The sequence below is a fragment of the Podarcis melisellensis genome (genome assembly GCF_964234715.1).
Source record: "Podarcis melisellensis genome assembly, chromosome: 7".
Taxonomy (NCBI): Eukaryota; Metazoa; Chordata; class Lepidosauria; order Squamata; family Lacertidae; genus Podarcis; species Podarcis melisellensis.
In genome coordinates, this window is record NC_138539.1 from 31,895,449 (window position 1) to 32,139,241 (window position 243,793).

Genomic DNA, 243,793 nt, shown 5'->3' on the forward strand with positions numbered 1-243,793 from the left:
TTGGTATGGTAAGCGAAATGCCACACCAAACAGAAGTACAGAATTTCCCCGGTTGGAACTCAACTAAACCAATACGAGTTATACCTGTGCAAGGGGAAATCTGTGTGCATAAATCATCAGATGCAGCTGACCCTACCATGATAGGCTCTTCTCATTGCCACTATACTTGGGATTATATTAAGAATAGTCAAACCTGGGCAAACGGTACTACGTATCGAACTCGGAATACCTTGCCCTGTGCACCTCCTTTTATTTATGCATGGAAAGTGGTGTGGAACATAACTGTGACAGAAAAAGGCAATCTAACATACTGCACTGTGAACTCTCTACCTCTTTTGATATTTTCGCCTTCTGTACTCCAAGTACCAAAAACCTCAGACCCGATGGTTGTGGTGGATATGTGGAGAATGGGCATACAAGAAACTCCCTTCCAAATGGAGTGGGACTTGTTTCCTGGGATGGGTATTACCACCAATGTGGATTATGCCCACTAGTTCAGCTAAGCGAACACGAAGGAATGCTGATATTTCTCGTATAGCAGGAGGAAGTACCCAAAGTTGGAGCGGTACTGATGATTGGCCGCCAGAGCGCATTATAGCCTATTATGATCCTGCCTCCTGGAATCCTGGTGAGCTCATACAAGGGGCACGGGATCCTATTTATAAACTAAACAGAATAATTCGATTGCAAGCAGTAGTGGAACTTGTAACCAATGCAACGGCCCAGAGTTTGAGACTTATTGCACAACAGTTGGATGAAAGTAGAGCCGCCATTATGCAGCTGAAAATGGGAATGGATTATGTACTTGCCAGGCAGGGAGGCCTATGTGGAGTCTTGAACTTGACAGGGAATGCCTGTTGCTTTAACATTTCTGATAATGGTGAGGCAATCCGTGTGTTGGCTACAAAGATGGAGAATATAGCACATGTCCAAGTATAAACATGGGAAGGATGGGATATGGGATGGCTCACCAATTGGTTACCTAATGTTGCGGGACTCAAAGGGATATTATTGTCTTGCTTGTTTTTCTTGACGGTAGTAATAATGGTTTTATGTATGGTGCCATGTATCATCTCATGTTTTAGAAGTACAATTAGCAAGATGATTTCGAATGAAACTCTACCTCATATCATGGCCCTATACAGAGCTTTACCTCAGGAATATGATGAAGATCAAGCTATCAAGGACGCTTGGTAAGCAAGGTCCTTGAGCTTGAAAGGGGGGAATGTGGCATCTGAATATAGACTGCATTTTTAATCAAGACTTATATTGGCTTATATCTTGATCAGGTTCCTAAATTAAATGGGCTTAGATTTTCAAAGGTTTCATGCCAGGCAGAAAAAAACCTTGGCAAGAGGTTTTCTCCTAAGACAAGAGGGCCCCATTGATGGGAAATTACATATGCTGCCCCAAGGCTGAAAAAACACTATTAAGAATGGGTAAATAGTAAAATAATACCAATGTGCCTCCCAGTAAAATGAGCCATATCTTCTTCCTAAGGTTGAAAGGCCAAGAGCAAATGGTTTTGAAAAACAACTGGCTGGAGAAGGGGGGGAGTGTAAACAGGGGAAGAGACTTTTTCTTCACGGGGAAGAGACTTTTTCTTCACTTTTTATTTTGAGGCTGTAAACTGTTCCTTCCTTTTACTTTGAGGAGATTTATCCTTCTAAAAAGCTATATATGATAATGTATGAAATATATTAGCTTAAATATATTGGCTTAAATGTAATTATGCAAAGGATTTAAGAAATGCTAGATTCATAGAGTCATATTGCAATAGGAGACCAGAGGGGCAAATGAGCCTAGCCCCCCCCTTGCCAGACAGGAGACGCCATCGAACACTTCTGATATATAGTTGTCAGGCATTTGTTTAAAAGACCCTCAAATGAAGGAGATCTTTCAATGTTGATGTGAACTCAAGATCCTTGACATCTGTTGAACATAAAAATGTAAGATTAAACATTTGTTTTAGAAGGCAATAGGGCAAGAGGTGAGCTGGTAATTAAGATTCCATGTAAGATATATTATTACTTATATGTCAAATATATAGCTCTTTGTCTCCCTTATAAGGATAGGAGGATATGGGTGTATCTTTTTGTGATTAGTTATAGCAATCAGCCAATAGGAAATCCAACCAGGCTGATTGAACAGAGGCAGCCCCAGGAGGAGCAAAGGGGGCTGGATTAAGGGAATATAAGTGCTGGCCATAATGGCAGGAGGCAGGCCAGAGCTTGGTAACCATATACCACTGAGCCTCTCATTTATTTGTCTGACAAATAAATTATTATTTTAATTTCTCTGTTGCTGCGTTGAATATTTCATTCCAGCTAAGCGTTAACCACAAGCAGGGTGCTACACTTTGACCTCATTCCAGCTCAGACTCCATTTTAAACTGGACTAAAGTATGTCTTTGCAACTGGATTACCATTTTAAGCCTGGCAGAACAAAAGTATCTGTTACTCTTCAACAAGAATTCTGAGTGAGTAAATGTTATTTTTAACTTATACAAGACTGTTTGTGTTAGCATTGTTTTGAGGGGGAGAAAGGTGTGGGGGGGTGAATATCAGGAGAATCCAGTCTGCCTTAAAGCATCCTGGATTACAAACTAAAAGGCTAAAACTAGACTATCTAAGCTTCCCTTTTAAGCAGCATTGGTGTGCACTATGCTGAAATAAGAAATAAGGCCTGTCTGTTTCTCCTCAAACCATAAGCTGTTTTTGTCCAGTTTGCTCAGTAAAATCTTAATGGCATTTTCCTTTCTGCAGTCAGGCTCCATTTGTATTTTGCTAACTTAGGGTTGCACTATACAGTGTTACTTCAGGTTACATACGCTTCAGGTTACAGACTCCGCTAACCCAGAAATAGTGCTTCAGGTTAAGAACTTTGCTTCAGGTTGAGAACAGAAATCGTGCTCCGGCGGCGCGACAGCAGCAGGAAGCCCCATTAGCTAAAGTGGTGCTTCAGGTTAAGAACAGTTTCAGGTTAAGTACGGACCTCCGTAACGAATTAGGTACTTAACCCGAGGTACCAATGTAAATACAAAGTACACCTAAGTGAAGATAGATAATAATGTTCTTTGTCTCAAGAGTGCAGTTATCATGTTAGAGCCTGGGTGTTTAAAGTACTTAATCACACAGTGGCTTACTGTCAGAAGTCCTTTTTATCTACAAACATAGGAAGCTGCCTTATACTGAGTCAGTCCATTGGCCTATCTAGCTCAGCATTGTCTACACTGAGTGGTAGTGACTCTTCATAGTGTTTCAGGGAGGGTTCTCTCCCAGCCTTATCTAGAGATGCCAGGAATTGAACCTAGGGCCTTCTGCAAGCAGACAAGATCCTCTGCCACAGAGTGTAGCTGGCAATAGAATTACAAACAATAGCAGGGCCATCTTCCTGGACTACCATATATGCTTCAGAACAGGTATCAGAATATAGTTTTTGTGGAACTTTTGTGGCTTGCTGCGTCCATCACATCAGGCTGCATGTTCAGTTTTAAGGTGAAACATACAGAAGTGAACAGGATGAGCTAGCAGGTGCATTGTCTGAGAAAGAACCTTACTTTTAGATTATTTGAATGCTGCTCATGGTATCCAGTGCTGTGTATATGTTCTGTGCTTTGGAAAAGATTCCTGTAACTTTGGAAAAGGCAGTTAATGTCAGTGGGAAAGAAAAACACATCAGTTGGAGAAATTGCTTGAATATGGAGGTGTGAGAAAAGCCGAGGCCTGGTTATTAAGTTCTTCCTTTCTGGTGATGAAGTTGAGTTTCCTGCATTTGGAGAAACCGTGGGGTTCAGCACATCCAGAGTGCAATGGATGAGCCTCACCTAGAGAAGCCTCTTTCTGGAGATCAGTAGGGATCCTGGCAGCTGTGTTAGGCTAAGAGGTTGCCCTATATTAAGGTCCCAGCAGAAGAATGTTACACAAGCAAGTTTTGAAAACTAGTGAAGCTGTCCAAGCAGCCAGAAGTGTGACAGGTGGAGCTTTTGTGTCAGAGGAAGATTACACCCAGCAGCTGGATGGGGTTGTGAGTGAATTTGGCTGCGGTGGAGGTTTAGGGAATTTGGCCTGAGGTAAAAACCTTTTAGAGGCTGATGTCAGCAACCCTGTCTCTTGAGACCTTACAAACTGCAATTAAGCACGTTTAAGGCTCCAAAGTAAATATCACTGCTTTCTTTCGAACATAATATCCTTTAATAAACAATCTCATTTAATAGTTCCTTCTGTCTCCAGTGTTGGTGTCAATTTCACACCTAAGCCTACTATATCAAACTACTAGGGGGTTTTAAAAGTATTTCTAAGGGAGTGCGTGGCCATGGAAAAGGTCACATTATGGAAATCTTGAGTTAGCTTGGTGGGGTGCACCAAAGACCCTGAAATATAAAAACCAAAGAAGCACAAATATGTAAAACATGTTTATAATCATGGCACGATGCCAAACTACAGTGACATCTATCATGTCTCATTTCCATGATGGTCCTTATCATAAGAGCATTCAGGATCAGACCAATGGCTCATCTAGGCCAGCATCCTTTTCTCACTGTGGCCAACCAGATGCCTGTAGGAAACCTGCAAGCAGGATTTGAGCACAAGGGCGCTTTCCCCTCCTGTGGTTTGCAGCAACTGGTATTCAGAAGCATTACTGCCTCCTACTGTGGAGGGAGAACATAGCCTTCAATAGCCCTCTCTTAAATGAATTTGCTAATCCTCTTTTAAAGACATCTAGGTTGGTGGCCATCTCTCCCTTGTCTGAAGTTTCGGGGGGAGGGGAACCCACATGTTTTTGCAGACTTTCCAGGAAAGAGTGGCAATGAGAGAGAAAAGGTGGGGAAGCAAGAGAAAGCCCAGAGAATTCTAGGAGATAGGCCAAATCTCACAAAGCCTGGGGGTGGGGGGAATCTGTTTGGTTAGTAAAAGAAAATGCTGTCATTTGGTATGGTTTTCATAATCTCAGGACCTCCAAATTTCATGTTTCATTTACCTCCTGGATTTAAAAATGGTGAGAAGTGACAGTACAAATTCTGCTCTTCTAATTAAAACCTCTTCTGTCTCTTTCCATTCGGTTCCTCTGGCAACACAGATCACAGGCTTCAGGATGACAGGATAGCAGGCGGCGTCTTTTCACGCAGATCAGGGACTAGAGTAGGATGGGCATTTGCTTGATTTTTTCCCCCTTAACTAGCAAAAAGATGGTACAAAATTTTGTTCAGTTTTTGCAATAACTAACCTATAGAATTATTACAAAATGATTACAAGTACAGAAGAATTAGTGTTGGCTGTCAACAATTATTATATTACAATGTGGAATGTTTGAGCCCTTTGATTTATGTAAATCATATTTGAAGATGTGTGAAACTTATTTTGCTATTAATTAATAAAAGGCCATTAGGATGTGTGTGTGTTTTTTTTAAGTGCTAACACCCCCCCCTTTTACCCTTTTATTTATTTGTTGTTTACAAGTGCATGCTAATTCTTTCATTCAAAACCTGAAAGGATTGAGAGCAATCTCCTGCGCTTAGCACACCTTGTAGCACAATTTTTACTAAGCCTATAGTGAACTCAATGGGACTTATTTTTAGTGTACAGGTAAAGGATTGTGATGTCAATTATTTGCATTACTTCAATTGTAGCCTTCCCCCCCTCCCCCCCAAATGGTTTGGCAGAAGGCAAGGGATGTGATGCGTATGGCATTGTTGTAGGGGGCAGGGGGATAGGAAGATCTTAGAAGGGATTTCAAGCAGGAACCTTAGTTGATTTGTGGCAAATTCAAAGAAATTCAGGCTCCTAACTGGTTCAAAGATGTAATCTTCTAGTAGAAGCAGCTTCTCCATACTATCTGCTGCTTATCCTACCGGAGATTTCTCAGTTGTCACTTAGAGTAAGCAAATCTGCCTTCCCCTCCCTGTTTTCTGTTGTTCTCCCTAGGTGATAAAATAATTTGAGTTTAATCTACAGTAAAGTTGTGTCCATGTGTCTGGGGCAAATATGGGGAGGTGGGTCAGGTGTATATATGCAGGCACACACACCCCCAACATGCCCCTTGCCTGCTGACTCCACTGTAGACCTTCTTGTGTTCAACAAAAAGGTCTGAACAGGATTCTAAGTGCATTAGGTGAATGTGCTCAGACGCCTCTCAGTGGCTGGGAACGCTGCTAATACAAGGTTTCCAGCTACAGAGCTAATTCTCCTCCTCCTCCTCCTCTGCACACCTCCAAATTCTGCTCCAGAAAGGGGGCCCCCTCCTAACTCCCCAGAGCTGCTTTTGAGAATGAGCAGGGCACAGTGCCGGTGGAGCTGCAGTGTTGCACAGAGTCCTATGGAACTCCACCCTGAGTGCATGTTAACATTTCCCAGCTGATGAAATAGAACAGGAAAGCTGGAAGCACAATGAAATCTATGCCTGACAGAAATCTCCAGCTTGTGGACTATGGCAGTTGCTGCTAACCAGCTTTGCAGCTACTTTCGGCGCCTCTTCTCTTTAGTTTTCTTCCTGTAATTCACAAGCAAACAGAAGATGCATTCAGCAGCCTTTAATATTACTCCCCTCTGAATGACTGAAAATCTATTTTCATTGACTGGACAGCAGGCAGAAATGGTGATTCTGCAGCTGTCTCTTAGGACAATATGTAAAGTATGTTTGGCATGCTGGATGCCTTGTTGTCTAGCTATCCAATAGAGAATTCCCTAGAACAGGATGTCAGATATAAGGACACCCCGCTTAAACCGGCCTGTCATATATAACAGTGCAGCCCTTTTGTTTTGCTTTTCCTTCCTGTGCTTTTCCTTCCTTCTTGCCATGGAAAGCCATGATTAAAATGGATGCAAGGTGCTGAACCGGAAAGACAGGAAGTCCACTTCTAGATTTCCTGTGGTGAACTGGAACAAGAACAAAAATCTAGGCTAGAGTGGCCTGGAGGAGTGGGTTTATAGGGGTCACAGAGACTTAAAAATGGGTCATGGCATGGCCTGCCATCAGAAGACCCAAGCAACGTATGGGAGTTTATAGGTGGAGCCAGTGAGTGTGATATTCTCCATTCCACAGATCCTTACATTTACTGGTAGTTGTTTATGCTGAGCTGCTACTCAATAGATGAAGCAAATGAGTAATTCAGTATGAGCTTCATAACTTCATAATGTGAATACAGCATGTAATCAAGTACTGAATAGGTTTGATTTTATTTATTGCCGTTCTAAACATATGAGGAGGGAGATACCAAAGTTTGCATGACCTTCAGGTCTTAGGAGGGAAATGGAAAAAGTTAGCTTTAGGATCGAGGGTGATTCCTCTGTTCTTCTAACTGATGTTCAAAATTCATGCTACTCATTAATAAAACAGAAACAGCAAAAAATCTTGATTACACATCTCCTCTGTGACATCTAGACCTTTAAATATGTGTAGAATTCAACGCAATGCATATAGATGTATATATTTCTCAAAAAACAGTATTTCATTTGAATCACACACATATTTAAGGGTCAATCTAAATGCAACAGAAGTGATGCATGATGAATATCTTTTACGGCTTTCGTTTTACTGATGTTCAGAATTTATGCTACTAATTAGTACAACAAAAAATGTTACACAGATATTTTCTCTGTCACATCTAGATTGACCCTTAAATGTGCATGTAAATATGACTTTACACATATTTAAGGTTGAAATTTCTCTGTATAAGCACTGGAGCGCTGGCAGATCTCCAGGCTGGCAATCATGTCTTTTTTCTAATTTATAAGAAATTATGAGTTTCTCATTTGATCTCAGGCTAGTTTACTGTGTAGATAAGCCATCCTGTAAATGTTTCATGCAGATTCATTCTGAAGCAGACCGGACACAGGCTAGAGTTCAACATCGAGCCTACCAAGTGACAATGGCGACGGCAAAGAGGACCTTCTTCACCGCCTCCATTGCATCTGCAGAAAACAGTAGCAGGAGACTCTTTCAGGTGGTTCACAATCTATCATAACCACCTTCGTCACCAGGGCCTGGTAGGGACCCCAAGATCTCCTGCAATGCTTTTGCAAAGTTTTTTTGCAGATAAAGTCGCTCAGATTTGGAAGGAGATAGACGAGGATGTGGATAGGCTGGTTGGACGAGTGAAACCGACCACCTGTCTCCTTGATTCTTGCCCATCCTGGCTAATAAAAGCGAGCAGGGAAGGGCTGGGTGATGGGCTCTGCGGGGTGGTGAATGCTTCCATCTGCGAGGGAGCCTTCCCAGACCTACTGAAAGAGGCGGTCATTAAACCGCTTCTTAAAAAAACATCTTTAGACCCAGCCAATATGCCCGACTATCACCTAATCTCAAATCTACCAATCTTGGGCAAGGTGATTGAGCGGGTGGTTGCTGAACAACTCCAAGCACACCTGGAGGATGCGGACCATTTGGATCCCTTCCAATCGGGATTCAGGCCTCACCATGGGACTGAAACTGCCTTGGTCACACTGGTCGATGATCTCCAGCGGGCTAGGGATAAAGGTGAGAGCTGTTTCCTAGTTTTGCTGGATCTCTCAGTGGCCTTTGCCACCATTGACCATAACATCCTTCTGGACCGTCTAGAGGGGCTGAGAGCTGGAGGCACTGTTATACAGTGGTTCCACTCCTTCCTCCTGGGCCGTGTTCAGAAAGTGGTGGGGGGGATGAGTGTTCAGACCCCTGGGCTCTCATTTGTGGGGTGCCTCAGGGTTCTGTCCTCTCCCCCATGCTTTTCAACATCTACATGCAGCCGCTGGGAGAGATCATCAGAGGGTTAGGGCTGGGTGTTCATCAGTATGCGGATGATACCCAGCTCTACCTCTCTTTCAAATCAGAACCAGTGAAGGCAGTGAAGGTCCTGTGTGAGTGTCTGGAGGCTGTTGGAGGATGGATGGTGGCTAACAGATTGAGGTTGAATCCTGACAAGACAGAAATAGTGTTTTGGGGGGACAGAGGGCGGGTGGGTTTGGGGGACTCCCTGGTCCTGAATGAGATAACTGTGCCCCTGAAGGACCAGGTGCGCAGCCTGGGAGTCATTTTGGACTCACAGCTGTCCATGGAGGTGCAGGTTAATTCTGTGTCCAGGGCGGCTGTCTACCAGCTCCATCTGGTACGCAGGCTGAGACCCTACCTGCCTGCGGACTGTGTCGCCAGAGTGGTGCATGCTCTAGTTATCTCCCACTTGGACTACTGCAATGCGCTCTGTGTGGGGCTACCTTTGAAGGTGACCCGGAAATTGCAGTTAATCCAGAATGTGGCAGCTAGACTGGTGACTGGGAATGGCCTCCAGGACCATATAACACTGGTCCTGAGAGATCTGCATTGGCTGCCAGTACATTTCCGAGCACAATTCAAAGTGTTGGTGCTGACCTTTAAAGCCCTAAACAGCCTCGGTCCTGTATTCCTGAAGAAGCGTCTCCACCCCCATCGTTCAGCCCGGACACTGAGATCCAATACCGAGGGCCTTCTGGAGGTTCCCTCATTGAGAGAAGTTAGGTTACAGAGAACCAGACAGAGGGCCTTCTCAGTAGTGGTGCCCACCCTGTGGAACGCCCTCCCATCAGATGTCAAGGAAATAAGCAGCTATTCTCTTTTTTAAAGACATCTGAAGGCAGCCCTGTTTAGGGAAGTTTTTAATATTTAATGCTGTATTGTTTTTAACACTCGATTTGGAGCCACCCAGAGTGGCTGGGAAAACTCAGCCAGATGGGTGGGATAGAAATAATAAATTATTATTATTATTATTATTATTATTATTATTATTATTATTATTAAGGCAAGGTTTAAATCCATTCAATAAATACAATGAATTATAATAATCTAATAATCCTAACAAGGATTGCTGCTTTGATAACAAGTCTGAACTGATAGTTCTGAGACAGCAGATGATGTTCATTTCCTTTTTCACTGAATTATTATTTCCTTTCCTGCCACTATAGTTAGTACAAACTGCTCAGACGTTTATCTACCGGACATTTGACATCTTCATGCTAATGGCTGGGGCCAGGTTACACACATATTTTTCATGTTCTTTGGCAGCGCATTTTACCTATTGTGCATTGAAAGAAATGCAGCATTAGATAGGAAGCCTGCAAGTAGCACCAGATTTTAGTTGTTTTTATTGCACAGCATTTTATATTGAAAGCACTGTAAACGTTATTTCCTTAGGCACTTCAGATGTCTGCTGCATTGCTTCTCATGGTATAAACTCTGTACAGAAAAGAAGTGTTCAAAAGCTGGCATTTGTTTTTTCGTCTTTACACCAAATAGGATGACCAGACAGCCTCCTTTTTGGAAGACAGTCCTTTAGCTGAACGTATCCTCTATTTGAAGGGTTGCTGAGTTCAGGTCAGATTTAAATGCAAATCATAGAATCATAGAGTTGGAAGGACCATGAGGACCATTCTAGTCCAACCCTCTGCAATGCAGGAACATGCAGGTGTCCCTTATGGGAATCGAACCTGCAACCTTGGTGTTATCAGCACCATACTCTAACCAGCTGAGCTATCAGTGGACCAAAGAACTGTAAGAAGGAAGAGCAGGGGGAGAAAGGTGTCAATCCGCTGTTAGCATCTGAACAGTAGACTGAGCAGGTTCAGTCATAGTCTTATTTCCCACTATGGTGAGTTGTATTGTACAATAGTTCCATTTCAATTATTGGTTTTATTTATTACTTATATTCCACTTTTCCGACAATACATGTAATTTTTTGTAAACTGTTCTGTCAGTATTCACCCAGTTATTGTTAAAGTGTTTTCTGTAGAACTGCTCCACTTGATTTTGAACATCTACGTATTTATCACACCCTTTGGTCATGCTTGGCAGTAAATATCTGTACACGATCATGCTTGCATCTGCAGAAGCAGAGGAAAGCTTCAGTCTGCATTAACAGCAATATAGTACCATTCCCCTCCATGGCTGCACTAACCCAACCCTGAATTGCAATAATGGAGGGAAATAACAAATACCAAACTCAAATATTTTAAAGTAAATGCAATAGTTGTGCATAGTGATGCCTCTCAGTTCTTCTGAGCAATATGATTGTGCTATTGCTTTATAACAATACACTTATATAGAGAATAAGAGATTGCAAGTGTGTTGTATTTTACGGGAAGGGATTCAAGTGCATGCCAGAACTGGAGGACTGTGCAATTAGATTAGATTAAGCAGAACAAATCAACTTTTGCAGTTTAGAAAGTGACAGGGAAATGCATTTGTGGGGTAAATAGAAGATGAAGACACACAAACACCCCACAAGCAAATCAGGATGAATGTCCATTGTCATATAACCACCCACAAAAATAAAACACAGAATGGATGTTCAATAAAAGTCCGTGACGATTGTCTAACCACTGTCAGCGGCTTCATTTTCATAAACAGCCTTCAGCTACAAAATCGTCTTTTTTTCAGAACAATACAATGAACAAGGTCATAGGAAAGAATCATATGAGGAAATAAAGGCTAAGAACTTCCTTTGGAAAGGGTTCCTTTAGTAGTAAAACAGGAAATTATTCATTCTTCCTCTTGGTAGCTGATGGAAAGTCCAGGGAGTGTTTTATAAACACATGCAAAAATGTACTATCTGGCACTTTCATTACTGTATTCTGTAAACATTGCTTCACTACATAATCCATGCTCAGTCCTGCCTGGTCACTCAGAACAATCAAGTTTATGCACAACCCCAAACTAATGCAGCCAAACACTTCTCCTCTCATTCTTCAAGTTGCTCACATATGTCAAATACCTTCCAAGAATGAATGGAGCTATGTAACCTGCTCCTGTGCACATTTTCTTGGATGTAAACACAACTGTGTTCAACTGTTGGTGGCGTCCTTCTGTCTCGAGACAATGGAATAGTGCACCATCAGTGGTAATGTCAAACCACAGGACGTATACAGTGCCTGCTGTGACTGTAGAGACCAATTCAGAAGAGATATGTTCTATTGCAGCTGGGGCAGATGAAGGCATCTGGTTTAGCTAGTGCAAATGCACCATGGCATTTATTACCAAATAAGTGGGCACAGGATTATAGCCTTAATGCCCAAAAATTATAAGCAAAAGAAAATTGGTTGCATAGGAACTGCTCCTTTAGTTAAGTGTGCAAAATGAACAACCCACTAATATACATTTGACCTATAGGGACGCGGGTGGCGCTGTGGGTTAAACCACAGAGCATACGACCTGCCGATCAGAAGGTCAGCGGTTCGAATCCCCGCGACGGGGTGAGCTCCCGTTGCTCGGTCCCTGCTCCTGCCAACCTAGCAGTTCGAAAGCACGTCAAAGTGCAAGTAGATAAATAGGTACCGCTCTGGCGGGAAGGTAAACGGTGTTTCCGTGCGCTGCTCTGGTTCGCCAGAAGCGGCTTAGTCATGCTGGCCACATGACCCGGAAGCTGTACGCCGGCTCCCTCGGCCAGTAAAGCGAGATGAGCGCCGCAACCCCAGAGTCGGTCACGACCGGACCTAATGGTCAGGGGTACCTTTACCTTTACCTTTATACATTTGACCAGTAGGGGCTGAATCAGTGACCACAAGTTTTGGCTCACATTGGTAGCTAGCCATTATTTGTTACTGCCACTGACCCCATCTTTCCTCCAAGTTCTGTTCATGGGATGAACAGAAGTTTCAGGGAGAAGGAGCAGGGTTTCACCTCTAACTCCGATCTGTACTTTTTCCACAGCATATATTTAAAGCACATTTAAAGCACATGGCTTCCTGCAGTGAATCCTGGGAATGGTAGTTTACCTCTTCACAGATCAGCAGTTCCCACCATCTGTAACAAACTACAGTTCCCATGATTTTTGGGGGGAGAGAACCGTGTGTGTTATATGCTTTAAATGCATTGTGCGGGTGTGACTGTGTCTCTGAAGCACAACACTGTCAGAGATAAACCCTGCCTCTTCTCTAAAGCCACTTGCAGACAACCAATTTAATGAGCACTGAGTTTGATTCCCCCCCCCCCGAGAGATTAAACAACATTGGCTGTTTAATGAGCATTTATCCTGATTTGCTTGTAGATAGATTAGACCATGTTTCATTAGGCAACTGTTATCCCACACCTTCTAATGTATTTTCTCATCACTTTCCTTGTCACAAAAAACTCCAGTCTTTGTAGGGCTTGTTCTGCAAAGGCTGCAAACCAGCTTTAATTGTGCAGCCTAAGTTTGCTGGGATGTAAATCTCACCCTAAAATTGTGGTGCTCTGAAAGCACCATAAGTTTAAGGCTCAAGATAAAGCAGCAGAGCTATCGCAGTATGAAGTTAAAAACCAAGGGAGGGACAAAGGGAAGGGGAGCATGGTCACCATGACTATCAAATTTGTGGGTTTTTGAGCTTAATAAGCTTCCTGCTTTTATTGCCTGCCAGGAATGGCAGAAACGAGGACATTGCTAGTGGACTGGGTTTGCCATAATGGGTCCCAAGTTCTGCAGGTCTGTCTTAGAATATTGCATGTTTGGAGTGCAGTGTAAAGCAAATATATTTGTCTGCCAAAAGTGAGACTATACTTCTTTAAAAGAAGCCGAGAGTCAACAAATGTTGGATGTGGGCAATCTTCTCCCCCAATGGTTATCCTGAGCTGAACTGCTTCTGATTTCTGACGACGTGATCCTTGTATACTCAGAAGTAAGTCCTACTGAATTCAGTGGGGCTTACTCCATGGCAAGTAGAGTAAGAATGGCAGCCTGAGGTCACATGTTCACTATACAGTACATTTATACGACATGGCTTTCCCCCCAAGAATTCTGGGAACTGTGGTTTGTTAAGGGTGCTAGGAATTGTAACTCTGTGAGGGTTAACAGTGGTGTAGCATGGAGGGGGGGCATGGGGCGGTTGTCTAGGGCACAAAATTGTTAGGGCTGCAACATTTCAACACCTGGTGCTGCCTCAATACAGCTGCAAACTTCCATCACTGAGCTGCATTGAAAATGGCTTCTCCATGCGAACAAACAAGTGGTCTCTCCAGACAACGGAACAACTTTTCTTATTTCTGTGACTGCGATCTCCTGGGTGACGCAGATGCTGTTAGGCAGTTGAATGCACATGCGTACTCTGTTTCCCTCCCTTGCCCCCCCCTCCACATGGCCCTGGGCCCTGGCAACCCATATTACACCACTGAGGTGTAAACTAAAGGTCCCAGGATCCTTTGAGCTCAGTCATGTGCTTTAAAAACATGGTGTTAATGTGACCTGCATCTCACAGGTACTCTTGTAAAGCTGCATAGGATAAATCAGGGATGGGGATGTGTGGCCCCTTCCAGAAAGCTTCTAATGCAATTGTATACCAATTGGACAGATGCTAACACTGGAACCAAATATTGTATTCTATAGTATTCTAGCTCCCAACACATCCTATAATTTCACATTTATTGATAAGGGTATTTTTGACCCTGCTAGCATCACTCCTTTAACTCTTGTCTATGAAGGCTAAACAGAGCTATATTGCCAGATATGAAGAAGCAAAGGAAGGGATGGAAAGCTACTGCTTAAGTAGGCCTTACACTTTAAGTGAAATTGGTCTCTCCTCCCTTCCCAGGTTTGTACTGAGTCATCTGTGCAGCAGTTTATCTTCAAGGCTTTTGGCCTTTTCCATGCTTATCTGAAATGACAGGCTACACATTTATTGTTTGTATTCTTTTGCATGCTTTTCCTGACATGCATTAGGTGGGGTGGGGGAAAGGTAGCCTATAGCTTTCTCTTTGCAAATTTCATGACATTACCATAGGATCTGTGCTGTTTTCAGCAGTAATCGTCATGCCTCCATCCACCTAAAATGTTAAGGTGCTTGCTGGTTTTTAAAAGGCAGCTGCCAGGCATATTTATATATTCAGCCTTCACACATAACTGAAGGCAGCTTGCCCAAGTATTCTACAGGATCGTTCTGATTAACTCCCCGAGTTCAAAGGCAACCCAGACTCCCAGCACCTTTCCCCTTACATTTGGAACTATTCACCCTGTGTGACCCACAACTGGGTGAAGTGTATTTTTACCCAGGAGTGAAAGGCATTGAAAATACAAGCACCTGTCACATAACTCTACCAAAAACATTGGAGTGACATGAGCCTGTAAGGAGCCCCATGCATTTGATGACATCAGCGACTGGTGGTTTCTTTTGCTGTTGTTCTTGACAGAAAACACTCTGATACATGAAACTAACTGATGCTTCAACTGTAAGTACAATACATATTTTCTTTCTGTGGGTGCAGGTTAATAGCATGTCCAGAATGTGCACCTAAATCTCAAATTCACCTGACGTCACCTCTTTTGCTGTTTCCATATGAGCTAGCTATCCTAAGAGCCAGGTCTGTCGATTTCGATTAATTTAAATGTTTTTGAAAATGGTTCATGTTTTGGAAATGTGAGTAATAAAAATGTGATATACATTTTTTTGACACTTTGTGTGAATATGTGTGCTCCTTTATTGATGAGAAATATATGTTTTGAACACTACACCCCGTGAATGCTTAAGGGAAATTAATTCTTAGAGTGGGCAATAATGGCTGAAGTTCCTTTGGCTGGTTTCCTGCCATACTGAGTGTCTTTTTCACTTACCATGGAAGATGTGCACCTACTTCTTCTTTTATTTATGTATCATGTGGCTAGAATAATAGAACTAACCTCTCTAAGCAAACATGATTGGATGTAGCATCACCCACAGTCCCCACGTTGGTTTGTTAAGTTGTATATTGGGAGTCAAGTTTGCAAATGAATTTCCTTAAATTAGCCATGCGTGCTTGAGAGTTAGTAAAATTGTGAGCGTAGCTTCATTTCAGTGAAACACACCACAGCCTAGTGGCTACAGAGCAAATTGCAACTTCACTGCCAGGAGTATTGGCTGTGCCCACATTGCCAGCTTTGAAAACAGCCAGGTTGATCCTCTTCTTGGTTCAGATCAAAGTGGTTTGGGGAAGGGGGGGGAATGCATCAAAACGCAGCATTTCAGAAGAAGTGAGGGGATAGATATGAGATGGAAACTGGTGGAAGCTAACTGTGTCTGAAGCAGCGGTTGGAACGCTCTGAATACAGAGTGGGGGTGTGTACATCGCCATTGTCTGAATACAGTCCAGAGAGCGAGCTGCATTACTCACAGTTACCCAGTCTCCTTTACAGTCACATAAACCCAGTGAAGAGTCACTGCAACAAACCCAGATGCCAGCTCTGTGCTGATACCCACTGCACTGTAGTAGCAGCACTGTTACAGCTTCTTATAGTACCTGCCCTAACATCAGGTCTCATTCTCCAATGGGTGTGTGCCTGCTTCCATATTAACCTCCCTATGCACTCAGGTTCGTCTGTCAATGCTTTCCTCCAATTGTTTCCACCTTTTGAGGTGACCTGTGGCAACTAGGGCTATTTTCAGTCATGTCATCCTTCATGCAAAACTTTCTCCTGAGGGAGGCTCATGTGTCCCCACGCGGTTACCTTTCTCGGTGCTAAGAAAATACTTTATCTCCATTATTATTATTTCTTATCATCTTTTCTGTTTTATGCTGCTTATGATTGCTGTTTTCCAAACATATTCTATATTTTGGATGTCTCATTTTATTATTTCATTCGTAACTTTGTAAACCGCCCTGGGAATAAGTCACCTGACAAACATGTCCTTCATTATTCTGTTCTAAGCACAAAGACCAACCTTTATGCAAAATAAGAAATGGGCATCAAAATAGGACATTGAAATTGCTGCATTAAAAATGAACAGGAGTCTCCCAGGCACTCTGTTTCTAGTTTGCAACAAATTTCACATCAGCATTATTCTGAAAAAGAGCATCAAATCGTGACTCCAGTCTGAAACTGATAAATTAGAATTTACAAATGCATTTGATTGTATTCACTTATGGCTGTATTGGTGGAACAGCACCCCTGGTAAGGTACAAGAGGCTCCCACTATCTGTACTTTCCAGAAACAATGGAAGGTATTTTTATTTTGGCAATCTTTTTCTAGGTTTAAAAACATACAAAATGAACATCTATCTTTAGTTGCTTTGGGTACTGTTTCTATGGTATATTTGTGTGAGGGGTTTTTCAAAATGGTACGGTATATACGGCAAAAGGTATTGCCAAAGACTTCTATTCTCTTGTATAAATTTCAGCTTTGTGTTGAAATGTAGCAGACTGTACCTCTGGTCTCCATGGTCTTTGGAACTCACTGCTCATATTTGTTTGCTCTATGCTTGTGTGTGTTTATGAGTACATCTGTCAGCTGAGGATAATACTTCAGGCATCTGATGAAGTGGGTTCTCATCCACAAAAGCTTATGCCACAATAAATCTGTTCATTGTCACAAGCCTCTTTGTTGTCTCCTCAAAGGAACTCCGGCATTCCTTAAGAGTTCTTTCACTAGAAACCACCTGGCTGTGACATATTAATGTGAAAAAAGGAATACCCACACTTGCAGCAGACACTGTGATGCTAGATGATGCACAGGGAACATCAGTAATTCCTTGTTCATTGAGACAATGCTCTTTTGTTCCGTTTCTTCTGAAGTGTGACAAAGGAAGCATTGAAAAGTGAAATTAAGCACCAGCCTTGGCTTTCTCATCCTCGTAGAAAGCGGTAAGTGGAACAGGGTGTGATGTCGCCATTTTCTATACGCTCCCTTACCGCAACGTGCTTTGTTGCTGCCGTTCATCAAACACAAATGTATTGTTCTCTGCAATGGACCCTTTGTTAAGGATTCCTCATTCAGCTTTGGCCACAAAATCTGAATTGCTCAGAATGGCTGGCACCTGAAATTCAGCAAGTGACATCATAAGCTTTGTGGGATGTGCAAGAGGCATCATGACCCTAGGGAAGCCTGTGATATTCTCAACAGTTCCTAAGCTGCTTCTTTTGGTGGGGCGGGGGGTTGCTTTAATTGTATAGTGTGTGTGCAGCCTGTCAGTAGAGTCTCAAAGCAGTTAAAATAGACGATCCAATCAAAATGCAGTATGACACACAGGTCACCTGACCATGTCACGTGGACATTGTATATGCACCTTGGCTTATGTTGCAGTTCTAAGGGCAATGAAAAGCAAAATGGGTGTGCTAAGCCCAAAGCTTACTTCTGTGGCCTCCTGCATTTATACTTGCTTTTATACAAGCTGTTGGTGAATGTGGGGAAGATAACAAGAAGGAAAAGGCAGTCACGGCAGTACTTTTAATCAGATACCAAAAATGTTCAGTAAATTATGAAAGCAACCAGTTGCTGCTCAAGGAGTACACAGATGTGTGTACTCAGATGGTGTGTGTGCATATGTGTAAATGTCACACACAGAGAACCAGCCTTTAGCAACAGCAGTGATAGAAATGAACATTTGCTTTCATCTTCTAATTTTTCAGACAACAGTCCTGGAAAACCAGAACCTTTCAGCTGATTATTTCTGTGACTACATTTGATTCCACTGCTCTTGGAAAATAGCTCTTGTGCTGTGAAATGGTTGAGAAGAACTTCTTTAGTTTGAAAGTGGCTGTTTAATGATGATTGTGTAATTCAGGCAAGCTATCAGCTCCTTGTGATGACCAGCAAATGCTTTTACAACAATTGTGTATTCTCCCTAAAAGAAAGAAAATGAGTTAATTTGTAATTGTGAAAGGTGCTTATATTGTGCATTCTTAAGTCCCAGCGATTTCATTGGAGCTGAGGGCTAGTTTAGAACTATCTGCTGAAGTTGCCTCAAATTGATATTTCAGGGGATTCCAAAATAGTGAGTCAGTTGTCCAATGCGTCAACAAGCATTTGTATTATTACCGTATTTTTTGCTCTATAAGACTCACTTTTTCCCTCCTAAAAAGTACGGGGAAATGTGTGTGCGTCTTATGAAGCGAATGCAGGCTGCGCAGCTATCACAGAAGCCACAACAGCAAGAGGGATTGCTGCTTTCACTGCGCAGCAATCCCTCTTGCTGTTCTGGCTTCTGAGATTCATAATTTTTTTTTCTTGTTTTCCTCCTCCAAAAACTAGGTGCGTCTTGTGGTCTGGTGCATCTTATAGAGCGAAAAATATGGTACTTACTGGTTTCTGTCTTTTTGAAAAATTTCCCAGAATGTTAGGTAACACAGTATTGACATATCAGAGTATTCATAAAAGTGGTTGCACACAATATAGTCCTTGGCAAGTTAAACCAAGCCCTGTGTGTATTCATCTGCACACGTGACACTCCCAGGAAAGCAAACTGTTCATTCATGTCAATGGAAAGCAGCCTCCATCCTCAAAAGGATGGGCTCGCCAGCAAGCCAACAGTTGTTCCTGTAATCTGAAGCAGAAAGCTATTCAAGAAGTTGGTGCATTCCAACTGCATGCTGTGATCTGTTTGCAAGTCATGGCAAGACATAGTCTAAAATAAACTATAGTTTACTGTGAATAAACCATTGTGCTGGTGCATGCTGATTAATTGTGCTCACTTCCCTCCTCCCTTGGGAATAAACCATGGAGTTATGTGTGACCCCAATCTTAAACAAAACACAAGTTGTAAGCTAAGAACACAGCTTGGTTTCCATTTGTGGTTTATCTGGAGAGGAACAAACCATGAGCACTGCTAAATGTTGTCCAATCACAAAAATAATAGCAGAATTAAATTCCTCACACCCAAAAACATATTTTTAAGACCCCTCACAGAAGAAATTTGCAAAAAATTAAGTTTCACCCCATAAAATGACAGACCCTATACATAACACCAAGTTAGCCACTCCATTCAAGAGAGAGGCTCTCCTGGTGCCTTCATTACATATTTTCTCCCGGACCTTTGACTCTAATGAGTCAAATCTATGGCCTTTTGAACTTGGGGGGCAATATTGTTTTGTTTGTTACTATGCTATTTATTCTTATATTTTTATATTGTAAACCGCCCGGTGATCCTCAGATAAAGGATAGTATAGAAATTTAAATAATAATAATAATAATAATACTTTTGTATTTTCAAGTTTTGATTCATAAAGTACCTCTTCATATGTTGGCTCTTTACCACTGATTCTCACAGTTGTGTTTATTGTCTCTGCAGAAGAACAATAATCAAGAACTTGAGCATGACAAAAACAACATCCCATTATTCTTTCATTTCACTTTTCATTTCACTTTTCATTTGTATACTGCCTTTCTATATACACAATGTGGTTTACAAGCTGGAAAAAAATACAATTATACAGGTACTGTATCTTCACCTTAAGAAGTTTACACATTTCTTCAGTGGGTGGGATTTCTAGAACAAATGTAGAGGGGTAGCATCTAATAGAGGAGCCTCAGAAGTGAGATTTATAGAATGTTGGAAAACTGACAGAAAGTACCACCTTGTTTCAGAACCTAAGTTTTAAGGCCTAAACTGTAACACCTCTACAATTTGGTTTAAGGAACTTAAGTAAATATAAGCTGCACGTTTTCCATCTTGTTTAGAAACCTGTAACATCCACTGAATTTAATATATAAATTTACTGTTTCTTGAAAGAATCCTGTCTCCTGACACATCTTCAGTTTTACCCTTTTTTGGTGTGGGGGGAAAATCTGTTTAACTTCCCTAAGTCTCCCAAGTCCCAGAGTTTCCTTTCAAAAAGCAAAAATAGCCAGTAGTGAGAGGGGCCACGCCTCAACTTTCCAGAGGCCAGTTGCTATGGTATTAATGGCATCCCACATGAACTGAAAATGTGCCCTAGCACAGTGCTGTGGGTGCATGTTTGCTAACATAGAACTACCCTTGTACATAGCAATTAGTGCAATACTGGTTTAGCCCTATGGAAGTCATTGGTGGAAGAGTAAGGCTGAGAGGAGAATCAGTTGAAGGTGGCTACCTGTATGAGGGAGAGGCTGCATTACACTGAATCAAAACATTGACCCCTCTAGCTCAGTACTGCTTACACTCACTGACTGTAGCTCTCCATGGTTTCAGACAGGAGAACCTTCCAGCCATACCTGGAGATGCCAGGAACTGAACATGGGCCCTTCTGTGGGCAAAGCACATGCTCCCTTTCCCCACTTTACCACTGACTATATCATTAGTTTATCCTGGTAGCAAAGACTTAAAAGTCACAACTGTTGTTCTGCTATGATCCGGCTAGATTTAGAAAAGTGTGATGGAGGGGAAAAGTGATGGCCCCATGTAAGACCTACTCTTGTCCCTGTAAGATTTTGCATGTCTTCTGCATGTGTCCCAGTTTTTGGACACACAACTGTCCAAATACCTTTAGCAAATAAACAAACAAACAAACAATCAGGGGACTTAGAAAAGCCTGTGCAGGATTTCAAGCTAAGAGCAAATGCAGACCCTATATGTCAGCTAAAGGTGCCATAATGTACTCTTACCTCCCTTCAGAGCTCCACAAAATGTATAGCCATCATCCACACCTTCGCAAAGGGTACCTTTCCATTTTACGGCTTCAAACCCTTTAGACCATATGTTTATATGTGCTCTCAAAATGGTTAAATCAGCCCCTATAAAAATTAACACAATAAAGCATGTTACATGGCAACAATTTCAGTTACAATCTTGACAACATTCAATGGCTTTCTCAGGGAAGGCAAAAATACACTTGTGATCTAGAACACTTTCTGAGCTCATTCAAATCCAAAGGAATTTTTACAATGTATTTTGTGTAATAATCTAGATGAATGAGACATGAATTGTAGACTATTATCCTCATACTTCCACCTCTTCACACACAGAGATTGGAACAGATAAAAGCTTCATTCTCCCATTGTGTAATTGTTTCCCATATTCCCTTTTCAGTAGCAAATGCAGGATTGAAAATTCACAAAGGATACCTGGCTCTCAGAAGCATTAGCATATATAAAATGTCCAGAAAACAACAAAAGGTTGCTTTGCTTGCAGTATTACAGAGAACCTCTAAACGAACAAACAAAATAAGAATACATCCAGGGTAAATTATGTGAAATCTATGGACAAACCAATGGAAGTGGGATTGGCTCATGCCAAATGTCTCTCCTTCCCACCTCCACATGATGATAAAATCTTCTCTAAAAGCCTAAAGACAAAATGGCTTCATTTGTGAGTTGATTTTCAACATCTGCTTTCTGTCCTTGAGCAGCTGTCATAAACTTCTTCTTCTGTCCAAGTTTTAACAACATCCCTTCTGGAGTTCTATGGAATAGGTTGTATCACTAGTACAAGGCAGGGCACGTGATTTTCACTAATACACCCTGCCTCACCTTAGCACCCCTTCCCAAAAAGCGCTCTGGAGATCGGGAGATACACCCCTCCCAAGCAGTATGGGATATGGCAATCAGATCCCCACCCCACCTCCCTGGAGAAACCTCCCATAAGCACAAAGCCACCAGTTAATACAGCCCAGCAATGAATAAAACTTTCAGGTTGAAGTGCGTCTCGTATTAATGTAAAGCAATGAGCTTGGTGTTACTTGAAATAGGAATATATCTTACTTGGAATCCAGATAAGAGTTCCCTGCCATTTTCTATTACCCTTTAGTGTACACGGCTCTACTGTAAAGAAGAAGTCTTTTGTTGGAAGGCCTCTACCTGCGTAACAAATAAAGTTTAATAATGTTGCAAATCTCATTACAAAATGGCACAAACCTTTGAACTTCCTTATTAGAGCCGCTGCTGAAATGCAAAATGCAACACACTTCCCCTTTGAAGTTAATATTGTTGCATGTCACCCAAATCTCTGAGAGGTGTGAGATTCGTATTTCCTTTGGAATGAAAGACAGCCAAGTCTGTGGTGTGAGTGTGTGTGTGTGTGTGTGTGTGTAGATATAGATATCTCTCACATATATACAACTGAGACTATGATGGAGGGGTTCGCAGCATTAACACTCCAAAACGGTCAAATCAAAGCACATAAAGTTTTCCAAAATCATGTGATAAGAGGAAGCCTGTACAGTGTTTTCCCTGAGGGAAGTGTTTTTGTTTGTTTTGGAAAATGTCTGCTGTATATTCAAAATCTAAAAAACAAACTAACAAACAAACAATAAAATAAGTTTTGATTTTTTAAAAAAAAACACTCCAAAAGGGTCTTGCTTTTCCCATCGCAGCAGCCTTTGATTCAAACAGAAATCAAGCATTGCTCTGTCTCTCTGGCTTTTCATCCTGATCACTCTGGAGTACAGTACTACAAACACCCACGTTGCATTGTGCTACTTTATCCATTGATCTGTGGTGATGCACTTGGAAATACAGTAAAGCCACACGTTTATGGTTATCCACATAAATATTTTTAAATACACCTTTAGCTAACCACCTGCACTTTCTAAACAATGAGCGCTCACACCTTCCTTTGTGGGTGCCCTTTGCGGGACCGTGCACAGCAGCTTGGTCACATGGGATCCACCAGCTGTTTATGCTGGCCTCCCTCCCTGTGCTAGTCATTGGAGGGTCCCGCCTAACCTCAGCCAATCAGCACCACAGGGAGGTGGGGCCAGTTGCTTAAATAGGAGGCAGAGTCAGCAGCAACCACAGAATCCTTTAATCTATCTTACCTTAATGGTGGGGGGGGCATGAAGTGATGATTCACAACCTCCCCCCCAGGGCAGCAATTCCAGGGTCCCCTCTTAAAGGGGTTTGTATATGGGAGTCACTGGCCATACACTGAAAGGTTGTCAAGTGAACTCCCCTGCATTGCAGGGATATGGGGTGGGCTGCCAGCATACAGAAGCGTCTTGCTGTGCACCCTCCCATATCCCATTCATCCTGAGGAGCCCCAGTTCCCCCAACTGGTGGGGCTGGGAGAGATACACGCCCAATGCCTAAACCAAGGTCTTCCTCCATCTGAAAGGTTTAATAAAGTTGTGGACAATTTTTATTCCATAACACTTTGTCACGAGTTATTATTCCTTTGGGCCCGGGGGTCTCCACCTGGACACACAATAGCATGATATCTTCATCAAGGCCAAGTGAAAGTCATAAAATAATGAGCAATCTTTTGAATTGCACAGCACTCTTCCTTGGATGGAAAGTACCGTAAGTAATAAAGAGAAGCAAGAAGAAGAGGAAGAAGTTTTCGGGAGAGAGCTTGGCAGAGGCCCAATGATAATATGTTACAGAGTGTTAAGATGGGGAATGAGGAAGCTGTCTACAGGCTCACAGAGGGACGAACAAACTGGATGAGGCACCAGCATCTCAGATCTGTGTGAAGTGTTAGAAATGGCAGCCACCTCGGGGGAGGCCGACCCAGATCAGCACTGACATGCAGGAGGAGGGGTGTAAACCTTTTTACACATACACACTTTCCCCTGTGAAAATTGCTTCCCTTAAACTGTTGCTTGTCACATTAGCATGCACACATATCTTTTTCTGTAATATAACAAATAACAGTGTGTGTGAGACTTCTGTTGGGGGGACATGGAGGCAGGTAGAAAGAGTTATGCACATATCCTGGCCTGGTCACATTCAAATCACATCCCTACCCCCCCCCCCAGAACTGCTATTTGCAAATGTTTAAAGAGACGTGAGATGCATGAAAACAACTGAATTTGGCCCACAGCTAGTATGTGCCAAGTGTGAAATATCTCCGATAGCACCAAAGTATATTAGGACCGAGAAGCAATGGCTGATCTCCCTTGAAAACTATAAAAGCCAGCAATTATTCGTGTTGTTCTCCAGCGTTATTTGCAACACACTCTTTTTTTTTTGTCTTATTTAAAGAAATGGAAATTGGAGACAGAAATTAACGAGTGCAATCCTAATGAAAACACCTGGAGCTTTAATCAGAGGAAAGTGGGAAGAGATCCTAATTATTTCACAAACACTATTGGAAATGAGAACCATCTGATACTTTACTTACTGCAGTTGGAATATAAAATGTCTACGTCGTCTGAACTGCAAAGCAGGTGTCTGTCTTCTGCCACAGTAAATCCACAAACGGAGAGAATCATAACAAGCAGGAACATGTTTCTATGTCTGTAAACCATTTCGAGAGCAGGTCACATAGAAGGATACAAGACGGTATTGCATCATTTTTACTTAAGAGGAAGAAAGTTACGCTTAGTCACCCACCCTCAGACATGTGATTTCAGGGGCTTTTTCCCTCTTGTCGCTTCTAATTATGCTTCTACAGAAGGTGCGCTACAAATGCTTGAAAGCCTTTCCCAGTTGCTTAAGAAGAATAATTTTGCCTGATTATCTATACCTAACCCAGTTTGGACAAAACTACATTTCAAGAAGTGAATTCTAAAAAGGCAAGAGAGAAAACTATTGAACCAACGTGTTTGTCTCACAATATCAAATGAGGAAGTTGCTCATGATCATCTGAGCTCATGATGGTACCAGGGTGGTCATGCATAACCCTGATTTCAATGCCTGCAAAGGCTTTGGGGATGCACATATTGCTTCCCCTCCCATCTGTGCCTATCCTGTAGCTTGTGGTTACCCAGACCTCGCTGCTGGTTGTGAAGGGGCCCCCATGACTGCTCAAGCTTCAGGGCCCCAAAAATGGAGGTCTGCTACTGGGATACATGGAATTCCCTAATACGCATTAATTGGCATAACTACACTATGACCTTATAAGAGATCCCAGGAAACTAGTTATCCGAGTAGACACTGGTGCCCACCAGAAAGACCCCCCTATAAGTCTATGACACATTCCTGTCATGAGTTTCATCCCATCAGGTTTCAGTAATCAGGTTTCATATTTGCCATCCGGCATTTACAGCTCCAATTCATCTTGCTTGTTTCCCATACTCTGTGCATTAGAATACAGACAACCATGAGTCATTCCCTCCCGCTACTTCCTTCTTGCAGTTTCCTGCCCTTTAGCAGGTCTCTGTAGCAGGTCAGTTAGTAAGAGATCTATGGCCATTCCTGGACAGAGATAGCTTGGCCGTTGTGGCAACCTCAAGATGGTATTCCTTCAATGTGCTCAATGTAGGGCTTCCTCCAGGCTTACTTTAGAAGTTGCAGCTGGAGTGCAGCAGCTAGGTTGTTGACTGGAACATCCCATCAACTGTCAAGGGCATTTCCCAGCCAAAGGAATGCACAGGCAGATAGTTAACTCTTTAGTGCCAAAGATAATATAGTCGCTTCTACAGCTCTGGATTCCTACACACACCAGTTCTAGCATCTAGGCAGCTGTTCCCAGGTCTGCACTCTATGCAAGAGACCACTCCCCCTCCACCAGTTTATATACCTTCCCCCAAAGGCCTATGTACACACAGCTGCAGTCTGTGCCTTTGTGGCAACTTCCTCTATTCATCCCTTTTCAATCATTTCCTGGTTCTGAGAGACAGTGGTGCAGGAGAAGCACCTGGCCCTTCACTTGTCTGACCTGCCTCTTCCTGTTCTAGAAGCTGCCCCTGCCTCTGGCCTCCTAGCTGATCCAGTTTCCCACAAATCACATCCCTCCTTCCCCCGGTGCACACTCGTCAGTGTAATGCCACTCCCTGACACCAACACTATGTAACACCTCTACTGAGGGAGATTTACTGGCTGTCAGTATGGTACCAACCAGTGTTTAAGATTTTGATTTTAGGTATTTTCAGACCTAAGCAACTTGGGACCAAATTATCCAAGGAACCACCTTGTCCCATATAACCCTGCCCAGCAACTGCACTGCTCACAAGGGCCACTGCCGAGAGTATTGCATGCCCCAGGGGTGCTTAGTTTGTACTAGAAAACTGGGCTTTCAGTGCTGCGGCTCAAACTCTCTGAAATCAGTTACTTGAAGTTAGACAAGCACCTAGCATCTTGATACTTAGGTAGCTGCTGAATAAATTTAAGACTTTTCCTAATTTGCGACCCCATAAATTTATGGATTATTAACCGTAATATTGTAAAAACAGTTGGATTTTTAGCATATTCAGTACACTTATTTGTATTTTATTACATACCACATCAGTAACATTTGGCTGCATTTTATAATTCTACAAAATAAAATGAAAAATATTATGTTAATAGTTCCACTTCTTGGAATTATTATACAGCTGCCTGTAATGCTTGTTTATGTCAGGAGTCTTTAAAGATGTGGCTATTTTCAAAGGCCTCACCAATGCTACAGTTATGAGTCCCTCTAGTGGTTTATATAGGAAGAGACATCTTAGCAAACACTTGTGCATTCCTTGATACAGTAGTCTTTTCAGGATATTCAATTCTTAACATTTGAGACCAAAGAGGTTTTCAGGTACACCAAAATCTTAACCCTTTCTTAACCATGCACTCTCCCAGCAATTTAAGAACTGTTCCATCTGGACAGGAAGCTATAGTTAATGACTTTCCAAACAAGCCAGGATTCAGAACCATTAACTGCCGTTCCTGTTACATCAGAAATGGAAAACCACGGTTAATGCGGCTTCCTGATTTGTTTCCCTGCTTGAATAAAGGGTAAAAGAGCTGCGTGAGGTTGTAAGGAGTTCATGCATATGTTGGCTTAATTTGATTTTCCAAAGATGACCAAAAAACTCTTTTGTATGATTAAAAGCAAACCTTAATCTAATCAAATATTGACCAAACATCATCCTGTTTATGTAAATTCCTTTTGTAACCAACTCCAGTTTTATTCATTTTAATCAGTGTTCCTTTTACTGAACAAACTTAATGAAAAAACTGCTCTGGGATTTTGTATCCTGGATTCTAGAAAAGAATTCTGAACAGTCTGCACGTATACACACATTTTATTCAGAAACATCTATTTCCCTTCGCTGGATTCTTTTGATTCTTCAAAGTCAAACGTGAAGGGCTTGTCATAACCCATAAGGTGATTATAGTCTTGAGGATATTGAAAAAGCATAGGGTTAACAAGCATTGATTTCGTTTTAGCATAAAATGTTGTGAACATCTTGCTGATGTCGGGAACCTTCACATCCTTTTGATGGAACACAGTTTTCTTTTCCGCCAAAATAGCATTATACGTAATAGCTGTGTACGTGTCTGTTTCAGGCTTGTGGTACAGGCGAATGATGTAGCCCTTGGTAATCAAATGCAGAGTAACTGGAGTTACAAATGTAAAGAATCCTATAACACTGTAAAACATAACTTGCAAGGGAAGGTTGTCGACAGGCACACCAGTTTTGTAGAAGATAATAGGTATCATGCTAAGACTAAACATGCTGGTGGAGTAAGAGAAGAACTTCACGCCTGCAAGAGAAAGACAAATTAATATTTAGAGACTGGAAATAGCTTGTGAGCCCATACATTCCCACCATGCCTTAGCATCCTTAGAAGGGCAGCGGTTACCATGTTAGACACTCCCCCCCCCAAAAAAATCATATGACTGTTGTTTAATCCTCACAAAGCTACAATTCCCAGCACCCGTAACAAACTACAGTTCTTATGATTTTGGGGGAGGAGAGCAGAATGTGCTTTAAATGTATTGTGTATATGTTTAAGGAAGTTTTAAACGTTTGATGTTTTATCATGTTTTTAATATTCTGTTGGGAGCCACCCAGAGTGGCTGGGGAAAACCAGCCAGATGGGCAAGGTGTGTGTGTGTGTATTATTATTATTATTATTATGCAGCCCTGGGCTACAGAGAGTGACAAATTGCCACTAGGCATATCAAAGACCAGGAGAAGCAGTGCTGTGGTCTCTTCCAACTCTATGATTCTATGAAGTTCACTTGGCAAATCCCGACTTAAGTCCTTCACACAAGTTTCTGGTGGACAGAGGTCCCAATTCCCAGTGAAAAGTAATTTTAAATACTTCAGAGTGTTCAGAACCAAAGCATAACAAGACACCTAACCCTAATATACTCACCTAGCACTGCCTTTGCCAAATTTCCACGATAAACTAATCTGCCATGTTCAGAATCTTCATGCAGGGAGGATGTGCTGAAGCAGCGAAGAGGCTGCACGTGGAGAGATGGAACCTACAGCAAAAACAGATAAACATGTATTTTGAGTTTCAGATTGTTATATCTACATGCACTAAATCATATGGCTCTTGGCTAACAGTGCATCTGATGAGTAAACTATCCACCGCCTGTAACCTGACCCCCTTCAGAATTAAAGCAAGCGCTCCCGGGACGCTACCACTAGAAAAAGAAGTGCTCCACGCGGCAGCACCTGCTCGCTCCCCACGATCGCGGAGAGAGATCCCGGGGCTCCATGCCACCCGAGTCGCGGCCTGCATAGGGCAGCCACGGAGCGCTGGCCCGGCTCCAGGGCTCCAAGATGCTTCTCGGTAAGCAGGAGCGCGTGACATCTCCCGGCGCCCCGCAGCCACAGTCGGAGGCTGGGCGCGCGAAGGCGAACCCCAGCCCGGAGCAGCATCTCCTGCACCCCACGTCCTTCTCTGCTTAAGGCGGATCCAGGGCAAGCAGAGCCGGCGCCGCCGCCTCGGTCCTTCCCCTTCCGGTGCAGCTTGGCCGGGAAGGAGGGGCTGGGAGCCTGTTCGCCTTTGCTCGCTTCTCACACGTGGATTTTAAGACAGGCATTCGCTAGGAAAGCGGAGTCTTTCGGTTACAAACCTGCCTGGAATTCTGGCCATTTAGGTGGTAAATCGGGGTCTGTTAGTACATCTGCAGCAAGGATTCTTTCGGACAGCAGCAGCAACAACACCCCCGCTCCCGACCTAATTTGTACTAAAGAAAGTTTGGGTTTATTGGGTGAAAAGGCTGTGAGCTCCCATCACTTTTGGTTTTGGACTCAGGATTCTTTTTGTTTTTTTGGGAACCAGAATCCAGTTCTAGTCTACAAAACAAAAGATCCTGCAAGCCTGAAGTCCGCCCGACCCTGCTTAATATCACAGAATAGAAATGATATTCTGATTTCTAGTCTTTAAAGGCCTTGCTGTTTCCGGAGAGTAAGCACTATAAGGCACAATGGGGCTCAGTTGCGAGAAACTTTATTAATTAGATTTCTATCCCACCTTCCCACCAAGTGTGCTTTGGTCAGTGAAATGCACATTTATAGAGAACAAGAGGCCACAAGCACATGGACTTGCACTGTTTTTAGAAAAGCATTCTGCATGGGTTCCAAAGTTCCCTATCATGTTTTCAGTTCTTAGGTCAAAGTAGTTTTATTCCACAACAGGGCTGTAGCTCAAATAAAGCCACAGGGCCATTTTATCTATGGTCTTGTATTGGGAAATGCTCTGCCCAGGTTGGCATAAATAACCAAGTTTAATAATAATAATAATAATTTATTTATACCCCACCCATCTGGCTGGGTTTCCCCAGCCACTCTGGGCGGCTCCCAACACAATATTAAAAACACAAAGATCAAACATTAAAAACTTCCCTAAACTTTCAGATGCTGCTTTCAGATGTGGCACACGTCATTTGAAACAGACACCAGGTAGTACAAACATGATTTGAGGTGGCCTAAGACTTTTTCAAAAGAGCACAGTGGCATTTAAATACAAAGTTGTTTATTTGTAGACAAGTCAGTTGTTTCCAGGAATAACATGCTTGAGCGATTTGGCTGGTCATGTTGCTTGGCAATAGTGTTGTGTTCACTGCAGCATAAATGTGTGATTTTTGATGGCCCAATATTTATGGTGGGATGGATAGATACTGAAATCTCATTTCCTTAATTATATTCCCCAAACAGCAAAAAAATGGGAGTATTTTAGCAGCAAGCAATTTGTTTGGGATCTTATGGTGAAGGTCAGATACGACATTAACAGCAGATCCAATGTGGGTTATAATTTAAAATGTAAAACATTCTGACAAATTAGGGCTTAATGACCTAAGCCAGTGGTTTTCAACCAGTGTGCCATGGCACCCTGGGGTGCCTTGAATGATGGTCAGGGATGCCGTGGGCAACATTGGCCTCTGTCCCTCTTTCCTTCCCTCCGAAGCCCTCTCATGCCTCGGCCTCCCAAAGGCTTGCAGTTGTTTATTGCAGCAGCCCTGGCTACAAGCTCCCCTGGCAAATGCTACCTCTTGGGCTGGTTGCCAGGAGCTGAGGCAGCCTCGGAGTAGGCAAGCAAGTGGGCAAGGGAGCCCAACCAGCCAATCTGCCAACCCTTGCTTTGGGAATGGACAGACAAGTCCCAGGCCCTTGTGGGGCAGTGTCAGGGGGCACCTCTCTTTGGGGTGGTGTGGGGCAGCTCAGAGACCAGGGGCGGCAGCAATGACTGTCCAGAGGACTCCCAAGGAGAGGCTGAGGGAACACTCCACAAGGGAGGGTATTCAAGAAAGGGTGAGGGACACTCAGCTCTACAGCAAGGGGTGACATAACTGGACTCCTGAGCCCCACAGGGGTGCCACAGAAAGAATGTAGTTGGTCAAGGGAGCCGTGGATTCAAAAAAGTTGAAAACTTTTGGACTTGATACCCCGCCTTTCACTCCCTTTAAGGAGTCTCAAAGCAGCTAACAATCTCCTTTCCCTTCCTCCCCCACAACAAACACTCTGTGAGGTGAGTAAGGCTGAGAGACTTCAGAGAAGTGTGACTAGCCCAAGGTGGTTTAGTGGTTTACTTAGAACACTAAATCATACTTCAATCACATCAACATTTACAGTCTAATTGGAAAAGCACTTAACTTGGAATTAATATTAAACTCTATAGGGTTTATGGGAATTAAGTATTGAGATTAAAAGGCAACAATCCTTAATTGTGCATTAAGTACAGTATATTAACAGTGCTTCCTATATATTTCCACTCAGAAGTAAGTCCCACTGCATTTAGAGCTTACTTGTAGCTAAGTGTTGGACAATTCTATTAACTGCAGTGGGGTCTTTGTGTAAGGTATTCTACAGAACATCAGGGAAGTAAAGTCTGTGGTAGGTAATGTAAGCTATACAAGCATTAGGCAAAAATAGGCATACTTGGAATGATTTATATACATACAAGATGTGGTCTACATAGTAAGAGCAATGGTGCAATGATGAATTGTTAATTCTAGAAAGAAAGAGAAAAGGCCAATGGACCAATTTTCTGAGGAATGAACTATCTTCCAATTCTGAGTTGGTGCTTTTTGTCCATAAAACAAAATATTTTGCATAAAATAAAATATGATAAAATATGATAAACCTTCTCATCCAAAACAGTATGATAAATATTGGAAGCCTTGTAGCAAGCTACTGTATGTTAATATGCAACTAAATCATACTCAGAGGAGACCCAATGAAATCAATGAACTATTCTAGCAGGTCTACTCTGAGAGTTATTTTGCTGGATATCAACCATAAGATTTCCCCCTCTGTTTGTTACATTGGTTGTTTCTTGATAGTTTTCAGTTAACTTAAAATAATTAGGCCTTGTCTTCTGAAGACATTTCTCATATTATTTTTGCCCTCCATACTCGAACTATTTAAGATGCACAATTGCCTGATTCAGTAACTGAGTGCCTCACACACTTCGTGCTTTCCTGATGTTGCAGGAAAAGCCTTTTTCTGAGTTTTCCTCCATCTGTTACATTTCAAAGTACAAGACACAAAAAACATTTCAAACAAACACATATCTAAAATTTAATCTTTAAGACAAGGCTTGAATCTTAGCCTGCTGTTCCATTCTCTCCACAGCATTCTTCAAGCATTCTTCATCTTTGAAGAAGTACACCCACAGTTTTCTTTCCATCTTTTGTAATTTATCATTCTCCAAAACCTTCTTCTTAGCCTTTATATCAGCAAGAAAATCCACAATAAGAAGATTCAGTTTATTCAACAGAAATTCCTGCTGGTGAAACTGCTCAGCCAGTTCCTAAATATGGGGACAAATACAAGAACAACAAGATCAGTTTATGTGTATTCTAAATACAAGTTGAAAATTTCAGCAGCTACTAGCCATACATTTTTGAAGTTTGCTCCTTTAAAAAGCCCAAATTTATGACCTAGATTAGGGATCTATGAATTTTGGCTCAACTGTCACCAAGCTGTTAGTTGTGGTTGCCATAAATCCTTTCCTCCTGAGCCCCTTAAGCTCATGTAGAGAACTCACAGGGGTCAGTTCTTGTAGGTTCCAATTAGTTTTCAAAGTCTGTGCAGGACTTGAGATGTTTTTGTCTTCTCGGAAGGCATCAACTCCTACAAAAAAATCAGCTTCTGGCTAGCTAGATGGTCAGAGCCCAAAGGCACATCCTGTGGCACCCATCAAAACATGGACAAGAGGGGAAAGCTTGATGATATGACAAGTTCCAGTGCTGGATGTAGTCAGAGAAAGGATCCTGGCATGGGTTGGAGCACAGACAGCACCTGTCTCCTGTGGTGGCTGAGTAGTTTGGAACTTAATAGAGGAGGTGGAAGGTGCTGGCCAGCTATCCTGCACTCCCTATTCCTACAGCCATGTGTCCAGTTCTAGCTTAGGGAGAGGGTATATAGCAGAGCTCGCTACCCTGAGCCTCAGCTGTTGGCAGTGAATATGGTCAAGCAGCAGAAAGGGCAGACCTGGGCTAGAGTGTTCATGCCAGTAATTATTCAGAACTTCAGGAGGATTCACTTCTGTCTACCTTGTTTGTGGAGGCCCATTGCAAACAGCATGCAGATTTCTTGGTGTTCAATATGAAAATGATAAAATGATAAGTATTATCAAGCACACTATACAACTACAATCAGAACTGATCCTAATCCAGTTACTCACCAGGTTACTAAGACAGACCCTTTCTCCTCCACAGTACATAGAATTGCGAAGTGAGCCTAGATCAGCATCCATCTTTGACAGAAGAATTTGTTCTTGGCTAGATACTGCTAATTGATCAACCACTGACATTTTGTCTAGATGTAATTTTTCAGCCATCTGCTCAAGGCCTTCATATGTTCTGAACAACTGCTTTGAATTACTTCCTTCCAGAAGTTGACACAGCCTTGAAAACAAGAAATAAGATTTGCTGATGTACAAGGAAGCTTCCAAAAGCAGCCTGAATACACAATAAAGGGGGGTCAATGCAATTATTTCAGTAAAACTCATTTATAGAAACTGATTGTTCATTTAAGTATGGCAGCACAATAGTAGCTTTTGCTTTCTCTCTGTAACTCTGTAAAAGAGTTGCAGAAAATAACAAAATTATGAGACCAGAGTTGGTCCAATTCTCTCATATAGAGCCCATTACACAGGAAATAATTGTTGCAAGTTTGGCTATACTAGAGTTGCACACATTCTTAATTCATAAGTTATCCCAACCCCAAAATAAGTTAAATCCAATGATTTAAATAGGCTTCTGCATGATGATTCTGTATAGGTTCAGTTAGCATGACTTCCTAATTTGATAATCAGCTTAAATACAAGTATCCAGGCCTAAAACCTCAATTTGGTTCATAAATGCTTAAGCTTGGGAGAAGGCATGCCTCCATACATCCAAGGCCGGGAACATTTATGTGTAGAAAGAATTAAGATCATCAGCAAAGGCTAACCCAATACATTCCGATCACTATGCTGGCTCAGAGTGGTTATCTTTTTGAAAAACCCACTGATTTCAATGGAACTTACTTCCACATTTAGGATTAGTTTTCCACAATAGACTTCAATTAATACATTCATAATTCTATCAATAATCAACTGCTTACCTCTGTGCAGTAGTATCTTTTGAATCAATAGTGTTTCTGGGTGTTTTATGATGGGATATTGATGGCTCTGACATTGTTTCTAGTACCTGCACCAAAGAATTACTGCTCTGTTTCAGATCTTGTACTATATTTTCTAGGAGACGGCTATTATCCCTAAGTTTTCTCAACTCAATTTCATAAGCCAACTGAAGAAGTTCAAAGGATGCCTTCTGTTTCATCAACTGATTACAAATTTGATCTTGTCTTGATATGTAGTAGTCCTGTCGAGCAATCTGTAAATCAAAGTCACCCCTCACCACAGGCATATTCAATAGCTCTGCATCTTCCTTTACTAGCAAAGGTAGAGTTTCATTGTTTATTTGAGCCAAGTGCTTTTTGAGTTTTGAAATGTCGCTGTTCAGGCTAGAAATTCTGGTTTCAACATTTTCTTTTCCAGGAGTCTGCAAACAAACAAACAAACAGATCCTGTAAACTTCTACTGTCTCCTTTCTGTCACTAACAAGTTCCAAATTCAGATACTGAGCTTCTTTAATAAAGGAAGAACAAATTTTAATAAATTAAAGATTCAAAATGTTACTTTAGGAATTAGATATACAAACAGAATAGTTCTCTAGAAAATAATACTAATAAGGTCCAATACCTCAATAATTTTATAACCATCAACAATAAACCTGGAATGCCATTTTAGTTACAGTCTCATTAATTAAAAACTGATGAAATATATATATTATGTATATGTGTGTGTGTGTGTGTATAAATAATTTAAGTTGCTTTTTAAAAAAATAGCCTGGTGGTTAAAATCGAAATAGAATTTTAAAAAACTTAAAACCGATTCAACTTCACATTGACAGGCTAGAGTCCAATTGTCATGGCACTCACACACCAACCTCTGCTCATACAACAACTCCTTTCTTTCCAGGGAACAGGAGCAATGGCTTTGTTGGCTACACCCCATACTCTTTATACAGTATCTGTACAGCGACACAAAGACTGGTTGTGAAATAATAATCATCTTCAATACATACCTTCTTTAAAGAACAAATATTATCCTCCGCCCACTGGAGACCCGATTTCATGCTTAGATTCTTAGCTTCTTGCTGAATCAGCTGATGCCGAGCACAAACATAAGCCATCTTCAACCTGGTTAGCTCTTGCCTATCCTCACATACATCATTGCTCTCATCAGAAGTAAAAGAATTCCTTATATTTACAAGCTGGAAATTTTCTTCATTAGAACTTTCAACCAACTCAGATATACCTTGGAAAAATTGTTTTTTTGTATACAAAGTAAGGGCTGCTGTGCTTTGCTCTTCTTGACACAAGTATTTATCTAAGGCAAGCTGGGCTAAAAGGACAGGAGCAGGGTCCAATTCTTGTTGTCTGGATGCAACAGCAAAGAAAGAGGTCAACTTTCCAATTTTTTGAGTAAGAGACTGCAGCTCGTTGTTTATCTTTGTATTCATGGCATTGAGAATTCCCTGCGCCTCTTTCATGGTTTTAGGTTTTTCCTCTCCTGTGTCTTTCAGCTTCAGGCACAGAAGGTTATTGGCTGAGGCCACTGTTTGAAGCTTGTTCCGACGACGGCTTTTTAGGTGTTTCCTTTTTTGAAGGGTTTGAAGCTCATCCTCTAATATTTTAAGGTTTTCCTCTTTGTCTTCATCACAACTGTTGGTTTTAAGTTCAAGAGACTTACATGTCTTCAGAGCTTCATCTAGAGCATCCTCTTCTAATAGTGGGTTTGCTGATTTAAGGAGCAGATTAAATGACTGCAGCTCTTCTTCAGATAAGGTATGACTCTCATTCAGTGTTGTACAAAACCATTCTAGAAATGACTTATCTTCCAGTGTTTCAAACAGCCAGTCAAAGTCTTCTCCATTAAGAGAATCTGCCTTTGGATAGCCAATCCTCTTTAGAGTTTCAACAAACTTGGGACCGCAGTCCATGATTTCAAGATCAGTCTTCAACCTTGGATATTTGTAGAGGCTTGTCAGTAGGCTTCAAAAATATCTGTAGCAAACGAAAGTATAGAGTGATAAACAGAAAATATACTTTTAAGTAAAGTTCTGCCAAAAAAAAAGACAAACAGAACATACAAAAAAATACAGTAAACTATACATGTTTTTCACTTGCTAGATAGAATATATATAATTTTGCATGTTGATTACAAACTAGCCAACCCATAGTTGCCTGTCAACACTATGCAGAAAAATACTGTAGTAATTGCTTAATGATAATCTCAACTGTCTTGTAGGGCTGGCAGTAAAAAAATAATGCTTTGCTGCATTAGCTTCCAGGCTAAGACCGCAAGAAGGCCCAGTTGAGTCCACTGCCACCACACAATGGCAGCAGTCTGCACAATATTCAGCAGATCCTGCATGCTCGGCCCCTCCCTGCCCCAAATCACCCTGCTTTGGGGGATTCTGCTGGTTACCGCTGGTAGGAATGCTGCCAGAGAAATGTTGATGGAATGCTGTCCATCTCCTGTTTGGGTGGATGCACTGGGACATTCCTCACTCAGAGGTAAATCCAGCAGAGTAGAAGAACTTCCTACTAAGGAAGTCCCGGGGGGTAGCCGTATTAGACTTTTTCCTTTTCACCAACATATTTAATTGTGGCTGAAGTTTTGTGTGTCAGACACCACCAGATCAAGTGTGGCATTGCCTAGTCAGCTCCTGGTGGCCTCAGAGGATTAACTTTTTCCGGATGTCAAATTCTCCAGGTGGTTGACTTCCGTTTCAACAAAGGCAGAATACTTACCAGTTACATGTGTTTGACAGCACACCCCATCACATTCAATGGCAGATCTCGATTAGCACCACATCCATGCACGTTTACTCCCAATGAAGTACAGTAAGCCCACAACTTACACTCTTTTAACTTGTACGTATTCAGCTTTACACACTTGGCTAAAAAATAAATGGAAAGGGAGCAGGCGTCCAGCAAAAAAATAAAAGAGAGAGAGAGAGAGACGCTGGCAATCCCACCCGCCATTGAACCCAATGTGTTGTGACAGTACAAGATGTTGGCTTTAGGTGTGAACCCCAGAACATAGCCCCCACATTAGTGGTGGGCTTACTGCATGCAAAAGGAATGCAGCTCTGGACATGCTACTGCCACAACAACAGTGCAGGCCTAGGCATGCACACCTACTCAGAAGGAAGCCCCACTTTGCTCAACGGGGCTAACTCCAAAGTAAGTGTGCAGTGGTTTGCAGCCTAGCAACGCAACCCTGTGCATGACTGTAAATCTCTCAGGCTCCAAGGGGACTTGGCCTCTCAAGTGCATCTAGGATTGCACCTTTAACGATGCAACTCTGTGCATTTCCTCTCAACAGTAACCCACCACTGGGTTCAATGGCAGCTTATGCGTGCACGGAACTGCAGCCTAAATCTGTCTAGTCTTTACGGGGCGGCGAGGCTCGTTTCCCTGTTGGATTGCATCCAACTAAGTTACACTCGGAGCAGATCCACTGAAATCAATGAAGCCAAGTTATCATGGATCAATGGATCTACTCTGCATTGAACTGCCCTTTGTTTTTTGTTTTGCGCAAAAGAACCAAGACAGCTGGTGGCTCCTTCGCCCGCCAGCCCAACCCCCTCTGCTCGACTTACTTCCGAGTAAAGCTTGCAGAAGATCGGCCTCCCGATAAAGGGATTCCAGCTGCCGCGACGGTTTAGCGGGCGCCACTGGAGGAGGATTCAAACCTCCGCCTTCTCGCGGCGGCTGACATACTTCAAAATCTCGCGAGAGCAGCTCAGCCCTTCCGGGTGGCGAAAGCGCGCGTCACTCAGCCTGCCGCTTCTGCCGTTCCGGAGACAGGGAGTTCCTGTATCGGTCTTTTACCTCCCGTGGGATTTGACTGATGGTTGGGCCTCTTCGGCGCGGCGAATTGCCGCCACTCCGATGTGTACGCATGCGCGGCTGGCAATTTCTAGTGAAGCAGCCTCTTGCGAACTACGTTTCCCAGCATGCCACGGACACGCAGACGCGACGCGGCTGGGGTTTTCCCGGGCCACTATTATACGAATTACGTAGACTGAAGGATGAGGAGCGCATGCCTGTTTCTGCAATAGCATAGCATTAAAATCCCGTGACATGGGTATACTGGGCTCATCAATGTAAAACTGAAGCCGCCCCCTTGTCATTTGCATAGATAGAAAGAACTTGCGCAACTAAGGAAATCCCACAAGAGAAATTACCGGGAACTGTGGCCCCGTGATCCCAAGGATGCAAATATCGAGTTTTCCCCCAATAAAGCGATGGGATTTGTTTATATTGTGTATGCTTTATTTATAAACTTAAAGCGCTATAGCGACGCTCCCATTCCCTGGAAATGGGATGTTCCTTTTACTTGTCTGGCATTTCTCTTTCCCACCTGCAGCGCAAAAGTAAATAAAAATTTTAAAAATGCCTAGATCAGCTTTCATAAAGGTAGCCGTGTTAGCCTGTGGCTTCTGGAACCTGAAACTACAGATACAAACGTTGGACTGCAACTCTCATCATTCCTGATCATTGAGAGTTCAGCAACATGTGGAGGGCTACAGATTGTTGTGATTGTTGTTGTTTAGTCGTGTCCGACTCTTCGTGACCCCAGATCACCCTGCCTCAAAGACTTAAAACCAATCTTTTTACGGTGCCTCTTTTGTTATTGTCGAATCAGAGGGGAACTACAGGGGGCGCTACTTCAGCCTTTCTCTCCCCTCCATCTCTCTATGGTTTTCCGTGCGCGTCCACTTCGGAGACCGGAAACCGGTGTCTGTGACCGAAAGGAAGTGGTTTGGGGCGGAGAGGGGGGGCGGTTGTCCCGGCTGGAACCGTGAGGGGCCTAAGAAGCTACTCGGCGAATATCTTTCGGGCGCTGGCAGGGCAGAGGTGAGCGGGGACGGGGGAGCGCCAGCGGGTGGGGCCGACCGGCAAACCCCTTCCTTCCCTTTCCGCGTGTTGGGACTGCAGTCGGGGACCCTTTTCCTCCCGTCCTGTTGACTTTGGGAAGAGGCCGGGTGAAAAGCAGATCCCGTTGCGACCGAGGCGCCGCTGAGCCTGAGGGAACCGAACGCGTTCGCCGGGCGGCGCTTTTCTATCCTCTCTCAACTGCCCTGCTGCGCAGAGCTGCGCCGTCCTCGCCTCACTTCGTCCTCTCCCTTTTCTCCAACCCGACTCGCCCCCCGAAAACTCTTCCGTTTGCCTCAGACTCTTCCCCCGCCACCGCCGCCCCATATACGAAACAGACGGCCCACTTCTGTCGAAAGAGCCCGGGGGCCACCTCAGTCCCACCGCCTTGAGGAGGAACCCAAAGCTACATCCACATCACAGTCTCCATGCGGCCTGCGCTTTTTTCATTCCACATGACCTCGCGTCTGGATTTTCCTCTCACTGTCGCGCTTCTTTTTCCTCATCAGTTAAAACCCGAGTGTACCCAGATTTCAGTGTTGCTTGGCTTCTAACCCTTCTTTTCCTAAAACCTCCGGGTAGGGGGATCTTCACGTCCCAAGTCTCGGAAAGCAGTCTTTCAATGTATAGTTTAGGCATGGAGTGAGTGACCTGAAATCAGCTTTTATTTATGCAGTGAACCCCCCTGTTTTTTAGCCTCGGTTCCCAAGTGGCTCTTGCTGGTATTTTAAAACAGCTTATGCCACAAAACAACCTGAATTAAAATACAGAACTTGAGTTATTTCCACCCCGCCTAGCAAAACAAAGCAGTTTTTTCTTGTTGCTTTAAAAATCGGTTAATGGAGGGACCAGGTGAATAGGCGGAGAAACAGAGTTTCTTGACCAATGTGTAACCACTAGAAAGGACCGGTGTCTGATATCCATCTTTATTGTTCAAGGTGGGGATATCAAGAGCCAGGCGCATGGCCTAGTAAATGAGAGGAGCTCACTTCATGACTTTAACTGTTCTGGTTCAAAGCTCCTCTAATGTAGCACCTGCTGCATGTATTCTAAAGGTCACAATATAAGTAGATCTTAATAATTTTCTTTCAGAAATTCCAGAACTTCCTCTTTTCATATGATTAATCTTAATGGTGTTTGTGTATTAGTGGGCATAATTTTCATTGCATTGCCATAAAAATAATGAATCACACAATTAGCCATATTCCAGTTCATTGTTTGTGGGTGAATTAATCGGCAAATCAAAACAAAACTTCTTTCAGATGCGCTTGAGAATACATTGAGTTAAAATTATTATTTTTTGTACCAGGTAGCGGGGACAGCTTTTACAGGAGACATACATATAGGAGCAGTCCTATACACAATAAACTGATGAATGGTAAACTCAGCTTAAATTAAACCTGCATAAATTACACCAGATCCAATATTCATTCAGAAACGGCTACTGCTGGCTGAGCTGGCCTAAGCCTGACAGAGGGAGAATAAGCCTTTAAAATATTGCTTGAGGTAAAGTTCCCATTTTGCTAGCTTAACTTACAATGGGTTGTCAGGTCACATGAATAACCCCAAATCCCCCCTCTCTGGTCCTACCCCCACCACACCCCTGGAATACCCCATTCTCAGGGCTTATGCTATTTTAAGATCTGCAAGGGAAGCTCAGTTGCTGGGTTTCAGCTGGGAAGTGGAGATATGCCAGTGTAGCTCTGAATGACCCAAGGATGGGGGAGTTAAGGTGGCATAGCCTTACTGTCCTAGCAACCTCCAGGGTCAGTCGGAGATCTGCCTGATCATAATGCCACTCATCATTGCAGATCTTGCTATGGGGTAGGATTGTTCCCATAATAATAGTAAGTCACCCAAATATTATTTTCAGTTACAAATTTAATGAAATTCCAGTTCTTATTTAGTTTGTTTCTAAATTTCATTTCAGTTGATATTCATTATAGCATGTAGACAGAATATTAATCAGTCTGCTTGTATGCTGATTATTCAAAGAGACCTTCATATGCTTCCCTGCCCCATGATAAATTCAGCAGAGCTACTCTTAGAAAATCTGCTGCATAAGTGTTAAATAGCTGTTGGTATCCAGCAACCTTTTGAATACAATATAAAGCTTGTACCAGCAGATCTGCTTGCAGTGCATTTGTTGGGTGTGGAATTGGTAGACTGAATACAAGAATGTTAGCAGATACACAGTGTGGGAAAGTAGCAGATAACAGATTCTTATATCTGGAAAACTATGCAAAAAGCTTGGTGGATGTTATGCTACTTACAACATACAGATGGTTTATATTATAAAGGTCAAAACTCCTCTTTCTGTTGTCTTTTATCACTGTCAACAAAATTAAAGAAGGCATTGTCATATCTTTGATGCTCTTCCATAAAATAGTTGGCAGAACAATTAAATATCTTTTTAGAAATGTGGTAATGGGACCTTTTATAGAGCTGTGATAAATCATGGAACACACCTAATCCTTTATAAAGTAGACAGGAAACAAAAGGGGCTTCTCATAAGTTTTTGGAATGACATGATATAGCAACCATTAATTACATCATCCATGAAAACTTGCAGGCTTGTGCTGGTTGTAAATAACCTTCCCTCTTCTGCTCTGTTATTTCCTCCCCAGCACTTGCATAAGTTGTCAGATATTATTCCTTTGCAATAATGGAAAGTTTTTTTTTTTTTTTTCAAAACATGGGTGTAACCAAGTATGGTGTTGATCACTGATGGAAGTGAAATCTGCAGTAGCCATTATGTTAGCTAAGAACTCCATTGAGACTGGGAAGAGACATTATAGGAGTGGCATGACTAGGCAGGAAAGTGGCCAAGACCCAAAGTCTCATTAATGTAGAAGGGTAGGTCATTCAGTTTTAAGTGTTTTTCTGATGGTAGTGTGTTCTCCCTTTGGCTGATTTGTGATATGAGATGGTAGTGAAACAGCTTTGTGTGTTTGTGTTGCATTTTTCTTCCCTGCACCCCAATGCTGGGGGATCATCTATAATTTTTTTCGGGGGGGAGGGGAAGTTCCACTGTGTGAGCCAAAGTCCACCTGTGCAACAGTGAATTTTGTTGTTTTGATTAACTTGTATTCTTAAATAGTGAAGGAAGCGACTATAAAGGTGATTCCAGTCCCTATCTGTGCCCATTATGATTGTCCCTTCTTTCATTGTTTCTTCCCTTGCACCCTGAAAGAGTGCTTACCGGCTCATAGGAAGTATAACTTGTCTCAATGAAATAATGTTTATTGCTACTTCTCAGCAAAAATAAACCCCAAAGCACCTAAATAATATAATTTAATAAACCATTCAAAATGAAAACACATTTTACTGTTTGTGTGTGTGTGTGTTTGTTTGTTTGTTTGTTTGTTTGTTTGTTTGTTTGTTATAGTACTAAATTTGTATTATGAAAAAGTCCATCTGTCTATAGAAGCTAGGTAGAATGAAAGGCATCCACCTACCTACAAAAGCAAAGGATAAATCAGTCCTGTTGGACAATAGAAAACTTTTAATTACATATCATATGTGTGGAAGTTTTCAGTGTTTAATATTGTATTTTGTTTTTACTGTTGTATTTTGTTTTTAATATTTTTGCTGGGAGCCTCCCAGAGTGACTGGGGCAACCCAATCAGATGGGTAGTATATACATATACATGCACACACATTATTATTATTATTATTATTATTATTATTATTATTATTATTATTATTGGAACTGGATCTCCCCAATGAACTTAAGGGAGTGGTTATTTCTGGGAGGGCCAGTGCCTTGAAAATTGACCTTGAGACTATATTGAGGACCAATATTTTGAGTTGAGCCTGGCAACTTGTATCCAGTGAAGACCCTTATATGCTCTCTTGGCTTTCCGTGGCCAACATCTGGGTAGCCTTATTCCGGGCCACTGGAAATTTCCTAACTCTTTTCAAGCAAAGTTCCACATAAATCATATCACAGTAATCTAGTCCTGAAGTTAAAAAGGTATCTATGAATAATTCAAATAACTTACCTCTTTTGGGGTGAGAATCTGGTTCAAGAAGGACCTGAGGAAAAAGTAGTTCCAATAAGCCAAAAAAATTACTTTGGTAGAAAGCCATTGTTAGGCATGTATTCAGACAGTGCCCCAAAGTTAACCTATCTAATTGGATCTGAGATTTGAATTGGAGTCTTGTGGCCAAAAAACACCCAGATGAGATTATGAGGTTATTCCTGGAAATTGTCATGGGATTGGTTAGTCAATAAGAAGTTTTGGGTGACCTTGATCTCATACTGGTTGGTACTGATTAATGAAAACACTGGTCTACATGTGATGTGGTAATGTGGCACAGTAAACATAGCCGAGTCATGTTTTTATTTAACTTTAATATCAGCTATAGAAAGGACTGCCGTTTATGACCTTTTACATTGCCACCAATCCACGTATTTTGCTTTTAGCAATGAACTTAAATGTATATGTACTTTTCTGTTTGTTTTCAGATATTATTGCAAAGGCTCTAGGAGCAAAGAACCAACCATCTGATAAGAAGAGATGGGTAAGTGTACTGTGAAAAATATCTTTGGCAACAACCTTTGCTTTGTAAGCATATCATAAATGCCTAGTTTTATTTTCTCCATGTTTTGGTAAAATGTTTAATGACATCTTGAAAGCAACAATACAGGATAGCTCAGTTGGTAGATGAGACTGTTAATCTCAGTGTTGTGGGTTCAAGACCCACATTGAGCAAGGAGATTCCTGCATTGCAGGAGGTTGGACTAGATAACCCTTGTGGTCCCTTCAAACTCTACAATTCTGTAATTACTTGTGGTTCTTTTGTACATAACTCTTTTTTCTGGAATACCTCTTAGCACAGATCAGACCGAGATCTGCTTAGTGTTTGCAAAGTGGCTGCCTTATGTCCCTACAAACCAAACCCAGGAAGTTCTACAGTATACTTGATAACTGGCTAGAATGAATGGGGCATATGGGGGCAAGGGAAGAAACAGAACAAGGCTGCAATCCTATAATCCCTTGGAATAAATGGCATTGCACTCATTAGGACTTAATTATAAGTAGACCTGCCCTGCATTGTGCTGTAAAGCTTATTTCTACTTGTTTAATGCATGAAATTGTATATGTATTTAATGTCTAGCTTCTATCAAGGAAGAGTTCCAAATGACATGTACTATACCAAAGAACAAAAGCCATTTGGTTGAAATAATGCACCAGCCACCTGCAACTGCTTTCTGTTAGTTTCTATCAACAATGCTGAGATGAAGGAAATATTTCTCTTGTTTCTAGGTGAAGTTGCAAATCTTGCATTTTCATATTGAGTTAACAGAGTTTAAACATCAATGAGAAAACACTTCAGTAGTTTCAAGGATTTCAGATTAGTAGATCAGCACCCATCCAATGTGAAAAGGTGCTGAGCAACTAAGGAGATAAAAGCTAGAAGAAGAGCCCTGCTGGATCAGAAGAAAGACATAGTTAGTCTAGCATCCTGCTTCCCACAGTGACCAGCCAGATGTCTGTGGCAGTGGTAGGTAGCCTCTGGCCAGCCACTTCCTTGTCTAGCCAACTAGGCCTGTTCCAGCAGATCCCACTCACTTCCTGGTCATCCCATGCCATTTTATGGAGCTTGAACATAAGGCCTTAAATTGCAGGCAGAGCTGTCTCTTTTGTCCAATCTCAGTGCTAAGATTGGAGATAAGCCCTCTGCCTGCTCTTTCAGAGTAAAAGGCAGCATTTCCATTAACCCCAGCACCAAAGTGGGGGTGGAGAAAAATACTCCCTTCTACTTTTATCTCTGAGCTTAGCACCATGGTGCTTCGTGCCAAGATCAGGTGATTAAACCCCTCTGCCAACTCTTTAGAAATCTTCCAGCGCTGGAGTGAAGAAGCCTGGAAATGTTGAAAATGTATTTATGTGTGCCTGCATGTCTGGTGTATGAATGTGTTTGTCTGCATGTATGTATGTGTGGGAGAGAAAGGAAGAGTGCTGTGTACATGCATGACTGTTGCATATGTGTTTCTGATAATGAAAGAATAGAAGTACATGCATTTTTCTTTTGGGTGTTTATTTTTTTCCACATTGCCAACTCAGACCCCAACAGTGTAATATGAAGTTAGGATTTTTTGCCCCAAAGTCTACCACTTTACACCTAGTTGCATTGAATCACATTGACCTGGAAAAGGCTATAGCTTAGCGGCACTGCACTTTCTTTGCATGCAGAAGGTATTAGATTCAATCCCTGGTATCTCCTGGTAGGACTGGAAAAGCCTGTTGTCTGAAATCATAGAGAGCTGCTGCCAGTATGTGTCGATACTGAGCTAGATGCACCAATGGTCTTGCTTGGTATATTGTAGCTTCCTATATTTCTTCCATCCACTTCACTGATCACTGCTAACTCCAGGTCATTCATGAACAAGTTAAGTATCCCAACATAGATCCTTGCAGACATGTCTTGCATCCCTTCATTGTGAGAACTGTCTGTGAATTCCAACTCATTGCTTCCTGTTTTTTAACCAGGTGCTGATTTCACAAGAAGATCTTTCCTCTTATCTCACTACTACTAAGTTTGCTCAGGAGTCTTTGGTCAAAAAGTTATTGGAGCACTTTGACTGTGTTAGTGTTTCTAGTGTTCTTGCATTTCTTAATTTACTGTTCTTAATTTAACATATAATTAAACATTAAAATGAAATTTAATATTTTCTCATTTATTTATTCCTACGCTTTCTAACATACATTAATTGTAGAATAATAATTGTGTATTATAGATGGAGAAGAGAAGACATATGGGGGCTGTGAAGGCCCTGATGCTATGTATGTGAAATTGATATCCTCGGATGGCCATGAGTTCATAGTTAAAAGAGAGCATGCACTCACATCGGGAACAATAAAAGCTATGTTGAGTGGTCCAGGTAGGTTCAATAAAGCGTAGCTTACCCCAAAAAGGCATGCATTTGGATTTCATTGTGGTTTTCTGTTGCTTGTGATGTGGGCACTAGAATAAACCAATTTTTCAGCTTCTTAATTAAAGAAGCTCACTTTTCTTCTTAGTATTTCTATGCCTGTCAAAGGTAATGTGGCCAACAACTTCATGTACATGAAACAATAAACATATTTTGTTATCTAAGCCTTTATCTATACTGACCACTTGAAACACCCTTGTACACCACTGTGCTTGAGTACCAAAGGCTAGTATCTTTTTTCTTTTTCTTTTCTTCCCAATTCATAAAGAAGAGTGTATTTTATTTCAGACTTAAAACAAAACTATTACGGCATTCCAAACAGTGTTCCTCTTTACTTTCTTATTCTTATGTTCCTCTCTCTATCTCTGCTACCACCCCACACTCAAGGACCAAGTGCCCTAACTGTCTCTCTATTACCAACTGCCTTTCCCAACCAGCCAACCCACTCAAACCAACCAACTACCCACCCACAACTCCCAACAAACTAACTCCCAGAACTCCTTTAATTGTTTATGTATGTATATAGATAGATATAAAAAAACCCCCAAACCACATACAAAACTGTTTGATCAGGAGTGTAACTTTAAGAAGCTAACCCTCCTGAATCGAAACTTCTTAAGGGGGGAGGTATGTGACGTTACCATATATGAGAGAGTGCTGGAGGGGAAATAGTTAAATAGGTTGCACCGACAGGACCCAGGGGTGGTGGAGTCAGTGAGTCTATAAAGGCTAATATCTTTTTTCAGCTAAGATTTGAGTTTGTTTTCCTTATATAATTCCTCTTTGCTTCTTTAAGTGGGTGATAAACCCAAGAGGTCTATAATAGTTGATTTGATCAATGACATATTTTGTAGAAAGAACAATAGACTCTGAATAATTCATTCGTTCTTGTTATTATGAATAACAATTATTTATATAACAATGTACATGGTACTTTGCAGAGAATGAGAGGCATGAACTTTCTAGATATCAGTGAAAAGGGAAATGACAGGAAATCTCAACTTTTCATTAAAAAAATAGACATAGTTGCTAACAATAAAATCCAGTTCATAATAATAGATAAGCTGCATCCCAAAAAAACATTGCCTCCCAAATTAGGCTTAATTACAATTGTATATGGGGACTAGTAAATTGTGCCAAAGTCTTCACAGAGAAAGTAAAGGAAGTATGAAGAAAACATGAGAGATGTTTTGGGAAACTGTTCCAGACATAAGATAAGGTGAAATCATTTGATGGAATATGTCACAGGCAAGGATGTGTTGAGATACAACACTAGAGACATACATATTAAAACCATACTTATTGTCAAATTTTAGAATTATTTTTAAAGTACTTATATGATGGCTTCCTTAAATTAACTGGCATATATGGATATATTATGTCACCTTTTAAATTTGGTCTGGACTTCTAATATAAAGTTCTAAGAGGAAAAGCCAAAATAGATTAACATTTGCAATGCTCAATCCATGTCTTTTTCTATAAGCCCTGTAGTTTGAGAAAACTGTTGGTCCACATGCCAAACTTGACCTGCCAGGGGTTCAAATTTGCTCTGTGAGGGTGTTTTCCCCAAACTGGTTTAGCTTAGCATTTTATCCAAACCCAGGCTTGTGGTTTGTCGCTTTTCAGAACAAACCTTGGCTACAGCTCATGGTTTGTTTGTTTGTTGTTTGAATGTAATGCTAAGCCAAACCATTGCTTAGCTCCGGATGCTGTGGGGAGGAGTGAAGCAGCCAAAATTTATCCACCAAGTACCCTCATTCTCTCATTCTTGCTTAGCATTATGTCATCATCATTTTATTTGTATGCCACTTTTCCATAGATAAAACCATGCTCAAGGTGGTTTACAACATAAAAAGATTTACATAATCACAAACATAACAAAACTAGTTATAAATACAAAACTAGTCATAAATAAATAAAAAACATCAAAAAGTACAGAACCAAACTGAAGCAGGGTCACTGATGTGGAAATTAAATATCAATTCTCAAAATGGAATAAGTAGAATCCATGACAGCCAACCTTCTCCTTAACCAACTTACTGCTTTCTTTTGGCGTAGTCCTCTGATAATTTTTAGATTGTATGTAAACAATGGCCGGGCTCCAAAGAACTAATTTAAGTGTACTTAAGGGTTCTCATTCACCTGAAGTGTGTGACTACGGTAGTTCATTTTTCTTTGAACAGCATTTATTTGTCATGTAGAAAACTCCTGTTAGAACTCCCCTGAGTTTTCAGAAGCTACTTTTTCTGTGACATGTTCATGTATGTGGGGTGGAGTTGGGTAAGAGGTTACCATTCAAGAAAAAAGAAGTCCAGAATCCATTTGAGTGCCCCAAACTAACTGTCATTCTTTGTACTAGTGCTGAAAAGGGCACTGCCTGGTTAACTTGTTTTTACAGCTTCTGTTGTGTTCAAGATTTCACTCTGATCAGCCCACTAGTACCTTCTCACGTGAAAACTGTCATAAGAGCTGGTTTTGTAGGATAAATATTGTTAAAATATTCTTCTGAAGAAAATATTCATAAAATAAAAATATTGTTTCTTTAGCTGGTCAAAAATGAAGTAATTTTAAAGCATAAAGGAGATACAGCATTCTTAAAATGCTCAGGTTCAACTGGTCAAGAACTCTACCAAATCATACACAACGTTTTGTTGAAATGTTTACTTGCAGAAAGATCTGTGTGCTCATTTGTCTTTTTTATGTACACAGGACAATTTGCCGAAAATGAAACAAATGAAGTGAATTTCAGAGAGATTCCTTCCCACGTCCTATCCAAAGTATGCATGTATTTCACCTATAAGGTTCGCTACACTAACAGCTCTACAGAGATCCCTGAATTTCCAATTGCACCTGAAATTGCACTGGAACTGCTGATGGCCGCAAACTTCTTAGATTGTTAAAGTAAATTATAATAAAAATGTAAACCTTTTTTTCTCCCAATATTTAATGCACGTATTTCAGTTAGTAACTTTTTCATATGGCATGTTCTGTATGTTTGGTTAAGAAGTGTAATGGTCACTGCAGAGGCTATTGCTCACAGTGATTTTGCATAGGAATCATTCGTGATCTGATTTTGTTTTGCTGCTTACATAAGTAACGGACTTCTTACCAACTGACAAATAAACATGCTAATTTAGTGGACGACTTTGCCTTATCCTTTTTGTGATGACAGAACTCGATTTTTCATGCTCTTAACCCACTGAAATTAGAGAAGTGCTTTCTGAGAGCAGATCCCAGCTAAGGCTCCAATTCTATATCAACTTAGAGTATGCCCCATTGAGTACAATTGGACTTATTTCTGACCAGGTTGCATTGCAGATTTTTTTTTTTTTAGGTTTCTTTTTTGCTTTGTCTCTTATGTTATCTCAATTTTCACAGTGTTCCGATTAAATTGATTGCTCTCTGATGATAGTTCTTGCAATCATTATACAGTGGTACTTCTGGTTATGAACTTAATTTGTTCCGGAGGTCCGTTCTTAACCTGAGGTACCGCTTTAGCTAATGAGGCCTCCTGCTGCCACCTCACAACCGGCGCACAATTTCTGTTCTTATCCTGAAGTAAAGTTCTTAACCTGAGGTACTGCTTCCGGGTTAGCAGAGTATGTAACCCAAAGTGTTTGTAACCCGAGGTACCGCTATATAGTTATGCTTGTAGCATGGGTTAATTGTGATGTTCTTGTGTTTTCATTTTCCTTGATTTTTTTCTTCTAATGTTGGTAATAATACCTATTACATTCATATAGTAGTCTGTTGTGGCTTTTTTCACTGTTGTAAGTCGTGTTTACTCCCAGTATGTTTTTAAATGCACTTGCTGATGCTGTAAAATGATGATTTACTACTGCAATGTCAAATGGGAAAAATGGGAAACTCTAATTCCATAACAGAAATTGTATTTCTTAATTAATTCGACTTCGGGTTCAACTAGATCCTCGGCAGTTACTTCTTAGTAATTGTGGTTAATAATTAACCACAGCATTGGACAGCATAAATGCAAGTTTGTCTTAAATAGCAAGTTATATCCTCCTCTCTAGAAAAATGTTAGGTCAGTCGGTTGATAGATGGAGCAAGTTCTCTTCGTCAGACAGTGCCTTTGTTCTGAAATACTGATACTTTCCAAAATATATATTTATTTCAAAAGATAATATATTGGTTAAACACAGTAGTCTCTAAGTGGTTATAGGAAACTCAATACAGTAGAATTAAAAATATGTTAAAAACATAAAATCAGAATTCAGTTAAAAAGCCTGCTGGAACTTCAGTCACTGCTGGAGGTTCAACAGGGAGGGGGCCTGTCTGACCTCAACTTAAAGTGAGTTCTACAAAAATGGCTCCAAAATGCTGAACGCATGTGTCAGGGTTTCTGGGAGAGAGGAGGAGATGACAGAGGAGACGGAGAGCGAGTGGGAGGAGGGGCAGAAGGATGAGGAAGAAGATGACGGAATTCTAAGGGAATCCACGAGTCTGAGCAGCGAGTCAGAGGATTCTCAAAAGGGGGTTACCTTAATCAAGCAAAAGGGAGGAGAAGGGAGAAGCGGAGAGGAGCCCAGTGGAAGACAGACGCAGCAAGAGGCGTCTCAGCTGGAACGGAGTAAAGGGGGTGGAGTCGTCAGCCTCTCGGAGGGAGCAGGATTAGGAGAGAACAGAGAAAGGGGGTTGGAGCAAGGTGTTCAGCCGGAAAGGGTGGAGAGCAGAACAAAGGGTGGTGTAGCGGTCGAAAGAAAGGTCAGGAGCAACGTACGCGCGCCAAGTTCAAACGTAGAGGCGCGCGGAAGTGGAGAGAGCTCAGGGGAGGAGCCCGGCCCCAAAGCCAGAAGGAGGGGGGAAGAGGCGGCAGAGGATTCAGCCTCAGGCGAGTCACGGAGAGAGGGAACCCAGGGGGGCAGGAAGACCCTGCGGAAAAGAAAGGAGAGGAAGAGGTGGTCTAGAGCCAGGCTATTAAGTTGGTGTGGAAGAGGGGAGGAGTCAGAGGGGACTTCAGCGGTCTAACGTGACAGACGTACGGCCACAATGCTGAACTGTATGAGAAGCAGAAATCTTCAATAAACTTTTCCTGTAAATAAACTGCAACGGAGTGAGGTCTCTTGTGAGCTGGGACCCATCCTGGGTGGCCGTGACAGTAAGTCCCCTCTCTGAAAGCAAAAAATTTTTTTTTGCGAAGCTCACGAACGGGAGCAGCCATGAGCGCTGAGGAGCAGCTGGTTGCACTGCGGGATCAGGTTACCGCTCTCACATCGGCAGTCATTGCTTCGCAGAAGAAGAATGACGACTTGGAGAAGACGTGCCAGGATTTGCAGGCAAGGTGGGAACACGCGGACAGGGCGGGGGCCCCAGGATCCAGAGCGGAGGGCATTGCGCTTGGACGGCGGGGGGGTGCCCTGGTTCCGCATTTTAATGGCAACTTGCAAGACTATCCCAATTTCAGAGCGGACGTCGTGTATGCACTGCATTTACTCCGTCACGATTTTAAAGATGAGGAGGAGAAAGTGGGGTTCATTGTTTCGCACCTGCATGGGGAGGCCAGGGCTTGGCTACGCAATCTGTGGCGCGAAGATGGACCGGCCCGTCGCAATTCAACTGCGTTCATCAAAGCGATGGATTCTTGTTTTCAATCCTCTGTGGATGTGGACATTGCGCGCCGTCAAATGCACGGGCTGAGGCAGGGGAAAGCGACTGTGCGCCAATACCACTCTAAATTTTTTGCATTGCTCACCGCCTTAGATTGGCCAAAGGACAGTAAACCGGTCAGAGATCTTTTTTGGGAGGGATTGAGCCCCCCCATCAAGGATGAGATCGCTAGGGGGGACAGACCCCAAACCCTAGAAGACGTGGTGCAACGGGCTTTAGCTATTGGAATTCGACATGAGGGACGTCCGTGGCACGAGGAGGACGGGCCCCAAGCGCGTGCGCAAGCGAGGACTCTCCCTTTTGTGCACAGGGATTTCAGCCGTGCGCACCCCTCGCCAATGGGGAAGGACAGCGAGGAGCCAATGGAGATTGGTGGTGCTAGGGCTCAGAAGCCATCCCAGAGCCCTGTCCCTGGTGCAGCCAAAGCGAAGCCTCCTAGAGGAACCAGGAAGTGTTACATCTGTGACAGTGCGCACCATATGGCGAAAGAGTGCCCCCAGAGGCTCCAGAAGCACACTGCGGCACTGGCAACTGTGACAGCAGAGGTGCAACCAGGGGAGCGACTTCAGGGAAACGACAGTGCCTGGCTGGAAGCAGAGCTCCTGGGGCTCAGCCAGGCGGATCTGTAGACAAGCCCCCAGCATCGCCGCAGAGCGTGGACCCTTTGCCTCCCAAACCGGCAGTTCTGCTCACAGCAACACTCCAGCTGCCTGATGGGAGACTCCTCGAGGTTCCAATAACGATCGATTCGGGAAGCAACGCCGACTTCGTGGGACTGCAGTTCGTTAAGCAGCACAACATGGCGCTCCTGCCTGCAACGACGCCTCTGAACGTGGTCACGGTAGACGGCAGGAAGTTGCTGGGGGGGCAAGTGGTGCAGCAAACCCCTCCCATGCTGATGCAGATTGGCAACCATCGAGAACTTATTAGTTTCAATGTCACCCACTTATCGGACACGCCCATCGTGTTAGGCATGAGTTGGCTGGAGAGGCACAGTCCCGCGGTTGCGTGGTATCAGCGGCAGATCACCTTTTGTTCATCGTATTGTGCTCAGCATTGCTTTCAGACCGATCAGGGAGGAGAAGCCGAGCAGCAGTTGCATCTGGGTATGGTGCAAACAGTGCCTCACAAGTACCAGGACTTCTTGGAGGTTTTCTGTGAGAAGGAAGCTGACAAGTTGCCGCCTCACAGACCTTACGACTGCGCGATTGATTTAGTGCCAGGGGCGCAACTGCCTGCTGCCAAGCTGTACTCCATGTCGGAGGACGAAATGCAAGAGCTTCGGGAGTTCATAGACCATAACCTCAAGCGCGGTTTCATCCAGGAATCTAAAGCAGCGGGAGGCAGCCCTGTTTTCTTTGTGAAGAAGAAAGACACGCCCCAAAAAAGGCTTATAGTGGATTACAGGTTCATAAACAGCTTGACTAAGCCCAAAGCTTTCCCCATGCCCAAGATTGACGACCTTTTAGCGACCGTCAGGAGGGGCAAGATTTTCACCAAGCTGGACCTACGTGGAGCTTACAATCTCATCCGCATCCGGAAAGGAGATGAGTGGAAGACCGCCATGTTCACCCCTCTGGGCACATACGAATACAGAGTCATGCCTTTCGGCCTCCAAAATGGCAGCCACGTTTTTCAAGCATTTATGCACCACGTGCTAGCAGGTCTCCTCTACAAAAAGTGTGTCTGCTTTCTCGACGATATCCTGATTTTCTCGGAATCGCCGGAAGATCACGATAAGGACGTGAGGGAGGTCCTGCAGAGGCTGAAGGAACACAGGCTGTACGCCAAGTTGGAAAAATGCCAGTTTGATGTCAGAGAGGTTGATTTCCTTGGCTACAAGTTGTCCGACGAGGGACTGGCCATGGACAGGGCTAAGGTTCAAGCGCTGTTGGACTGGAAAAGCCCTCGAAATCGGAAAGAGGTCCAGAGGTTCATCGGCTTTGCCAATTTTTACCGCAAGTTTATTAAAGGCTTTGCGAACGCGACGGCGGCTATCACTGACACCCTCAGTTCCAAGAAGAAGAAGTTCGTCTGGACCGAACAAGCGGAGCGGTCCTTCCGGACGCTTAAGGGTCTTTTCGCCTCCGAAGAGCAGCTGCTCCACGTGAATCCCGGCAGACCCATGCGGGTAGAGACCGATGCGTCAGACAGAGCGGTTGGGGCCGTTCTTTTGCAAGAGGATTCACAAGGCAACTGGAGACCGGGTGCGTTCTACTCCCGGAAGCTCAGCAAGACGGAGCGCAATTATACCATATGGGACAGGGAGTTGTTGGCCATTCATGCAGCTTTCAAAGCGTGGCGACACTTCTTGATAGGAGCCAAGCACACGGTGCAGGTCCGCACGGATCACAAGAACTTAGAGTATTGGCGGACGGCTAAGTTGCAGACCCAGCGACACATGCGCTGGGCGGAGTTCTTCGCGGACTTCGACTTCAAAATAGAATACATCCCAGGAGACTCCAATGTTATTGCAGACGCGCTATCCCGAAAGCCGCAATACTTGGAGGAAGCAGCTCCAATCGCAGCAAAGCACATTTTCGCACCGCAGGCGTGGACGTGCGCTACCATCGCAGTCGACCTGGACGCGGTGCGACGCGCGTTGCAAAGGGATCAGTTTGCACAGTCTAAGATGGAGGAACTACGCGGAGGGTCGCGAGACAACGATGAGTTTCAATTGCAAGATGGACTTTTGACTCGTAAGGGTGCCCTTTACGTGCCCACCGACGAGCTTCGAGCCAAGGTTCTGCAACAATTGCATGACGCCCCTAGTGCAGGCCATTTCGGCAAAGAGAAGACGATGGAGTTGGTGGCTAGAGACTTTTGGTGGCCCCAGATGAGAGGAGAGGTGGCGGACTACGTCGCCAGGTGTGATATCTGCCAGAGGTCCAAACCAGTGCACCAGAAGCAGGCGGGATTGCTAGAACCGCTGGAGACACCGCAGCAACCGTGGGAGAGGGTAGCGTTGGACTTTGTTACAGACCTGCCCAGCTCCAGAGGTAAGACGGCGGTGTTAGTGGTGGTGGACTTGTTCACCAAGATGGCGCACTTCATCCCTTGTGCCAAGGTGGCGACGGCAGAACAGACCGCAAAGCTCTTCATCGATCACGTCTTCAGAGTGCATGGACTTCCGCAGTCCGTCTTGTCCGACAGGGGGCGCCAGTTTGTTTCCACTTTCTGGCGAAAGCTTCTGGGCATCTTGCACGTCAAAATCAACCTGACATCGGCGAGGCATCCACAAACCAACGGTCAAGCGGAGAGGGTCAACGCGATCATGCAGCAGTACCTGCGGTGCTACGCCAACCAGCGACCTGCGGCGTGGGTGGACTATCTGCCGATGGCTGAATTCGCCTACAACAACACGAAACACGCATCCACCGGGGTGACGCCTTTCTTCGCGAACAATGGCCGTCATCCCAGGACCTTCCCGAGATTTGCGGCACCAGGAGGGGGGGGGCCTCAAGATGCCGACCAGTTTGCAGCGGAGTTGCAAGAGGTGCACGAGGAGCTGCGGAGACATTTGGAGCTGGCAAAACAGGCGTATAAGGTGCAGGCCGATAAGCACAGGAGGGCGGGAGAGGACATCCAGGTTGGGGACTGGGTGTGGTTAGCAGCCCACGCGATGCCGGCCAGGTCATTGGCCAAGAAGAAGTTAGGACACAGGCAGCTAGGGCCATATCAAGTTGAGGCTAAGATCAATCCGGTGGCTTTTCGTCTAGCCCTTCCGGAGGGTTCCAGGGTGCACCCGGTCTTTCATAGGTCGGTGCTCACTCCCTACAAAACCCCACACAGGTTTCAAGAGTCAGGAGCACCCCCAGAGCCACGTAGGAGGGCGCCTGAGAGGGGGGAATCGCCAAGACCAGAACCTCTTAACGAGGTCACAGAGATACTGGACTCGAGATGGGGGGAGGAGGGAGTTGAATATTTTCTCGCCAGGGAAGGCACTCCGGCCTCTGCCAATAGCTGGGTGCCGGGTTACGCGTTGGACGAACCCCTGTTGAAGGAGGAGTTCCATGCACTTTTTCCGCACAAGCCCATGCCCGAGGAGTATTTTGATGATTGGCTTTTCACGCCCACTTTGTCGGACAGCACGTTCGAGGGTTTCTCCTCGCCCGAGGGCCATACGCCCGAAACAAGCCCGACCAGGGATCCGAGACTGGGGGGGGAGGAGACAGGCCCTTGTTGGTGGGTGGATCAGCCAAGGGAGGCATGGAGTCAGAGATGGATGGTAGGTCCTTGGCAGGCAGCGCCAGGAGAAACAGTGATGGAGGAAGAGACTGTGATGTCTTTGGGTGGGGAACCCGAGTTCGAACACACATATACGGAGCTGCCAGAGGAGAACGTTGAAGTGGACAACCTGTATCCTGAACCGACCCCGGAAGAACCACGTTTTCCTCAACCTGCACCCGGCGAGCGGGAGGGGGGAAGGGGGGGCTTCGAGGGGGGGATGGATGTCAGGGTTTCTGGGAGAGAGGAGGAGATGACAGAGGAGACGGAGAGCGAGTGGGAGGAGGGGCAGAAGGATGAGGAAGAAGATGACGGAATTCTAAGGGAATCCACGAGTCTGAGCAGCGAGTCAGAGGATTCTCAAAAGGGGGTTACCTTAATCAAGCAAAAGGGAGGAGAAGGGAGAAGCGGAGAGGAGCCCAGTGGAAGACAGACGCAGCAAGAGGCGTCTCAGCTGGAACGGAGTAAAGGGGGTGGAGTCGTCAGCCTCTCGGAGGGAGCAGGATTAGGAGAGAACAGAGAAAGGGGGTTGGAGCAAGGTGTTCAGCCGGAAAGGGTGGAGAGCAGAACAAAGGGTGGTGTAGCGGTCGAAAGAAAGGTCAGGAGCAACGTACGCGCGCCAAGTTCAAACGTAGAGGCGCGCGGAAGTGGAGAGAGCTCAGGGGAGGAGCCCGGCCCCAAAGCCAGAAGGAGGGGGGAAGAGGCGGCAGAGGATTCAGCCTCAGGCGAGTCACGGAGAGAGGGAACCCAGGGGGGCAGGAAGACCCTGCGGAAAAGAAAGGAGAGGAAGAGGTGGTCTAGAGCCAGGCTATTAAGTTGGTGTGGAAGAGGGGAGGAGTCAGAGGGGACTTCAGCGGTCTAACGTGACAGACGTACGGCCACAATGCTGAACTGTATGAGAAGCAGAAATCTTCAATAAACTTTTCCTGTAAATAAACTGCAACGGAGTGAGGTCTCTTGTGAGCTGGGACCCATCCTGGGTGGCCGTGACAGCATGGTTCCTTGTGAATATAAGCTGTGCATCTGAGCAGTGAAGAACCATTCACAGTCACTCCCCCACAGTAATGAGGTCTTTATGCAACCCATAACTTTGGAACATTTTCTATATTTAGCATTTGTTGCAGAAGAGAGAATCAGTTTTGAATACACATAGACACTGAAAACATTTGATTCACTGATGTGTGGATCCCATGAAATTAAATATAAATTAAAGCCCAGGGCTTCACAGATCTGTCTACAGATAAGGTCTATGTGTCAAATATTCATACTTGTTAGTTTTAATAGATGTACAAAAGTATAGTTACTCTTATCTGCAAGACAAAAATATCAAAAGTTGCCCTTTCCAGCTTTTGTAGCTTAAGATCAAATGTTGCCGACAAAAGGTGATCTAGACTATTATTGCTATCCAGAAGAAACCAAGTGAATGTAGATTTCATGAGAATTAGTGATTTTAATCTCTTATTGCTTATAGGTTCAATTGTGAAATTAATGTTATCATGAAACTTTTAAAGAGTGCATTAAGTGACTATTTTTATTAGTTCACCTGCCTTGGTTGCATGAGCAGTAAAATGATTTGTTGTAGATACTTGCCCCTGTGTAAATCTTGAATATTTTACCGATTTTATACTTTTGTTTCATATTGCATTAGCAAAATGCGGACCAAAATGGGTTGAGTTAGTGGGGAAGAAAAATACAGACCTCTGTTTCCTCCATCTCACCCTGGAGTTGTATTCCTAGTGGTAGCAGTCTTTGGGCACCACTTTAGAGTAAACACAAGTGAACAGAGAGGCAGTGCTCTTTAGGTTGTCATGCAGCTTGTACTTTCATTTTAACTGAGCTCAGAGTTACTTTGAGCTCAGTGTGGTAGGAATGGGGGAAGTTGTATTCTTCTTCCCCTTTTGGTTTGTTTGTTTGTGTGTCTGTAACAGAAGCAAGAATTTCCTCACCTGTCATTTCTTCTAGTCCTCAAGGACTGATTTCTTGAGACTGTAACTACTCACTCTTTGGAATTACTTTCCACACCTTGGCTTAGAGTTGCCAACATATGAGCATCTTATGCGTGGAGTGAATGGAAATTTAGAGACAACTGCCGAATCAGAATCTAATGTATGCACAATATGGCCTAGGACCGGTCCTGCATTGCCACAAAGTCCCTAACTATATTTCCTAGGCAGGGGTGGAAAAGAGAAGGTCTTATTTCCTTCCCAGAAAGGCAGAGTGATGATTCTGTTCATCTGCTGTATTCATTTTCCAGGTGGGCATGTTTATTGGAAGTTTAGCATGAACAAGAGACAATATTGCTACATTCTCTTGTTAATATGTATGTGCTTTCTTGTCTGCGGTTCGATTTTTAAAAACTGTTTTGCTTCTCTTCCTTACTAGATGAGTAGAAAACTATAAATTATTCCGGCGGAAAATATACCTTATGGAAGGAATTTAGCTTCTTTCAAAATATACTCTATTCCCAACAGCTCTTGTTGGCACGCTTTGGTGATGTGAGAACTAGCACAATTCCATTGAGGTCTACAGTCATTATTAGTGAGATGTAGCCTCCTTGTACTGCAAACTACAGTTGCTATGCAACTGGCCCAACAAAGAGAGATGAATATATAATTTCCATAGGAGCAAGTAAGAGGTGAAACAGCTATGCTGTGAATTAGGTGGGATAAAATGATCCTGTTATTTGCATGAGCTATACAAATATCCATGTATTTATGAAAGTAGATTACATAACGTGGTAGAATACATTTTATCTGATACAAACTAAGCCTACATGTGTTAGGAAGCTTATCCCACTCTAAAACCATTTAACTTTAAGTTGTTACTACATAGTGTACATCTGCACAATCTTAATCTCATACCCTTAAAATCCATGCATCCTTTCCTGAACTGCAATGGAGATAAATTTTCCATTCTTGTTTTTCTTTATGAAACGTGGTCTTCTACCTATGACCTGTTTCTGTTGAAACAAGCCCAGCATAATGGCAGTCTTTGAGACTTACATTTAGCATGGCTGGTTCTAGATAAATTAAATCTACAGCTGAAGGGAAGGATACAAATTGAAACAAATAAATGCATAATTGGCACTTTAATCAATTTCATTAACATTTAAGATGAAGTATGCTTCTGAACTTGTGACATAGCATTACCAACCTTTGATCACAGTAGCATCCATGAAGACTAAGCTAAATAGAAAAATTTTGTCTAGTGCTTATGGTCTGCTATCTACAACAGTCATAGGAACCTTATATTTCCAGTGTGGCCTTTGAAACTGAGTTATTTACTTAAGAGTGCTGTAAAATCTTGAAGGCAAAGTTGAACGGACCATGTGAGTTGTACTTGAGGGCTGAAATCACACACACAAAAGTCCATAACTTTAGGACTATATACAAGTTGGATGTTGGATTTCCTTCTGTTGGTTCATTCTTTAATACACCATTAAACCATAGGGCTTGATCATGAAATCCCTAAAATATTTCCACATAAAAAACCCTGAAGTCTTAATGAGTGCAACTGTTTAAGGACGTCTGCTACCATGGGTGTTTGCAATTCCAGTAGTTCCTTGAAATTCCAGATAGACCTAGGGTTGATTTTGCCCACCACAAAATCCATTAATGTTTTGAGGTGAGAGAGTATATGGTTACATCCCTACAAATGAAAGCACAAAGTTAATAGCTCCATGTAAAGAAGTTAGTGCCCTGTAACACACTGTAGCAAAAGGATCATGTGGTCTGAAACAGAATCCCTGGTGCTATTCTCTGGACATGGCCCTGTAGGTTGGAGTGACCCACTATTACTCTCTTACCCCATACCCATCCCACAGATCTGGTCCAGGAGGATACGATAGTCATATGACAAGCTGTGGAGATATTCAGAAACTCTTCATACAGGCAATCCATCAGGACAACCAAAGTTAGTCCCTTCCCAAGACTACCTGAACACAGACCGAAATGGATCCAGCTAATTCTTATTTTCCAGTAATTCCTGCAATCTCCTGCAATCCATCCGCCAATACCCTGCCACCATGCCCAAGAAGTGGGTATTTGCAGCTGGACTCTAATTGTAAACCAAAGACTTCAGGGTGGGATTCTTCAAAAGTGGACACACTGCCACCTGTTTAAGTGCAACAGGCTTAAGAACACAGCCATTGTACCCTGGACCCACCTGGTCAATCCGCCAGACTGATTCCCCCCAGTCAGGATGCACTAGGATTAACTGAGCAAGAAGCTGACTGCATCATTGCAAGGGTCCTGTTCACATCAACAGACTGCATAAACTGAAACTGATCCCAGAAAGTATGGTAAGACACTGTATTGGGCACCTCAACTGGGATTGCAACTACAGCATCCAAGGAGCTGTGGGAATGAATGGCTTAAGTGCTGTGCACACGGTTCAGTGCATTCTATTGTTTCAGATGGCCACCCACCCCTTCTGAAAAGACCAGCCAGCAGCACACCCAAAACAGCACTGCTGAGGAAACAGTGGAGGCTGTCAAGTAGTTCTTCATCACTGTCTGACAGGCAGAATTCTGTAGTGTTTCGTCAGCTTCAGAGAGTTTTCCACCACCTGTTCTCCAGCCTGCGTTACTATTCATAGCTCCTCAGTAAACCAAAGCATAGTGCAGGTTCTGCAGCACCAAAGAGGACTCTCTTCACCTTGCCATCCCACAGTGACACCAAGGCTCAACAGGATCACAGTGCCCTGGGAAATCCCCCATAGCATTCAGGAATCTACCAGATTCCATTAGTCTCCAGAGGTGGACCATAAAAATCAATACCCAACTCCGGTAGAGTAAGACCGTTGGCAAAAGTCCAAATATCACCAGGAAGTGGTCTCCATGTCCAGACTATCCCTCTATTCACTAGGAACAAAGAGTAACAACACACAGCTGTGTGTGTTGGGCCAAAGGCAATCTGAGACAATCCTGCGGTTTTCATGATGGCCATGAAATCCCTTGCCAGCCCTGAGGTGTCCTTGGTATAGATATTGAAATCACCAAGTAACATGATCCTGGGTTCCTTCAAGACTACACTGAAGATTATCTCAGCCAGCTCAGTTTAGTGAGGCTGCTTGGGGCAGTTAAACAACAATATCCCCATCATATCTCCATGACTCCATGCAGGCACTCACATCCAGCTTCCAAGTGGTGAGATTTCCTAGTGTGGAAGAGTGATTTTGTGAACTATGTCAATGCCTCCCCCTCTCCTTGTCTGAATTAGTGTTGCACAGATACCCAGGTGAGCAGAGTTGCGTCAGGTCAGAGCTGCCTAGCTCTGCCATCCAGCTCTCAGCTGTGTATGGTAGGTTGCCCTCTTCATCCACAATAAAAACCAACCTGGCATTCAGTGACATCACCAACAGGCTATTGTTTATGGTGGATGAAGCTGCAGTAATATTCAGGATGGATGGGAGGTCAGAATGGGGGATGTCAACTGGATAGCAGTAATCTTATTGGTACACCTTCCCCAAATTAACTATCAAGCCATCTAGTGCTTACCTGGGAAGCAAGCAAATCCCCCTGTCTCTCACCCAGCCCACAGAACTGAACCAGTCTTACACCCTGACCAGCCCTGGGACAACTATCATACTAAGTATGGGCATAAACCAACACAGCTGACCACACCACAGCACCATTGAAGGGATCGTCTTTGGGGGTGGACTGCTGTGCTGCTATGGCTGGTTTTATAAAGCCTCTGGGTTAGGAGCACAGCTCTTGGAGCTGCCTACTCTAAACTTAACCTAAGAATGAATAACTCGGAAGCCAAAGGTAGAGAGCAGCTTCCCCAGTTCAACAAGCAACTTACAGCTGCAAATCCAACCAGTATTGTCATTGCATTTACGGTACAGTGGTACCTCGGGTTACGAACTTAATTTGTTCCGGAGGTCTGTTCTTAACCTGAAACTGTTCTTAACCTGAGGTACCACTTTAACTAATGGGGCCTCCTGCAGCCGCCGTGCCACCGCCGTGCCATTTCTGTTCTCATCCTGGGGCAAAGTTCTTAACCCGAGGTACTACTTCCAGGTTAGCGGAGTCTGTGACCCAAAGTGTTTGTAACCCAAAGTACCACTGTATATCCCACTTTTTCTCCAAGGAGCTGAAGGTTGTGCTTATAACTTTGCCCCATTTTATCCTCATAACAACATAGTGGGGCAAGTTAGGCTGACAAGTGTTGACTGGCTTAAAGTTGCCCAGTGAGCTACATGACTGTGAATTTGAACCCTAGTCTTCCAGGTCCTATTTCAACACTGATGCATGACAGGTTTCACAGAGACACAAGGGCAGAAGGAAGAAGAAGAAGAGTTTGGATTTGATATCCCGCCTTTCACTCCCTTTAAGGAGTCTCAAAGCGGCTAACATTCTCCTTTCCCTTCCTCCCCCACAACAAACACTCTGTGAGGTGAGTGAGGCTGAGAGACTTAGTGTGACTAGCCCAAGGTCACCCAGCAGCTGCATGTGGAGGAGCGGAGACGCGAACCTGGTTCCCCAGATTACAAGTCTATTGCTCTTAACCACTACACCACACTGGAGTTATGAAGATTATAAAAGCCTCTCCTAGTAGGCTTGTGTTCCTTTCCAAGAACCTCTAGGGAATGTCCGAGTACATCAGCAAATTAGAGAGTACAGATAAATTGGATTTAATTCGATTTTTCTCTTTCCATCTGATGTATGGGAAAGGAAGGACTGAGTAATCGCAGTGAGAAGATCCTTTAATTAAAGTAGGTGGTGTTATTTACTATGTGCCAGAGTTAAAAACTGATTCACAGTGGGTGTGTTCTGGAAGCCATGGAAGTCTAGATAACCTGATCTGAGAAAAATAATGAAGGTGACTCCATTCCCCCACCCCTTCTCATGCCCAGCTCAGTAGTTGGGTCTACATTCTGATTAATCAGTGTGGTTTGTAGTTCATCACATGTTCACTCTGTGCATAGCATCTTTCTGCATACTTGGCATCTCTAAATTTATATATTCTTTCATAAAATGTGTATCAAAACAGATAGCATGGAATTTTTTGTGTTGTAAAACATTTTGATGTTTGTGATTTTTTCTTTTTTGTCAGAGTGGCCTCATATTAAAACAATGAAAATGGAGATAAAAATCTTACTGTCTCTGTCTCTGTCTCATTCCCTATGTGTATGAATGAGTAAGCGAGAAGATGGCATATTGCACAAAAGCATTGGTGAGCAGGTATTACCATGAAGCCATTGTTAAACCTACTCTGACTTTAAAAGATGCAGTCTTAGGAGCCTAAGTAATTGTTTGTCTTTTGAAGTTGAAGTACATGTTTTTGAATTAAATGCATTGCAGGGGTTACTTTCAGCTTTTTAAAATTAATCCTATGCACATTTACTTTGGCATAAATCAAGCTGGCTTAGTTCCTAATATATATCAACCCAAGGAAGTTCACAGAAAGTTTCTTGTCCCTTTCTCCCCTCTGCAGTGACCTGCCCAGCCACCCTCTTTGGAGGATCAGAGGCCTTCTGAAAACGGGATGGGATGTAAAGGGCTGTTGAGGAAAGGGGAGGATTGCCCAAAATTGGGCTTGGAGCCTAAGGTAAGTTTACTTCAGGAAATTTATAGAAGTAAAGGTTTGTAGCCAATGTTAGTTCTATGAAAAATAGATTAATTGAATATAATGAAACTAAGTTCATTAATGTCAATGAGTCTACCTACCAGAGGCTTTTGGGGAACCACAGGTGACTGCAGGGTAGAGGAAGTAGTAGAATTTTTTTGTGAATTTATTTTGGGATCTAAGCCACTGAAGACAGTGGAATGTATTTCTGAGTAAACATAAGGTTGTCATGCAATTTCCAGGCGTGGTTATTTGTCATTTGTCATTAATTATGGTTATTCTTATAAGTGCTTTCTTTTCCATGGGGAAAATTTCTTTTTGGACAATGTTTTTAAATCACCAGCACACAAAAGAGACTGATTTTTCAGATTGTATTAGAAGCCCTACTGATTCAGAATGCACAGAGAATGTAAGGTTACATAAAACCTGTCAATTTCCGTGTACATATTGACAGGAAATTGAAATAATTAAAATGAATAAATAATCCAGTGTGAAGAACTATTTTTAACACCATGGGACTTTGGAGAAGGAAAGTCAGATGATCATATTAATTAACAAGACTACTATCTATAAACATCTATGGGAGGAACACATCAATAAATATTTTACAGAAAAACAATTTATTTGGTACAATTCTAGAACAGATAGAGCCTATGGATATTTTGATAATTTTTGCAGTTTCCATACTAAATTTAACTCTGAATTAATCTTGGACATTGAATTTTATTATTGAAATACAAAGTAATGTTAACAATTTTTTGTGGTGGGGCGGACACATGCCTCTTCACTTAATTTCTGTGGGTAGCTTCTTTGCAGAGTCAGTTTGCTGATGAGAACACAATGGAGTGTCTTTATAATATACAAATTGAACATATTGGACACTAGCAGACTCCAAATGCAGGTTGTATGAATTATTCTTTTTTCTGTAATCTTTTTCTTCTTTTATTTTCTAATATACAAAAAGCAATCATAACAATATTAAAGAGAAAGAGGCATGTTCAAAGCAAGAAAGGAAAGGAAGGATATGAGAAGAGGAGGGAGTGGTAGTATTCCAAAAATAGCATTATAGTTCCAGACAGTTGTCCTTCATAAGCATATTATCCAAAAATGTTTTTCCATAGGAATCCATGAGAAGAGGGAGGCTGCCAATCATTTTCTTTTAACTTTAATGTATTGGATTAATGGATGCCAAACATTATAAAATGGACTGCGTAGGGTTTGCGTATATTTTGTCAACTTTTCCATTAAAGCAATGGTCCAGATACAGAGGTACCAATAATTTTGCAAGTCTCCTGCAGTTGACTTCCAGTGTTTGGCAACTGTGAGCCTGGGTGCTGCAAACAGAAGTCCAAGTATATAAATTTAATTAAAGAAATAAAACAGCCCTTTACTAGAAACCTCTGTTTACAAACCATTGAAAAAGGATAATAGGACCATAATTAGGTCCGTAAATAAAGTTAGGGGTGTAAAACTAGCCTATTTCATAAAATATTTTCTTCCAAAAAGACTAAATAACAGGGCAAAACCACCACATATAGAATTATATATCCATTCACCCACACCCTCTCCAGCAGATTGGACTTGTCATTTTAGCATGACTGTTATTCTCGGACTAGATTCTCCCAAACAATAGCTGCACCCTCCATCCCGCAGCTGCACCCTATTTTTAACTCCCTAGCTCTGACTACTTTCTCTCTGCCCAAATTCAGATTTTGATGGGAACGACATTACACTGGCAGAAGAGATATTTGCAGTTATTAAGGATAATAAAACTCTTTGTCTCTCGTCAGGTTCAAAGTTGCAGAAAACTAAAAGGAATGATGCATTCACAATAAGCCAGACAGCCACATTTTAAACATATGTTCTATTTCTATAATAAATCACATCTAAATATATTCAGTGTAAGTAGCATTTCAAAAAGAGAAAGGTTATTTGTTATTGAAGTTAATGGTTTCCTTTTTCTTTTCTCTGCTTTTTCATTACAGGCGGCCAGTACAGCCTGATACTCTGTGTATTTACTCAAGCCCTGCTGAGTTCAATGGAGCTAACTGCCATGTATGTTTAGGACTGCAGCCATGAAGGCCCATGTAGTGTTTGTTTACCCAGCAGTCAACTGAGCTGCATAAGGCTTATTCCTCAGTAATTGTGCGTAGAGAAGTGTGCCCTAATCAACACAGGGGGCTTAACTTTTTGAGAAAACATACATACAATCAGATTCCACTGCTGAAATTCTTAGTGCTTTCTGTAGGAAGTAAGTCCCTCAGAACTAATCACAAACCATAGAAAGGTAACCAAATGGAGTTTAGCTGGTTCTTTTTAATAAATATAATTGGGGACCAAGAACAGCTGGGGTGAAAGCTATTGAACAAGACTCCTTGGAATGTACACTGAGTTTTTTAATATACAGAAATATTTAACAAGAAATATGAATGCCACCACAGTACTTCCTGGTTTCTTTCTTACAGCAGGTAAGAGTGTAAAACAGAGTAACATCTCATTTACTTTTAATAATATAAAAATCAAAACATCCTGCAGAACAGGGGAATTGGGATTTAGTCATTCTTGTGTTTCAAATCACAAGATAGCATATATAACAGTTTGCAAAAAGCAATGTGACTTGAGTAGAAATTGTAAAGGCTCCCATATAGTAGGTAGCCTTGTGTACACTTATTTGATAACTTTATGGAATACAGTAGAACTTCACTAAGTAAACTTAGACTCAGGCTCGAATACTATTTTAATTGTGCAGTGCTGGTCAAATACATGTTCAGAATTTAAAAGTGTATTGTCAGTAGTAGTATTAAATTCTTCTTCTTCTTCTTCATCTGCACAACTACAGACCATGGAAGTTACAACAACTGGAGGGCCACAGCTGCTCCACCTCTGCCCTAAAGGACAGGGACAAGATTGTAGCAGGTCTGCCTTACTTTGCTGGGTTGCCCCTAGAAACCCTCACCTTAAACATTTTCCTCTGGTTGCACCAGGATGGCACTCAGCATCTAAGTAAGATTATCATTTAGAATTATATGTTTATTTATACCCCGCCTTTTTTATGTTTATTTATGTTTATTTATATACCTTATTTATACTCTGACGGACTCGGGACATCTTACAGATTAAAAAAAACTGGGTTTCTAATTTTTGTAAGCCGCCTTTATTTTCGATTTAATAGGAAGCAGAGATTAAACAACCACAAAAAATGAGAGAATAAGGAGATCTAGGCGAGAACCGTTTCAGGCAGCCGACATTGGCGCCCCGCTTATCGAAGGACGGAAATTCTCGACGTCCGCTCGGAACTATCCCTCTCGCCTACTTGGAAGCGACCGCGGCAGCGGTTCCCGGCGCATGCGCTGTCTCCTCGGGCTGGCCGGAGCGCCCACGTGACCCGGACGGGGTGTGGGGGAGGAGGCGAGGAAAGGGTGCCGGCGCTATTGCCGCCGCCGCCGCCGCCGCGCTGCGTCTCTCCGCCTCTGTCTCTGTCTCTCTCTCCCTCCCGGCCCGGGCCGGCGGCTCAGAGAGAGGGAGGGAGGGAGGGAGGCGGATCCATCATGGCGTCTATGCAGGTGAGCAGCTTGCGGCGGCCAGGCTGGGGCGGCGTGTCCTTTCGTCCCCAGGTGTAGAGGGGGAGAAAGAGAGGGGGCACGGGGGGGGGGGCAGAAAGAAGGCGGCGGGCGGGGGAAGGAGGGAGGGCAGAGCGGCGGTTGGCGCGGGGGCGGCTCTCCTCTCGTGCCCCTGCTGCTGCTGCGCTGCTTTCTGTGGATGCGGCTCCGGGGAGGAGGAGGAGGAGGAGGAAGCGGCGGCTGTTGTGGCGTTTCCTGGGCGAGCGGCGGGAGGGACTCCGTGTGAGGAACTTGGCGCCGGAGCGAGGGCAGCCTGGGAGCCGAGCGAGGGGTTTGGGGAGAGGCCGAAGGGAAGCCCTTCCCTCAGCTGGGGGATAAAAGCAGCCGGGCATTTATTGGGGGTCGCGGGGGGGGAGGGCTAGGTGCGCGCGCTCCAGGTTGGGCCGGTACCAGGAACCAGCAGGTGCGTGACCCCCGGCTCTTCTCTCCTTAGGTGTGGTTTAGGGCTGGGGTGGCTTGGCCCGGGCTGCTGCTGCTGCTGCTGCAGCTGTTTGGGAGGCAGGAGGAGGCGCCGGAGAGCTGAATGGGCCTTGCTGGCTTTTGCTGTGACAGGTCTAGTCGCACCTCAGGGTTTCCCTTTAAACTTCTCCCTTTTCTTCAGGGTAATTTTCAGGGCAGGGCTGATACGGGGCGGTTGTTTGGCGGGCGCGATCCATGAGGGGATGATTTAAGGTGGAGGAGGGTCGCTCAAAGTCAGGAAGTGTGGAAAGTCATTCTGACGTCCTTCTCCTTTTTTTTTTATTGCATACGTTAGTCACTGTATGTTTTGCTTTAGGAAGCAAAGCGGCGACGGTAGCGCCGTCCTCTGCCTGATGCTTTGACGTTTCTCCCTCCCTTTCTCTCCCGCTCCGCCCCCCACCCACCCCCTTCTCACCTATTGTGCCTTGTCCTTCAGACTTCAAAAAGGAGAGCAAGCTTGTTTGGTGTGAAATCTCCTGTTCAGATCTGTCCTTCACCCAAAGGTCCTGCAGTTCGCCCCACCACAGAGCTGCTCTGTGGGATTACTGATGTGATGGTGCATGAGAAGCAGTTTAGGAAAGATGCTAGGCTACGAAATCAACAAATCAGCACCATTTATTTATATCATTATTACCTCGTGTGGTGATATTGGGCTACAGCCCTTTGTAGACAAAGTTATACAGTGGTACCTTGGTTTAAGAACAGCTTAGTTTATGGAAAACTTGGATTAAGAATGCGGCAAACCCGGAAGTAGGTGTATTGATTTGTGAGCTTTGCCTTGGAATAAGAACATGTTTCACTTCCTGTTGAGTGTGTTCCATTTGTAAATTGAATCCCCCACTGCTATGGGAAAGCACACCTTGGTTTAAGAATGCTTTGGTTTAAGAACGGACTTCAGGAAGTTTGTAAACCAAGGTACCACTGTACTCGGAATAGACCCGTTGAAATCAGTCATGTTCTATTGTCTTCAATGGCTCTACAACCCATAGAGGTGGACTTACAAGCTTGACCAGCTTAGACAAGTACATCATCCTATGAAATAGGGCTGCCTGTGAAAAACACATATTACAATACTAATGTCTTTTAATGTTCCACTGGGCTTTCTGTTGCTTTTGGATGAAAGCTGAAATAAGCAGTGCATCCAGTGTTGAACCTTTTTTAAAACAAAGAAACAAGGATTTATATCAGTGTTTCCCAAACGTTTTTGGGCAACGGCACACCTGTTTACTGAAAAAAAATCTCGCGGCACACCACCATTAAAGCCCCGCCCCGTGACGTCAGCGCGCAGCGTCACGCCGGGAGGGACGCACAAAAGTGAAAGTTTTTTCCCTCCCCCTTGCTGGGGAACCTCCAAGCTTTGGGGGTGGGAGGAGGCAGCAGAGCGAGGGACTGAGGGACGGCGGCAACTGAGGCGGCGGCGGCTGAGGCAGAGCTGGGAAGGGGGTTTCCAGGGGACACGGCAGCTCCTCGAAAGGCTTCTCTCAGCTGCGCTCAATCCGCCTCGGAGAGGATTTCCCCTCCGGTCCCATGCGTTCGTTTGGGGCATCGCTCCGGCTGCTCCCTCTCCCGCCGCGCAGGAGCGATGCCTCTCTCTGGCTCTCCCTCCGCGCAGGCTGAGGGAGGGAGGGAGGGGCGCGTGTGACCCGTCTCTGCTGGGAGACCAAACCCAGCGAGGCAGAGTCGCGCGGAGGCGCCCAGGCAGCGCTGCCGGCTGCGAGGAGGAGCGCCAGGCAGCAGCAGGAGGCGCGGCCTCTCCTCGCCGCCGCCGCCCCGCCTCTCGCCGCCCGACTCGCCCGCCTCCCTCCAGGCATCTCGCGGCACACGAGGCAACGTCTCACGGCACACTCGTGTGCCGCGGAACACCGGTTGGGAAACACTGATTTATATACTGCTTAATCATCAAAACCTCTGAGCAGTCTGCATAAAATATAAAACATAGGACGATATGTATGTGATTTCAATTTAGAATTGATGTTAAAATATAAGAAGTACAGTAACTACATATTTTAATATCAAAGAACAAAGGATATTTTTAAATTATGTGAAGCAAGATTAAACAAAACATGCAGAACAGGCATCTAATGTTCCAAACAGATCGACAGACAAAAATCTAAACCTTATTTATATTCAGTTTAAATAATACCAGATTGGAGATTAAATTTGCCGATTTTTTTTCAAGAACTTGACTTGTAAAACTGTGTTGGAGCAGTTGGAGAATAGTTCATTTAAATGAAGCCTTTTTTGGATTCACAGAACATTAATGTTTTTGTGAGTTCTCCCCACTCCATCTCTACCACTCAGCTTCTTTTACATTTCCCTTAGCTTTTACACTGCAGAATGAGAACTTGGAAGTTTCTCAGTTCTGTGATCGTTAAAGTGCACTACTTTTAGTCACAATAGAAATTGTGTTGTATTTGTTCTAATTTCTTGGTAACTTTCTGGCATTGTGAAATTCAGCTCTTGTTTCTTATTGTGGATACTGTGCTGTCAGGGGTATTGATTAAACTTTTGGATAATATGCTAGGGATACCTTATTTCCCTAGGCAATTTGATCAGAGAATCAAGTGAAGGTATTTAACATAATTTCCAGCTTTCATGTCTGTATAGCACTCTTGAACACTCTTGTATTCCATTCAGTCTTAGGGAATAATTCATCTGATGACATTTAATTTAAATGTGTAATTCATTCAATTATTGGTGTCACTTCCCTGTTTCCCAGGGTATACTGTATCTCAGGAGAGGGCTTGCCACTTTGGTCTTCTCTACTGTATCTAGTATGGGGCACTAGATATTTAGTAGCAAGAAATTGCCCAAAGAGGCCACATTTATAAAAGAATTCTGCATTTTCTATGGCACTGCACCAGTTTAATTGCCTAGAGCAGAACTTTCCAAACTTTTCATGTTGGTGACACACTTTTAGACATGCATCATTTCGCAACACTGCAGTTCAGTTTTACAAGCAAATTGGTGATGAAACTAACTCCTTTCCAATCCCAAGGACTGTGGGGAACATTGTGCAGCACACCTACACACTGCAGCTGACACACTAACGTGTCACAACACACAGTTTGGAAAGCTCTGGCCTAGAGAGCTAAACTTTTGTTTATTCTTTTGTGTTGCATGCAAGTCTCCTACTAAGCAAATAAAAAACAATAATGTTTGAATATTTAAAAACCAGCAGTTTAACTTGTGTGTGTTTCATAATCTATTTTACCACTTCTAGCAATTGAAGGTGGTGTCTAAGCAGGAAGTAAGCTAATCTTAGTGCAGTGGATGCATGGTCGTACATTGATACATATCCCCATTCAGCCATGAAGTTTACTAGATGGCCTAAGGTGACTAATTCTTGCTTAATTTTAACTGTGCTATTTTAAAAAATCTGATGTGGCTTGTGTGTGTGATATGTACACACACAGTATATGTATAACACACTGAAATGAAATGCAGCTGAAGGAAAATAAGAAATGCATGTAGCATCATGAAATACCCACCTAATAATATGATGTAGCACTATAAGATTATGCTCTGCTCTGATCACATTTTAGGATTAAACAGTTGAGGATTGGAACATATGTCAAGAACTGACTCGTTGTAATTGGACATGTGAAACCACATTGCTTTTTGGATTGGTTCAGATATAATGAGAAACCATAACCTTTCCTAGAATGGGAGTGAGTTGTTTTGTCATTAGGCATTCCTCTCTCCCTTGCCCTCCCCTTCCATGCACACAAGAAGGATATTAGAAAATTTCACTTCATTTTAAACAAACTAGTTTCCTGTAACATCTAGACTCAATGAATTGTGGTGTTAAGAAAGATAAGTAGAATAGACAGGAACACACCATGCTTTCAAATTCTGACTTGTTCAAAACTATATTTTAAACAGTTCTCTGAGTTTCAACATACAGTAATGGAGAACTGTATCTTATGTGGAAGTTACATTCCTGGCCATCTTGCGTATAAGTAAAATTGTGTAAAGCTGGAACAACCCTTAGAATACCATCGTTGCAGTTACCGATGAGGGATGAATGCAGCTCTTAGTCTTCCTCCTCCTCCTCTCTGTCACTGGATGATGCTTCAGATGATATTAGGACCAGGGGGTTGACTGGTAGCCAGAAGTACTTCATTGTGGTTCAGATCCAGAGGTGGGTTGCATGGCCACATCTAGCGCTGCTGCTGGTGGTTTCTTTGTGAGGAACATTATGATTGGCAGCTGCTGCTGTTGTGTCTTGAGCTTGTCAAACATTTCCTTGAGAGCATCTGTAATCCCATGGATGATCTTGAGGCTGTGTTCCATGGAAGGGTCAAACTCTGCAGTCGGATCATCTGTGTGCTTTATCACTTAGAAGAGTTGAGAAAATTGCTGGCTCATGCTTGCCATCCTCATCATCACATTCTGAACTTGATCTGACCAGTTCCTCTAGCTCTTCAATAGTCAATACCTGTTGACCCTCAATTAGTTCTCCCACTTCTTCCTGGATGAGGTCCACAAAACCACCACCACCCATTTGCCTGACCTTCTGCACAATGTTCTCCACCCCTATGGCAATGGTTGGAAATCCTTTGAAATTGTGTGTGCATTCCTTCTACAAGTTCCACCAGCATGTATTCACTGTTTCAAGCTTGATTGCATCCACTGCCTGTTTGATGTAGGTGATGCAATGAGCAATGTAACCAGTGAGATCACATCTTCATCCAGGATTAAATCCTGATGGCAGCAGTATTACCATTCATCAGCCTAGCTTTCAGGAGAAGCACTTGCAAGCTTGATGAGTTGCAGTCATGTGTACCAGGAAATGTAGGGTTAAAGGAGGGATTTGAAAGTGAGAGAGCATGCAATGCCTTGTCCTCCCTTCACCTGACCTTTCCAATTCCCACTGTCATATCTGCATCTGCCTAGGACTCTGCAAAAGGTAACACCATCAGCTCCAGTATCCCCCGCCTCCCTGCCTATCCAAATACATATTTAATGGGCATGCCTTCCAGTCCCAAAGGCAACCTCCTTTGGTGCTGTCCCCTTCTGGGTCACCACCACTGGTGTCCTGCAGTAGGACTGGTTTTCAAAACCTTCCTCACAGGGCTGCTACAAATGTAGGCACAGCTGGTGCTGATAGTAATGCCCTCACTGTGGAACTCCAGAATAAAATATACAAAAATGAAAGCAAGATAATAATACAAAACTGTGTGTGTGTGTGTGTAATTGTACTACCTCAGCAGGCAAAACTTCCAGAAATATCAATGAAAAAGACATAAAAGTAACCATCCCATCAATGATACTGTCTAGCCAAATATACATTCCTCCCCACTACCAACTGCTTGCTTAGATTGTATACTTAGGCATCTGAGGCAGTCTTGTTCTCAGAACTAGCCAGACTGAAATGTGTCAGGGTGTTGGAATACAACTCACATCAGCCCCTGCTAGCATGGCTAGTAGTCATGGAATCTGAGGCCACTTTAAATTGGCCTGCTATCATTCACTCTGAGCGACTTGACCAGAAAAAGGAGAGTTGAAACTAAATGGAAGGTTTTTCCTGCAGGAAAGGGTAACTTTCCATTGTCTTTCAAAGAGGTACATGGACATTTGTTATGAAATCGATAGGGACTCACCACAGTGATCCATGCGACGGTCATCTCCAGGCTTGACTACTGTAATTCGCTCTACATGGGGCTGCCCTTGAAGCTGACCCAGAAACTCCAGCGGGTGCAGAATGCTGCAGCAAGGCTCCTCACGGGGTCTCTACCATGGGAGCATATTCACCCAGTGCTTTTCAAACTGCACTGGCTCCCGGTAGAGTACAGGGTCAGATTTAAGGTGCTTCTTTTGACCTTTAAAGCCTTTCACGGCCTAGGAGCCTCGTACCTACGGGACCACCTCTCCCGGTATGCCCCACAGAGAGCCTCAAGGTCCATAAATAGCAACACCCTAGTGGTCCCGGGCCCTAAGGAAGTTAGATTGGCTTCAACCAGAGCCAGGGCCTTTTCAACTCTTTTTTCCTTCCTTCTCCTCCTGCGATGAGGCTACATTTTAATATTTTCATGTTTCAATATTTTAAATAAAATAAATAAAAATTATTATTATCATTATTATATTATTATTAAAAACTATAAAGTACATTTAAAACAGTTCTAAACTATGCTGCCACTTCAAAGAGTGCTTGAAAAACTTCTGCATATGTCATCTTCATGTTGCATGTTAGAGCACATGATCTAAATATATGCCAAATGCTTAGTGTTAAATATTTGATAAAACTGTGATTGTATTCCAGTGGCAAAATCTATTTCCTTGAGTCTAGAAGGACACAGTGCCTTTGAGAAGAGATCTCTATAAGGTTTGCTGGAATCTGTTTTCTCCCCACACCCACCTCAGCAGTCCAGGGAATAGGAAGTCTGTGTGCATATCACATATCTCCATTCAGCTTTGACTGTGCTCTCAAGTGACTGTGGTGGTGGTGGGATATGGTAGGCATTTGCAGACCTTCCATTCTCCATAGTAATACCTGTGTGTGTGTATGTGCTGTGCTGTAAAAATAGAAGTCTGAGCTCTATAGGGATCTGTCTCCCTATGGATACTGTGTCCTTACATGAGAACAAATCATGCCTTGCTTTGCATTTGAAAGTAAAGCAAATTTATTATTAAAGTGTGTTGAATAAAGTGTGCTGAATGTAGTAGATGTGAGGTAGGGCAGAGAGAAGGCACAGATAGTTCACCATGTGAAATTAAGGGATGATATGTACCAGGATAACCTTAATTTTTACCTTCCAGCTTTCCTGTTTTCATAGTTGCTGACCCTGTATTTCAAGGCTGCCATAATTGTGTCTAATTTGTTACTATCTAATCATTTTATACTGTATTCGACTTTTACAGAAACTTGTACTAATTCATTCATTTTGCTTCTAATTTCCTTTAAAGATTCTCTTTTTGCTAATAAACTAGTAATTTGGGTGTAAAAAGGGTGGGGTTGAATTCTTTCCCCTTGTTTTAAGTAAACAAATTAGTCATTTGTTACTTCTGTAGCTCCTGAGTAGGTCTGTGATACAGTATAAAATAAGAGAATGCATTGGGGAACAACTGAAGCCTGAGCATTTTTTTAAAAAATACCTATAAGTAAAGGACAAAACTTGTCTCTGCAGCTTGTGTGTAACTTGTGACTGCTGTTAGTGCTGCTACTGTTCTCTAGAAACAGAAATACCAATTATCAATGTAAATTTGTGAAAACTTCCTCTTCCACTTATGTTTGGGGATTTCTTTTACAATGTAGCAACCTGCCAATGTTTGCTTCATTGACATAAAATGTACAGTTCCTTTCCATATTAAAAGCCTGCACCTGAAATGAACAGAAGGACTGTGTGTTCTTCAGTTGCAAGTTAGTGACTAACACCACAATCCAAACCATGGTTTAAGCTGCACAGCCCTAATTTCACTTACCTAGTAGTAAGCCCCATTGAATTAAATAGGACAAACTTTTGAGTTGACATGGTTAGAGTTAGGACATGGTTTAGGATTACAGTATAATTTACAAGGTATTATGTACATTTTCATGCACTCTTTATGCTGGAGTCCCTGAGTACAACAGTTAATTTAAACAGAAAAAGTACAAAATTTCAATTAAACAATAATTAAAATAGCAACAACACAATAAAATATGTTGGCAACCTTTTTTTTTTTAACACCACTATGCAGAACTCTTCATTGCCACCTAACCATGCTGTGTTGGTGGTTCGGATTTCAATTCCCCCCACCCCACTTCCTAGTATGAGAAGGAACCAGGGCAGCATCTATTAATAGTATTTCCCTTTTCTTCCTGTTTTAGGCTTCCTGCACCTTTAAGCAAAGCCAGAATGCCAATATTAAGGGAAGTCTGCTTTGCATAATCTCTAAACCCAGTAAAATCTTGAGATAAATTTTAAAATAAAATCTCTAGCCCTCATTGTAACAAAGGAATTCTGAAGAGACTGAAGTTCAAAAAGGAGACTCTCCAGATGCAGGCCACAATAGCTTAATAGTTTAGGCACACTCAGGGCCTTCAAAACTCTCAGTGAACACCACCTTCCTGTGCCATAAAGCGGAAAGCCCCTCCATTTCTTATGTGGTTTCTCCATACAGTATGGGTGACTATTTGTGAAATACAAGTCCCAGGTTCCACTGGCGATGCAGAGGTTGTGTTCCATTTCTTGACTACTTGGCTACATTTTTTAAAAAAAGAAGCTGCTTATCACTCTGAATATTAATGCTATACACCACTATATGGAATTAATAGTACCAAAGGAAAATAAGTTGTTACACTTCTCAGAAGATGTTTCCAGAAATGTCATACAGAATTAAAAGTTTAGACCAGTGGCTTAGCATTGACACATGTCAGTCTTTTATGATATGAATATTTTTTATAAGTTTTTGACACGTATCATGTAAGCTTTTTTGGAATACTGTTTGTTGGTCAGCAGTAATATGTACCAAACAGTTACAGCTGAAAGGAATATATTCTTTATGAAATATTTAAAAAGCTCCTCCTCCTTTCTTTTTTTAGAAGAGGCTACAGAAAGAACTGTTGGCTTTACAGAATGACCCACCGCCAGGAATGACTTTGAATGAAAAGAGTGTCCAGAATTCAATTACACAGTCAGTGTGTTTACATTTTCATAATTTCTTTTCTAGGTGAAACTGAAAATGGGCAAGATGTTGTGTTTTCCTAACAATATACTGTTTAAAAAATTGTGAGATATACAATATCTGACCTATGCATGTACATTTATTATATTTGCAAGCTTGTTATAGTATACTTATACATAGTTATTGACCTATGCATTTATATTAAATATATTTGCAAGTATGGTATAGTGTAAATATGGGGTTGTATCCATTGCTACTGCACAGGGTTACGCTGGTGCAATGGGATTTGCATTTCCTCTCCTCAGGCCATGTGCCCCCAGGTCTGCTCTGAAGGGTCCCCTAACCCCTCTGAAGCAGATTTTGACAAAAGGGAGTAAACAGGAGAGAAAGAAGTTCATTGTGCTTGCAGAAGTCTCCCGTGCCTGCTGAGCTGTAGCATTGGATATAGTCTATAGTAAGTATTGGATTCACATAATCAGCAGCTGGAGCTGTTCTGTTACTCTCAAAATAGTTGGGTGGCAGTAAAGTTACAGAAGTTTTCTTTATTTGTTATATTTATATCCTGCCTTTCCAAAAAAAATGCCCAAGATGGCATTTTTAAATGAATAAATTAAGAATGCTCTGCTTTTTATCTAGTTTTGGGGCTGTTCATTCTAAATGAAGTCACAAAACTCCACAGTTGGAATGCAGACTGATTTTAAAGGTTTTCTTTCTTCTACATTTTCATGTGAGGTACTGAAATAATTATAAAGTGAAAGGGCAAAAAATCTATGGACAATTGTTCTGTATTCTATAAATATTTGTGTTCATGTTTGTTGACTTATTTGAAGGGAGCTGTGGACACAGTTGTCAGTATAGCATCAAGGTGTCCAATATTCAGAATTGTACACATAGTTTACACAACTGAATTAGGAACTGCTTTCAGCAATGCATGGGTGACTGGCTGGTGCTGTCAGCTTCAAGTGATTTAGGTACAAACATTGCTCACTTGGTGACATGATTTACAAGGGCATTCCTTTTTATAGAAAAGAATGGTATGTGGTTCTGGTAGTTTTGTGAATATTGAGAACCCTTCAGCCTTTTCCCCCCATGAAATAAGAAGTTCAGGTTTTGGGGTTGGCATCACAAAAGATTTCTTGCTATTGCCTCTAACTTTCAATAAAGTTAAATCTTCATTGCTCTTGATTAATTATGAATGCATTCATAATTTTTGTCAAAAGTACAGCAGGACAGTAATTTACAATTTATATTCACAATTTAAACAAAAGCAGCTCTTGCTAGAATTGCAATTTACCTGTCTACCCCTCCCACTTTGAAATAGCTAATATACTTTGTTATTAGAAATTTGAAAGGGTTATAGTCCAAATTTGATATCAGGCACAGTTCTGCTGGCAGGAGGTGGTAGACTGAATGTACAATTCAGAGACTTCCTTTAAACATGGCCAAGGATTAGCCCATGCAATGGGACTTTTAAAGATTTTTTTCTGTAAGCATTAGACCTTCCTCAACATTGAAAGTTGCTTTTGGCCACTATGAGATTAAAAGAAGACCCTTTTCAGTGTAGGAAACAGCTGCTTGCAAACTAGAACTCAAAACCTCCACTAGATATATTGAGTTACTAATTTTTTTCTCTGTGTTGTGTAATTTATTTTATTTCCAAAGATGGATTGTAGACATGGAAGGTGCTCCTGGAACATTATATGAAGGGGAGAAATTTCAGCTGCTATTTAAATTCAGTAGTCGGTATCCATTTGACTCTCCTCAGGTAACTTACACTATCATATATTTAGTTTCAATTTTAAACCACTTGTGTAGCAAAAGCTGATTATACATTGATTACAACTCATTGGGCGAAAGTCATTGCCACTCCAGCAGACATTGTGGAATTTCCCTTTTTCTCTCCTCCCCTGCTCTGGAGGGTTCCCCAATCCTGTGAAGCAGATTTTGGCACTACATAGGAGGCTGAAGTGGGGAAGGGGAAGGCCTCTGTGCATAAGTGGGATGCTACAATTGGATATCACACATTGTCTTATCTCTTCAGGGAGCAATAAGAATAGTTTTTTTCTGGCAGTAAGTGCTGTTTGTTTTTATTTATAATTTTCATTTATATATATTACAACAATTATTCAATCATAATGTTAACATTTCAAACTCCAACTCCCTACCCCCTCTTTCTGAGGTTCTTTACATTTCTTTTCATCTTCCTGCATACTCCAAATTATCTCAACATATTATTTTATATATCTATTCCCATATACAGTATTTTTCGCCCTATAGGACGCACTGGCCCATAGGACGCACCTAGATTTTTTTTGTTGGGGGGGGATAAAGGAAAAAAATTATTTCCCCCCCCCCAGGCGCGGGGCTGGGGCAGGGGAAGCCTGAGCTTTCCCCTCCCCCAGAATGAGACCCAGAGCCATGCCAAAGCTAGGTGCAGATTTGGCATCGCTCTGGGAGCTTGCGGGGCTGGAGTAGGGGGAAGCCCTCCACCAGCCTTCTAACCAAGTCGGAGGACAGCAGGAAAGGCGCACTGCACCTCTCCTGCTGTCCCCCGAGTTTGCGGGGCTGGCGACGAGGAGGAGCAGGCTTCTCCCCCCTGCCAGCCTTCTAACCAATCTACTAGGCATTCGGTACTATCTATATACCATTTTCATATACAGTAGTTTTCTCTTGAACTATAACATGCTGTAAATTTTATATCCACGTTCCATAAACGTTCCCGTACAACATCCATTTCTACATTATGACTAATATTTGTCGCCCAATGGATCATTGAAGATTTCACTTGTTCGTTCTTTGTCTCCCGAGCAAATAAGAATAGTTTAGCCATAAATTGCGCACCTAATTATCCACCATGGCAAGTAATATTGACATTTTGAGTGGCATTCCTGGTTCCAGCAACTGACTGTGAACCATGCCATATCTCTATGCCTTATTCTTAGCACTCAGAGATTTACCTTCGTGCCTGTGACTTAAAAATGGCTTGCTAAACAGGAGCAAACTGGATTAAAGTTTATATGTAACATGGCTAGCTGCTTTTCACTGAAACCTAAAAATGCTGCACATATTCTGTGACATACCTGTATTTATATTAGAATAAAGTTATAAACTCAAAAAGAAAAAAGCAGTCAGTCCTTGGTGGGGCCCCCAAGCCAGCTTAGCCCTCTGAGGACCAGGGCATGTATACCCAGCTGCCCAACCCTCTGCATGGGCCTGGTTAAGGACTTTCCTTTTGTGGACTGCTTTTCAATGAGGTCTGCCTGGCATGTTCGTTGACATCTTTTTGGTGCTAGGTAAAATACTACAGTACCTTTTCTTCTTAGACCATGATGACGTTATTCACTATTAGTGTGCTGCCACAGTTTTCTGCTTTTGTTATTGAATATGAGGAGAAGCTTTGTGTATTTTTCATGAATTGCATGTGTTTTTATGTGAACGTGTTGATGTTATAATGTATTTTTACTTTTGCTCATGTATTTAAATAAGATGTAAATTGATTGGACGCCTTATTGTGTAACAAGCGGCCAACGAGTTTGATAATTAAACAATATCCTTATCTTGGGCAAAATAAAAAATTGGAAAATCTGTGTTGTGTGCATGGAATAAAAGAAGATCTGAAATCATACCTTAGGAATTATTGTATGTGGAAAAGAAGAAGAGAAATCCCATTTATTACATAGTGGATGACCAAGTGATAGACTTTAAAACCTACATATTACATGATAGGGAAAGTAGGATGTAATTGATGTTTTTTCCAAAATTGGAAAAGGAATAATGAGTATGGAATATTTAGTTTGGTTGAAATCATGTCTTTTCATAAGGCATGTTTTGGTCCAATGACTGATGTCATAAAACATGGAAGTTATATAAACTGTGTAATTTCCCTCTCAAATTAAGTAAATTGTAGCTGATGTTTTATATATATATATATATAGAGAGAGAGAGAGAGAGAGAGAGAGAGAGAGATACTGTCAATAAAATGCTAATATATTAATTCTTTATTTTATTTTTAGGTCATGTTTACTGGTGAAAATATTCCCATTCATCCTCATGTTTATAGCAATGGTCATATCTGTTTATCTATTCTAACAGAAGACTGGTCTCCAGCTCTTTCAGTGCAATCAGTTTGTCTTAGCATTATTAGCATGCTTTCCAGCTGCAAAGAAAAGGTAAGTCTTTAGAAATAGCCTTGTGATACTATGAAAACCTCCCATTCTAAAACGGAGGTTTTATTGATACTTATTAATTTTCCCTTTCTAAGTGTGATGGAATAGTTTGGTAGTTCTAAGTTAAGTGATATGCTGGAACTGAAGGTCAAATGAGTCAATATTTACGGGGGGGGGGATATTTCTGTTGAGTAACTGTTACTGCAATGATAAGGTTTTGTGTAGAAGAAAGGCAATTGCTTTTCTAATGCAGTAAATAACAAACATTAGGACTGAATAGTGTATATACCAATTTCAGTTACTGAATTAGTTCATGTAACAAAAAGGAATGTCAGAATATAGCAGAATGCACTTGGTCTGCTCTCCAGTGCACTTACTTGGGATTAAAAGTCCCATTTAACTCAGAGAGATTTACTTCTGAGTAGATGTGCGTAGATTATTGCACTGTAAGGTATGCAAACATTTTATTGAATAATAATTTGGTGTCCATTCAGACAAATGCTAGAATGCTAACCTATGTTAGTTTATTTCAGCAAACATAAATTATAGCACCTTGAAAGTTTTAAAAAATTATTATGCGCAAACAGTCAAAGACAAGAGCTTATATGATTATCATGCATCTCAAGTTCACTTTTATTCCACTGAATCTTTATTGCATAGGTAAAATAACCCTTTCTGCTTAAAAACTATTAGTTTGCAGCACAATCAGAGGGTATTTTGACTTTTCAAGCTGGCAAGAGTTGGAGGAGAAGAAAGCTCCTAAATGTCAAGTTCGCTTATCACTGCTATTAATGCCTTTTTTGCATGTATGTATAATCTTATACTGTATATCAGAAATATACTGACTTGATGGGCCTTTATTGCAGAGACGACCACCTGATAATTCATTTTATGTAAGAACATGTAACAAGAATCCAAAGAAAACAAAATGGTGGTATCATGGTATGTATTGACCTTGAAGAAATAAGCAATGCATCTAAGAGCATTTGAAGTTCCTGGGAATAACAGTGGTTAGATTTGCCTTACTGAACACAATACTGTATGTGAGGAAGAGTGATAGCTTAATGGTAGAGCACTTGCATGCTATGTTGAAAGCCCCAGGTTCAATCCTTTGCTGCATTAGTAACATGTTTAGTTAGAAAAAAAACTATGCCTGAGATTGTGGAAAGCTGCTGGCAGTGAGTGGACACAGTACTATCATATTTGATATAAGGCAGCACTTTGTATCCTGGGTAGTCTTCAATTAAGTTTTACTCAGAGTAGATCTTTTAAAATTAATAGTCCTAACTTAGTCATGTTCATTAATTCCAATGGGTCTGCTCTGAGTAAAATTTCATTGAAGGCCACCCATGTATCCTATGTAAAAATAAGCCTCTGATATCCACAGAGATTGAATTGGATCTGGGCTTTCAGCTAACTGGTGGAATTCTGCTTTTACCAGAGGAAGCAAGGAGGCGAGGCAATTTCTACTAATTTCTGCTTTCCTGTGCCTCCTGAAAATCTGGGGGTTGGGGTATCCTCTGAAATAACATGAGAGATTGCATGGCTACACTGCAGCAGGAAGGGGAAATTGGCAATAATTAGTTCCTCCCCCCATTCCACCAGCAGGGAGCTTCTGCTGGATCTCTGTCCCTTCTGCAAAGTGCAACAGGCCTTCTGTCTGTGGAATGGCCAGTTTGGAACCAACTCAACAAGGCCGTAACACTAGAACCCTTCCAGTCCCCAGCCAAGTTGTGAAACATACAAAGAGTCCCCTTTTATTTTAGGTGTATGTAAGGAGTTGCTGGTCATGCTATATATGGGTACCAGTTAATTGGACTGTATCCAACTGCACAAGGATTTCCACTTCTACAATTCCCTTTCCTCTCCCCGTGTGCTTCTTCAAAATCTCCTTCCCCACTGTGCAAGCCAGGAGGGTAATGAGAGAAAAGCATTCAGAGTATCTTATTAAGGAAAGATCAAGAGCAGAACCTAGTGGAATTCTGAACCTTTTTTCCTTGAAAATCTAGGTCCCATGGCAGTGATAGAGGGAGGAACTGTTGTTTGAGGAAAAGCAACCCTAAAATCTGCTTTGGTTCATAGTTCTTTGCATATCGGCCTTAACTTATTTAAACAGAACAAAGCAATACATTGGTTCAAATTATGTGGTCTGTTTTTCCAGAATCTGTAGTTTTTCATAATTTTACAGGGCTCTTTATTGAACAAGCAAATCAATAAATATTGATCTTGTTACCATGTGTGCTGGTAGGTGATATTTTGGCCTTAAATAACTTTGTAGATTTTGGACATCAATATATGTACATAATTTTGTTTTTGTTTTGCTTTAAAGATGACACTTGTTGATGCCACCATTTTGTGATACTCCTAACAGAAGATAGTCCTACTGAGAAAATGAGCACTTTGATCATTCAGTCTTTGAACTTTTAACCTCTGACTGGAAGTGACAAATAGGCAATGAAGACTACTTCCCTTGACTGCATTTTTACTGGTGTGCATTCTGGGCGCATGTTGATCGCTGGTTCAGTCCATGCTACTGACGTGCTTTTCTTAGTCATACAGTATTAATGCAGGTGTTAGAAAATGTCAGAATTCAATCTTTAAATTTTTTGGGAGAATTCCAGGTCTTCATGTATTGTGCAATAATAAGAATTTCTTGACGGTTTTTGGTGTACCCATTGCCGGCAAAAGATTGTATCAGGAATCTTATACCCCTGCCACAAGAAAAGTTAGACGCATGATAGGGCCTATAAAAAGTTTGTAAGTATATTGGGATTATAAAGTAACCTATCTTTACTTTGAAAGCCACCTAATTGTTTAGATTTGGATTCTGTGCACTGTGATCATAAAACTAGCAACGTGAGTTGAAACATGCTTAACTAAAGAACTAATAAGATCATTGCATATTTACTGAACTCTCAATGTTTTCACAATGAATTCCCCCCCCCCCCCAAGTTATATCAGCAGAGAGGTACGTACTATGTTATAGCCCTATGGTAAAATGGATACCTTTTGTGTGTGTATTATATTTCTGAAACAAAGGTATGAATAAAATAGAGTAGGGGTGATTTAATCAAGGCAAACTTTGTTCTGAAAATGGGAACAGACGGCAGTGACAAAACTGAATTTGCTGCAGTCCATGATTGGGCTTGTTAATATGTACACTAGAGCTGTTTTCCAAGTAGATTGCACACTGTTATTTCATACTAGCCTTCAGCATGAGCCCTGTTGCCTACACAATATTTCATGTATTTATACGTTTGAATTTTTTTGTTTGAGTTCACTGTTTCTTTTGTTGTGTTGTATGTCATATTTGAATGTTACAAAACAATATTTTCACTGAAAAGCTGTCAGAAGATATTTTCTTGTAAATTATTTCTTTACCTTGTAAACATTTATCTTGTCTTCTAATCCTGTACTATAAAGGAAGAAATACATTTTGGACAGAGACGAACTGTTTTGACAAAAAAGTGTGGATCTTTTTATTTAAGTTTAGACAAAAGTATATTTTTCTTACCTTGTCCCATACAGCCATAGCAATTTTTCCAGGTTTTCTCCTTCAAAGATCTGCCTACAACTAGATTTACCTTTTATATAGAAAAACAATTGTTAAACAATAGTAAATTGTTCTTCACCTCTGTGTAATTTTATGATACTGCATCTAGGCTGTCTTTTTAGGAAGCACTGATGTGTCTTTTATAAACTTACTACCTTTACACATATGCAAACTTTCTATTTCAAAGCTCTTTTTAATGTTGCCTTATTGCACTAAAAAGAAAATCAAACCTAGTAGTCAATAAATGAATGTCTGAATTGAGTACAACTCTTACTTGATTTTTAAAGTAAGAACCAGGTCAGCTTAGCTTAAAAAAACCTACTAGGATTGGCTGAAGATATTCTAGCGTTTTTTTTTACTGCTGTGTTGTAACTTACAAATTTTATAGATATGTACATACTACTGTATCTTCTCTAATATTTAAAAGAAATATAATCATTAAACTCAGGGGTGGGTACAAGTCAAATGGAAGAAAATAAGTGTTCTGTATTGGCACTGAATTACAAACTATCAATTTGGTAGGGCTGTTTTAAACAAGAAATTGTTATGTTTTCTATTTTGAGGGAAACTTTATTGGCTTCTTAATCAAAAGTGAATAGATGCTGTGGGTATAAACTTGTATGTAGATGTTCATAGTCCTCCTTTAAAAAATGAGAAGTATCACTCTTCAATTTCTGTTCAAGCCAAAAAAAAAAAAATACTGATGGATTGGAAGGTGTATATCTCTTTATAATTTTCTCCTATCCTATATTTTTACTTGTAAATTAATTTATAACAATCCATTAAGAGATGTATACATACTGATAGTATGCATGAGCAGTAACCACTGAATATTTAATCAGCATCTTCATATTTGCATAAATCATCTAAGGAATGTTGGAAAACTGTGGTTTTTTTCTTCCGTAAAGCAGATTTACATAATTAATCATGTCAAACTGTTCTCTTAATCCACAGTGAAGGAATACCTTCATAGATCTGAAACTTTAGATTACTTTGTCCATCTAAAAGACTAATGTAATTGTTCCCACACTGTGGATTATGTTACAGTATAATTGTTTAAAAGGATGTTAATGTCCATTCTTAAAAACAATCCATGCACAAATTTTCATTTATATAAATATCACAGTATGGATTAAATACAAATTCCTAAACAAAAAATTAAGTATCTGGGTGTTTTTACGCTACTGCTGTGTTCAAAGAACTTGATTGTTATCTAAAAATACTATTAATCGTAATTTAAATCAGGAATAGGCAATCACAAACATAAGACTTCATATTAACAATGAAGTTCTTCTTGCTTTTGTGTTGGATGAAATTACTTGCTTCAGCAATGAAAATTGTTTCATAAGAATTGACCTGCAGGATCAGACCAAAGGCTCATGTAATCCAGCATCCCACCTCCTGCATTAGCCAACCAGATGCTCCTGGGAAGCCAGCAAGCAGGACGTGAAGGCAATAACCCACTTCTAGTGTTGCAGCCCCAGCATCTTTCAGCTGGTGACTTGCTGCTTCAAACCTGGAGGTAGCATATTCCGTTATGACTAGTAGCAATTGACAGTCCTATCTTCCACTAACTTGTCTAAACATCTTTCAAAGTTATCTTAGCTGCTGGTTATCTCCATATATTGTGGCAGCAAATTCCATGAATTAATATGTACTGTGTATGTTCTGCTAATCTATACCATTGGATAACCTTGTGCGTTATGGAAGTGGTAGAAAAAAGCTTATCTCTACCCATTTTATGTGCACGCATATTTAATTTTAAAGAGTGGCTGGAACCCATCAAATGGGTGGGGTATTATTATTATTATTATTATTAATTTCTCCCTGCTAATCAGCTTTTTTTGCCCTAAACTTAAATGACACAGACACTTAAGCTTTCTATTTTGGGAAAGATGCTCCAGCCTCTGATCATTTGGCTTCCCTTTCCCCAACTTTGGGTTGCTCTTTTTGAAATCAGCTGACCAAAACAGTTCACACTATTCTAAATGTGGTTGAACCATAGATTTTATATAAGACGTAATACTGAATTTTAAATTTTTCATATCTCTTTCCTGAAACTCCTTAGCATGGAATTTGCATTTTTAACAGTTGCTGCACACCAAGCAAATAGGTGAAGTTAGGAGCTCTTGACCCAATGTGCACTCATATTGAATTGCATATGCTATGTTATGCCCGTTCTCCCAATTTGGAGAAGTCCTTTTAGAGCTCCTCACAATCTATTTTCATTTTATCACGTGGAATAATTTGATGTGATCAGAAAGCTTGGCCATCTCACTATTCATCCCTATCTCCATAGGACTTATTTTAAAACCATTTGTGTCAATACAAATCATCTCGGGACATCACTTCTAACCTTTCATTGTGAAAATTGTCTGTTCCTCTCTGCTTCCTGCTCTATACCAGCACAGCAGATACCAATCCATACAAGGACTTGCCTTCTTATCCTGTCACTGCTAAATTTACTTAGAAATTCTATTCAATCACTGCTAACCACATTGGAATTCTACCCTATTCACATGCTTTTTGGGATTCATAAGAAATCTGTCATATTGGTAAGGCATGCCTTTCCTTTACAGAAGCCATCCTTATTCTGCAGCAAGACTGTACTTACCGGTATATATCTTTACTAATTTTAGCTTTAATAATACGTTACCCAAATTTACCTGGAACAGACATCAAAATAACTATTCAGTTATTTCCTGGATCTCTTCCTGTATGATATGCAGACTCTGAGATTTGCTAATCATTAACTTGTTGGTAACTCCTTCAGCTTCTCTTGGCACCTTTGACTCCGTCCTTCAGATTCACTCACTCCTCAGGAAAAGAAATCTGTCCATATATAGTATCCACCTTTCCACTTCTGCAGTGAATATGCAAATACTTTGTTCAGTTTTTCTGTATTACCTTTCAACATATCCCTCCCACCCCCCTTGCCCTCTAAGATCCTAACAACTCCCTGGCTAATTTCCTGATTCTGATACATTTAAATGAGTTGTTTTCTTAATGTTTTTAAACAATATGCTCCTGAGATTCCTTTTCCCTACTTGCCTGTCAACTTGTATGTATTTTGCCAAAATCTGTGCACCCAGCCCTGGCTTTGCCCTACATTATCATTCCTTCCAATGAAGACTTTCTTTTATACCATCCTTGACAGACTCTGCTTGTTAACTATACTGACATCTTCCTTTCATACAACCTGTGGTGTACCTTTTAACTGAACTTTGGTTCTTGCAGTTTTAAAACGCCTGCAAGCCCTTTCAATGAAGTTAATCCGCTTCAATCTTCCTTTCAACTTCTTTTTAAGTACATCAACTCATATATTTTTTAAAGAAGTGTCTCTTCAAGTTAAAGAGAACTTGGAACAGTTTACAATTCAAGAGAAATATAATCTCAATTTGCATCTGAGGGTCAGCATGCATGCAGACTGAATTATTGAGAATAACGTGTCTGAAGTAACAAATACCTTTTGAATTGTGTGTGTTCCTTAAAACTGCGGGAGGACACACATCTTTTGTGGGGGTTAAAAAGCATGAGGTGGTAAGCAAATGATTTCACTTTAATTGGTGGTCTTGTCTAGTGCCGGCTTCATTAATGTGCTGAACGCCCTGTGGGTATACTTGCAGAAAAGCAGCAGTTAAGCAGTAGAACTGTAAAATTGCTTGTCTGTTCTGGTCAATAATAAAACAGTTCAAAATTCATGCTGTCAGAGCCACCCGTTTGGTCCCAGCTCACAAGAGACCCAACTCCGATCCGGTTTATTTACAGAAAGTCTTTATTGAAGATCATGGTTGCGTTTACATTCCATCTTTGTGACTCTACGTCTGTAACGTTAGACCGCTGAAGTCCCCTCTGAATCTGTCCCGCCGAGGCACCAATTTAAGAGGCCAGTCCTGGACCACCTCTTCCTCTCCTTCCTTTTCCGCAGGGTCTTTCTGCCCCCCTGGGTTCCCCCTCGCCGGGACTCGCCCGAGGCTGAATCCTCTGACGCCTCTGCCCCCCTCCTTCTCGCTTTGGGGCCGGGCTCCTCCCCAGGGCTCTCCTCACTTCCGCGCGCCTCTACATTTGAACTTGGCGCGCGTACGTTGCTTCTGACCTTTCTCTCGACCGCTACACTGCTCCCGGTGCTGCTCTCCACCCCTTCCGGCTGAGCGCCCTGCTCCGATCTCCTTCCCCTGTCTCTTTCTTGCTCTGCTCCCTCTGACACACTGGTAACTCCACCCCCTTCACTCCGTTCCGGCTGAGAAGCCGGCTCCTGTCTCCAACTCCCACTGGGGCTTCTCCCTTCGCTCCCCTGCTCCTCACTGCTTCCCCCTTGTCCCCCCTTTGGTCTGACCAGGGGGGCCCCCTTCTGGGAGTCCTCTGACTCACTGGTCAGACTCATGGACGACCTTTGGGCATCGTCATCCTCCTCCTCATCTCTCTGGGATTCTTCCCCCTCGCTCTCTGTCTCCTCCCCCATCTGCTCTTCTCTCCCTGAAACCCTGACACATGCTATGAAAACATTGTTCTTCAAAACCTTTAGGAATGTTTTTGAACGTAAAACTGGAGAAAGGAAGAGATAATTAGACTATTGTCAATGATGTTTCACGAAGTGCAATCCCATTCATGCATACTCAGAATGGTGTTCCATCGAGTGCAATAGAACTTATCCCCTAAGTAATTATGTGTAGAATTGCAGTGTAATCTTAACCATGTCTACTCAGAAGCAAGTCTTACTGATTTCAACGGGGCTTGCACTCAGATACGTGGGGCTAGGTTTGCAGTGTAAATTGTCCAATTGCACTGAAAAATCCTTTCTTTAGAAGGTCAACTCAGTTGTGATATTTTCTGCAAATAGAACAATTGAACTAATTTATTGAGATGTAGTCTGTTTCTTTATGTACAAAATTATCTGTGTTTGAAACATTCCTATTCCTCAATAAAGTACTTTTTCAAACAGAGCACCAATTCTGTCTAGGTGCCAATTACAAGGATGACAACTTCAATACTAAGAACTCTAATTTTGTTCAGGAATAAGGATATAGTTCATGTCAACAAAAGCCCATAAATTGCCTACATCTGTGCAGGTATGCAGATATCTATGCAATCATTTGCTGTGCTAAAAAGATATTCCTTGTTAGAGTCCATATTTGTTATTTTCCTAGGACCTGTTCTCTTTACTGAAGGAGATACACAGCAAAGGCAACAAGCTGGATTATAACCTTTCATATTCTTACATTTTAGGCTTTTAGTGATAATGTATGCCACAAGTCTGCCTAAGAAATATGTTTACTGAGAATGACGCCCTAATGCCTGCAACTGGACCCATGTTATCAGGCTTCTCTCGGTCCACTAAATGCTTCTCAGCTGTGTGGTTCAGCAAGTAAGTCTGGAAGACCAGGAATTATAGCAGTGACAGAAAAACAAGGGAGGTGTTTTCTTCAGGAAAAAAGTCACAGAACTGAAATTACAGTGTTGCTATCTGAAAGTATGGCTGGGCAAGAGTACTGAAGCAATTTAAATATAGAATTAAAGCTCTTTATTTTATAAACACAATGCTATCAAATAGGAGAAACCTACAATGAATTGAAAAATGAGGAGGAAGGCATGCCCACTGAAATCAATGTAGTCATGAATAATTTTAAGTCCATTGATTTCCATGTGTCTGCTCTGCAAATTAATTAGGTATCACCCTAATATATTTATTTTAGAAGTGCTCTTAATAAATGCATGGATTTGTTTGTTAAAATTACATAGACTCGATTAATTCTGCAAAAGTTATATTTTGGCACACGTTCATCAGAAGTCATCACTAGAGCCTTGTGTACATGTCCATTACTGAACATAGCACTGCACTTCTTAGTAGGAGTCACATTGCTGAGCAGACATTTATAAAATGGTGAGCATGTGGTCCTTGCACAACAGCATTTTATTTACCTGTAGTGAGCACACGATATTTCAAATACAACTGTTAGGATCAATACATCCCACCAAAACCTATTGATCACCCATTCCATTGTTTGTCAGTTTGCCACCTTCAGGCACGAGTGGCTGGCAAAAACTTTTCTTTGTTGAAGACTTACCGTATTTTTCGCCCTATAGGATGCAAAAAGTGAAGGGGAAATCTGTGTGCGTCCTATGGGGCGAATGCTCGCTCTCCAGGCTTCAGGGAGCTATTAGCAAGTTCCCGCAGGGCTCCCTAGGCTGCGGATAGCAGCCTGCTTGCCCGGAGCACGGGACGCGCCGAAGCAGAGCGCCCCGCGCTTCGGGCAGATATCCGCGGCTGGGGGGGGATAAAAAATTTTCCCTTTATTTCCCCCCCAAAAAAACTAGGTGCGTTCTATGGGCCAGTGTGTCCTATAGGGCGAAAAATACGGTACTTTGGCAAAGTTTGGGTTTTGATGGAGGAGAGAATGATGGAGAAGCAATATCTAGAACTACTTTGGAGGTTGGGTGGGGGAGACAATACAAGGGCCTGGCCTCTTCAGAGTGGCCTGTCATTAGCTAGGTCCTAGTGATTACAGTTTTCTGTTAAGCAGAGCCCTTTCCTTCTAGACTAGCCCTACCATTAGGGAGTGTGAGATGGCTGCCTCATATATCAGATTCTGAAAGATGGCAGCAGCCCCCTGGCTAGTCCTCCTAAGTCATTTGATTCTACATGCAACTTTAGTAACATGTATTGTTACCCACCTTTAATCATAAGGCTCCAGGGTTGCAACAATTAAAACACAGTGTTAAAAACACTTTCAAACAATTTACTATCACCCGCTCTGCTGATCCTAACACATGGGGATGGGGGTCTGTAGGAAAGAAAGCGGTCTTTCAGGAATTTGGGACATGAGTTGTTGAGGGCTTTAAACACTTCAGTGAGTTGGGCCTAGAATCAAACAAGCAACCAATCCATCTGCTTTAAAATGGGGGCTATGTCCCAGCTAGCTATCTGGCAGCTTCATTTTGAACCAGTTGAAGTTTCCAGGTCATCTTCAAGGGAAGCCCCATGTAGAGCGCATTGCAATAATCCAATCTGGAAGTCATCAGAGCTTGGTGTACCATGGCCCAGTCATCATTGCCCAAGTGGGGCCATGGCTGGTGAAGCAGCTAGAGATGGAAAAAGGCACTTCAAGCCACTAAGTCCAAGGCACCCAGAAGCACTTGAGCCTCCAGTGACAGTGTTGAAACCAGGAGCACCTCCAAACCACAGATGTGCTCCTAGGGTAGTGCATCCCCATCGAGAGCAGGCAGTACAGACAGAAAGACATCCTCCCCATGCCCCCTCAGGTATAAATAATAAAATTATTAATACTATCATCACCATCATGATCATATGACTGATTGATGAACAGGAAGGGGAAGATCTGCATCCCTATCAGGATGCTGGGCTCAGCCCGCCCACCCTCAGCACAGAGTCTACTGTAAGTTTGCTTTCTTTCTCCCCTTCTGCTGCCAAAATAGTTCAAGCCTTGGGGGGGGGGGAATGTGGGGAGCCACCCTATTCTAAAGGTCATGAAGCTTACCGGTGGCCTTAGGCCAATCACTGCCCTTCTCCACTTAACCTACCTTGCGGAGGATGTGGGATAAAAATATAAATTGTACAAAATACAGTGGAGAACTAATCGCTGAAGCAGAACGTTATTTTTGAGGGGAGCCTATTTTGGGCCGAGCCCTTGAAACCTCCAGCCTCCAACTACCTACTTTCTTAAACAGTAAATCTAGTTTGCCTACAGCCTGATCCTCAAAAGGCTTGGATACAATGGGGGGGGCGGAGGAGGAAGAAAAAAGAACAACCCAGCGCAGTCCGTTCCGTCTGTAGGGGAGCTCCTGTTTCGGATCCGATGCAGGTGCAACGAGTGGCGTCAGGCGCCTCGCAACCCCGCTCCGCTCGCCACACGGGGGGCCACAAACCCGGCGGACCCAACCGACATTTATCGGAAAGAGCCCTGCGGTGCCCGGAGCTGCCGCTGGGGGGCGCGGCGAGTCCACCGCCGCTCGGGCGGCGCGAAGGGAAGGGGATGCGGACGGGGCCATTTGCGCCGCCAGGAGAGGGGGGGAGCGGCGGCGGGGGTCGCGCGCGGGGAGGCTTCCGCCGCGGCGGCCCGGGAGCGGGATGGTCCAGGGAGCTCTAGGCCGTGGCTCTGCGGCCGGCACCGGCGAGCAGGCCGCGGCGGCTGCGGGCCTAGCGCCGCGGCCGGCCGGCGGGGGGGGGTGGCGGAGCGGTTGGTTGGGGCCGGCGGCGGCCGAGGCGCGGCGGCGGGGTCAGTTCTCTTTAGTGTTTGCCGATGTTGGAGGCGTCCCCAAAGTGTCCCTGGGAACCAGGTAACTGAGGCCGCGGGGGGTGCCCGACGGGACACCGGGAGGGACTGGGGGGGAGCAGAGGCGAGCGCACCGGCTGACGCCGGGCTCGGGAGATGCTGGAGCCTCCGCGGCGTGAGGGGAGCCGCCTCCCTGCCTTGCCGCCCTCCTTCCCGCTCTGCCCCGGAGGCGGGCGGGTCGGGGACTCGGTCGTCGTCGTCCTGACCCTGGTCGGTCGCCCTTGAGGGGCGGACGAGGCACGCAGGTGAGAGGGACGGCCGCCCGGGGAGCAGCGTGCTGCTCTCGCAAGGCAAAACAAACACAAAATAAAAGAGCACGCCTGAGCAGCCAGAAAGAGCCCAACGCTCTCCTCCTCCTCCTTGGAATGGACGTGCCTCGAAATAAGGGATGCCCCCCACTCCCAAAAGGGAAACAACTTCTCCGTCCACTTTATATAAATACCTGCCTGTTTCTATTCGGCCGCAGAGTTCTGGTTATTGGACCCCTTCATTGCTTAGCTAAAAAACCTCCAAAACTAGCCTCTTCCTCCTCCTCCATGGCTGTCCCTAGAGAGGGTGTGACTTTTTTTTTGGCTCAGTTGCTGCGGCACCTAGTGGAAGCTGTATTGATCTTCACAGCTCATTCCAGGGACTGCGTAGGGAACCCTTGATTCACCACTTATTTAATAATGAACATTTATTATATTTGTATCCTGCCTTTTCTCCAAGAGGCTCAGGTCAATGTAGATCAAGGAGTCCCAAACTGTGGACTTGGGCCATCTGTGTTCTGTGGGCCTCATTTAGTTGGCCCATGGCATGTCTGTAGATTTGTGGTTAAAAGACGGGAATGGTACATCCATCACATTTCATATAGATTTTAATTGTATTTTTGTACTACTTTATTGTATTTTACTGTTTTAAAATTTGAATTCTATGGAGTTAAAAGTGTAATACAGTAGAACACAAAATATGTAAGAACCGAAAATACAATTAAAAATAATACATCATTTAACACAGTGAAATACAATTGTTAAAATGGGCAGAAAACCATTAAGTGGCCCACCAAGACTGATGGGAGTTATGGCTTGCAGAGGAACAGCCTATATCTGCGGAACCATTGCAGATACTACAGGTCCAATTTGGTATTACATTTATTAGAGAGTTTAACATCAACTCCTGTCAGTACAGTGGTACCTCAGGTTAAGAACTTAATTCGTTCTGGAGGTCCGTTCTTAACCTGAAACTGTTTTTAACCTGAGGTACCACTTTAGTTAAGCTGCTGCGCCGCTGCCACACAATTTCTGTTCTCATCCTGAAGCAAAGTTATTCACTCGAGGTACTATTTCTGGGTTAGCAGAGCCTGAAGCGTCTGTAACCTGAGCTACCACTGTATATAAAAAAGCATCATACACAGGACCTATCCTTGAAAGATGTAAGTTTCCCTTGATGTAGAATGCAGTGGTCCATTGCTTGGCAGCATCTGCAACTGGTTCTGCAGATATAAGTTGGCCCCCTGCAAACCATAATGCCCATCAGTCCCACCAGCAACCCTAAATGAATGGGGGCATGCCCACCTCCTCACCTATGTAATACTCTGTCATGTTAGATCTGATGGAGTTGCAGTTGTGTTTGAAGGTGAGAAACAAAAGTTATGCAGGAAGGCATCAGTGGCTTTCTTTCATTTTTTAAACTTCTCCCCCACCTTTCATGATTGAGCTCAAGACAATCTACATAGGTGGTTATCTCCTATACACCCAAGTTACATAGCTTCAACAAGGGGATTGTGTCTTCTGATATTTAGTTGTAATGCCCAAGAGAATGAGTAGGTTAGAAATGAAAGTAAATGAATAGATTAGTTTTCAAAGACCAGAGTTTTAAAGATCATACAAAGTTATGTTTACAAGTAGACGATATATGTTGTATAGTCAATTAGTAAAGGAAAAAATACCAAGTAAAAATATATTTGTATTGTGCTAGTGATGATCTGACACCAATTGATTAAGTTGGTGTGATGGCCTGGAATGTTTATAAATACTCCCAAGTGCCTATAAGCAAAGCAATCCAGCTTTTCTGAGGAAAAGTTGTCTTTTAGCTCATTTTCATTATACACACAGTGTTGGGGACAAGCATGCGGGGCATGCTTGAGGACTTAGAAGAGGTACCATGAGACAGAAAGGTGAAAGGGCAAGGAGGCTGAAGGAATTTCACATACTGATTTGAATTAATCCACTAATAGTTTGGTTTCAGACATCTCTCCCAGTTTCAGTTTTATTGGATTAGCTGTTACGAGTGCTTTAATATTGCTTACTCTCTGAACTGATTAATTCCATTAAAACATTTTTACATCTGGTCATAGTAATATTTTAAGTTGCTAAAATACATAGTGATACATCAACTTTAGTAAGGGCAGTGCAGTATGTGAAAATGTGTGTCAGTCACAGATAGTTCGTGACAAAAAGTTAGGGAGTAAACATTTGGTTTATAGGAGTTCTGGACAGCTTTCATAAGAGGGAACGAGAGACAGAATAAATGAATTGGGACGTTGTTGCAAGCCACTATCATCTTTACTTTTCTGATTGTTAAACTGTCAAATGATACATCAATATGATGGGTTGCATTTTTATTAACTCTAATCTTTTTGACCTCTGACCTGCCTATTCAGCTACCTAGTTTTGATGCCATTGGTTGAGCAGCCAGATGTCATGGCCCAATGGCTGATATCATTTTAGCCCAGTACCAATAACTTTATCTCCAGCACTTTAAATATTGACTACATGCAGTAGTCTTTTGAATGACACCCTTGCTGTTGCAAATTAGTCAGGTGGTTCAAGAGCCTTTCAGTGAAAACATTAGCCACAGTCTCATGCACTTAGAAAGTCCCATTGAACTCAATGCGACTTAATTCTTTGTAGAGGTGCATAGGATTTCATTGATTGACAGCTACTGCTTAGTTGAAGGAAATGATAAACTCTGTAGAGGAAGCCCACAATTTACATGGGGGTTATGATTAGGGACTTCTGGGTTTTGATCATTCAGGAGCCGATTTGTTTGGGATCCAAGGTGTTTGAGATCCAAGGTACGACTGTATTATTTACTAAATTTATATACTCCCCTTTATTCGAAGATTTCAGGGTGGTTCACAAAATAAAAATACAGGATAAAAGCACAAAACCAAAACAATAACATCCCCTCTCACAAACACAAGTGGTTCAGGCTTTGTCAGACCTCATGTGCAAAAAGTTCCAAACTAGGGAGAAGCCACCAATAAACTCTCCCATGGAAGGTGCCCTTAAGAGTCTGTACTCAGTTGGTGTAAAGCACCAGACAGGGCCTGCCCACCCATGAGGCAAGATGAGGCAACCACCCCAGGCAGCAGGATCTACAGGGGCAGCAGATCCCGATGTAGATCTTTATCCCTTTACCTTGTTCCTGATGCAGGTCTTCACTCACTCTCCTTCTCTGGCAGTGTGGGGAGGCATTTTGTGGTTCACCTCGGGTGCCACAATGTCTTGGTCTGGCCCTGGCATCAGAGCTGAAAATATGAAAGACTTAGCCAATACAGCCATGACTGATAAATTCTTTAATTGAAAACCATTTTTGAACAGTTCGATTGGATTGCTGGTCATATTTGTGCTTTCCCTTAAGAATAGAAAGAAGCACAAAATAATACTAATACTTTGGTGTATCTTTCCCCCCTTCAGTAAAAATCAATGGCACAAGTCATCATGCAGACCACACCAAATCACTCTGGACCTCCCCAGTCTCCAGCAGTGCTAACCCCATCAGTAACAGCAACAGGTTCAGTGGTTCTTCAGCCCTCAGTGAATGGATCCATTCCAGAAACAGCTGTCAATTGTAATAATTCCACAACTGGTCAGGTGGATTCCATACCTTCTAGCAACTCACAGGGTAAGGCAGTGGCGGATTTAAATTGTATTTTCTTTTTGTGTTATTGGTGTTAGGGGGGTTGGAATAAATGATTCACAAAGAGCACAGAATGAAAGAAGTACTCAGAAACACCTAAAACACAATTAGTGCAGTTTCACAGCTTTTACTGAATTTAGCTTAAAGTAGAGTTTTGTTTCCTGGGCACTATAGAAGCCCTGAAAAGAACTCACCTCTCTCCCAGCTTGACTGTACCTTCTACTGAAACGTTTAAAACTGCATGAAGTTATCCAAGTGTGTTTTCTACACTAGGACAAAATGTCTAAGACTTTTGGTTTTTTTTGGCAGCAAGTGGTATTTCTTTTGTAGCTCTGTAAGTAAAACATTGTTTCTGTCCTTGTAAACTGAAACACTGGCCCCAAAAGTAAACCTGCAATGAAATTTTGTGTTGTTAATGAACATAAACAATAGGAGGAGAAATGAAATCACAAGAGGAATAAAATATTAGCAATTCCCAAGCTTTCTTCAGTTCAGGGAGCAGTGATTAAAAGGCTTAGATTAGAGGAGATGCTAGAAATGGAGAAACAATAAATAGAAAAAATGGGTTAGATCTAGACTTGCCCTTCTGCTAATGGAAGCTGATTCTCCCTTCTGTAGTAGTGCCCCCCATGCCATCTTTCATGCTGTTCTGGTAGACCCTCAAGCCTTCTGGAGCAGTTTATTTTTAGGGGCCTGCGGGTGGTGGCGTAGGAAGGGGGGGTGAGGTGGGTGTGGGCCGCCCCGGATGCCATCACTGGCCTGCACTGGCCCTGGGTGCCCAAGCAGCTAGCTACGCCACTGCTTGCAGGTGGTGGTGGGGGAGGAATCTGCGAAAACTGTCTCTCCTCTCCCTCTTTCCACCAGTGGGAGAATTGCATGAGCAGAATGTGACTCGGGTCAGGTCTGGATGCAATACACAGATTGAGTTCAAGGAATTTTAGTATGTGCCAAAGACAAGCACATAACAGGTTTTAATTATTTGAAGTACTCATAAAGGTTGTAATTAGTAACTTTAACATTAAGGGATTTATAGAACATATATTTTAAGATTCATATGGTTGAAGTAAAAATATATTAGGTATAAGATCCTGACTTTTAGACTTACCATCCAAATTCAGTTTTTTCTTCAACATGGTGTCTGAGATTTGTTTTCCAAAGTTTTAGCTAGATTTTTTTTTTACTATTTCTACAAACTGATGATGATGTTTCCATATAAAAACAACCTTGTCTCAATTTTATTTACAGTTCCTTTACAAGATAACATGGCAAACCCCAAAGAGAAAACTCCAATGTGTCTGGTAAATGAGTTGGCCCGTTTCAATAGAATTCAACCTCTGTATAAGCTCTTGAATGAACGAGGACCTGCTCATGCCAAGGTAACTTCATACTTTTCCAGTGTATATGCCATTTGTTACCATTAGAACAGATTATGAACAGAGTAATCCTTGCTGAGTGTAACATCCCTGCAGTTCTGTAACTTTTAAGTTGCCACTAAATATATGAATTTTTTCTTTCTTACACACATAAGTAACTCCAGTCTTCAACATCGCTAGCAGTTTAATAAGTCTCAGTTGTACAAACTTTCCCTTATGATTTCAACCACACGGTTCCAAAGCTGCTTTGTTTTTATGCACCCCTACCACAAATGGAAGAAATACCCTTTTGAGACTTCATAAAGCCAGCATTTTCCATCTTCTGCCTTCTTCATAATCCTGTTTTCCAGGGAAACCAGTGCCACCAGATAGTGATTTTGATGCAGTTGACTTTATAATTGGTTGATACAATAAAAGAGGATCTGGCTATTAAAATTTGACTCTATTCTTCTTTGGGAATATTTATTTGGAGATCTTTATCGCCCCCCTCCATTGCCTGGTGTGTAGCTGCTTGTACATTACTTAAAATAATTGTAGGGTGTACACACACATACACATCTGGATCCATAGTGACCCAGAGTGGAACTTTGCTCACAGAATGGACTTGCTAGTAAACTGTGGAAGAGACCATTTTCTCAGATTGCTCCTTCCCCTACAGCCCCTTGTGCCCTCTGTAGAACAGCATGGGAGGTGGGGTGGGGCACAAGGTGAAGGGAGCAGTCAGGAAAAATCTCTCTCCCTTGTCTGGCAGCAGGAGCATCTGCTAGATTCAAATTCTTTTCATAAACAGAAGGATACACCTTAGTATCTAACCTTATGCCAGCTGTTACATAGTTCTGCATCCAAACTTGGGTGAAACACAAGGTTGCTTTGGTAGGTACATACAGAAACATACACAAGATCTTTGCTTTTCCCTCCAGTTCTATAGGATTAAAATAGATTGCCTTGATTTTTTTTTTTTAGAAAAAACATAGGGCCCTTCCAAAGCTACCATCAAATTAAAGTTTAAATTGGCAGACTGTGACACTGAGCCAAGGCAGAGATCCTTTTCAATCTTTTTCATTTTTACATAGGAAGACAAAAAACACCAAGTATCAGAACGCAGGGTCACAGATTTGATAGTAAAAAATACGAGGATCTATAAGGATTTGTCTCTCTGGTCCCTGTTTTGCTGCCATGGCAGTACTGGAAAATACCAGGCCCATGATTTCTACATTTCATTAATGTGATTTGTGGTTTATGGTGGGTGTGGGTGAAAACAAACCATTTCAAGAGGATCAGTTTCAATGGTCCTGACTTTTGTGTGTGTATGATTCTCCCCCTGGTCTCCACTCCAGTCTCACAGGTTGCTCCCCTTTTCCTGACATTCCCTTTTGATCATTCTGCTCAGCTTCTAATCTCAGCTGAAAGAAGAAGTGGGGAAGAGAATTGCTCTTCTTACTTCCTCCTTAGCTCTGTGCAGTGCTTCCAAGGACATCTGCACTCCGGGAGTGGGAAATTTGCCACCCACATTACCAATAGTTCTGAAGTTGTTCCATCAGCTGTGCAAAAAAGTGGTGGTGGGCAATATGAATGGCACGTGCAGATACACCTGGTGCTTGTAAACTAGAGGTAATATATTCACTAGTCACCTGTGCTTGCTAGGGCTGATGAGAGTCAATCCAAAATCTCTGGAGAGTAGATGGCATATTTCACAAGGGTTGCTCTTGCTAACATTGGCCTTATTTACTTGCCCTTTACGTCTTTGAAGATGTTCACGGTGCAGCTGACTCTTGGAGAGCAGACATGGGATGCTGAAGGAAGCAGTATTAAAAAGGCTCATCATTCTGCTGCTAGCAAAGCTCTGAGTGAAACTACCCTCCCCAAACCAGCACCTAGACCACCCAAAAACAATGTTAATAATAATCCAGGTGAGTCACCATTCTACTTGCCACAATATTCATGAATGTGTTCAGCCTGGGTTAGTGTCATTTCAGCTGCGGTATATAGCAACCATAAGTGAAGCTGGAAAACAGGAACCAGCGGAATGATGAAAAGCTATACTCTTATCATGAGATTGCATAATTATTCATCTTATTTCCATAGCAAGAGCTATTGAGCTTTCATATTTCTGCAAGATTCAGCTCCAAAGTATGTAAATTGCATTAATATGAACTGCATTAATTTGTTGGGGGAGGGAATAGTGACCAGACACAAAATCAACACATTTGAACTGTTTATTTCTCTTAATAAAACTAGACAAGGAAGAATTTTAACTCGTGTCTTTGCAAGATGGTGTGAAAGTACCGTATTTTTCGCTCTATAAGACGCACCAGACCACAAGACGCACCTAGTTTTTGGAGGAGGAAAACAAGAAAAAAAATATTCTGAATCTCAGAAGCCAGAACAGCAAGAGGGATCACTACGCAGTAAAAGCAGCGATCCCTCTTGCTGTTCTGGTTTCTGGGATAGCTGTGCAGCCTGCATTTGCTTCATAAGACGCACACACATTTCCCCTTACTTTTTAGGAGGGAAACAGTGAGTCTTATAGAGCAAAAAATACGGTACATGCGAAGGATGCATTCAGTTATACATTTTGCACTGTTTGACCAGCAGAGGGCTGTAGAACACCTGTGATTCAAAACCTATGTTGCTAAATTGCAAAAGGAGGGACATCAGATCTACTATATCACTTTTCTGAAAGCAAACTATGTTTTTGACAGAAAAGCACCGCTAGTAACAGTTCTGTTGGTATGGTAAGATCATGACAGGACCAACTAAAATGTTGTGTGTTTCTGCTTTATTTGTCAAAATGAGATGATAAAACTTTTACTACTATAGCAGTTTCATACTGATCTATATTAAAATAAAACTTGAGACTCTCCAAAGCTGAACTAACAGAGTTCTAAATTTGTTTCAGAATGTAGATTACTACATTCTACAGTCTATAGAATGTAGATTACTACATTCTGGGGTGTGATTCACTGCATATAGGGGAATGCCTTGCCTTTCCCAGTGCATCTGTTGAGATTGGCAGAGGAAGTTTGCTGGTGCTGCCTGTTTTCTGTGGTGACACAATACAGGGCCTTCTCTGTACTGGTACATTGACTGTTGGATACCCTCCCTCTGAAAGTATGATTGCCACCCTCAGTAGCTACCTTTTGATGCCAACTCAAGCTGTGTTTTTTCATTCAGGCTTTTTGTAGACTAAGCATGAATATTAGTCATTATTGTCATTGTTAATGTTTTCTGCTGTGTATGTTGTAATGATTGTTTTAGATTTTTCAAAGTTCTGTTTTTATTGTGTGTTGTATTCATGTGATTGACATGTTATGCCTTGCATGATTTAAATGGAAGTAGGATGATTTAAAATTAAACTAACAAATAGTAATAATCATTTATAAATAGTTCTCTTTATCAGTACAAAATTACTTATTCTGTGCAAATTACAAAGATAAAGTGTTGTGTGGAGTGACAGTGTATTATTTTGCCTTCCTGGTGTTAGTTATCCTATATATAGGGTAGCTTCACAATATTCAGTTCTTACATGGAAGACCACCCAGTAAAGAAATTGATGTGAAACTTGTTTCATAGAATTGTCAAGTTGGAAGAGATTTCCCTGAGGGTCATTTGGTCCAACCCCCCGCAATGCAGGAATCACAACATGCGGTTTCCCATCCAATTTTTAAACCATACTAGACCCTGCTTAGTTTTGCAAATGTGCTAGTAGTTTTCATTGCTACACCACTAGGAGGAGTTTTGTAAGATATTACAATGCCACACTGCTTTTAAAACGTTTTATTGCTTTTTTGTGTGTTTTGCTTCTGTAAGCTGTCTTGGGTGCTACTTGTGCAGAAAATGCAAGAATTTAGAAACCAAATACATTTTATTTATTTATTTTTTTTTTATAATAATGTTTTTATTTGCTTTTTTCCAAGGTCAGATACATCGTCAGTTATTCAACAAAGGCAGTTTTACAGAAAGAAAAGGAAAAAGGTTATAAGCAAAAAAGAGATCTTACTTTACAAAACAATTTTTCATGATCTACTGGACTTCCCCACATCTTCCATCCCCTGCATCTTTTTCAATAAAATAAAGTTACAGCAAATTAATACCTTGTTTCCTGTGTTTTGTACTTTCCTCAATTGTATATTAGGTTTAGGGGAAATATTGTTAGTTCACAATTCCAACAGTCCTCAATATAGAAACTTTACCCTAGACTTTAGTCATTTCATCATCAGAACTTAAATTCAGCAATATCAAAAATTTGAAATCTGAAGCTTGTTGTCTAAAAACTTAACAAATTCTCAACATTCACATAACTTATAATGTTTTTGTAAATAGTCCTTAAATTTTTTCCAGTCCTCTTCCACTGCCTCTTCTCCCAGGTCTCGGATTCTGCCAGTCATTTCGGCCAGTTCCATATAGTCCATCAGCTGCGAGCTTTGCTTGCGTCCCAGATTGTTCTCTTGTCCACCGGGGTATTCATATTGATTTCAAAATAATCCTTCAACGTTTTTTGGGCCTTCTTCACAATCTCCTGATCTCTGAACAAAGTGTCATTCATTCTCCATCTGAAGGATCCAGCTGGCACAAGTCTCAGATCCATTTTCAATGCGTTATGGTCGGAGCAGGTTTTAGGGCAGATCTCTATTTTTTTTGTCTTAGGGGCCAGCCCTCTAGTTATCCAAATTTGGTCAATTCTTGTCCATGATAGGTGAGCCTCAGAAAAGAAAGTCCCTTCTTTACCTAGTGGGTTTTTGGTCCTCCAAATGTCGATCAAGTCCATATTGTCTGTCAGTTCAAAAAAAGATTTAGGTAGTCTGCCATCTTTAGTCAAATTTTGGTTTTGTGACTTATCCATATGTGTAGAGACGACTCCATTCATATCTCCCATCAAAATGATGTTAGTGTAGTCTATATGATCCAACATTATCTCATGCAGCTTTTTGTAAAATTCCGCTTTCCCCTCATTTGGTGCATATACTCCTACTATCAAAAATTTTTCTCCTTGTGTTTGGATTTCAATCGCCAAAATTCTTCCTTGTTCATCTTTAAATATCAACTTTGGTGCTAGGTTCTCTTTTGCATAAATCACTACTCCTCTTTTCTTAACTTTGTCTGAGGAAACAAATTCTTGGCCTAATTTTTTGTTAATTAAAACTCTCCTATGGAGCCTAGTCACATGTGTTTCTTGTAGGCATATGATGTCCAATTGTTCCTTTCTCAATATGTGAAAAATCTTTTTCCTTTTCTCAGGGGAATTTGCACCATGAATGTTCCAACTAAATAGCTGCAGAGACATCTTGAATCAAATTGTTAGCCAGTAGGAGTGTCTTTCTTGCTGTCAAGATCTGGAGGTAATGCACCAGGCGGAGGTGGTGGCCAGGCACCTGCTACTCCTTTCCGAAGGTCCTCCCCGTAGTCGTTCAAAAATTTTTCTTGGTCTTCTGCTGATCTAATTCTCACTTTTTTCCCTTTAATGCTGAAGGATAGTCCTTGAGGGAATTCCCACCTATAAGGGATTGTGTTGTTTCTCAGTAGGCTTGCGAGGTCTTTATATGCAATTCTTAAATCCAACAGCTGTTTCGGAATGTCTCTGAAGATTTCTGCAGTTCTTCCCTGAATCACCAATGTATTTTTAAAATGAAGGCCGAGTATGTTATCTTTTTCTTGCTTAGATCTCAAAATGACCAAGCAATCTCTTGGTTTGTCCTTCTTTGCTACTCTTCCCAGCCTGAAGGCGGTGACAATTTTAAAGTCCTTGTCTTCTGCGATACCCCAGAACTTTGATATTTCTGCCGTCAGGTAGCTGATCAAATCTTCTTTCTCAAGTTCTGGTATATTCCTAATCCTAAGGTTGCTTTCCCGGTTTTTCAATTCTGCCATGGACAGGTAGGCTTGCTGTTCATTAAGCTGTCTGCTCAGTGGTCTTACTTCTCCTCTTACTTCCTCTATCCTCTTTTTATTTTGGTCTGCCTTTAAATTTGCTTCTTCGGCTAATTTACGATTTTCTGCTGTTGTTGCCTGCAAATTTCCAATGGCCTCTAAATTTTTAGAAACTTGGTCAGTCAATTTGTTGATTGTGGCTGTCACCTGATCAAACTTAGAGGCCTGCTCATCTGCCTTTTTATTTAACGCTGCCAGCTGTTCCAAAATTTCCTTAGATACAGGATCTAGTCCTCCTGCAGCCATGTCCCGAAAAGCTGGCTGTTTAATTTCTCCTTCTTGCAGACCTGTAACTATTGGAACTGATGATCTGCGAGGCTGCACCGGCAAGGTTGTTTGTATTAGCTCAGATTGTTTTGCTTTTTTGGCAGCTCTTGTTTTTGCGGCTCCACTCATTCCACAGCTGTCCATGTAGCAAGGTCAAATTGTAAATCCCATGGGAAAGACAAACCGAAAGGTAAACATCCAGGCAGAAGCTTTACAAAAAACCCTGCAGTTCCCAGAGACTATATATTCCACAATCCAGTAGGGGGAGCTTCCCAAAAGTTAAGAGAAAAAAAAGGTGAAAAGTTTCCACCATTAAATTCCCCTCTTTAAAAGTTCCAAAAAGTTCCAAAAGTTAAAGAAAAACCGAAAACCAAGGGGTAGAACCTTCAAAAGTTCATTTAAACTAGCAGAGAGTACGTGTTCTTTACAGTGGTGCATGCACAGTTCCTTATTTGTAACCACAAAAGTAGCCCCAAAGTAACTTTAAAGTCTTATATACAGTTACCGCAGTCTGATGATTTTTGTATCCAGACAGCCCGAGAGCTGTTTTGAAACTTTGTAATCCACACAAAAGAGAAAGGAAGAGGTTGCTGCCTATATCCTCTTGTAAAAAAGAAATTCTCAACTTTTCTTAACTTTCCATGCACTTTAATTCGAATTTGCAAGGTGTACTCCAACTTCTTAAAAGTCCCTCTCAGCGCTTCAGATTTATAGCTCTTTGCTTGGTGTTTAAACAGAGCCGGAAGACGGACTTCCTTTTTAACGTCTCCCGCTTTCAGCCAAATTTCAGAAATTTAGAGTCCCAAATCTCAAAAACCTTACTCACGAGTAAGTTGATTCCAATCGAATGTTCAAGGAAGAAAGGTCAGCGCTCATCAGCAGCAGCCGCGCGGCTTCACTCCCGCGGAAAGAGCGATGAACTCACAGCACCGCTACCCCCTCCACGTTCCGGAGCCCCTTACGGGGTCCCTTCTTCGTTTCCGAGGTCGCTCTTGGTGCCCGCCGAGTCCCACGACCACAGGCTCACTCTACCTGTGGTTTTTCTTAACGGGTCTCCGCTTTGCCGTAGCGGACGACCCTTTTCCGCGGAGCCCCTCTTCACAGCGCGAAGAGGACCGCCATTGCTGTTTCGCGCCGCCTCCGGAAGTCCATTTATTTATTTAAAGTATTTATAGACTATGAGTAAAACATACTCAAGGCAGCTTATGCAATACCAGATAAAAATACAATTTCCAACAATAGTAAAACAGAAGTAGAATACCAAATCTTCTTTAACACATACAAACATTTATAAAACCTGGTAGTAATAAATACACTTTCAGTTCAAAAATAAAACACATTTTTTTCACAAAACCATTTGCTATTATGAAGGAACTCAATAGCAGCACAGAGGGTTACTTGAATAAGCTAGTGAAAATGAGTGAGTACTTAAGGCCTCTCTGAAGTTTAATTCATTGGTTAGCAATGAATTTAAAAGTCGTGAGGCTGTTGCAGAGAAAGCCACTCAACCTAGTGGTGGGTAGGTGACAGATCATTGGCATTTGCAAAGCACAGAGCTGTGGCTTTGCATGGTTTGATTCCAAACTGTGGGCAAAAGTAGATCACTGATGTCTTTGTGATGCCAAGGGAGTGGCAAAATTGGCCTGCAGGGGATGAGGGAGATAAAGATCCGGCCAGCCACCAGCTGCATCCAGTTTCCCCACCTCTGCAGTAGAGGGGCTGTGTCAAGAACTTGGCAGCAGGCCAGTTGTGTGTGAGGAGTGGGGTTAGGAGTCTCAAAAGCACCCAGTGAGAAAAGCTCATTGTTGACTTCAGTTGTGCACAGGGATGTAGGAATAGTCATGTGAGTGCACATGCCCCAGGAAACCAATTCATGCTTGCTTTTTTCATGTCTCTTTATTGGGAGCAAAATATACCTGTTATCCTTTGTGCTTTCATACATTTTCCATCTAGGTAGGAATAACATTTGCTCCATCCTGCTTAGCATTTTAATACAAACATTGCTAAGAAAATGCACCGTAGAGGATGCAGACTGCTTGCTGCCTTTTGTAGTTTCAGTAAAAATCTGGTATCTGAATGGATGAAGGACAGGCTATAAATATTTTTTTAAAACCATATAAAAATAAATGAAACCAGCAAGACTACCTCCATGCCTGAGTTGTTTGTAGAATCTTGTACCCAAATCTAGATCTGATTTTTTAAAAGCCAGTTCTGCATTCTAACCACTAATAATTTAAGTAGAAAATGGAAGCAGTGTTGAACTTTATATTTCTATTACACTTCTTAAATGCTGGTTATATCTTCTTATTTTTGACAGGCAGCATTACCCCAACAGTGGAGTTGAATGGTCTTGCTATGAAAAGAGGAGAGCCCGCCATCTATAGGCCGTTAGATCAAAAGCCAGTTCCAAACTACAGAGCGAATTATAACTTTCGAGGCATGTACAATCAGAGGTTTGTGTATTTTCAAATGTTCCTTTAATTTTCCTGGTTCTGACTGTCCTTCAGAAAGCAACCTCAGGGCAGCTTTTTAGCCTCCCGTTTCTACTTCTTGCTTTTCATTAGTTGACATCTTATCTGCTTCAAGTGTGCTCTGAATTCTGAAATTTCCCTTTCCTTCTGGATGAGATTGAGAAGCTGCATCTGGAAAGTTAGCAGGAAACGGAACTGTTCGTCCATCCCAGTAGATATTTATGGCATTCTTCAGTTTGCAGATGTTGTTACTGGATAGCATTTGGCTTATTATTTTTTTAAAAAACAACCCCACCGCAATTCTGCATTTTACAAATCTCCCGTTTAAGACATTCCTAAGAATGGATGTGATCTCTCAACAGCTGTTATGTAAGAAAAGCAAAGCTTTCATTTTCAAGCTGGTCTCTACATTTTTTAAAGACTGACAGTACAATCTTATACATGACTATTCAGAAGTAAGTCTCACTGAATTCATTTGTTTTCTGGTAAATGTGGATATGATTGCAATTCACAAGCTTCAGAAGCCCATGAAAGCCTATGAAAGTGATCTGTAGGAGCAGCTTCGGCAATAGATGTCACAAAACACCCTTACTCCATCTGGGAACATCTCCAACCCCCAGGAGACAGTTGTGTTTTATAAGCATTTTGATCCAGTTAGGCATTACTAACATCATTATGGTTTTGTAACCTGGTCATCTAAGGGCATGTGATCGTCAGTTTCTCTGCCTTCCCCCACCAATAGTTAATTGAACCCCCCCCCCAAATCAAAGAATAATTATAGCATTATTGCAAAAGAGATCTCCCACACAGTGGTCCCAGGGCATGGTCAAAGGACAGATGTTGCTGCCAACTTGCTATGTCAAGCAGCTGTGGATCTGGTCATTTCCTACATGGAAGACCACCTGGGAACGTCATGTACACTATCTTGAATCCCATGGTAGAAGATAGAAGGGATATAGATGTTTAGAGGTCTAAATAAATCAAGGTGGCACAGGATAAGATTTTCTTTTCCTTGATTAACCATTTGCTGTGTATTCATATTTCATTTTCTTTTTTATATGTTAAATCTGCCAATAATAATAATAATAAATCTGCAAATATCAATATATGTGCTTTTTGAGACATTGAAGGAAGTACATACAATAAACAAAAAATACTACTGATTCTTAGAATAGTATTTATGTTTTCATTTCTTATAAAATATACTACCCTAGAGCCAAGCATCCCCAGAAAATAAAATGAAAATAAAACAAGCAAGTGTGCGTTGAACTCTCAGTGCCTCAGCCTCATTGGATGCTGTGTTTGCCTCTACCATTTGTCAAGCAACTCTTTAGTTGATTAATCTAGGGCTGCAGTCGTAACTCCTAGCAGGGAGAGTGGCAGATTTGATGAAGCAGTGCAGCCAGTGTGCATCCACAGCCCTACTGCTTCACTGTGCCAGCTCCCAGGTTGGTGCATCAAAGAGACCCAGATCAGTTTCGTTGCTGTCGCATGACGGCAGCACATGATCTGCTAGATCCTGAGAAAGCCCACCCCACCCCCATAAATGCCCCATTTTGGGATTTCCATTGGCTAACACTGTTGGTAGCTTCCATCTGCCTCCCATTTGGGTGGCTCCTCCAGCATGGTAGATCAGGGGGTTGGATTGTGTTGTATATGAATCAAAGTGTAGAATTTTTAAAAATACATATTGCTATTCTTTTATCAAAGCAGCTGGTTTCTTAATACAGCCAAAGTGGAAAATGTTGTCAGATTCTGTGCAAATAATTTGGGTGGCGATGGATTTGAAATGCACTACTCCTTCCATTTCCCCCTCCCAGTGCCTTATTCTCATGCACCCTTGAATACAAGCCATTTCCCTAGCTAATATTTCTAAAGATAGTCGTAAAGGGCTTGGTAGTGAATTCTCATATTGAAACTTGCCACTCATCTGGATAACTGGCCACCAGAGAAGGCAAGCCAAGCTAATGTTTGAAGGACTTGCCTTTCCCTGACAATCCTAGGAAGAATGTGGAACCACATGAGCCTGTTTAGGGCAGAATGGGGAGAAGCAGAAAAGTGGGATTGAAATATTTTAAGTGAAAAGAACATGGAATGTTCTTGGCAGGGGAGTTCAGAATAGCCCAATTCAGTTTCCTGAAGTACAGAATGAATTGGAAAGACTCAGATCCTAACACCTAAAAATGTCTTTGCAGCATGTAGCTTGGCTTTCTTGCTTGGGTCATTCAGAGATGATTACCCTACAGGGACATACTTGCATGTGAGCCTACTCTCTTGAATGCAGCACCCTGATTGTGGTTTGGTGTGCATATAGGGTAAGAAGGGGCAGTCCTGCACTGGGACTCCTGTGAGGGTTGGGTGAAGACTGAATTTTAGCCCTCTCCAGTGATGTTGCTGTGTAGTAGGCAGTCTGTTTTCAGGGATGCACTGGGAAAGCTGTCACTATTCAAACCCCACTAGCCAGTACAAGTATAGTAAAAGAATAGCATGTCTCTGTTGGGGTAGGTCATTGGGCTTCATTCAGTCCTTTGCATCCTCCTGGTTTCTTCAAATTTTGGGCCCATGAATGAATCAGAACTAGTATCCAACTTATTTAGCAGAGGTATGCTTTTGAAGTATGAGCAGATCCAATGATCCTGCCTTTTTAAAATAACAACAAAAGGCCTTTGTATTCAGTTTTCATGTACAAATAGCTAGTGTGCTTCTCAGGAGACTAACTACAGGATAATCTACACATTACACCCAAATTGCATGTAAGGAAAATCCAACAGCCTTTTTGTAAATCAAAAGCAAGGAGGCTGTGATTTTGAGCTGAGGGGTGGTGCACCTGCATGTAATTATTTCTCCTCTGACTTTTCCTCCTTGGGTTCAAATCTGTAATTATCCTTGTAAAATGGATCTGTAACTGAGGGATGATTTTGAGCAGGGGAAACTACAGGTGGTTAAGCCCTACCACGATCCCTACTCAAAGTCACAGCCTTATGAAACTGCTTTCATTAAGCACAAAACAAACCTGTGGGGTTTCATGTCATGCATTTACTGTATTGTTTACTACTTTGGATGGAAAGTTAATCATGTTATGGAAAGACAACGCTCCATAGTTTCTGACCACACAGTAAGCCCAGTGTTACCTGCCTCCCTGTTCTTCTGAGGAGGTGAGAGAGTCTATATGACCTACCCTATGGCTGAAGGCTGTGTTCCTGTCATACAGTCATGTGCACTGAATTTTGAAGTAGTTGTCAATCTGTTCCCCATGATTTCTTTTCACTTTTGAACACAGCTGCAAGAAAATCCCTGGGGAATGCTACCCTGTGCCTTTGTGACTGGAGAAGAGATTTGATGTGATATGAGGGCATGATTTGCTTAGCTCATGTGGTTAGATTGGGTTAGAGATGGTGTCACATGAAAACGTTTATGATGGCTTCCACACAGCTGGAGTAATGTAGAAACCAGATATGGGAAAGGAGGCAGGTTACCGTGTCCTCGCTTGTCTCCATATTTGGAGAACTGTGAACTATATCTACAGGAGATGCAGAGAGAGAGTTATTATGTTCATAATGACTTAGGCAAGTGGCTGCAGTAGTGCAACGTAGAATAATTCTCCTAGGCCATCAGAGGGCAGTATGAATTTGTCATTTGTGTTTAGCTTTGACTGCAGAAAGCTCACCCAAAAGCTTTTTCAAGTACTTTCCTATTATTTCATATCTATTTTTTCAGAATCTTAGCAATAGGGTAGTTATAGTGTTTTGTCTCATATTAGTTTTCTTAAAGTATTAAAATGGATGAGAGTATAACACCTTGACTGTCATAACACTGTGATCAATCCAGTCTCACCAAATTGGAGGCCCTCAGAAGTTAAGAACTAAATGGTCACCTTGTTGATACTAAGCTCTGTCACAGCGGCCCAGTTTACGTAAATCTATAATATTGTCTGAGAAACCCTCTACTACCATTATGGAGGCAATTGAGAAGCTAATACAACTTCTCCAGGAGGTCATAACACACGAACAAAATCTCTCTCCCAGGAGTTTTGGTCCCAATAAATCTGGAAGCATCCAATGGTTTGATGAGCGTAGTTTGATGAAAAGAGCACTAAGAGGCTCCTATATTTCTTATAGGAAATTGGGGTAAAACTATCTTTCCCTAAGCTATTTTCAACAGGGGGGGGGGATCAGACCTTATTGTCTCATAAAAAGTGTCAGAGTGATTCATGGTTGCTGCTTTTAAATGCTTCTCTTCATAACGACTCTAGAACCTTCTGCTAGCTGACTTTGGGAGCTTTATGCTCTTGATCTGAAGTTCTAAATTGTTGTATCTTGGCACAGGTCTGGGAGGGCCACTTTAGACCCATTGTTACATTCCTAGATGGCCTTGCATCCAATGTAGACCCTCTTTATGGTTCTGTATTAGCAGCCCCACAAAATAGAACCCAGTCTCTCCGAAAGAAGTTTCACATACAGTATAATATAATTAGTTGAAGAGTGAAAAGGACTCCAGAAATTGACTATATTCTTGCAGAGCTTATAAGTGTATAAGCTATTGTTGATTGCCCTTATTACTACAATAAGCAGTTCTAATATGATCCCTTCTAGCTGGAAGAGAGCACCATTAGTACTCTTTTTTAAAAAAAGGGTCAAGCTAATGATCTAGAAATCTAGAGACTTAGCAGTTTGCTATCAGTTAATGGTGAAGTTATATCCTAGGTTCTTAAACAATAGATTAATTTATTTTTTTGGAATCAGAATATACTTACTGATTTTCAAGCATCATTTAGAGAGAACCACTCAACCCTTTACCTACTGTCTTGTGCTTTGCCACCTTGTTAAAAAATATCCAAGACCCCTGCAAGAAGAGCTGTTTACTGTCTTCATGGATATTAAGGCACCTTTTGATTCTATCCCTAGGGGCAAGCTGTGGCAGAAATGACATTGTTCGATGGCATTCTTGTTGATAAAAGACTCCCCCCCCCCCTTATTCAAGCTACAGTGGTACCTTGGGTTACAGACGCTTCAAGTTACAGACGCTTCAGGTCACAGAAGACTTCAGGTTACAGACTCTGCTAACCCAGAAATAGTACCTCAGGTTCAGAACTTTGCTTCAGGATGAGAACAGAAATTGCGCGGTGGCAGCGGGAGGCCCCATTAGCTAAAGTACCTCAGGTTAAGAACAGACCTCCAGAACGAATTAAGTTCTTAACCTGAGGTACCACTAACAATAGCCTTTTACAAATTAGATGTGGCAATTGGACAGCTTACTAAAGATATGCCCATGGCCAAGGGAGCTAGGCAAGGATTTATACTTGCCCCATCTTGTTCAGTCTGTTTCTGATTGATCTTGGAAATGACCGAAAATGACACCTGCTAAAACTTGGAGATGTGTGTGTGTGTGTGTGTGTGTGTGTATGTATCCATCCTATTTTATGCAGTACTTTTATCCTATTCTAGATTTGGGTAAAGCACTATTCTGGGTAACCAAATTATGGAACAAGTTAAAAGCTTCCAATATTTGGGGGTAGTATTCCATCATACTTTGTCACAAATCCTTTGCATCCCAGAAAGCTCAAGCTAATTCATCTGCTATACTACACCTTTTCTAAACCTAAGGTGGTCAGTATATCCCTGCAGATATTAACATTATTAATGCTAGGGTAACTTTCTAATTTATTTTTGGAGCTGCTGTTTGGATTAGGGGAGTGTCGTCTGAGTCAAATGCTGTTCAAGTTAAATTGCCATGAGCCCTTCTGCAGATCCCAATATGTGTTCCTAATGCAACTATATTTTGGGAAAGGGACAGTGTCCTTTTGAGATAAGAGACTGGTTGGCAGTCTTAAAGCTTTGGCTTCCGATCTTTATTTTTAAGATAAGAACAGAGTTTTTAGCACATTTATCTGGGAACACCTATTGTAGTTTTTGAACACAGCTTGTTGCACAAAAAGTTGCCTATAATGGATGCTTGTCCATTCTCCTTCAAAAAGCAGAGATATAGTAGTTATAGGAGACTTCAGCTATCCTGATATTTGTTGGAATTCAAACTCTGCCAAGAATGTAAGGTCCAACAAATTCCTTGATTTCCTTGCTGACAATTTCATTTCCCAGAAAGTAGAAGAAGCAACAAGGGGTCATCTCTCTTGAACCTGGTCCTCACCAACAGGGAGGAACTGATCAATGAGCTGGAAGTACAAGGAACCTTGAGAGGAAGTGATTATGTCCTCTAAGGTTTTATTATACACAGGCAAGGGAAAGCTGAGTGTGAAGTCCCATGGTCAGAAATACTCAGAGAGAAGCAAGTCCAAGATGGATGGGAGTTTCTTAAAGATGAAACACTGAAGGCACAAAGGCAGACAATTCCAACAAGAAAAAGAAGGGGGAACCTAAAGAAAATGCTGTGGCTGCATAAGGATCTTGTATATGTGTTGGAAAGTAAGAAGGGAATGTACAAGAAATGGAAGAAAGAAGAAAAAACAAAGGAGGAGTATACAAGAGTAGCTAACAGTTGCAGGGAGAAGGTCAAGTGGGCCAAAACTCAGAATGAACTCAGGCTTTCAAGGTGTGGTCCCTTGATCGGTACACTATACTTCTATTAATGGGCATAGCCATGATTTATTTTAGTGGGGGCAGGCTTTATGTTGTGGGGGTGGGAGAATGAGTTATCTGCCATGCAATTGGTCAGTTAAGTATTTTTATTTATTTACTTGATTTAGGAGGGGCATCTGCGCCCATCCCCGCCCCCCCTGGCTATGCCCTTACTTCTGTTGACACAGCCTAGAATAGCATTAGTCTTTTTTTGCTGCTGCATCACACTGTTGACTCATGTTAAGCTTGTGGTCTACTAAGACCCCTAGATCCTTTTCCAACTATTCTGTGAAATGGGATATGACAGTGTGCCTACCCTGGTAAAGCAAAGACTTTGGGACATTTCCCCCCCCAAGAACTTGTAGCTTATTCATGTACAACCTGTTCACCTTGTTCTTTTGTTATCTCTTATGATGATCCCTTCCAGTTAGCTGCCTGCTTTAGGAATCATCATGTTGCTCCATAAATTTTGTTCTGGCCAGAAGTGGGAAATCAGGCTAGGGAGTAAGTAGTGAATCAATGCTTGAACACAAGGCCAGAAAGAGTGTTGCTTAGTTAAAGGCCTGGAGAGTCACTAAAGTCCAGTCAGTGTATTCAGTGTTTGGACTGACCAGGATGCCTTTAAGGAGAGCAAAATCTGTACTGCAAGTCCTGATGGCTCAGTTTAGTAACCAGCTGGTTGCTAAAAGCAAGGAACCTGGTTCCTTCATCTAAGGTCCTTAGGCTAAAACTGAGTGAAGCAGGATTTCGATTACAGAAAGAGAAATAACTGTGTTTCTTCGTTCCTATGTCATCTAACTCGGCTTCGGTGCACTGCCATCATTGGATTAGGTTTTTAATTGAATTAATAGTTGTTAATTATCTGCACAGTAACTTTTATTTTGCCTTGCTTTCCATTACCATACACTTCCCACGCGCGCACCCCCCCCCACATTGTTTTAAGGGAAGTGTGGAGTACAGCTGTGCTAGTGCTTGTTTCTAGGAAAGGAAAAGGGGGAAAGTCAGCCCATTTCCTGTGACTTTTAAAAAGCAGAAACATCTGTTTGAGAAAGCAGTCCCTGGAGCACAGTGGCAAGGGAGCCTGCAGGTGATGTGCTGCGCCATTGCCAGTAGCTATCACATTGGATGATAGTGATTAGCATTAGGGCTCCAGAGGTGGGGGAAGCATTTTGTATGAGTCTGTCGAGAAAGGATGGTCCTTTATGGATGCTGTACATTTTTGACAAAATAAAGGGCTTTCTAGCCTTATTATGGTCTTTGAAAGCATAGAGGGCATGAAGATGAGTGAAGAATAATTCTGGTTATGGATTTCATAACTAAAACTTCATCAGTGGGTCATAGTATTGGGACAAATCACACCACCTTTCTCCTGCCTTTCAAATCTGTCCACACAAAAAAGCCTTTGGCTTAACTCCTTAGTCTCTACCTACCTACTGAAAATAGGCCCAAGTATGTGAAGCTGCACTAAATCATCCCTACTGCTTTCCTCGTTTTTTCTGCTCCCTGTACCATCAAAGTGTAAAATTCAGGTCATACTCCATGTGAGCACATACAGTGCACATCTATCTATTACTTGGCTAACTGTCTTGAATAATTCTTTCTTCAGCACATTTGCTTTCTAAGTCTAAACTCCTTTTTCTAGCTTGCTAATTAATAGATAAGAAGAGGCCATCACCTTTGCTTAAACCATTTGGCAACTGACTGTTTACCTCTCTGTGTTGGAGAATTGGTTGTTTATGCCTACATCTGTGTTCCCTGATTTTCAAGTAGTTTAATAATACAGATTGTATAATATACCATCTGAATAAGTTGCACGGCTTAGCTTTATCTCTGTAGCATCAGTAGTGGTAAATATAGTACTGGACTAAGTGGCTGAGGCACTTCATTCTTTTTTGTTTACATGGCCACTATGTTGTCAAATGCAATGTTCTTTTCAGTGTAGGAAAAAGATGATGCTACAGTTAGAGATGTAGCATTGTTTATGTTCTTGGACTCTAATGAGTTTTTGGAAAATGTTCTTACTAACCACTCTGCAGACTGTAATGCAGTTCATGGGAAATTTTTTAAAGAGCTGAAGTAGATAAGAGACTTGGATGTTCTGTCTTTCCACTTTGCATAGGGAACATTAGAATTCCTTGCTTTATATAATATGGCTGAAGTACATTACAAAACTTAATTGCAATCCTTTTTATAATCACCGTAACTTTTTTCCCACATCCCCCACCTCCGTTTGTAAAGCCTTGGCCAAGGTCAACATAAGATTTTATTGATCAGTGAAATACAGGTTATAGACCTAACCTGCCTATCTCTGGGGTAGACAGTTTAAGCAACTGCTTCTGTTTGCTGTAACAATTGACATAATCACGCTCTTACAAGATTTCCAGGTATGTACAAACAGAAGAGGAAATTACCGGTATATAAACTGATTACACCCGTTCCAGAAAAACATATGATAGCATAGAAGAGTTATAGAAATCCTGCTAATTGAATAATTTTTCTTTCAGACTAGAAACTACTGAATTAGGGGGATAGTACTACTAGTCCACGCGATGGGGTGAGCTCCCGTTGCTCTGTCCCAGCTCCTGCCAACCTAGCAGTTTGAAAGCATACCAGTGTGAGTAGATAAATAGATACCACTGTGGTGGGAAGGTAAACTGCATTACCATGTGCTGTGGGACTCGTCATGGCCCTCCGTGCGCCAGAAGCAGTTTAGTCATGCTGGCCACATGGCCCGGAAAGCTGTCTGTGGACAAACGCCGGCTCCCTCGGCCTGAAGTGAGATGAATGCCGCACCCCATAGTCAAGTTTGACTGGACTCAACCATCCAGTGGTCCTTTAAGGTAAAGGTAAAGGTACCCCTGCCCGTACGGGCCAGTCTTGCCAGACTCTGGGGTTGTGCGCCCATCTCACTCTAGAGGCCGGGGGCCAGCGCTGTCCGGAGACACTTCCGGGTCACGTGGCCAGTGTGACATCGCTGCTCTGGCGAGCCAGAGCCGCACACGGAAACGCCGTTTACCTTCCCGCTAGTAAGCGGTCCCTATTTATCTACTTGCACCCAGGGGTGCTTTCGAACTGCTAGGTTGGCAGGCGCTGGGACCGAACGACGGGAGCGCACCCGCCGCGGGGATTCGAACCGCCGACCTTTCGATCGGCAAGCCCTAGGCGCTGAGGCTTTTACCCACAGCGCCACCCGCGTCCTTTACCTTTACCTTTAGTACTACTAGTGCTTATTATTTATATACCACTTTGGAATTTTAAAAATGCTTTGTGTACTCTAAGGTGGTTTGGATATTATGATAAATCCATAATTAATAAATAATAAATCAGCCCTGTATACCTGAAGGAGCGTCTCCACCCCCATCATTCAGCCCAGACACTGAGTTCCAGCACTGAGGGTCTTCTGGTGGTTCCCACACTGCGAAAAGTAAAGCTACAAGGAACCAGGCAGAGGGCCTTGTCGGTAGTGGCACCCACCCTGTGGAATGCTCTCCCATCAGATGTCAAGGAGTTGAGTAATTATATATATTTTAGGAGACATCTTAAGGCAGCCCTCCATAGGGAAGTTTTTTAAGGTTTAAGGTTTTACTATGTTTCTATATATGCTAGAAGGTGCCCAGAGTGGTTGGGGCAACCCAGTTAGATGGGAGGAATACAAATAATTTATTATTATTATTATTATTATTATTATTATTATTATTATTATTATTATCATCATCATCATCATCATCATCATCATAACTATGGGAATGAGCTACAATGAGCTTTGGACTTCTACATTACTTTGATGAGATCAGAAGCATTTACCTAAATTTTTAAAAATTAACTACAGCTTGTCATTTCATCAAAATCCAACAAGCTATGCATAATAGTTACATAGCTGGGAACCTGTGCTAAAAAAATATTCTGGTGAATATTTTGAGGCCCTTGAAGGTCTGTTTTTTGTGTGTGCTGAAAATGTTCTCTGGAGAACATTTGGCTCAACCCAACATATTTACACAAAAAGTCATTAGGGAGTTATGAAAATTGTGAAGGGAGCAATCAGTATGCTTAATATAAGTTATTTATAATACAAAACTGACAAATATAATTTGCATGGAAAAGGAGGAATTAAATGTGCACAGCCTGTATATCAGCTTGTAATGTTACTTGTTTCATTAAGAGGTTTCTAGAGGCAAGCACACTTTTAGGAATGTTTATGCCATCTGCAAAAATACAGGAAATGCAATATGAAAAAAAATGCCTGATACAGTAATACTTTATTTGTGGTGTGGTGTGTGTGAGTGTGATTTGATAGCCATACAAGGAGAGGTCCTAAGGGATCCTTAGTATGCAATTAATATTTTGGCTGGAAAAGAACCAGATTGTTTCAGCGTGCTTATATGTTATGACATCATATGCCAGTAAAATTATAATGAACAGAAATTTTGTTTGCCTCTGTGGCAAACCAAAATGAGTTTTGTAATTGTCAACAGACCATTGCGATTTATATAATTACAATGGCGCCTGATCACACCAACTTGAAGGCATGTTATGAACCCCTGTTTTTAGATGTTAAGAACTAGCTGTAAACATTTACTCATGGCTGAAACCTTGCATGCCAGGTCATAGTTTTAAAGCTGATTTCCAGCTTAATACTCTCCGTTCTTAAGTGATACTAGTGGTCTGCTAAAAATAGACGCCTATTTTAAAAATTGACTTTTTGAGCATGCTAACTGAGGGGCGGTAGTCAGTGTAAGTTATACTCAGACTAATTGAATTTAATTTAATAATTTAAATATTTAAAATATTTACAAATTCTGGCGAATTCTGGCGTTTACCTTCCCGCTGGTAAGCGGTCCCTATTTATCTACTTGCACCCGGAGGTGCTTTCGAACTGCTAGGTTGGCAGGCGCTGGGACCGAACGACGGGAGCGCACCCCGCCGCGGGGATTCGAACCGCCGACCATGCGATCGGCAAGTCCTAGGCGCTTAGGTTTTACCCACAGCGCCACCCGCGTCCCCTCTTAAGTGAGTACCAAATAATAAAATGCAGAATAACATAAATCAAGTGTGATCAGATAAAAAAATTAGCATTCTTAAAATGCTTGTTGAAGTGAACATGTCTTCATGGCATGTTGAAATCTGTACACACACTGTACAGATTTTCTTTACCTCTATTGGGAAGGTATCCTACAGTGCAGGGCTACTGTGAATGTCTTGTGCTGAATGTAGAGAGGTTTGATTTCAGAGGCATGGGGCATCTTCAAAAGCTCAGTCCCTGGTGATTTCACTTATCTTCACTTCTATAAGGAGTGAAGCGCTCTGTAGGGTACCTAGGCCCTAAGTTGTTTAAGACTTCATACCTTCATACGTCAAGGTTCAAAACCTTGAACCTGGTCCAGTAGCATACAGGCAGCCAGAGTGGTTCCCACAGCAGTTATTTCATGCTTTCAGGAAGCTATTTCTATCAGTAATCGAGCTGCCACGTTCTGCAGCAGCTGAAGCTTCTGGAGCAGGCTCAAGGGTAGCTCCACATAAAGGACATTGCAGAATTAGGTACTGAGGCTGCCAGTGCATGGACCACTGTGCGTAAACTATCCTGGTCCCAGACTGCCCCTAGCTGTCTCACCAGCTGAAGCTGATGAAATGCAGTCCTAGCCACTGAAGACAACTGTGGTGCTAGTGATGGTGTTGGAACTAGAATCAACCTCCAGGCTACCGACTTACTCCTTTAGAAGGAGTTCAGACCCATTCAGAGTCATTGGTCAATTTCCCAGATCCGGGGACCACTCATCCACAGTCTTGCCATGTTTCAGTCTCAGATTATTGGCCCTCGTTCAGCCCACCTCTTGAGTCTAGGCACTGATCCAAGGTTTGCACGGTTGTTGCTTTGGAGATTCACGGGTATCTGTGTCTCAAGTCTGTTGTTGTTGTTATTTTGGGTAGTGAGCTATAGATGCAGAATTCAGACTTGAAATAAAGCCTGTACAGAGTGATGGTGAACCATCAGGTTCCATATGATTATTTTGGTTCCCAGACACCCCCTGTAGAGTGTCCTGGTTTTTCACTGGAAGTGTGGCATTCCCAGGCCTCTCTAGCTAAAAGAATTGCAGAGGACAAAGTTGAGGGAAGAGCTCAGCCTAAGGCCTTTGGAGAGCTGTTCCCATTAGGGGTTGATAAACTGGGTTGAAAAACAGCAACATTGTGCCTTGGTGTTAGGCATCATCTCCTAGATATTTCTGGGCTGCCTACAATATACAGTGTGTGTGATTTGGATCAGGGAGCTCCAACTTCAAATCTCCACTCAGCTCTAAATCTTACAAGGAAACCTTGAACAAGTAGCTATCTTGCAAATTTATTGTGATGATAAAATTTAGAGAAACCCACATTTGCTGCCTTGGAAGAACTGTTTTTCAAACTACATTTGTACCCTGCATTTCCTTCAAGTAGTTCAAGGCAGTGCCCATAGTCCTTTCGCCCTGCTCATTTTATCCTCTCAGCAGCCCTGTGAAGTAGATGGGGCTGAAAGAGAATGACTTGGCCAAGATCACACAATAAGCTTTGTAGCTGGTAGAGATTTGAACCTGAACCTCCCCTGTCCTAATGAGACACTCGAAAGGTATAATATATATAAATAACCTGTATGAACAAGGTATTTTTGTTCTTACCACTTGCTAAAAAATTCCAGATCCCTTTGAAAGAGGATCCAACCAAACTTCTGTTTGATTGCAGTCAAGCAATCAAAAAATCTTGTCATACACCAAGATATAATCTAGACAACAACAGTCAGCTGATACACAGTCAAAAATGAAAAGGAGGGCATGTTTTAAGGAAAGTAAGCTTTAATCCCCACAGTGACTAGATCTCAAGCTACATAACAGGAAGGAAAAAATTTACCTTGGCTCTGAATGTTTCTGTCTTGTTCTGGCATGCTTGAGGTGACAGCAGGCTACTTCATTTTGTTAGCTGTTTTCCCTTCCTTTCGCATTTGTCATAAGTATAATAGCTCTCCCGTATTCTCAGAATATATATATTAGTTCTTAGGCTGCAGTCCTAAACACGCTTACTTTGGGAGTAAGTCCTATTGAATACAGTGGGACTTGCTTCTGAGTAAACATGCGTATGATTGTGCAGTTGTTTATTTATTTATTTATTTATTTATTTTTAAAAGCATTCCCAATGTATTGAGAGTGTTTTACAGACTTCTTGGTTCATTATATTTAATATTATTTAATAAAATTTATATACCACTTGATTATAGAAAGAAACCTCAAAGTGGTTTATAGAAAAATAAAATTATCATTAAAAAAAATATAATCCATAATTTAAAACATAGAAAGTGAAAACCCACAAGATTCCAAACAACATGTTTGCGATTCACAAAATACACTTGGAACACTATAGGGAAAATATAGTTGGGGGAGCTTTGTGAAGCAGACAACTGGCATTGAGGAAACTGTTAAGTGTCACCTAACACCATTTTCCTGCTGCACATTACTATCTGCCAAAGTTACATTGGGGGGGGGGGTGTAGCTGAATGTTATATGCAGTTCCATGTAGATTTGCATGTAATTTCCAGTTTGCTCTGCAGAAGATTTTACTATTAATAAGTATTTATATAGTGTCATCAGTGTATATGGCAGTTTACCACATAGAAGAGGGCAGGTCCCTGCCCTAAGGATCTTACCATCTAAAATACAACACACTGGAAACATCAGAGGAAGGGAAAGCAGTGAGTGGTAAGGCAGCTTTGCTGTGTGTAGTTTTTGTAAGTTAAAACAAATTATTTTGCATTTAAAACACGTTTTGGCATCTGCTGTGAGGTCTATCCATGGCAACTTTTTAATCAATTAGAAGGCTTTTAATTGGTTTACCTAACTGATAAATTGACTAAAAGTTGTAGCTAAATGTTAATACTGGCTTTTTCAAATATAATTTACATACAGTGTTTGCAAGTTGTTTGGTGTGTGAATTTGACTTGCAAGAGGACTTAATGTTCCTATAACATTTTTCCTAGATATCACTGCCCTGTGCCTAAGATTTTCTATGTCCAGTTGACTGTGGGTGACCATGAATTTTTTGGTGAAGGGAAGACTCGCCAAGCTGCTAGACACAATGCTGCCATGAAGGCTCTTCAGGCTCTTCAGAACGAGCCAATCCCCCCCAAATTACCTCAGGTAAGTGATTCGCACCTTTGCTTCTTAAAGCCAAGATTTCCTTGGTCAACCTTTTTATATCAGCTCTATTTAGCTTGTAGTAACTGAGGCCATCAACACATTTTGCTTCTTAAAAAGTAAAAAAAAAAAAACCCCATCCTAATTAGGGATGGCATGGGATCTCAGCTGGGGAGAGCTTGAAATGAATAATGTGACCTTCTGCTCCTTGAAAAGTTTTACCGCATTTCAATTCTGGCCCAGTCCCCTTTGTGCTGAACCAAACTAGAAAAAGAGGTTTTCAGCCTGCCTCTCCCACTTCCCTATCAGCCCAACACATCCCCCAAGCCCCACAACCTTGCTAAAAGCATTACATCAGGGACAGAAGGTTCATTGAAATGAGAGAGATCAGACGAGACCTCATAAGGATATCATACATGAAGCATAGTTTCCTGTTGCACTTCAACATCATTAGTATTATCACAGTGACTCCAGTGCTTGGATCGAACTCTATGCACTATGATTTCTGCCTATACTACCCTCCGTTTGCTGCCCCTGCATCATATGCTACACCATTCTTAAGGGCTTCCCAATCATGTAGAAGCAGATTGGGTGATAGGGATGCTGAGGAAATCCTTTTCCGCAATGGAATTAAAATCCATCCCGTTGACTCTCTTGTTAAGGTGAGAGATGGAATTCTCCATGTAGCTCTATTATTGTTGATGTTCTTATCTCTAGAAAAGTGCTTTACTTAGAGTAGTTAGGACGTATTCCAAATGGTTGTGAGTCATTGTTATGGAAGACATTGCATTGCTTGAGATTGTGTGACTCTTTTTCTTGTTATGGTCTAAAGCAGCCATGGCCAAGGTGGTGCCTTGCTGGCTGGGACTGGTGGTGGGAGTTGTATTTCAAAACATCTGGAGGCACCAGTTTGGGCAAGGCTGCTCTGTTATGCAGTAGACCAGAAAACTAATCACTCAGGAAAGTTAAAAAAGAAAAGACCCCAAGTCTCTTGAAAAAAATGCCAAATATTTGAGAGAACGGGAGTGTAGGTTGTATCTTATCACCAGTAATACATATGTATTACCCAGCTGAGTGCTGTGACAGTCACACCTGACACTCAACCCTATAAACGATGAACCATCCATCGCAATTCATATTCTGGGAAAATACCAGCTTTGATGCACCCTGGAGGAAAGATCTCTAATTCTACACTTACATTCCCTGCAACCAAAGGGTTGCAGAAGTGCCCTTATTTGTCTCTCTCAAAATAAAATAAAATAAAAATCATACATACTTAGTTCTAGTTTAGCTAGACCTGACTCCTTACCCTGAGGAATTCCCCCCCCCCAAAAAAATAACTCCACATTTTCCAAATGATGACATTTTGATATGAAATCTTGTGCATGCGAATGAGATCACAAAGTCATTTTGACTGAGCTTCTGAACAGCTGTCAGATGGTTTTAGGCTTTCAGTCTATTAGTCCCTTGGTATATCATTAGTTTGCTCAGTCTTGCAGTTGTAAGAGTCAACGCTTTCATTATTCAACAAAATGAAGAAAAAAAAATTATGTAAAAGTAAATGAACATATAAAAGCTGGTTGAAATCTAAATTGCAGATTGAAAGGTCTGGAATGATAGAATAGGTAAATCTAAAGCACAACTAGAGTTCACCTAACTGAGGCACAAGATGCCCAGTTAAAACTGCAGGGTGGGGTAAAACAGATCAAGACCATGGCATGAGGACAGAATGGCATACCACTGGCACCCCCGCCATGCCATATTCCCAATTTAATTTCCCCCTGAAGCTGCTAGTTGCTCCATAGAAGTAAACACAGAGATGTGACGTTTTATCATGGGGAAAACAGATTCAGTGGAGGGGCAGGTGATTTATAATGGGTATGGCACAGGCAAAGGAATTAACCCTTTCCTTCCCTGGCACTATAGCCCTGGTTGGCCCTGATTGGCCATGGGTAGCTTAAAAGGCAGAAAGCACTGAGTGATCACTCTTAGTCAGAAGATACAAAGGATGTGTTTTCAACAACACCACTCCTTTAAAGATAAAAATCTATATAGAGCAATTGTATTTAAGCATTGAGTATATGTGGCATAATCCTACAAAGGATAGCTCTGACTAAAAATCTTATGCATGCTTACTAGGTAATCAGACCTAGAAGACCCTAAGCCCTGGAATTTGGTTACTAACTAGCATGTAGAAAATCAGTTTGCATGCATAGGCATTGGACAACAGGAATTTAAATCCCATAGATTTCAATCTGACTTACTGTAGTTAAGAACAACACCTGCTGCATTACATCCTTGGTGATTTTCCTTTCATTGCTTTCAAAATGTCAGACATGTAGAAATAAGCTAATGTACATGAAAGAAGCAGTGGTGTAAGGCAGACTATGCATTATATCACACAATATAATACTTTGGGATGAGGGGAACGTTCTACTTTCATTCTCTAGCATTTCACACTGCCATTTTCCTAAAAGGCTCTCTGACAGTAGAGCTAAATGGTCTCTGTGCAAGACCTTGAGGGGGCACTGACAGAGAAGATAGCAGTGGGCTGCATAAATCTAAAGAAGTGATTCTTTTTGTTACCACTGCTGATCTCAGCACCAAGGGTTGTCCATGACTCCTGCTCATATAATAACGCTTACTATTTGCATATTTCAAATATTCAAAATGTCACAAATATTCTCTCAATAGTCATAACATCTCTGAAATCCAGAAATATTATCCCCACAGGGCCTTGTGACTACCACTGTTGTTGCTCCATTTCTAGACATAGAATCATAAAATCATAGAATTGTATGAAAGGGACCCGGAGGGTCATCTAGTCCAACCTCATGTGATGCAGGAATCGCAACTAGATCATACATGACAGATGGCAATCCAATCTCTGCTTAAAAACCTCCAAGGAAGGAGAGTCTACCACCTCTCATGGGAGTCTGTTCCACCGTTGAACAGCTCTTACTATCAGAAAATTATTCCTGATGTTTAGTTGTAATCTCCTTTCTTTTAACTTGAATCCATTGGTTTGGGTCTAGAGCAGGAGAAAACAAGCTTGCCCAACTTCCCTGTGACAGCCCTTTGGCTATCATATCTCCCCTTTCCCAGGCTAAACATACCCAGTTCCCTCAACCATTCCTCATAAGGCTTGGTTTCCAGACCCTTAATCATCATGGCTGCCCTCATCTGCACATGTCTTTACACATATTTACACATATATACAACCTGAGCTTACACTGGAGGGGCTCACAGCATTAACACTCCAAAAGGTCTTGTTCCTCCATTGGTCACAGCCTTGGACTCCAGCAGAAATCGAGCATGGCTCTCCTTCAGTTTTGTAGCTGGTCAGAGTAGTCACAAAACTTCTCAGCAAGAAACAGGGCAGCTGAGGTGGTAGACCGTGTGCACTGTAGAGCTGCAGATAGATGAAAAGTCCCCCTACGTGCTGTGGCATGTTAGGCACAAGCTATGTACTAAACAAACAAGAGCCTTCTAAACATTGGACAACGTTGGACACGCAGAGTCTTTTAAGGCACTGGATGTTGAGACTTTATGGGGTTGAATCTTCATTGTGTCAGTTTGAGGAAAGCACAACACAAACAGCAGTGAGGAAAACGAGGAGTCCATGGGAACATGAACCTGCATTCATGAAAGAACTGCTGTACAGCTGCCAAATTCTTCCTGCCAAGCAGCCAAAGTGAGGCCTGAGAAGGGAGTACATAGCCAAGAGCTTTACTACTGTGATGAGACTCACACGTAAACCATGGATCTTTCGGAACCACCAGTCATCCATCCATCCCCTTTCCTTTATTGCTTTTTCTTGGTGGTAAGGAAGCTTATGTGAAAGAGTCTCAAGGGTTATTGCTGCTCAGTGCCAATAACTATAAATAATGCAGGAGAGTACTTGTGTCCCTGTTTAGCCTCTGTCTGCTTTTATAATGTAATAATTTGAGGGTAAAGGAATACATTGGCTCACCAGTTAAGCTTTTGTCTGACCATTGAGTAAAGTGCAGCTGATGGCTCATAGATCAACATTTCCTTTGCTTCCTGCTGCGGAAGCCTTATGCAGACGCACAACCTAACCATTGTTGATTTTTCTGAATTCTAGATTAAGGATTATGGATGGATTCCTAAACTATTTTAAAGTACTGTCCACATATTAGGAAGCATACCCATGGTTTGATGTGAGTTTTCAGACCATGATTGGTGTTAACCATAGCTATGTTTTATGGCTGCGCTGGCCAAACTCTGGTTAAAGGCAGTTTGCACTCCCACTATGTCTCTCCCCGTGTAGACAGGCTGACAGTGTTTATCTGTACAGTGGTACCTTGGGTTACATACGTTTCAGGTTACATACACTTCAGGTTACAGACTCCGCTAACCCAGAAATAGTGCTTCAGGATGAGAACAGAAATCGTGCTCCGGCAGCGCAGCAGCAGCAGGAGGCCCCATTAGCTAAAGGGTGCTTCAGGTTAAGAACAGTTTCAGGTTAAGAACGGACCTCCAGAACGAATTAAGTACTTAACGCGAGGTACCACTGTACTGGTCACAGACTAAATCTGTGTTCTTGCCTTCCAACAGCATACTCTTTACAGAAATTAGTGACTGAGCCTTCAGCCTGTTGTTTGGGTTGGACTTTTGTGAACAAGCAACCCATCCACACAAGAATTTAAAATTAACTCCATGCCCTGAAAGAACAGGACCACTTTTCTTTTTTTACCCAGGATCAAGCCACCTCTGCTTGATCAAAGTGGCTGCAAGTGTACTTGTTTGCATACACATTTTAGTGAATATGCTTCAGGGTTTTGTTTTGCTTTAATCAAAATTTCTTATTTTGCTTGACCAGAATGGAGAGCCAGGTAACGAAATGGAAGACGAAAAAGATGCAAACAAGTCAGAAATCAGTGTAGTATTTGAAATTGCACTGAAGCGCAGCATGCCTGTCAGTTTTGAGGTAAGTTTGACATTGTATTCTGCTGGATATATAATATCTGGGAACGGGGGAGAGGGAGAAATTCCTTTGCCCTCCCTACAGGCACTTTGTCAAATACAGTGCTACTAGATACATGTTTATTGAACATGCATACAAAAGAGAAAAATAATAGGTTGGAGCCATACTTGTCCTGACCAGAGTTCTGTTCAGAGGAAGTTCACACTGTTGGAAGGGAGGAGGAGGCTATTTTCACTAGCACCCCCCCTTCAGCTTCCTGTGCCTTCTCTCAAAGAATTTACTCTGGAGGGTGGAAGAACGTTTTGGGCAGGGGGAGTTCTGAGAGCTGCACAGGGATCAAGCTCTTCTGTTCTCAAATCCAACCCAAATGGCAAGTAATTTCTATTAATATTAAATTAAATATAATTACCGCATTCTGTCCCCCCCAAGCTGCTATTTGCTCCATTTTAGAGAGTCCTTACCATTAGTTTTTTGTTTCTGCTTTTCCTCCTGCAGTAGATACAACACTGAGCAGTCAAAATGTGCTTTGAACTCCTCTTGGTTTAAATCTTTATTTACAGACTATTTGTTTCCTTTTGCGTGGAGGTAGAGATATGTTTTTGCCTGGTGCACCATGCTTCATTGATGAACTACAGTATATATATTTTATAGTTACTATTTCTTATTTAAGTAACATTTTCCTGGACATTGCTGTTTTTATACCTACACCAACTGTTTGAGGTGGGCATTGGCTGAGGGTTCCATATCCAATTGCAGCACTCTGTTTAATAACGGAGCACCCTGACTAAAATGCTGATTAAATTGGCTCATTCGTTAGAGAGTGAAGGGTGGAGTGAAGGAGCTGGGCCAAATATACAGATACCTGCTTATTTTATCTTCCTAAGCAATAACCGCTTCCGATCTTTGCCTCTCAACCTTCAGCAGAGAGCTCTGCTGCCCTGGTCCTGAAGGCCTATGGCAGGAAGGTAGTGCTCCTGCCATGTGGTTCCCAAGAGGCTCTGGGTGTTTGACCCTTGGCTCAATTGAGAATAATGTCTCACATTGTCTAGCAGACAAGGAACAGGTATTCTCTGAGTTTTTGTTAAAAGTTACTTTTGCTAAGATGTGTGTGGGTATCCAACTAATTGGTTCCATCAGCCTAAGGATCCAGAGAGTTGGAGGAAACCTAGAACAGATTTAGGGGCCTCATGGTGGGAGGAGAAGGGGGAAAGTTCCATTGCACAAGCAGAAATACTTGCTCAGATGGAACGAAGATGTTAGATACTGAGAGACATGCCAAGGCTTACTTGGGAGTAGGTCCTATGGAGATCAGTGGGCTAGATGCAGACTTAAGTTGGTTGCCTGTAGTACCCATTGAAACCAATGGGTTAATTGTTGATTAATTTCTGTCATGTTGTTTTTGGTGCAACTAACTTTCCTATCCTAACCCCACTTACCTGGCAGCAAATCCCATTGAATTAAATAGGATATAGTTCTGAGTAGACATAGTTAGGGTTGTACTGTTACTCTGGATCCAAACCAATGTGATTTATTCTGAGTAAGCGTTTTTCAGATCATGCAATACATCAGTCTTGTGAATTAAGTCTGCTGAAGTTACTAGGTGATAATAAAAAAATAATAGTAGTAGCCTGTTGTGAGTTGGTTAGAGAGATCCATCCATCCTGCAGCTGTCCACTGCATTTCTGTGCTGGGCACAGATGTAGGTTCCCCCTTCTCTTGTAGCACACTTGGTTTCTATTCTAGGTATAGGCGAGAGACCAATATGCCATACCTCCTTGCTTGCACGGAATCCCATAAACTCACCTGCATGGAGTTCCTTGTCATCTGTGGCTACTTAACTACAAAGTGGTTATCAGTGTCAGATGGGGTACAGAGGGAATAGGGGCATGGGATACAACAAGCAAGATGGGAAAGGCAAAAGAAGAAGCAGAGAAACTGTTTCTTTGCAGCAGGTTACTCAGCTACAGAAAGACAGACAGATATTGCAGCCTGAAATTACCTGACTTCCTGGCATAGGCAATCCAGTTTTCAGCTCCTCACCGAGACTTGGCAGTTGCTGCAGTTCATTCCTCTGGCCTACATCCTCAGTCATGATGTTGAGCTGCACCACCCTTCTGGCTCTGGCAGGATGGAGTAGGACAGTGGCAAGGGTGGGGAAGCACCAGCAAATGAAGATGCACTTGCATGCACCACTGCCACCACCAACCCACTGCTTCCGTTGCCACTGCCTTCCACAGCCCATACTGATCCTGGCATGCGGCAGTGCTATCACAGCTGCAGGGGTGGTGCTGTAGTGGTGCCTCACATCACACACCACAGCGAACAGAAATAGGGCCTACACTCCAGGCAATAACACGCCGTAAATTCAAATAGATGGTGCTGCTACCTGTCCTTGGAACAGAGAGGGTAGAAGTCTGTTTGATCCCCACTAACTGAAGATGGAACAGTCTGGCATTCCTACCTATTCCCTTCATATCCCTTCTCTAGGAAATGAGTTACTGCTGCTCTCCTGGGCTCCTACTCTGTCCTTAAGAACACCAGATAAAGTTTGATAAGAGGCTTCCTTGAATATTTTGCTCTCTGCAACATTAGATGGTCTCAAGTTGTACCCTCTCTTTTGTATCAGCCTCCTGCAAATTCATGACAAAAATTTGTTGATAACTCAAAGCACTTCACCTCTGAGGTAAAAATCTTGCAAAGAAAAGGTAGCATAATCACTGTCAGAATTTAGGCTTAACCCAGACCCTATATTTGGAAACAATGCAGTGACTCATTATTTTGTAATAGGCCACAGGATTTGGTGTTTGTAAAAGGATTTTAATTTAGGAACTGCCGCTATTATTTTGTACCAGGCATGCATTAAAGCTTTCAGATGTCTTTGTTCACATGATAGTTGCAAAGCAGCCCTCGTTTTCTTTGGGTTACAAAAACCACAGACAACATTATATCATTGCTCTTATGTAAGCCAGCAAACAGTTAAAGATATTTTGTGCTTCGTGTAAACAACTTTTTAAGACTTGCACAATATCTGGAGAATGGGTGGGGTGTGCAATGTAACTCGGAGCCAAGTTCTGCCCTCTGATGTCAGCAGCACTGCCTGAGGGCAAAATCTTGCCCTAAATATTTAGCCCAGAGGGATTACAGTGTTGCCTAATCCCATTCACTGTGCTTGATGAAGTGGAGTTAGGGTTTGTTATCTAACATCTTTTAGAAACATTGTAAAACGCTTTAATGAGAGATGTGGTATTGGAATAAAACACTTAAAGATCAAAGTTTTACTCTAGTCATATTCTCCAGCTGCCTATTGATGCTGTTCTTCTAAGAACATAAAAGGAGCCCTGCTGGATCAGACTAAAGGTTCAACTAGTCCAGCATCCTGTTTCTCACAGTGGCCAACCACTTGCAGGGCCTGAAGGCAATAGTCCTCCTCTCTTGCTACTCTCCGGCAACTGGTATTCACCATGAAGAAAAATGGATTCAATTTATTACTCCACCCTTCCTCCTGAAAGATCCGGGGGGGGGGGGCTGCCTCCGTTTATGGAGGCAGATTATAGCCAGCATGACTAATAACCCTTGGTAGATCTATCCTCCAATAACTTGCCTAATCTCTTTTTAAAAGTTGTCAGAGCTGGTGGCCACATACTTGAGTTGCCATTCTTGCTGTTTCCAGCTCTCCAGTTAGTCATCATCCATGTGCCGCACAGAGACACACAAAACGGGGGGGGGGGGGAGGAGCATACATCATCACAGGTGCTTCAGTAACATAATGCTCAACTTGAAGAGGAACGTACCGTGTGCAAGAGATACCAAGAAGCACAGTGTGTGCGCCCCACAGCTGCTGCTTTGGAATGCGCCACACGCACTCATTTTGCAGGTGGAGGGCCATTCCTTTTCGGTGCAAACAAAACACATGGGACATATGTGCTCTAGTGCCGGAGTGAGACCTCGCATTTGTCAAGGAAAATAAATTTTTTAAATAAGGAAGCATTGTGGAAATGACAGCTGAGTGGTGTGAAGAAACGGAGCATCTTGTACAATTTTTTTTTTAAGGGAGAAGCAAGCATCCATGTGACATGTTTACCTATCCTTTTGTCATATCCAAAAACAATCTCTCTATATATATATTTAAAAAACCTATTTAGAATAGCACTTGGCCAGATGGGGAAGGTGGTGCAGGGTGGGGGTGGGGGAGTGTGTTACTTGTCACCAGTTATGTAACAAGCATTGTCCAGTAGTTCCCCATGGCAAGAACACAGCAGGTGATGCACATTGTCAACGGTGCTGGAATGCTTACGAGTAAAGCCTTAGTAGCCGTTTCTGGCTGACAACTGCATTCAAAGTTCCATTTATTATTGTGAAACGCTGGTAATGTCGACAGATTCCGCACATTTCAAGTTACAGCAGAAGCTTTATTTTACAACTAAATTTAATATTTCCAATGACTGTACTGTGTATATATTCACTTATGCTGTGGCATTGTTACTGCGGCATTCCCTTACCAATTGTGATATTTTGTCATTTATATAGGGGTCTAACACGGTGTGCTACATATCCAGTGGAACAACTCATTCTCTTTACAATGGAGTCTGGAGTAGGGCCTAAAAGCCAGTAAAGTGAGCATACTTAGCTTCTCCTACCGTTTTTCTGTTAGGCACCACGAGGGATGTTTCCCTATAGACTGAAAATTCTGAGACCAACGTTGCAATTCATCTTTGCTGTGAACAGTGGCCACCACCTTCCCTTTTCTGTACAAAGCAACTAATCAAAATCTAGTTTAATTTTTAATATAGTTTATTTATTTTTTAAATTTCCTATAGATTGAGTTAGCTGTTGTCACTGATATGAGTACCCATCCATTTCTGGAAATATATAGTCAAAGTACTTCCCTTTTGTTTGGCTTGTGGCCATTATAAGGAGCGGTGGCAGACAGCCATGCACAGCCAGAAGTTACTCTAGTTCTCCATTGCAGCTTTTGCTGAAGAGGCAAGTCACATTTTGTACTGCAATAAGTGATATCTCTTCAGCGGCAGGAGTGGCTTCCTGTGTCATGCGCATACTTGTTCCACATATGCATGTGGTGTCATGCAGCAGGATTTGTACTTTGAATGGTTTTGCAGAATCAAGGCAAAAATCTCAACATTACCACAATATGTATTATGTAGATAATACTCAGGGTAGAGCTACACATTACCTTGGAAAGCTCATGTTTGCTAATATGAGCGGAGAGGCATTTATAGGGGAGAATCAGTGGAAAGCCCACTGAGTATTTTTAGTCTTCGCTGGTCTTTTATTACCATTTCAGAGTCAATAAAATGGCCAGGCATGGGTGCTGGACACGCATTGGTTCGCCATCAAAAGACAAGTCTCTGAATCCACTCTGTGGTCCTCATAGCTCCCCTTACAACATATCTTTGAACAAATTGTTTTACAATTATAAGTCGCTTTGAGGCAGTTTGTGTAGTAAGCAATAGATAAATGCAATAAATAACAACAACTCACATGTCCCAACTCATTTTATTCCATTGAACACACTGACTCTTAGAACTTTGCTTTTATGTTATCTCTGTTTCACACTCTCTTAGCTGTACGCTGTCTTTCCAAAGCAAGTAAACGGTCTGAGGGGATGGTATAAGTAGTAGGTGATAATTTTTTTGGCAACATTTGCATATAACGTCCATCTATTCAGAGCACGTCACATGCACTATCTAGTTGTAATCCACACAACAGCCCTGTACATTATGTCAGCAATCTTATCCTCACCATCCCCACCATATTGCAGACAGAGAACTGAGGCCTAATGCCACCTAGAGAATTCATTGGAAGAGGCAAAGTTTGAACCCGGGACTTCTTGATTCAGTCTCTTCATCTCTGTGTTGCACTGGCTCTCTCAGTAGAAGTCAGTGGGATTTACTGCCGAATGAGCTCATTGCGATCAGGTTTTTATGCAGATTGAATTCTTATAAAAAGTTATAATCTAAGAAAGGGGTTGTTTGGTTTGAATGAAAATCCACAGGGGGTAAAATTTTACTCTGTGACATAATATACATTATCAAGCCTTCTTTAACACACCTGGTTGTTAATCTTCCTATTCCTGCTCACCGTATTTCCATACAAATAATTATAATAAGGACAAATTTATGTATTAGAAATGAATCCTATAATCATTTCATTTGCATGTCCTGTCTTGGCTGATAGGTAATAAAGGAAAGTGGGCCACCGCATATGAAGAGTTTTGTTACTCAAGTGTCAGTGGGAGAATTCTCTGCAGAAGGTGAAGGAAACAGCAAGAAACTGTCAAAGAAGCGAGCCGCAATAGCTGTCCTGCAAGAACTACGGAAACTTCCCCCTCTTCCTGTGATCGAAAAGCCAAAGCTTCATTTTAAAAAACGCCCCAGAACAATGTTAAAGGTAATGATGCATTCAAATAATAGAAGTTGCCAAACTTAATGCTTTCATTTGCCTTTTCTGGTTTGCAACGTATGTAGTGCAATTTTTATTTTGCTTAGGAAGATACACCTGTGGCTTTTTTTAAAGTTGAGGATTACTTTTAGTCACTTCCACAGAACATTTTGCTGGTTTGCATATGCATCTCATTCTGGATCTGACTTCTGCACGCACATACAGTTCTGGAACTCCATGGGTAGAGAGCAGTAGTACAGGGGAGGAAAAAGTTTGGGGAAAGCATGTGACAAGCGAAGGTTAAGCACCCCATTCCATTCTGCCCCTTCTCCATTACAAGCAGCCCTTTGAAAGGTTGCCGTGTATCTTACAGTTGGGCCCAGGAAACAGCTATTTCTATACTAGATTATTTTGCCTTAAATTGCAAATAGTACTAATGCCAAAAACATAATACTGTATGATACAATATGATATGTTATGCTATAAACCCAGACATCATTACTGGGTTTTTAAACATTTGCTTTTCATTTAAGACAAACCTAATTATTGCAAATAGTAATAAAGTGACCTTTTTGTAAGCTAATCATTTACCTTTCCCCTGTTTTATTCACTTTAAATAAAGATAAAGGACAGAACAGAGCTTTGTATTTCAAACATTAGGTAGCTGTTGTTAATAATAGGTGTGCTTGCTATAACACACTGGTGCTTCTAGCTCTGTTCCTTCCCAAGCGTGTTTGTGCCACCAGACAGCAGTCCTCGTATAAAATCTATCCATCATATGTTTTTGCTGCCTTTATGATACCCATTTGATGAATAGCTTTGTTTGTGCTATTTTTGCCTTTATCGTGTTTTTTAAAAGATGTTCCAGTGCTGAGACAAAGTAGTCCAGCTGCATCCAGTTAGATTGTTATGGGCTCATAAAGTTTATAGACAAAGCTGAGCAATACTCCTTGGATCATAGCAAGAGCAAAATGCTCGTTGCAGCCTTGTCATCTGCCCGATACTGCTGCACCAATCTGGCTATGAAAACAGCACTTGAAAAGCTATTTTGGCGGGCTGGACCAGATGCTCGGTGGCAGGCCCAGACCCTGGAACCAAGGTCACCTGTGAACAGCTGCAGAGTGGTAGTGGGGCAGGGTTCAATTTTCAGTAAATTGACAGGTGGAAGAGGTGCTTAATTGTTCTCCTGCCAGCTGCTTTCCCTCCCAAGAATGCCTTGCACCCTATTGCCTTATTATTTATAAATTTCAGCTATAAATTCCTTCACACGAGGAACCCCAAAGCAATTTACACTATAACATATATAAAGCAGATACACACACACACACACACACACAAAGTTAAAACAATTGCATGTATAAGAAGGGTTTAAAAACACACGATTATAAACACGAAATCAGTTTGAAACTGCACATACATAAAATCAGTTCAAATCCAAGACAGATACCAGCTTGGATAACATTTTTTGAAGGTTTGTGGACAAAGGAACATCTTTAGCAGGCACCAAAAATACTATGGAAAAAGTGGCTCAGGGGCTACTACTATGCTTTTAAGCAACTGGGGGTGGAGCCTTAAAAGTACATTCAGGACCTGGAATGATTGTTTGGATCTAGGATTCTGCAAGAACAAAATCCTTGAACCCAGTGATCTGTCCATGGTCCTGTAAGGCTTTGATCCGACTCTTGCTCCTGAACTTCAGACCTACCGTATATTGGCTGCCTGCTAACCTGCTGGTGTCATCTGCCTGCCCTCCTCCTTGATCCTGGTTCTCACTATCTTCTCATAGGTTTCCTTGGCTACTTACAGCAGGACAGTCTCAGTCTAGGAGAGACCCTCACATTGCGGAGCAGTGAGCCAGACAGGCCCAGAGGAGAAGCCCGCTACCTTGACACAACCTTTGTCTGCTTGGGGGGAGGATCCAGAGTGAGAGGCTAGAGGAGAAGGGGAGCAGTGGTCAGTTCCAGCAACATCGCCAGCTGAATAAGTCGAGCCTGAGTAACTCTGCTTTGTTGTTACTTTCTGTAAATAAAAGCTAATTGCATTTCGTGCCTCACGTTCTTCCTGCCCTGTGGATGACCTGTGTGTGCTGACAGCACCTTGAAACAGGGAGAGGTCTTTCGTGTTACCTAGAACTTGATTTTTTTATTATAATTTTATTAAGATACCAAGGATTGAACCTCAGACGTTCAGCACACAAAGCGTGTGCCCTCCCTAAAAGGAGAAAAGGCTCATGGAACTACAGTGGAACAATACATGTTTGTGTACTAAATGACGGGAGGGGGGCAGAAATCCAGGTGATTTTGAGTCAAATTATCTTTGATATATATTGATGAAATTTGTCAAAGTTAGCTCCTTCACACAGTCTTGGAATCTAAGACTTTGTGTCTGAAGGAGGTGTAAACTTCTGTTCAGGATTTTTACATTAGTTAACCAAAGATTGCTCTTAGCAGTGAATCCAAAGAATTAAATTTCCACGGATTGAAAGCTGGTTTTCTTTGCTCACACTTTAAAATAATCACTACTTAGAAGTTGTGTGATATAACTCTTTGATTCTCAGGAACTCACTGCAGATCCAGGTCCTCATTGCCTTATAATTATCATGTCTATAAGTACTTGTTGAATGGTAACCAACCCATCCATCAAAACTGTTTTTTCTGTTATAGGATACTAGTGTGCTTTCTAGTGGTGTAATGAAGCTTCTTTCTTAACCTCCTAAATTCCTGTGAGCTCAAGTTTCTTAAATGGAGTGTTTATTCATGGTGGCAGTGGATTTATTGCTTCTTCTAGGATTCATGAGCTTCAGTCTAGAGGGGCTGGTCCTGATTTGTGTATTCATCCGAAATTCCTCCTGAAAGCGGGGAAAGGGCTAGAGTTAGACTTATCTGCATTGAATCTGATCAAACTCAGGTGTTGTACAAGTCAGCCATATGCCATCCCCTATATAATTTGTGAAACATTACCACTTCGGCTCAGCATCATAAAAACGATCTTTTTAGCTTCTCATCTCCACAAAAGATTTTGTAAGCATCCCTTCCCTACCTGATTTTATTTTATTGGGGTGGTCTGGGCGGGGGGGGGGAGGGTCAGGAGGAAAATAATTATGCAGTAAAGCAGTTAAAACTATTTCACCATGAATGATGTTTCCTTGCACCTTGTTAAGTTGCATGCAGCAATGCAAAGCAGGTGCTTTCAGAATTCAGATTCTTTCAGCACAGTTACCCAACTTACAAGCTCTAATTACTAAAGAAAATCACAAAGCTAGATTTGATGAAAGGCAGCCCAAGCAACAGCAAACAGTTAAATCTGGAGGGTTTGGCTATAAGCTGATTTAGTTTTACTGAAGCTGGTTGGCATCCGCTGTCTCGTGAGGCAATGGAAGAGTTCCCCTTCTGGGGTGAAGCCAAACCATTGGAGAGTTAAGCTCCTGCAGTGGCTGTAGAGACCGATATGAGAGAGACACGTTTGTTGCAGCTGTCACTATTGGAAGCGATTTACTGAAGCTATTAGAACAACTTATCCATAAATTTGCTAAATGTTTATCATTTGGATTAACAGATGATAGCCCATTTCTGATAAATATACTCTATTAATGCAAGTATTGTTTGGACAATGAAGAATAATACTTCAGTATTTGAGGCCCTGACTCTCAGAGAACAAGGTGACCTAAAGAAACTGAGGTGGTCAGAGAGGTTGTTGAACATGACCTTCAGGGATGTGATAGCAACATACCACTTCCAGGCTCTGAAGTCTCAGGGAAGATGGATGTAACTCTGAGTAAGAGAGAAATTATCCTTTGGAAGAGGCCTTTTCCTTGCGAAATGAGCAGGTCATTAACTCATGCCAAGGATATTCCTGTGAGACTTCTTGGTAGTGGACAGTTCATTCACTGGTGACATATATAGCTGTGTTTCTGATAAGCATGAAGGCAACCTGGTGACTTGCCTGCTTGGTGCAAGGGTTACAGATCTTACACGTTGCCTTGATGAGCTGGTAGATAGGGCTGGGGAGAGTTCAATGGTTGTGGTGCATGTTGGCTCCAAGGATGTGGGAAAATGTTGTTTTTATAGGAGAAAAAAATAGGTGGCTATGTAGTAGGTTGAAAGTTCAGCTCATTCAAAGTGGCTTTCTCTGAAACGCTAGCCAGGGCCTGCAAGACAGGCAGAGCTGAGGAGTCTCAGGTTATGAATGAGACAGTGGTGTCAGGAGTGGGTGTTTGGAGATGTTAGGCGTTGGGGAACATTTTTGGATGATCAGGGCATGTACAAAAAGGGATAGGCTTCATTTGAACCGGAATGGAAGTACACTGTTGGCACTTAAAATAAAAAAAGGTGACAGAGCAGCTGGGAGAAAGCTGATAGGAGCAGAGAAGCATCCAGTTCTGGACAAGTCATCCAAAATCAAGTGTTTTTTATTGTTCAAATGGGAGATGGGTAGAACTGGGCAGTGAGAGTACAGTGGAATGTTATAGCAATTCAAAGAAGCCAAAGTACTGTAGGGTAAAATGTATGTACCAGAGACATTAGAAGAAAGACATTGCATTATAGATGCTTATGTGCTCATGCCAGAAGCTTCTGAGCCGAGATGGTTGAGCTGAAGTGAACATAGATATAGTGGGCATAACCTGGTAGAATGGAAGCAAACAACGGGACATCGTTATCTATGAACTTTTTTTTTTTTAAATATTTTTTATTGATTTTCACATAATAAACAATATAACATTAAACACAAACGAGACAAACAAAACAAATTAACACATAAAATGACTTCCCCAAACCTCCCCCTCGCTGCACCCTTAGTTTTAAAATAACAGTTTTTGGCAATCCTTCGTTCCAATTCAAAGCTCCTTTCCCTCAAATTTTCTCATATTTCAAATTTTACAGCTGTAATTCTATATCTCATACCTCTTGACATCTCAACATTCCAAAATTTTACAATAATTCTTAAGATAAACTTTAAATTTTCTCCAGTCCTCCTCCACCGTCTCTCTCCTCTGGTCACGGATTCTGCCGGTCATCTCAGCCAGTCCCATAAATTCTGTCACCTTGGTTTGCCATTCTTCCAGAGTAGGTAATTCTTGAGTCTTCCAATACTTTGCTAGTAGAATTCTTGCCGCCGTGGTTGCATACATGAAGAATGTTCTGTCTTCCCTTGGTACCATTTGGCCGACCATACCCAAGAGAAAAGCCTCCGGTTTCTTAGCAAATGTTTGCTTGAGGATTTTCTTAATTTCATTATAGATCATCTCTATTATAGATTATCTATGAACTTTTTAGGATGATCAATGAAGGGTGTTCTGGAAGTAGTGTCACACTGGGTGTTGAATAGAGTCCAACAAGCTAGAAATCCCTAAAGGCACAGTCTGTGAGTGGCAATCCTGGGCCCCAAGGGTAATTTAGTAATGGGAACATACTATCATCCACCTGATCAAAACGCCCAGAGCAATCTTGAGATGGAAAGTTAAACCAAGAAGGCGTTCAGAGGCAGACATGTTGTAGCAATGGAGGCTTCAGTTACTCTCACATGGACCAGGTACATGTGTGTTGCAGTCACGACAAAAAATAAAAAGCTACTAGCCAGGATGACTGTGCACTACCTCTATTGTCAAAGGTGCTGAGAATAACAAGTGGGGAGAGAGCTGCTTATGTGCTTCCCATAGGCATCTTGTTGGCCACTGGAAGAACAGGATGTTAGACTAGATGGGCCTTTGGTTGGATCTGGTAGGGTTCATCTTATGTTCATATAAGGGATTTTTATTTTTCCATTTATATAGTCCTTATCTAAATCCTAATGATATTTATGGTTTGCATATTGGTAAGGTAGATCATATTTATTTAAGTAACTTGCACACTTTTGGTGTGTGTGTGTTTTAGTGTTGTCTTTATTATACAGTTGTTTATTGTTTAAAAGTGCAGTGACCTATAACCAAACATGTTACATTTTGAATTACTGACTAGCTTACATTTAACAACTTTTGCTTAGCTGACTTGTAGATCACTGCTGAAGTCTGTATGCAAACTTCATTCATACCTCACTTATAAATTCTTCCTTACTTTTGTGGCATAAGACCCAAACACATATGGCATTAGATAAATTATTTTGTGCCTTAATCTCCCTGCACATGTTACTGCCAGCGCACACTTCCACACTATTAGGTTTGATAGCTATCTGCATCAAGCAAGCATTTACCTTGCACTTAATTTATCATGGGGGATGCTTTATATAGACTGTCTGGGGGTGGTGGGGCGAGTGTCAACCTATCTTTCGATCTTGTCTTGTTGTGTAATGTTAGGAAAGCTAATCTCTCTGACCTTTCTCCTTTCCTGTCTTTATAAGTGGTCCAGTAAAATTCACCAAGCTCACAGTATTGTTGCAAGGACTGAAACGGACAAAACCCTTCAGAAGGGTGGGTTCCCTAAGTAGTTTCTATATTCTGTATAAATTTGGAATGATGTCTGAGGGAAACCCAAGGAGCAAGAATGCCTTGGTGCAAATCTGGGAGGTTTTATTGAGTTTGGAAAGCTAAAATGAAAAATATTTTGGGAAAGGCACTCCACAGTTCTTTGTGCAATGTAAGGCAGAGGTTAGGCAACTTTTCTGTTTCGTTTTTTAGTGAAAGGTGGTAGGATCAGAGAAGACATCTATTCAGGCACCCCAGGCCTCAAACTCTAGAGCGATAGAGAGCCAGAAAGTGCCTGAAACATTGTGCTGTGCAAACCGTCAAACCTTGGTTTCTAAAACTGGCTTGTTTAGACAAACAGTAGCTAATACTGACCACAGTTTCCTGTTTGAATGAAAAAGGAAGCTGCAATTAACAGGAAATGAAAGCAAAAACTTCTGAACTCCTCCTTGCAGTATGCATATGAGAATGTTGTGGTTGTTTGAAAAAAGTTATTATACAGGTATAGTTTATTGTTCATAAGCAAGATGGGTGGATGCCACTTGTATGGCTATGTTTTCATACGATGTGTCATATCTGTGGAGATGTGTTCAAGAGTTCTCAACGGATGTAAACTGTTGGAAGTGGAATTGGTGAGAACCCACCTTCGCAAAGGAACATACTTTATAACTGTCTTCAGAACAAAGCCTGTTTCATTTCTTCCTCTCTCTTTTTAGACTGGACCAGAATATGGTCAAGGAATGAACCCCATTAGCCGCCTGGCTCAGATTCAACAAGCCAAAAGGGAAAAGGAACCAGAGTATCTTCTTATTTCAGAAAGGGGACTGCCTCGTCGCCGAGAGTTTGTTATGCAGGTGCCTCAAATTGTGTTCAGATTGGTGCTTTTTGGTCTACTTATTTTACTCTGACAAAATAATAAGAAGAAAAAAGATTAACACAAGTATAATATTTCAAATGTTTTAAATAATCATTTAAAACTTCTTTTGTCATTCTCTGTTCAACTTTTCTTGCTATAGAAGCAAGCTAATGAAAGGGACAGTGCTGTCATTTATTTTTTTCTCTGTGTTTAACTAGCTATCCCTGCCAAAAGGATGCATTTTTAACACACAAACCTACATGTAAAATAAACATCAGTACAAGTATCCAAATGTTTCCAAATGTTTGAAACCACTGGTTATCAGATTTTGGAGGCCCATGGGCACATATGGAATTCTGAGAATGTGGTGTGGGCATCACACACAAAATGGTTGCCCTGGGGTGTGTCATAGCATAAATGGCTGCCACATCTAAAAGAGCAGGAAAAGATGCAGAACCACAAATTGTGCATATATGGAAAGCTTTAATAAAACAATGTTGGAAACATAAACAGCCAAACATGTTCCAAGAATCTCTGTTTCCAAACATTGCTAAGTCTGGTCTGGTCTGTTGTGTTGCCTGTCGCTGGCGACATGTTGCAAATTAGAAGAAATACATCATACATAAATATTCCTGAATTCACTTGTTGCATTAATATACATGTATAGTCACAAGTAAAAAGATGCATTCAGAGATGGCTGGATAGTAATCATACTCTTAACAAAAAAAAATCTTTCCAGTAGCACCTTAAAGACCAACTAAGTTAGTTCTTGGTATGAGCTTTCGTGTGCATGCATACTTCTTCAGATACCAGATACCAGATACTATCTGAAGAAGTGTGCATGCACACGAAAGCTCATACCAAGAACTAACTTAGTTGGTCTTTAAGGTGCTACTGGAAAGAATTATTTTTGTTTTGACTATGGCAGACCAACACGGCTACCTATCTGTAACTGAATCATACTCTTGTTATTATTTGCTTAAATATTGTTTATCCCACTCTTCAGTCAAAAAAAGACTCCCATAATGGCAGTACAGATAATTAAAACAAAGCCAGTCCCTGTTCAGACTTACCCTCTGAAAAGACTGGACATAAAAGGACAATGGATTTGGATGGAGGAGGAAATAAGCAAATGCATGTACAAGTTCTTCATTATAAAAATATCAAACTCAGAATGGGAAAGAACAGCTCACTAGAGACAACTCACCAGAGAAATGGTGGGAAACACTGCACCAGAGTAGTGTGATGATTGAGGCTGAACATTATCTGCAGTGTACAGAGAAGACTCAGCAAGCAGTTTATTGTTTCAAGTCCAGGGAAAAGTGAATCAGTCAATAAAGCTAAAAAAACCCCCCACAACAGTCATAAAATTGACAGCACACCCTAAACAATCTCAAAACCTCAAGAGTTGTAGAACTGAGAGAGATCTCTGTTTAATAACTTGTAGAGCAGATGTGGAGAACCTCCAGCTCATGGACCAATATTGCCCCCCCCCCGCCAGTTTGGCCCTTGAGGTCATTTCCCTCAAATCATACCCACCTGTCACATCACCTGATTTCGCCATGGCTTAATCCTGCATTGATTATGTTCCCCCTTTCCCAGTGGGAAACACAGTTGTCAAGGCAGCAAGATTTCAAACCCACTCATCATTTGATGAGGTGGAGTCAAAGCCCCTTGCAAAAGAGCTCTTTGAAGCAGCACTTCTTTTATTAGGCAGGGAGAGGAGAAAGGAGCCTGTTCTTTCCCCCACTTCCCACCAACATGCTTACTTGAAGGAGAGGCACAGAGCTACTTCAAAGGGCACTTTTGCAAAGGGCTTTAAGACAGCCCTTCCATTTGATCCTCCATTTACAAGCACCCCCTCCCCTCCTCCAACATCAGGGATGGCAAAGAGAAGTGTGGGAAGGCTCACAAAGCATAGGTCTGGCAACGCTCTTTGGACTGCAGTTCCCATACTTGGGAATCCCACTCACAAACGATTTTACAGGTGGGCAGGACAACCCACAACAATGTGATGTCAATATTAAGGATCTAGCGTCTGGAGCCAAAAAGGTTCCCGGCCCTGTTGTATAGCTAAAACCGGTCAGATGGTTTGTTGCAGGGGGACGGGGGGAGGGCTGTGATGAAAATGGCCTTGGCTTGTCATATAAGCCACCGTTACTGGGCAGCAAAGGATGGGTGCATGTCCAGCTCTCAACTTTCTCCAGTGCAGTGCTGACTGCACTTGGGAGAGGGGCATCCCTAGCCATAATCAATCTAGAATATAGGAGCAAAAGGAGGAAAGCTGTTATCTGTCTGTCCTACTTGCAGTTTCTCTCTGCCCCCCCCCCCTCTCTCACACATACAAGCTAATACCCTTCTATCTGGTCATGAAAAAGAGAAAGGATGTTGGACACTGACAATTTTATTATTACACATTATGCCTTCTCTTTGAAGGGACATTACTTAGAATACGCTCCCATCAAAGTTTTGCATTTTCAGGTCTTGCTGATTTCAATGGGAGAATTAAGCTTGTGTTCGAAACTCCTATGAAAAGCAACAAAGCTGTTTGACTGTAGTTTGATCCTGCCTGTTTCTTTTAGTTGAGATGTTTCTACTGGTTGTAAATAAACTTTGTAACCTAAGACACATGATACTGTTTTTGAAATTTTCATGCTAAAATCATATCACATTAGACAGAGACAGAGTCCCACAAGATTTATTATGGCCTTCACAAACTTATCAAAGTAAATTGTCTTTTGTATAAAGTGCCTAAACCATGTTTTCATTTGTTCTAATTGAATGTGGAAATAAAGTATCTAGAGATAATATGTTCATTTTTATCTGTCACACAAAGAGCAAGTTTAGATGTGATGAAATGGATCCAATTACTTATGCTGACCGTTAGATAAACAGAAGAAAACCTCTGATGACATTAGTTGGTGTTCTGTTCCCAAAGTTAATTTCAGCAAGCTTTTTCTTTGTAGTCAGACCTTTAATCCTTGATAGAGGTTACAATAATACCTAAACCAGCTTTACAGGTCTGAGAAAGAACAGTTCATGCATCATGCAATTAATTTTCACTTCATTGTAGTTTTCTAATTTTATTTTATTTTTAAACCAAAACATTTCATTTGTAGCATAATTGTACATGTCTATTCGGGAATAAACCCCTTTATGTTCAGTGGGACTTTCCCCCAAATAAGTGTCTATTGAATTGCAGCCTTAATCTCAGTTCACTTTCTTTAGAACTTCCTACCTGCACAGGTCTGACAAAGCCTGAGCCGCAGCATATTTCAGAAACACTGCAAAACGTTTGCAGTGAAATAAACATTTAGTTGCAAGGAATGCACAGAGAGTGCTTTTAATGATTTGATAGATAGCAGATTTTTTTTGTTTTGTGAATATATAATTTATATCAACCCTGTTATTTCCTTCAACTAAGCAGAAAGTGTGCAGGATTGCATTTGTAGTGTTTTGAGGAAAGACTTATTTTATACAAAAAAAAAAAAATCTGTACGGTGCAGCTGAAATCCAAAATTCTGAAATTATGTAAGTGTGACCAAACACATTTCCCAAGAAATAAGCCTTCAAATTGTACAGTTATACAGTACATTTCCTCTCATTTTATCTTCATAGCAACCCTATGAAATATGCTAGGATGAGAGAAAATGACTCCTGAAAGTCACCAGTTAGTTAGTTATTTGAACTCGGAATTCTCTTGATTCACATGTTCAGTAGAAAAGTACTATAAAAACTTCAAATACGTGCTCGTCTCTTAAGACACTCACAAACTTCAGAAGTGCTTCTGTGCATAAGTATATTATTACTCTTATTTTCCAAGAACAATGTTATAATGATTAATACTTTTTTGTTCTGTTTTACTAGGTCAAGGTAGGAAACGAGATTACAACAGGTACAGGCCCAAACAAGAAGATAGCAAAAAGAAATGCAGCTGAAGCGATCTTGCTACAGCTTGGCTATAAAGCCTCATCTTCACTTCAAGAACAGATGGAAAAAGTAAGAATTATACCTGATACAGGAGAGGGATATCTTCACGCTCCCTCAGCACATAGTTCTTCTAAGATCTTAGACAGGGATGGGGAACCTGTGGCCCTCCAGATGTTGTTGGGCTCCACCTCCACAGCTGGCATGGGAGTCAGAGATGATGAGAGTTGTCGTCCAGCAATGCCTGGAAGGCCACAGGTCCCCATCCCTGACCTAAGACTTTAAATATATCCAGTCTCGTTGCTGTGAGTAGATGTGTTCCCAGTTTGCTGTACCTAGACTTAGCTTTCTGTTGCAGTGACTCGTAAGAGACAGCATCAAAAGAAAAACCCCAAAAGCAAAGCAAAGAGGCAGGATCTCAAGAAGGGTTTTTTAAAAAGTTAACCACATGACATAGTCCTTATAAAATACGGAGTAGAACAGAACTTTCCAAACTGTGTGTTGCGTCACATTAGTGTGTCGTCAGCTGCAGTGTGAAGGGGTGTCGCGCAAACACTCCCTGTGCTCCTCCCAAGGCTGGAAAGGGATTTGCTTAACCTTCGGTTTGCTAGTAAATATGAATTATTGTGTCACAAAATGATTCAGGTCTAAAAAGTGTGCCACCGACATGAAAAATTTGGAAAGCTCTGCATTAGAGTGAAGAGTCGATTAGGTGTCTTCTGTGGAGAAACCCTGGGGCTCTGAAGATCCCTAGGATAAGTGGTTTGAGGGTGGAAGCTCTCACCATCATTTTGAGGCCTTTCCTCTCTTGGTTTTTCCTGCTTCCTGGCAAGGGGAGATGCTTCTTCACCTGATGTCAGTAGTTTGACAGGTTGGCAGCCCCCCAAAATGGCCTGTGCAGCTTGGGGATCTTGGTATCTGACCAATAAATGGAAAATTTTCCCTGCTCGTTGTCTGTTTGAAAGCAGGTTTCAGACGTAATTGTGATGAATTGAACCTAGGATCTTCTGCATGAAAAGTGTGTGCTCTACCACACAGTACAACCCTTTCCTCGTGCAATGCCCGCATCCATCTAAATCCTCATTCCAAGCACATTCAGACACAGTTCTGAACTGAAACCTTTCCATAGTGTAATATATGGGATTTTGCCAAGAGCTGCTACTGAAGGATGATAAAACTAGTCCTCAAACATCTTGTGGTAGATCAAATTGTGATACCACACCCCTGAGCAAATTCGTTATAGTAACAAAATGAGTTCCTTTCAAGTTGACTTGTTAAATAATTAATAATTGATTAAGCAATTTATTAAATTTGCGTATGAAAATTGCATATGAGTAAAAATATTTTTTTCTAAAGAAACAAACCTGTGCTTGTTGTCAGACAGTGCATTCATGCGTCCTGGCAGGCATCACAGAAGAAAAGGCATTCATTGCAATTTGAGAGACAAGGGGTAACACCTCTTAAGATGGTGCTTGCCTTGTATGGTTCTTATAAACATTTGTATTAAATGCTGTCCAGTTTAATCATGGACACCTTTTTGGTCAACAGAAAGCTTTTAAATAAATTTATCTTACCAAGAAAATCTACAGTGCTTGGAGTTTCTTAGATTAAGGGGGGAACAGCCTTTAAGAGGAGACATGAAAATCTTGCATGGCATTCAATAAGTGGATACAGAATACTTTTTTTTCTCCTTCTGGGAGAAAAACTGGGAGCCATCCAGCGAAACAGATTGACAGGAAATTCCAGAGCGTGCGTAATTAAATTATGGAATTTGTGGTAACAACATGTGGTGATGGCCCCTAGCTTAGATGACTTTAGAAGGGGATTCAACAAACACGTGGAAGAAGAATCAGTCAGTGGCTACTAGTCATGATGACTGTATTATCAGCTTCAGATTTAGAAGCAGTATGGGCACCCATGACTACTTGTTGCAAAGGAACAATGTTGCTGAGTATCTGTTCCCAGGGCGTATGGGGTGTTAGGAGAGGGGTGGTATTTCTGGTGCTCCTTCTGGGGTAGTTTGCCCAACTTTGGTTCCCAGTCTGTGGCGCCCAGAAGCTGTCAGTATGAAATAGCAGCCACATCATGGTGAGTTAGGGACTTCCCCTGCACGAGAAAACAGGCTTGGGCAGATTGAGTGGATGAGAATAGTAGGTTCAAGAGTCAAGAAACTGGTTTCTGTCTGTGCTGTAGAGGGAAGTGAGGGGCAGGTGATGCTCTTCAACCTGGGAAGGTAACCCATGTAGGAGAAGGAAAACCTCCACTGCCTTGAGGAGGAGAAAAGCCTAAAGAGCAAACCCTGCACAAATCCAGAGTGGAGTCCCTAAGACAGTTGGATGGCACCTTGTACGCCTCCTTCTGGCAAGTCCTGCAGCCCAGCTGGTGCCAAATGTATTGCTCTGCTTTCTTTTGGACCATGTCAGTGAGGCCGAGAAGCGGGTCTTGTCATCTGTGCATCCCAGGACCTCAGTACACACTGCCCAGGCTTGCGCCCCAGGGAGGTCACTTCTGTGCTAATGCAGAGGTTTGACTTCAGACCCAGAGGTGTATCCTGTTGTCTCTTGAGACAGATGGATGCTAACAACATCCTGTTGCTAGATGGCAAAAACAGGAGACAGTTTCGTGTCGTATTTGTGGGCTTCTCAGAGACATCTGTTGGCCATTGTGGAAAATAGGGTGCTGCACAAGATGGATATTTGGTTTAATCCAGCAGGATTCTACGGATTTTCTTATCGATAAAACAGTGCAGCAGAACTTTCTTAACATCCTACCCCTGCTGACAAATTTCTATGTATACTGAAATGTTATTTCACAGTATTTATGCTTTATATCATGCAATCATTTTTGTTCTTGTTTATCTTTGTCAGCCAGGTGACATCAAGGGGTGGAATGGCCAAAATGTTGAATATCCTGAATCAGCAAATAACAGTAAGTGACATTTCTATATTCATTTATTTTTAATATTCTCTCACCTTCTGCTCCGCATTAAACTACCATTTTAAAATTATTATAGATAATGTTAGTTTATCCAGGACATTTTTTCTGGTACAGTATATGTCTTTTTTTTAAAGGTTTATAGTCTTGTGAAGAAAGATGGTAGCCTATGTTGTGCTTGTGAAATAGTACATCGCAATATTTTTCTTTTCTATTTTGCAATGTGTGCGTTGCCTAATACTTTATTAATTTCCCCCTCCCACTTTTTTGTCTTTGGCTAGCAATCTGAACATGAGCTTATGATTGAAGGGTAAAAGACTGGAACAAAATTTCAGATATTGTAGAGATATCAGTTATGCTTGTTCCATAAGGTTGGTTTTGTTGATGTTTTTTATGTTGTCCTTCTGCTCTTGATGGTTGGCATCTGAGAAGTGGAAATCTATAAAGGCTTGACTTCTAAAGATTCCCAGAGCATATGTAAAACCATAGAGACCATTAATGAAGTTCTCTTGCCAGTTTCAAAGGTTGTGTGAGTAGACCTAATCATCCGACTGAGTCTAAGAACTCTTGGCTTGGGAAAATGTCCTGAAGCATTTGCTTCCCAATGCATTCATTTTGAGATACACAAATTTTAAACGATTCTCTAGAGGCCATGGTTTTTAAAAACAGATGATCTTTGGTCCTATGGAAAAACATGGCTTAAACTAAAATTTAGGTGAACAGATATTTAACGTTCTTAGAGCAAATCCACATCATACATTTAAAGTACCCCCAATGCATGCTTAAAGCATGTGACTTCTCCCCAAGAATCCAGGTAACTCTGGTTTGTTAAGAGTGCTGGGAACTGTATCTCTGAAACTACAATTCCCAGGTATTTGCCCCTAGTCCATCTTCTTCTCTGTCCTCAAACTTGCCATAATTTCCTCTAATCTTATAATGAAGCTTCTTCCGGCTTCTCTCAAATTCCTGTCATCATTGTTTCTCCTTCTGCTTGCCTTTCCTCATTTTTGTGGTTCCCTTTGGCCCTCCTGAACATTTACTGCTTCACACATTTCATCCAGCTGTCTTTCCTGATGCACATCACTGACAATCTCTGAGACACTGGCAAAGAAGTAAAAACAAAAACCCTAACTCTTAAGCTTAAAAAGTACCTTGGAAATTTATGTTTCTGATTCAGTTCATCTTGTGTTAAAAGTAGCTGAAAAGACTATAGTTAGTTTCTGATATAAGAGTTCCTGATATACCTGAGCCCCACCCATCTCAAAACAGGACACCGGGTAATCCAGTTGAAGCTGGCTTTATGGGTGTGAAAGACCAGTTTTAATGGATCTGGAGAAAATAGATTAGTACATGTCTGTGCAGATTAAGGCCAGGCTTGTGTGTGTATGTGTAACAGCTGCTTCTTAAGCAGAATTCACCCCATTACATTTTAACATGCTTAACTTGTTCATGTCAATATTGAATTTAAATATTGGCTAAATGAACCATCTATGGCCTTTAAAACTGGGGTGGTTGTGGTGGTGTTTTTGCTTGTTACTATGTTACGTATTTTCACATTTTGATATTGTAAACTGCCCTGTGGTCCTCAGATGAAGGGCGGTACAGGAATTTAATAAATAAAATAAATAAAAATAATTAATAAGTTTATATAACATCTAACAATATTTTAAAATCACTGTATATTTTTCATCATTATAGATCAGAACACTTGTCAAAGCACAGTTTTGTTGAAATATAGGAGATGGATGGTTAGATAGATTTAACCCCACAAAAGCTAATTGCAATATCTAGGGTGACTGTTGGGTATTGAGAGTGTTGTGATTGGTGCCAGAACTCCAAGAAGGCATTTTCTGTGAAGAACCAAGAAAAAAAATGACTCTGCCATAGAATGTATCTGTTGGCCATCGAAAAGATGGATGCCCAGGGTGGAACTACATATTACATACTACCTCAGAGGAAAACAGTGATGTCTCTCAGGAACGAGTGTATTTAGCAAATAATGAACGTGAAGGGGGCATTTTCAAGGGTGGATTGGTAGGAAATAGGGGGGTGGTTGACACCCCCCCAAGCACTGATTCTCCTTGGCAACTACTCCCTCTCACCCCCAAATAATTTTTCTTACCAGCTGGCATTATTTTTGGTCTTGGAATCAGAATTATAACAAAACGTGGCCAAAAGGGAGGGATTGTGTGTGCTGAAGAAAGGGAGGATTAAGCACCCCCGTCATCTACTCATACATATCCTCACAGGTCCACCATAGTGTTATGAATCAAACACAAGTTGGGAATTCCTTGTTTGCCTCATACTATGTAGACCTGCTCTCAGGGAACCTAGGATCTGTATTCCTTTAGGCATTCTCTGCTGATAATAAAGAGTCTGTGTGTGTGTGTGTGTGTGTGTCTGAATGTGTAGCTTTTAGGATCCCTAGCTTTTAGTCAATCCAAACAAAAGCACTTATGGCATTTATAAAAAACAAACATACATGACACTCTTCTTGGGTGTTGGTCTAACCACAGAGTTTAGACTGGCTGGAACAACCAGTCTGTCACAATAAGAGAAGCTTGGAACTGTGGGCTTGTACCTGTCAGTCCCCTACTGCATTCTTGCAGAAGTTTTACATGAAATTTCCAGCTGAAGTGAGTCCAGGTTCAGTGCCTCCAACTCTGACACCGTTTCCCCCCCCCCGGCCCTGCTCTTGTGCCCTTATCACAAAAAATAAAACTGGTTAAGCTTCCAAACAGTTGACTCTCAAAGAAATTGCTATAGTAGTATAATATGTAGGAAGATAAAATGGTCCTCAGAATATCTTTTAAGGATCTCTAGTTCCAATAACCTGTTTTGGTAGGTCAGTTAGAATTATACATGTTTTGTATTGCGAGAGCTTCAGTAGAGTAAAGCCCATCTGCAAGAAGTATCAGTCATCCATGGAAATGAAACCTTCCCATTTCCAAACTGAAAGCTAATTTGGAAAGGTAACTACCATTTTCTGTAGCTTTTCTAATGTTTAAAATGTGTTTTTGCTAAAGTAGTGTTTCCATGCTGTATAGATCTTCAAAGACTCTTTATAACATGGAAGTCCTAGTTAACCTTCCAGTACTGACAGGGAACTTTTTAAATAAAAAAATCACTTGATAATTTACAGTGCAATCCTGAACATAGAATCTCTCTCTCATATTCTCTCATAGGTAGATAGGTAGGTAGGTAGGTAGGTAGGTAGGTAGATAGATAGATAGATAGATAGATAGATAGATAGATATATAGATAGATAGATAGATAGATAGTCCAGTAGCACCTTAGAGACCAACTAAGTTTGTTCTTGGTATAAGCTTTTGTGTGCTTCTTCAGATACACAAAAGTTTATACCAAGAACAAACTTAGTTGGTCTCTAGGGTGCACTACTGGACACTTTTTTATATATATTTCGACTACGTCAGACCAACACGGCTACCTACCTGAATATAGAATTATAGAGTTGGAAGGGATCCCAAGGGTCATCTAGTCCAACCCCCTGCAATGCAGGAATCTCAGCTGAAGTATCCATGACAGAAGGCCATCCATCTGTTTAAAAACCTCCAAGGAAGGAGAGTCCACCACTTATTGTGAGAGTCTGCTCAACTGCTGAACAGCTCTTACTGTCAGAAAGTTTTTCCGAATGTTTAGTTGGAATCTCCTTTCTTGCAACTGCCATTGGTTTAAATCCTACCCTCTAGAGCAGGAGAAAACAAACATGCTCCCTCCTCCATGTGACAACCCTTAAGATATTTGAAGATGGCTATCATATCTGCTCTCAGACTTCTCTTTTCCAGGTTAAACATACCCAGCTCCTTCAAGCGTTCCTCATAACTCTTAGTTTCCAGAACCTTGTTTGTCTTGGTTGCCCTCTTGGACCACACTCAGTTTTCCCTTGCCTCCGTATCCTGAAACCCAGGAGAACATGATCACTTCCTCCCAAGTTTACAACACTTCCACTCCATCAGTCAGTTCCTCCCTGTTGGTGAGGACCAGGTCCAAGATAGATGACCCCCTTGTTGGTTCTTCCATCTTCTGGGAAATGAAATTGTCAGCAATGCAATGGAGGAATTTGTCAGACCTTACACTCTTGGCAGAGTTTGAATCCCAACAGATATCAGGGAAGAAGTCCCCCATGATTACTATTTCTCTCCTTTTTGAATGTTTAGTAATGTCTAAACAGAACTGAGTCCTGTTGAATTGAATGGTTTTATGCCTAGGTGGGGTTAGGATTGCAACTTTAGGGTCAAATAGTCATGGCAGCCCATTCAAAAAAGGAAAAACAAAAAATCAAAACCCAGAATAAAACAGGTTAGCTCTGGTTATATCACAGTGTTCAAAATAATCTTTCTTCAAGGTCATGTGACTTCTAAAAGGACATCAGATAGAACTTTAAATTGAAAACAACATTAGAACATAGTTAATCAGAATCATGGTTTAAACAAGTTCTTCTTAATATACATCAGGATTAAATTCAGTCTACATCTGAAATGTTCATGTGAAAATCCAAAACCATGGAAAACCTTTTATTTGAAAACACTTGTTTTTCTTCCCTAACTCATTTATTACTTTGGACTTTTGCATGAAATCAGGAACTTTGTTCCTTAGGAGTCCATCTGCTCCTGCTGTTTGTTCACCATCTGAAATCATAATCATCTGTTTGTGACACACTAATCATTTTCACAGTAACTAATTGTGATGTCACAAACAGATGATTATGATTTCAGGTGGTGAACAACCAGCAGGAACTAATGAACTCCCAAGGAACAAAGAAGAATAAGCATGGAGAAAAACAGATATTCGTGTCATAGGGTTTTCCCCCTTCCAAATCTAAGTTTGTCTGAATATAACAATTTATGTTTATTGGACAGTACCAGGTAAGAAGCCATGTCAAAACAATTTTGAAGACTGTTTACCAAAATCCCCTAGAAATATATTGTCAATATATGAGGGGAAATAATTTAATAAGATTGTCAGAACATACACATTTACTTCGTAATTACTAATATTTTTTGATAAACCAAGTACATTAAGGCAGTTATTTATGAAATTTTGCATGCTCATAGGTTTTCATCTGAAATGAGAAACATACTTGTTTGACATTTATAGACCTTGTGTTTGAATAATTTTGTGAATTCTCTTTTGCACGTCTCCATATGTTTCTTTTGATCCAGGGACAGGGAATGTTAGTGGAGCCCTCCTGTGGCTAATTTAACACTTGTGAATTTTCTATGGATGATAATGAGTCACTTCAAGGTTGAATAAAATGTATTCCTTATGTTTGCTATATGAGAAAGTCAAATCTGATAGGCAGGGTGACACTTTTTTACAATTGTGTTTTGCTAGTTTATCTTGAGAGCTTTTTATTGTTTGCAAGGATTCGGTGTTTTTCTTCTTTTGGTCTCTGAGGTCCCACAGTTGTGTTCTGCACTTGGGCAGAGCCATTTCCAAAACCTTCAAGAGCTTCAGCTAGGGAGTCTGCACTCCTGGCCCTGCCCCTCCCTTCTAAGGGCAACAGAAATTTCTTCCACCCATGTTCTGATGGGTAGGATTGGTACATACTTCTAAATGCATTGAGAATTGTATCTCTCTCTCAAAAAAAATCCTGCCTCTGCATGACTTTGGAGCTTTATTTTCCTTGCCTTTCTATTAGCTAAGCCTTTATCCTTCTGATTTGTTTATTTCAAATGCATGTGATTAAAAAACATTTTTCTTTATGGCCCAGGTTCCTATAGTGCAGTGGTTGAGATAGTACATCTAGCATCTACCTTTGACCACAGTATCCTCTTAACTCTCTCAAGGGAACTTCCTCTCAATTGCCACAGTGCAGGACCAGTTCTTCTAGAATTGGGATGGAGTCCTACATCACAATATCGGATCCTTCAGCTTTTGAGTATAGAAAATACATCAACTTTGAAGGTGTCCCCAGATCTACTTCATGTGCATCGATAACTAGACACTCCCATTCATATTTGTAGACTTGATTCTATTCCTTTGTTTCTATAAAACAATTTGGCTCTGTTTGTTGTCTGACATTCCAGATCTTGGAACATGTATTGTCTTTCAAACCAGAATGGCTATCTTCCTTTCTCACTTATGCTCAATCCCATGTCAGTCTCTACATATACCGTATTTTTCGCACCATAGGACGCACTTTTTCCCTCCTAAAAAGCAAGGGAAAATGTGTGTGCGTCCTATGGAGCGAATGCAGGGGGGAGGCAGGCGGGAAAAGCCCTCAAGAGCCGCACACAAGCTTCGTGCGCTCTTGCAGGCTTTTCTCCAGGAGGGAGAAGGGACTGACTGGCTGCAGCAGTCCCTTCTCCCTCCTGGGGGAAAAGTCCCCAAGAGCGGCACCCTTTTTAAAGGCTGTGCGGCTCCTGCGGGCTTTTCTACGAGGTGGGGGAATCCCCCCACCTCCCAGAAAAGCCAGGAGAAGCCGCACAGCCCCTTTAAAGAGCGTTCGGCTTCTGCGGGAGGTGGGGGAAGCTGCAGCAGATTCCCTCCTCCCGGGCTCCCTTTGAAGCGGCAATGTGGGAGGGGAGCAGCTTACACTCGTGTAAGCAGCTCCTCTCCCACTTTCCTCCTTCAAAGCAACTACGGAGGAGGGAAGGAAGAGGACCATGGATCCTCCGCTGCTCGAGGCTGCAGCGGATTCCTCCTCCGTAATTGCTTTGAAGCAGGAAAGCGGGAGGGGGGCAGTTTACACTCGTGTAAGCAGCTCCTCTCCCACTTTCCTGCTTCAAAGCAACCACGGAGGAGGGAAGGAGGGGACCCATGGATCCTCTTCGCTGCTGGAGGCTGCAGCAGATTCCCTCGTCCCGGGCTCCCTTTGAAGCAGCAAAGTGGGAGGGGAGCAGCTTACACTCGTGTAAGCAGCTCCTCTCCCACTTTCCTCCTTCAAAGCAACTACGGAGGAGAGAAGGAAGAGGACCATGGATCCTCCTCTGCTGGAGGCTTCAGCAGATTCCCCCCTCCGTGATTGCTTTGAAGCAGGAAAGTGGGAGGCGAGCAGCTTACACTCGTGTAAGCAGCTCCTCTCCCACTTTCCTCCTTCAAAGCAACTACGGAGGAGGGAAGGAAGAGGACCATGGATCCTCCGCTGCTCGAGGCTGCAGCGGATTCCTCCTCCGTAATTGCTTTGAAGGAAAGTGGGAGGGGGGCAGTTTACACTCGTGTAAGCAGCTCCTCTCCCACTTTCCTGCTTCAAAGCAACCACGGAGGAGGGAAGGAGGGGACCCATGGATCCTCTTCGCTGCTCGAGGCTGCAGCAGATTCCCTCGTCCTGGGCTCCCTTTGAAGCAGCAAAGTGGGAGGGGAGCAGCTTACACTCGTGTAAGCAGCTCCTCTCCCACTTTCCTCCTTCAAAGCAACTACAGAGGAGAGAAGGAAGGGGACCATGGATCCTCCGCTGCTCAAGGCTGCAGCGGATTCCTCCTCCGTGATTGCTGGGAGCTTCTCTGGGCAGGAATTCCCTCAGCTTAAGTGGGGTGGGGGAAGTGTGGAAGGTAGGGGGGTACCTACCTAGACACTGAAGCCACATGTCTCTTAGATGAAAATTGGGAGTGAGCATTGTGTGAAGTGGCTGTGGATCTCCTGCCGCAGAACTGTAGGACTGTATAGAGTTGGGAGGGCCACCCAAGGGTCATCTAGCCCAGCCCCCTCACAATGTAGGAATCACAGCTAAAGAACGCCAGGCAGATGGTCCCCCAACCGCTGCTTAAAAGCCTCCAGTGGTGGAGACCCCAAACACCTTCCAAGGTCATTGCAGGGTTGGAAGGGAACCCCAGGAGTCATCTAGTCCAGCCCCGGTGGACAGCGGGCGCAATCCATCCCATTGCGCAAGACTAAAGATGCTGCGCAAGGCTAAAGAAGAAGCCAAGGCAGGGATGGATCGCACTTGCTGCCTTGTCTTCTTCTTTAGCTGCACTGGAGAGGTTTAGCTCCTGGCTGGAGAAGTTGCGCGGCTATGGATCCCGCGCGCTGTCTTGGCTTCTTTGCTCTTTGGGGCTGGGGGGGGGACCCGGGCTTCCCCCGCAGCCCCGAGGAGCTCTGGGAGAAGTGGACAGGCTGCGTGCAGCCTGTCCGTTGCTCTTTGGGGCTGGGGGGGGATAATATTTTTTTCCTTGATTTCCCCCTCTAAAAACTAGGTGCGTCCTGTGGTCCGGTGCGTCCAATAGAGCGAAAAATACGGTAATTCACAGATTTAAGGATATTGTATATTGTTTCATCCACACGCTAACCTTCTCTGGAAGATTCTGTTGAACCTGTGTCTTCCGTTCATTTTGTCCTCCTGCATGGGCAAACTCTTCAAACCTGAAGCAGGGACAGGAAACCTGTGGCATTCCAGATGATGTTGGACAGAGACAATGAGATTTGAAGGCTTCCTCTCTTGTCTTCAGCCATATGTGACCTTCAGCTCCTTTCTTTTAAGATGGCCTTTTTGGTTGTGACTATATCTATCAACAAGGTTAAGAAACTGGCTGCCTTGAATCATGATCCAACTTTCTTGTGCATCCTTTGACCAGACCTCAGCTCAGACCTAAAGCTTTCATTTCAGCTTGAACAAAGACATGAATGTTCCTCTTCTAGATTGATGGGCCATAGTGAACTTGTGCAATAATCTGTCAGTTCTTACATTAAAAAGATTATTGCTACCACTTCTTTCTGTTACCATAAACTTGCATGCATCAGTTTTCTTCAGTTTTGTTTGCTAGCTTGTTCCCTTGGCTCCCACAGTTTTTGACGTAGTGTTGAGACATATCTTTATCAGCACAAGCTAGTTACGAATAGATACTACTTTCTGCTGTATCTGTCATTTCACTGAGTCACCCATGCTGTTGGGTTTGCCCAGTTTTTGTGATGTTATACCTTTTGTGTCCGATGATGCAGATATTTTGTTAATGAAACAGCACCATCAAATATGTAATTTATAATACTTGCAGTAATTACTATTGCTGTCATTGACACTCCTAGAATTTCCACTTAAGGAACTGAATCCATTACCACTACACTTTTTGCCTCTTCTCTAAGATGTATAATTTAGTGTCTAAAAGATTTTTTTTAAAAAGGCAACAGATTTAGCTTAGTGGATTTATTTCTTGCAGGTCACAAAGCCACAGTGTACTCAATCTTGATCTTCACCCTGCCTTATCCCAAAACCCTTAAAACCCAGATATTAGAAAACAAAAAGACATGCCAGAGCCCTGTATAAGCCTCCATTCTGCTAAAGGAGAAACACACACAAAGGCTTACTGGATCAGAAACTGTAGTCCTTGGTTAGATGTGCACATTGGAATGCACATCTGAGTGCGGATACTACCTGTCAGCACTGTTTTCAGTATAATGTCCATTTCTCATCTTCATTCTGATTAAGCAAGTCACACATAAATACTGGGGGAGGTGATAGTGTTAGTAAAGGTAAAGGTACCCCTGCCCGTACGGGCCAGTCTTGACAGACTCTGGGGTTGTGCGCCCATCTCACTTAAGAGGCCAGGGGCCAGCGCTGTCCGGAGACACTTCCGGGTCACATGGCCAGTGTGACATTGCTGCTCTGGCGAGCCAGAGCTGCACACGGAAACGCCGTTTACCTTCCCGCTGGTAAGCGGTCCCTATTTATCTACTTGCACCCGGAGGTGCTTTCGAACTGCTAGGTTGGCAGGCGCTGGGACCGAGCAGCGGGAGCGCACCCCGCAGCAGGGATTCGAACCGCCGACCTTTCGATCAGCAAGTCCTAGGCGCTGAGGCTTTAACCCACAGCGCCACCTGTGTCCCATGATAGTGTTAACCTGTCTTAAATAAATGCAGAAACACAACAGAAAATATTTGAGATGACAACATAATGTGAATCACTCTTCAAAACTCTATGTAGAGTGCTGCTACCTGAACTCACTGCCCATTAAGTAAAAAATAGCAGAGCCATTGGTATTCCAGAAGAATTCAGTTGAGCAATGGCAGAGGTGTCATGAAAAAAGCAGAATACATGTGAACTGCAGTTGAACCTGACTCTCCCACTCTTACTGTGTTGTGTACTCTTGGTAAAATAGCGACTGAACAACCACTCTGTTTACCAGTACTGTTGTAGATGGCTGTTGTGATCACATTCTTGTGTTTTGCTGTTCCTTTTTTCCACGGATGTTTCTTGGAAATTCCAAAAGTGGTACTTTCAAACCATTCTCAAGAGTTTAAATTGCCTGGCATTTTGTGCAAACTGAATATGAGCGTATAAGCACAATCTCTTCATGCTTGTATTTCTGCTCTTTTCTATTACTATTGAAAAGGTGCCTCAGAGTGTATTTTCTGTGCTTTTTTGTGAAAATTAATTTATGATGGTACTAAAGGTACTGACAATTTGATGGTTATTACTGACTGAATAGAGAAATGCTTGGAATTATTTTATCATGACTCAGGTTAATAACATGTTTCAGCAATACAGTTCTGTATAAGAGTCCCCATGAGGCTGTTCGGAATATACTAAATATATACTAAACATAAAGTGCATTACATCATATTGTCAAACCATGGTTTCACATTACGGGCATAATTAGAATAGACCTGAACTTCTTGTGCTACGATTTCTGAATATTTCTATGTTCCTGGCAAACCATAGTTTGCTGTTGCATCTGAATGTGACAAGCTATGGTGGTATCCATTGGTGTCACCCTACTGTTGGAAAGCATCTTTCAGTAGAATGAGGAGGGGTGGGATTACATCTTCCTCTGCAGGTCCCCAATCTGCTCCGAAGCATTGGATGCTCTCCGGAGCAAATTTAGGGGGACTGTCGGAAGCTTGTAGGAAAGAGGGGAAATTACTGGAAATTGTTTCCCTCTTCCATTAGTAGATTAACACCATTGGTTACAACAGCAGCCTCACCTGTCCCGGGGACAGTCTACAGGATATCTAACAATCCGGGATAGTAGCGGGAAGCAGTGGGAAACAGCGCTGGAATAAGGGAATTTCCGGCAAAAAAAAGGGAAGTTGACAGCTATGGTAATCCTCTGAATACCAGATGCTGGGAACAATTAGGAATAGCTGCCACCCTTGTGTCCTGTTGCTTGTGAGTTTCCAGTAGTATTTGGCTAGCAGTTCTTGGAAACTGAATGGTGGACTAGAGCAGGACTTCCTTGATAGCGCCATGAATAAGCTTCATCACATTCAATACTCATATTGATAGTTAATTGCATTTTATTGCTTCTTTTATTTATTACATTGTATTGCAATTTGAATAATAATATTATTATTCAAATTGTAATACAATAAAAGACAATACTATAAGAAATAAAAGAAGCAATTAAAAACCACTGGACTAGTGGAATATTGTTCTAAACCAGCAAGGCAATCCTCAAGAAGTTTTTGAAACAAAAGATTGCGTTTGAGACTACTGTTTGAAGAAAACCTCTCTAGAGTTTTTAAATAATGAGTGATTACCACTGTCTTTCCAGCCTGCATATTTTTCTAATATAATTGTATACAGACCTTCATACATATGTATCTATTTACTTTCTTAAATGGGGGGGGGCGGGGATTGATAGTTGCTCTGCTGAGAGACTAGCTTCATTTGGCTCATTTCTTCGCTGACCTATTTCCATTCTAACTGGTCATTATTAGAACTGCTACCTTTAGTTTGGTTGTTTTCCTTTTCCTGCCTTTTTCAGACTGTGTTGTGTCTTTTATATTACAAGCCTATGTGCAAAGGCTGTCTTTTAAAAATTGATCTTATGTAAGCTACTCTGGGACGCGGGTGGCGCTGTGGGTTAAACCACAGAGCCTAGGACTTGCTGATCACAAGGTCGGCAGTTCGAATCCCCGCGACGGGGTGAGCTTCCATTGCTCGGTCCCTGCTCCTGCCAACCTAGCAGTTCAAAAGCACGTCAAAGTGCAAGTAGATAAATAGGTACTGCTCCGGCGGGAAGGTAAACGCCGTTTCCGTGCGCTGCTCTGGTTCGCCAGAAGCGGCTTAGTCATGCTGGTCACATGCTGGAAGCTGTACGCCGGCTTCCTCGGCCAATAAAGTGAGATGAGCACTGCAACCCCAGAGTCAGTCATGACTGGACCTAATGGTCAGGGGTCCCTTTACCTTTACCTTTAAGTTACTCTGGGAGCCTTTTTGACTGAGGAGCAGGTTAAAAATGTTTTAAATAAATAAACATGTCACAAAGCATTTTACCTACACAGGTTGTATTCATTGTTATGGAAATAAACCAATTACAGTCATACCTTGGTGACTGTAGTCACCAAGTGACTGTAGTAACTTGAATGTTTTGGCTCCTGAATGCCGCAAACCTGGAAGTGAGTGTTCGGTTTGCGAACGTTTTTTGGAAGCCGAATGTCTGACGCGGCTTCTGCGCCTTCTGATTGAGTGGAGGACGCTCCTGCAGCCAATCAGAAGCTGCGCCTTGGTTTTCAAATGTTTTTGGAAGTTGAATGGACTTCCGGAACAGATTCCGTTCGAGAACCAAGGTAACACTGTACTAGGCTTTTTTTCTTCTTGTTGTGTGTTTTGTTTAGTAAAAGTTAAATGCTTTTAATATAGCCACTAAAAGAAAACTTTAGTATTTAAATTTTTTAAAAGGAGGCTTTAATGTCACAGGTCTATGAAAACTCAGTGGCTGCAGGCATTTCCTATTGTTTCTCATGTGTAGGGAAAGTTTGGGTCAATCTAAAAGTGCTCCTCAAAGTTTTGTAACATTTTTTATTCTAATCTAGAAGAAGTAAGATACTATTCATGTAGTACTCTGTGTCACAGACACAATTCTCCTATTTGATATTAAAATTGATATACAGTTATACACAGTTTGCTATTTATGATCAGAAGCCAGTATGTTTGAAAATGAAATAACTAGGAAGTTCAAAGGTTTTTCTTAATCAGCAACTTAAGTATTGCAAAGCTATAATGTAATGCATTAACTGGTCTTAAAAATAAAGTTTAAAAGTAGCTATCTAGAATTTATAGTTTCTGCAGTGAAACCTCTATTTTGTTCCCTTTATAGTAGTGGAAATACAGGAAAATGTTATTATATGATGTTACTTAAAACATGAGATTATTTTTATAAATATTGTTGGTAGTAGATGGGAATGGCAGAAACCTCAAAGGAGTATTGTGTGACATAATTTGTTGACGTGTATAGTGCTTCCAAATCCTCAAAACAAAAGGTGTTACATAAGTGGAAAGTCCTTGTCATTATTGCTAATTGAATGATGTTATTACAGTAATGTGGATACAATTGAAAAACATATGGTATATTATGTGGGAGAGTTTTTTATTCATCCTATGCTCCATATTAGTTGTTTTAACATTTAAAAAGATTAGTAATCTGGACGAATTCCCGACTATTGTTCCAGACAGCAGTTAGATATTTGGGTGGATCATGTAAAAACACTGAAAAGGCTGAGAGAGCATGTGAAATGTTTGTTTGAAGTGATATTACATCAGTGGACTAGACATCTGTACTTTTTGATGTGGTTTGAAAAGGTTTATAGTATTGTACTGGAATTTTAAATGGGTTTTCTTTCACCATATTACTTCTGTTATTATTTCTGAACAAATACATGTATTTTGTTCATGTCCTGCTATTTAAAATGTTGCATCTGTATATATCTGAAGAGCTTTTATGGAGACTGGATTTGCATTAGGCCACATTCAAAGGAAACGTGAGCCCTTCACCATCTGTATTGGCATTGTCCCTTGATTTTCTCTGCAAGTATGCCAGCAGAAATCATATATCTATTACTTCCCACTGTATTTCACCATCTCGGTTACAAAAGTTGGGTGTTTTTCTGATTGTCATGGTGGGACAGAAGGAGCAAGGCACAGATTTCAGGCATTTATTAAAGTGATGTATTTAATATGTTGTGCCCTAAAGATTCTTAAACTGAATCAGATCCCTTCATCTAGCCCAGTACTGTTTCCTCTGAGACTGGCAGCTCTCACAAGATCTCAGGAAGAGGTCTTTCTCAGCCCTGCTCTCTGATATCATTTTAACTGAAGAAGCGAAGTACTGAACACAGATGATTGATCCAAACCTTGTTGCATTTGTATGTTGAGCCTGAATGAGCCCAAGTAAAGTGTCTGATGTACACTCTTCCCTCTCTTTTGAGGTTAATCCACCAGCTTTATTTTAAAGCAGGATGCCTGGTTCAAATATAACTCTAAGCCAGGACTCAGGAAAAAGGAAATCAAAGCTGTGGGGAAATCTCCCAGCAACCATGTTGGAAGGTGGGAGGCTGAAGCCTGATGTTTTGTTTGGGGTTGTTCAGGTTTGGCATTATGTGTGAATGTGGCCTTGTATCTACTGCCCTGCACTGAAAAATGGCATCTAATATTATTATGCATTTATGGAAGATGGCTAAGATTTAAGTGTATCTTCCGCATAGAGAAGTAAGAAACAGATGCCACGATATCATCACTGATGATGATTGACAATGATGAGACTTGTGAGGATGAAACTGATGGTTTCAATAAGAGGTATCTGAAAGTAGAATGTGTTTACTGGCCATGTTCTGTTTGGTAATATTTAAACAATTACAGGTAGAGTAAAAAGGGCCTTTGTTCTTGTTTTCAGCACCAAAGGGAATACTCCATCTCTCTCCTGATGTTTATCAAGAAATGGAAGCGAGCCGCAACAAAGCATCCCCTGGTACTCCTGTAAACTATTTGTCCTCCAAGGAAATGAGCCAAGCATCTAGTTGTTTCTTCAGCACATCTCCTGCCACTAATAATACAGCTACAATTGCCAGGGAACTGCTCATGAACGGAACATCTCCTACTGCTGAAGCTATAGGACTGAAAGGAATGTCAGTCACTGCCCCTTGTTCTACGGTGCAACCTTCAAAGCAACTGGAATATCTGGCAAGGATCCAAGGCTTTCAGGTATGGGTGGACTTGAATAAAAGGCATTGTATAGCCATTATCTGCAGAATTACTTTAGCTTATTTATTTATTTAGATTTAGAGTTGTAAGAATGTCAAAGGATCCTGTATATATTCCAATGATTTTGTTACTGTCTTGTCTGTTGCTGCCTGAAACTTGATTTCCATTGGGATGGGGGGAAGTAAAGCATGTAGTGCTCCTAAATAATCATGTGCAGCATGGACGGAAGAATATATAATGGTTTGGTATTAATTTAAATACTGTCCTGTGACAAAAGGCCACGGGTTTTAATGTATTTTTAATCTTTGTTGGAAGCCGCCCAGAGTGGCTGGGGAAACTCAGCCAGATGGGTGGGGTATAAATAATAAATTTATTATTATTATTATTATTATTATTATTATTGACAGCAATAACTTAAATAACAATTGTTTTGATACAACTTGTAATAAAATGCAATCCTCAAAATATTTAGAAATTACTTCAGTCACAGTTGCCCTCCTCACAAAGCCTGGTAGAAGAGGTGTGTCTTCACCTGTTTCATAAAGGAAAACAACAATGTCACTAGACATACCTTGGTGATGAGGGTATTCTACAGACATGGAGCCACCATTGAAAAGGCCCTTCCATGGACCCCAGCACTACATATGTAGTCCTGTGCAGGGACCACTAGTTCAGGTATCATCCATTGATTTTACAGGATGGGCAGATAGATATGTGAGAAGGCATTCTCCTCGCTTATATACCTTGCGCCTAGCCTCGCTTTAAAGTGTCTTTAAAGTGTAAGCACCTTGACTTGGGCTGGAGGACAAAATGACAACCAGTCAGCCTGTTTTTAAATGTGGGTTTTATGTACTAGGCCTGCTACTCCTACAAGCACGTTTTGCACTAATTGCAATTTCTGGAGCATCTTCAAGGACAGCTTGATGTAGAACACGTTACAGTTGTCCACCTTGGAGTTTGTCAGAGCATGAGTGACCATAGCCATGGTATCCTTATTGAAGAATGGCTGCAGCTGGTGCACCAGCTGAAGCAAGGCATAGGTACTTCTTTATCCACCCAGGCTACTTGGGCCTGAAGTGACAGTGATGGTTCAAGGAGCACCCCCAAACTAAAGAACTTGAAGGAAGGTGCAACCAGGTCAAAAACAAGTCATTCCTACAGCTTCTGTATATGGAACCAACTTCTCACAGTACTTTCCATCAGAAGTCACCCAGTGTATTCTCTGGAGCCACCTTTGGAAATAAGAGCAGAACCACGGAAAAACACTGCACCCCATCTCCTCAGGGAGTCAAAGAAGATACCACAGTAAGTGGTATTGAAAGCGCTGAAAAGCCAATAAATTTCAGCAGGGTTACACTCACCTGCTGTTCTTCCAATGAAGATCATCAGCTAGGACAACCAAGGCCATTTCTACCCCCACCAGGCCTAGACACAGATCCAAGCATGCCTGAAGCTGCCCCACCATCTTTTCAAGTACCTAACCCAGAAGGGGAATGTATACTTATTAGTTAAATATTTCCATCATAAAAAGTATTGGCATGTATCTAACTAGCCCCTTTTATTTCAAAAATGTGTTTGCTTGTGCAGCAGGGATTCTTTTATTTTTCTAACCAACCTAAAGCTACTTTTTAAACTTTGAGGTGGTGGTGAATAATTAAAAGTGGCTCCTGATGTGTTCTGGCGGACGGTTTGATGTTTGCAAAAAGAAAAGAGAACCCGTTTAAAACCAAAGGAAGGAAATCAGATCTTGCACTTGCTAACACTCACATTATAGCTTCTGTTAAAAAAAATAAATCAGTTATATACTTTCAGGCTTTCTTGGCGCTAGGAAAGAGAAACATTGAAAGCTTGCCCTAACTGAGTCGCCGTGCCAGTTAGAGGTGGATATCTTGTGTCCCTCAGTTCATCTGCATATAGTAGGATCAGACAAATCTTGATGAAAGGAAATTCAATCCTCAAAAGTTTTCATTATCACTTACATCTTTCTTTCAAATCTTGTTGAATTGCTTTCAGTGCTTTATTTTCATTAGAGAAAACACAATTTATAGTAACATTTTCACCAATTTGCTTACTTCCTTAGCTGTAAGATACAGTTACTAGGCACTGTTTGTGCTTTTCCTATCTACGTGCCCCCCCTCTCCGCCCCTCCCCCCATTCTTGATTGGTCTTGAAAAATAGAATCCTTGTTTCCTTTTTTGCCCAGGTTGCTGCTGGTCATTCTACATGAACTTCAGTAGATATTCTCTCTAATTCCCACTTATTTCTTCAGTGTATCAAGAAACTGGTGATTTTGGCTTCCTACCCGCACCCCTTTTGTTCAGTTCAGCTTAATACCTTGGCTGCCTGAGTTTTTGGAATGAGCATGAAGCTCTGTGCTGGATCACTGAGCACTGAGGAGAGTGTTGAACAGAATCTCTGTGGGAAATGGCTTAGTGGGCTGTCAAGTGCCTATCACCAGTCTCTTCACCATCTCACTACAGAAAGCGCTTTCTGTTCAAGATCTTAAAAGCCTTTTTTTTCTTTACAGGTTAGTTATATCACACAGGTTTACCAGAGAAGAAAATAGTGCATTGACCATGATGGTGCTTATTTCATACTCCTTGAATGCCTCAGAGTTGTCTGTGGTTTTTCTTTAGACAAATTATTAGTTCCTGTGTGCTGAGAACAATAAACATTAAAATGTCTATTTCTTAATTATAAACACATCTTTGTTCCACACTGACAATTGAGCGTACACATTCCATATTTCAAAAAAATTAACTAAACAATAAAAAACTACTTCCCAAGAGGCATTGTTTACTATAATAAGAATAAGTATATTAATTTTTTTAAAACCTAATTGGACAGTCTCCAACATCCAACTAGAAGATATACCTTTTAAAAATACGTATTTTTATTTGAGCTTTAATTTTCTGTATTCATTATATATATGTAAAACACACATATGTTACAAGCCATCAATATTTGAGACACACATACTGTACACTGCATGCTAGGCAAGTCTATTAAATTATTCATTACCCATTATTACAGGGCTCTGTTATTAAAAGAGCGGTGCTGTACTTTGATTCAGTTCGAATTAATGAAGCCAAGTACTTAACAAATTTTACAGTATCTGTATAAAGCATTCTTATTGTTCAGGTTTAGGATTATTATTTAAGCCACTTGCTTGGAGGCTTATTAAACAAAATGAGCTGCACATAAAAGAAGCGCTGCTATTTTAATGTTTACTTGCAATTTTGTTCATTGCTTCATAACTTAAACAGAAAAAAATGTTTTTTAAAAGCTACAGTGCAAATAAAATACCCCAAATCATTTGGTTACATTGAAATATCTAGTGGAATTGGTTCTACATGTTGATGATTTATTTTAAAAATGTTATAGGCCATTTTTTCAAAGTGCTCCGGGCAGCTAATAGTGAATATTACTTAACTTGTCCTATCCAGCTATAGTTTACTAGGAAAATTAGTTGGAGTGTGTTGCGAAGGGTCAAATGAGATGCAGCAGGGCCTATGGAACGTACTGTGGTGAGGTTTCACATTCCTCCCCTTTTTTTGGAGGGTAGATTGCATTCCCACTTTAGTTGTGAATGATACAAACATGTGCATAAAATACACATGGGTGTTCTGTGCATTGACTTGATCAAAACTTTACAGTAAGCATCCTGGAGGTCAGAATTATAGTTTTTTGGGGTGGGGGTTGGGGAGAGAGTGTAATAAGGGTTAAAAAAACCATCCCTATACTATACAGGAAAGTATGGAGGCTAAAGGGGGGCACTGTTTCCACCGATAAACATGCTCATCCCAATATTTAGCAACAAAGTGCTCAGGTTTAAGGCTAGCAGACAGCTCCAAGCCTAAGCTCTGTAGCACTACCTAGGAAAGCAGGGGGAAGTGTCAGGAGGGTGGGGGGGGGGGAAGCCATCACCCGTACAAAACTTTTGTTCAGGTTAGCTGGAGCCCTGAGTTTTCATGTTAGAGACCAAGGACACACCGCACATCCCCATGGTTTTTCTGTATAAAATTAACATTTTCTAGAAAAGGTCTGCAGTACCAATTCATCAGATTTCACCAAGTAGAGCATCTGAAATCTGTTATAGTAATTCACTACAAAACCTGGTGTCTGAAGTTGTACAGGTATAAACCCGATCTGGCAATCAATTCAGTAAGATATGGTGATGTGAGGGGTACAGATGACCTTGTGTAGAAGTTTATTTCAAAGAGTTCTGGCTGATTGATTTCCCCCCACCCCTGTAAATTAAAACTGGTGCACTTAGATAGTGCATTATTGAATCAGTCTTCCAATAATTGTTTTTAGATATGCACACAAATGCAATTTGTATTTCTTTGTTTGGAAGACATCCATGGGAAGCTCAGCATTTGCATTTCCTTTGCTCCAAATTAACCTCATAAGTGGAGTATAACCAGCACCTATCAGAGTTTCCTTCCCCTTCCTCTCGTCTCCCCCTCATTTGAGTATCAGGAAGTATGACCTTCTCAGAGGTTAAGACTAGTGGTAATCTGTGAATAGTTAAGTAATTATTTACAGTTCTCCACCTGCAGAGATTATTTTCATATGTATAATGCATGCAATGTGCCATATAGTGCAACTACTACGTTTGTTCTTTTTGTACCTCTCACCATTGTTCTTTAGAAAATGTAACTTCCAGCTCTGGCACACTTCAGAATAGGTCTGCTTAAGTCAATATCACTTCTTAGCTCAAAAGTGACAGGAGTGTAAGAAGATAGTGATAGTTGCTGGATTAGCCTAAAGCTCTACCTAGCCTGGGATCTTTTGCATAACTGTAGGTGGTTCAACATGGTCTGGAAAAACAGTGTAAAAAGCAAAAAGTGATAACCTTGTGTTCCAGTTGTTGCCATTCAGTTTCAGTCAGTGGTTTTAAGTTGTGACCTAGTAAGCAGGTGATATTCTCTGTGGAGTATGCCCACCTTTTCTGAATCTGGAAAATAAAACATTTTTATATTGTGTGAAGGCCTAGTTCTACAATGTCTTGCTACATCTGAATTTGGCCTAAGATTCAATCCATACATGAACATTGTGGCTATGAACAGATCACACTATTTCAGCTTTCTTTCTATTTCACATTTGTTGATTTCTGAGTGTCTTCCATCCAGGTGCTCTTGGAGGAAACTGATATTCTAGAACATTTTCAGTCAGGGTTTAGGCCCAGTTTTGGCACAGAAACTGCTTTGGTTGTCCTGTACTATGACCTCTGCTGGGAGAGAGAGACAGGTGTAATGTGTCCCTGTTAATTCTCCTTGACCTCTCAATGGCTTTTGATACCATCAACCATGGTATCCTTCTGGAGCTGTTGTTCGACTTAGCAGCAGTACTTTGTGGTGGTTCCATTCCTACTTGGATGGTCGTTTCCAGAGGGTGTGCTTAGGGAGTGCTGTGGAGCTTTCAGTGTGTGGTTCCTCAATTGTGAATAATCAGCTAATAAGTCAAGTAATATACATGCGTATAGTGATCCATATTTTCTTTAATTACTCCTCACGTTTTATGTTACCAAAGCATTAGAGAGTTAAAGCATCCATAGTTCTGCAGTTTGAGATTTATAAGACCCTTCAGGTATTACATTGCTGTTTAAAGTGGAATTTATGGTTGTTTGTACCCAGTGCCAGTAGCCTTGATTCCTGAGGCTGGTCAGGAAGTTGCCTTCTTTCATGGGTGTGTGGGATTGCATTTACAAATAGATGTTGCTGTGTATTTGTCTGTTAGCACACAGAGGAAAGGTTATCGGTCCCTTGTACTTCATCTAACTGGATGACCAATACCAGGAATAAATAAATAACTTGTGGAGCATTTGTCTAATCAATCAGCTGGCTCTAAACCTTTCCCTCTTTAGAACCTTCAGTATAAGGTAGTATTTGACATATGTTAAACACAGTGTTTTATCTTTCCCCCATGCTTTAGCTTTGAAAAAAATAGGTGCTATTCAGAAAGGAAATCGGGTTCTGTTAGATGTTTACAAGAACAGTGAATCTCTTTGGACTGATTTTGAAAGATGCATGAACTCAGTGCTGTTTGCTTCTTACGATACAGATAAACTTAAGCAGGAAGTATCACAGAGCAGTGCTGTTGACCCTCTGAAATCCAAACTTCTGCAAAAGGAGTAATTACCATAGTTTTCCCAAGTTAATGAACTGAAAAATAAGCAACATGCATATTTTTATTTCTATGTGAGGCAGGGACCTGGACTTTCTGGTCCTGCCTTCTCTGGCCCACCTCCTCCATTTCCAGGTCCATCTGATATCCGCACACTGGAATGTAGTGTTTATGTTCGGGCTGCCACAAGAAGAACTCAACACATGAATACTTCAAATCTACACACACCAGTTTTGCACACCATGCATTTCAGTTTTCATGAATTGGGCTTTTCAAATGGATACCCCTATGCAAATGTGACAGATCCCTATGCAATGCACCAACATTGTGTTTGAGGTAGAAGAAGGAGAGTATCATTCTGGTTTCCTCCTGAAGACATTGTTTTGGTCTTCTTTGGCAATGACAGCAAGGTATTAATGCATATTGTATGATATTATGCTGAGCAGTCAGTTAGTGAAAAGATAAAAGATAGCTGTTAAAAGGTTACCCAAAGCTTAATGGTACAAACAAGCATGACTATCAAACTAAGACCTTTGGGCATTTTTTGTCAGATACCTCAGGTTCTCTGCTGGACACATGTTGCATTTATTGCAGTGGGGGGGGGGGGAATCCTTAAATATACCAGTCATCTATGATACCTCAGGCAAACTGTGACATTGATGTTATGTTTACTTTTTAAACATCTTCAAAATGTTGGCCCACTTCACTCTTAACATATCTGACTCTCAGGTGCACACACCAGCCACAACTGAACACTGAGGGATGCATGTTTTTCAGCCTGTGGGTTCCATGAAGATTTTGTACTCTTTTTACTGAAGTTTCGCTTCTGTTCAATGCTGGATTCAAACTTCCATCATCCCAGTCGGCATGATGAGCTGAAAAGGCAGGGGCTGAAAAGAATAGAATATGAATTGGTACAAATCCTGTCAGACTGAAACATATCCTAGTACAATAGAAACCTTGGAGGATTTGCCAAGTAGTTTTTCCTACCTTCTGCTGGTACCTAATGTGTGAACAATTGTAAGCCACAGTATGATTGCTGTGGAAGCATTTCATTAGCTCTCTATAGCTTGCAAGTATTCAGATAGCTTGGCATCTTTTTAATAGATAAATAAAGGTCATGTTACAAATATTATTTTCAATATTCTAGAATCAGAGAATTGGCAGTGAGGCAGACAATGGGCATCCAGATTACCTATCCATTGCTGCCACTATGAAAAGCAGCAACTCCTTGTACTTAAAAGCATTGTAATACTTGACATGATTTTTTGTCTCAAAAATGACATACAGGGTTTTCGTGTTCTAACTATTGCCAAACAGGAAAAGCAAATGGCAGATGCATAGAAATGGCAGGATCATGTATAAGTAAACTCAGTTATAGGGCTGAATGAATGAAATGCTGTTGCCTTATTTTTACAATCCTACACATTGCAGCACATGCCTACAACTAGCCTTCTAGTTGGAGAAATCCAAACATTATTTTTAAAACCAGTACATTTGATTTTTGTTTAGTTTTTTAAAATAGCTCTAAAGCTGTCAGGACCTCTCAAAATAATGTAACCAGCACTAAACAAAGCAGCCTGTGCTCCCTGCCAAGTTCTTTTAAGTAAATCCTTGATAAAGTTAGATGCCAACCTTACACTGGAGAGATGCCAGAAGTTTAGAAGGCTTGAGTTGCTACAGCAGAACTAAAAAAAGTATGGCACTCAATTGTTCGTAGCCTGGTGCTTAGTTGTTCAGGTTTAATCTGCACTTTGATTTTCCAGGGTAATTTTTCAAAAGAAAAAGTAGCGAGAAACACAGATTAGAAGAAAGAAAGTACCATTAAATGGGGCTGCCTGAAGTGAGAGATCTAGATTTACAGAGGGCAGATTTTCAGAGATGAGCTTCTGATGGAAATAAGGTCATTCTGACATGTAAGCACACAAAAAACAGCAGTATATTCAATATGAAACAGGGATGCTTTGCACGGATGGAAATAGCTGTGTTTTGTATGTGTCATGTTGTGAGGCTGTAATTGAATTAACACCATATTTTTCAGCAGTTCTAAGAACAAAACTTAGACTGATCAACACCAGTTGCCCATTGGTTTGAATGTTTCTGGATTTACTTGCACGACACACAGTCTTTTCTCCTCCTCACTTTGGGCAAACAACAGCTTTCATAACCAAGAAGAAAATTAAGAGCAGGTGTAAGCATATTTGCACTGACGCAGAAATCAAAATGTTATTTCAAACATGATTTCTTTTTTATTCTCCAAACCTGCCTTAATTCTTCACAGATATTGGATTCAGCTTGCCATAATTATTCAGCTGAAATACATACTTTCAAAAAGAAATGCTGCCCGTACCTAAAATTAGCAGGCTTTGAAACAGGTCTTGCTATTATCTCTTTGGTTGTTGTTTTTTATTCCCAAGATGAAAGGACTAGGAGATCAGTGTTACGTCTCTAGACATTCTTGGCAGCCTCTCTGTATTTTTCTTTTGCTGTGAAATCTAAATAAAATGTAGGGTTCTGTCTGTATGTACACCATCTAAGGCTGCAATCCTAACCCCCTTCCCTTGGAGTAAGCCCCACTGAATTTAGTAGGACTCATTTCTGAGTAGACAGGAGTTATGATTGTGCTATTTGTTGTCAGATGACTCCATATGCATTCAACATAACTACTCAAGAGGTCCATATTTCTGAATAATTAGTATAAGTGTACTCTTTCACAGCTCCCATGTTGCCCATTTTTCTACCCTTTGTTTATTAACAATGCCCAACACCATATTTTTGGCAACATTAAATTTAAATTTAACGAGGGCTGGTGTGGTGTAGCAGTTCGTGTTGCATTAAGACCTGGAATACCATTATTTTAGGGGACCTTAGTCCAGTCACTATCCCCACAACCTAACAGGGCTGTTGGGAGGATGAAGCCAGGTTCAAATCATGTACAGCACCCTGAACTGATTGGCAGAAGGGCTGGATATAACTCAGTCGGGATATACCCTCGGCCTCACTGCAGAAGGGGGAACTTGGAACTCCCCACTCTAATTCTGCCAAAGGCTTTAATGATCAAATCAGTACATAAGGCACACTACAGGTTATAAAGTCCAGCAGGTACCATATTTTTCGCTCCATAAGGCGCACCTGACCATAAGGCGCACCTAGTTTTTAGAGGGGGAAATCAAGAAAAAAAAATTCTCCCAGAGCTTCTCAGGGATGCCAGGGGAAGCCCCGGTTTCCCCCTCCCCCAGCCCCAAAAGGGCAAAGAAGCCAAGGCAGCGAGCAGGATCCATCCCACTGGCTGTCTTGGCTTCTGCCATAGCCGCACGCAGCCTCTCCCAGCCGGAGAGGTTGCACGCGGCTAAAGAGGAAGTCAGGACAGAGAGCAGGATGCATCCTGCTCGCTGCCTTGGCTTCTTTAGCTGTCTATGGCAGAAGCCAAGACAGCCAGCGGGATGGATCCCTCTCGCTGTCTTGGCTTCCTCTTTAGCCACGCACAGCCTCTCTGGCCAGGAGAGGCTGCGTGCGACTATGGCAATTCCCCCACCTCCTGCAAAAGCCCACAGGAGCCGTGCATCCTTTAAGGAGCGTGCGGCTCCTGCAGGCTTTTCTATGAGGAGCGAGAAGGGACTGACTGGCAGCGTCAGTCCCTTCTCCCTCCTGGGGAAAAGCCTGCAAGAGCCCCGCGGAGTGTGTGTGCTCTTGGGGGCTTTTCCTGCCTGCCGCCTTCATTTGTTCCATAAGACGCACACACATTTCCCCTTACTTTTTAGGAGGGAAAAAGTGCGTCTTATGGAGTGAAAAATACAGTATATAAGAGGTTCAGATATATAGCTAAGTGCAAGCTACCACATTGATCCAACAAGCAACACCCCCCCCCTTAAACCTTCCCTTTGAAGAGCATGGTGGGCACCGCTATTTTGTGGCAAGAGTTCCAAGACAGGGCAAGCAAGTGGGCACTTCTTTGAGTTGGTTGGCTCCGCGAGGATTGTTCCCTCTGGTGATGGCGTTTCTGTGTCCATGGAGAAGGAGGTGGAGTCAGAGACAGCTCAGCATCAGACTTGCTCTCCATTGCCTCACTTAAACAGGGAACATCTTTACTAACCTGAGGAGGTGCCAGAGGCAGCTGTATAGCATGTTGTGCTAAACTAAGGTATCCAATGCTGTAGGGACGGAATGCTCTTCTGACCACCTGCTCAGTCTCTCCCCTAGATCTAGATCTCCATCTCCCAGACGGCTAGACCCCTGTTCAGGGGATCAGAAACTTTTGGGGGTTGTGATTCCACCTTCCCTACCCTGCTAGAATCCTCCCCAGGGTCCTGCAGCTCCATTCTTTGAGCTCCTCCCATTGCTCCACAGGATCCGACCATCTCCAAGGGACTCTGGTTGTATCATCTGCAGCATGACAAGACCACCTTGGAGATTGTTTGAACTACTTTTATGAACAGCTAAACATATTGGATTTTAAATAACTGTCTAGTATAGCATTTCAAAGCATTTCCCAGTGATCTGGAATTGCTAATGTCAGAATTCATTCATTCATAAATCCATTCTGTAAATAATAAGGTTTTGGGCCCTATAAAATTGATTTATCATTTTAATCACAGTCCGTACCTCTGCTCCTGCCAGCCCAGCTTCCTTTGATCTGTTGTACCGCTTCCTGGTTATCTCTCTGACCGTCGGCTCTTGTTTTAAGCAAGGTTAGTCTAATTCAGCTCCCCCCCTCCTATTTGGACATAGCACAGGGATTGAAGTAACACCACAAATTAAGGACTGTCTTTCTTCCATCCTTAGCACTATTTATATAGGCATGCAGATTTAATTAATTTGGTTGTGCAACTTACAACTTGCACTAGCATGGGCTTCATTTTTATCCTAAGTACCTGAAGCAACCTTATCTTTTCCTTTATTTGCACATCTAACTATGGTGTAGAAATTATATAATTTCTAGAGACAGGTTCGGTGCTATAATAAGTATTTAAATCCATTTTCCTGCGGCTAATATGCAGATTTTTTGAGGCGGAAGCGTGTTATGAATGCTGCAAAGTAGAGTGTAGAGCTGTCAGTCTTTTCGCTGCTGCGTATCTTCCCCTTTCTATGCAGTAGCTACAATGGAAACTCTGCTCACCACTGTGAGGCAGACACAGCGATTAATGAACCTGAGGCATACTAATCAAACATATGTTTTCTTGACACAATGATTGCGTTATATATCACATGTAAATGTTCAGGCCTTTATCTACTGTTTAATGATCTAGGAAGGGGTCTTTCTTAAATGTGGGTGTTTTTCATGTGTTCCTTAGACTTCTACCACAGGGGGTGAGCAGTTAGCCAGCTCCCCAGTGAGATTAGTAAAATACTATATTTAGTTGTGCCATAGATCAAGAAACTTCAGCATTGCAGGAAACAAGGTTTTTTTTTTTAAAAAAAAAGCTATTTTAATGTGATATGAAGCCAGTTCAGCCTAAGATTTCCCCCCTTTATCTCTCACTACTTTTGAAAATTAGCATTAATTGTAAATAGTTTGAAATTACTCCCTTATATCTTATTTTGCCGTTTTGCTTCCACCATTCACGTAGCTCAAATCTGGAACATGTTGCCTAATGTGTTAAAAGTCCCATTGAAATGAAAGGGTTTTCTTAAGGGTGGCTGAATTATCTGCATAAGATTGAAGTCACAGCCTGTAGTGTTTATGTGATAATTAGCAAGTTTATGACATGAGCGTGATAAAGTTTGTAATTTAATGTGGGGTGGAAATGGGAGGAAGAGCCAGAGAAGCTTGTTAGGAGAATTATTTCATGTGCAATGGGAAGGTGAAAGTAACTACAGTGATACCTCTAGTTACGAACTTAATTCGTTGCAGAGATCCGTTCTTAACCTGAAACTGTTCTTAACTAGAGGTGTGCTTTCACTAATGGGGTCTCTTGCTGCCACTGCACCACCGGCACATGATTTCCGTTCTCATCCTGGGGCAAAGTTCTCAACTCGAGGTAACTCTTCCAGGTTAGCGGAGTTTGTAACCTGAAGCGTTTGTAACCTGAGGCATTTGTAACTCGAGATACCACTGTATTTATCCCATGAGAGCAGTAAAGGAGAGATGAAGAGAAGGCAAATGTGCTTTCATGAATTATAATAACACAATGGGCTAATTCAGACATTAACACCAAACTATGATATCCTGCTAAATGAGCCATAATTGACTTAAACAGCTTTGGTTTGCTTCAAGCAAACTACCAGACTATGATTTGTACTTGACCTACATCCCTGGGCTGGCAACTGCTAACTGTGGGTGTTGCCATATTGCGCTACACGAGGGGAGGAGTGTAAGAAGGGAACATGTGCATTTGGTACTGCAGGAATGAGGTCCTTGCAGCCTCATTCATGCAGTACCAAAACATGGTTTGCCATTACATCTAAATCAGCTTAGGGTCACCATCTTATTCTTTATTTCCCTAGCCCCAAATGATGATTGGGAAGCTCACCTGAGGATGCTAAGATATAAATCTGTACAATTATTGCCCCACTAATCAATTGTTTAGGCTCCCGTTAAATATAAGGCCATGCGAAATTAATAAATAAAGAGCAGTAACAGGGACAGGCACTTTCCAATTCTTTGAATAAATAAAAGGGACCTTCCCTCTCTATCAAATGGCAGTAGCCTGTCAGTTGCAGAGATTTGTGCATTGCAGGACACAGGGGCATTTTATTACCAGTTTATTTCTGTCTAGCTTTCTGAAACTCCTGCTGGTGCTTTGAATCATACAGGGTACGTTTCAGGGTTGGATACATGAACTCCACTGTCACCCATGACTTTTAAAATAATTTTTTAAAGCTAATAAATGTTAAAGGAAGAAAGCATTTAACCAGACAGAAATGTGTTTTCAAACTGTGAACAGCTAAGCTTTGGTGTGGGAAAATCTCTTCACATAACTAGCTTTTTCTAATCTCGTTGGTATCTGGTTAATGGACGGCTAATGCTTTTTCCAATAGAGTGCATAAATTTTAATTATTTACAGCCAAGAGCAGTAAGTAATAAATGGCTGCCTCCTAAGAACAAAACCCTTAACCTACAAATCTTCTAATTCATAGTTAGTGGTAAGCATGTTTTCATTGCAGAGCTATTTTATTGCTTGGCAGGACTGGACTTACAGAAAGGTTTGTGTGTCGGCCATGTAACACAGAACTGCTAATGCTGAAGCTTCTGGTTGGGATATTTTCTCCTCATTTGCTGTATTTGCAAATAGGGCTTCTTCTACTGAAAAATAGGAACATACAAATACAGAATTGGATCCTGAAAGCACGGGGGGTGGGGGGGAGGTAGAGCAACTAAAATGGAGCAGAGAGATAAATCGGATGGACCAGGAAAGGAAGCCAACAACCCCAGAGCCAAGTGTAGATGGTTGGGTATCTTTTAAGACACAGAAACACTGAGAACTGTGGACAGAAGAGGGTGACATGCTTGGGAACCTCAGCAGGAAGCAGTTGGCTTGCACAGCTGTGGACATGTGTGTTTCGGAGCGGGGTTAAAAAAAAATACAGGGCCAGGTGGTCTGAGTGAGGATTGGCCATTAGGCACAGGAACTCCAGGATCTAGTGTCTGGCAGTTAAGCAAATTCTGGTGTGTAAAATTAAGTACACATGCTGGTTCACGTAGATCTTCACTATTTTCAGTCAATGTATGACATACTGGCTTATTTCTTGAAATCCAAATTGCAGACTGAGGTAACATTTTTCAGACACCTCCTGAGATTCACAGTCATCTGTGTGTGATTTTTATTTTGTAGATTGCATTGTTGCAGAATTAAATTAGTGGTGATTTTAAGCATCTTTTTGACTTGTATATGTATATAGCCTCATGATTAAGATAGAAGGAGTAACTTTTCAGCAGTATCAAACATTGTCTTGGCACATTTAAATGTCCCTTTATTTTTTACTGGCTACATGAATCAGGTGTACTATCACCAGGTGTACTAACTCCCATTGTTCTAGGCGCATTTTGTGACAAGGAGTTTCATTAGCAGTACTGCGCCTAAGATCTCAGATTAAAACTGCAGCATGTGGAAGGAAAGGAGGACCTTTTTCTGCCTCCTCACTTCAATCTACTCTCTGAAGACTGGAGAAGAGACCCTCTTAAGTATATTAGGGGTGTCGGCAGGGGAAGGACTAGACCATGTGAAAATTGAACATAATATTTTAGCTGCAGTTCATTCCTTTTTAGCTGAGACACCTAGACATTCTGTTGTAGCGCCCATAACCTAGGTTTAAGGTGCCATTTAGCTGCTAGATTTCATATCTCAGTTTCTAACACTGCCTATCACTGTCAGTTACTCACTAAATGAATGGGCACATAAGTTGATGTTGCTGAATGAAAAGCTTTTGCCTGTCTGAGTAGTTGCTTTGGTTCGTGGACAATGCTAAGCCATGATTTGTTTAGCCAAAGTGTGTTTTAACTGAATGTCTGAACTCAGACCTGCTGACTCACCTGGGGTTGTTTTCTGGCAACAAACCACAGTGTGAAGCCATGATTTGTTGTTGGCTTATAAACCCTGGCTTGCTTTAACTGTGGTTTGGCATTATGTCTGAACCCAGAAGATTTGCTTAATCATAGTTTGCTTGGCCCTCTCACTTCCGGTGCTCACCAAGCCTCAGAGTTAAAGGCATCTGGAAGCAAGCTAGGCTACAGACAAGCAAGCCCTTATTTGTATGTTAGTCTATAAGAAAAGTATTTCTGTTCCTGCACTTGAATGTGATTGTATTGTGAAATACTATTGCAAGCTGCTTTCAGAACCTCTTGGGATATAAAGTGGAATATAAGTATTCTAAATAAAGACATTAACTTATTTCCTGGAGAACATGCTGCACTTTACTCCAGGGGATATTTTTGTTGCTGTTTTTTCTTATGCATATGCTACAAGGTCATAACGTGTCATCAGTATGCAATAAAAATGGATTCAAAGTGCTACGTGGTAAAATGAAATATAGCCAGATCTGAACTATATGAATACCATAGGAAGGAAAAAATAAGTCTGTGCTTTGTAATGGGTTAGTGATAGTGATAATAAATAATATTGACAAATAGGACCTACAAGAAATTGTTCCAGTGTCAACTCTTCCTCCTAAGTATTCCATCCAGCCATGCCCTCTCCAAGTATACTCCATTCTTGTCCCCTTGGTTTTCCTGGTTGTCATTCCATCCTGCTCTGGAACAAGAAAACCAGCCTTCTGTGACCATAGAGCATGCCCAGTTTTCATTGGGCTGATGGTGTGTGTGTGTGTGTGTGTGTGTGTGTGTGCAGAATTTGAGTATTATTAATAGGGAAAACTGGTGGTGAAGTACAAAATAATGCTAAAGTAATAGCTAATCCTTTTTAAAAGACTGAATATGAGAAAAAGATATACTAATATTTAAAGTACAAAAAAGACCAAATTCTGTGCCCTTGATACATGTAGATGGGGAAATGACAAATAATTCTATTTTCCTGCGTATAATAGAAACAAATTAAAATGATGTTTAAGGCTGTTCAAATGAACAGCTAAAACATGAGAGTCTCACTATAACATACTACACACATCAGAATGCCTGAAACATTTTTTTCTAATACTGTACAGTGGTACCTCGGGTTAAGAACTTAATTTGTTCTGGAGGTCCGTTCTTAACCTGAAACTGTTCTTAACCTGAGGTACCACTTTAGCTAATGGGGCCTCCCGCTGCCGCTGTGCCACCGGTGCACAATTTCTGTTCTCATCCTGAGGTAAAGTTCTTAACCCAAGGTATTACAGTGGTACCTCGGGTTACATATGCTTCAGGTTACATACGCTTCAGGTTATAGACTCCGCTAACCCAGAAATAGTACCTCGGGTTAAGAACTTTGCTTCAGGATGAGAACAAAAATCGTGCTCCAGCGGCGCAGCAGCAGCAGGAGGCCCCATTAGCTAAAGTGGTGCTTCAGGTTGAGAACAGTTTCAGGTAAAGAATGGACCCTCAGAACGAATTAAGTACAGTGGTACCTCGGGTTAAGTACTTAATTCGTTCCGGAGGTCCATACTTAACCTGAAAATGTTCTTAACCTGAAGCACCACTTTAGCTAATGGGGCCTCCTGCTGCTGCCGCGCCACCGGAGCACAATTTCTGTTCTCATCCTGAAGCAAAGTTCTTAACCTGAAGCAATATTTCTGGGTTAGCGGAGTCTGTAACCTGAAGCGTATGTAACCCAAGGTACCACAGTACTTAACCCGAGGTACCACTGTACTTCTGGGTTAGCAGAGTCTGTAGCCTGAAGCGTCTGTAACCTGAGGTACCACTGTAACAGTAGAATCATAGAATTGTAGAGTTGGAAGGAACCCCAGGGATCATCTAGTTCAATCTCCTGCAATGCAGAAATCTCAGCTAAAGCATCCATGACAGATGCAATCCAACCTCTGCTTAAAAGCCTCCAAGGTTGGAGAGCCAACCACCTTCCGAGGGAGTCCATTCAACAGCTCTCACTGTCAGAAAGCTCTTCATGAATTTATGTTTAGATACGGAATTCAAATGCCTTCAGATCTCTTTTGATTATTCCGAGTTAAACTACTGTGTATGAAGTTCCTAAGTTTAATATTATGTTCTTTTCTGGCAAAGAGCCAGAAGCAATTTAGCAGGCCTACTTGGTGAGCATGCGATGGGGCGATACGTGAAAGAAGCCGGAAGACTTCATCAAGTGTTGAGCGAGATACAGATCTGCACAATATTCAAGCATGCATGCTGCACACGTACACTGGTGATCTCAGCTAGAGTTAGAGAAACTGACCTTCAGCATTATCTGTTTTGCTCAAGCTTCACAAATCGAATTGTGCTAGCAGGGCTTGATTTGGATTTCCACAGATTTTTGCCTTCCACTTTAGCTTATAGTTTGCTAGTTTGCTTGAGTGTGGCTTTTTCTCATTCTCCAAGTAAAGAGCCATAGCCAGGACACACTGCAAGGGTCAAGTTCTTCATTCCCTGTTATTCTTCCGCTTGTGTTGAAGTGGTGGTGGGGCTAAGAAATCCACACATTGATTTGCTTCACCTTACCAAGATGATGTACTTTCTTCTGTTATAGGCACACTACAGTGACAGACAAAACGGCAAAGAATGCGTGACCTGCTTGACACTGTCTCCCGTGCATATGACTTTCCATGGTATTGGAAGCTGCATTGAAGCCAGCCATGACCAGGTATAAATAAGACTTAACTGATCGTTTATTTATTGTAATGTCTGTTTATCTCCACGAGCTACACCTAGGTTAAGCATTAGAATATCTTAAGCTTGTCTTCTGGGATTTCTCAAGAATCTGAAAGAAACAAGTTATTCTGAGACAATGGAATTGTAATTATTTAGCTTCTACTTCCTCACAGTACATAGTAAAATACCAAAACTATTTTCTTTCATTTGTCATAGAAGTGTGAATACTCTGCTAGGATTTGTACCGCTAGAAAAAGGGTTTATTCAAGTTTGGTGCATAGTGATGGGTATTTAAGACCTTTTTTTTTAAAAAAAAGGGGGTGCATAATATGAAGCCTTTATAGCACCTAAACACAGCCTTGGACACTTGGTATATTCCCTAAAAACTATTGATTTCATGTTAAAATGTTTCTGGCCCCCCCAAAGGCCAGGAGTTCAAATGTTGCTTTCCAACCGTCATCTGTGCACAATGGGATAAAGGGCAGGCGCTGTGGCTTGTCCCCAACTATTGCTAATTATTATATATACTTCTCAAGATGGAGGTTCCATTTTTAGCTATCTCAGAAAACAGCTGTTGATAGACATGTCACCCATTAAGATACCTAATTGTTTTGAATGCCATGTAAGCTAATAACTATCTCCACATCCTGAATTTCATGTTGTTTATAATGTCTTGTCCTTCTATCTAGCCTGAATCTACTGCCAATTCTGTAAGATTCCCCATGCTCTAGTATGATAAAAGTGAAAATACTCTAACTACTCTCTCCACATAATTAAAAATTGTAGAAGCCTTTTTTATGTTTCCTCTTAGTTAAGTTTTGTTTTTTCTAAATGAAAGTCCCAACCACTTTAGCCTTTACTTATAGGAAAGATTATTCACCTCCAGATCAATTGAGTTGTTCTTCCCTAGCTCTACAATATATGTACAATTACATAATGACATTGTGATTCTTGCTGTTTTAATTCCATTCCTATTTACAGTGGTGCCCCGCAAGACGAATGCCTTGCTAAACGAAAAACCCGCAAGACGAAAGAGTTTTCCGATTTTTTAGCGGCTTCGCAAGACGAATTTCCCTATGGGCTTGCTTCGCAAGACGAAAGCCCATAGGGAAATCTCCGGGGACAGCGGGGAAGCGCAGCGCGCCTTCTCCTCTGTTCCCGGACCTGTCCTAAGGCTTGCGGTGGGAGGTCCGGGAACAGAGGGGAAGGTGCGCAGCGCTTCTCCTCTGTTCCCAGGGCTTGCGGTGGGAGGAGGGTTTTTCCTCCCCACCGCCAACCTTCAGAACAGCATTCTGAATGTTGGCGGTGGGGAGGAAAGCCCTCCTCCCACCACAAGCCTTCAGGACAGGTCCGGGAACAGAGGGGAAGGTGCGCAGTGCTTCTCCTCTGTTCCCGGACCTGTCTTGAAGCCTTGCGGTGGGAGGAAGGTTTTCCTCCCCACCGCCAACATTCAGAAGGCTGTTCTGAAGGCTGGCGGTGGAAAGAAAAGCCCTTCTCCCCCGCCAGCCTTCAGAAGAGTTCCCGCCTAGGCTGCGGATAGCAGCCTGATGCCCCACACGAGGGGCGCTCTTAAGCAGAGCGCCCCTCGTGCGGGGCAGACATTCGCCGCTTGGGGAGTCCTGCAGGGGAAGTCCTGCAGGGCTCCCCAAGCAGCTTGGAGAGCCCTCTGGACCTCTTCTGAAGGCGGGCGGGGGGCAAAAGTCTTTGTCCCCCCTGCCTGCCTTCCCGGGGGCTTTAAAATCGCCCCGGGACAGCAGAGAATTCATCCTCTGTCCCAGGGCGATTTTAAAATGCTGGCGGGCGGCAGCGCTGCCGACCGCCAGCATTTTAAGATCGCCCCGGACAGCGGAAAAGTCTCCGCTGTCCCGGGGGCTTTTAAAATGCTGGGGGACGACAGCGAAGTCTTCGCTGCCGCCTGCCAGCATTTTAAGACCTCCCCAGGACAGCGGAGAAGTCTCCGCTGTCCCGGGAAGGCAGGCGGGGGGGGGGGGGAGCAAAGACTTTCGTGCCCCCCCCGCCAGCCTTCAGAAGAGGTCGGGGGACAGACTGTCCCCGGACCTGGTCTGAAGGCGGTTTCCATTGGAACGCATTGATTGATTTTCAATGCATTCCTATGGGAAACCGTGCTTCGCAAGACGAAAAACTCGCAAGACGAAAAGACTTGCGGAACGAATTAATTTCGTCTTGCGAGGCACCACTGTATGCCTAAAGTTTAGTACACCTTTTTTCCCATTGCCAAACATACTGAGATGTCATTTTCATATCTGAGGATGTGTAAATTCATCCTAAGTGATAGTTATTTATATTTTAGTTTTTTAAAAAAATTGAACAGCTTCTTATGACCTTCAGAAGAAATTTTGGCTTCCCAATCATGCTTTAAAAACAACAACACCTGACTGCTGGTTCAGATTTAATGATGAGCCAGCCCTCCCTGGCTTCTTTCCCCACCAGGAGGAAAGGCGGAGCAAAGCTGGCATGTTTGGGCTGTGTGCACTAGTGAATAGCTCATATATAATCTGATTTCTCCAACTATGATTAGTGCCCAGCATTATGTCTGAATGGAGCCAGTGACACCTTGTATGCAGATTTCCTCTTGTTCAGAATGTATTGGATGTGGCTTTGATAATGTTAGAGTAAGTACAGCAAATATTTTGAAGTCATGTTGACTCACTAGAAGTTAAATTGTATGAAAAGCTTTTGACAAAGCTCACCTTTCTCCACGCAAAATTTGTCCCTCAATCAAAGCGTTCCTGTTACGATTGCCATTCAGTATGGTTTTACGTATGCCTAGTGCGTCATGGTCTTTTATTTCTGCTTGTCTGCCATGTTCCTTATATAGAAGCCATAATACACCAAGACTCTTCTTATCCTTTGTCTTCTGTTTCATATTAAGTTAATTTCTGCGTTACTTCATGTGTAGGAAATACATGACAGAGCATTTGTTTTTCCTTGGCAACAGCTGGAGCTTTTTCTGGCACACAGCATACAAAAACCATCCATTTGCGTAGAATTTAATACTTCATCCACACAAGTAAGTTATTAATTACATCCCATATGCAATTAGAATGTAAACCAAAAGGACTTAGCTAGACGGAGAAAGGAGAGAGATCTGCTACCACTTTGTCTCTATTCGCCTGCATATTAATGTTTAGGTAAGCACATTCATTAGTTGTTGGCAGCAGGGGCAAAACACTGGTGAGGGCAGGGAAATGCACAATGCAGTGCCCTCACATCACACATTACCTAGAAATGGTGTTACAAAGAAGAGGGGGAGAAAAACATTACTGGCACCACCTAGTTAAGTCCAAGCACATCCTATATGCACAAAACCATGAATCTCTTTGCTCTAGGGTGGTTGTTTGTTTTACAAAACAGAATTCTGCTTTGGGAATTTATATGATTGGACACAGGCACCTACAGCCATTGTGAGCAGATATATTTGCATTTTATGTTCCTTTGCCAGACTGAGCCCCCGGCTCCTATGTGGCAAAGCACTCCTGTGCAAGGGCTGTTGCACCATGGGGTAGGGAGGGACATAGTAATCTGTGGTTTTCTTGCAAGGCACTCTGGTTCTGTGTGGTATCTTGTCCACAGAAGTTACAAAAACTGATACAAACCTGTTCTGAAGAAGCACCATAATAGTTGGGAATGTAAGGCCGGCAGGAAATAGCTACAGTAATGCAAAGGCTAACAAGATGCAATATTACGTGATGGTACTGAAACACCACTTTAAAAACAGACTTTGATGACCCCAGCATATGCTGTTTGAGAAATAGTGTCAATAAGGGTACAGTGGTGCCCCGCAAGACGAACGCCTCGCAAGACGAAAAACCCGCTAGACGAAAGGGTTTTCCGTTTTGGAGGCGCTTCGTAAAACGAATTCCCCTATGGGGTTGCTTCACAAGACGAAAAAAATCTTGCATCCCCCCGCGGGTTTTTTTCGCTTTTTTCGCCCTTTTCTTAAGGCGCTAAGCCGCTTATCAGCTGTTCCGCTGATAAGCCGCTTAACAGCTGATCGCTGGAAGCCGCTTGACAGCTGTAGCGCTAATCCGCTAAGCTGTCAATGGGCTTGCTTCGCAAGACGAAAAAACCGCTAGACGAAGAGCCTCACGGAACGGATTAATTTCGTCTTGCGAGGCACCACTGTACTGTGTGTGTGTGTGTGTGTGTGTGTGTGTGTGTGTGAGAGAGAGAGAGAGAGAGAGAGAGAGAGAGAGAGAGAGAGAGAGTTTGTGTGTTTGTATATATCCAAGAATGGTTTTTTCAATCTTGATTCGATTCTTAAAGAACTGAAAGAATTATGAGAAAAATCTTTGCATTGGTTCAAAAAGTAAGATGTTTTGACTCTCCCTTTCTTCTGTCAACCAAGATCAAAAAATTTGGAAAAGAAAACCTGCACCCTCTGAGCATGAAAGGGCTCCTACAAAAAATAGGTGATAATAAAGAGAGAGAAAGGGAAGAACACAAAGATTTAGCATTCAAAATGTGATGGCCATTTTTTAGTAATTCCTGATTGATTGAAAATGGATACTCAAACATAGTTCATGGGCAACATCGTTTTAACTCCCCCTAGATAAGTAAATTAGTGATTATACTTTCCCTCAGTGGCATTACCCTGTCTTCTTCTGATATTTATACTTTGGCTAAGAAAAACTTGGCAAGTTTAAACATTAGAGGACAATCCCTCCTTCTCTGTCTGCTGCTCTGTGCATTTATCCCACCACTCAGAGTGCAAATTCCCACATGTGTAAATTCTCTTACTGTACACCTCTTCCCAATGCACATACCCGCTGCCACACACAGGCAGACTTAGCCTTCCTCTCAGTTTCCTAATAAATACTGTTCTGTTTACCTGGTTGTTTGATCTTGGTCAAAGCTAAAATATTTTCAGTAGTAAGAAGTATTACTTTCACAGTGTGTACTACCCCTTGCAAATGTTCATATGCACACCAAATTTCAGCTCTGCTGCTAGCTGATCCACTCTTTGTGCCTTTGACCTGTTTTTCTCTTGCTCAGCGAAGTTGCTCAACTACAAAACTAATTATATAAATAGTATAGAAATCTGTTCCACCCACAGAAACCTATGCAGCATTTCCTTGATCATTTTGCATTTACAACAATAGTTTGTGCATTTGCCGTGTAATAAATAATTGTTATCTTGCCAAGATCCTGTTTGCCACCCATTCCCTCCCCTCCCCCCCGTCACTAAGTGAAATTGCATGGCCCACGTCATGGGCTTACCTAGGACAAACAAGATTGCATGGCTCATGGATTACACAATTGTTTTTTGCTACACTGGTTCCACTTAGTGTGATGCACTCAAAGCCAACCTTTCTGTTATAAATAGGCTAAACATAAATCTCAGAATTTAGTAGCAGTGAACAAGTGCATCCGGCTTCAGCCATAACAACTACTTTACAGTGCTGAAACATAGTAAGAAACAAACAGCCCTCCACCAAGAGCACTGGATCTCTTTTCAGAAATAGTTTGGCCAGACTGCTAATCGTCATCTTCTTCCCTGAGATGCTCTTTCCTTCTGCCCAGGTTGAAGCAGATCAGATTGGATGAACCCATACAGATGTCATTTCTCCCTATCTTCTACTGCAGTATTCTTCAATCTTTTCAGACCCAAGACCCGCCTTTGAACATAGCATACATTTAGAGACATACTTTGTAATTTTTCACCCTATATTTGTGTGGTGATAGATAAGGCTGCATCCTAGTAATGTGTCCCGGTCCAGCAGTCGAAGACCAGTGTTTTGCTATGTAAATCTAAAAGGTAAAGACCCTGGACGGTTAAGTTAAGTTGGATTGGACTATGGGGAGGCCAAAGGAGCTAGCGTTTGTTCATGACTAAACCGCTTCTGGCGCAACGGAATGCCACAATGAGTGCCAGTGCGCACGGAAACTCAATTTTCTTTCCCTTGCTATATACTTTACCTCAGACCTCTGTGTTTACTAAAATTCTCCTTAACGCTTGTCAAGATGACAGTGATGATGGAGCTACCTTGATTGAGGGCCCAGTGCAGCATAGTTTGGTTCCTTATGTATGGGCTTAATTATAGTTTTCATTCAGTAGTTCAAAAGATGCCACACCTCAACTCTTTTTGATTTCCACCCTAGAAACCTTTCCATAATACCCAGGTTATATGAGGAATTTTTATTTATTGAGGCTACATGCTAAAGAATCCCCCTTGTGTATAATTGAGCTCTCGTTATGTAAATTGTTAATAACTCTGTAGAATATAATGGGTGTTACTTACTTTGGAATGCTATAGCTTTAGCATGTTTCTTATTTCTGCAATTTGGAACCAATAATCCTGTTTTGACAAGAAACAGTCTCAGGTTGCCACCTGAATGAGGCAGGTATATGCAGTTAGAGAGCTAATTGCCTCAACATGCATCACTTTGAATTGCATATATACCAGTGTTTTCTGTTATCAAATCCAAGTGCTACCAAACAATGACAGGCTGACTAATTATTTTAGTTGATACCCAAAGGCAAAACAACTAAATGCAGGAAACTTCAGTTTCTTTTTGTTGTGGAGTGGTTTCAGATGTTAGAAAGAGGTGTGCTACAGACATTTCTCTCTCTAATTTGTGACTTCATTTTGTAACTAGTCTCACTTTTTTAAAGACAACAACAACAGATAAGTTGTAAAAACTTTATAGCTCCGTTGCATGAGACCCTTCATCGCAAGGTCATGGATTCAAACCCCATGCTGGGCAAAATGATTTCTGCACTGCATGGGGTTGGACTAGATGACCCTTGGGGTCCCTTCCAACTCTACAATTGTAGGATTCTAGGTTATAAATTCACTTGTTGAGACTTCTTCACAATTAGCATTCATTACCCTTTGTAAAAACAGTATGTGCATATGATCATGTGCCATCTGGTATGTCAGAATCAGAAGTACCAATTAAACTAATCTAGTTCATTAATAAACATGCAGAAGAATAACAAAAAGTCCACACTTTTGCTATTCTTTAACTACCGTGTTTATAATTCTGAAGACTAGTTCTAGACCTGCTTCTTCAGCTGCACAAGGATGCTGATGTCTGAGTAGTAATAATAGCTGTTATGAATCCCAGAAACCTTTTGCATTGTCACAAATACATGGCAGCTGTAAAGCTGTCACAAAAGACTCCACCAGAACTTTGCAGGGGGGGGGGTCTCTGGATGCTACAAACAGAGGAACCTCCTGTGTCTCATTATTTCCTTGTCATGTTGACATAGAGGAGGAACTGAAGTTGTGAAGCAGGAGGGAAGCTGGAGCACAGTTTGTTCCACTGTTACCAATATCTGGCCGGTAAAGAAGTTGCTAGGAGATTGCTCATGCCAACAAAATTTAAAGCATCATAATTTAGACTGGTGTTTAAAATTAAACTAGCGATGAAGTGGCCTCACCATGGGAGAAGCAGGCAGGTGGCTTGGAGCCATCTCCTCCCCCTCAAGCCCAGGCCCCTCACATTCTCCAAAGCTTGCTGTCATGAAACAAATTGTGTTACCAAATGCAATTACCATTCACTTTGCCCCTCTTCTTAATCTTATATATCTTTTGGCTTGCTTACCCAGTTATTATTATTATTATTATTATTATTATTATTATTATTATTATTATCATCATCATCATCAACAACAACATTATCATTAATAAGAATAAAACTGACAGACTGCTTGACATCTAACAAGAAATCCCTTCCCCGGATGTATCTTGTGTTGAGGGAATCCTAATCCCCATTCATCATAGGGAGATAAAGGCCAAGGGGCAAGACACTGCTCATTCCACTTTGAGGTGAGGTTGTATGTTTGTTTGTTTGTTTTTCCTGATAGGAGGATCCTGCATGGTACTGCAAGCCATTGATGAGGGAGGTGGGGCCTGAAAATAGAGCACAAACTCTGGCAAAGCAAATGTTAGCTGACAAGCAACAGCAACAAAAGAATCTGAGGACCATATTGCTAAAAAAAAAGCAAATAATTTAATTTCTTTAAACACATCAGTAGCAAGAAATGGACCAGGAAAACTGGAACGTTTTAGTACTGCCTCACTGGAATGATTGGTTTAACAAAATAATGGGATTTTGCTATGATTGCCAAATACACTTCTTATCTAAAAGCAAAAGCATCACAGGATAGAAGGAATCAATTTTGGACAGTTTGTTTCCCTATATACAGTTGGGTATGATTTTTTTTTATCTTTCTTAAGCTCAAATGGGATTTGATTCCCTCCACCAGCTCCTCATTTTTCTTTTTCTGATATATATAATTCTGGAGGTTTTGTATATAATTCATGTATATAATTCTAATTTAATAGTAATAAGTGAGGAAAGTATGGTAGATATTGAACATAAGAAAAGGCTGGTATATATTTAATATAAGAATATACTAAACATAAGAATTGTATATATTGAATTCTTACAATGTTTATTTGTCAGCTTTTTATTACGAAGAATATTGTTAAAATAAGTTAAAATAATATGTGTTATGAAGGAACAATTATTTTAAAATTAATATAAATGAAAAATAATAAAATATGCTTCATTATATATTTTGTAGTTGGAATTTTAATGTACCCGCTATGAGATTGCTTTTGCAATGAAGAGTGGGCGTTAAGGGTTTTTAATTAAATAAATATACCATGTCAGTAAAATTGGCCTCCTTAATGGAGGACTGGAGAGTCGCCAACATAGCATTCACTTTTTAAAAAGGGATTGTAGGGAGAGATTGAAATTGCAGGCCTGTTTGCCTTAGGTCTCTTCCAGGTAAATAAACACTGATTGTGTGTAGAGTGGCAGTTTCTAACCAGGAAAGAGGCATTGCTGCTGTGTGGATGGCTCAATGAACGTCAGCACAGCATGCAGCAGTGGGCATGTTTTTTTCTTTTTTCTTTTCGTTTTTTAAAGACAAATTCCATGCTGGAAGGTATTGAAAGTGAAATGGCCTGTATCCTAATGCCTTTATACAAATCTATGGCATGTAGTTTCATTTGGAAGATGGTGTACAGTTCTAGTTGCAGTTCAGAAAAAGGTTAAGAAAGGTCAGCCATTGAGGAAATGCTAAGGCATTAGGAGCTTTTTTACTTTCAATGTTAAAAAAAATGATTACTGTGAGAGAAAACATGATTGGGATTTATATGGAGAAAATAGAGACAGCCCCCCCTCCCCTCCCCGAGATTAGAACTCAAGGTCACCCACATAAATTGATTGGCAGTAGATTCAGGGCTGACAAAAGAAACTAGTTTTCCAAGAATAGGTACTTAATTTATGCATTATTGCTTTCAAAAGATAAGGTTAGATTACTTTTTTTTTAAGGGAACGTGACAAATTCCTGCCTGATAGGTTTTATGAATGGCCTTTAACTATGATAGCTTAATGGAAGTACCAGATTCCAAGGTGGTATGCCGCTGAATACCTGTGGCTGATGTGCAACATAATGGAAGGCCTATTGCCTACTGTGTCCTGCTTGTTGGCTTCCAGAAAGCGACTGCATAGCCACAATCAAAAACAAGATGCTTGGTTTGGTGATCCTTTGGCCAGATTTATGAATTGTACTTTAAGCTTCTAGTTCATATCTAATATTTTCTTTTGGATTGAAAGATATGCTACCGGCTTACTTCATAATTTCTGCTTTATGGAGTATTATGTCCTTTAAAAAAAAATTCCATAGAAAGAGAGACATAACTGCTCTCAAACCTTCCGTTTGTTTATTCTGGTCTTGTTTATGGTAGTGGACTGGATCACATATGCAAACTAGCTGTCTTTTTCTCAACATGATTTTTCTCCTTCATGTTTTGCTATACTGCAGTCGGAAGCAGTGTCCAGGAAAATCCGGACACAGCAGCCCTTTTAAAAAAATAAAATAAAATATGAACTTTACAGAGCAGGCATCTTCTGCCTCAGTCAGAGCAAGGCTCCAGACAGTTACCACCTTCATTTCTCAGCGTACTTCTGAGGCAGGTCTGGTCCTGGCAGCACTATTGCTGCCCAAAACTGCTCCTGGAGTTTGGGAAACAATTGGGAGTGGGTAGGAATATGATGCCTGTTGTCTTTGTCCATGTAGTCTTGGCTGGGATCCTGGAGTGGCTTGCTAGTTCCTGCTCCAGGTGGATCACGTTTGGTCAAAACTCTCCACTATGACCTGTCCATCTTGGGTGGCCCTGCACGGCATAGCTCATAGCTTCTCTGAGTTATTCAAGCCCCTTCGCCACGACAAGGCAGTGATCCATGAAGGCTGATCACCGAAGAATTGATGCGTTTGAATTATGGTGCTGGAGGAGACTCTTGAGAGCCATGGACTGCAAGAAGATCAAACCTATCCATTCTTAAGGAAATCAGCCCTGAGTCCTTACTGGAAGGAGAGATCCTGAAGCTGAGGCTCCAATACTTTGGCCACATAAGAAGAGAAGAGTCCCTGGAAAAGACCCTGATGTTAGGAAAGATGGAGGGCACAAGGAGAAGGGGACGACAGATAATGAGATGGTTGGATAGTGTTCTCAAAGCTACCAGCATGAGTTTGAACAAACTGCGGGAGGCAGTGGAAGACAGGAGTTCCTGACGTGCTCTGGTCCATGGGGTCACGAAGAGTCGGACACGACTAAACGACTAAACAACAACAGGAATATGATGCACGGGGAGGGTGGGTTGCAGACAGAGGAAGGGGACAAGGGGGCAATTTCCCTCTCTCTTACATGAACCGAGGAGCAACTTAGGATCTAAACTAGAATGTGCTGATTGGGATAATTAAAAATATGTGAGAAGTAATTTGACTGTTCCAGTACTAAAGGTACTGAGTTCAGTATAAGCCTGCTTGCATAAGTTCTTCCTAGGCTCATAGCCTAGGATAAATCAAAATCAGTCCTGACCTCTTTTCCTTTTGCTCAGATGTCATATTTGCAAATGTAAACATATGCTGTTTAAAAACTGCTGTACCTCAGTCCTTACAACATTCTGCCAGACCGCACTCTATTTTTAAAAGCAATGTGTGTAAAAATCTGAATTCCTCATAGCAATACCTTCTTATATTCCCCTACTTTCAGACATGGATGGCAACAAGTTTGCACATCTTTAGGTTCTCCAGTGGTGCATTAACTAAACAAAAAAGACAACTTTACTTGTTTCGGAAGGCTTTATTAGACAATGAATCTTTGAAGACCGCACACAAAAGATTCTCCTATGTTTAGACTTTATAATGTAAACAACTAATTTAATGCATCACTAATGATACACAATAGATGCCATCTTACAACATGAATGTGAACAAGAAACTGATGTAATCTGAGAGATATTTCAAAGTAATTAATTTGGGAATAGGAAAAGCACTTCTATTGTGTAAACTTTCCTCCCCCTTTTTGAAAAAGAACACAGTTAGAAAACTGTGATAGTTGTACATCTACTAAATAAAGTTAACAAGCCATTATAGCAACTGATTTCTTAAAAATAAACTACACAAGTTGAGCCCCTTGGGGGGTGGCAGGGAAACCTGCCATGACACTATTGTGGAGGGGTATATTTCTTAAATTCCACTCCTCTTGTATTTTTATTAGGAAATGAATAGATTGTTTTTACTGACATGGCTTTCTCACTAATTAAACATCATTTTAAATAACATCTTGGTAACTGTTCACAAGGATGCTTGTCAACCTTTTATACATATTTATTTACACGTGTTTGTTTTGTGTGTATTTGAAAACTACCTTTTCTTTTCCTTTTATCACTTTGATACTTTCCTGTGCCCTTAAATTTACACACTAAATGTCTTGTTCTTGTATATATTTACCTTCCTTTCAACACTTGTAGCAGTCTTAGTTCACTTACCTCTCAGTGCATGTTCAAAAACATGGACATGTTCAATCCCAATTTTCTCATTATTTATTTCCCAAATTTTTTCAGCTTACACCCTAAACCCACAGAAGCTACAAATCCCTGGCTTAGCTGAAGAGAAAAAGTGGTTTGCCCTCATTCCTCTCAGCTTCCCCTTACTTTGTGGCTGTTCACATTCCACGCTGTGTATTGGTCGTATTCCATCTATTTGTGCTTGTGCAATGCCAATAATAATTAAACTGCACGTGCTCAGCCCCAGAGTTTTTCCTTCTAGTTTTGGGGAGATTTAGGCCTTTTCCCTTGCAAAAACACCCTAAGATTTTCTTGCTTTTTTCTTTTTGAGGGACCCCCTCTTCTTCCTCCAGTTCTAGGGACCCACTGCTGCTGTCTTCCTTGACCCATTATGGCACCTACTCAATTCTGCAAACAGCATATGCACATACAGCCTGTGAGAGGAGCTAACTATGTAGTTGGAGAGAATTGATCTTTGTAAGCTTCTCCAAAAATGTGAGGATAGGAATGTTTAAAAATTAGAACAAAAGTATGTTTGTATGTATGTATGTATGTTTGTTTGTTTGTTTGCTTGTTTGTTTGTTTGTTTCAGAATATAAACTGCTTTGCGAGAATATCTGAGCAGTATAAAGTATATAAAACGTAATACAGAACATAAAGCATTATTAAAACATATAAACCCACAATAATTAAGAACTATGGAAATAGTATAGCTGTCTTGGAGAAAAGAAAAGGTTAGCCATTTTGGTCACTGAGGTCAAATGTCCATTTTATCTCCAGTTTGCTGACTACTGTAAATTTTATAAGGGATATTAATGCTATGGATGCTTGACTGAGAAGATTGAGGATACCAATAATGAGTCTTTCTGGAGAGCATTTATTACTTCAACTGAATAAGGAACATCGCTAGTTAGGCTCTGTATACTGAAGCTACACCAGAACAAAGAAGCGATTGAAGAAGTCAAAATGCCTTTACAGAATATAGTGACAGAGTATATATGGAGGTCATTAGAAATCACAGTAGGATAATGTCATATTGCTATTTTTACTGTTTCTGTATTATATGTGGTGTTATATGTATCTTCCACGCTTTTCACTTTAGAGAGTTAGGCTAATGCGCGCGCTCTCTCTCTCTCTCTCTCTCTCTCTCTCTCTCTCTCTCTCTCTAAGCCATTCTTCCTCCACATAGTATTGCATTACAACTATTAAGTGATATTTGTAAGAGTAAAATAGTCCTTAAGATTGGAAGACAATGTTTATCAAACTGTGACATTCATGAGCATTTTGCCCAAACACTCAGCCTCCTTGGTGGTGTAATATTCTGGCTTGTTCTGAGCTGATAAGCATTGTTCCTGGGTTGAAAGAAATGGGAATCTATAGTTCATTGTGGTTTTATTGTGGTTTATGCAAAGGGGGAAGTGAAGGGACTTCGTGTACAGCAAATGCCTCTTGCATATCTCAGCTTAATAAACCAAAATATGAAATCAGGCTACTCAGTATTTGACAGTGGATGTCAGAGAATTTACATACTTTGGGGGCTTGCATCAGGAATTTGGGAGAGGGCTTTTTTCTGGCATAGAAGTCTCTGGTCACTGACAACTCACTGGCTTTGTAGTTATTACGTCCACATAGTCCAGAATCTAACAAGAAAGGGAAGTGTTGTTTTAAAATCTGAGTTAGACTGCAAAAGTGAGCTGAGATTTGAGCGAGAGTAAGTTATGTTTCAAGGACTTTGAAAAGAGTACACTGAGAGTTTGATCCAGCTGCTCATATTGATAGATCATCATCATCATTAATCCTGGGATGTGAATTGCTGCTTTAGACGCATCCAAGAGCTTTCACATACCCTGCTGGATTTTGGACTATTTTTCCTTTGAAGAGCAGAGCCCCGTGAGCTGCTTTTGAAACATGTCTGGTTTCAGAAATTGTTTGTCACATATGGAAATCTGCAGTTTAAGAAACAGAAGTTCTCTGTCACCGTTCTTTATATCCTACCCTAAGTGTTAACAATGTGTTTATACCACGTCTTTGAAGTCTGCATCAGTAGATGGCTTTAAGATTCACTTTTATAAGCTGATGGTTTTATATACAAGATTCTAGCCTTGAGAGTTTGTAATTATGTCCTTGTTGGCCTGACCCATCTGCATATTGTGTTGCACCCACATTAAGTCTATAAAGCACAGGTTATTTGCTTCAAAACATTTCAATTGAGGTGCATAGGAGCTTAATCTAGGAAATGTGTTGTGGGTCAAAAGAATATATTTTCTGATGTACTGGTGATATTTTCTGCTGCTTGCTGTATGTCTTGCAAGCATCTTCAACAATTAATAATAATGAGCCCCACACAAGAAGTGTTCCAATGAAATTAATTTATTTGCAGCTCTTAATGCTCTGAAAGAAGGAAAGAAAAACCATTTTAACAGCAGTCACCACAGACATGTTATGTATTTACTTTTAAAACTTACACACTACTTTTCATTTATAAATTTACACAAATATACACAAACCCACTAAAATCAGTAAATGGAAATAGTTAAAACATCCAAATAATAATAATTTAAACGTCTACAGGACTACTCTGTGATACTCATAAAAGTGCCTTTTTGTTTGTTACATTCTATGGGAACTCTTTGTGTGTTTGTGTCTAGTTATCATGTTTCATTAAAAATAGAATATGAGGGGAGATTTGTGTTTGATGGGTATCTCTGTTTGATTGTGTAATCCTCTGTTCTGGTAATTCAAGTTAAAGTGCAGGTGGCACATAAAGCTCACTGATGATAGAGATAGTATTTAAACAAGTCTTTGCACTGAGGTAACATGTCATAAGTTTTTAAACCAAGGGTGACAGGAGCTACTGCTGCACTTTCATGTTATCCAGCAGTGTGGAAGAAATTTTGATGTACAGCTGGAATGATCAAACTAAACTAATTTTGCTTTCTAGCTCCGCTTGACATGACACTCAGAGGCACTTGGAAATTATTAAACTCTACAGTGTGCTTGGTGGATTTAACTTCCTCAGGAAGATTTTTTCTGAAGCTATGATATGAAAGGCATTAGATTCTGAAACCAGTTAGCAGCATTTGAGACTCTTCATCTATGTGCTTTAAATTCTTATATTTGATTTGCAAATTACACTTCTTTGTGTCTTAGCTCTGGCAGGCAAACCAGCTATTATAGACATTTTTTTAAAAAAATTCACTTCTGAATACTTCCGGATACAGAAAAATCTCTCTGAACTAGAGAACTAGATGTCAGGGAAAAGAGGTTTGGCCTAACCTTCTCTCACACATCTAGTGTTCTGTGTGCAGGAGATTATTTTTGGAGGCTTTCAGCCACTCAAGTCCCCACCTGCATTTTGAAGCAGTACATACCATCACAGGCTTAACTCAAAAAGATCCAGGCTCACAGTAATAGTATGGGTGTATACTATGCTTGTCTCTCCCAGTACAGGTCATCGAAATAGATGCCTTAAACCTGTAGCAGGGAACCTATATCCCATAGGCTAAAGGCCTGGCATGGATGCTAATTTGGCCCATAAGGCTGTTTTTCCCAAACCATGCTCACTTGCCCTGTGCCTACTTGTGTGGGGCAAGTAAAGACAGCTGTAAAGCAACAGCCAGGAGCCTCAAAGTGCACTAATTATTGCTCATTAGCAAGCAGGACTTTCTGTAAGTGCTGATCAGCTGATTGGCAGTGCCAGCAAGCTCTGGTGGGATCATCTGCAACTACTTAGTGCAGCTGATCCCTGATCCAAGCAGGGCTTGCTGTCAGTGCTGATCTGCTGACTGGAATTTACAGCAAGCCCTGTGAGGGTCGACTTTAAAGTTGGGTCACCTGACACCACGGTCACCTGTCAAAATGGCCCATGGGTGCTGGGGATCCATCCATTCCTACTTGCTTTAGATTAGCAGCACCGCAGAGTTATGTCATAAATGAAAAGCTTCGCAATGACTTCTTGTCCAGAGCAATAGCAAGCTGATATTAAAGGTTGCACATTTGTGGCATCCCCACTGTATTTGCTCTCATTAGTGATTGGATGTAAAATATTAACAAATTCCTTTTCTCTTTGTGGAATCTGGTGGCTTATAAAAGGACTAGACTGAGCAGGAGGATGTCGTGGGAGGCAGGCCTTCTTGGGTATGATTGAGAAACCTGTTGAGAAAATAGGCAACTATTGACAGGTCTGATTCATGACTGAGTGACTCTTCTGCTAGTCTTCACATGATCCCCACAGAGAGAAAGCTTTGACCACCTGCTAAACAAGGTCTGTTTGAAGTTTCTTTTTAACATTTCCAAGACGTTAATTCAGCAGGACAGCTCCACTGGGGTTCTCAGTGTCACCAAATCAGCAGCTGTTGAGGTCCATTCACTTCAGCATGAAATGTTTATATAAGGGCTTCCTCCCCTACCCCAAAAAATTATTTTATTTGTGACAACAGCAAAATAAATAGGAATGTGAAGTTTTCATTATTCAGCTTCTACATGCATGAAAAGTAGTTCAGAATAACATTGTGTTGGTGGTTATACTCTCTTAAAATAGACTGAAAAGCAATTGAATGGTCTCTCATTTGTTGCTACTAGCTGTTTTTGTTGTTGTTTTTATTCTGTTGACAACATTACTTTCCCCACAGTAGAGGAGAGCAAGTAGGTATAAAATGAAGCACTTTAAACATTTAATTAAGGACTGTTATATTGAGAGTGAAGAAACTCTAACTTCAATGCTCTTTTTATGATCTAGTTTATCAATAAAATACTGTTTGGGGAGAGACTAGGACAACACATCTGTGTGCTCAAAGCCTTTGATATTTAAGTGCTTTTATTTGTTAGATATACTGTCGGTTGTAAATAGGAACTCTATCCTTCTGAATCAGGAGACTTGTTTTTAACCCTGGGTAATATAACCACATATAAATATTCCTGGCCCAAACTATTTTCTTTTCTCTTTATCAATCTTGTTAAGTCTTAAGTGTATTTTTACAAGTTCATTAATGCGTTCCATTCTTTCTTATGTGTTTTTCCTCCCCAGTATTATCAGATTTCATTATATGGGAAGAATTATCAGCTCAACCCATTATACAGCAAAGCAGTATTAAGTCTGTCTGGAATTTGCTGCTCTTTCAGTTTATAGGGAAAATATTGTGTAAATCAGGCTCTCCAGTTTCAGTGGGAGGCACAGGGTTGAACAGCATCCATTTGTCAAGTTGATTGCTCCTCAGTGAGGCTGCCTTTGCTTGTCTTTGAACAGGAGTGAAATCCTATGTGAAGCTCCCTTTCTGTCATTTACACTAACATCCATCCTCTTAAACCAAGGCCTCCGAGAAAAAACAAAGTGTTGGCACAATATAATCAGTCACTCAAGTTGTCTGTCATCTGTTTTCTTAAAGGAAATGACTTTTAAGTTAGTGGAGCAGAAAATTGTGGAAAATTGGGAATAGGGTTGCAGTAAGTGGAGGAGGAATTTAAAACTAAATAGAAGATACCCTGTCCAATTCTATTTTTTCAGTATCCATTCGTAGAGTTCTATTCATAGATAATATTAATTCAACTCCTTGTTCACCTTGAAATCCTTAGTGTTCTAGGCAATGTTGCATGCCAGATACTAAATGTTTTATTTTTCAGATTTTATTTCTAAGAGTTAAAGATTAGCTGTGCAGCTTCATATTGTGAAATTTCTCTCTCTCTCTCTCTCTCTCACACACACACACACACACACACAGAGAGAGAGAGAGAGAGAGAGAGAGAGCGAGCGCAAGTTTAATCCTGACCATGAATACTTTTTGCTTATTCAGAAAATTAGTTTAAAGGGTGCTACATTTTAAACTTTACAGGGTAGGTCTGCAAATTATTGTCTGAAGGCAATAGCTTGATATGCAGCCCACTTATAAAATTTGTGGGAGTTAAGGCAGGAATGCAAAGTTTTGCTTCTTTTTTCTTAAAACATTTATAAAGGAGCATTCAACTTGCAAGCATGGGTACTGCATGGGAAAGTGAGAATAACTAGTCTCAAAGCTAGGTTTGGAGAAATCGCCTGTCAGTTTCACTCCTGGCCAGCCAATGTGGTTGAAGACTTACTAGCTTTTTGGAGGGAGGATGAAGCAGGCAAGGGGCTTCACAATATTCTGAGTTTCTAGTCTAATTTGGGCACAGTTAGGGAGATGGTTGTATTGTTCCTGATGAGTGATATCATGAGCAGTATCCTGTATCTATCCATACAACTACATGCAGATACATTTTAAAGTTATTAACATGTATACAGGTAGTACTTCCCTGTCTACCTGCTCCTAGACCTACATGACATGTAAGCATTTTAATTTAAAAGATTTATATCCTATCTTTCATCTACAGCAGCCCTCAGGGTGGCTTACAGCATAGATTGAAAACAAATTCATACATACACAATGCATTTACTCTAAGAAATTCATGCCACTTTTTCCATGTGCGCATTTGTGCACATATGAGTGGTTTCAATTTTATGCCTTTGAAATCTCTCTTGATGTTTCCCACCCACAGTGGGTTTTGCTTGGTGGAATATATTTTTGCTATATCTTGTCCCCTTAATTAGTACTTCCCCGTCCATCCTATTTTGTGGAAATTTGAGGTCCATTTTGGTCAAGCTTATGGTACTTATGTACTTTCCGGGGCAGTTTTTATTTTGAATATTGCTGTTTAGTGCAAGAGCACATTTGCAGGAAAGCTTGTTCAGGACTTTATCTTTCCTGACACTGTCCCTATGGGTCTGGGTTAGTCATCTGTACTTTCCATTGACAACATGCCCTTCCTTCCATTTCTTCTACATGTTGTTGTCATTGTGGACGATTTTTTGCTCACCACTGAGCTTTTTGTGCTGTCACATCAGCTTTTTAAGGTGTTCCCCATTTTTTCCCCTCATTCAAATTGCTTGTGTTTCTTCAGGATCCCATCACACACTCCTTTCCCCACTAGTATAACTAACCAGATAATCCTACTGGTCATTTCCTTTAGTATACTGAAATTAGCTTTCCTAGAATCTAAGGTAATTCATAGTATTCATAGAATCGTAGAGTTGGAAGGGACCTCAAGGGTCATCTAGTCCAACCCCCTGCAATGCAGGAATCTTTTACCCGACTGAGCTGTCTTTGGTTTATCCGTTGGCAGAGCAAGATGGTTGGGCTTAATGCAGAGTCACCTTCCCTCAGAGTTCTAGTTTTTTAATCTACTCTGTCTCCATTGGGTTGAGATCAAATCTCTCCATTCTTGTCTCCCATCTTCTGAAGGAGGAAGTTATCATTAAGGTGTGTAATAATATTGTTGGGAAATCATGCTTAGCGGAGTTTGCCTTCCAGCAGATGTGAGATGTGAAATCCTACATTACTGCTAAATCTTGTTTCCTGAAACATCTGCAATTTATTTCAGGAAAGCATCATCCACTTCCTCACCTTGGCTTGGCAGTCGATAGTAAACTTGAGCTTCAATGTTATTTTTATTTGTCCATTTATTTTTACCCTGATGTTCTCCCCAGGGCTACTGTGTTTACTTTCTTGAATTTTTGCAGATGTATGCATTTGTGACATATAATGCTATTCCCCCTCCCTTTCTATTTATTCTTTTTGAACAAATTATATCCTTCAGTTGCTACACTTCAATTATGATAATCATCTCACCAGGTCTCAGTTATACTAATCACATCATAGTTACTTGCCTTTATTAGGAATTCAAGTTAATCTTGTTTATTTTCCACGACTCTTTTAATATATAAATATCAAAAGCCACACATATTACATTCCAGTGTCTCTTCTGCTATTTTATTGTGGGATTTACTAGACACCACCCATAACTCCCACAGTTTCTCCTGTAGCCCCCAAATCCCTATCTTCCGTACTTTACCAGTCAGTCATCTCCCTCCTCTATAGTAGAGGTTTTCAACGTTCTTGAATCCAGGGCTCCTTGACCAACTACATTCTTTCTGTGGCACTGCTGTGGGACTCAAGAGCCCAGTTATGTCACCCCTTGTCTGCAGAGCTGGCAGCCTCTGACCCTTTTTTTAACACCCTCCCTTGTGGAGTGTTCCCTCAGCCTCCTCTCTTCTCCTCTCTCCTTGTGCGTCCTCCAGGCAGCTGTCGCCCCTGGTCTCTGAGCTGCCCCCGCCCCAAAGAGAGGTGCTTCTTTTTGCCGCCCCACAGGAGCCTGGGAAGAGGATGTCCCCAGCCTTAGTGACCCAACAGAGACTGGCCAGAGGTGAAGGTGAGGCCAGCACCTTATTCACCTTGGTAGGTAGCAGCAGGTGCCGCCAGGCCTACATGAAGGCCCCTTCGGTGCCAGACACTCAGCTCCGAGGCAGGCCTTGCACACAGCAAACATAAGAAAGGCCAGCACAGCTCCTGCCTGCCTGCCTGGCCTCCCACTTTTCCATCCACTCCCAACAGCAAGGACTGGCTGGCTGGCCTCCCTCACCCACTTGCTTGCTTATTCTGATGCCGCCTCATCTCCTGGCAGCCAGCACCCCCTGGCCAGCCCCAGAGGCACCTGGGGAGCTCGTTGCCAGGGTTGCTGCAACAAACAGCCATGCAAGGCTTGGGGAGGCAGAGACACAAGAGGGCACCAGAGGAGGCAGAGAAGGAAAGAGGGACAGAGGCCAGTGTTGTCCATGGCACCCCAACCATCCTTCAGGGCACCCCATGGTGCCACGCCACACTGGTTGAAAACCACTCCCCTATAGGGTTTTGTTTAAGTTGATAGGTAAAGGTAAAGGTACCCCTGCCCGTACGGGCCAGTCTTGACAGACTCTGGGGTTGTGCGCCCATCTCACTTAAGAGGCCAGGGGCCAGCGCTGTCCGGAGACACTTCTGGGTCACATGGCCAGTGTGACATCGCTGCTCTGGCGAGCCAGAGCCGCACACGGAAACGCCGTTTACCTTCCCGCTGGTAAGCGGTCCCTATTTATCTACTTGCACCCGGAGGTGCTTTCGAACTGCTAGGTTGGCAGGCGCTGGGACCGAGCAGCGGGAGCGCACCCCGCCGCAGGGATTCGAACCGCCGACCTTTCAATCGGCAAGTCCTAGGCGCTGAGGCTTTAACCCACAGCGCCACCTGCGTCCCCTGCGTAATCACCTGCGTAAGTTGATATGTTTACCTTATTTCTTCCAGACACATTTCCCCAGTCATTTAAAGTGCACCCCATCTCCTGCTTGAGAGAGCTTTGTTAAGGAGGGTTAGACTGTAGCCCCATAAGCCAAACTTCTCTTATCTACACAATATGTGTAGCCAGTCATTCGCTAGAAGTATTCTTCTCTCCCCTTTTCTAGTTCTGTTACTTTTACAGGAAAAATTTATAGGAATGCCACCTAGATTTGATGCAATCATAGTTGCGCCTGGTGATGTCATCTGTTTCCAGATGGATGTGCGCGAAGAGATAAGTCTTGGCACTCTGTCCATTATACCTTGGATCTGCACAACATAATTCATGAATTATGCCACATAGTTGCCACACAGCTAACTCCGTAACTCTCTGTAGGGAAACACCAAACAACCACCCTTCTTCTCTTTCTGCAGTTGGTATCTCCTCCTAGTTTTGTCTTTGCAGAGATGCTCAGTGCATCCAACATGTTGAATACATTCATTATTTTTTTAATGCTCCATAATCTTTTAAATACTTTAGCATCTTTACACTTTTTGACTAATAAAAATTGCTTCACTTTACTTAAGTGATAGGATTTTGTAGGCAGGAAGATCTGATGGCATTTTTAAAGTGTGTCACTTAAGGTAATATATCTTTTAACCTCTCAGAAATAATCATTGTAAATTCCATTGTTCCTTTTTTACTCTAAATCAGTTGTTAGAGATTGTGATCTAAAAGAAAAATACTGGTCATTTTTTTCTCTGCTTTTTTTCTTCTTAAACTGTTCCATGAACATGTGGAATTTGTGAACGTCAGAGAGGCCCTTTAGATCAATCTTGATTAGTTTATTTTTCTTAGTAAAGATTTTGATAGCCGGGTAAAGCGTTTGCTTAGAAGAGCATTCCTTTTTCCTCTGGAAAGATGAAATATTGTTAAAGCCTATTCTCCACTAAAATAGTGAGAAACTATTTAGGTAACTGAATTTTTGATGGAGCGAAGGCTTAGATTGAACGTTGAGTATTCAATTGCCCTTTTCCTCATAATTCTTCTTCCTTTAACCTCAATGGTGAATTTTAAAGTTATGGCTTAATTGCCTACCCTCATTTTAGCCATTAGAATTCTGCCCTAAAGCAATTTATTATGGCTTTATATCCCTGAAGCAGCAAGACGATAATACTGTATTCTCCAGTAAAGAAGCATCTTTACAAGATTAATGTTAACATATTTCTTACACACAGATTGTCAGCTTTAATACCTGTGTTACAGTCTGGATTATAAGAAGAGCCCAGTTACTATGTAGTAGATCCTAGAATGGTGCATATTCTAAACTGCTTATCTGAAAAGTGTATCTTCCACTTTTTCTGTATAATTTTCAGGTAATATGTATAATATGGTATCTGGGCAGGAAAGGTAGAAAAGAATAATCACCTTATTATATCCTTTAATAATCACAGTGCTGTGCTAGTGTTGAGTTCTGTGGCCATGTACTGAGAAGCTGCAGGGACTGTTCAAATCCCTGCAAATCTACATGGGACATTAGCAACTCGACAATGGCTGCAGGCACTTAAAAATGGTCTAGCTGTCTAGCATATTTTAAAATGCTTGACTCAAAATTGAAAATGCTTTGAATTTCAAAAATGCTTGAGAAGATCATGAGAGTTGCAAGATGTGTGGTTCCTACCCGCATTTCATTTTATTGTTATCATATTACTTCAGCCATTTTCTGATGGCCTGTCTACACATGGTTTTAAACTGCAGACTCAAAAAAATGTGAAAACAGAACAACTTAGGTAAGACAAAAAAGAAGTACTTGCCTGAAATCAAATTAATTGGTCTAAATGTTCCACTAAGATTTTAATTTTTGTTGGTTCAAATTTCAACTAGAATTTTAGAGGATCCAGTCTGTGTTTTATGTGTTCCAGTGGAGCAGAGTCTGGAGTGTTTCCAGTCCAGGTTTAACCAAAAACTCCAGACCAGGGCCCTGGAGCAGTTGAGGACATAGATTTCCAGTGGACTTTTCTCATGATTAATGTGTGTATGAGTTTGTTCTAAATCCCGTGTCTCCATCACAATCCTTCATGTTACAATTAAATTTTAGCATAAGTGTAACAAAATACTAGGACAAGAGACCCTTTGGAGATGTCAGTATGTTTGTTGCTGAGGAATGTTTACAAATTAATTGAAAATAGATGCAACAATGTTGAAGCCATCACAGTGTGGATACCATGTCTGATGTTCAGTGAAGTGAGCAAGATTGATGGAAAAGTTCAAATGCTGGCTCTTTGATAGATTTGGGCTTCTGTTGCAAAACAAGGTTAATATATTTTTAAGAGCTTTTGCTGTGAAGTTTAAATAACTAAATAAACAAGTTGTTGTTATTAACACAAGTCAAACAGCCCTTTTTTATAAAAAGAGAAGCAAAGCTAGTGCATATGTCCGCATTTTTTGAGGGAAGGCCTTCAGAGAAGATCTCAAAGGATGTGAGAGCTCACAAAATGAAGGAGGACTAATTTTCACACTCAGACTTTTAAATCCTGCTCACCCTCTGCTGGAGTTGCTCCAGGGTATCAGTGTGCTTTTTAAAATGTTGCACCCCGGACTGGACATATTATTCCAGATTCAACCTGATCAGTGCAGAACAGATGAGCAAATGGAACTCTTACAGTTTTCCTTAATTTCAGTATGTATGCATTTCGAGAAAGTGCATTTAGACATTTGCTGCTATGAGCGAAAATCTGATGGCTGCCAAAGAACTCAGATCTTTTTGTGAAAATGTGTTGCCTTTTAGACCATTCACCTATATCACACAGAAAAAAGGCTGTTTTGCCATTATGTATGATTGATTCCACCCCAAAACATGTTCATTGTACTTTTTTTAAGAGTAAAAAGTGGGTGGGTGAGCACCTAAGAATATAAGCTATGAAAGGGCCTCTAATCCAATACCTAACAGGCAGGTGTCAGTCAGTATTATGAAAAAGCTTTCATTATTGTGAATTTTCATGACGAGGTGTTGATTGCATGGGCAACTTGAGTTTGAAGGTCAGAAATAAAGCAAGTTGGCAAGGCATTGTAAGGAACTTGATGCTGCAGTTATGCTGCTGGCTTCTTTCTCCATGATTCTCAATGAATACTAAGTTCATTAAAGGGAAAACAACATGAAAAGTGTATTGTGGCTACAAGACTCTCTTTAGCCATTTTCTCTTTTATTTGAGTTAGATCTTTTTTAGGCCGTGCAGGAGAAAGGAGCTGATGGAGACAAGGAAATAGAGTCTTCATTACTCCTGCCTCTAATTCCTTCCTGTAAATTTCCAGCTACCTCATTGCTTCTCTTGCCAATTTAGTGAGTAGATAAAATTTCCTATGTGTGTGTAAGTGATTTTCTTTTCCCTTGTAAATGATGTGAAGCTACTATCAAATGTTATCTTTGGTGCTGACGCAAGGAAATTAAGAGAGGTATTATCGTTCTGCTCAGTGTTCTTCTCAGAGAAAACTGCTGGTTAGGTCAATTTACTTGGCTCGATACCCTGCTTTAATCTTAACCTGGGGCGTACTTCAAATACACAGCAGCTGGCTCAAACATCTTCATGCATGATTGCATGTTAATTTCTCTTCGTTGAGAGGTGGGAATCCAGCAAAAATGTCTCTGTTGAATGAAAACGTTATGGTGCTCCTAACGGGTGAATAAGCACTCTCATGTGATAGAATAAACCTGGAATCGCCACCTGAACTTTCAGGGGCCTGATTCCTCCAGGGCGTAAGACTTCAGTGGAATTACATCACGGGTAAATTTGTCCCAACAATTTTAAGTCTAGGAATGTGGCAAGAACAAAGCACTGCATTCTCTTCTGCTTCTTTCCCAGCTTTGAGGGCTCTGCTCAGAAGGAAATGTGCATAGCTTTCCAGCAAAAACAGGAATTAGGAGGCTTGAGTATGTGACGGTTGAGAACCAGATTTACCTATCTGTATAAAAATTGATCTGTGTTCAGGCCCACAAGGAGCAGTATTTGCCTGGAGTTGTTGTATTGCAGCCGTCATCCAGATTGCGCATATGGGTCTGAACCTGTGTTCAAGTTGATCATGTGCTAGCCCTTAGTACAATTAATGTTTGATTCTGCTTTGTAGCTCATGTGATAATGTCACCCTTGTAATCAAACTTTGAATTGAGTCACATAACTGTGCAAAGTGACATTAAGAGCATGGCTATAATGCCACCATCATAAATATAGGGTTAGCTTTCCTTTCCAAGTTTTTGCTGTTCCCCTGTCTTCCCAAACTGAAAGTGTCCTATTTAAGCACAACATCCTGACAATAGGTCATATTTCTGTTGTAGTATTGAGGCATGGTATTCCCAGGCAGGCAAAGCTGGGAAGTATGGAGGCAGGCAGGCAAGATGGTAAGTAGAGAAATTCTGTCTATAAGTGACAAGTTGCTAACACTAAGAAGCCACGAATGAGACAAAATGCGTGGAGAGACTTTAGGATGGATGTATTTTGCAATTAATAAGTACAGCTGAGTTGTTGTTACACATGAGGCAATGCAACATGCACTTAGTCTCAAATTGTGTGTATCTTCCCTTACAGTACTAATGGGGAGGGGGGTGGTTAATTTTCTCCCAGCAAATAAAATGCAAGAACTGTGAAACCAAACACACGTATCCCAAAGAGAAGCTCACAGGGCAAGCCAGCAAATTCTGACTTCTCAAAATGATGATAACTATGTAGGCTGGGTGCCTACAAATAACTCACTAGGCTCACCCTCCTCCAGGCTAGATGTTGGTAGATTTAGCAAAATGTCAGAGAAGCAAAATAAAATATGTTGAAAAGATGAAGAGCTGCCCATCTAATATTTATACTGTTATCTTCCATAACTTTGTTTTAAGGAGAGATGCTGCCTTTAATTAAGTTGTGTGTGTGTGTGTGTGTGTGTGTGTGTGTGTGTGTGTGTGTGTAGCAAAACTGGTAAATCATTTCTAGAAGGACAGCACGGTATAATAGGGCCTGATCTGGGAAGGTGCTGGATCCATTTGGTACCTAATGAACTCCACTGACTGGGTGCTGAGAACTCCCAGCACTTGACAGAATCAATTGCCTAATGAGCAGTCTGTATTCTGTTGGCTTCCTCATAAATCAAGTGTCGCTGCTTTTAAATCATTTGTGCCCTTTTTGTCTAAATTTATTAGGGTAGACAAACTTTCTTTGAGTTACTCATTATTGTTGCGCCCCGCCACAACATACAAAGAGCAAAGCTGTCATGTCAGAGGGGTTTGTGCATCAGAACTGTAGGGCATGTCATTGTCACATTGGTTTTTTCTGCTATGCTTCAAAAGAGTTTGCCAGAGTTCCCCATTAACTGTCCTTATTTTTGGACAGAAACCTGACTGTCACTTCTACTTAACTGCACCCATTCCTAACCTCTAATGATGTGCACACTTTGTTTTGGGGATATGCATTGTGTCGAAAAGCATTTTAACAAGATATAAAGTGTTGGTGTGTTTATTATAACAAAATCTGGAATTTAACCCTGTTTCCAGCAGACTCGTTGGTAACATTCATACAGCTCTCCTGATGGTAGTATGTTCATATTCTCATTCTCCCCTTCTCCCATTCACTCACTCTCTCATATACACACAACCTTAATGAGGTCATCATTTTAAAAGTTTAAATGTTTTAATAGATATTCCTGTATGAGTCATCCTTTCATCTTCATTGGATTTAAATAATGAAGATGTACTTCTCAAGTGTTTAAAAAGTCTTTTTTATGTACGTAAGCCTCCTTTGTTCTTGAAAGATAACACAAATGAGTCCTAGACTTTATTTTAGGTCTTAAGTCAGTCTTGCAGCTGAATGCAGGCAGCATTTTCTCCTTAGCTTAAAGGCCTAACCATTGAAAGAGAAGTTACTCTTACTTCAGCTTTTTCAAAGAAGGAGAGAAGAAAAACGTGGTGGTGGGAGGACAAAGAAACCCAATTTCCAATTAGGAAAGGAGCTGTTTCTGGTTGTCTGAGGTGTCTGTTTGACGAGCAGTCATGCAGAAGTAGTACAGTGTGTAAGCCCCTACTGTACATAGAAGTAGTCATGATCCAAACTGTGGGATAAGTAATTAAAATAATTAGAAATAAAGAAGCTTTGTCAGGGTACACGTTCTTTTTAATAAGGCAACTAAGGCCAAATATTCAAAGCATTTTTTTAAAAAAAGGGAGGAGGTTTTAAAGAAAATCAGGTGAAACGTGTTGTTGGTTTTTTTTTATAAAAAAATCAGAATTCAAATTCACAAACTTATTTATATTTGAACATACCTGGGGGGGGGGTTTCTGTGTTGGTCTATACACATGCCTGACAAAGGCACACATGGGACAAGTATGCACTGTTCAATCTTCTCAGCTGGCATTTTGCACTGAACGTGTGGTTGCCTTTACCCTAAGTTGTATGAGACAGACAGTCAATCTTGGCCAGTATTGACTAGTCTAACTAGCTTTCTGTATTCTGAGGCAGAGGCATTCCCAGCTCTACTACTCAGTATCCTTTGATAGTGGTAGGGGTTGACTCTGGGATGCAAAGTAGGTGCTTTTATTACAAAGCTGTGAGCCTTACCTCACAGTTTCTGCAGTTCCAGTTATGTACTATGGCATCTAACCACTACAGGAGCTTGCAATTAGGATTTTGCTTGTAATGGATACAGGGCAAGGTTCCGTTCAGCTTGATGTCCTGTGAGTTTTATTCATTGACTGTATTCATGGGAAAACACCAAGCAGAGACTGACTTTTTAAAAGGGAATCCTGAGGGGAGATATTGAGTCTGATTGCCTCATCTCAAACATGTCATGGATATAACTCTAGAAAACCTGATTCAAGGCAGCCAAATATAAAAAACAAAGCCACACAAAATCTGCAGTAATTTTGGAAATATAAAATAGTTCAGGAAGGGGACCGGATAAACCAAACTAAATGAATAAATTTAAAGTAGCTCTTAAGGCTAACTGCAGTGGTATTTTAACTTGAGGTTTGTGATCTAATCAGGTTTCAGAGGCCACAAGTGACTTCTGCACTTTTGTTGGTATTGGAAACCCAGAATTCCTTCATTTCTCAGCTTGTATACAAAGCTTTTCCAGGATTCAGACCAAGTTTCATGCAGAAATTCCTATGACAGATATACAGCAAATACAGTTGTACCTTGGTTTTCAAACAGCTTAGTTCTCAAACGTTTTGACTTCCGAACGCCTCAAACCCGGAAGTCTGACGGGGCTTCCGATTGGCTGCAGGAGCTTCCTGCAGCCAATCAGAAGCCGTGCTTTGGTTTTCAAATGTTTTGGAAGTTGAATATACTTCCGGAACGGATTCCGTTCAACTTCCAAGGTACAACTGTACTAACATCTTGAGGAAAGCAAAGTTTCTCCCCCTTCAAATTATTAATATATTTATTTATAAAATTTGTATACCACCCTATATGTGCAAGTTTCAGGCAATTTACAGGTTAAAATCACAATATAAAACCACTAATTGCATAATTGGAAATGGATGTATGGAAGTGAGAGCTGGACCATAAAGAAGGCTGATCGCCGAAGAATTGATGCTTTTGAATTATGGTGCTGGAGGAGACTCTTGAGAGTCCCATGGACTGCAAGAAGATCAAACCTATCCATTCTGAAGGAAATCAGCCCTGAGTTCTCACTGGAAGGACAGATCCTGAAGCTGAGGCTCCAATACTTTGGCCACCTCATGAGAAGAGAAGACTCCCTGGAAAAGAGCCTGATGTTGGTGAGGGCACAAGGAGAAGGGGACGACAGAGGACGAGATGGTTGGACAGTGTTCTCGAAGCTACCAACATGAGTTTGACCAAGCTGTGGAAGGCAGTGGAAGACAGGAGTTCCTGGCATGCTCTGGTCCATGGGGTCACGAAGAGTCGGGCATGACTAAACGACTAAACAACAACAATTGCATAATCAAAAACAACCCAATACCCCCCCCCCCATTTTCTGACCAATAATATCAGGCATCTTGAAACCTTTATTTACCAAGAATGTAGGTAGCTGTCAAGCTTGCTATTCCATCTTAAAGCTTAGGATATTTTGTGGTGAGGTGGGGGGAATCATATGTTAATAACAGCAAACTGTTCACTAAAATATGGGAACCAAATCAAGTTGAGGCTCTACCTAACTAAGGACATGCAAGAGCTTGAATTTTTAGAGTGAATTAATCTGTTTACATATTTGATTTTTGACTCTTGATTTCAGGTCAATGGATGACGTTCACTTCTACTTCTATTTTTGGTTTCCTTTCCCAACTAATTATTTTATACTGAACACCATGTCATTTCTGAATGTCAAAACTGATTTGCTCTGTTAACTTTGTTCTTTGTGTTGGACATAATTGGACAGATCTTGTCCCATGATAAGTGAAATGTAGAGATCTGAATCTTATCAATACATGGAAAGGCTGCTAGTATTACATTTAGGTATAATTCTAATAGTCTTGAGGGAATACAGATAAATTTCTAGGCTAATAGTCAGCATGAATAGTTGATTCAGGTTTAAATTTTGAAAGCACCATTTTTTAAATACATGCAAGTATGGTTGAGATTTCTAACTCTTAATTCTTAAAAATTAACTGATCTGTTCGTATCTCCATGTCATTGTTACAGGCATGGAAACAAGGAAATTGTTAAGCTTAATTGGTAGCAATCATTTTGCAAGGCTGCATCATTTAAGTCTAGTGTATGTCACAAATTAGGAAAAGTATGAACAAATCTGGTAGAGTGCTTAATGAACAAAATGAAGGAAGCTATAAAAGGCAATGAGTCTTCCTAGGAATTAGCAGTGTTGCCCAACTGAGGAGCCCAGAAAATGTGAGTTGATAGCAAGGCAAGTGGAAAAAAAATAATTTGACTATATTGCTGAAAACATAAGAATGAACAGCACATTTTTGCTTACATCGGAATTTGAAGGCAAGCTTTAGAGGTAGTTGGACAGTTTCTGTCAATTAAGAGCATGCACTAATGTTCCCCAAACGTCTGTTCCTAGGATCTGTCAACCCTCTGGAGCAGAGTTATATACTCATATTGAGTGAGGCTATGAGACATTGCAGGGGGAAGGGAGATTGACAAAGATAGTTTCCTTCTCCGTTTTACTGACAGCTTCTCTTCTGTACAGAGGTGTGAAAGGATTGCTAAGGAAGATAGAATGATTGCAGAGAGGTTCAGTAAATTATTCAGATCAGTCTTCATTGTGAAAGATGCAGGACAGAAAGCCATACCTGAACTGCATTCTTTGTCTAAAGAACTAAGTCAAATAGGGATGACGAGATGAAATTCTAGGGCTAATTGACAAATTAAAAATTAACAAGACATTGGATCCGGATGCCATACACCTGAGAGTTCTTAAAGAACTCAAGTATGAAATTATTGATCTTCTATCAAAAATATGCAACTTGTCACTAAAATTGGCCTTCTTGCTGGAGGATTGGAGAGTAACCAACAGAACATTGATTTTTTAAAAGGGAGCCAGAGGGGAGCCAGGAAATTACAGACCTGTTAGCCTAACATCTGTCCTGTATAAATTAATGGAAACTTACTAAAGCTAGAATTAACATATAGAACAGGGATGGGGAACCTTTGGCCCTCCAGACGGTGTTGGGATACAACGCTCATCATCTCCAGCCATTGGCCATGCTGGCTGGGGCTTAGATGAGTTATAGTCTATGGGGGGGGCACAGATTCTGCACTTCATATATAGAAAAGCAAGCCATGCTGGGAATGAACCACTGCTTGTGATTTCAAGCAGTTCCTATGCAGAGGCATAGTGTCTCCAGCAGTGGAAGTAAAATATAGCTATCATGACTAGTAGCTGTTAGCCTTGTCCTCCATGAATTCATCCAATCCTTTTTTAAAGCCATGCAGCCATCAATGCCTCTTGTGGGAGCAAATTCTTCACACACTTGGCTGTGTGAAGAAGTACTTTTGTCTGTCTTGAATCTTCCAACCTTCAGCTTTCCTTGATGACCCTGCATTCTAGTATTATAAGAAAAGGAAGTGAGGATTGATGTAGCCAACTTTGCCGATGATTCCAAATTATTCAAGATGGTAAAAAAACTGAGTAACCTCCGAGAAGCTCCAAAAAGCTATTTCCAAAATGTGTCACTGGGCAATGGCAAATGAAGTTCAGTGTAATAAATGTACAGTGGTGTACATCACAGCAAAAAATCTCATGTTCACTGATGGAATCTGAGCTTGTGATGACTAAGCAGGAAACAGACCTTGGAGTTGTGGTGTATACCTCAGTGAAAATACCAACTATGCAATAGCAGTGAAAAAGGCAAATCCCTTGCCAGGGATTATTAGGAAAGGGTTTGGAAATAAAACAGCCAGTATTTTAATGGCCTTATATGAATCTATGGTGCCATCTGCATTTGGAATACTGTGTACAGTTCTGATCATTCCATCAAAGAAAAACTGAAAGGGGCAATCCAAATAATCCAAGAGTTAGAGCACATTCTTGTTTCTTGTTTGTTATGAAAAATAGGTGACTAAGTGGGGGAAGAGATGATGGAGGCTTATATAATTAACCATGGTATGGAGAAACTGTAAAAAGATGTCTTGTTTTCCATACCATAATAGTAGAATTTAAGATTTGATCATCCATTGAAATTGATTGACAGATTCATGATAGAAAAGGGGAAAGAGTTATTTACACAGTGGATAAGTAATTTATGGAATTCTCTAACACAAGACGTGATAACCATGAGTTTATAGATTGCTTTAAAAGCAGGGTAATAGATTGCTTTATAGATTGCTTTAAACAGGGTAATTGAGAATAGGGTTTAATATGACTGTTAGCATTGTATGCATCTGAATATTAGTGAATGGTGGACAGCAGACCTCATTAGAATGCTGCTATTTATTTGTTGCACTTATATCCCTCCTCTTCTCCAAGGAGCTCAAGGTGGCGTACATGGTTTTCCTTCGAACACAGGCTCTGGCAGATTTTGGGGATGAGACCAATAGTGGGTCCAATGGTCAAGAAGGTGGTCTCTGCATGTGCTGTAGAGGGAAGTTAAGGGCAGGTGGGGCTTGTCAATCTGGGATGGTAGCTCATCTAGGAGGAAGAAAACTGATCCTAAACTTCCACTGCCTTGCAGGGTATCTTCAGGAGAGAGAGAAAATCATAAGGAGTAAAACCCTCCATAAATTCAGAGTGGAATTCCTAAGACAGTTGGATGGCACCTTATACGCCTCCTTCCAGCAACTCCTGCAGCCCAGCTGGTGCCAAAAGTATTGCTCTGATTTCCATTTTTTATTATGATTTTGTGATTTTTCCAAAGTACAGGGAAATATATTGCGTACATTAGATATATATTCTACATTTTTTACAAGAAAAGCAATAACAGGAACCCGTTAACCCTCCACCCTAGAAAATAGGTTGTTGAACCTAAATGAACCAGGAAGGCTGTTAGGATGCTAGTGCTATTCTTAGTGCATGCTTTATGACGACTGGGGGCTTTTTCCTCTCTAAGGTATTTTAAAGTTGTTGTCAGTGAATTTCTAGGCACTATACAGGCATTGAAAAGCACAATGGCCGTGCCCACAGGTTCACAATCCTATAGACATGACACAAAATGGGGGGAATGAATGGAGAGATAAAAGGAAACAAGCAAACATGGGTACTTGTTACTAAAGTCAAACCACTGCCATTATTATTTTTTTGTCATGAATTCCTTTAACTTAAAGTGCCATGGATTAAACTTGGCACCTGGGGCATACAAAACTCTCCTTCTTAAGCTACAGTCCCTCCCCCTTCACAGAGTTGTTGTGAGAATGAGCACACTGGCTTTCCACAGGGTGATTGTGAGGGTGGGCACAATAAACACTGCGAGGCTTCTGGCAGATTAACTGGGTTCAGCCCAAGGCACTACATTCAGACCTCTGTCATTTGAGCTGCAGATACAACTAATAGGCTCTTTTAAAATGTGCTAGTAAAAGAAGCACTTCCCCAATAAATTGCAAGACCATTTTCTAGAAGCCCACACATCATACCATAGGGAATGTGGCTGGAGCTCTAGCAAGGTTGATACCTTTGTTCCAGGCATAGGCAAACTCGGCCCTCCAGGTGTTTTGGGACTACAGCTCCCATCATCCCTATCTAATAGGACCAGTGGTCAGGGATGATGGGAGTTGTAGTCCCAAAACATCTGGAGGACCGAGTTTGCCTATGCCTGCTTTATTCCTTGCCATATCTTAAATAACTCGCTGGTGGTGGTGGTTGCTGCTGCTGTTCGTAAATATTTTTTACTCTGAATTGTCATTTGCATTATAGACAGTTATCTGACTTGGAGAAAAACCATGTGTCAGTGGTAGAATACATGCTTTGCATGTAGAAGATCCAAGGTTCAAATCCTGGCATCTCCAGTTAAGAGGATCTGGTAGCAGGTAATATAAAATACCTCTACCAGAGACCCTGAGAGTAGAGAATACTGGCCTAAGTGGACAAAAGTATATGAATTGGTATATGTCAGTTTCCCCTTATTCCTATGTGTTTTTATTCTATATGGACTTCAAAATGAGTTTATTTACAACTCTGTGATTCAGCTTCTTCCCTCTTTTTGAACAAATACATCTCACACATCAAGTAATGTGATCTAAGTAATGTGAACTCATATGAATATAGGGTTACTTGATTCAAAGCTGTGGGTTTGTTCCAGACTTAGCCATGCTTAGAGTACAAATCAGTGGGGCTGAAGTCATGATTAAATGTTTGTTGTTTAGTCGTTTAGTCGTGACCGACTCTTCGTGACCCCATGGACCAGAGCACGCCAGGCACTTCTGTCTTCCACTGCCTCGCAGTTTGATCAAACTCATGCTGGTAGCTTCGAGAACACTATCCAACCATCTCGTCCTCTGTCGTCCCTTTCTCCTTGTGCCTTCCATTTTCCTCAACATCAGGGTTTATTCCAGGGGGTCTTCTCTTCTCATGAGGTGGCCAAAGTATTGGTGCCTCAGCTTCACGATCTGTCTTTCCAGTGAGCACTCAGTGCTGATCTCCTTAAGAATGGATAGGTTTGATCTTCTTGCAGTCCATGGGACTCTCAAGAGTCTCCTCCAGCACCATAATTCAAAAGCATCAATTCTTCGGCGATCAGCCTTCTTTATGGTCCAGCTCTCACTTTCATACATCACTACTGGGAAAACCATAGCTTTTACTATACGGACCTTTGTCGGCAAGGTGATGTCTCTACTTTTTAAGATGCTGTCTAGGTTTGTCATTGCTTTTCTCCCAAGAAAAAGGCGTCTTTTAATTTCATGGCTGCTGTCACCATCTGCAGTGATCATGGAGCCCAAGAAAGTAAAATCTCTCACTGCCTCCATTTCTTCCCCTTCTATTTGCCAGGAGGTGATGGTACCAGTGGCCATTATCTTCGTTTTTTTGATGTTGAGCTTCAGACCATGATTAAATAAGTCTCATTAATTTCAGTAGGTCTGTTCAAAGTATAACTAAATCAGCATCCAGCAATACATTTGTTTTTCATAAATGAATATCATTTTTTAAAGTCAGGTTTGACGCTGTTTTGCAAATATATGCATAGGGATTGCTGGTGCAATTCAGGCAGAAAGGGTTTGATAAGTCTTTACAGACCATCTCAAACCCTATAAATCTGTAATACTATTGCAACTAGCAGATATTTGGAATACATTGCAAGTGGCTTTGTAATTTGCCAGATTTTGAAAGTAGCAGTTTTTAATTAAAAAAAAGAACCCAGCTATTATTAATGGCTTTAATAATGAGTGTTAAGTAGGAATGATAAAATAGCAGTTAACAGATCTAGCATACTAAAAGCCAGCTGCTTGGGATGGTTTTGGACATATCGATTTATTTTTTTGACTGTAACTGTAGATGGAGAAAAAGCAGGCCTGCAGTTGTGGAGTTAAGCTGTGTCAAATAAATGTTGTTGACTGCCAGTTGGAAAAGTTCCTAAACTACTAGGATCAAAATATTGAAGGAAATCTGTTACCTGGCTGGTGATGTCTCTCTAAGGTGGGCAATGTATAAAACAGGCCTACAAATGGCCAGTTAACCATATTGTGCTCTCACCAACCCCTTTATTTTTTGCTGTAGTGGATGGACAATCTATCCTCTTGGTCCCTCCCTCTCATGGAATATTACACTATTGCCCTCTGTAAGAATGAGTGTGTAAAAGCCACATTTTTGTCTGAAACTAATGTTGTTCTGCTGTTGGCTTCCATGAAAACAAACACTCAGGGTATGTCATTGTGTTCTTTGTAGCTGTTGATAACATTCTCTCTCTCCCACACGCACACACCTTGTAGGCATATTTTGCCATTTTCAAATAAGCGGCAACATATGTTTGGGTCAAATCATTTGGCTGACTAGAACCCTGAAGTATTTGCAAACTTACAGCTAAACTACCATGGAGGTCTACAAAGTTACACAGTGTAACGAGATCTAAACGGTAGACTCAATAACTAAGGCTCAGAGTCGTACTGTATAGAGTTCTTCTATAAAAATTGTTCTGCCATAGTAACGAATAGAGAAAATTATAAAAAGTAAGAGAAAAAACACAGTCTCTCTCTGCTCTTCCAGAAAGAAAAACAATCCCGATCATTTTTCTGCGCCAGATGCAGGCAACTTCTAAAGAGACTTGAATGAGCAATTACACCTTGAGGTTGAAACCTGAGATGCATTTCTCCAGCCTATGATTCAGTATTTCTGCACCCAGTGGGGGCTGGGAAAGATAACAGCAGCCACCCAGCTTAATAGTACACTTTGGGTTCCCCAAAGATTGCCAGAGCCTTCCAAGGGAGAAGAAAGGTAAATCAGACCCTGCCACATCTAATTTGAAAAACAGGGATCAAACGAACCCTTTCTTACAAGTTAGAATTTTGGCTGTCTTGATGCATTGCAGTGAAGGAGTGAGATACTAGCCAGCCAGTCTCCCTGTTTAATTTTTCTCCCTTCCTGAAAATTCACTTCTTAACCACCAAGCACCAAAAGTTAGGATTACTGGATGTTGTTGTGGGTTAGGAGAGAATGTGTTAGAGTTTAGCAGCAGGAGCAGCAGACCCAGGTTACAAATTCAGTGACCAGGAACAAATGTGCCCTTTCCTTTATTTTTCAGCCAAAGTCCTGGATATAGGACTTTAAATGTTGCTTTTAAACCTTGTCATCCCATATCCACATACTAACCATTCTGCTCATAGTTTCTTCTGACTCATGGACACTTTTAAGGTGACATATACTAGTGTTATCAATTAGTACAGATCAGGGTGGGCTTTGCTTAAAGCTCTAGAACTTCTTTATTGTCATCTTAGTTTTAAACAAAAAAAATATTTGGAATCCAAGATGAATGCTATTATTGCAGAGTTGAGAAAATGATTACTAAATATCACTATCCTTGCTTTAAAGACAGGGAATTCTATCTTTACATATTGTTTCTAAGACCCCTGAGAATGGGTCCAGCCCTTTGGTATAAATGCCACTGATTATATATATGTGTGTGTGTGTGTGTGTGTGTGTTTATTTTCATTGTCAGATTTTAAAGGTGGCCCAAACAGTTTTGAAAGCTGGATTATACACAATCAGCTGTAGAGTGTTTCTGCTATCATGTTTGCAAGAATAGTGGACTGAATGTGGAATGTGGCATATTGCATACCCAAGCAATGGCAGTGTGCCAGAACAATGCAATTTATAATTAGAAGAGAATATTTCTGTATCATAAAATGTAAAGAAAATACATAAATCAGTGCCATCCTGGTGGTCTCCATTAGCACAATAGATATCTCAGTTCACTGCTCCTTCCCATTACACATGCAGTTCAAACACTTTGGGAGTAACATGGTTGTTCCAAGCACAGGAAATTCAGGGAGTGACCACAGACTTCTGGAGTCTGATTATTGTATTGTTGCCAGGCAATGGGCATTTTGTGAGAGCCTCCTGCACATTTGCTCATTCGGCGAGTCTTTGTTTTGAAATGAAAAAAGCAGGGTCAGCCCTATTATTGGGCAAAGTGAGATGACCTCTTCAAGTGGCAGCCTCCTTCCTATCCTAACTTTCCCCCTAGCCTTTCCCCTCAACCCCCTAAAGTAGCCTGCCATCTCAGGTACAGCGAAGGACACTATCCTGTCACCGTTGTTGAAGTGAGATTCAGCTGCCAGTCCAGATGTTTTCTGTACGTCTTATCCCTCAAAGCAGGCAGCAAAATATATTGAACCCACCCAGAAGAAAGGAGAACAGGGCAATTCTTGGGATTTCCTTCCAATATCCCACAGAGGTTGAGAGAAGGGTTAAAATAGTTTCAGATTGTTGGAGACTGACAAGTCTTAAAAAATGGGAATGTGTTGGTGTGGATATTAGGTACAGTAGGTGTAGGAACAATCAAGATTTGGTCACCCGTTTTAGTAATCCATGCTTAATAATGCAGCTCATTATGTGTTTCTGCAATGCCAGTCATACCCTACCTCAGATATGGCACATGGCCTTGGTATTAAATGAAATTATTGGATTGTCTCCAATATCATTCTTTCCATCAGAAAGCCATCACTGGTCATCTGGACTCCCACTCAGAAATAATGTCCCTTCTGAAAAATCCTATCATTTCCCCACAGTCACATTCCTAGTTACAATATTCAGAAAATATTGGAAGAGCACTGAAAAATATAATGCAGTTCAAAAACTTTAGTAACCCCAAGAAACATTATAAAACCCGACTTGTGGGCCTCCCCCTTTCTTTAAATGGAGATAACTTGGGCTAATCCACTTCTTAGCATCTGGTGAGGAAAAAGAATTCTTACTGTGGCAAAAATTAGCTTTGGGAATAACGGTGGTTGCCAGCTGCATAAACAGCACTCACCCAGCGGCATTGTTCAGTCATTGGGAGTGCCTAGATTCTCATCTGATTAGTGACAATCTGTAATTAATATTGTAGTTTGTAAACTTTAGCAAAGCAAGCAGGCCACTAACCTGCTTTGTGGAGGAAGAGCTAAGTGGATGGGATTCTGCAGGGTGATGAGCCCTTCCTGAGAAGTGAAGAGTATGCTATACTCCTGCAGGAATTGGTGTGTGGTGATTCTGCAGGAGATGACCTTTTATTCATTATCAGAGAGAGGGGAGAGAAGAGACCTCCCCTTGTGAAATGCTCAGCACTCTCCGTACAAATTGACTGTGCTGGGTAGTGGGAATTGAGAGAGATCGCAACCTCTCAGGGTGCATTCTGTACCCTGCAGGATTGGGCTTACAGTGTTTTTTAGTGCCCTGGTCTATTTCAGGAGGCTTTTCTTTATTTCAGCATTTTCAATAGGAGTGTACACATCTGTCTTTATACCCAGCAGCTTTCCTGGCCCACAACAAGTCCTCTGTGAGTTTCCCCAACCAAGCTCAGTGGGATCTCTGTCAGCTGCAAGATTTATGTCATCTTTTTCAGCCCTGAGAACTGTTCCTTAAGCTTTTCACATCTGGATTTAATTGGAAAGACATTAAAAGACATTAAGTGTGCTGGAAAAGCATATTTTAGGGAGGATCTTTATAGGCACTTCCATTAAAGGAGCTAACAGTTAGAGGTTGAAGTGGGATGCAGACAAGTCATCAGCTGTTATCAAGGACAAAATTGCACTGCTAACTGCTTCACAGCAGTTCTTCATTGAGACCCTGAGCCTGTTTCTGACCTTTAATCAGGAGCCTGGTACAATTGAACAAACATTATGCTTTTGTAAAAGAGAGCACACTTGGGCATTTTTCATTTGTAGTTTCGTCTCAACTGGAGTCACCTTAATGTAGAGTTGAGAAGGCAAAAAATGAGACCTTGTCATAGGCAGAGTGAAGATGCCTACTTTGTAGGATCATAAGATCATAACACTGCCGTGACCCATTATGGCAAGCCAAGATAATGGCCATCTTTAGGAAAAAAGCAGAACATTTTTGATTGATTGATTGCATTTGTATCCTATCTTTCTTCCAGTGAGCTCAAGGTGGCATACATAGTTCTCCTCCTTCCCATTTTATCCTCACAACAATCCTGTGAGGTAGGTTAGGCTGAGAATGACTGACTGGCCCAAGGTCACCCAGTGAGCTTCATGGCCAGGTCGGATTGTGACCCCTGTTCATCCAGGTCCTAGCCAGACACCCTAACCACTACACCACATTTGTTGGGCTGTAATTCTGTGGTCCATATCCTCATCCATAGCTTCATGCGTTGTTTAATGCATATGTGGAGGTCTCAAAAATTCCATTTTGGTGGGGGCAGTTCTGCAGTATAAATCCATTTGTTGTTATGGACTGGCTGGACACAGAGGAATAGTGGGAGGCAACAACTGGGGAACCCCCCAAGGGAAGAAGGCTCAGAGCCAGGGGATTGGTGGTGGGATGATGATGAGTGGTCAGAGGAAGAAGAGGGAGCAGACTGGTAGGAGATGTCAGAAGCTGAAGAGGTAACAGGGTTTAGTGAAAGTCTGTGGCAGAGAGAAATGCAAAAGCAGGAGAGGAGGGAGGCCAACAGACAGAAATGAGTCCAGTTGATGAAGAAGCAAGGGTGTCTTCCCCCTCTTGCTGCGACAAGTTCCCATTCCCCCTGGTCTCCTGGGACCAGAAGAGGTATGAAGTGGGAGGAGCAAAATCAGGCATGCCAGCCTAGTCTCAGATTGCTTGGGAGAGGAGGAGACTTAGGCAGCTGTGGGAAGGCGGGGACCTTCAGTCTCTACAGCTGCCTCATAGGGGCAAGGCCTACCCAAGAAGAGTTTCTATGCTCATTAGGCCCGGCACTCCTGAGCAGATCCTGTTCTTCTAATAAAGAGTTAACTTCACTTACTCTGTGTGATTTATTGCTGACTCGCTCCTGACATTTGTATACCTAAAACTGCCCAGTTTGGTGACATGAATGGAAACAAACTTGAATTTAACAAATTGGTGTTAGTGTAAAAGATAAAAGTATGGTAGCTATGAATTCTCTTGCTTGTCTTGGACAAGTCATTCTCTCACTTCCCAGTGTGTAGCATGAAATGGACGTGGTTTCCTCACATAATTTTTCTGAAGAGAAGTGAGATAATTATTGTAAAGATCATAGTGCTAATAGCAGGATAATAACACTAGAAATTTAAGTATTAAAATACCCTTGTATATTGTACATCACAGTAAAAAGTTTAATCTGGAATTGGATCTTAGCAGGAAGTCATTTGCCGTGGGTAAAATCACGCGCTGCTGTTTACAAATAATTTAAGGTGCCTGTCTCTGTGTAGACTGACAGGCAGTTAAACGTAAAGGTCTTTTCATCTGGGAGAACAGTCATGTAATCCTCCTTTTCTTGAACTTAATATATTCTTAAAATAAATGTGATATTCAAAGACTTGTTTCTAGAGCAAAAGCATCTGTAGCTAAACAAATAGACCTTTGAAATAATATCCTGTCTGTCTTTAAAGTGAAAAATAGTGTGTGTATGTGTGTGTTTTCCCCCCTTTTTATCTTTCAATAAAAGCAAAACAAATAGTACAAAATCTTCCTCTGTAAACCATCCCAGCAAAACAAATGGATTTGCTTTATGGTCATCCATCTACTCAGGGCAGGCGGAGGGGGGGCCAGTTGCATTCATTGTCGGGAGCACATTCACATGAACTTCCTCTACAAAGTTACTTCCTCACAGATAATGTTCTTAGTTAATATTCCCCGTCTACATACATATACGGACAACACATCAGGTTTGGCAAGAGGATGGGTGGGAAGAAAAAGTATTATGAAAACAATGTTTCTTCGTTTGTTTAACAAAAAATATATGCCGCCTGATTTGTAGCAAAACCTCTGGGTGGGACTGCAGAATTTCAGGACTGGCCCTACCATTAGGGAGGGTGAGGGAACCATATCTGACAGCTGGTGCCTGGGTGGTTATGGTGGCAGTCATTCAGCTGTTTCTTGTGAGCTCTCTGACCAAGCTATTCACTTGGAATACAGAGCTATGTGTGCCGTGCAGACAGTCCTGCTCCGTCATAACAACCCTGCTGCCCTAAGGTGCAGTGAAGGATGCTGCCCTAAGGCTAGTGTTAATGTAAGATTGAACTGCCAGTCCAGTTGGTTTCTGGTGTGGAATGGGACAGAAGCACCATTTTCGCCTTTGCTTCAGGTAGCAAAATGCCTTGAGCTGGCCCTGCAGAATCCTTCACTGCATACAGTACAGTGGTACCTCAGGTTAAGGACTTAATTCGTTCCGTAGGTTTGTTCTTAACCTGAAACTGTTCCTAACCTGAAGCACCACTTTAACTAATGGGGCCTCCCACTGCCGCCACACCACCGGAGCACGATTTGTGTTCTCATCCTGAAGCAAAGTTCTTAACCCGAGGTACTATTTCTGGGTTAGCGGAGTCTGTAACCTGAAGTGTATGTAACCTGAAGCGTATGTAACCCGAGGTACCACTGTACTAGTTTTAGAAATATTCTTGATGTTCAAAAAAATCTACTGGGGGGAGGTGAACACTTTCAGCCACATACAAGATAATCAAGATTCCATACACCAAATTAATGTATTAATATACTGTGGCCGAAAACCAAGAATAGTCAGTCTAAATGAAGTAAGTAATGTTGGCATCCGTCTGTCTTCGGAGACAATGGAAGAGTGAGCCTTTGTGAGTAAAGTTAAACCATTGGAGAGTTACAGCATGTGCTGAGGTTGTAGAGACTGATACAGGAGAGACATGTTTTATTGCTGGTGGGGCAGATGAATGTGTCCAGTTTTGCTGCTACAGGTGCACCATAGCGTTTCTAATAATAATAATGATTTATTATTTATACCCGGCCCATCTGGCTAGGTTTCCCCAGCCACTCTGGGCGGCTTCCAACAAAATATTAAAAATATAATAAAACATCAACCATTAAAACTTCCTCCCAGCAGTCTCCAGTCATGCAATACAAAACTGAAAACTTGACTCTAATGTGCATTTCCTTTTGTATTTAACTACAACGTAAGGTATTAAGCCAAAGCAAAAAAAGTAAAAATTTAAGAACTGATTTATTAACATTCCCTTTTGTGAGCCAGACTTGAATTTACAATTGTTGGGCATTCATAAGGCACAGTGCAGCGTACAAAAGCAATGGAAAGAATTTTACTACAGGTAATTTGAGTAGGAGAGCGTCACACATATCTTTAGTTGAACCTTAGTCCATGATTGTATATGCACAGCTGCCCCACATAAACCGTAAATGCAGGTTTGGTTTACTTTGTTGTTGTTGTTCTTCTTGTTGGTAGGTAATTAATTAATTAATTGATTGATTGATTAATTAAATTTGTATAATGCCCTTCATCCGAAGATCACAGAGCGTTTTGCAGCATAAAAATACAAAATGTGCAAAATACATAATAAAAACAAGAACGAAAACAAACCAATACTTTCCCTCCTACAAACACATTTAAAGGTAAACAGATTTACTTAAGATATTTTATTCTACGCATGAGCAGTTACAGCTGTCCTTGGCTCACATTTACACAGACAAGTTAATGTATGAATCAGATAGACATGGTACAGCTGCCAGCACTCCCAGTGAGTGAAACGGCCGTATAAATTACCACCACAGTAATGGGAATTGCTGCCGGCCATATTCATGATAAACCAATCCCCCATATTATATTAATACACATGAGCACTTGTTTGGTGCCACTGTTGTTTAAATCAAAACTTGTATATACTGGCCTTTTGCTGTTCTGTATGAGGCACCATGTTCCCTCCTAAGACTCACAGAATTGTAGAGTTGGAAAGAACTCCCAGGCAATGCAGGAATATTTTGCCCAACATGGGGCTAGAACCCACAACCCTGATATTAAGATGGTCTCATGCTCTACCGACTGAGCTATCCAAGCCAGCCCATTTCAGAATGCAGCTGAGGATTGTCGTGAGTGAATGTTTCCCTATAGATACCACTTGTAGGTCACAGAGGGAGCTTGGCTGGAATCCTTCTAAAACTAGCATGGCTGAGATTGATCTGTAACAAGTCTCCTTCTGGAATGTGAGCTAAGGTACATAAAGCAATAATTACGAATTTATTTGTTCAGTCATTTAAGTAATTCATTAGCTTGTTAGTAATTTAATAGAAAAGGAGGAAAAAGTCTCTACGAGACGGGGTGGGGGAGAGCCAAAGGCATAGCATAGAATAATCAACAATGCATTACAATAAAACCATTGCATAACCCATAAAACATACCCAGCAACTGCATATCTACAAGAATTTATCTGAAGCAAAGCACTTCTGGATCTGATTGATGCCTGGATGATAAACCACTTGGGACCTATCTATACACTATGATTCACATTACCTTGAGCTCCTGGAGGAAAGGAATGGATACATACTATATAACTAAATGCCCCATTCAAGAGTTATATGTGCACTTTGACTTATATGTAAATGGTCCACCTTTAAAATTCATGCAGCTGCCTTTGGGCAGACAGCTCTATGTGCACATCAGGTTGTGGAGAAGCCAAGGATGATAAAGATGAGACCTAATCTCATCAAATAAATCATTATTTTTCTTCAGACTACTTTTTGGTTTTTTGGTTTTGTTTTTTGCTTAGAACAACTGTTTCAAGGATTTTATTTTATTTTATTATATTACATTTTTATTACAACCTGTCACAGACCTGAAGGTGTCATATATGTGGCTCCTAGGAGGCCTCCCAGCCCTTCAGTAAGGTGGTAGCATTATGTGTTTCACACTACTCTGAAGTCAAGGTTTATACGCCTTGGCTTTTTGTCCATTGACATTGAGCAAAATGCAAATGTCAGAGTAAAAGGGCTAGGAAGTTAGTAGAAACAATTGGCTTTTTCTTTTTTTCCCCCCTGTGGATTGACAGTACAAATTCCACAAAATTCATTTAAAATATATGGGGGTTGAATATATTAAAATAGGAGGGCTCAGGGAAATTCAAACAATATATCTGTCTTCGTAAATCAAAAAGAAATTGGTAGAAGACGACATTCTTGGTTGATGTGGCTAGAAAGCCCGTTTGTTCCTAACACATGGGAGTGGGGGGAACTGTTCAAGAACAGTTAATCCTTGCTTAAAATTCCCCATGATGCCAGCAATCAGATTTGCATCTGGATAGATTATTTGCCATGTAAATGTTAGCCGCAGAGGGTAATATAGCCTGAAGCCAATGCTAAGCAGCACACTCTTTCCTAAATGTTTTAAACGTTGCATTTGTAAATGTGTACTCTCTAGGAGAAGTCTAAATGCATTAGCTCTCTCTCCTCCTCCCCTTTCATCTCCTCTCTCGCAGGCACAGCTACTGCGCACATCCTGGTGCACACTGTTTAAAGATCCCTTTGTGCAGACATTAATCCCTTTTCATGTAAATTACATGAGTTAATCAGATTAATATACACGGGGACAGAACACGTTGGGGGGAGAAGGGCTTAAGTCAGGTAATTAAGACTTACATTGTGCAGTGTGAATAACCATTCTGAAATTAATTTTTTAAACAGATGTTGACCCTGGTCTGTGTGAAATCTAATCAGCTGGGGATGGTAGGGCCTGGTTACAGAGGGCTGTTAAAGATCCCTTGCTGAAGTCAGTGGTTGTGAATTCAGGTAACAATTTGTCAGTTAAGTCACATTTTCTGATTGGTCTTCATAGAATCAGAATTATGGAGATGCAAGGGACCAACAGCACAATCCTATGCATGTCTACTCAGAAGTAAAACCTATTTAGTGCTTTGGCATTTGCTCCCAGTTAAGCAAGTAAGAGATTTCAGCCTAAATAGCAACTTGACACATCAGTGAGTAACCTGCACCTTTAAACCAGGCATATAGGTACAGTTTTGCGATTGCCGGCATCATAACCATATATTTTTACAGATATGTGAGGAATTTTGAGTGTTCACGGTAGAACAGGGGGAAATACAGACATAGTTGGTATATGAATATTTTTCATTTATTATAGACCCAAAGACAACTGACATATATTATGAACTGACTTTGATGTTCTGCGGAGTGTCTAGGCTCGGTTTCATGACTGCCGTAGAATGCTAGTGGCATAGGAAGAGTCCTGATAGAGAACCTGTAGACTTGATTTATGTGGAATCTGTTAACATGGAGTTGTTGAGGTAGGAAAAATAATAATAAGAGTACCAACTAGTCCTTCAAGCACTGTAACATAGTGAAAGAGGGTTTCAGAATTCCCTCACTGTGCTACTGGGGTAAGGCATTGGTTTCTCTTATTCTCTCATTTTGCTTTTCAAACCAAAAATAACTAGAACAGGGATGAATAATCTGTGACCATCCAGATGTTGTTGGACTCCAAACTCCCTCCAGCCCCAGTCAGTATGGCTGAGGGTCAGAAGTGATGGGAGCTGTAGTACATCAACATTTGGAGGGCCACAGGTTAGCCACCCCTAAGCTGGAAGATCTATCAGTGCCCATTTTTCCTCTGCTTCTTTCTGTTGCTGCTTTCTCCGCTCCCAGAAAGCCTATGCTGTCATAGGGGGTGAGCATTTGATCTTTGCTGTTGTCCCTACATGAGACCAACACAGATGAAGGGGCATAAAGTGCTGCCTTGGCAGCCATTACCTCCTTCCCCCTAAATCGTGTCAGCTTTAAATTGTCACCTTGCCTCCACATTTACCTCTAGGCAGGATAAATTTGCAAACTTGGTCTTGACACCACTGTGTTAGGACAATGCAGTATGAGTTGAGTGAAACTGGCCAAAGTCAGACCTTTTTGAAGAATATCATCAAGAATAATTCTTAAAACATGTGCAAAAAATTAAAGCACTTTGGAATTCTTGGGAAACTAATTACTTACATTTGTACACTAAAAAGCAGGCATAGTTCCCCGCGCCCCCAAGAAACACGCATGCCCTTTCAAGCAGTCAAACATGGACATCATTTGTTTCAATGAAATGCAAGGGTTTGTACCCCAGTAATTAATTTTTGCCCATAAAGGACAGGATTGGAACGAAATCATTTGTTTTAAAAATCACAGAGAAATTTGAAGCCAGATGTCAGTCTATTGACTTGGCTCTGCTAAAGTAGAACTATCTGATGAAACACTTGGTTCATGCAGTGGTCTGATTCAGTGGTTAATAGGGCTGTTAGATGAGTATGTCCCTGATAAAAATGATGGACAGGGGCTTGAGAAGACGGATCTGTCAGAAATTCACTTCTTCCACTTTCTGTAGAAGAGATCTATATGCTTTGCTTGCAGGTGTAGTAGTGGTTTTACTACTTACCAAATTGCCATTCTCCCTAGATGTGTACTGTACTGGATGGAACAGAAGAATTTTGGGAAAGGACCAACTCATTCACTTGGGGGCCCTGGCAGAATTTATAGGGCTGAAATATCCTAGTAGAGGACCCTGTAACCTTCTTGTAAGTTCCACTAATTCAGCTCAGAAGGTTTCTAAAACTGTAGGTGGCTGATGAGTGGTCCTGAAGTCTGCATGGTGCAAAGGAATCTGTTCTGGCACGGAGCGAAAAAGACCCAAGTGCAGGCTAGAAATACAGGCTTGTATTCAATGTGTCGCCATGTTTATTGGATTTCTGTTTTGATTATTTTGGTGTTGTTCTAACTTGTTTACTATTAGCTGCTTTGGTTTCTTACAATAAAGCTGAGGCATGTGTCTAAAACAAAACAGCCAGTAAATAAATAAATAAATAGTGGCTAAGCACCAGAAGGCTTTAAGCTTCTCAGTGTGGAAGTCCTATAAGAGATAATTGTGTTTCTTTTAAACTTTCCCTTCAGCCCCTACTTTATGGCAGTCAAAATCCCTAAATAAGAGCATTTAATGAATGGGTCCATGAGAATTAGGCAGTAGCTTCTCACACCATAGAGAAATGGGAGACAGTAAGCCACAACAGTGGTTTGGCTAAGTTAGTAGCATTTGTGTTCGTTCCATAAAAGGGAAAAGTATGAAGAATTAAGTTAGGTGTGTTCTCTGTCTTCAGAGGTATGTGCCACTCCCAGTAAGGTGAAGTGAACAGACACGCACAAGAGGACCATTTAGGGACATCTTGGGACGAATCTGAAATGTCACATAGATGTAAAAGGCAAAGGAAATATATCCCTACATTGTACTGAAAAACATTAAATCATTATCATAAGAACGTGAGTTGAAACCACATTTTTCTAGAGCAAGCCTCTGTATGCAACTGCTTTGTGTAAGGATGACCTCATGTTATTAAATTGTCATTACAAACTATCCAGTTCCCCACAGAGGGAAAACCAGAGGGGGAAGAAATTAACAAATTTCAATATGATTTGCTAATTGCTAATTGGCTTAAGGAAACCTAAAAATGACCAAACTGATTGGAAACATCCACCTCCAGCCAGATCCAGACACATATTTATAATGGGAAGAGCAGCCAAGACAAACAAAGAGCAGAGTAGTGCATCCTGTTGGCATTGTGTTTTTGGCATTGCTGTATCTACACAGAAAACAAGTGATACATTAAATGTGTAAAGACATCTGTTTCATAACCTATGGGGCTTTGCTCACAAAGCAGTTGTAAAATCTTCTGGGGGAGAGAAATATTTCTATATATCTGTGCAGATGCTCTTTTGTAAGAGAGAAAAAATCCATTTGAGGAAGTGTTCAGCCTTCGGAAAAACAATTCTCTGCTAAAATCCTTGTCAGATATTTATTCACTTATATCCCCTCACTGCTGTTAATTTTGCAAGCGTTTCCTAGTTTTTTAAGGATTGTGTACATCAGGCCCAGTTCATCTGAAGTGTAGTAACAATTATGCATGACGTTGGATCTTGGAAGATCTTTATAAGTGTGGACCATTAGGTCATTTTTAATTTATACTTAAAGGATTTCTAGGTCACCCCCATAAAACTATCAAGGCAGTGTACAAACATACAAAACAGTCCAGTCCTTGTACTTCTCTGACTGACTTTGTGAGCCTACCCTCAAACTTGAATCAGAAATGCAAAACATCCTGAGAAAGTAGATGAGTTATCATCAGGACTCAGGATCAAGAGACACTGGTGACCCCAGAATCCAGTGCAACACTTAATCTCTGCCAATAGCACCTCATACTCATAAAATGACAAAAAACAACGCTTCTGAATCAGACCAAAGTTCCATCTAATCCAGCATCCTCTTCTCCAAGTGGCCAAATAGATGCCTACAAGAAACTTGCGAGTAGGAACCAAGCGCAACAGTACTCTCCCTATTTGTGCTGCCCCATCAGACTTTGACTCTCCATGCTTTACCCATGCTCAAACACTTCAGCTTCCAAATTCATCTGCAGAATTATAATCTGCTGCCCAATGCATTTTCCCTCACCTATCTCTCCATAGTTAAACATTGGGGGATGAGGGGGAAGTACATTACCAGATCTCCTGGAATTCATGTGACACTGGGGGATGGACAGCTGGACCGTAAAGGGAGCAGCATTGAACAATATCTGGTGCTCCGGGTAAGCAGAGCCTGCCAATATTTAGTGGTCAGAATAATCACCACCTGCCAACAGCTGGCAATCAAGGGAGAGGGCATATGGTCTTGTAAAACACCTGCTGCAAAAAAATTAGGAATCGTTTAAAGAATGTGATAGTGTCACAGAACTAATCAGATTATGCTCTGGAGAGAGAACAATGGGTGGTGTGGTGTTAGTGTAGTCAAATAAGGGAATAGATCAGCACCCTCACTGGGGAACACTTACCCACATCTCCTGCTTATGGACTTCCCATGGGTGTCTGACAGTGGGAAACAAGATGCTGGAGTGGATACGTCTCTGATCCAGAAGGGCCTTTCCTTTGAAATCCTGAACCACTCAGCTTTCTCTCAGTCTTAACTCTATCCCACAGGGCTGTTGAGAGGATATAATGCATGTTAACTGCTGTTTAGAACAAAACCTTAATTAACTCGTTCACTTTGCAGCGGAGGCTGGCAGGCCAAGCACAAAGACTTTGCATCCTATTTGTGCAGCATGCTGGAAAAAGGGTGGGGCTTTGAGGTGGGCTTTAGTTTTTGCTAAAAGAAATTTAGTTCATAGCGCAAAGGTGGAAGTGGTGCAATGGTGGTGCAAAATATCAGCTTCATTTAAAGGTTAAAAGAAGTTCTAGTGACGGAGAAAGTGTCTATGGCAGTGGTTCTCATGCTTTTTGGTCTGGGCCACACTTTCAGAATAGAATTTGCTCATGCCACGTCAGTTTTTTTCATTGATAAGGATTACATTGAAAAACAAAAAGAAACAAACTCATAGCAATGCTTGATTTTGATAAGATACGTATCCATATTCTGCAAAAAAACCACCCTATGCTATGCTATGCTATGCTATGCTATACTATACTATACTATACTATACTATACTATACTATACTATACTATACTATACTATACTATACTATACTATACTATACTGAAATGTTTAGATATTTCTTTGATTGTCCTTGAATCTTTCCACCACACTTGCCATCCTCTCCTGCCATACCAGGGTGGCATGCCACATCCTTTATGAACCACTTATCTAAGAAGATCGACAGCATGAGGAGGGTTCAGAAATCAGATATTTTTAATTAAGCACAAGCTTTTGCAAGGAAAACCTCTTAAGTGATGCATTACAGAATGTAATGCTGACCACACCTTTTTTATTGCATGGTCATCCCTGCTTTACCTGGATGCAATTTTAGGCAGTCATCTAAAGTATTGTAACAAATCCTACCCTGTTTTTATTTTACACAATATTTCGTCAGATAGATGTATTTCACCTTTCTATCCTTGGCATTCCTTCAGCGGGAACAAATGCTTTCGTTCAGCATTGCTGCTGACATTCCCTTCAAAGACATAGAGATAGATGTTCTGAGTAAAGAAAGAAGCAGAGGTTCCCATGAATGAATTCTGCAAACAGCGTGAGAAACTAGGTTAATATTTCATTAAGGAGCTACAAAATAGCAGTGCGGCAGGAACACAACCTGAAGCATTTAATAGGAGCTCGACAATGAAGCTGTTGAATCTTTAATCCCATTTTGTTATGTACTTGCTGCTCTCAGTTGAAAACAGCAATGAAAGCAACTGTGACGATAGTTCAGGGAAGTGTTCCTATTTTGAATTTTTTTTCTTTATCATGCCTATGCCCCACTCTTGTTCCATAAAGCTCAGTGTGGCAGCCATATGGATCCCAGATGGACTCGCATCCAGGCAGGCTTAAAGTGCAGGACATTTCTTAGCTTCTGCACTAGAATTGCAGTGTGCATGTCTAGCATATAGCTCTGCTAGTTCTGTTCAGCACATACATGCTATTTGTTTTCTGCCGTCCAGAAAGTGATAAGCCTTATATGAGCTGATTAAAATGGAGCTTCTGGCATGCCTGTGCCACAAGTTGTTGAAAGGTCAGGCGTCTGATTAGCATTCACAAAATACCAACATACATACTGAATATTACATTGATGGAATTCAGCAAGAGGTGGAATGGTGGGAGAAGAGCTCTAATTGTTTCAGTTTGTAGAAGGAAAGGGGAAATGTGATTGTGGTGTTAGAGTGGGGCAGCAGTGCTCATTAAGCTGATCCCAGCATGAAAGGAGTTAGCAACATTAATGAACTGAAGGTATCATTCACAAAGGAATGATCGGCCCCATATTTTTAATTTTATCCAGCACATTTACATCCCAGCCCAAGGGGGCTCTGAAAGTGTTGTTCAGGTGATTTCCATATTTTTTTTAAAAAATCACATTTAAGTCCGGGAACATGAAGAAAAATAACATGCTGTCCCTGTGGAGCTAGGGTTTTTGAGGTTGCATCCTGCCTTTATCCATCATCTTTCCTGCACACCCCCCCCCCAGCAACCATTGGTGTCTTCTGAATCTAGAACTTGCTAGCCCCATGAGGCAAGTCTTCCCTTGCTGGCAGTTCTTCTGTCTTCCAAAAAACGCTCACCAACAGCAAAGAAAGCGAGTCTCATCTATAAAAGGAGTGCCTTTTATCTGCTTTGGTTGGTGGGATAGTTATATTTGTTCCTGGGCTGAGATACCTCAGCTGCTGTGGCCCTCCCACTGGTAATCTCAAGATTGGACGACTGTCATGGGCTTTTAGTGAGACTCCTCTTGAGCTTTCTGCTGCAGAATGCAGCCACTAGGTTATTGGCTGGGACCTCCCACTGAGGTAACACCTCTGCTGAGGGAACTGCTCTGGCAATCAATAAGCTACTGGGCGGGTGCAGTTAAAGATTTTGCTTTTAGAATTTAATACCCTAAATAACATGGAACTTGGTTACCTGAGGGATTTCCTTGCCCCATATATTCCTGCCCAGCAACTGTGCTCCTCAGATGGGGCACAACCAAGAGTACCGCATGCCCCAGAAGTGTGTATAGTATGCTGTAGAAACTGGGTTTTTAGTGTTGCAGCTCCAGCCTTCTGGAATTAGTGGCCAGCTGAAATAAGACAAGCACCTGGCATTGATATTTAGATAGCTATTGAAGACATATTTGTTTAAGAAGGCTTTCCCTGAAGTGTGACCCATTCATTTTATGGGATATCTATATAAGAATGTTATTATTGCTCCTGCATAATTGAGTGTGTATTCTAATAGTAGCTAGTAGTGCTTCTTGTTGGAAAGGCCGTAAATAGTGGGAGTTGTGAGAGTGTGAAGAGGTAGAAGCATTCTGAGGTTTGGTGTTTGATGAGTGCCAAAGACTATTAGTGCCAACAATAAGAAAGCATCCAAAATTAGCACTTCTGTCCATTTTTTAAGGGAACAATGAGGATTGGGCACAGAAAGACTCATTAAAGTACAGTCTGAAGGAACTTGGTATAACTTGATTAAGTTTCCAAACAGAGAAAGACCACGTTGAATGCCACCAGGAGCACGCAGTTCATTGTGGCATGATAGTTTTCAAGGTCGCAGGAGGGAGGCATAACATATTAACCATTAAACAGAAATAAGAAAAGCTCTATTCCTTTCTCTCATGTTGATTTGTATGTGTGGGTTGTGTGGATGGGTTTTATGTTTTTATTGTTGATTTACTATAGAACTTTGAAAATTAAAATCATTTTTTTAAAAATGTGTTGCATCACATCATTGCACTGTGAGTTACCATACCTATTCTTCACTTCATTGGCTGTTACCTGAGAGAGTGAGGTAATTTGCAGTTAAGTGATGTCACATTTTGCATCACTTGATGTTACAACCCCATGTCTGCCACCAGAGGTGTAGGAAGGTCAGGTGGTACCCTATGCAGAAAATTTCTTGTCACGCCCTACCCCCCCACACACACATTGATTTTTTGAAATTTTTTTGCCTGCAAAAATGGTTTTACATTATTTCATATTTTCTTACAAAGAAATGTGGATTCTGGGCCTCTGATAACAAGTAGGCGACTGTGGACAGATACTTAAGTTTACAGGATGGATTGTGTTTTGGCTTGTGTTATTTTATTTATACTTATTGTTTATTTATTTAATAAAATTTATTTTTTAAAACCTGCAAAGTGGTTTACCAAAACAAAAAACAAACAAACACCACAGCAGCAAAATCAAGAAAAATTAACAATCCTACTTTAAAACATACAAAAGCTAAAATATTAAGATTAAAATTACTTCAACTTTATAAGCATCTAGGTATCCTTGCCTAAAGAAGATTGCTTTTAGCGGGTGCCCAAAAAGCGTCTAGCAAAGGCATATGCTTTGTTGCAATAGGCGGGGAATTCCAAAGTGCCGGTGCTGTCACAATAAACAATGCAGTACAGATATTATGTGGAACCTGTAGTAGTGCTTGAAACTACTGAAGGGGAGGTTTTATTTATTGTGATTTCACCATGCTCTGTATTATCTGAAAAGGAAAACATTTATTTTAAAAACAGGACTGCACAGCAGCAATCTAGTCTCATCATGATCGGTGGGACTTATTCCCAAGCCAACGGTTCATAAGATGGGCTGCAATCCTATGCACCCCTTGCATCCAACTTGTACCTAAAACTCTGCACAAGCCTGCACCAGAGAATTGTAGAGTTGGAGGGGACCCCTGAGGGTCATCTAGCCAAACCCCTGGGGCAATGCAGGAATCTCAACTAGACCATCCCTGACCCTGCGCCACTGAATTGCAATTTCAGCCTTCATGACATAGGAAAACGGCCAAGTAAACAGCTATTTTCGTGGAGGAGGGTCAAGATATTAGCTGATATGCATTAAATTTAATATATAGCTATATAATCCCTTGTGTAGTGAGATAAGAGCAGGCATTTTCAAAAAAAATGTTTTCTATGAACCGCCCAGTAGGGCAGTAATTGTTCCTTGGTAATTTGTCACCCCCCTCCATGATGGCACCCGGGGTGAACCGCCCACCCTTCCTATGCCCCTGTCTGCCACATTGGCTAGTTTTGGCCTCAAGAGTAGCATATGAAGCAAGGAAGTATGGATCTAGGTAATCTAGAGACATGTAGATTGCTTCATTTTATACAGAGGATGCTTGTTTTAAGGTGCAAGCAAAGCTGAGCACTGAAAAGAAAAGTATTAGCCAGTCTTTCTCACCATCCAGTGGGGAAAACAATTCTCTTTGGTCCCTAATCCATCTCTTTTTCAATGTATCTTTATAACCCTGAGCTTTGTCACCGTCCACTGTGTCCCTGATACATATTTGATGTCATAAAACATTCCATGCTCATTGCTAATAGTATGCCTACTTCAGTATCTATCATCTCTCTTTAATTCCTCTGTGTTACAGGCAGCTTTAAGTGCCTTGAAACAGTTTTCGGAACAAGGACTGGATCCACTTGAAGGAACTGTAAAGCCTGAAAATGGTTCATTTGAAAAGTAAGACCCACTTTCACAGTATTCTTTTGGGAACATGTGTGCTTGCTTAACTGGACTTTTTACATGAATGGTGTAGATGTACTGAGATCTTTCCAAAATACGTGGCCTCTTCTGATCTCATAGTCATGTAAACCTTGTAACAATTTGGCGCCATTGCTGAGAGTAGGTTTCAGAATCACTTTGGATTGTTATTAACCGGGGTCATTTAGTGTGCTAAGATGAAGTATAAATTTAAATAACAAATAAATAATTTGACCATCCTCTTTAACATGGGCTTTTAAATACATGAAATCTGTGAATTCGTCATATTTTAGAAACATATTTATTCTTCGCTGCTGCGAGATCCCATATAAAGATGAGGGCAGGTAGTATGAATTTGGTTTTTGACCTTAATAGTTTGGAGTCAGTTTCCTTCATTTAAGCACTTCACAAGGTCCACCTCTCAATAATCTAGAATACTGAGCATTCTGATGTGCAAAAACAGATTGATACCTTTGTGGAACTGCTGTGCAAGCAAGCTTCCTATTCATATTACTAGAGGAAGCTGCACTTTCGTCGAGGCTGCTGTCTCTTGCACATAATTGAGGGTGGAGAAGTTCCATGTCCACATCATATTTCCTTTAGCCACAATAATTTCTAGAACTGGTCAAATACCTCTGACAGTACAATCCTATACATGTCAAGAGAGAATTGAGTTCCATTGAGGTCAGTGGGACGTATTCTCAGGTGGGTATAGAATTCTCACCTGAGCTGCATAGTGGGCATTAAAAAATGTCAGTCTTTGAAGAACTGCAGAGCAAGGCAAATTTTGTTGCTTTGCTATTAGAGCTGTGAAGGCCCAGGGAGGAAACTGTAGAATCGGCAGGGAAACTTTTTTAAAAATCAATTTTCTAGTTGTTTTCTCAATTTGTTTATGAAAAATGGGGGTGGGGGGAACCTAAATCCATTTCCCCCTGGCCCTTCACATTTCTATTTGCAAATAATATATCCCACAGATTATGCCAGATTTCCATGTATTTCTGATTTGTGACGTAAGTGCTGTGATAAGCTTCCTGCCTTGTGAAGCCTGCAGTATTATAGATGAGAAAAAGAACTGAAGTACGCTAGCTTTGTACTACATTAGAGTTAAATGAAGGATGTTAAATACACCACCTGTTCTACCTTTGTGCGTGTCATTTCTGTTTCGTTTTTAAGTATGCAGATGCAGACATCAGAAACAATCACATACAGAGCATACAGATTGTTTGATTATAATATTAGATGAATGTACCAAAAGTTTCAAATTGTTTGTGCACCAGGCATGGGTAGATAGCGGTATTCTTCTTCCTCTACCTGAACCTGGTTTGGCTGAACCCCAGACAGGAGCATGTTTTTGTTAAGCAAGCGATGTTGGAGAAAAGCAAGAGGCTGATATATAGTGGCTATTTGTAAACTAATTTAATCAGAACCATTTACCACATGATCTCACCAGCATAGTATCTGAACATAAATATTGTTGTTTCACTTTAAAATGTCCCCCCTTACGGTGACCTTTGAATCTCATGTGCCATCTGCTAATAAAAATGTCTTAAAGATGTGCAACCCTGGACCTTACCGCTCTTGTTAATGTATTAATCTTTCAGACAAGTCAAGCATCTGGGAGAAAACGCAGACAATAAACAGACTAACTCAGGCACCATTGCTCAGGACTGCAAGGATTCAAAGGCTGTCGTCTAGGAGCTTCCCAGCACCCGTGGCTGCCACTGCATCCTTATAAACCTGTCAACACGCAACAGGGTGTATGTGTACAAGGAAATGAATGACTAATACCATTATTTGAGTCTTATGTGAAGACAACACTATTCTAACACAGGAGATAGTCTACATGGTACTGTTTATTGATGAGGGGGAAATAAATAAAACTGGCTGTTTCCCCTCCAAACCTTAAAAAACTACTGGAGGTTTAAACAGCAAATAATTAACTAAGACTCAGTTGGAGAAATTAAGTTTACAGTTGCTTAATACTCTGGAGGAAAGGAAAAGTCAACATTAGGTTGAGTTATACGACTCCTTTATAGTGTAGAATAAGTTCAGCTTTCCTCTCTTTTTTTTTTAATTATGCTTGAATATTTTGAAATTAATCAATGACAGTGCTGTGAGAGTTGTAGTTGTTGTCTTCATATATAGTCATACAGCTTCTCTTTCTATGCCAACATTATGCATTCTTCATAGTCTTACGGAATACATTATGCCTGTAAGATGCACGACTCCAAGTTGTTTGCAAACTGAAGTTTAAATCATGACAAGTATTTGCTTGAACGTTAATGACCGGTCACAATACACTACAAGAGAAAGCAGTGATGGTATTTGATTTCCCTTGCCATTCGTTGATTGAAGAAAGCACCTTGCTTCCAAGAAACACATTCCTCCCTTTGTTCTCTGTTGTGTGAAACACATCGACTCCTCATTCTGTGTTTTGCATCAATCTCTCATTCACATCAACTGAGTGTTTTTAATAACTGCATTCTGACCGCAAAAAGTAGAAAAGGATGGCAACGTCATCTCAGAGGACAAAAAGTGGTGGAGCAGGTGTGTAAAACTGCCAGTGGGGCAGAGACAGAAATTTGCATTTTTATTCTGTACTAGCATATACAAATTAAGCAAGTGGCCAACGCAGTAAAACCACGTCAGTTCATGTATACAGTGGTGGTGTCATTTCTTCTTTAATTTGTGAATAACACTAGTGAAATGTGTCACCTACACTAAGATGGGATGCTGCCTTAGACACTTCTCCCCTTCCCTGTCTCAAAACACAAAAAAGAATAGAGTAATATGCATAAGTTGCAAAATGTCTGCACGTCTCAAAATTTGTGTGTGTAGAAATTGGTGTTATCTCAATGTGTTTGTGTGTGTAAAACAAAGAATATGCACACCACTGATGTGTGTGCCCTGGGTGTGCTTTCATTGCATTTGTCAGACAAATAAGGGACCAATGTAGTTGTGTGTGTGTTGCAACAGCTGGAAGTGCCCATAGTTCATTACTACCTTCTGATCATAGAACATACTGTCTGCTACATAGGCCAGTGTTAATCTATGCCATCTAAGCACCATTTTAACCAAATGCTCCCAGGCACACTAGGGAAAATCAGGCCACATTGGAAAGACCTTCTGCAGGCATTCAGGGCTACAAAACAATAAACATAAGAGTGGGGTTGCATTCACTTGCCTCGACCCCACTGTCACACCCTGCACCAGCCCCTCCTGAATGCTCTCTCTGAACGTATTTGCAAGTTCCAGCACATGCATGTTCATCGGGCTTCCTCACTGCAGACATGCCTTGGGGATGGGCCAACACAGGACGTGGCAGCAGGGGCAGGGCATCTGAGGGCAACCCTGCTCTCCTCTCTCACATGATTATTGTGTGACCCTGAATGTCCAAATAGGGCTAAAGAAAATTCCCAAGCGCAGTAAAATCACCAGCTTTTGGAAGAAGAGAACTGGATCCTTTTTTATGTGAACAGACCTTCAAATTTGCAGATACCCTCAAGTCTATAGGGCACTATGAAGGCCTAGAAGCTCGCAAGATGGGCACTAGCATGGTAGCACTTGCCTAAAACTGTGTGGGAGTACAACGCTAACAATGGAAAGCAGTTTCTGAGCTGGCTTTCTGTCCGCTGCTTCTTAATATCAAGAGGAATTCCGAGAGCTAATTTTCTACCCATAGTTATATTTCTTTAAGTGTTGTCACTATCTAGCCACAGGCCTTACATGTTAATATTCATAAGCCTTCTCTCTTCTCTGTGAATTCCAACACCTATCTAAGCAATTTCCTGAGAAAATAATCTTTTTTTATTCTTACTAGTCCTACGGAGCCGCAGGCAGGATTTGTTTCTGTTACCCATGATACCATTTTTGCAGAGCCAGGTTTGAGATTCATTAAGGATTGAGGCTCAGTGCAACAGTTAGAAATTATGTAGTATAGCTACTCTTATTTTAAAGGGCTAAGGGACCCATTTGTAACAGGTTACAAGCCTAATTTTATTGTCAAGTAATATTTTAATTAGGCCCTAAGGCCCTACGAAGCACACAAGAGAAGGATTTTCATCAGGAAAACCAAGGGCCTAATGCAATTAAAAAGAAGGAATTTGAACTGGTCGATGTCAGCCCAAATGATGGCCTCCAATTGCACATTTAACCTTTCAACAGATGGTGCATTTTCTTTACTCATATGTGAATGCTGTTGTTGTTTTTTAATTATTTGTTTTTGGTGACCCTAAAACTACTGATACATTGTCTGCAGAGCTCTGAAGGCTCTGCAACGAGATTATTAAAACTGATCCTAGCCAAGAAAACGATCTGTTTGCATCTGGCGCATGGCATGGCTGCAAATGTCCTACAGTCCTAGAATAGAGCCTCAGTTGCAGAATCTGTTTTCTGCTGCAGAGGATATGAAGTTTAATTTCTAAAGGACCCCATGACTATAATGAAAACCTGGCTGCAGATTAAGCAAACTTCAGTGCATTGTTGCATTCACATCTAGTTTGTGTTGGGTCCTATGGAATACCATGTTGGACATGTATTTATGTTTGAATACAAATTGTATTGTTCATTTAGAATATATATTTACATATGACATTTTTCAGAAAAACCTGCAGAGCATTTTCCCCAAACAGCAGAAAAATCAAAATAAAGCATAGCTAGTTGACATCAATTGAAAACACTGCATTTAAAAGGCTGGGAGCGTAAGAATGCCTGGTGATAAGGATAGCATTCTTGACATCAAGCAAGTCTCCCTGTGGAGGGTATTCCACAAACAAAGACTCACCACTAAGAAGACTCTGTCTCTGGTAGCCAGCTGCACTAGTCTAGATTGTGGAGGCCCAAAGAGGAGGAGAGCCTTTGAAGATGGCTGCAATACTGGTTAGTATGGGAGTAGGCTTTCTTTCAGGTACCTGAGCCCCAAGCCTTTTAAGGTAAGTACCAGCATGTTGAATTGTGCTCAGGAACTGCTCAAAAAGCAGTACAGTTCCCATCAACGAGTCCTAGTCCACAGCCAGGTGTATATTTCTATTCATCTGCTTCTGAAATAACTAGCAAATAATTTAAGAATAAGGGGAAAATGTTTGTGGATCTCAGTTTATTTCAGGATAGAAATAATTGTTCTATACTATGCTCTTTATTTGTGGTATAATTGGCTAGTTTGTTCTTTCACTGTGAATAGTTATGAACTATCTTATTGTACACATCCATCCCAAATATTGGGGAGATACACTGAGCTGTGGGCCAACATGTCATGGGGTGAATTATGATAGGAGCCTATGCAGAGTCCTTCTTCAAGCCCAAATAAGTAAATACCCTCACTCCAGGTGGCATTTCAAATCCTTCTCACCTTGAACTTGAATTCACCTGTTTTGGTTGCTCCAAATCGGGAGATGTGGAGAACTGGGGTCCTTTTGCACTGGGCACTTGGGCAAAGATCAGGAAGTCAGAGTGACATGTGAAACAAACGCTTTCACTGGAAATGCATTTGGTTCCTTGTGTCAACATCGCTGCATCATTGGTGGTAAAGGCAGGCAGGATTCATCTGATCCGAGATGCCAGTATCGGTGGAGGATACAAAAGGCAATGCTGTAACAAAGCTTTGTAATAACATCCTCTGTGATTCACTTTTAAAATTTGTTGGGGAGGGTTGGTCCCTCCTTTCTGCATGTCCTTGTTTAGTTCATCTGTGCTCCCTGACACTTGTGCATTATCAAAGAAATATTAATGGCTAGAATTGTCAATGAAAGCATCTAATGCTTATAGAATTTTGCATTGGTGCAGAAATGTTTATCCATATCATCAGTATATTTTATTATAATTGAATCAGAGAGCAGTGTATTTTCCCTGCAGCATTCTCCACAAGCCTCCTGTTGAGGGGGAGCATCTTGGCTAAGGCCATCTAATTGACGGACTAATTGAAGTTTCTGAAGGGCATGCAGATATTACCAGAATGCTCATGCCAACTCTTGCGAAATAAAGAATATTTTCAAGAACCATGAAAGATGGCAGAATGAGCCAACGTTATTAAAAATGACTTTTTATTTCTAAAAACAGATCCAATATTTTCAAGACTTAAGAGGTTTGAGTAAGGAGGAGTCTAAAGTTTCGTTTCCATGATGGCTGAAAAGTATTGTATAAAAAAACTGCCTTTGGGGGCAAACTTCAAATGTGCTTAATCTGTCTCCTTTCGTTTTGATGGCAAAGCAGGCATGGAACTTCGATCTGCATTGGACCTTGTAGCAGTTGTCTATTGAAAATTGCTCTCTCCTGGCAACTTTTTTTTACCTCAGATGTACTGTTTACTGCAAATTTATTTTTATAGTAGAAAGGTAGGGGTGATGTTCAGCATAAAACTGGTGTGGGCCCCTAATCCAGATCAAGAATGTGAAGTGGAGCAGTGGCCCTATTTCTATATCCCCCCCCCTCCAAAATTAGAGCAGTTAGGAAAAGCACTCTGTGACTAACATATTGTGTAGTTTCACCCTTAAGAGAGCAGATTGCAGAAAAAAATTGATTGCCACCTAAAAGAAACATAGCATTTGAGTAGGCTCAAGGTAGGATGAAGGTAGTTTTTAAAAGAAGTTTCAAATAATTTGTAACTATTCTGATTTAATTAGACTACTTTAAAGACAAAGCACAGAAGAAACTAGATGTGCACTGCTCTTAACACTCCCACTTTCATCTTTGCTGAAAATGTATCTGAAGCTTGATATTTTTCTATTAAAGATACTTGATATTCCCATCAGATAGGGTGCTTTTTCCTTATTTTTGAGAACCACAGTAGTTGTGAAATATTTTAATTGAACAGCCATTCATGTAGTCTTTGGAATTTCTTCCTCATAGGTTAGCTGCTGCAGCTCCATGAATCTTATTCAGCAATAGATTTTCAAGTGTCCCTGGTAACTGATAAAACTTTGGAAGCCTGAAGCTACTTTTAATATTATTTCATTACTTCAGAGAAGAGGAGCAAATAAAGTCTTCAGGTTGGTTTCTATAAAACAGGTTTGGGGATCCTGTGGCTCTACAGATGTTGCAACTCTTATCACCCGCAACCCTTGTCTGTGATAGCTGTGGCTGATGGAGGTTAGAGTCCAACAAGTTCCCCAGGCCTGCCATAAAGTTTTCCTCCCCAGATATTCATCAGTAGACACCTGAATTTGAACTGCATCATGACTATTTGGTACTGAAAGGAACTGTGACCCAGTGCAGATTATTCACAAATTTGACTCTCACCTACGTGCCTTTTGAATTACATCACTATCTTATACCTAGTCATGAATCCATCCAGGAAACTCCAGCTGGTTTAGTGTGCAGGTGTTCTCCTCCTCAATCATAAGGGCTACCATCAGCACCTAGAATATTTAATTTCAAGTGCAGTTAAATCATAGTGAGGCTCTCAAGGGCCATTCAGACAACCGAGGAAGGCAGTTTCATGAAGAGCAAAATGTTTCCCTCTCAGTGCTGGAAAAGCAGATCACCTCCCCACACTGACACATGCAAGGTTCTTTTCAACACTGCTCCACTTGCGACGTTATTTATTTATGCATATTTTATGGATCCTTTTTTTCTGTCTGAAAAGAAATGAGCCAACCAAAGTTGCTTTTTAAAGGTCTGTTGATTTCAGCAGGAGAGAACTAAATATGTGAGCCTTCCCATTGAAACCAGGGCTTAAGTAGGCTTAACTTAGTGGGATCATGTCCTATTAGCATTTTTAAAAGAAAAATAGCACCAGTGAGTAACAGCATGTGTATCCTTAACTTACTCTGAGAGGCTTATTAGCTACGCCATACAGGAAGCACTGTTTTAGCAGAACAAATAGCTATTTTGCCATGATTAAGTCTCAGTTTGAATCCCTGGCCTATTACAATGAATGGGACAACCTGGATCTTTCCCTACCCCATCCTGGCCACCACCTCTATCCTGTGAGCTGCTCATTATAGGCACCGGCATGTGTAAGAAATTCATTATCCTTAATTCTAAATAAGCAAAAGCCTTTCTGTTTGGAAGCTAAAATCTGTTCGCATAATTCCATTTTAGCTGGAAATGACACAATTCCCTGCAGCCTTCATGGTGTGACTACGCACAAATACATCTCAGAGTGATTTTAAGTAATTCCATCATTTGAAGCAATGCTGGTTAGACTACTAATCATCTTATGCTACAAAGGGAAGCTGCAGCTCTCAGAGATAGCAGTTTTGGTGAGCCACGACTGTTGGAAGAGAAAATAGTAAGTAGTGGGTGAATCATAAAGCACATTATTGGCTCAAGGGAGGCAACAGCAAGCCATGCAAGCTGAGAATTATCCAACATTCCTCTGTGGCTGCACATTACAGGGGGAAATTCAGAAACAGCTGGCAAGCTAACTTTTAGCAAGCTTGTCCATGGCTGATCGAACCACAGTGTTCAATAGTAAACAGTTTGAAAGCCACTGGTTCTGTACAGCTTGGGCCCAGAGACCAAATGGTTGGGCAGGGGGGAGTCAAAGGGCAAGCCAGGACCTGGTTGGCACAACTGGGTTGAGGGGAAAGGAGATGAAATGGGGCCGAAGCATGATCCAGTAAACTTAGAAGAGACAGGCAGGCAGAGCTGAGCAGGATTCCTGGCATATGCTGCATGTCTGGTGATTTTAAATCTCTGCTGGAGTTCTCTCACAAAAGTGTACTTGCCCCAAAATTGGATCTTGGCATCCAGGAATTCTCCTTTCCGTGTGATTTTTTTGCTGCACCAACACTTACGTGGTTTGGAATTGTTAGTTACACTGAATCAGCATATCTGCCACTCATCTGGAAACACCTGAGAACCAACCCTAATTGTGCCCCAACTTTAACAAGCTCTTAAGTTAGGAAACGCATGTTTGTTTGCGACAGAGGCTGATTTAAAGGCTTTGTAAGCCTAGATTTTGCATTTAAGTGTTTGTTTGTTTTCCGTCATTCTGCCATATTCCTCTTAGCAGCCAAGAACACCAAGCGCCTGAATTCCTAAGTGTGCTGATCTGATGTGAGCTGTACTGTTTTTAATTATTTATACAGCACCAGAAGTGTGCAGGATGCTTTATAGACAAAAGGCAATATCCCCTTAAGGGCTTGCAGTGTGAGAGCCAACTCCTACCCAGTGTTCACTGTTCTTCCCTAGAATAGTCCCAGTGGAATCAAGAAGGCCACAGAGTACTTGGTTGGGAAGGAAATGCACCATCAGACCGTAAGTAAAAACATAATGTTATCAGGGACATAAAATTTAGTGAAGGGGAGACAAGATTCTTGTTTGAAGAAGCAGCACCTTACAGGGGGTTGTGCATTTCGTTTTATTTATGATTCTATTACCTGTATTACACACACACACACACACACACATCCTGCATCTTAGGAGGCTGTAGCGGGAGTGTGGAATGGTGTGTTTTTTTTAAAAAAAGAAAGGCCTTAGGGATTAATATTATCAGGAAGGCCTGGCTAGCAAAATCAATATACTAGAACATTTTTGCCAAAGGAAACCACAAAGAATTTACCCCACCCACCCCACACAACAGTAGGAGTGGTTCTCTGCAAACACATATAACCCTCAACAGAGTTTTCATCCTATAAAGAAAGGATCTTCTGAGAGCTAATAGAGGATTGAAACAAACACAGGTAACATCAGTACCAGGAGAGGTGCAGCCTTCTTGGCAATGGAAAGACTTGATAGGATATAGAGCACACCTGTGTGCAACTCTTAACTCTCCAGCTGGGGGAGGAGGAAGACTGATTTCTTGTGGAGAGAATTAGGTATGTGGAAGCTGTTTCTGAGTTGCAAGATGAAAGTACCAGGCAGGTTTCAGTAATGGATTAAACTCAGGTTTTAATAGCTATGGAGAGGAATATTGAAAACAATATGCAGGAATCTATTGGACAAGGTGGGAAATAGCTTCATCGAGACAATATGGGAGGGGAGATAAGAGCTGGGAAAGAGAAAGTCCCATCCTGCTTGATTCCTTGGTGGATGTAGGAGCTCTGCATCCATGTCAGGGATCACCAACATACACTAGTACCTCTCATGGAGCCTGTGAAAGGTCTCGACACACATCCCCTCAAAAATCCCCAATGCACAAAATATTGTTTGCTCTTCCTGTTCAGTTCCTGAGGGATTCGAGCTTACTAGTCCCAGCTGCTCAGTAGGATAGATATTTCTATTTTATATTTTAACCCTCAGTGATCTTGCACTACAATGTCCTCATATTAAATTGTGTAGTAGGACATCAATCATCTTCCCTTCAAAACTGATATCCCATCATATGGATTCACCATCTAATCTATCAACTAACTAAAGGCACTCAATACACACATTAAATTTAAATTTAGCACCTGAAGCCCTTCACTTTTCCTCTCACCATATATTACCTTTGCCTTTAATCTTGGCTTTTTGATATTCCATATAAACTTAATTATCATTTGCTTCTGTTTATTTAGTTATTTTAACTGGGAGATGTTGAAATAAAAAGTTAAATTTAAGTATTATTGCCATCTTTACAGTAGCAATCATACCTGAAGACAATAATTTTTTCCCCCATTCTAGCAACAAACATAAGCCACCTTTGTACAAGCGCTCATACTTATTTGTATACAGGTCCTGTACTTTTCCTAGTAATCTTATACTCATGTATAAGATTGGGTTGCCCAATCATAGTTAAAATTTTATTATTTGTTTTTTATGATCTGTATGATCTGTATATTTAAGCCTATTATTTTTGTTTTGTCTATGTTCAGTCTACCCTGCCACTTTCCCATGTATTAAAATCTGATTCTGTATCTCCTTCAGCAAACCCATAAGTTCAGTTTGTCTTAGTACTATATTGTCTACATATAATTTTATTTCCCCCATTTTCCTCAATTTTAACCCCATGAATGTTTTCCATATATCTTAGTTTTATTGCCAGAGGTTCGATGGCTAACATGAGAAGAAGAGGAAGTCGGCAGTTTTGCCTAATCCCTTTAGATAACCTGAGGGTTTTTTAGTCACCTCTTTATAATATATATTTTTTGCCATAGTGCCCTTATAGATAACCAGAACGTATAACCTAATATTATCTCCAAATCTGAATCTCTTCAGTGTTTCCATCAAAAATGGCTGTTCAAAATGATCAAAGTCTTTTACTGCATCTAAAAAGAGTAGAGCTGCTTCTTGTTTAGTATTGTAGGCCAGATTTAATATATGCAAAATCTTACAGATATAGTCTCTCATTGTTTTGCTTCCAAATGAAACCAAATTTATCTAAATTTACTTGCCTGACATTTATGGTCTATCCAGGAAAAAACTTGTAATCCGTATTTAATAATGATATAGGTTTATATGCTGTGCTAAAGAGTAATCTTTACCATCTTCAGGAATGATCATATGGACTTCTTTCAGGCATTCTCTTACATGCTATAATTTAATTCATTGTTCTCGTTAAAGGTTTAATTAATATTGAGGCAATATTGCTGTGGACCCACTTGGCCCAGGTGCTTTACTTTCCATTACATTAATGTTTCCCAAACTTGGGTTTCCAGTTGGTTTTGGGTTGTAATTCCCATCATTCCTGACCACTAGTCCTGTTAGCTAGG

At 41.4% G+C, this 243,793-nt stretch overlaps 6 protein-coding genes and 2 long non-coding RNA genes across 15 annotated transcripts; 4 read left to right on the forward strand and 4 right to left on the reverse strand.

The window, feature by feature from the left end:
• Nucleotides 1–18,093: 18,093 nt before the first annotated feature.
• LY96 (lymphocyte antigen 96) lies at nucleotides 18,094–25,717 on the reverse strand. Of its 3 annotated transcripts, XM_081919897.1 has the most exons (6): nucleotides 25,279–25,704; nucleotides 24,694–24,809; nucleotides 22,335–22,430; nucleotides 21,240–21,368; nucleotides 19,889–19,941; nucleotides 18,094–18,504 (listed from the first exon to the last, which is right to left on the reverse strand). In XM_081919897.1, exons 1-6 carry the CDS (start codon nucleotides 25,311–25,313, stop codon nucleotides 18,403–18,405), a joined length of 531 nt encoding a protein of 176 aa, XP_081776023.1. In that variant the 5' UTR covers nucleotides 25,314–25,704; the 3' UTR covers nucleotides 18,094–18,402. The 3 variants fall into 3 exon arrangements, with proteins under 3 accessions (XP_081776023.1, XP_081776025.1, XP_081776024.1); XM_081919899.1 differs by lacking the exon at nucleotides 19,889–19,941 and having other exon boundaries at nucleotides 25,279–25,717; XM_081919898.1 differs by lacking the exon at nucleotides 25,279–25,704 and having other exon boundaries at nucleotides 24,694–24,872.
• Nucleotides 25,718–27,372: 1,655 nt separating this feature from the next.
• Nucleotides 27,373–29,192, reverse strand: TMEM70 (transmembrane protein 70). Its single transcript, XM_081919921.1, has 3 exons — nucleotides 28,904–29,192; nucleotides 28,596–28,707; nucleotides 27,373–27,977 (listed from the first exon to the last, which is right to left on the reverse strand). Exons 1-3 carry the CDS (start codon nucleotides 29,108–29,110, stop codon nucleotides 27,529–27,531), a joined length of 768 nt encoding a protein of 255 aa, XP_081776047.1. The 5' UTR covers nucleotides 29,111–29,192; the 3' UTR covers nucleotides 27,373–27,528.
• Nucleotides 29,193–32,229: 3,037 nt separating this feature from the next.
• Nucleotides 32,230–43,568, reverse strand: HAUS3 (HAUS augmin like complex subunit 3). 3 transcript variants are annotated; one of them, XM_081919762.1, is made up of 5 exons: nucleotides 43,180–43,568; nucleotides 35,311–36,292; nucleotides 34,286–34,725; nucleotides 33,363–33,585; nucleotides 32,230–32,486 (listed from the first exon to the last, which is right to left on the reverse strand). In XM_081919762.1, the coding sequence occupies exons 2-5, from the start codon at nucleotides 36,226–36,228 to the stop codon at nucleotides 32,262–32,264; spliced, it is 1,806 nt and encodes a 601-aa protein (XP_081775888.1). In that variant the 5' UTR covers nucleotides 36,229–36,292; nucleotides 43,180–43,568; the 3' UTR covers nucleotides 32,230–32,261. The 3 variants fall into 3 exon arrangements, with proteins under 3 accessions (XP_081775888.1, XP_081775886.1, XP_081775887.1); XM_081919760.1 differs by lacking the exon at nucleotides 43,180–43,568 and adding an exon at nucleotides 37,897–38,535; XM_081919761.1 differs by lacking the exon at nucleotides 43,180–43,568 and adding an exon at nucleotides 37,043–37,178.
• On the forward strand, nucleotides 38,999–49,259 carry ELOC (elongin C). The gene is made up of 4 exons (XM_081919918.1): nucleotides 38,999–39,157; nucleotides 43,647–43,702; nucleotides 45,924–46,067; nucleotides 48,828–49,259. Exons 2-4 carry the CDS (start codon nucleotides 43,699–43,701, stop codon nucleotides 49,016–49,018), a joined length of 339 nt encoding a protein of 112 aa, XP_081776044.1. The 5' UTR covers nucleotides 38,999–39,157; nucleotides 43,647–43,698; the 3' UTR covers nucleotides 49,019–49,259.
• A 17,712-nt stretch (nucleotides 49,260–66,971) lies between these two features.
• Nucleotides 66,972–84,207, forward strand: UBE2W (ubiquitin conjugating enzyme E2 W). Its single transcript, XM_081919909.1, has 6 exons — nucleotides 66,972–67,104; nucleotides 76,145–76,236; nucleotides 77,890–77,992; nucleotides 80,241–80,396; nucleotides 81,260–81,335; nucleotides 82,723–84,207. Exons 1-6 carry the CDS (start codon nucleotides 67,090–67,092, stop codon nucleotides 82,734–82,736), a joined length of 456 nt encoding a protein of 151 aa, XP_081776035.1. The 5' UTR covers nucleotides 66,972–67,089; the 3' UTR covers nucleotides 82,737–84,207.
• On the reverse strand, nucleotides 83,677–87,645 carry LOC309374720. Its single transcript, XR_014170671.1, has 2 exons — nucleotides 86,613–87,645; nucleotides 83,677–83,977 (listed from the first exon to the last, which is right to left on the reverse strand). It is a non-coding gene; the product is annotated as an uncharacterized lncRNA (long non-coding RNA).
• Nucleotides 87,646–92,084: 4,439 nt separating this feature from the next.
• STAU2 (staufen double-stranded RNA binding protein 2) lies at nucleotides 92,085–234,877 on the forward strand. 4 transcript variants are annotated; one of them, XR_014170646.1, is made up of 16 exons: nucleotides 92,085–92,241; nucleotides 95,918–96,125; nucleotides 97,386–97,516; nucleotides 99,264–99,423; nucleotides 106,026–106,161; nucleotides 120,748–120,907; nucleotides 125,748–125,855; nucleotides 132,048–132,260; nucleotides 139,365–139,502; nucleotides 143,372–143,503; nucleotides 146,299–146,359; nucleotides 160,933–161,240; nucleotides 178,436–178,549; nucleotides 221,370–221,471; nucleotides 222,935–223,039; nucleotides 232,111–232,199. XR_014170646.1 is itself a non-coding variant. In XM_081919723.1 (15 exons), the coding sequence occupies exons 2-15, from the start codon at nucleotides 95,927–95,929 to the stop codon at nucleotides 233,913–233,915; spliced, it is 2,043 nt and encodes a 680-aa protein (XP_081775849.1). In that variant the 5' UTR covers nucleotides 92,085–92,241; nucleotides 95,918–95,926; the 3' UTR covers nucleotides 233,916–234,877. The 4 variants fall into 4 exon arrangements, 3 of the variants coding, with proteins under 3 accessions (XP_081775849.1, XP_081775851.1, XP_081775850.1); XM_081919723.1 differs by lacking the exons at nucleotides 221,370–221,471; nucleotides 222,935–223,039 and adding an exon at nucleotides 233,822–234,877; XM_081919725.1 differs by lacking the exons at nucleotides 221,370–221,471; nucleotides 222,935–223,039; nucleotides 232,111–232,199 and adding exons at nucleotides 181,517–181,588; nucleotides 184,102–184,140.
• Nucleotides 234,878–238,544: 3,667 nt separating this feature from the next.
• On the forward strand, nucleotides 238,545–243,470 carry LOC309374729. Its single transcript, XR_014170689.1, has 2 exons — nucleotides 238,545–239,203; nucleotides 240,258–243,470. It is a non-coding gene; the product is annotated as an uncharacterized lncRNA (long non-coding RNA).
• Nucleotides 243,471–243,793: the final 323 nt, after the last annotated feature.

Coding starts and splice junctions, on each gene's coding strand:
- LY96 (XM_081919897.1), bottom strand. CDS start 25,313: ATGGGGGCCCCTTCACAACCAGCAGCGAGGTCTGG. Junction 24,810..25,278: donor CAACCAGCAGCGAGGTCTGG/GTAACCACAAGC, acceptor AATGGTTTACAG/ACATAGAAACATGTTCCTGC. Junction 18,505..19,888: donor AAGAGCCAACATATGAAGAG/GTACTTTATGAA, acceptor TCTTTCTTTTAG/GGAGAATACACAATTGTTGT.
- TMEM70 (XM_081919921.1), bottom strand. CDS start 29,110: ATGCTGCTCCGGGCTGGGGTTCGCCTTCGCGCGCCCAGCCTCCGACTG. Junction 28,708..28,903: donor CGATCGTGGGGAGCGAGCAG/GTGCTGCCGCGT, acceptor TTTTTGCTGTAG/GTTCCATCTCTCCACGTGCA. Junction 27,978..28,595: donor TTTGGCAAAGGCAGTGCTAG/GTGAGTATATTA, acceptor TTTCTCTTGCAG/GCGTGAAGTTCTTCTCTTAC.
- HAUS3 (XM_081919762.1), bottom strand. CDS start 36,228: ATGGACTGCGGTCCCAAGTTTGTTGAAACTCTAAAGAGGATTGGCTAT. Junction 34,726..35,310: donor ATATTTGTTCTTTAAAGAAG/GTATGTATTGAA, acceptor GTTTGTTTGCAG/ACTCCTGGAAAAGAAAATGT. Junction 33,586..34,285: donor AAAGATACTACTGCACAGAG/GTAAGCAGTTGA, acceptor CTTGTTTTCAAG/GCTGTGTCAACTTCTGGAAG.
- ELOC (XM_081919918.1), top strand. Junction 46,068..48,827: donor AGCTATGTTGAGTGGTCCAG/GTAGGTTCAATA, acceptor TTATGTACACAG/GACAATTTGCCGAAAATGAA.
- UBE2W (XM_081919909.1), top strand. Junction 77,993..80,240: donor ATCCATTTGACTCTCCTCAG/GTAACTTACACT, acceptor TTTTATTTTTAG/GTCATGTTTACTGGTGAAAA. Junction 80,397..81,259: donor TTTCCAGCTGCAAAGAAAAG/GTAAGTCTTTAG, acceptor CCTTTATTGCAG/AGACGACCACCTGATAATTC.
- STAU2 (XM_081919723.1), top strand. CDS start 95,927: ATGGCACAAGTCATCATGCAGACCACACCAAATCACTCTGGACCTCCC. Junction 120,908..125,747: donor TCCCCCCCAAATTACCTCAG/GTAAGTGATTCG, acceptor TTGCTTGACCAG/AATGGAGAGCCAGGTAACGA. Junction 139,503..143,371: donor GCCGAGAGTTTGTTATGCAG/GTGCCTCAAATT, acceptor CTGTTTTACTAG/GTCAAGGTAGGAAACGAGAT.